General features: G+C 52.4%; 11 protein-coding genes across 28 annotated transcripts; 6 read left to right on the plus strand and 5 right to left on the minus strand.

The window, feature by feature from the left end:
• The first annotated feature begins 1,617 nt into the window (after nucleotides 1-1,617).
• Nucleotides 1,618-14,230, plus strand: F9 (coagulation factor IX). The gene is made up of 8 exons (XM_066338697.1): nucleotides 1,618-1,734; nucleotides 4,142-4,305; nucleotides 4,639-4,663; nucleotides 6,501-6,614; nucleotides 8,242-8,370; nucleotides 10,414-10,652; nucleotides 11,190-11,313; nucleotides 13,484-14,230. Exons 1-8 carry the CDS (start codon nucleotides 1,668-1,670, stop codon nucleotides 14,029-14,031), a joined length of 1,410 nt encoding a protein of 469 aa, XP_066194794.1. The 5' UTR covers nucleotides 1,618-1,667; the 3' UTR covers nucleotides 14,032-14,230.
• A 2,349-nt stretch (nucleotides 14,231-16,579) lies between these two features.
• Nucleotides 16,580-69,922, minus strand: MCF2 (MCF.2 cell line derived transforming sequence). Of its 2 annotated transcripts, none has more exons than XM_066339440.1 (30): nucleotides 69,857-69,922; nucleotides 60,306-60,374; nucleotides 59,633-59,747; nucleotides 54,033-54,123; nucleotides 46,963-47,082; nucleotides 44,640-44,756; nucleotides 43,835-43,984; nucleotides 40,918-41,042; nucleotides 40,335-40,449; nucleotides 39,847-39,966; nucleotides 38,535-38,726; nucleotides 37,068-37,259; nucleotides 36,759-36,930; nucleotides 33,743-33,831; nucleotides 33,086-33,174; nucleotides 32,793-32,859; nucleotides 30,939-31,054; nucleotides 30,757-30,826; nucleotides 30,335-30,427; nucleotides 29,926-30,018; nucleotides 28,853-28,978; nucleotides 27,878-28,099; nucleotides 24,423-24,515; nucleotides 24,054-24,132; nucleotides 23,464-23,527; nucleotides 23,005-23,111; nucleotides 22,814-22,926; nucleotides 22,423-22,535; nucleotides 20,888-20,988; nucleotides 16,580-17,059 (listed from the first exon to the last, which is right to left on the minus strand). In XM_066339440.1, exons 1-30 carry the CDS (start codon nucleotides 69,912-69,914, stop codon nucleotides 17,019-17,021), a joined length of 3,312 nt encoding a protein of 1,103 aa, XP_066195537.1. In that variant the 5' UTR covers nucleotides 69,915-69,922; the 3' UTR covers nucleotides 16,580-17,018. The 2 variants fall into 2 exon arrangements, with proteins under 2 accessions (XP_066195537.1, XP_066195538.1); XM_066339441.1 differs by lacking the exon at nucleotides 16,580-17,059 and adding an exon at nucleotides 19,790-20,638 and having other exon boundaries at nucleotides 23,464-23,530; nucleotides 69,857-69,914.
• A 4,564-nt stretch (nucleotides 69,923-74,486) lies between these two features.
• ATP11C (ATPase phospholipid transporting 11C) lies at nucleotides 74,487-131,605 on the minus strand. 5 transcript variants are annotated; one of them, XM_066339158.1, is made up of 30 exons: nucleotides 131,509-131,605; nucleotides 114,532-114,651; nucleotides 110,704-110,793; nucleotides 107,113-107,193; nucleotides 106,015-106,122; nucleotides 105,284-105,412; nucleotides 102,811-102,914; nucleotides 102,123-102,173; nucleotides 101,222-101,286; nucleotides 100,581-100,662; nucleotides 100,052-100,202; nucleotides 99,058-99,255; nucleotides 98,015-98,176; nucleotides 97,755-97,912; nucleotides 96,791-96,862; nucleotides 95,860-95,933; nucleotides 95,108-95,211; nucleotides 94,375-94,556; nucleotides 93,546-93,809; nucleotides 92,713-92,887; nucleotides 91,972-92,074; nucleotides 90,588-90,733; nucleotides 90,156-90,215; nucleotides 89,000-89,127; nucleotides 86,456-86,591; nucleotides 84,555-84,620; nucleotides 83,673-83,776; nucleotides 82,050-82,203; nucleotides 80,009-80,099; nucleotides 77,820-77,908 (listed from the first exon to the last, which is right to left on the minus strand). In XM_066339158.1, exons 1-29 carry the CDS (start codon nucleotides 131,533-131,535, stop codon nucleotides 80,010-80,012), a joined length of 3,384 nt encoding a protein of 1,127 aa, XP_066195255.1. In that variant the 5' UTR covers nucleotides 131,536-131,605; the 3' UTR covers nucleotides 77,820-77,908; nucleotide 80,009. The 5 variants fall into 5 exon arrangements, with proteins under 5 accessions (XP_066195253.1, XP_066195257.1, XP_066195255.1 ...); XM_066339157.1 differs by lacking the exon at nucleotides 80,009-80,099 and adding an exon at nucleotides 79,075-79,170 and having other exon boundaries at nucleotides 77,834-77,908; XM_066339159.1 differs by lacking the exon at nucleotides 77,820-77,908 and adding an exon at nucleotides 79,090-79,170.
• A 22,913-nt stretch (nucleotides 131,606-154,518) lies between these two features.
• XKRX (XK related X-linked) lies at nucleotides 154,519-159,358 on the plus strand. The gene is made up of 3 exons (XM_066338475.1): nucleotides 154,519-154,902; nucleotides 156,884-157,143; nucleotides 158,577-159,358. Exons 1-3 carry the CDS (start codon nucleotides 154,610-154,612, stop codon nucleotides 159,320-159,322), a joined length of 1,299 nt encoding a protein of 432 aa, XP_066194572.1. The 5' UTR covers nucleotides 154,519-154,609; the 3' UTR covers nucleotides 159,323-159,358.
• Nucleotides 159,359-160,741: 1,383 nt separating this feature from the next.
• NOX1 (NADPH oxidase 1) lies at nucleotides 160,742-166,097 on the plus strand. Its single transcript, XM_066338567.1, has 13 exons — nucleotides 160,742-160,986; nucleotides 162,013-162,108; nucleotides 162,508-162,618; nucleotides 162,699-162,783; nucleotides 162,860-163,002; nucleotides 163,080-163,261; nucleotides 163,873-164,011; nucleotides 164,115-164,207; nucleotides 164,360-164,586; nucleotides 164,665-164,827; nucleotides 164,913-165,059; nucleotides 165,247-165,371; nucleotides 165,552-166,097. The coding sequence occupies exons 1-13, from the start codon at nucleotides 160,762-160,764 to the stop codon at nucleotides 165,676-165,678; spliced, it is 1,863 nt and encodes a 620-aa protein (XP_066194664.1). The 5' UTR covers nucleotides 160,742-160,761; the 3' UTR covers nucleotides 165,679-166,097.
• A 508-nt stretch (nucleotides 166,098-166,605) lies between these two features.
• Nucleotides 166,606-174,185, minus strand: CSTF2 (cleavage stimulation factor subunit 2). Of its 7 annotated transcripts, none has more exons than XM_066339516.1 (15): nucleotides 174,056-174,185; nucleotides 173,844-173,922; nucleotides 172,765-172,934; nucleotides 171,801-171,937; nucleotides 171,565-171,684; nucleotides 171,411-171,464; nucleotides 171,068-171,089; nucleotides 170,696-170,758; nucleotides 169,531-169,590; nucleotides 168,777-168,918; nucleotides 168,264-168,415; nucleotides 167,703-167,965; nucleotides 167,197-167,322; nucleotides 166,929-167,054; nucleotides 166,606-166,811 (listed from the first exon to the last, which is right to left on the minus strand). In XM_066339516.1, the coding sequence occupies exons 1-14, from the start codon at nucleotides 174,183-174,185 to the stop codon at nucleotides 166,932-166,934; spliced, it is 1,641 nt and encodes a 546-aa protein (XP_066195613.1). In that variant the 3' UTR covers nucleotides 166,606-166,811; nucleotides 166,929-166,931. The 7 variants fall into 7 exon arrangements, with proteins under 7 accessions (XP_066195613.1, XP_066195618.1, XP_066195614.1 ...); XM_066339521.1 differs by having other exon boundaries at nucleotides 171,068-171,191; nucleotides 171,309-171,464; nucleotides 174,056-174,151; XM_066339517.1 differs by lacking the exon at nucleotides 169,531-169,590 and having other exon boundaries at nucleotides 174,056-174,173.
• A 166-nt stretch (nucleotides 174,186-174,351) lies between these two features.
• LOC136374231 (tRNA wybutosine-synthesizing protein 2 homolog) lies at nucleotides 174,352-177,652 on the plus strand. Of its 7 annotated transcripts, XM_066339527.1 has the most exons (7): nucleotides 174,352-174,488; nucleotides 174,616-174,763; nucleotides 174,840-175,029; nucleotides 175,129-175,279; nucleotides 175,352-175,461; nucleotides 176,075-176,232; nucleotides 176,300-177,652. In XM_066339527.1, exons 1-7 carry the CDS (start codon nucleotides 174,406-174,408, stop codon nucleotides 176,744-176,746), a joined length of 1,287 nt encoding a protein of 428 aa, XP_066195624.1. In that variant the 5' UTR covers nucleotides 174,352-174,405; the 3' UTR covers nucleotides 176,747-177,652. The 7 variants fall into 7 exon arrangements, with proteins under 7 accessions (XP_066195624.1, XP_066195621.1, XP_066195622.1 ...); XM_066339524.1 differs by having other exon boundaries at nucleotides 174,352-174,763; XM_066339525.1 differs by having other exon boundaries at nucleotides 175,129-175,461.
• A 770-nt stretch (nucleotides 177,653-178,422) lies between these two features.
• Nucleotides 178,423-185,600, plus strand: SYTL4 (synaptotagmin like 4). Its single transcript, XM_066338400.1, has 17 exons — nucleotides 178,423-178,567; nucleotides 179,263-179,410; nucleotides 179,543-179,758; nucleotides 180,281-180,390; nucleotides 180,536-180,650; nucleotides 180,805-180,912; nucleotides 181,168-181,282; nucleotides 181,390-181,480; nucleotides 181,655-181,758; nucleotides 181,868-181,954; nucleotides 182,277-182,455; nucleotides 182,645-182,747; nucleotides 183,565-183,726; nucleotides 184,175-184,280; nucleotides 184,679-184,778; nucleotides 185,015-185,223; nucleotides 185,335-185,600. Exons 2-17 carry the CDS (start codon nucleotides 179,301-179,303, stop codon nucleotides 185,475-185,477), a joined length of 2,058 nt encoding a protein of 685 aa, XP_066194497.1. The 5' UTR covers nucleotides 178,423-178,567; nucleotides 179,263-179,300; the 3' UTR covers nucleotides 185,478-185,600.
• A 376-nt stretch (nucleotides 185,601-185,976) lies between these two features.
• On the minus strand, nucleotides 185,977-191,251 carry SRPX2 (sushi repeat containing protein X-linked 2). The gene is made up of 10 exons (XM_066339802.1): nucleotides 190,758-191,251; nucleotides 188,982-189,065; nucleotides 188,704-188,895; nucleotides 188,418-188,594; nucleotides 187,972-188,098; nucleotides 187,765-187,886; nucleotides 187,480-187,659; nucleotides 187,218-187,351; nucleotides 187,022-187,143; nucleotides 185,977-186,726 (listed from the first exon to the last, which is right to left on the minus strand). The coding sequence occupies exons 1-10, from the start codon at nucleotides 190,825-190,827 to the stop codon at nucleotides 186,546-186,548; spliced, it is 1,389 nt and encodes a 462-aa protein (XP_066195899.1). The 5' UTR covers nucleotides 190,828-191,251; the 3' UTR covers nucleotides 185,977-186,545.
• A 1,559-nt stretch (nucleotides 191,252-192,810) lies between these two features.
• Nucleotides 192,811-197,910, plus strand: TSPAN6 (tetraspanin 6). The gene is made up of 8 exons (XM_066338638.1): nucleotides 192,811-192,929; nucleotides 193,027-193,215; nucleotides 193,417-193,491; nucleotides 194,054-194,152; nucleotides 194,346-194,501; nucleotides 195,188-195,271; nucleotides 196,915-197,014; nucleotides 197,215-197,910. The coding sequence occupies exons 1-7, from the start codon at nucleotides 192,843-192,845 to the stop codon at nucleotides 196,981-196,983; spliced, it is 759 nt and encodes a 252-aa protein (XP_066194735.1). The 5' UTR covers nucleotides 192,811-192,842; the 3' UTR covers nucleotides 196,984-197,014; nucleotides 197,215-197,910.
• A 2,538-nt stretch (nucleotides 197,911-200,448) lies between these two features.
• TNMD (tenomodulin) lies at nucleotides 200,449-216,128 on the minus strand. Its single transcript, XM_066338878.1, has 8 exons — nucleotides 216,013-216,128; nucleotides 208,625-208,892; nucleotides 208,364-208,498; nucleotides 205,086-205,226; nucleotides 204,204-204,305; nucleotides 202,249-202,402; nucleotides 200,882-201,054; nucleotides 200,449-200,658 (listed from the first exon to the last, which is right to left on the minus strand). The coding sequence occupies exons 1-8, from the start codon at nucleotides 216,126-216,128 to the stop codon at nucleotides 200,449-200,451; spliced, it is 1,299 nt and encodes a 432-aa protein (XP_066194975.1).
• Between the last annotated feature and the right edge of the window lie 18,212 nt (nucleotides 216,129-234,340).

A 234,340-nucleotide genomic window follows, 5' to 3' on the forward strand; every position in this document is an offset into this window, starting at 1 on the left:
AAGGGGGATTATGAACAATCCTGTAACAAGATCCTCAAGCCATCAGGCTGTTTAACATTATTGATCAGTGCAGCCAGAGCACATTTTAAACAAATATCTATCAGATTAAAATGGAGATAGATTTCTGGTCCTGACTTCTCAGAAGCTTCAGTTCACTTGTCAGCAGAGAGCTCCTCTGAAGGAGAGGCAGCCCCCAGGTCAGAGGAGTGACCCTGCCAGGAAAAAGCTGCCCTGCAGCCCTGCCAGCTCCCTCTGCCCTGGGCACAGGCACAGCAATCATGTGTGGGATGCCTCCATTCCAACAAAAAAGGGGGTATTTCAATAAAAAAGCCCAAACCACATCAAACCAGAAGGGACATCTCCTCACAGCTCAATGCTACTGCAAGCCTATTTAATAGGAAGGAACATCACTTGAGTGTTATTTTAAACACTCTTCTTTTGAGAACATTGAACACTAAGTCAAAATACATCCAGATCTGATCGATGTCACCCACCTAAACAACAAAGCTTTCATCTCCAAAGGGCCCATGCTGGGGATCACAATTCTGAGGATTTGTTTGCAAAATAAATGAAAAGAAGCACTTTGCTTTCAAATTAGTACCCCAGAAGTTGACAGGAATAGTAAACAATTGAAACTCTTTGTATTAATAGCCATGTTTATTCTAATGATGTTGGCATTCTCTGTGAAGATTAATTGGCAATAATGTTGCAAAAACTATTACACGTGAAATATGCATCATAAACCTAAAATAATTTGACTGACCTATGTTCTAAACTAAAATATTTACAGTAATGAGATTCTAATTATCCTTTGTTATGGCAGGCCATTCTCTGCACTCCTCTTTATTGATAGGAGATGTATTGTTTCAGCATTTTAGCTCAATTTATTTTCTCACATTTGCATTTCCTTATGCACAGAAAATGAGAGGCGATCATTACCTTCTTCACTTTGCATTCAATTTACATCAACAGTGCATTACCTCATCCTAACTCATTTATCAACCACAGAAATTTGATAACAAAAGCTACTGTCAGTGATGAATAAAGATCATTTTAAACGGAGCAAGAAGAAACAAGATGAATTATAGGTTTCAGGACCTTTTGTTTGCTCAAGAAAGGGAAGATAGAGGATTTTTTCCACCTAGACAAGACAGACCTCACGAGGCTGCAACTCATATTCAGCCTGTCCTCTTCACCAGCAGCTGCTGGGTCTGTGTTGCACGCAGAAGTAACTCCAAACACCATGAACCAGAAATGTCTTCACCCCTTGCCTCACAAAGGAATACTCCTAATTTTCTGGGCTGGGTGCACAGAATTTATAGTTCATGAGCTCGAGCGAAAGCTTTAACACCCACCCAGGGGCCATTGTAGCCTCAGAGAAATTAATGGAGCTGCAGCCTGGGAGACAGCAGCACATGCAGCAGGGCACATCCCCATCCCTGTGGATGGCGTTTGCCAGCTGGTGAGCACCCCCAGTGCCACGGAACACACCATGGGATTCCCATGGTAGAACATCCAGCTGGCTTTGCTGGGCACTGGAACATCTGGGGACCTTAAATTCAAGGGTTACCCAGAGTCAGTAAACAAGCACTTGCACTTTGGAACTATTGACTGAGCTCCGCCGCCCGAACCAGCTGTCAGCAAGAGGTGTGGGCACTGGGGAGAAGATGGCAAATATCCCCCTCATACTCTCCATATGTCTGCTGGGAACTTGTCTGGGTGGTGAAAATACAGGTGAGTTCATTTAAAACTGAGCAAACCCTTCACTTTTGGGTACAGGGTGTTACAGACACTGGCAAAGGGACAGTTTGTCACTTGGTAGCGCGACAGCTTGTGTAGTCTTGTGGGAGACAACAGCTCCGAGGCATTGCTGCATTTTATAGCTCCTCTTTAAAGCTCTGGCTCTTTTCTGGGGGAAGGAAATAATAGCTTTTATGCTGATTTTATACAGCATGTGTCACAGGATTAATTTTAAGAATGGAATTTTTCTTATGTTTTTTGCATCTTTAAGCTTTCAGAGCTCGATTCAGCCATTTTAGAAGGCACACACAGAAGGGGGAAAGGGCAGAGCGCTGCTGGTGGAGTGACAGTCACACCTCCTTGTGTGCCATCACTTTGTCCTGGAGAACAAACAAGTGCTCATCTCCATAAAACACTCATTGGACTTGCCACTGTGAGGATTGTTTAAAGCCAAACCCAGTGTGATTTTAACAAAGACTGTAGGATGCAGCCAAAGCTGGAGACAAGATAGAGCAGTTGATGGATGTGGGCAATCACACACAGTAATGCAGGCTGTTGCTTGATTTATCTGTAGCAGCAACAGTTCCAGCAGAGGCTGGTTCACATCCAGTGTGAGCTCCTGTTTGCTGCAAGGCTGCCCTCTCTTCTTTCATTCAAACATTGCTGGAAACAGGTTAAAAAAAAAAAAAAAAAAAAGTTCTTTCCAAAATGTTTGCTCAGCAATGAAAAGAGAGTGGAACCTTGTATTTTTTCCACCACCCACCAAGGTGTACCCCCTATAAAATAGAGTGGACAGGACAGGTGTGCCCTGCCAGCACCGATTCCAGGGACTGTGTCACTCCCTCAGATTCTGGTTCAGATGTTGAATAAATGTTGTGTGAGTGTATTCTCTGTGTGAGAATGGTTTCCAGCCCGGTGAGTGCCATTCCTGTCACCCCACAGGGCCTGCATCTTTCAGTCCAAATCAAGTTTTGCTTGTAAAAGCAGCATGTGGGATCTGTAAACAAGGGAGAAAGCCTAGAGGGATCTGAAGGGAGGTAAAGCTGCATTCATTAAAATGAGTTCTCTCCATTAAACGGGTTAATTGTGGCAGGTGCCTGGCACATGCCACCTGAGGGAGGAGCTGAAGGAGCATTTTCAGTCTCTTGCAGAGACACCTGTCAGTGAAGGGGCTCCTTCCACAGAGGGTGGTGGCCTGGTGTGAACCAACTAACTTGCCTGGGGCTTATGAGAGCTTCACTAACCCTTCTTCTGCAGGCTCAGCAAGGCTGGGCTCTGCTCTGGGTCTGGCTGTGAGAAGGGATGAGTGGCTGGTGCTTGATCCTCGGTGTCCCCTCTCCCTGCCTGGCCAAGCTCACGCTGTCCCTAACTCTCAGTGGGGACAGTCCAACACTGCCCTGAGCCCTTCCCCAGAGGAGGGTCTGTGTCCCGGGTGGCCACCACGGCTCTGAGAGCTGCTCTACCTTGCCATCTGGTGACAAAAAGGGACCTGCTGGGCATGCTGCGGGATGATGGAGAGAGAGGAGAGGCTGGGCAAGTGAAGCAGGGACATTCCCTGGGTGAATTATGTATTTTAGTGAGGTGAAGAAGAACCCTCAGCAGAGCTGGGTCAGGAGCAAACCCTGCCAGGGCTGCCACAGGACAGCCACTGCTGCTGGGACAATGGCCCTGCCGAGACAACACCCATGGTAGCACCATGACTGCCCCTCACCAGGCAGCCTCCACGGCAGGGCTGGTGGCCACTGTGGCCATCCCACCCACACTGGGGTCCCTGCAGTGCCAGCAGCTCTTGCTGGCAGAGTGAGTAAGGCCCAGGAGTGGCTCAGGGGTGAGTAAGGCTCATGTCACTCCTCCTGCCTGCAGGAGATGCTAGGACCCAGGGCCATGGGTGAGCATGAGGAGCAGGGAGAGGAGGAAATGCCCCTTGCTTCCAAGGGCCACAGCTGCTTGCAGAGGCTTTCACAGCCCACACGGGCAGACGAAGCAGGACAATTTCTGTGTCCAAAGAAGACCTCACCAAGCAGCAGCACGAAAAAGCCTATTATTTTCCCCTTTCAAACAGCTTATTCCAGTCTGTGCATCTGTGATGGGAGATTCTCACACCATCTGCTTTAGGGTATTTTAAGCATCAAACTTCAGCACTCCCAATCTCCCTCTTGCCATCAGTCATTTCTGCTTATTGACTATTTTGACATTTGGCTCTGCAGATTTGATCCTTCGGATTGTGCTTAAGTTGGGCAATAAAGAGAGCTCAGGTCCACAATAACAGTCCTGAAATGTCTCTGGCCACGGGGCAGTGGGGGGTGCCCACCTGGAAAGGGCTTGTTTTTTTTGGAGAACAGAGCCCTGACAGCCCATCCCAGCTGCTCCAGCCCAGCCCCTGTTCCTGTCCCAATTTCAGTGTTCATTGAGAACAAAGAGGCAAGCTCCGTTCTGCAGAGGCAAAAGCGAGCCAACTCCAACAGGCTGGAAGAGGTTATTCCTGGGAACCTCGAGAGGGAATGCATAGAAGAAAAATGCAGCTATGAAGAAGCCCGAGAAGTGTTTGAAAATGAAGAGAAAACGGTGAGTATTTATGCTGCTGTGAAATGGCAGCACCTTGTTCCCTCCAGCCCACAGCTCTCCACCCTTCAGGTGGGGCACAGAGGAGCAAGAGGAGCAAGGAGAAAGCCTACAGGGCCAAGGGCAGCATCTAGCATGGTTAATTCTCATTTGTGCTCCATCGCTTGGGCTGGGGAACTGCTTTAGAGGCCTTATCCGTCACCACTGGGATGACAGCGGTGGTGGTTTCCCTGCAAGTCTTTTCCTTCAGCTTTGGAGCCACCCAGGTACTACTTCAGTCAGACAACACCCAGAAATTAGAAAACAAAGGAAACTTTTTCTTTTTTCCCTTTGCAGATGCAGTTTTGGCAAACATACGTTGGTAAGAGCTGCTTTCTTCATGTTCTAATGCTTAATATTCCCCTCTCAATGCACAAAGACCTGATGTTACTGTAATAGATGTATTTCAGCAGAAAATACAGAAACTGTACTGACAGAGCCAGTCTGAGCCTTGCACTCCAAATTCTGCAGTGCCCAGCCTGGGTCTGTCCCGTTGGTATAGAAATGGCAATCCAAAAACCAACCAACCAACCAACCAAACAAACATCTTACCATTTTATTTGTTCAAGCAGGGTTTTTCTGAACAAATTTCAAAAACCTCACAGAACAAAACAAGTCCAGGCAGACTGCTGGATCTCACTGAGCCCAGGGCACCCTCTGGGCTTCAGTTTCAGCTGTGTCACAGAGTAAAATACCACAGCAGTAATTAACACCCCTTCAGCAAACAGCGAATGCTCTGTTCTCAAGCAGAGATCTCCAGATAAGGCACAGCCTTGTGAAGGCACAGCACGAATCCCTAGAAATGCCATATTAAAGTGGAGACTCAACATGATCATTGCAAACAGCTGTTTGCAATTCACACCCTTACTTCACTGTTTTCTTTCCACATCTACTTCTTCCTTTTCAGCCTCCATCCCCAATGACTCCTTGGTCCCTTAACAAAAAGATTTCAATGCCCACTACACCATCTGAAACTAATTTTAAGGACATTTTAATAAATGAACTGTTTTGTAGATTGGCAAAGTGCCCAGAACATCTCACTAAAAAGCCTTAAATAATTCAGATTACTCAGTTCAGACTTTAAAATAAAAACATTACATTTGCATTGTAGGGCTGTGTTCTGAAAAAAACAACTGATGAAACTCAACACTGCATTTGATTCCCTGCCACTGTAACAAATTAGCTTATCAAAAATAAGGAATGCCATCTATTCCTCTGTCATCTGAGGTGCCTGGTTTGCTGTTCAGGGTGCAAGCTGCTATTCCCAGCGTGCAGCCCACGGGAGCTCACCCTTGCACAGCACCTGAGCCCCAGCTGCCCTCACCAGGCAGCAACAACAGCTGCAATCCTCACCCTACCTGCAAACCTCCACACCAGGACTCAGACAAGCCCAAACCATTCTGTTCCTGTTTGCATTTTGCGTTCCAGCCCATTCCTGAAAACCCCATTGACTGCCACACTGTGCTGCCACTTTGCAGGACACAAACAGAGCAAGGCCTTGCCCTTTCTCCATGCCTTGACACAAACATTTCAAAGGGCATCCCCTGTCACTTAACATCACTGATTACTTTTCCAGAATATTTGATCACAAATTTCACAATGGTGAATATTTTCATTAAAGCCTCAGGTCCTCAGCTGGAGGCAGCTGTGAAAATAAAAGCCCTGGCACATAAGCAAAAATCTAGACCAGGAAATAGTAGTACAGGACTGAGAAAGAAAGAGCAGCATGAAGGTTCTCAATCGTAACACACAGACGTGGACAGACCCAAACTTTCACAGAACAGTGTTAGTGTTAAAACAACCCAGGATACTTAAAGCACTCTTGAGGTGGCAAACCTAAACTTGTCTAATTTGGCCAAGACATGAGGTGCTGCTGAGGTGTTCCATGAAGGTGACTGAGGAGGGGTTCTGCTGAAAGGAGTAGAATTCACCCACGGGGGCAGGGATTGCAGTGGGACTCCAGTAAAGCTCTGCTGCTGCTTTGCCCCCGTGCTGACATGGTCTGTTGCACACCTGGCTGCCAGGATCTGGCTTCTCTCCATGACAAAGAAAGAGGCTGTGCTGCCTCGTTTGGTTTTGCACAGTGGGGCTGCAGTGCGTGGGTGGGCACCAGGCGTGGAGGAGCCTCGTGTTTTTAACTGCCCTGTCTTCTCTCCAAGATGGGGACCAATGCAACCCAAACCCGTGCAAAAATGGAGCCGTTTGCAAGGATGAAATCAATTCCTACGTGTGCTGGTGCCCAGCTGGGTACGAAGGCAAGAACTGTGAGATAGGTACGTACAGGGCTCCTCCAGGGCCATGCTGCTCTGCTGGAAACCCCATGACAAACGTGGGGTCAGAGCCCCTCTTGAGGGCTGTTGGAGACACGTGGTGCTTTGTTGTGGGGCACTGCAGGCAGGTGTAAATTCAGCCTGTTGGCACTGGGGATGGCAGGGGGACGTGCCTGGGGATACAGTAGTGGATATTCCCGGCCCCAGTGCAGCCCCAGCTCCCTCTCTGCTGAGCACCTGCTCTAAGGGAGGGCTCAGTGGAGACTCAGGCTCAAGGTCTTGTGTTCAGCTGTGGCTGCCAGGGCAAATGTTGACACAGAGCCCTTCCTTTATGTCCCAGCACAAGCCTTTCCGGACTGCTCAATCAGGGACGCCCTGCTCACCTGCTGAAAGGAGAATTTCCCACTGATTCCCCATGGAACCACCATTCTCCCATTCCCCTTTCCCTTTCTCATGCCAGGCTGAGCAGCAGGTGCTGGGCAGGGCAGGATTATCCTGACTTTCTCTCAATGACACTCTGCTTAATTCATAATTATAATTATCAGCAGCAACCTTGATTCTGGAGGCAAATAAAAGGCAAATATTTTCCTGATGGGTTGAGGAGTTTATGAAAACCAAACAGCTGATAATTTAAGCAAGAGGGATATTCAGCTCTTATAATATAATCAGGGGCTGTGCAACTCGCATAATGTGCTAGACTCACTGCACTAATAAAAGATTCTCTTTCTAGTTGTATTTCTGCTCTGGCAAGAGAGGAGTGTACGTTAAAAAGAGCATTTCAAAGTTGCATCAAATTTAAATAGTCTCATTGCAGATTTCTTGGGGAAGTGAGGAGCAAAAATAGAGCTGGAAGTGAGGCGTGAAGAAGAGCTCTGCAAAAATAGTAAATGATGGCATTAAAATGGCTACAGGAAGGGAGGTGTCCTTGAGGAAGTAGGAGTGGAGTTAATCTGCTGTGAAGTTATTTGAAAACTCACTGAGAATTGCAAAGGCCTCTGCAGATTTGTAGTTTCCCACCTCCAAGGTGTTCCCACCACAGAGGAGTGAGGGTGGGGTGGGAAAAGACAGGTGCAAGTCAGGGAAATCTCTCTCTGCCTCAGACTGGGACTTGTTTCATCACACATCCTGCTGAAATGGGTCTTCAAGCCAGGCTGTGCCGACTGGTTGGTACATCAGGGAGAACATAAGGCTTGTCTTGAAGTTTAGAGCCCAGCAATAATCCCAGTACAAAGCCCTGCTTGGGTGCAGGGTTTGCTCCAATCTGACACAGGGTGTTCTCCCCCACTGCCAAAAGCACGAAAGTGGGGAAATCACGTGTCTTGTTACCAAATATTTGCAGGAGCCTTTTAGGGTCAGGCTGCCATATTTCAGCCAGCACGCAGCTGCTGGAGGCAGGAGGCTGTGCCAGGGCTCTGTGGGGCTCTATATGCTCCTCAACCTGCCTGCTCACTTCATTATAAACAGGGATGGGATTGTTCTTCTTCCCCATCTCCTTGCAAATAATCATCTGTTTTCCATAGTCTGGATCAACCACAGGGAGGTCACTGAGCCCAAACCCCCAAGTCTCAACAAATCTCTGACCAGTTCTGTTTCCAAAGAACTCTCACAGTTTCATTTTAATTTCTTTCAGACTTCACTTGTGCTATTAAAAATGGAGGCTGCAAGCACTTTTGCAGTCATCAGCCCCCACAGAAGGTTGTCTGTTCCTGTGCTGCTGGCTATAAACTGCATAAAGATGGGAAGTCCTGCGAGCCTACAGGTTAACTTTTAAACTGTTTTTAAGAGATTTGGGTTAAAGTTTTCAAGGCTTTGTCCTGGATTTAGTTATGTGAATTTCATACATGCAATATCCTGATGGAAACCTTGTTGCTTGCTTTCCTGCTTAGCAAAGGTAGAGCCCGACCCTAGTTTCCCAAGGGCGAATGTGGGGTATGGCTGGAAGGGTTCAGTGTAAACATCCCTTTTTTAGTCCAGGTGGGTGAGTGGAGAGAGAGGACAGTTGTCCAGGGATTTGTTCAAAGGCAAATGCTCGTTTCAGATGGCTGCTCAGACAGGCTCCAGCCATCTTACAGTTCTAAATATACATCACAAATTTTCTGAAGGCAGAAAGGTGATGTTCAGCTACACCAGCACCCAGCCAGGGCTCACTCCCGTGTTCTTCCAGGAGGAGTTAATAATTAATTACTGATTCTGCACTGAGGATGCTCTGAGCTTTTCACAACCAAAGAAGATTTTACTCACTGTAAATCCTCCTGGTGGTCTATTTCATGGCTGGTCATGACCCAGTGCCTTATAATTACCTGAGTTTGGCGGGTACAAATGAAGCTTTGTGCTGGCGCTGTCCTTCCAGCAATGTGTATCTGCAGAGTCCCTCAATGAGAACTGCCTCTGGCTTAGCTATTGTATTGGGTGGGGTGGAGGGAACATGCAGTGCTTGAGGCTGCAGCTTCACAAAGGGCTAAGGAATAGCTGGTTCTTGTTGTGTTCCCCAGCTTTACTCTGCTCCTAGACCATCATAATACCTATAACTGCACTGACACATGCAGACCCAACCCACCATAGCACTGCCCAAATTAATTGGGCATGAACATCTCAGAAACACACCTGGCAGAGAAGAGATTGAGCAGATATATATTCTGTCATCTAAAGTCAGGTTAACATTTGATGCTCTCATATTTCTAACACCTGACTGCAGCGGGTTTGCACACCCAAGCTTGCATGCAGGTACCTGCACAGGGGAGCTCTGTCAGCTGCAGCAAGGAGCACTGACCTCCTGAAAGTGCTGGCTGTCAACAATCAGTTTAGGAAGAAGTATCTTAGGTTGGGAATGCTGTTAACAAAGGATCTCACCAAGGGCTCAGGCCTGTGTTGCCCAACACGCTGTATCACTTTCATTGGACCAAAAAGGTTTACAGCTAGCAAGAAATCCATCTTTCAGGTTGGGTGATTGCCCTTCCTGCAAAAGCTTAGCTTTTGTTGTCTCTGAAACCTTAATTTCACGGGCTAGGCTTTCAGGTACCACTTTCCATCACTCAGCACTCAACTGAGTCCTGTTCTTAAAGTGAACTGTTTAAAAATAAAGGACGAAGTCTCAGTAGGCCACACACACATCTGATTTTACATTAATGTTTGTTTGCTCAGTGCTTCTGAAAGCTTTTCAGATGAAAGACAATGCCTGGTGCTATTTACTATTTTGACTGGCACTACCAGCAGGAATTCGGCACACACTGCGTGGGAGAGAAATGGGAAGAGCTTGTCTGAAACGAGCCTACAGATGAGATCTTCATTAACAAAGAAAATATACAACTCTAGGAAGAGTTTATTAATGTTTTCCTCACCTTGGTGCCAAGCAGGATTATCTGTACAATTGGCAGAGGTTATTTCCTGCCCTCTCCCAGCTGGCTGTTGATTGTTCTGGAGTCACTGCTGTAGGAATGCCGGCCAAGCGCCCGGCTGCCCAGCATGGGATTCCCAGGTATGCAGCACACATCCTGGCAAGAGCAGGCACAGCTGCCCCGGCCCCTCAGGCATGCTCAACACAAACTTTTTTCACTTTTAAAGCTGTTCAGATGTCATTTCCAAAGCCCAGAAACAATCTATGCTTTTGTTACTTTTATGTATCACTCTCACTGTGGCTCCAGGCACAGGAATGTGGGCACAGGGTACACGTGGTCAGCCCACAGACCTGTGCTGGCCTCAAACCGTGCTGAAGTGAGGCAGCATTTCCCTCCTCGCCTGCCCCTTTGGTCACCAAAACTCGGTGTGACACAGCCAGTGACAGCTGTGACTGTTCCTCTCCCAGTGCCATATCCCTGCGGGAGGATCACGGCTCCTGAAGCCAAGAGGAAGCTCACCCGATCCATGAACACCTTTGAGCACTGGAACATCACCGCTGACGACCCTGACGATGGCCCTGACGAGGTGCTGGACAACACCACGGAAACCAGCACTGCTGCCACCACCAGGATCACACCTGTGCTCAGGACGGGCACCCGCGTCGTCGGCGGGTCAGACAGCATGAAAGGAGAGGTGCCCTGGCAGGTACAGCTCTTTCTGCAAACCTTCTCTAACCCCAGCAGTCACTCACTCTGTGAATACAGGATCATCTTACTTTTAAATACCCAAAGCCTGTCTCTGAGGTTAGACTGGAAATAGTCTCGAGCCTAACAGGAACACAGCTTATTTCCATACACAGTTTTCTGCCTGCTTCACTGTTGTGAAACATCAACAAAAGCTGCCTGCATGAGGCTCTCCTCTGGTAAAGAAAGCCAGAAGTCAGAGCCACAGCAGCTTTACCTGTGGTACAAAGCGTTGAGCTTCAGCAACAGATTGCCCAGTATCCATGAATGTACCAAAAGTAAGCTGAAGGCTAAGGGGAGTTTTTTCAAGGAGCAATGCAACTCATTTTATAGCTCCATCGGTTTCAGCAGATCATAGAATCATCCAGCAGTTTGGGCTGGAAGGGAAGGATCAGCTACTTAAAGATCAGCTACTTCCAACCTCCTGCTGTGACCAGGGCCACCTTCCACTGGTCCAGGCTTACACAAACCTGAGTGTGATTTCCCCCTGCTCCCACAGGTTCTGCTGGTGAACAGCGATGGCTTGGGCTTCTGCGGCGCATCCATCATCAACGAGAAGTGGGTGGTGACAGCAGCACACTGCCTGAAGCCAGAATACATCCACAACCTCACGGCTGTGGCAGGTGGGCACCTGGGCAGCAGGGGAGGGACACAGGGCTGAGCAAGGCTCAGGACAGGGCACTGTGACCACGGTGAAGGGCAGCAGCGGGACAGGAGCTGCTCTGGGGCCTGACACGAGCCCTGAGGGGTCTGACACGAGGTTCTGTGGGGTCTGACATGAGTTTCTGTGGGGTCTGACACGAGGTTCTGTGGGGTTTGACACGAGCTCTGTGGGGTCTGACACGAGGTTCTTTGGGGTCTGACACGAGCTCTGTGGGGTCTCACACAGGTTCTGTGGGGTCTGACACAAGTTCTGTGGGGCCTGACATGAGTTTCTCTGGGGTCTCACACGAGCCCTGTGGGGTTTGACACGAGTTTTGTGGGGTCTGACACGAGCTGCTGTGGAGCCTGACACGAAGTTCTGTGGGGTCTCACACAAGCCCTGTGGGGTCTGACCAGAGCTGCTGTGGGTCTGACACGACGTTTTGTGGGGTTTGACATGAGTTTCTGTGGGGTCTGACACGAGTTTTGTGGGGTCTGACACGAGTTTTGTGGGGTCTGACACGAGTTTCTGTGGGGTCTGACATGAGTTTCTGTGGGGCCTGACATGAGTTTTGTGGGGTCTGACACGAGTTTTGTGGGGTCTGACACGAGTTTCTGTGGGGTCTGACATGAGTTTCTGTGGGGCCTGACACGAGTTTTGTGGGGTCTGACACGAGTTTTGTGGGGTCTGACACGAGTTTCTGTGGGGTCTGACATGAGTTTCTGTGGGGCCTGACACGAGGTTCTGTGGGGTCTGAGAAGAGTTTCTGTGGGGTCTCACATGAGCCCTGTGGGGCCTGACACGAGGTTCTGTGAGGTCCCACACGAGTTTCTGTGGGGCCTGACACGAGTTCTGTGGGGTCTGACATGAGTTTCTGTGGGGTCTGACACGAGCCCTGTAGGGTCTGACATGAGTTTCTGTGGGGTCTGACACGAGCCCTGAGGGGTCTGACACAAGCCCTGTGGGACACGGAGGCCCCAGCCGAAGTCGCAGCAGTCCATCAGCCCGTCCTCTGCCAGGAGCAGCGAGCTGTGTCTGCCTTGGTCCCAAAGCCGCAGATCAACCTGGCCGTGGGCGAGCTCACCTCCGCCACAGGCTCACCCAGGCAGCTTTAAAGCGCGGTGGAAGAGGCATTCCCCTCCCCTATGCTTCTTTGCTTCTCCACTCCCTCCCCTGAACCACATTTTCAGGTCCTCAGCAATAGCAACCATCTCTGACGTTAGAAAACCCCCCTGAACGGCTCCCCCGCGTTTGTCTTGCGTGTGCGCTGCAGAAAGGCGCTGGGAGGGGGCCGGCATTCCCGCTCCGCCCGGAAGAAGCCGTGCCCGAGCCCGCCGGCCCCGCTCCCCTCAGGCACGGCCGGGCCCCGCCGCTGCTCTGAGGCGGTGCTGCGCTCCGGAGAGCCCGGCACAGCCGGCACCAGCCCCGCAGCTGCGGCCAGACGCCGCCCTCGCCCTGGGGCTGCGGGATTGAGGCCGCCAAAAGGCGTCCTGCTCTCCCAGCCTCCAGCGCCGGCGGGCGGCCCCGGCTGCGGCCCCTTCGCCGGGCTGCCAGCACGGAGCACTCGCCCTTCCCTCTCCCTACCTGTTACACAAGGCGGGGAAGGTGACAGGCTGCCGGCACCTCGGCCACAGCGGCTGTGGGCAGCCGAGCCTCGGGCGCCACAGGGGCTCGGGGGATCTGTGGGCATCGGGCACGGCATTGTGCCCCACTGCGCCCCATCCCGCCCCGTGGCTCTGGGGGTTCCGAAAGGGAAGTTTCGCTAATACGTTATTGATTTTAAACCAAGATTTTTTCTCATCAGTGAGTTCTGCCCCCTTTGCTGCCGGGGCGACATGCCCTTACATCTCTCTGGGAGTGCTAAATCCCCCAGACAGCCACACTGCTGCTGACTCTGGCAAAAACATCTGCATCTTCGTTGCCTGAGTGGGCGATGTGTGCCCGGTGTCACGCCTGGGTTGTGCCGGGGTGTGAGGTGTGGGGCAGCCTGCAGCTGCCCTTGACACGGAGGCCTCAGCCTGGGCAGGAGCAGCCTGAGGGCTCAGCCCTTGGCGCCATCCCACTGGAATCACAGCGGGATGGCACCACCAGGGCACAGCCCCCGGCCCTGCCATCGAGGGGTGCAGCCCCGGTCACGTTTGTCCCTGCAGGTGAACACGATGTCAGGACCGACGACCACACGGAGCAGAGGCGTAAGGTGGTGAGGGTGCTCCCGCACCCCATGTACAACGCCTCCGTCAACGAGTACCACAACGACATCGCCCTGCTGGAGCTGGACCAGCCGCTCACCTTCAACAGCTACGTCACCCCCATCTGCCTGGGCAGCCAAGAGTTCACCAACACTCTGCTGAAGCAAGGCGTGGGCACGGTCAGCGGCTGGGGCAAGACGCTTTTCCGCGGCCGCAAGGCCACCACCCTCCAGGTGCTCAAGGTGCCCTTTGTTGACCGGCCCACCTGCCTCAAGAGCACCTCCACCACCATCCTGAAGAACATGTTCTGTGCAGGCTTCCCGTCTGGGGGCAGGGACACCTGCGAGGGGGACAGCGGGGGGCCCTACACCACGGAGATTGAGGGCACCTGGTTTCTCACAGGCATCACCAGCTGGGGAGAGGAATGTGCCCTGCCTGGAAAATACGGCATCTACACCAGGGTCTCCAAGTATGTGAAGTGGATAAAGCACACCACGAGGCTCCCCTGAACCCGGGGAGTGCTGTGCACCATGCTGGGAGGATGGAACCGGGGAGCTGGAGAGGGACCACAGCAATCTCCGTGGTCTTGAGATGGCATTGCGTTTCAATAAACATTTCCAAATTAAATAACTTGTACTCTTGAAAGGCAAAAGTTGAGAGAATGAAATGAAAACTCAGTAATAAGGCAATAAAAAGCTCTTTTAAAGACCCATGTCTGCATTTCTGAATGCACTGGTGCTGCTGTGGTGATGTCAGTCCCCAAATCTCAAATGCAGAGGTTGGTGGATCAGCGGGGGAATGGCTCACACATGTCCCAGGCCAGTGTGCCACAGCATTGCCCACAGCAGTGTGGGCAAAGGAAGCCCAAGAGGCACTGGTGCCACAGCAGCATCCCAGGAGCAGGAGCCCATGAGGGAGGTGAACACACACAGCAGTGCACCCACAGTGCTCCCAAACAGATGTTTTTACATCAGTCAGGCTGAGGAACATCAGGGGCAGCAGCCATGGTCATCAGCACAGAGCTGGCTCCAGCAGTGCTGCCCAGTGCTGGAAGAAAGGGCAGGCTGGGGACACCCTGATCCTGCTGGGATGGGTGCAGGAGAGGCTGGGGACACCCTGATCCTGCTGGGATGGGGGCAGGGGAGCTTGGGGACATCCTGACCCTGCTGGGATGGGTGCAGGGGAGCTTGGGGACACCCTGATCCTGCTGGGATGGGTGCAGGAGAGGCTGGGGACACCCTGATCCTGCTGGGATGGGTGCAGGGGAGCTTGGGGACATCCTGACCCTGCTGGGATGGGGGCAGGGGAGCTTGGGGACACCCTGATCCTGCTGGGATGGGTGCAGGAGAGGCTGGGGACACCCTGAGCCAGGGCAGGGTGTCAGCAGCTCCTTGTTCAGCCTTCAGGTGCCTCTCCCACTTTCACTGCCACTGCATCCAGCAGGAAGGTAATTGGGTCATCTGCCACTGCTTACCTTAAAATCAAAATGCATGTAAGGAGGTTCTAAGTTGTTCCATGGAAATGAAATAAAACAAACACTGTGAGCAAATTTTTTTCTCTAGAATTATAACAGATGCATCTTTGAAGAGAATTGCATATTCTCAGATGGATTTATTTAACAAGTTTTTAATCTTTAAATATAGATTTAACACATTTTTACAGGTACATATACAATATAGTTCATTTAAACTTGCAGTCAGAGAAAATTCTCTACTGTAATTTATACATATACATGAAGAGCCTAGTTCAACAGCATACTCAGGGGAACATACCATGTCGTGTGCAAAGTTTCAAATGTTAAAAACCTCAGACTGTACATTCAGATCTGCGGAACTTATCAACCTCATAAATTAATAAAAGCTTAGATTTAAAACTATGGAAGACAAAGAAGATTAAAATCATTTAATATGCAATGTGTGCTATGTTTCAGACAAATATTTACAGTTGTACCTCAAAATGTGTATTGTTACCACAAGAATCGTTACCACTATAAACAGCCCCAACAGTAACTTAAGACACTCCTACTTTCCCACTTAATTAGTGCATTGTGATTGATTTGGAAGTAGATAAGAAGAATCCCCAATGGCTTAAAGCCTGTGCACTGTGATTGCCAGCGGCTGAAGGACAGCAGGATCCTGCTGGGTCTGTGGTGTCGCTCAGTCCAGACTCAGCTGGTCCCAGCTTTGAGGGTGCCCAAGGGTCACCCCCAGTCCTGGAGACCCAGAGTGGAGAAACCCACCACGGGGTGGGGAACCCCAGGCAACCACGGCCAGAGAGCAGCTCAACAACTCCTCCACACAGAAATGGTCACGAAACAAACCCACTGTGTTTAAACTTAACTCAGGACTGTGCCTAAGGACCAGTTCACAAGTATAAGTCAGATCATAAAGGTCCCCATGGTTTAGCCCATGGTATAAACATTTCATTTGGCTGAGACAGAGTAAATTCACTACTGCATGCACACTATTAACCCTGCTCTCCACACACTCAGGTGCTCTTTGCACACATCTGCTTAAAAGTTCAAATCACCTGTACCTACCTATGTTCTACAAAAGCAAAACTAGACAAAGAAACACAAAATTAAATTATGAGTCTTCAACATTCTTTTTCCTTTCTCAAAAATTCAATAGATTCATTATTGTTAAAGATGCTGGAAAAGTCTTATCACAAGAACATCCTTAGTGCAAACATGGACATTTAGCTTGGATTTATGGCACGTGTTCCAAAAGTACATACATTAATGTAAACTTCAACACTTGCTAGATACAGGCTTCAGCCCTGGGACGCTTTGGGACCCTAAGAGATTGGTGACAACCCTGAGTTGTCAGTTTGACCTGATCCAGACCTCACTGAAATCAAGGAGGCTGACTGAAATGGGCTGGAGTCAGACCCTAAGTGCAAAAAGAGGATCTTTAGTTTTATTGCATCCTCACACGTGAGTCAGCCAGATGATGCTCTTACAGAACATTACATTCACGTAGCTGAAGCAGATATTTAAGAAAAATCCACCCATAAAATCAATTAAGCAGGACATACAGCTTCTTTGTTTGGGTTTGGTGGTTTGGTTTTTTTTTTCTTTTTTAGTTTACCAAAACTCAACTCTTGTTTGCAACTTCAACAGTTGTCAGCTAATAAGTAGGCAAAACCTACTTCAACCTGTAGAGGAAATTTCAAGCATCTAAACAAAGTGTCAGGAAACTGTAGTGTACTTCTCTGATGAAACATGATGTATGTCATGGAAAAACCGCAGGAAAAATTAATAAAATACCATAATTTCCACAGGCGAAAAAAAACAAAGAGCAGAGAATGGCTTCCTTTATGAGCATGAGAAGCTGCTTAGGACCCCAGTCCCACTCAGTGCAGATGGAGCTGTGGAGGTCTGTGAATGTGATGAATAGTACAGGACAACTCCAACTACTGTGCTATTTCTCTGTAACACTTAGTTGAAAGCTTCCAAAGAGCATCGAAAATAGGATGCTGCTAGTTCACCCTTAATTCAAGGGGAACTAAACTTTCTCGTGTTACACAGGGCAGCATCTATAAAGTAATGGAGAATGATGTTAATATTAAAGCATCTTATTCCAAGAAATACATTGTTCCCTGTAATCATGTAACATTTGTATAACAGAAAAAAAAAATGCACTCCTGCATTTCTCCCTAAAAGCTGAACTCCCACTGGCTTCAGTGAGAGCCTTGACTAAGGCAGGACCACAGGGTTTGACTCATTTCAATCATCTATCACTTCATTATCACAGCAAGGCCAGCTGATATCTTCTCTAGGCTCCTTATTTTGTCAGGCTGGAAATGGTTTTCTGGCGTTACTAAATAGCTGTTCTGTGAAGCTGGCTGGCACCGCAGGTCGTAGGAGGAGACCCTGCTTTATGTTTCAAAGGCCAAAAAGAAATCAGCATTGCCTCTAAGGGACCCTGTACGGACACAAAAGCCTGTGGCTGCAATCATTAAAGTGCGTGAGGGACAGTGCAAACAGCTGTGCTGCAGCTGCAAACTGCGAGTGTGAGCCACAACGTGGACAAAGCTTGCACATTTCAGCCAACATGCTTACAGCAGCCTGCAAAAGCTCAAGCCACAGATAATAAATACCCTGATCAGGCAGATGGAAGCCACAAAAGGGGATGATCCCCAGCGTCCTGTCCAGAGGGGCACAGAACAATCCCCAGTGCCCTGTCCAGAGGGGCATAGAACATGCAAGCTGGGTCCTTCAGGCACTGCCAGTGGGGGGAAACCTTTGCTCAGCTTTATGGCATGGAGAGCAGGCACAGGGAATCCCCCTAAGGCTTAGAAGAGTGAATTTAGCAAGCGGGATGTGTTAAATAAACTAGGAGAGGGTCTGGCATGTAGAACAGGAGCCTGTGCCCACCTTAAATCACCAGAATGGCTTGGGTAAGAAGAGACTTCAACAATAATCTGGTTCCAACCCCTGCCGTGGGTGCTGCAGTGCAGCTGAGGGGTAAGATGCCCTTCACTTCACTGACAGACCTGCCAGTGCTGCAAAGTGTCAACTCTGGCACACTGGCCACCAAGGGACATGTTTTGTCTCCTGCTCCAGTGCAGAAGAGGAGTTGGGATTGTAATGCTGGAGCCCCAACCTTCCCTGAAGTGAAGAGATAATATTGCATCTCTGTTAATTAACGGAAAAGCCAAGTCAGTTAACCAGGCAATGCCTGAGCACTTGCAAGGCAGCTCAAACTACCAACACATGGGTGAGCCTCAGCAGTAGTTACATTCTGAGTACTGCTCTTTCTGAGCACAGGTCTCTCAAGGTATTTTCTGGTTTGAGCTCTGCATGTTACCAGCTGCAACACAAAACTGTTCCTTTGTCATGCACATTAAAAAAATCCACCACGGGTTTGCACAGCAGAGAGAAAATATCTGTTTGGAGTAAGGCAGCAAGGACTCCTCTCAGACCTTACAGCTCTCTGGCTGAAGGACACCAGAAGAAAAACTCATTTTCAAGATGATCTCCAAGTCAGCCACCTTCCTCCCAGAGAACCTCACGGCTTATATCCAGACCAAGATTTACAAGAGGACCATGGATTTGTAAAGCTGGAGTGGGTGGGGAGTGAAGCATTCACCCAATACCCGCCCTGCTAACTTGAAACGGACAGCAAAAAGTTCCCTGTAACTTCATTATGATCTGTATTGACTCAACACTGGAATAATTAGCAGGAGGGGAGAGGAACAGCTTGTAGTCACGCAGGTATCAGCTATCCTTTGGTGGGCCACAGTATAAATCAAAGAATGTGAAGGTAAGGGAATAATTTATTCCATTCAGTTAAAGGCTTTGCTCTGAAAGAAATTGCAAGCCCCAGACTTGTATGAATTCTGCTATGAAATTCTGTGACTGGACATGGAGTTTTAATTAGGAGAACCTGGAGCTGAGCAATAAGACAGGCACTGCCCCCACAAAATGCCAGAACTGCCTCTCCTCCAGCACTGAAGTGACTCCAACACTCTCTAAGCTCTTGGGGACCCCACAACATGTTAGTCATGTTTACACAGCTGACATGCAAACCAGCATTTCAGCACAAACAATTCATAATCCGTGAGGGTTCTGATGCTCCCTCCTGCCCCTGCTTCACTCCACGAGCCTGGCTGCCTAATTCTGCTCTGCTATACTGGAGCAAGAGCTCCATCTTCTGAAAAAGCAGGAAAGAGCCCAGTCCAGACCATTCCCAAGGAGTCAGTGGTACAGTGTCATCTGCAGGGTGAAGTGACCAGGCCCCCAGAGTAAAAGGGAACTGCTGAAAGCAGAAGTACTGTATGAAAATCAATTTTCAGAATGCAAGTTGCTTATGGCTGGAAGGACACATTGCTGAAGAGTTCTAGGAATAGGTCTAGGAAATAGCAAGAGAACATCCTACATCATCCCCCAATATCTCCTGGAGTGTGTGTAAGATTAGAATAATGCCTCAGGACTGCAGGCATGATCAGAAACAGCAAAAGAGAACAGTCACAGGGGAAACAGAGCCTCAGTGTTCTCAGACCCTGGGACACAGCTCTGGAGAACCTGGGCAGTGATGTGGGACTCACAGGAGGCATTTTATGTGGTTCCACCCATGCAATTCCCCTTAGTTTGTATTCAGCAACTTTATAAACCAGTGTAGAGCTGACAGGCTCTAGGTTTTTGGGGGATATTATCACTGACAATGCAAACCATGGTGCATGGTTCCCAGCATCCTTTTTTTGAGAAGCATTCACAGCCCTTTTGCATAGGACCTGGTGAGAGGGGATGGCTATATGTGGAGAGAAGACCAAGGGAGCCATGACTGCATCTTGAAAACAGGGTGCCAGTAAACTCTGATCATTGGTTAGCAAACTACCCCCTACAGAAAATCAGCAAATCTTCAACCTGTGAGATTTGACTGCCCTGCAACAAAGGGGATAAAAAATACCTTCCTATCTAGGAAGGATTCACTGAAATATACCAGAAAACCATCAAGAACTAACTGGAATTTTAAGCTTGTCAGATGGCTTTCTTCATGTTCATCAAAATAACAGATTCTGACAGAAAAAAGTATTTAAAGAGAAATCTCCTTGCAAGAAATTGCATCATACAGTCATAACTAGTATTTTTTTTTTTTTTTTAATGGACTATGTGGGCTTCCTGAGCTCTTCCATCTCCAACCCTGGTCTCCCATTGCAGAGGACAGCATGATGATGAGGCAACACACAGAGCAGTCACGCTGTGGACATGGCAAGGGCAACAGGCTGCTCTTAAGGCATTTTCTTGTGTCATCTCTTATGCTTCCCTATCTATTTCTATGTACAGTTACAGCTAGAAAATGAGAAATACGGGTTTGGAGACTCTAAGCCTTTGGCTGAAACCTGGTAACCTGTTTATTATAAACTTTATCTAAGGATGGATTAACCAGCAGGCAGCAGTGAGGGCAGGAGTGAGGCAGCAGGGAGGAAGTATTGCCTTTAGAGTGCTGGGGTCAGGCCACGATGTCTTTTGCAGCAGGAGGAGATTTGGCTTAGGTACCTCCTGTTCACACGGGGTTTGAGCTACAGCAGGAGGCAAAACAGTCACGGGAATCCCTGGTCAGACTCCGTCTCTTCTCCCCGGTCTTCTACCCAGTGCTCTTGCAATGAAATCTATGTTTTTAAATGCTTGGTTTTAATTTACTAGTACCTAAAGTCTCAGAAACGTCTTAACATGTTAAACAAACAGAAAGAAAAAGCTTAGTTTACTACTTTTGCAGGCTTTCTGGAATAGCTGCTTGCTTTTCTATTTTTCCAGCAGAGGCATATGCAGCCAGATTTAGTACATCAAGTGTAATGCAAATGGCTTTAAAGACCTGATTTGAGATATGAAATATTTCTGCTAGGCGTGCTATCAAATACCTGCAACTTTGGCATTCCGAAACCTGCAGTCACCGACTACTATCTGCAGACTGTGGACAGGAATCCAGCCTTCTTTTCTTCTGTTTAGGTTTTTCACCAACCTTTGAATGACAACAGCATTAGGAACAGAACCCAACCAACCCAGAAGCAGTTTGGTGAGGGCACACTCTACACAGCTGGGAGTGCAAGCAACAATTTGTTCACACCAGGGAAGCATTTCAACAGGACCTGGCCGTGCATTTAAAGTATTCTTCCCACCTAAATTCAAGAACCTAATTAAAAAGCCTATACCTCTCTCTAGACAATGGAGAACAGGACTCTGTCTCAAGTCTGCCTGAAACTTCCAGAGATGCCAAGTGAGAGAAACTGGCTACTGAAAGAGCCAAGGGTGATTATTCTTCTTACTCCTCTGCTATTTACACTGGTAGGATGATTTTAGGTACTATAAATAAATTTAAGCCCAGGTTTAGGCAGCTGGAATTACTCATGCTCGTAAGTGACCACCCTCTGTTACAGTCAGGCAGTGAAATTTGTGCTAACAAAAAAGCCTGGTGTGAGAAATCTTTGACTGGCTCTGGCTGAAGCCCCCAGGAGTGGTGAACTTCCAGCAAACCTGAGATGCTTTGCATCTGCTTTTGCTAACAACAAACTGAATTTTTCAAAATGCCGTGGGACTAGATGATCCTTGTAGATCCCTTGCAATTGAAACATTCTATTTTATCCTATTCTGATTCCTCTTGAAGTGCAAGGGCTGTAGCTGTCAGCCAGGAATTCTGCATGGGGCATTGACATCTGTGTATTTACAGGCTGGTGCCTGCACAAATCTCACCCAGGTTCCTGCTAAAATCACCCTTCCCACACCCCAAACAAGCATTAATACACTGGGCTCCCTCCAACTGAGCCCCTGGGCTGGCTGATGAGAGCTGCTCAGAATCACCCCGGAAAGGAAAGGGCCAGAAACTTCAGCCAAATGGCTGTAGATCTCAGCCCTTCCAAACAAGGACACAATGGCCAACAGGCAGCAGGCCCAGGGCTGTTCCCAGGGGATGCTCCCAGCCAAGGAGAGAAGCAGCTGTGGGGTGTTCTCTTGTGAGCCACAGCTTTACAGACAACAGAAACAGACACTGCAGCCACCCCCAGGTGACACTCCTACAGCTGTCTGAGGGAGGAAAACGCCTGCAATTGCTCTCTGTGGCTGGTAATAAGCCCAGAGGAACAAAGCCTGGAGCTGAGCTGGTATGGGCAAAGGGAAGCACCATCTGCAGTGGGAAGCGCATGGCAAGAGGGGCTGTGAAGGTGTTGGTAAAACCCAGCTCACGCAGAGACCCATGGCAAGTGAAGTCCTGACTTGTTTCCCCAGGCCAAGCCAGTGCAGATGGCATCCAGGATTGGCAATAGGACGAATTCTCCAACTTTCTGGAGTGGTCTAGAGCCCAGTCAGGAGCTGCAAGGAGTGTATCACCAGGCTACCGACATTTCAAGGGACTGCCCTGCAGGCTCTTACAGATAAGGCAAAATAATCCTAAAATACCTACCACTGTCCCTCACCATCTTCATGCAAGAGCTGAATTTCATCCCCATTTTTCACCAGCAGGTCCTCTGATCCTCTCCTCTTGCAGTCTGCAATGGCTTTGTATTTTCCTGGAGACTGTGGTAGAGAGAAAAAATTATCTTATTTAGCTGCATTTCATATCATGCAGCTGTGATTTCTGACTGCTGCAGGGAATGTGACAGAGCCCTATCAGCTACCTTGATTAAAATTATTTCAAGAAACTGCGGCTGAGGAATCTTCTCATTCCCCAAACTGAGATATGGAAATTCTGAGAGACATGGACAAGATACATCCATTATCCAGTAAGGAAAGCAAGGGAGGATGGCTGGCTGTGGCAGCCCCCCAGGCTCTGAGGCTATCACACCTCCACCTACCAGCTGGTTCCCGTCCTCCTCCTCGGTGTCCGAGCAGTTGGAGAGGTACTGGTGACCCGACCACTCCTCCAGCCCCTCGCAGATCTCCAGGGACTGGGACATTCCTGGCCAGCCTGCAAGACAGCACGGGGCTCAGGCTGGGGACCCCAGCAGCCACAGGAACACCCCAGAGGGAGGGGAAGGGACCATACTTCTGTGGGGCTTGTTCTGGGGGGACACGAGCCCGCTGTCCAGCATCACGGGGCTGGTGCGCTCCGAGTCGTTCTCTTCGGAGCTGATGGAGGCTCTCTGCTGCTTCCTGAATGGTTCAAACAACAACAACAACAACAATCTTAGCTTTACTTCATCAATGAACGCAAACTTCACGAGGTTTTGCCAAACAGGGTGAGAAATAATACTGGTACCTCCCATTGTATGTTCCTGTAAAGATTAAGGGCTTAGTGGCTGGTTCTTGATCTTTTTGGGAGGGGAAAGGAAGTTGCTGCAGTGTCTCTGCCCTGAGTTAGAGTCCTGTCTTGGCTGTGTCCCCATCTGCAGAGGAGCTGCAGCTCAGGCTGAGCTGCCAGGCTCAAGGGTGGCCCTGGCAGACCCTGTCCCCAAGAGGTGAGCAGCAGCACAGCCCTCCCCAGAGAGCCCCACCTGGCACTCACCTGTCACCCAGCTGGGAGGAGAGAGGGAGCTGCTCCGAGCACGAGCCAGGCTGCTGCTTCTCCACTGCTGGGAGGGCAAACACAGCTTAAAATCCAAGCTTTTATTAGCAACTGTCACACTTGGAGCATTACTTTAAAAATTAGACCTTTTGTACAACCCTATTGATTTCTGTTCAGAGAAAAACAGACCTATGGACTCTTGCAAAGCACAGACTTAATTATGATTAAGGTGGCATGTTAGCACAAATCCAACACTAAGCATGCTACTGAGGACCATGATATAGTTAAAATTAGGCATCTTTTATGTATCTTCTTGAATTAAACCTATGACAACAAATTTGAAATAGTCCCCAAGGTAATGACAACCAAAACAATGTACTTCTGTGATTCATTTTCACATGAGCACCTAGTTTTTACCGTTCCAAGTTATGTTATTTCCCTGCAATGTAAGGCCTCACTCCATTATTTTGCTACCAGGCTTCTAAAAATCAATTCTCCAGTGAGAATTAGTGGAATTGAAGATCAGCAATGTGACAATAGGAAAGTTTCTGCTGCAGAGTGAAAGCTACAGAAAAATTGTTTAAATGTACCTTTTATAAGCTCTTGCTGCTTGAACAAAATTTTTCTTATTTCATTCAACCATGCCATCTTCAAATCTACTGTTTGGGCCTGGAAGAAGAGAAAATTGTCTGAATTTTGAATTAAGAGCCATCCATTATAATGTAGGAATAAAATCTTACTTTTCTATGCTGTAATTATCTGAAATCCCCTTTCTCCCCCAAAGCTACTACTAAATTTTAAACAGTCTTGATCTTTTGAAATTGATGATTCCCATTATGTTCAGGCAAGGCACAGTGGAAATTGTAGAGCTATCACTACAACCATGAAGATCAACGAGACACATTTTCTTCTCATTGCTCTGAGGATGTGCAAATACCCAGATTTCTGAAGCCACAAACCTGCACCACATACACCTCTTCTCGCCCACTGTACCAGATCTCAAATTTCCGATGATCTCCTTTCACATTCTCAGTTATTCCAACTGCATTCATCTGCAAACCCAAAACAACAAAAAATTAAACTTCATACAACCTCCCTCTTCCCTATGAATCCAGACTTTTGACTGCAAGTTAAACCTGTTTTCACTGAATTGAACATGTTTCATCAATTTTAATTTAAGTAGCAACTGGAAGTCATTATCTGTCTCATCCCTCCTGACTTTATATCAGCTGCATTTTGGATAAGCTTTCCAAAATGAATCAATGGACCTTCGGGAACATTTCATTTGGGAATCAGGGGAACTAACTGAAGCATCATCTCAGCTGCTTCTTAGCATAGAATTTCTCAGATTTGGCATATGAAGATTTATAAATACACATTATTTATCTACATACATTATTTATGCCGTATTATTCTTTATTCACTCACTAAATTCTTTGTCTTCCCTCTGTCAGTGATCTTTAAAACCTATTTGTGAAGCCCTTTAGGAGTTTGAGTTCAATGCCTTTTGGCCCCTGACCATCCCTGAAGTGGTGACAGCACTCCAAGAAGAATTAACCTTTCTTGCCAAAAGAAGGGTTAATTTTTGGGATACAGCCTGAGCTGCCCCACGCCTGGCTTCCAGGACACATGCAGGCTTGAAGCTGAATGCTGCTTTACTCACCCACCCCTTTTGATGGTCTGGATGAAAACACCAAAGGCCCAAAATCCTGCAGGATTTGCACAGTATGACCCACCTGAACCAAGCTTAAACCGTGATTAGAGACAAGAAACTCTTCAGCAACAGGAGACCTCTGACCTCCCTCCTGAACAGGCCATGAAGCTGGAAACTGCCCTAATACCTGACACTACATGAACCAGCCTCTGCCTTAAAGCAGGGTTTGCTGGTAATTGCTCGCTGATTAAAGGGCGGTCAAAAATAGCTCAAGTATCCCCCCTGCGTGTTTTGGAACAGATGTAATAATAAAGGTATCACCTATCATAAATTATTCACGCAGACTGGATTAGACAAATCCACTATAAACACAAGCAAAACCTTAGAAATAACATCTGTTCAACACTGCTGCTCCTTCTTGAAAATAGGTGCGTGCCCAGAGCTTTTGGTCTGAAAGACTTTGATGTTCTACAGACTAGGTCCCATGGACAAATGCTCTGTTCCAACTGTTTCACATGTTGGTGCCCCTTTTCAGTGACATGAACAGCCTCAGGGAGCAGGAACCAAGTTGCTCTTGACACCACAGAAACATTTAGGCTGGAAAAGACCCCTGAGACTGTCAAGCCCAGCATTCCCTGAGCACTGCCAAGGCCACCACAAACCCCTGTCCCCAGTGACACAACCACATGGCTTTAAATCCCTCGAGAGATGGGGCCCCCTCTCCCCACTGCCCTGGGCAGCTGTGCCAGTGACTGACCACTCCTCATATCCAAGCTGAACCCCCCTGGCACAATTCAAGGCCATTTTCCCTTTAGAAAGCTGGTGAGGCTCTGTTTTGATTTCATAAACACTTAAAATTTATGAAAGCTGTTGGAAGGGCAGTCTAGAGAACACCTTATCCAGTCACTGCATTTCCCAGCTCTGTGCATCTTGTTTACCTTGGCAATTTATAGAGGCCCCTACAAAACTGCCCAGGCATCAGGATATTAGAAATTTTAGATGATCTACTACAATGATGCAAAGAACAAGTGCCAGGAAGAGACAGATTTAAGGTCTGTTCATTCAGGTTAGTGGATTTCAAAATTCCATTTCCTCCCCTTGCCCAGGATTTACTGTCAGCTGTTGGATCACTGCAGTGCAGACCAAGCTGGGTTAGTGCAAAGCTCTGGGATGGTGTTCATCTGCATCAGTCTCCACGTGGCACCAGGCAGATTTACCTGGCACTGCAGTCACCTGCATGCTCTAGGTTACTGAATCTCAGCTGAAGAGGTATTTACCACTGCTCATTTCACAGAGGATGCAGAATATTATCCTGAGGGTTTCTTTGGTTTGTTTCATGGATGAGCTGTTACACAGCATCTACCCAACAGCTCATTTCAATCCTGAATCCCCAAAAAACAGTGCTGCAAAGAAAAATAATTTCCTGATGCTTTGGAACATGGTTTGGTGGTGGATTTGGCAATGATGGTTTGACAGTTGGACTCCAGGATCTTAGAGGTCTTTTCCAATATCAATGCCTGTGATTACAAAGCAAATAAATGTCGAGGCCAAGGATTTTACCCTCAGTACAGCAATTCTCAAAACATATGTGTGCAGATGTAACCCTGTCACATCCATGGATTCTCTAACTCCAACCTCTGTGTGTGAACACAAACAGCTGGAAAATGAGTCCTCTCGAGGCAAAGGAAAACTGTGGACACATTGCCTGGACTCCTGAGTGCAGGATTTTCTCCTCTGAGCTGCATTTCCCCCTGGCCACCTCTTCAGTCCTTTCAAGAGCACGTATGGTAAAACCAGAACTGCGGGGGAAACAAGCTCTCCTGAAAGAGAATTCTGCTGTTTGGGGAAAACATTGGGTACCGAAACATATGGCCTGAGACTTGTTTTTATTACGTAATTTGTAATGTGCACCAGAGCTGAACAGACTTCTCTGCTGTCTGACTTGTTTTCTGACTACTTATAGCAAATCTCTCCCCAGACCCCACTGAGACCAGAGATCTGCTCTGTCTCCAAATTCTCAGTTTTCCCTAATGTAGCATATATATCCCCATAGTTTTAATTTTTCAAGAAAAACAAGGCAGAGCACTGGGAAAAAAAAATGCTGATATTAAAACTGCTCATCACACGCAGTATGCCAGAAGGTCTCTTTTAGAGCAGCACTTTGGGAATTTTATTATTGATAATAGTCACCATTTATAGGGTTGGGACAGTTGTTTACATCCCTCATATTTTGCCATAGGCTACCCTTGTCATCTGATAATTGTCCTTTCAGCTGCAGTTGGAGCCTGCCAAAGGAGAAAGGAACGGGGAGGAAGGAGAGTTAACCCTGCATTTTCCCCTGGGGTGGAAAATAGGGGTCAGGAGCAGCCAGGCAGAGCCATGGGGGCTCTCTCTCCTCTCCCAGGTGGGCTGGGGAAAACAAAATGCCCTTCCATAGCCTCACCCACTCCTGGGACACGGGCTGGAGCAGGGGGCCAGCACATCTGTACCCCTGGCACTGCACAGCTCCATTTCCTTGGCAGAGTCACAGCTGTGACCCCGAGTCTGGGGCGCTCCCAGCTGCTGCCTCAGCTCGAGTTCGCTCAACCAACAGCCTGCCGTGGACATGGCACACCCCTGTGAGGCATCCCAGCCCTCACAGCAGAAAACAAGCCACCATGTCAGAGTAAAAATCCCCTCTGGCTCTGCAGAACTACTGGTCTGCAACATACACGGCTGTGTAAAACACCCTCACTTCCATAAACAAAAATGAAACCTTACTTTCAGAAAGTGCTTAAAGCTGTAAGATGAGGTTTTGTCATATCCATCCCCGTGCTCCTCTCGCTTCTTGCAGAAGACCAAGGCTTTCTCATACAGGAAGAGGTGCCTCTGCATGGGCTTGAACCTGGCCAGATCCTTCATTTTTGTTGGCCCTTTTCGGTGTCCTGTCCAAACACTGAAAGATCCCTGCATCAATACTTTCCCCAGTTCGCTCAGGTCACCCTGGGGAGAGCATGACAAATAAAAAAAAGAAAAGAAAAGACGTCAATGAAAATGTGAGAGGGCTCTCCAAACAATGATGGGACACAGGGCCAGCTCTGTTCCAAGGCACGTCCCTCTAAGAATAGTCTTCCTGGAATGATCAGAGGATCTTTTGGGACTGATGACCTGGTGCCAGGGGGGAAGCACAGCTCTCAGGCAGGGCTGCAGCTAGTCCAGAAACTCAGAAACTGGAAGAACTAAAAAGAATGGAAACCATCCAGCTCCTATGGAAGAGCATGTCAAAGGCTCTGGCTACTTTAGTGGGACAGGGAAGTGAGATTTGAGCCTGAACTGAGGTATCAGAAGATGGAATTCTCCAGGAGGCCTGGCCTGTGATCAGCAGCTTCCCTGAAACCCTAGGAAAGACAACCACTCACATGGGAAAGGTTCAAAATCAGCCTCAGAGCGTCGTTTGTTAAATGCTGAATGGGAAATGCTACAAAAACGCCCCGGGTGAGTTATTGGGTCAGCCGTGAGAACACAAAGGGGCACACTGGAAAAATACTCCAGAAAACCACAAGGTGGCAACTGTGGGCACTGTGCAGCTCTGGATATTCCCAAACCCCTGAAATCAGGTGGAAGATTGTCACCTTTGAGGGCTCCCTGATCCCATTCCCTCTGTAGCTGTTCTCAGCTCACACATTCTGGACCCCATCCACTCCCAGGGCATCACCTGGCCTTGTGCAAGGGCTCTTATTGCTCAGATCTACTCACATCATATCCTGTGATTGAAATCTGATGCATGGAGTCATTGACTGACTTCAGCAAATCCAACATTGCAACCAGAGCTTCTTGAAGTTCCTGAACTCCATCACAGCTCGTGCTGTACTTTAGCAGCTCCTGAAAATAGAAATAGGAGAGCACGTGTTTGCACTTGAACAAAGCAGATTTTTCCACCTTGCCCAAAGTTTCCAATGCCCAGAAGTGACCTACACTGAGTTTCTTTTTTCATGTCACTGGAAAAAAGGCTCCCCCTGAAGCACAGTCAGTATGAGGCGTGGAACAGGTCAATGAGGCCTGTTTTCAGTCTGTTTCCTTAAGGATGGTATCAGCATAGAGCAGCACCAGATTCTTCTGATGCCTTTGTGTTGTGTCTTGGTAAGATATGGGAAATAAGGCTCAGGTTTTTCATTAGCTACCAATATGCCCTCAAATGAGCTTGCAGCAGGTGACTGTCTTCAGACTGGCAGACACAAGGAACAGAATTTATAAAATCCAGAGCCTTCAAGTCAGTAAACGGAAGACAGAATTTTACCACTGAGATAAAATTAGTTTAATTTCAAATCTTCTATGCCCACCTAGAGCTGTGTGTATACTCATTCCAGAGGCTAGAAGGTGATTCAGAAACTACTGCCCAAGTGTTACTCCTGCCTTACAAAGTGAGAATAACAGCACTGCCCTGCCTCAGATGGGGGACACAAGAATAAATGCATTGAAGATTACAGGTGCTATCAACACCTGAGGAGAAGGAGAGATACAACAATATATTTCATTCATCAGATTCTCATTATCATCTCTGGCTCGGTTTTCTTACAAGCGCTTCTGTAATTTTGCATCTCTGAACAGATTCAAACGTCTTTCTCTCCCTAAAAAATGGCTTGTAAAAAGCACTTGTTCCTTTTTCAGGTATGTGAACATTCATCTTCTCTGGAAGTCACTTCAGGAGAGGCCAAGATAAGCAATATGTCATCCAAAGGTCGGTGCTGATTTACAGGTAACCTTTAACTGAAAAATAAAACAAATCTAATCTATCTGCTGATGCCCTTTGAAAGCAGAACATGAAATACCTTCAGAAGTAACTGGTATTTTGTCAGGCGCTGCACTGGTTTGAGCAGATAGGAATCCAGCCCGAGTTTGTGCTCTAATTTTCTTTGGCATTCCTGGAACAGAGAATTCAGACTACGTAAGTTTTGCACCATCTGAAAATACTTATTCCATTAGCACGACCATGGGGTTTGATGGCTTCAGAGATTTCATGTCAAAGTGTTGGATGGTACCCACAACTAAAGAAATAGTATAAGAATAACAGCGGATCTGCCTGGTGCTCCTGGGGTACAAGGAACTCCAACATCTCTTTGTGTGCATTTTTCACACAACACTAAACACAGCGCAGGATAACTGTGGGCTGTTGAGGAGGGTGCTCAGGACAAGGGAGGGTCCAGGGTGGTGCCTGCCTGGGCAGGAGAGGCAGCTCACCTGGAAGAAGGAGCTTTCAGAGCACTGCCTCCACAGGGACTCGGAGCGGGGCTTGTTCTGGCAGTACTTCTCATACATCTGGAAATCCTCCCGCTGCAAGGCAAGCCAAGAGGCAAGTCACCCTCAGGGACCCAGCCCTGCTGGGCACCAGAGGAGGCCAACACCCAGACTGTGTGTGCTTTCACCTCTGCTGCCAACCTCAATGTCCAAAAGTGACAGAGTTTGGGTGAAAAAGGCACAGCTGGGGATCACAAGCTGTGGTCACGATGGCTGCTCTGCCCCATCTCTGCTGGCCTGGCTGCTGGTCCTAAGGGTCAGGAGCCTCCCACTCAACCAACATAACTGAGGTGTTGCAGAGTGCAACAAGCCAGGGGAAACACTGGCCTTCGAGTCTGCTTTAATCGTGAAAATGATTCACCCACCCTGTCTAGGAAACAACATCCCACTCTCTCGGGTGCTCCCAGGCAGTTTTCCAAACTGTGCAGGAAAATTCTGCAAGAGATGGGAGAAGGGACAAAAACGCAGCAGTGAGCAAGGTGAGGTTTGGGTATTCCAGCATTGCGAGGGATCAATCTGGTGAAAAGAGAAGAGAGCAACACCATACTTGTTGTGGAAGTCATAGATCTCAGGCATGTTTCCAAAGAGAACGTCCTTCCTGTTCCTCAGCACGGGGGGCAGGAGGATGAGCATGGCAGGATTATCCATCTCAGCTCTGTAGCCCTGCCAGATGAAAAAGGGCTCATCACTCAGCTGCCATCTCCTCAAAGGCAGATGAAAAGGGGACAGGAGCACACTTTCAATATGATCTCTCAGTTTCTAAGTGCAACATCCCTTTTATTCCCTGTTTTTTGGTCTCTAAATCCCTGTCTTTCAGCACACGGTGTTGTGGTCCAGAAGGGAATAGCATGGGACAGTTCCCGTGGGGCTGGCAGCACTGCAGAGATGCTCCCAGCTCTCCAAAGGCAAATCAGCCTGGCTGCAGGAGAGGACCCACAGGAATAATTGTGTGGGGAGAACACACCTTGCCCGTGACCATGGGACACAGGAGGGGCAGTGCGTGTGTGCAGAGTGCAGTTCCACTCAGCCTCACCAGAACCAGGGCAGGAGGTGACCCACAGGCAGAGACAGCCTCAGATAAAATCAGAAATCCATGGGCTTTTTGTCCCTGTACAAGACGTGCTGAGCACCTGGGTCTTGCTCTTCTCAGTGCTTCAGGAATTCTGGGCTTGTGGCTCCACTTGCCCCTTGAAATCTCCCAAACTGGGGAGGAGCTGGAAGGGACAACACTGAAGTACAAACTCTTGGGTGGAACTAGGCAATAATGTAAAGCTCCACGAAGTAACAGCTCATCACTGCACCAGCTATGGCAGATTTCCTACCTGCAGTGCAGGGAGAAGGCAGGGCCAGACTCAGCACCACCAGGGCAAAGAGGCCCCCAAGAATGCCACTAGCCACAGCTCAGGCTGGCCCTGCTGGTCACCAAGGACTGCACAGAGCTGAGGCCCTTTTGACATGAGCAGCAAAAATGTGTTCAATATGTACAGCACATCTCCTTCGGCTTTGCAAACTAATCTCTCACATTCACTGTGGCTGGAATCAATATTCCTCATACTAAGCAGGCATTTTGTAGTTGATTAAGGATGCAATAGATGATAAGTATCTGGAAAATTAGTCATTTTTATTTAAGGCCAGCAAGCAGGCTTGCCTCTTTAAAGGAAATACTATTTTCAGAAAACTGAAGTCTATATGTCCATTTTTCTCTACCTAGACTCAATGTGCACAGCAATAAATTTGTGTACCTGCCAACAGCTTCATCACAGAGAGTGTGGTTTAACAAAAACCCCAATCAGCCCAGGGAAATTATGTGTAACTACCTGCAGTCCAACAGATTTATATCCTGATTGCTCCTGGGTGAGAGAAATGTGAGGGGGGGAGCTATTTAACAGCCAACTTGTTTTGGCCATCAGCAAGAGTTATTTTGGAATAAAGTAGTAATGTCTAAAATGACAGTATGAGAAATCATTATCTGCTTTCTAAAGTAATATGCATCATACAGTCATGAACTTCACAGTACTGAGACAGAATTCTCCCAAGGATAAAACACAAGCTGCTTCCTTTTGTCTCCTAAAGGTAAAGGAAATTAGGGAACAGTAAAAAAACCCAGATTTTTGTATATTTTGCAGGCAGTGCTAAGGCTAATTACCAGTGCTTTTGTGTACAAACAGAAGGATTCTCCTTCACTGTAGATGAAAAGCTCATCCTGACACCAACTGTTCCTGCAGATGCCTCCAACAAAGAAAACCTAAGGAGCACACTTGAGTATTTATGACTAGATGGGGATCTGACAGTGTGGTGGAAACCTGCCCTGTCACATCTCAGCTCAGTTGACAGAGTGGCAGGTGCCCTTTTGTGCAAGTCACCAGGGAACAGTAATGAGCAACCTGGAGAAGTCACTCACCGTCAAAACAGTGAAGAGCTCCTCCACATACACTCTCTCTGTCTCTATAAGCTCATTTATGACATGGCTAAAATGAGAAAAAAAACCAGAAGTGCATTATTTTCATGTCTATAAAAAGCCCCACAGGTGATCAGTGCAGTTCAAGAGCAAAACATTGTGTGATCTCTTTAATAACCAAGAGGTAAAAGCACAAGGGATGACACCTGGGTCAGGCTGGAGGAGCACAGGGATGGGGCAAGGATTGGTCAGAAATAAACATCACCTCAGGTGATGTAAATGGGGTGAGTGCTTACCCTTTCAGTATATCTAAGCTGTCGTCACTGTCTGAAATAAAATACTGCAAGGAATTTCGCTTCTCCTGATAGTCGTGCATGACTTCGATCTGCAAGAGAAATGGGATGCCCTGGGAGGAGCTGCAGGAAGAGCCCTGCAGGGGCAGGAGCAGCCCAGCCCCTGGTGCCAGCCAGGAAACACTTTGGGGGAGGATAAAATGTCCCTCCTTACAAGAACCCTCGGGCAGTAAACCTTAAAATGGAATAATATGTAATGTTATTCCCAGAAATTACTCTCCTACATAAAATCTGGAAATACTGGTAACATAATTTATTAGTGAAGAGGCCAGAGAACAGTTTCCACAGGGGAAATATCTGCGAATGGGAATATTTCCTAATACACACCTCTGTTATGTAAGAAATAAGCTCAGGGAATAACACACAGGAAACAGTTTTATGGATACTGGAAAATCAATCTAAGATAGAGCTCAGGTGTTGGACTAATCCAACTAAACCACATGGATATAAAAGGGTTTGGGTTTGCTTGATTTTTTTGTAAAGGAAAAAGGAAAAAGAAAATAAAGAAAGCATCTCCAAATCCAAAGTACACTCAATCTTTCAAGCAGTTTCAGGTCTTCGGTGTATAAAACTAACTCAGATTTCTTGAATAATTTTTACCTTGCGAGAACTTGGAGTTTTTCTTGAAGTTTTCTTCCCAGGGAGAGAGAGATCAAATGAAAATTTCAAACTGGAATTAAAGTCCACACCTTGGGTAGAAAAAAGCAGAATTACATAATGTACATCTATAGCGTAGGAGATTCTTCAGACAGAAACTGAAGAAAAATTGAATACACTTTAGAAATAAATAATTAGTTAGCTAGTCCTAATAGCAAACTGACAAAATAAAGGGTATTTATCCCAAACAATACTGATTCCACATAGCACGTCACACGGTCATAAAGGCCACAAAGTACAAATATTTAGAAAAAACAAGATTTCCACTAAGGAAACACAGTAATCAAAACCTAACAAAGTCTCTGAGGCCTGAGCATATGACAACAGCAAAAACAACAAAAGCAAATAAACTACAAAAAAGAACATCCCCTTCTAGGACACTGTTTTAAAGTCCTTTTATGAAAATAGGGCAAGATGCTCGGCTGTAATAAACTGTTTCTCCATCTAGCACAAATTTATTGGTATTGTCAGTAATTACAAGTTGTAATTCAGCTACAGGGGTAAACTAGAAGCTTCAAAATAAAGGCTCTATGTCTCCAATGAGTTGTATGACACCATTCCAATATTTTATAAGAAGAAGGTGGATGTGCTGGAGAGAGCCCAGAGGAGGCCATGGAGATGCTCTGAGGGTGTGGAGAGCCCATCCACAGCTGGGGCAGCTGTGGGATCCAGCTGTTGCAGGTTATCACAGCCAGGCCTTGCACCTCCTGGTGCAACCAGAGAGCTCTGGAGGCTGCAGACAGCAGAGGTGTGCCTGGGCTGGGGCCCATCACACAGGGCAAGACCCAAAAGAGGTGAGGAGCTGCCAGAGGTCCTGCTCAGGGGCTGCCCCAGGAGGAGGGGAACACAGATGTGGAGCTGGGTGGGAGATGGGCACCAGCTCCTCTTGCAAGAGTGACTCTGATGCCTTAAGTTTTATCCTTCCTGTATCCCAGGTTCTGTGGTGCCCAGGGGCAGCTCTGAGCTCACAGTCAGTGTCACTCAGCTCTGCACACAGCAGGGACACAAAACAAATCCTTCTCCTGCTGCACACCAAGGACAACTTTCAGCCCCAAAGCACAAACAAGGGTGGGCTGGAGGAGGGACAAGAAGGATGGGACCTCACAGCCTGGAGCTGGAATGGGACAATTCAACCCCAGAATGGACCAAAACTATAAAAGTGTGAGAGAGACCTTGTGACTGTTTGTCCATTTTGTGACCATTTTGGGAGCATTTTGGGAGCATTTTAGGTCCATGTTGGGTGTGGCCCTGGCCAGGCTCTTGTCCTGCCCAAGGTGTATCCTAAAGGCCTAAAGGTTTAAAAATTAGAACCACATTTCTCAGACAGGCTTCAAATCCAGGGCAAAGATAAAAGAGGAAGCATCTATCCTCAGACAGAGACAGAAGGGGGGGAAAGGGGCGTAGAAACATAAGAAAGAAAGGAATAGAGGACAAAAGTGATGTGTTCAGAGTTGGTCTGGTTTCAATCCACACCATAAAACCCATCCATCTCAAAGCACTCCCAGCAGAGCTCAGCATGTGCCTTTGACACTGCCCCTCACGCCAGCAGGCCTGCTGCAGTTTGATGTTTGGTATCAAACAGACTTTATTAAAAAGCTCTCTTGTCATGATCTATCCAAAGAGGAGCCTTTTGTCTTTCCCACACTTGATCATTGCTTTCAGGCAGAGGATTAATGGAGGATACCTGTGCTTTGCAGGTGACTGAGTGCCTCTGCTGGAAAAACTTGCATCCCACAAAGGCATATGAAGTAAGTCCAGCTGACTGATGATGATCTCACAACATCCCACAAAGGTGGCCACCACTTTACCCTACTCTTTAGGTCAATAATTTGTCTTCAACCCTCTCCTCTTCCAAGAAAACTGGAAAAGCTGTGTTAGGTAAAATGGGCAATGCTCTAGTTTAAACACACAGAGATCTTGTACTGATTGGGGAAATGGCTTCAGAAGGTAATGTGCTTTAGAGAGGGTGGCATCAGCCTGGGAAGAGGAAATCTGGGATTTATTTGCTGCACTGGCCTGCATCTTGAGTAGTTTAATTTCCCTCAATGCATCCAGCTTCATTCCCACTGCTCCATTTGGCTATTTACATTTCTCATTCCCTGAACTGCTTTGGCTACAACTCACCATAACCAATATTTGTTAATTCTTCATAAAAAACTTGTGTTAAAACACAAATGTTTAATTGCTTTTATGCTGTCAGATCACTGAATTTAATATTCTGACATAATTTAGCAAGTCCCTGGTTGAAAATACATGGATGCTACTTTGGAATCTCATTTAATTCTGCCTGATACACTCAGGGCTGCCAAGGATGAAAGTTCTAATGTTATCATTTAAAGCTAACATGGTGCCACATCCCATTACCAAAACTAAGGCAGAACATTCAGTGACCTCAGTTCAGTAAGAATTTGTACCTTTACGGGCATTAATTATTCCACAGCTGGGATTTAGGAAAGACACCCTGAAGGAATCCAAAGGAGTTGAGCATCCAGCTCATTTTTGTTGAAGAGATTTGAGCTCCTCATTTCTCCAAGCTCCTTTGCAAACATCAGTCTAACTTTATGTCAGTTCCAGCTCAATACTGCGACAGAAAATAGGCAAGCTAATAAATTTATGAACCTTGCCCTTTTTCCCTTGTGGTATTAATTCACCAGTTTCCAGCCCAGCAAGGATGCCAATAAAACAGAACTGGAGGTGTGCACTATTTACAGATCTTTTTTACTGACCCAGAAGTGGAAACAAATAACAAGCAACCAGCTTCATCCTTCACACAGGTATAGGGACATTGACACAAACATTGGAAAGTTAATAAATCACCTGCTATATATTTAACACTATCCAATAACTCTGCATCTGCCAGCAAGGTTTAGTTAGCTTCTCAAAACCATCCTCAGCCTTACTCTTCCTGCCGCAAAGCAAAATGACCAGCTGAAAACACCAGGATTCCACACCACCTTACCATGTTTAGGGGAGAACAAGGGTGACTTTGAGCGGGGTGGGTTTTCTGGCCGGGGAGCCACCAGCTGGACGGGCCGCACGTGTTTGTCCAGCAGCTTCCTGAAGCAGGACTGCCTGTTCCCAAACATGCTGCGGACGTTCTCCAGCTTCACCTGCACGGCCTGGATCTGGCACTGCAGCAGGGGGTGGACACAGACACACAGGGTCACCATCCACTGCACCTGACCCAAGGCACAGCGCTGCAAAGGTGGCAGCACTGCCACAACCCTGCTCCTCGCTCGTGGCACGAGGAACTGGAGGCATTGCTTACCTTCAGCTCAGGTGTTAACACCGACTCAAAATCGTAGTGTAGGGCTTGGGGATCATAGTTTAAGTAGGCCGAGGAGTTTTCCAGAAATCTTTCTATGTCCTGGAGTGCTTTCTGAGCGCCTTCCTTAGACTGGCACTTATCCATCTGCTGGTTGGCGAGCAGGTAGGCACCTTCATCACAGCACTGCAGAGCCTGGGGACAGCACAGGCAGGGAGGCCTCAGTGGTGCTCCACTGCAGCCAGGTTCTCATGAGGAATATCCCTGACTGGATCTGGATGCAGCTAAACAGCACCCCCAGAGACCTCAGCACTCACTGCGGTTTGAATAGAAAGCAGAAAGTCCACATTTTTTCTGTAAGGTAACTGCAGTCCTCCACAGACCCAGCCAAGCTGTTCCTACGTGTGCCTGGCTAAAATCAGTGCTGTGCCTGACATGGAAATACCAGTGCACAGCTGACCCCAGTGATGAGTCTCAAGCTGGGAAAGCTGAGCTGGGCACTTTGGAGCTCACAGGGAGACTCAGGTGTCTTGAGGCTCAGTGCAGACCTGAGCTGGGGCTCACTGGCACTCACACACTGTGGTGTGCACAGTGAAAACATGATGGGATGGGGATGAGAAGATGCTCCAGCCAAGAGCAGCAGAGAATCTTCAGTGCTGTGAATGGGAAAGGAGACACAGAGAGCAGGACCATGCTGTGCTCCAAGCTAGACCCTGGGCACCAACCAGGCTTGCAAGGAGCCCAGGAGAGGCCCCTGTCCTGCAGCTGAGAGGCATCCAAGGACCTGTCTGTCCCCACAGATCAGCACAGTGCTGAAGTGGAGCACACAGAGAGGAAAAATGAGCTCCCCAGTTCCCCGAAACAGGGAAATGGAACAGGGTCAAAAATCACTGTTTCTCTTAATTGGCCTCAAGCACATTACAGCCGTGTGCCTTCTGGCCTAATTAGCGTGAATTTTGCCTAAATGAATATTTGATGCTGATTAAGATATCAAAGAGCATTGGAGCCACATGATTCCACTTCCATGCTAGAACACAGCAGCTGTGCCTATCTACCAATCTGTCACCTTATTTTACATTCAGCTATGTTCATTCTTAATAAATTGCTCAGAAAAAAGGGCTGGAGTTTATGTGAAGGTGTTACCTCTGTTGCACTGGACATGAAAAACTCCAAAGTCAATCAATACATGGATGCAGCATGAAAGCATGACCAAGAGCAGCAGCTGAACTCGGTGTTCTGTGGAGATGCCCACCTCTTTCTGCTGCCCTCACAGCACCAGCAGAATACCTGGTGTCAGCAGTTTGCTGACTTCCCAGCTACAGGAGGGGTGTGGCACTCCTCCAGCCTCTGGGGAACACCTCCCTGCCATTAACTGCTGAAGAAAAGCTGCAAATTTCAGATGCTTCCAGCTAAGAGTTGAGGCTCACTCCACGGAGAGTCTCCTCAGAGCACTGTGCCTCTGAACTGTACCTGCTGAAGGCGGGTGTGAAGCTCCAGGGTCTTCTGCAGGTGCATCTGCTTCCTCTTGATCTCCTCGGACAGCAGGTCGGAGTGGTGCCGCAGCTCGTTGCACTGCTGGCAGATCAGGTTCAGGGCATAGTGGTGGTTGGCTGCCAGCTGGTGCCCGTGCAGGATCACCACCTGAGCCTTCCCAATCAGATCCTGCAGGGGAAGGCAGAGCAGGCATTGCACACTCACAGAAACAATGCCAAAGTGTCCACACGTACCAGCGTGCAGCATCGCCTTACCACATTTCAGGCACTCGAGGAGATCACTGCCATTAGGAGTGGCCAGCACGGGTGGCTGATGCAGGATAAAATGGTACCCACCAGCTGGAGAGAAAAACCTTTGCTATCCATGAAGAGGATGAAGAAGAAAACAGTATTTCACCAGACTGGCAATGCCCCGAGTGCCTGCTGGCAATGCATCACTGCCCCCTCAGTTCAGGGAACTGCACCCTGAATAAACCACAGCTGAAACCCAGTTTAGGCCCACTGTGCTCACAAGCATCAAAGGGAATTGGAGAAGTTTAGGTTTATCCTGATGCCAAGAACACACCATCTCCTCTGCACACCTTAGTGTAATGGTCATGGTTTCTCCAGGGCTGGCTTTCCACTGGGATTTGCTGCTGCACCTTGCCTGCCTGGTGTTTTGATCCTCCTCCCTCTCCCCATAAACACTTCTTCCAAATGGCCAGCAAGCCTCAGACCCTACTCTACAACTCTTCTCTGTCCAGATCCCTCTGTATTTCTCTGCTGACCCTGCCCCACTTGCCCAGCACTTCCCTTTGCAAAGGTCATATCCTTAGCTGGGCTCCTGTGAATCATTCCTCTTCCCTCTTCTTTCCCCTACATCTCTTAGTCTTCACCCATATGTTATGTTCAAGTCACAGACATGTCAGGATGCAACTTTTTTTGCAACGCCATGTGTCTGGTAACAAGTTTCTGCCTATTAGCACAGCCAAAGCACTTAAAATATAAATAATTCTCCTTCCAGCTCATTAAATCCCACGCCTCCCCCACGTTCAGACATTTATCTGTTCCGGATTTTCACGGTGGCTCAGCAATTTATTTTCACTGTGATAATTAAATACCCTGTTTCTGGCTTTCAGAGTGATCACACCATTGCTGCTCAGAGCAGAGACATGAAATCGATCCTCTCGTGCAGCACTTACCAACAAATTACACCAGGACCAGGTAATGTCAGCAAACACCTCCCACCACAAACACTGAATGTGGCTCCCGTGTTTCATGAGCGCTTCCTCTGGGCAAGGTTATCTCACCTGAGCCATGCCATCGAAATGATCCAGGTCCTTGAGCCTCTGCTTCACTTGGGGGATGCTGTCGCCAGTGTCAGGCAGCTCTGCCTGCTGACCCATTAAAAATTCAATGGCATTCTTGACCTAGACACAAAGAGAAGAAGAACTGCTGCGAAAGGATACAAAGCACAGGCAGGAAATCATTCTGAGCACAAAATTAATCACACTCTAAGAGCTAAGATTGCTAAATCCAATAATGCAACTAGTGCCCAAGAACTAATTTCTAAATTCTAAGATGCTTTCATCAGCAATATTCACGTGGCTGCAGGGCAGTGATACCTAAATTAGCTCTCAATGAGGAAGCACAGCCATCTCCCTAAGCTACCCAGCCCTGCCACAGTCAAGGAACAGCAGCATAAATTAAACACTCTCAAAATAAAAAGCAAAAACAACCTTCTCTCCATCAGATCTCCAACTCTCCCTTCTGCCAGTGGAAGCACATCTGATCCTACCTCTTGAAAACTTTGCTCAAACTTCCAGAGTTGTAAATATTGTTCCATTTTTAACTGGTGTTTTTCCCAGAAGCCATCAAATGCAGTCTCCATCTCACGCAGCTGACCAAGCAACCTTGGGCACAGGAGAGGGACAGGATTGGAACAATTTGCAAACAGAGGACAAGCAGAGGTGAACAAGACCTAGAGATCACTTACACAGGTCTTCTGGACCCAAGGTCTAAGAAGAAGCCAACAGACATGTACATATGACTTGAGATGATCTCAGAGAGAGATTTAGTGAAATCATCCCTGCAGAGGACAGCATCTGTGTGAAGCAGCTGTTGCTATCTCCATTTATCTGGGTAAAACCTGGGAGCCTGGCATGGGAGAACCCTGCATCTGCTCCACAGCCTCATCAAAACAGGGGGGATAAAGATCAGAGCAAGTCAAAATCATTAGAGAAGTCACCCAGCAATTTGATGGGCTGGAGCAAAATTCTGGTATCTTTGTCTTTGATAGGTGACCTAAACAACACATCCACACCTAAACAATTTGAGTGTTCCCACTGAAAAATCAGGGAAATTACTCCAATTACACTCACCGATTCACAGTCTCCCAGTCCCCAGGCCTCTCTTGCTGCTGGTCCTCACTGCATTCCCCAGAGTCAGGCTCTTCAAAACTGCTCAAAAGCAAGTTTCCCTCTTTTGTGACTGCTGTAATCTCTTCCTGCATAACACAAAACATTTCTCATTCAGGCTACTCATTGGGAGGTAAGGATAAGCCATTCTGTGTTTCTCCTGCCTTGGTTTCCCTGTGTGAAACAAACCAATTCCCAGCAGACCTAAGGGCTCCCAGCAGATGTTTTAGTCCTCTTAACACAGAATTAGCCCCTGGAGCTGCACCAGGCTGAGCCATGGACACCAGCTCAGCTGGAAACTGGCACACATTAATGCATCAGGCCACAGAATTATGCAGGAGCAGGCGGCCAGCACTGCTCCAGCTCCCTCTTGATGAGCAGGTGGTGGTGCTGTGAGACATCTGTCCACAAGTTCGTGTCCTCAAGCAAGGTTTTCCACAGCTTGAAGGCTGTGCTTCTCCATCCAGGTCAGGAGAGGAGATTGAGATTGTAAGAGGAGCATTCCATGGGGGAAGAGAGCCAGGACTGAGCTCACATAGCACCACTCACTGCAACCTCTACACATAAAACCAACTCTGCCAACACAACCTCTGCCCAGGGGAAATTTAAACCCTTGGTGTCATCACTGGCATCAGCTGAGGTGCTTCGTGCTGGGTGGGGTCAGCCCCAAAGCAAACGTGTGCATTGAGTCTATTTTCTGTATAACTGTTTTCAGGAAGAAAGAGGCCAAACACAGAAATGAGGAGGGAGGAAACACGTGGAGCAGATTAACTGAGCTGCCCTGAAGGAGTGACCTGTGTAAGGTTCCATTGGAGAGCCAAGTACTGGAGGAGTAAGAACCCATTCTAGATGGCCACGTTTCTACTGCAAGAGAAACAATGGCAAAATCTCCTCAGGGAGAAGCTTCAGAAAGCCCAGACTTGCTTAAATGCCTGCCTGCCCCAGACAGCTCACAGCAACCTAAACACAACATCATCCCCAGGGCAGCAGCCCAGGAACAGGGCACAGCTCAGGAGCTTCCCCCCTCCCACAGTGTCCCTCCAGTCTGCATCCTGTCACTAACACACCCTGGAGGGTGACCACAAGGCAAAGACCCTGTCTCCTTTTGACACTGCCACAGGCAGGAGACTCAGAAGAGAAGAGGAATGATGCAGTGTGTTTTAGACTGCAGGGGGCTGTTATTTCATCCTCTGACACCTCTCCGGACACCCATGCTCCTCTTTTAATTCAAAGCCATTCGTTATCCATAAAGAAAAGTGGCCTGACTGTCAAACAGGTGGTATCTTGACTTTTTCTGTTCAGAATATCAATGGGGTTAATTTCTCAGTATCTCTGTTTAATTAATTTCTGTCATTTTTTTCATTGTGCTTGCTGCCAGTTTCTGTTCAGCATCACAGCTACATAAAGCATTCTGATTGACTAATTATTTGAATTCAGGAATCAACTGTACCAGTCTTGGGGTTGTCATGAGAGAGCTTGCTGTTACCACAATCTGTGCACCGTTTCTCATCTGCTTTTGTGCTTCATGGTCTTAGAAGGAACAAAAGAAAAAAGCCAACAGGCCTCATTTCAGACAAAAGCCAACGAGTGGTTTTGATATTTGAAATTAATAGATGAGGAATTAAAAGCAACAGATGGCTTGTGCTGAGCGCTGCTGTCCTTTCTACGCAAATGGAAACACGTGATGTGCTTTATTTCTCCACAGAGAAAAGTGGGCACTGCTGACTGGTTTATCCACAGACCTACACTGTGGAGCTGATATTTGCCCCCTGCACTGTGGCCACAATCCTCAGCACGAAGCTGAAGTCCCTCAGTCATGTTGCAGCAGATGTAACTGCTATTTTACATTACTCTCTTCATTTTCAAAGAAGAGATGAAGGCCCATTGACAGTGTCTATAATGATACTGTCTAAACATGCACACATGTATTTATGCCTACACACAGCACAACTTGGATGACATTTTCAGTATTTCTTAGGGGCAGCTTTCTGGGAACTCGCTGCCACACATGAATGACAAATGATTATAAGTTAAAATAGATACAATTCTTTGACTTGGGTAAATGAAACCTGTCACAAGGCAAAGGAGCTCATTCTTCAGCCACACAGAACAACTATTAACACAGTGATTGCTTCTCTGAAGGAAGGGTTTGGGGCCAGGCCTGTGCTGCTTCCTGAAAGATGCAGGAGCACCAAAGACAACGAGCTGATAAAGCAGCAGCTGGCTGCACTAAACCTTCCATTGACTCTTATAATTATATTAATCACAATCACAAAGAGTTGAAAAAAAATTAAGATACTCCAGAAACAAATATTGTTTCAGATAAAACCCGAAGGCTCCCATGAAGACAGGGATCACATCGTGGATGCTCTGCAGGGTGTGCTCAGACAGAAATCTTCACCTTGGATGCTCTCCAGCACAGCTCCCTTAAGCCCCCCCAAGGAAGAGCCACCAGGCAGAGGGACCTGGGGACAATCCACCCCTCCAGACCTGCAGAGGAGCTCTGTGTGCAGCTTTCTGCAGCCACGGGGGCGAGGCAGGGGGATCCCAGCTGGGGATGTGACCACACAGCTGACAGAGCCTCCCAGGGCCCTCCTGGCAGCCAGATGTGCAAAGCCCAGGGGAGGAGCAGTCCAGACAGGAATGCAGGCAGGAGGGAGCTGGCAGCTGGGGCAGTTTTCTGGCTGCTGGCAGGGTGATCTGCTCCAGGCACGGCAAAGGTACGGCGAGCACACCAACAGCCACCTGCAGCTGAGCTCCACCTGGAGCTGAGCCCCACGGCACACACACACACGGCAGGGAGCAGTCAGGAGGGCTGAGGGCAGCAGCCGGGGGAGCAGCAGAGGGGCCAGGTGGGCGTGCAGAGCTCCGAGGGCCATACCTTGAGCTGGCAGTACCTCTCGGTGCGCAGCGCCAGGATGCGCTCGATGGAGAACATGTCCTCGGGCAGCTCCGTCTCCGCCAGCTCCGTGCCAAAGCACTGCAGCATCTGGGCAATCTCCTTCACTGTCAGGGCAAAGCTCTCTATGGCCTGCTGGGACACAGGGGATGCAATCAGAGTGGCGTTCAGCACAGCCCTGCAGCTCCTGGGGTGTGCCAGGGGAGCCCCAGAGCTCAGTGGGATGTCCACGGCAGACAGAGAGAATTCCCCCTGGGAATCCAACCTGGCACTCATCTGGGAGACAACATCCCAGCGAAAACTGACAGTGCACAGGAGGCATAAAAACATACAGCAAGGCACAGCTCCTGATTCCTGGCAATATGAAAGGGAAGTTCTTGCCAAGGAGAAGAAACGAACCTGAAAGGAAATTTTCTGAATTCTCTGTATTTGGTCAGTATGCAGCAGGCAGCCTCATCATCCTGCTTCCCAAACACAGTTCTGATATTAATCACATTAAGTGACCATGATTAACAAGAAAGCCTATTTGGTATCTCCCATTAAGGGAATTTTAATAAAGATTTACAAAGACACTTCTTCTGGGAGCAGTTTCAAAAGGAGCCTGAGGGAGTCAATCATCCAGCTCCCCTACAAACCCATCAAAGCCTAACACCCCTTGGCTCCTTTGCAGGTCCCATCTAGGAGGTGCAGAGGCTTTGGGGATTACTTTGAGCCCCCCAGAGCTCACTGCCTGACTGGAAACCTTCCCCAAAGGGTGTTTGAGAGCCCCTGGGCAGCCTGCACTCACCGTCCTGAAGATGACCCACTCGCTGTGGCAGTACTCCAGGGTGCCCCCAAGCTCAGGGGTCAGCTGCTGCTCATCGATGTAGGTCAGCAGGTCACTCACCGAGCTCAGCATCACCACCTGCACACACACGGGGTGACACAGCTCAGCACCTGGGCAGTGCAATGGACCAGGTGTAAATGTGTCCATCTCTGAGGGTCCAGCCCTTGCACAGAAGGGGCTGAGTTAATTACCCAGACTGCTCTTCAGAGGTGTTTTGTGAAGCAAAAGGTTCAATGAATAAAAATAACAAATGACAAACATTACAGAACACAAAAATGAGCCGTGCACAGGTGTCTGAGAAACCTCTGACACCCGCTGAAACACTCCAAAAAGGCCTTCCTTTGTGTTCCTTCCTGAATACTGAATGGTTCAGGGGTGACAATCTGGTCTGATGCCAATAGGATCACCAAAGGCTTTGAGTTACACTCTCAGAGCCCAATCCATGCTCCTGTGCTGGCTCCGAGCCAATTACTGCCAGAACTGAAGTTTCTGGGTTCTTTACCTTCTAAAAACTGCAAGGGGTGAGTCCTAAACTTTTCTCTATATGGAGAACACTTGCTGGGTGTGGGAAATGCTTTTCCTACAACAGGGCACTGCTGTCACCTGGGGACCACACACATCTTTTACAAGATGTAAAAGATCCTCGGACTGGAGCTTGCTCTGCATCTTGTCCTGGAGCAGAGCTCCCTTCTTTCACTGATGGCTTAGCACAGCTTTTATTTGGTGAACCTGACCACTGCTGTAAGCCACCCTGTTGAGTTCTATTTCTACACCCAAGAAAATGTCTCCAAATAAGGAAAAGGGTTTCACTTCAAGACTTTTAAGGAAGAAATACTAGAATCCTCCTTACTGTGGTTGGCTGAGTGAGGCACCTGTTGGTTCTGTAGCTGCTCCTCAGAAATGTAACTAGTTTCTATTGTGAGTTTTGCCAAAAGCCCTCCTAAAACGTGAAGTATTTAAGAAGGAGTACAAAGCCCCTCAGTGGTTTTTGGGGTACCTTAACCAGGTGTGAGGGCTTCCCTGCACCTGCACACAGCTTCTGTTTCTGTATCATTTGTTATCTACTCATTTATTAAAACCTTTTGATTTTCAAAGCACACCTGATCAGCCATCTCACAAATTATTTTAGGGCATTTTGAGAAGTGCTGGACACCCCCAAAACTTGATACACCTTCGTGGGGCTCATTACTTGCTGGCCTCATGTAAGGCTGTTTCTTTCCTAAATGCAAAGCAGAGGGAGATGCTCAGAACAGGGCTGAAAACAAAGTGATGCAGGTTTAAGCAAGGCATGACCAGTAAACTGGAAAGAACGCATATATTTTAATAAGTTATGAGGCACAGAACAATCTCATATATATACGTACTCATGATTTTTTTGTGTGTCTTGATCTGCCAATTGGCTATGTCAGGGATGTTCAAAATTGTGCAAAGAACAGCTATTTTAGAGTGAAGGATGTAAATTTTATGAAAACCATGCTATTTCCTAAAGGAAAATATTAATTTATTTGATGTTTACAATAGTACCAACCTTGTATTCTATAAATGTACTTTTCTTCTCTTAATTATTCTCAATATGCCCTATAATCAAGGTGATTTAAAAGTCTGGAAATTTTGAGCTGAGAATATAAACTCATTTCAGTTGCTATTTCAGGAACAAATACCAACATGATGTCGGTATGGAGTCTACACTTAGGTGAGTATGGATAAATTCCATGGCAAAAGCTGCAGTACACATGTCTTTTGACTTTTCAGACATTAAACAAATTCCTGGCTACGCTTCACATAGAATGGGTTGGGCTGGGAGGGACCTTAAGGATCATGAAGTTTCCAGCCCTGCTCCTATGGGCAGGGACACCTTCCACTGTCCCAGGAGCTCCAAACCCATCCAACCTGGCCTTGGACAGTTACAGGAGCAGCCACAGCTTCTCTGGGCACCCTGTGCCAGGGCCTGCCCACACTCACAGGGAAGAATTTCTTCCTAATATCTAACCATTATCTTCCCTTTTTCAGTGGGAAGCCATTCCCCCTTGTGCTGTCCCTCCAGGGCTTGTCCCAGGTCCCTCTCCTGGAGCCCCTATGGACCCTGGAGAGGCTCTGAGCTCTCCCTGGAGCTTCCCCTCTCCAGGTGAACATTCCCAGCCCTCCCAGCAGAGGAGCTGAGCCCTCCCAGCCCATCCACGCCCTGCCCCTGGGGACAGCAGCAGAGGGGGACAGTGTCACCCCGACGTGAGGCGCAGGGACAGCCCCTGGGCGCAGCAGCAGCCCTGCAGAGCCAGCCCAGTACCGGGAGCTTGAGCAGGAAATCCTCCTGGCTGAAGCGGAATCCGATGTCGGTGAAGGTGCGCTGGAAAAACCCCGTGGGGCGCAGGACCATCACCAGGTGCAGGTTCCCTGGGAAGGAGCCCTGCAAGGAAACACACGTCACACTCACCCTGGGCACCTGGCAGCTCCAGAAACAGCGTTCAGTGCACGGAAAAGACAGGAAGTCATTCAATTTTAGGTTTACTCTTTTTTTCTCATTGCTCCTGATAGACTTTTCTTAGTTTTGAAACAGAAGGGAAGTTGGTTAGTATTTGGAAAGTCCTGCAATAACATGATGTCTAACGAGGTGCATAAACCCAATTCTAGAAGGGAGATGCTGAGAGTGGTTTAGAGATTTGAGAGTGGTTTATAAGAGTTGTGCAGCCCCACTTCCCTTTGGAGCAGGCAGGAGTTCAGCCATGCCCCTTGGAGGCACACTAATTATAAACTTCAATAATATAGATACTGTTCATCATTGTAACTCGGGGAGTGAAATTACGACTTAGCAGGGAACAGAGGGGTGGAACACTGAGAGGAATGACAGATTGAGGAAGCAAAATTTATTGCCAAACTTGCTAATCATCCCATAACTGCATCAAGCACACTCTTCTTGTCCTTGGTAATTACCAGGCAACATTTAATTTGTGGCAAGAATTTGGAATTTCCTGTCTACACTGCTGGAGCCCTTTTTCAAACATATGGTTGGCAGGTGCATTTTTAAATATATCTGTGAAAAGGGTTCTTGAGAATGAAAAAGAATTTTTAAGAAAGTAGGAGTTGCATCATTAAATTACGGATAAGCACATGGTGCAAAGACTTGAGTTAATTAAGACATGATTTACTCTGAGATCCTGCAAGGCCAGGTTACATTTCTCTCCTCCTTGCATTTTCCTCCTCCATGAAACACGATACAACAACCTCTACACCAAGGGTGAGGATAATGAACACGTTTAGGTACTTTGCACTGCAGGGCACTTCACGTGTGCCTTCAGAACAAAGATCACTCCCACAAACACGCATTAGTGTTGTTTAAAACAGGCTGATTTACTCTTGAGATGTGCCATCCATAAACTGCACTGCCACCCATTTGCTCTGTTTTCTTGCCTGGGAAGGGGCAGGTTGTGGCTCCCACTGCCCACGGCTTCCCTTAGAAATGGACACTGACTTGTAGGATCATACAAGCCACATAAATCCAATATATTGATCTGCTGTTATTTTAAGTACGAGCAGGAAAAAAATAAGATTGTGAATGAAATGACAAACTCATTCCCTTTGGAAGCCAACAAGAGTGGTGTCAGGGACAAAGACTTGGCATTGGGAACAACAGGAAACCATTAAATAACAGAGATATTGGTGCTGGCTCCAGGCCCTGGGCAGCACAAAATGCCTCCTTTAGGCTCCAACCTTGACCCTCCCCTGAAAAATGCACCAGGAATATCCTTGAGACCAACCAGACAGAAATTCACCCTCCCTTGGTCTGACATGACTATTCCCTGTTTGGCACTTGGAGCTTTGGCCTCTCTTCCTCCTTCAAGTCCTTTTTAACAGAGTTTGGGCACAGAGCCCACTCCCTGGGTCTCCAAACCCTGTTCCTCCATGGGAAAACCAGCAGGTTTTGAATGCCTGCTGCTCCTGGGAGCCCCCGGGCAGGAAAACCTCCAGGAAGAGGGAGCAGCAGGCAGGAGACAAGCACAGCTGCCTGCCCAAACTGCACAGGGATGAGGTGTGGGATGCCTGTCTGAGAGCAGGGGTGCCCCTGAACATCTCTGGGTGCCCCAGGACCCTTCTGGGGGCCCCGGGCACCTCTGGGTGCCCCTGGACACCACTAGGTGCCCCTAGACACTTCTGGGTGCCCCTAGAGATCTCTGGATGCCCCTGGACACCTCTGGGTGCCCCTGGACCCTTCTGGGGGCCCCGGGCACCTCTGGGCACCTCTGGGCACCTCTGGACACCCCTGGGTACCCCTGGACACCTCTGGGTGTCCCTAGAGATTTCTGGATGCCCCTGGACACCTCTGGACACCTCTGGGCGCCCCTGGACACCCCTGGGTGACACTGGACACCTCTGGGGGCAGGATGCCAACAAGTTCCACTCAACACAAACAAAGAGACCACAGCACTCACACCCTTCCACCACAGGGACAACCTCATGGCCATGCACACACAGTCCCTTTTGATCCCTGCTATTTCACCTCAAAACAGCTCCGTTTCCAGGGCAGATGATTTGATTTCCATTCAGCTTAGAAAGCATTTGGGGATTTTTTTTTTTTTCAGCTGATCTTATACATATAGGATCAAGGTCAGCACTTATGGGTAGCTACAAAACAAGAAACACAGCTTTGCAAATGATACCTAACGCATTCCAAACGGGAAAAAAATGAGCAAGACAAGAAATAAGCTTGTAGAAAGACAGACACCAACAAGCCATGTCCTGTGCCCTCTTAGAGACTTAAGGGAAAAGATGAAATGTTAGAAAAAAACCTACATGGACCAGTGATTCCTCTACGTAACATTCCTGTAGGGACTGTCTCTTTTTTTAATCATTTTAACAATTTTAGCTTTTCTCAGGGCTGAAGTGTAGAAAAGTTTCCTGAAAACTGAACCCTAATGATACTGAAGATACTGCTGCAAAAACCCCTTTCCCACAATACATTAAAGAAAGCAAAGACAAAAGGATCCTTAATCTCGCCTTATGCTTTATCTTATCATTTTTAAGACTAAAAAGAACCCTGTGCACTTGATAAACCCGGGGTTATGTAACAAAGCACCTAAAGAACCCTCTAAAGCCTTTGTGCTCTGCAGCACACCAGGAAAGGCAGAAAACTACCCAAAGACAGAAACTACAGCAGCACAATTCCACTAAATCGGGCAGTTGGCAACATTTCCCTACTGTCACCTGTCTCAGTGACCACAGCCCATGCTCACAACCTCCCTCCCTCCCGAGGACACAGGCATGGATACCTTAAGGCCACTTCAGCAACTTTTTAAACGCACATTTAACTACAACCACGAAGAGAGTGGTTTAATCTGATTTAATCAATGCAGACGAACTGGGCTAACAAAGCACAAGAAAGGACAGGCACTGAAAGCGTCACAGTCACTGCCTCATTACCGAGTATCTCATTTTGACTCCTTTAGTGTTATTGTAACATTTTCCCCCCCACTCCCGATTTTAGGAACTCAGTTTTCCGAGACCCTTCTTCTCTGGGGCATCCATGAGGTTGATAATCAATAAACATAAAAAAAAAAAAAAAAAAAAAAAAAAAAAAAAAAAAAGTAGTATCTGCCAGTAAGTTTCTTTCTGAGCACTGCAGACTGAGGCCAGGAGTCCTGATTTAACGACTTTATGACTTTCTGCTGGCCCTTTAAGGAAAAGTCATGCAACAAAATGCCAGGAGCTGCTAATTCGAGCCTTTAACTTCCCCCAGAGCCAGAATGAGACTCCCAAGCGCTCTGCTACCTTCATTTCAGCCGGCTGCATGATCAACCCCCCAAAAAGATGCTGCCAGCATCACTGGGGCACAGATCCGTGCAGGTCCCCTCTCCTCCAGGAGGTTTTCCTCCCTGGAGGAGCAATGACAGAGCTGCTCCTGCGGGCGGAGGGAGCAGCACTGCGGGTACCTGGAGGCACCCAGGGACACCCCGGGAATGGGAAAGGATTCTTACGAAAGTAGGAGCCGCGCCATTCAATTACGGATAAGCACGTGACGCGAAGACTTGAGTTAATTAAGGCACGATTTACTCCGCCAGGCCGGGTTACATTTCTCTCCTCCTTACATTACCCTCCGCCGCGAAACGTGATATAGCCACCTCTGCACCAAGGGCGACACAAACCAACACCTTTCGGTGCCCTGCGCTGCAGGGTGGGCGCTCGGTGTGTGCCCCCAGAGCAGAGATCGCTGCCACAGAGCCGGCGGGACCCGGGGGGACAGGGGGGACCTGCAGGTACCCAGGGATGTCCAGTGATACCTGCAGGTACCCGGGGACACCAGCGATGCCCAGCGGTGCTCAGCAGTGCCCAGGGATACCAGCGGTACCCAGGGATGTCCAGTGATGCCCAGTGATGCCCAGGGATACCTGCAGGTACCCAGCGGTACCCAGGGATACCAGCGGTACCCAGGGATGCCAGCGGTTCCCAGGGATGCCCAGCAGTACCCAGGGACACCAGCGATGCCCAGCGGTGCCCAGGGATACCTGCAGGTACCCAGCAGTACCCAGGGATACCAGCGGTACCCAGCGGTGCCCAGCGGTGCCCAGGGATACCTGCAGGTATCCAGGGATGCCAGCAGTACCCAACGATGCCCATCAGTACCCAGCGGTGCCCAGCAGTACCCAGGGATACCAGTGATGCCCAGCGATGCCCAGAGGTACCCTGCAATACCCAGCGGTACCCAGCGGTACCCGGCGGTACCCGGCGGTGCCCAGGGATACCTGCAGGTACCCAGGGATGCCAGCAGTACCCAACCATGCCCATCAGTACCCAGCGGTGCCCGGCAGTGCCCAGCGATACCCAGCGGTGCCCGGCAGTGCCCAGCGGTGCCCAGCAGTACCCAGGGATACCAGTGATGCCCAGCGGTACCCTGCAATACCCAGCGGTACCCAGCGGTACCCGGCGGTGCCCAGGGATACCTGCAGGTACCCAGGGATGCCCAGCGGTACCCAGCAATACCCAGCGGTGCCCCGCCGCTCCCGCACGGAGGACACCGACACTAGTCCCCCCAGCTCCGCCCGGCCCCGAGCGCTGCGGCTCGGCTCCCGCTGCCCCCGCCCGCCCTCCCCCGGCCCGGAGCGCTGCCGCCGGCCCCGGCCCCGTGTGCGCCGCGGCACGGCGGGCCCGGAGCCCTTACCGCATCCCGGGAGGGCCGCCCGCCCCGCCGCGGGCCCGCCTCCGCCATGGCCGGGATGGATGGATGGATGGATGGGATGGGAGGGATGCGCCGGGATGCGGCGGCTGGGGATGCGGCGATGCTGCGGATGGCAGCCCCGGCTGTCCCCGCTGCCAGGGGCCCGGCAGGCAGGCAGCCCTGCCGGCACCCGGCTTCCCCGGCTGGCAGCCCCGCTCTCCTCCCCAGCGCCGGCTCCGCTTTTAAGGTGGAATGCCAAAAATCATCCTGCAGACGCTCTTCCCCGCGAGGACTGGGCTCTCGGCTCAGAGGTTTCACCCTTCCCTTTCCCCCCTGCCGTTGTCTCCAAGGTGCCTTTTCCAGGTGTTCAGTGCTCCGGGGGCAGAGTAAGGAAAGATGCTCCGGCCAAAACCCGAGGCTGGCCCCGGAATCGCTTCCCAGCGGGAGCCTGGTTTGCCCAGGCAATTAGAGACACACATAAAGAGTTAAAACAAAAATCTGTACAGTGTGATAGAAGAATTTTCAGGATCAGATGCACAACCGCAGAGCTGCAATTGCATATACATATGCTGGGAAAAAATAGGACACGCTCTGTATTTCAAATTCAGCTCCATGGCACTCCTTTACTCCAAAACTGTACAAAGATCAGAAAAAGATTTTCTTTTTTTTTAAATTGCACCAGGGTTTATGATGTGTGACTGGAAAAAAAATCACGATTTAAATTTTTGTCCTTACACCTCCTGGACACAGAGACAGCCATTTAGGACCAGACTCTGTTTTTAAGGCAATAAGGTTTAGTGGACATGGGTTTCCTGCTTCTCATCCCTCTTTTGCACAGAGCACCTCCCATTCTTTGCATGGACAGCACTGATACTGCAGGCAAAGTCACCTCTCCACATGGACACACGGCTCACAAATAGGGTGTATGCTCCAATGATTAAATCTTCTTATTAAACACAAAATTAATGACACTTTTGTAGAAGCTACAAATTAGGACAGGATTTTTTTCCCATTTGCAACTTCCAGACTATGCAAAGCAAGTACATCACCCTTAAAGGATGCTCTTGGTATTAGCACCTGTTCAAACACAGGCAGCAGAACTGAATTTTGATGACCACTTTAAAGAACTGCTTTCTAAACGGGCTTCTTCTCTGCTGGTATGGTAACCACACCCGCAAGTTCAGTCTCTAACATTCAGAAAAATCAGAACCAAATATACTTTTAGTGGTATCTCATTCACACTGCAGAAAGGGAACCCTCCCTGCCTCCTACAGGATGCTGACCAGAAAAATTCCAGCAAGCCCAGGTATTTTTAACACCAACTTAAAGTGTACCAGTACAAGTTCAGTACGGCACCAGTGTACAAGTTCAGCTGTACCAGTATTAACAATTTAAAATACCATAAGATCTAACTTTATCAGAACCAGGTAAGCATTTTCTGCCTCAGTACATACCCTTTTACTCCTCCATTCTCAGATGGACTGGTGTCTTTAACCATTCAGTGACTATGAGCAGAAACAAACACAATAATAGCATACACAGAGTATTTCCACTGACCTACCCACATGGCAGGGTGTGTTTGGGAAAGGATCTGTCTGTTAGATCCTTTCCTCCCAAAAACATGACTTTTCTACAGCTGCATGCTCTAAATCCTGTAATCCTAAATGCTGTAAATCCCAGCTCTGGCTCCAGGACCATGCAATGCAGAACTGCAAAACTTGTGAGCCATGTTCACACCAGAAATCTGCTAATGCTGTGTAACACATGAACGTGTGCACCACATCATCTAAAACGCATGAATGCATCCATGCACTTTTAAAATGGATTTTTTTTTCCCACATACAAATGCTTGGGAAGCCTGTTTAAAGAACCTAAAACTTTCAGTCACCAACAATTAGGAAAAATAAACTAATAGCCAGTGTCAAGAAAGAACATGTAGGAAGCCAAATTTTCCACCCATCAAAAGCACAGGACGTGGCACAAAAGACATCTGAACCACTGCAAAAGAGCATATATAAACCCCAGCAAATGGATCAAACAAGCAAATTAATACACAAACAGCTCATTTACACACTCTAATTAATTACAGGGCCATAAAGCAAAATATTGCCTAGAGAGAAAGCAGGAGCATCATTGCTCCTGGCTCCTGAGATGCATAAAGGCATGGTGACTTAGAACCCTAAAAGCAATTAACATTAAAGAGGACTTACTGCTATTTTTTGGAGAGTTGTTTTGACTGATGTCCATGTGTCCAGTCTTCTATCCAGGATTAGGATAAATTTAGTGTCAGACTCATGTTGACTGCAAGATAAGGAAATACCAATAACTAGATAATGTTCCAAGAAAAGTGACCCTGTTTCCAAAAAAAATCCCACATCCAAGAACTTGGAATGCAAACCACATTTTAGTATTTCTACAGTTCCTGAAATTCTCTTTGAAAAAAATTTCTCGAACACCCAAACTCTTTCCAATGGTGCTTAGCAACAGGACAAGGGGCAACAGGCACAAACTGAAACACAGGGGATTCCATCTGGATATGAGGAAAAAATGTCTTTCTCCTGAGTGTGACAGCACACTGGGAACAGGCTGCGAAGAGAGATTGTGAAATCTCCTTCCCTGGATATTTTACAAATCCACTCGGGGCTTTTACTATCTCCAGATATTCCAGCACAACCTGCTCCAGGTGCAGCTGCTCTGGCTGGTGGGGCTGGCCCAGATGATCTTTAAGATCCCTTCCAACCCAAGCCCTTCCCTGTGATCCCCACAGCTCCTTCCCAGCCTGATCCTTCTGTGATTCTGTGACTGCGGCAGCCCAGGGTGAATTCACACCTGTGAACTGTGAGCCAGGTGGTGACAGCAGATTGCTCTTGAAACCCAAAGCGGCTTGAGAAGGAGGCAGCAGAGGCAGAGGAGCTGTGCCCCTGGCCAGCAGCCTCCCCCTGCCCTCACTGCCCAGCTGGGCTCACCTTACAGCAGCCAAGCCATGGCCTGTCCTGGCAGGAGACAGGTGACACCAAGGCAGGGCAGGGGACGCCAGGTGACACCAGCCTGGCACAGGGGACAGGAGCTGGTGCTCCAACAGGCTGTGGTGGCTCCCCCAGCACGTCCTGCTGGGGAGGCAGCACTTGCTCCGAGGCGTTTTCCACCTCACCTTGGCAAGCACAGGCTCCTGACATCCCTTTTTACACCCAAATCCTTTGAGTTGCTTTGAAATGCCCAGTCTGAGCGAGCCAGCCAGCTGCACCCTGGGTGCCTGGTCTGGCAGGGGCCCCAACACCCAACTGCCCTGTCTGTAATTCAAATATTGCTCCCCAGGCTGGAGGGAACAGCCCAGCCAGGCTCCAGCTGTGACACTCCAGGCAGCTGAGGGACAAACTGCACTCCTGTTTGCTACCAGCTGGTAACCAAGCCCCACCACCTGAGCGTATTTACAGCACACTGAGGTGATGATATGTGATAAATATCTGCAGTATTTACTCCGTGGATGCTGGAGGAGGACAGCCATGCCCACACCGGGTGCCTCAGGGCTGGGGAGAGGCTCCCAGGACATGTGCTGCCTCCCCAGAGAGGGCTCAGGTGTCTGCACTGGGCACAGCCCCGTGCAACCAGCTTCTTGTCGGCATCACTGCCACTAATTCCTGTGTTTGGCAAGGCAAACACACGGTGGATTACTCGGAAGTATCACACAGCAGACAATACTTGGCAGCTCACTACAGAAAAAAAACCCAAAACCCAAGACACGTGAAGCCAGTGCAGGAGCTTCCACTCAGTGCACATCTTGCTGCTCTGGTCTGTGGCAGCTACAGCTCTGACAAATACATTTAGGAGGAATTAGCAGCTGTGCTCAGAGGGATAAAATATAAAATTTCCTTTAACTCGTAACAATAACTGACTGAAGATATGTAGAGGCACCCAACTCCCAAGCTATCCCATGACAGATCTTATGGATCTGTAATATCACACCCAAAGTGCAAACGTTTCATTTGAATTTACTCAAGGGCTTTTAGTGCAGAAGAAAAGAGCAGAGAAAAGGAATATCAAATTTTACTTGGGGCACACACAGAACTTCCAGATGTAATGAAGTCTGAGGTTGTGAGCATGGTGAGTGTGACTTTTCAGCCAAAACCTTTATTTGCTTGGAATAATTTGGGCAACATGGGACAGTTCTGCAGGTTTCTGTTAGCTCTCTTCACCCCCACCATGAGCTAAGTGACCAAGTGGGTGGGGAGCAGGCCAAAGGATCCTTTGGTTTAAGGCAAAAATAAAACCCTTTAGCTTTTCAGCACACTCTACAATTTCAAGAGGTACGTCTCTCTGAACTATAAGAAACATTTCCCAACTGCCCATGGTATTTCCCAAGAGTCTGCAATTGGGAAAAAAAAAAAAAAACCAAACCACCAATCTGTTTAGACTGAACTGGTGTAATTATAACAAAACATTGAAGAAAACCCACAGAATCCAGGTAATTTAAACAAGGCAGCCAGGCTGTAGTGCAGTGCCAGTTAAGAAAAGCTGAAGTACACCATTAACTCAGGACAAGGTTATGCTCAGACAGCAGCCTCCAAGCATGCTAATTCACTTTTATCAGCTCCCTTACAGAAACAAAGAGGAAAGTTCCAGCAGTCTGACAGCCTTGACACCTTCTGTGGGAAATTTGTCGTTTTATTGTAGGCCAGTGGAGAAAGTCTGTGACTATTTGCAACCCAGGCCTTGCAGGTTTATCAGATTTCCAGGCTCGTGATGTACCTTTTAGACTGACAATAAAAATAAATCAGTGCTTTCTACCAAGGCTCTGAGGGCTGTTTGTTTGCATCCAGCAGCAGAAAGATGGAGACAGATAACCAGGGCAAGGATTATTTCTCTCTGGGTGTTTCACGTCACTTCTTTTTTTTCCTCATCCTTAACTTCGTGCGTGTTGCAGGATGCACCAGACTAAAAATAAAGACCTGGGGTGTTTTGCAGGACTTGAAACTGGATCCTGGAGTCTGCAGCTGTGAGATTTAGCACAGGACTGAGAGACTGCTGGTGGGATCAGAGTCACGACCTGCCCAGCACTGAAACCCAGAGGTATTTATAGCCACCAGCACCCTCCACTCTGCCACTGCCCTGTGCTATCAGCCACGGCTCTAAACCACTGCTCCTCACCTCCCAGCCCAGTGAAACAGGCAATCCTTGTCTAAATACAAGCAAAGAACAGAGCAGAACAGACTAGGATGTGGTATTTCAGCAGGAAGGGACCCACGGTGATAATCTGCCCAAATGTCTGACCAAAAGTTGGAAGATGTGGTTCTGGGCGCTGTCCAAATGCCCCCTGAACACTTGGGGAATCAATGACATCTCTAGGGACACGGTTCCAGTGTTTGACACCCCCTCAGCAAATAAATGCTTCCTAAAAGTCTGTGTTAAACCTGCCCTGGGACAGCTTTGAACCATTCCCACACCTCCTACCCCTGGATCCCAGGGAGAAGAGCTCAGCGCCTTGCTCTGCACATGCCACCCTCAGGAAGGTGCAGAAAACAATGGGATCCCCCCTCAGCCTCCTCCTCTCCACTCCAGACGAGCCCAGAGTCCTCAGCTGCCCCTCACAGCCACATTCCCTTTTCCCAGACCTCCTCCCTCTGGACACACTCCAGGACCTCCACATCCATTTTAAATCTGGTGCCCAGAACGGCACACAGTATTGGAGGCAGCACCACACCAATGGAATACACACAGAGGGATTTTTTTTTTAGTTTTCAAATTTTACTTTTATAGTGATTAAGTCTGTTTTTTTGTAAAAACAATCTTCGAGATACCATAACTGACTTCAACTGATTTTTATTTTTTTTTTCTTTAAGCTTCTGCTGGAATTCTGGCTTACCTTGGAAGAGATGAATTCTTTCAGCCTAGAGGAAAGACCTGCATTTGCTGTCAAGGCCACAGTGTCACAGTCCTCAACCCAAACCAGGACAAAGTGCTGCTCTATCACTCCTCAGGTCTCTTTTCTGGAAACACCAGGATCTGCCACACTGCCCTGTGCCCCTGCCTCAGGCACAGCCCTGGTGGTGCTGCTCAGCACAGCCTGAAGGCAGCCAGAGCAACATTTTGAGCTGGATGTGCACGGAATAGAAAGTGGGCACCTATTACTGATTTTCCCTTACAGCTCAGGCACACAAGGACTTTCTGCAGCTGCCTCCAGCCCTGCAGCACAGCTCCCAGGAATACCAGAAACTGACTTGCCTACAGGACTGGCCTGGCTCTGCTATTAATGACACTGCCTTGAGGAGTCAGGAGTAGCTTCCAGCATCCGTCTCCTTCATCTAACAATTATTTCCAGGAGAAAAAAAAAATGCCTGATGAAATTCAGCTTCCCCCAAATACCACAGACCTGTCACCCGTGATGTTTTCTCAGACTGGCAGAGGTAGCACACTGCAGTTCCTTTGCACAGGAAAGGCACCTGCCCCTGCACACCCACAGGTAAGGAAGTGTTGGTGCCCCCACTCTGAACACTGACATGTCAGGAAATTAAATAACTCTGGCAGGTAAATATTGACCTCTTGTAGGGACTTTCTGGGCCCAAGTCTGAGCTCTAACCCCATGATGTGATGCTGCTGAGGGGCACCAGAGCTGACACAGACCTGCCACCCCCACCTTGGTGATGCTTTGCCTGGAGCCTTCCAGCTCCAAAGTGTTGGGGAGCACATGTTTTTGAGGTGATCAGACACTGGGGCAGGCTGTTGTGGTGGCAGGAGGAGCAGAGCAGGATGATTAAAGTGGTTTTACTAAAAACATGCTGGACGTGTTTGAATCAGCACCAAGCTTTTGCAGCTCTCATTAGTTTCCTGATTGAGTTGTCCCTATTACAGGGACAGCAAGGCTGCTCATCATGCTAATTCCAGGGTGTTTACAGATGGAATAAGAAGCCTTGGAGGAACCAGACAGAGCTGGGAAGTGCAGAGGCACAGGATGAAGGAGAAATCACTCTGGCCAACACTTGGCAGGGTCCTGATCCTGCTGGGCCAGTGCTCTGTGGGCCAGGAGCTCCTGAAACCTCAGAGTCCATCAAAAAGAGGACAGAAGAACTAGAGGCCCCTTTATCTATTTATTTATTTTTTTTTTTAAACAGAGACACCTAAACACTCCACAGTTCTTCCAAGGCAGCTGTTAATGGAAAGCTCCCATCTAGCTGCTGTCAGCCTGCTCTCCCTGCAGGAAGAAATTTGCCAAAAAACAGGCATCATTCAGGAAAATTAAGCATTCCAGGTAACTGAGTCACCAGGCTCAGCAGCAAGAGCTAGGATGGCCATTAATCTAAATATTCAGCCCTGTATGAGGCACAGGCAGACTGTCAGCAGCTTTGCCCTGACACACAGGCAGGTAATGGGAGCTGCTGCTCTCTGCTGAGCCATCACCTGTCACAGGGACCCCAAACGCTTTGTTCCTCTAATTAGTCTCTTCCTCTGGTTTCATTTCTCCTTTTCCACAGTAATGACTCTCTATTTGCACATGCCAAAATATTATTTTGCAGCGGCGTGGCGCATTTAAGGGGTGACACATGCCAAAGCTTGGGGGAAGCTTTTGCTGTTAATTAGAAACGTAATCAACTAAATGTGTGACACATTCCAGGTCACGGGGGTGATGTCCACTTCTCACCCTGCATTTCCTGGCACACAAAACACCTCACCCGGACACTGTGAGGGCTTTTGCATCCCTGTGCTGTGCTCTGGGAGCTGAAGAAGCCCCTCATGGTGGCTGTACCCTGAAGGTCCCTGCCCAGCCCAGGCAGGTCCCACACCTCTGCCCACCACAGAGCCGACAGGGAGCTCATACCTGGGGACTGAGGTCAGGTATGTCAGCACTTTGGACACATTCTCCTCAGGCACCTGGTTGAAGCCAGCGTTGTCGGGGAGGGTGATAATCCAGGCCTTGTCCTTTCCTCTTCCACCTGCAGAAAAGACAAGGGTGGCCCTGAGCAGGGCCAGCAGCAGAGCCCAGACAGCTCACAACACACACTGCTGGTGGCAGAGGGGCTCCTCACATCACCAGAAGAGCAAAACAAAGCCAAATCTGCCTCTCAGCCCAAGCACACCACACAGGTGCAGGTGCTAGGCACCAATGTAGTAAGTACTAGTTACTTCCTTTATTTTCTGAGTGTACTTTACACAGGACAGCGAAAGGAATCAGAAATACACGGGCAAATAAACACACTGGTCTGGAACCCACAGAAACACATTTCGCAGCAAAGTGCTCGTTAATGCACTGAGTGCTGGGAGGTAAGAATATTTTACAGTGTGGCACGAGACAGAAACCTAATCTGCTCTTTCAAACTGCCTCCATGTTTTATTAACAACATTCCTAGTGGCACTGGATACTACCTGATGGGCAATAGCCCGTGGGGAGTATCACTCTGACAAACAGCAAAGGAGTTTGTCTGGAGTGTTTAATTACCACAGGGGAGAGGGGGAGAGAGAGAGAAAGACCCTGAAGATGTTCTGGTACTCACCAGACAGGAAAGCAAACTCTTTCATCAGATCATCACTGATGTCCTTTGCACAGATGGGTACTGCAGTTTCTGGAGAAAGGGAAAAGCAGCAATCAAAATAAAGCACAAATCCAAAGGAAACACATTTATCAACGCGTTGATCCAAAGGCGGAACTTGAACCAAGGGCAGCTTCCTTAAACTACAGGTGAAATTATGTAATAAAGGATATGAGGATCTTAGGGATGTCATTTCTAATGTTTGTAATGACTCCAAGAGGGTGAAAGCCACAAGGCAGCAACAACAGTATTCCACTAAATGTACCAACTGCCCCTTAGTGTGAGTGCCCTCCCCTCAACGGGACATTTCCAGTGTACATTTTTATATTTTGGAGCTAGTAATTCCACTGCCTGTTTTACAGAGTCTCTCAGTGCTCCCCAGCCCTGGCAATGCAATGGGCTGAGGTTTCTGCTGGGAACTGCACTTTCCCTTGCACTGGGAGCAAGGTTGGGCTTTCAGACTGTTACAGTCTTTAACTTTGAACAAATAAGCTTCTGAAATCATGTTTTCACCTGGCAAGGGGCCACAGACATTGGAGAGGCTGTTGTTCTTATGTTCAGTTGTTAGATTTCTTCCTAATTCAATAATGGGAGAGGCTGTTTCAGCACCATATTTAGCACCACGATCATTTCAGTGGCAATGAAGCGCATCAGAACAACACACACAACTTCACCTCTCCCTGGGAGAAGGAAACAAAGACCAGACTGACTAAACACAAGAGGAGCTTAAAGCTGGTAGGCATTTTTCTGGATTATCTACAAACGGAACGACAGCTAAAAATTAAACATCCTTGTTCCTGCAAATAAATGTTTTGAAGCACATCTATACAGATTAAAGTCCTTGGGCTTTCTGATAATCAAATTTTAAACACTGATTATTTCACAGAGTTGGTCCTAGGGAATAATCTTCTGGCTGTTTTAAATCACACAGGCTGCATACTTCAGCACACTCCAGCATAATCAATATTTATTCTATTTCCCGTTTTTTTTTTTCAGAAGCTTTGTGGTCACCTCTGCTTTATCCAAAGATTGTTCACTGAAAGCACAGCAGCCCAGATGTGTGTGGGGCACTCTGCCTCCCACAGCCCCACCAGCCATGGGCTGCTCTCTGGTTTTCCCTCTTGTAGATAAAAATGTGATTTTTGTTTGTCGAGGATCGAGCCTCAGTCCCACTGGCATCTACAGAAACATTCTTGATTTTAACAGGCCCTAGAACTGGCCTTGGTGAGAAAGAAGTTTGTCTTGCAAAGATATTTCAAATATTTGTCTCTCATTCAACTGCTTCACCCAACTTGAGGACAAGCAGCAGCAAGAGATTTCTTCTCTATTTGTTGGTTGTTTTTTTTTTTTACCAGGTCACTGGTTTCGCACTGATGAAAATCACATTTAATAACTTAATGAGCTCCAACACATGAACTAGATGCTATCACACAAGCGTGTCACTGAAATGACAAGACAAAAGCCCATGATATGCACACGTGTTTGTCACAAATGAGTGTGGGGCTGCTCTGTGTCCCCAGGCAGGGTGAAGCCTGTCCCCAGAGCTCACCCTGCCTGGCCCTGGCTTTCCCCAAAATGCAGCAGCAGCCAGGCCAGGCACAGCCTTGCCACGTGCTGTAACTCTCCCGTGACTCGAGTGCTCAACAGCAAACACAGCTGACAGTAAATGTGGTTTTTCTCGGGTTCTGCACTGACACCAGAGGGACGTGCCAGTAAATTGAGGCTGATCAGGAAACAGGCTGGAGAAAGGAAGCTAACCTTTCCATGGGGGGAAAAAAAATCACTTAATTTAAAAGTTTCACAAGACATTTTCTCAGTGAGAACCACCCAAACACGTGCAGGGAGTAGGGGGAGTTTGTACCCATCCCCTGGGGAGCAGGATGATCCAGCAGAGGGGCAGGATGCTGCCCTTTGGCAAGGTCAGGGCACACAACAAGAGCCTGATTGTGGTGTGATTAGAGCTGCTCCTTGGCCAGCTCATCCCTGGCACTCCCTCTGTGCTGCTCACTGAACTCAGCCTCCTGGGCAAATATTAGGGAAAAAAATCAACTCTGGCATCAAACCCACAAGTGTGTTGCTGTGCCTGAGGCACATCAGCTGCGTGCTGCAATAAATCCTGAACAGGAGCGTGACCTTTGTCCTCAAATATTAATCTCTGTGGAAAGAGCAGGGAAAGGCAGCGAGGCAGCAAAGACATCAGCCCCTCAAACAAGGCTTCAGCTGATGTTCTGCAGCAAACTGGGGATTTTCTATCTTGGGACAGCACAGAAAAGACCCCAGGGCAGTGCCCAGTGCTGGCTGTGAGCAGCCCATTTCACTTGGCACAGGGGGTAGGGAGCCAAGGTTTCAGGGAAGTCCACTCATTTCCTTCAGAGCCAAAAAGGGGGCTTTGTGATCACCAGCTGTTAGAAAACCAAGCCTGAATTCCCGTGCTCCAGCATCTCAGGGCACTTTACAAACTGCTGTCTCCACACAGCTGGCACAACCTCACCTTTTAGGGCCTTACTAAAAACCTGCAGCATCTGGATGGTACATTGCCATAACAGCACAGTGTCGTTTTTATATAGGTTCTAAAACGGGCATTCATAAAGTGCTGCTGCAGTTATTACACCCAGAGACTCCTCTGCAGAGGAGGGGGACTGTTGCCATGGTACAGAGGTCTGCAGGCTGCCTGAAGCCAGGCAGGGGAAAGACAAAGGGGGAATGCAGAGCTCTCTCTGCCCCTCTGAGGAAAGCCAGCGTGGGTCAGCAAGGAGCTGAACCTGCAATCCCATCTCCTGGTTTGCCCAGGACAGCTCACAGCCCCTCCAGAGGGATCATGCACAGGCTGGGGCTGTGAGAAGGATGCTCAGTGCCCTCCTGAGGAGATGCAGGCACAGAGGGACCCCCAGGCATGGTGCAGGTCCGCAGTGACACCCAGAGAGGGGACAGCTCCTGCCCCCGTCCAAACCCCTCCTGTAACACTGCAATAAACTCTGAAGTGCTTTGCTCTTGTTTTCTCTCCTTCCCCAACCCTCACAGGCCTGCAGCGTGTGCAGGCAGCAGCTGTGTAACACATCTGCCAGGCTGCCTCAGCCCACCACACTGACCAAACACTGCTGTGAAATCCATTTGGAGACAGCTCTGTGGTGAATGAAAACACCAGCTTTTCGTCTGGGGGCTGCTGCTGTAGTCTGGGAAACAAAACTGAAGTAAACCAAACGAAAATGTAAAGGATCACATTGAGCCTCTCCGTGGTCTGCCTGTTCTCAGCTGCTTGTCCCTTTGGACACCCAGCAAAGCAGCATTTCTTTGGCACTGAGGAACCTTCAAATCAGCACAGCTGTGCCCTAATTCCATGTCTCCTGGTGCCCTGCTGGGCTAACTGGGGTAACCAGCCAGGGGCTGTCCCAGCACTGGAAGGCTCAGCAGCCCCTTGGGGCTGACCCCAGCTGCACCACAGCCCCACAAACACACCAGCAGTGTCTGCAGGGAGCTCTGCTGCCCGGGAGCTTCCCATGAGCTGCATCCTTTCCTGGGCCAGGGTCAGTGCAGCCTCCCCAAACAGCCCATGGAGCACAAACTGGGAGCAAGGGTCAAGTCATCCCCCTCTTTGCTTTGTGCAGGAATGGACACTGACCTCCCTTAGAGTGCCCCAACCATGGATCCAGCACGGTGGGGAGAGTGGCCCTTCCAGCTTCTCCTGCTGAAGCTGCTTCACTCTGCAAAATTAAACTTTGATTGGGGCAGAGGACAGAAATACAGCCCTGTGTCTGAGGAGAATGACCAGTGCAGCACCTGCAGCCTGCCCCCAGCCCAGCCTGGAGGGCCAAACCCACCCCAAAGGAGTGACCCTGCAGCCCATCACTCCCTCTGCACACACCACGGCCAGAAGGAAGGACAGAGGGGGTTAACAGGGAGAAAAAAATACTAATGTACACTGTCTGCAAACTGCCCTGGCACACAGGCTGTGCCAAGTGACACAGTGCCTGCTCCTGGCTGCAGAGAGCAGGGCAGCAGGATGGAGGAACTCAGGCAGCTGCCCTTTCACCACCCACACACTGCAGCCAGGGATCTGACTGCTTTCAGGGATTCAGGGATCCACTCCTTTTGGGGGATTTGTCCCAGCTGTGTGCTCCCCCAACACACTTACACCTGGGGCAGGGTCCTGACATCCAGGTGAGCAGACACACCTGCTGTGTGTCTGTCCTGCCCAGGAACAGGACAGCTGTGGGCACAGGCAGAGCATCAGTGGGATCTCAGCAGGGAGGGGCTGGCAGCTGGGGACAGGTGGCACCAGGCTGGCAGAGATGGCACGTGCCCTGCAGAACGTGTGGCACAGAGCACCACACTCTGCTCCTCGACAAGCAGCTCTGCTCACCCAAAGAGGATTTACAGGACCTGGTCTGGGCACAGAACAGCCAGCCAAGGTCCTGGGGCTGCTTCCTGGATGTCAGAGCAAACCCTTTGGTAGCCAAGAGCAAATCGTGAGTCCAGTGGCTTCAGGTCCTCGTGTGGGAACAGAGGCAGCAGGATTTGGTGTCAGCCAAGGGCCATGAGCACATCTGATGCCAAGAGCAGCAGACCCCTGCAGCCCCCAGCCATCAGGTGTCAAGTCTGCACAGTTGTGTGAGAGCTGGGACCAAAGGCTGAGTGCCAAAATCCCTGCTGAGCCAGCTGCTGGACTGACCCGGACAGCTGGGTAAACCATGGAATTCCTTGTGATTCCAGGTGGTGCAGCCATTCCCCAGGCCAAGGGAGTGACACAACACACATTAAAATATTTATGGCAGAAAGCTTCAATACCTGTGACTGCTGCAAGTCCCTCTGTCCCCACAGCCCACGGGGACAGCTCACACCTCTCTGTGGCCAGGGCAGCCCTGGCTCAGCCTGCAGGCACCTGCTGCCTGCCTACAGCCAAAACCAGGCTTTCATCTTGAGGGAAAGCTCAGCAGTTAGGTTTATAAATGCCATTTTTTCTGGAAGATCTGATGTACTGATGCTGAGGAAGATGGCCCCTGCAAGGCTTGGATGTCCTGCACATGGCATGGAAGTCCCACCAGGATTAATCCATGGCTAGGAGTGATGTCTTGGTCACCTCACCCGCTCCAATTACCCCTTAAATTATCTTTCCTCAGACTGGGGAGGACTTTTAAGGAAAGGCTCACTCTATTTTCAAGCTCCTTCTTGTACTTCTCCCCCAGCACCTGCTCCAACACAGTGTAGGAAGCAGCACCATCTGTCCCTGACCCAGGGGCTGAGCTTCTCCTCCACGGCCTTCTTACGTGCAGTCAGTGCTTCAGAGCAGGCACACATCCCCATCCCCAAACCCGGGGGTGTGCTCAGCTAAGAAGCCATACAGCAAAAAAGGGAAAGCTTCTGAAAAACCAGAATGACCTTTCCGAAAGGCTTAGATTTAGACACACTGAGGATGAGGGGGAAAAGGAGGGGGAAAAAAAAGAGTGCTGTGAAAGGAAAAGAAGACAAGAAACAGAAAACTTTTAACTGGGTGCAGTTCAGGTTTGAGGATTTCATCCAGACAGCACGGCTGACCCGTGGAGGGATGGAACCAGCTGAATCCCCTCCTTCCAGCAGGAGCTGGTCCTGTGCTCAGAGGGATGGGACCACCACACCTGGGTGTGCACAGAGCCACCTGGGGCTGGCTCCACAGCCAAGCTGCAAGCCCTGGGGCAGGGGCATCCCACTGCCAGGCATCCCTGCAGCAGGGGAACAGCAGCTGTGACAGAGCAGGAGCACCCAGGACACCGGAGTGTCACAGCTGCAGCCACCCACTGACACACAAAACCAGCACAGCCTCACCCTGCTGACCACTGCTGCCGGCAGGACAGGGATCCCAGACAAGGTGCAGCCAGACAGAGATCCCACAGTCATGGAAATGTCATCCTTCAGCACAATTCTGGGAGATGGAGTGGGCAGGAGGGTCTGCAGGAGCTGTAGCTGAGCCACACTGACAGCGAGGAGGAGGAGGAGGAGGAAGACCAGAAGGAGGATGTTGTTCAGGGGAGGTTGAAAGATCCCATTTGCTGGAGACCATGCAGTTTTGTGGCTGGGGTTGGGGAGGAATCTCTTCCAATTTATATTTAGCAGCTGAGAAACTGTGGAAGCTTTGCTAAGAAAAGGTGAAGCAAAAGCAAATTAAGCAGCAACAAGGCTCACTGGTTACCTCCTGTTATGCTGTGATGTTTTCACGTCCAATCAGAGAAATCCTGCTCTCATATCACACCAAACTAAGCAAAAATTGGGGAAGATAAAAGCCAGCTCCACCATACGTGAATTCACGTCTCTTGCAAGAGATGTAATAAAAGATTCTCAACACCCACTCTTTTGGATTCAGCGACAATGTGGGAGTTGAGAAAATCAAGTTTCTTACATTTCTAACATTTAGGAGCTCCAACGTACTTCTAGTTCTCTCCTTTTTCCAGTTTCAGTCACTCTCCCCTTATCAAAGAGAGCAGAACAGGTGTTTGCACGTCAGCACCAGGGCACATTTGTCAGCTGTGCATGAGAAGGCACATTCAGCATCTGCCACTGGGACACACCTTCCCAGCCCAACCCATCAGCCCCATCGGAGCCCATTCAGCACAAAAGGCTTCCCGAACCAAATAAAAATATACAGGCTTCAGTAACTTTCCCATTGTCATTCAGAACCATGCAAACACTGATCTTTCCAAGAGAAATTCCAGCACAAAGTAAATTCTGGGAGATACTTCAGCAGTAAATCCTGGGGCCTCACGACCTGCCCGGGGAACCTGGAATGAAGGTCACTGAGGACACTGGAAGAATTTCTTTCACAGCTGATACAGCCAGGAAACTAAACCATGCAGCCAGGTTCCCCCCAAGGCATCACCTGGAAACTGTACTGTGAGGCAAGGGAAAATAAACACAATTTTTCCCCGACTGAAAGTGGAAATGCTCTGCTCTGAGCAAAAGCACATTTCCAAATCCAGCTAGCCGTGTTCCTGCAGCAGGAGCAGGCCTGTGCAATGCAAAGTGAGATGGGGAGGATGCTGCTGGTGCTTGCTGGCTCTGTCACCACCCAGCCCCTGGACAAACATCCCTGCAGCAGCAGGATAACTGTGCTGTGTGCCAGGGAACAGCTCTGCCCCGGGACATCCTGACTCACCTCCGCTCCAAAACCACGTCCAGCGCAGCCCGGGAGGAAAAAGGGATTCAGAAAACAGGGCAGCCCCACCCAGGCACTTCCACCAGCACTGCTCACACTCCAGCTCCTCTGCCCACTGATTTTCCAATGATTTTCCATCTCCCACGTTAGGGAAGGTGGCAGATGAGCCGGGCCAGGCTGTGGCAGCAGAGCAGGCTGAGGAGGGACCCGCACATATCCCCAAACCACCAGTGCCACAGCGACACGTGGCTGTCCACAGAGGGCACCCACTGCTTTGTGGCTCCAGGATTTCCCTGCAAGCCCTACCAACAAATGGCTCCCACGGCAGCACGACCAGGGGAATGTCCCAGCTCCAAACACCCATCCCCAGGCACATGGGGGAAGCTCTGTGTCTCCAAGCATCCTCTAGTGAAGGGAGAGCTTCGGAAAACTCTTTCTTTCTCTCACCATGTTTTACACCTCAGTTGTTCCCTCCCACACAGCCCTGCTGTCACTTCACTTTTTGTCCTGGTACATGAATGATAAGCCATTAAACTGGTTGTAGCAAATGTGATGTAGGGAGAGGAAGCACATCCCACATACTACTGACTGCTCCCAGACTACTACTGCTCTGTGGCCCACCCAGAGGGCCTGGGCTGATGCAAGCACGGAGCTTTTGGAGGCTGCTGTGGCTCTGCCACGCTCTGAGGGAGCCCAAGCCATTTTAGGGATGAGAATGGCCATAAAAGGCTTGGGATTTCTACAGCTTTTATCTCATCTAAGGCACCTTCTAGGAGAAACAACCAGCAAGTTTCCAGCACTGCTGCGTGCAGTGAAATGGTTAAAACATGGTCCCAGATCAGGCTGAACACTCAGAAATCAGCAATAAGGGAAAAAAAACCCCTTCTGATTTATTTTTAATCTCATGATTTGGAGAACCTTACTCCACTTTGTCTCTTTCTCAATATTTTATTTTAAGAACCCGTGTAGATGCCAAATCATGGGTCCGGATCCTGCAGCAATAACCACACAAATGTCCCTTTGTGGGGATATTTTGGCTCTGTTTGACCATCACACAAAGGTCATCTGCCAAAAGCTGGTTAGGAGAGAGGGCTCATGCTCAGAAGAAACCCACTGCCTGCTTTCACCTGGCTCCCATTACACGGCTCACAGCACACCATCTGTGTCCCCGTGTCACCAGCTCCTGCCCCAGCAGCGTGGGTGTTCCATGCCCACAGCAGCACCCGGAGCAGCTAATCACATCCACTCCAGCAGCACCCTTTGCTAATTGACACGACCACCCCTGCCCACGTTTATCTACTCCATTTTAGTGCAGGGAAACGAGCAGGTCAGGCGGGCAGGACAGCCAGAGCAGAAGGGCATGGACACAAGCAGCTCCTGGGCAGCAGGTGACATGCTGGTAGAGTCCTCACCTGTGACCTAAACCCTGACAAATTCTTCCCCCCAAATTGTGCCTTTCAAAGATGTCCAGAAAGCTGGCATTAGACAGGAAGCATTTTTTGGGTCCGTGTGTCTTTTCTGCACGGCTCCAGGCACTCCACCAGCTGCAAACAGGTGAGGAGTGATGTCTCTGCCTGCTGTAGACTCCTGACAAGGTGTGCATCCTCCAGCCAGGCTGGAGTCACCAAGGGGCCACTTCCCTGCCTGGTTTAGTAAAGACCTCACTGCAAAAATACCTGTAACTCCCCACAGCAAAACAGCAGAATAATGAAAAGCTGAGGGCTCCACACAACTTCTGAGCAGATCACTGTCCATCAAAGGCAGTGAGGCAGCGACGGCCTGAGATCAGGGATCAGATTGCATCTGCTTCTCACGTTCGGGGTGTGCGGCCACAGAAGCACAGCCAGCTCAGCTCAGTGCCCCGCTCCCGGCCCGGGACACCGAGGCGTTTGGGGACCGGGGACACGGCAGGGACGCCGGGGTGTCTGACAGAGATGCACAGCTCGCTCACAGCTCCTGCCTCCCCGCCGCGGGGACGGCCAGCAGCAGGCGGTGACACAACTCGCCAGGGGACAGCTCCGGCCGCGGCAATCCGCGCAGGGTCTCGGCTGGAGCCGCGCTCCGCACCGCGCACCGCGGGGAACGGCGGCGGCTTCTCCCGATCCGCACCCATCCGTGCGATAAATAACCGAGCAGCAGCTGGGATCCCCAGCCCCGCCGGCCCCCCGAGGCTCCGCGGGCGGCGGGACACGCCGGGCACCGGGCAGCGGGCACCGAGCACCGGGCAGCGGGCAGCGGGCAGCGGGCACCGGGCAGGGATGGGGGCCCGCGGGCACGGCAGCGGGCACGGCAGCCGGGCCGCCGTCCCCACGGGTGTGCGGGGAAAGCCGCCGTCCCCCCGCCCGCCGCCCGGACACCTGCGAGCCCCGCCGGCCCGGCCGCCCGCACTCACCGGCGGCGGCCTCCAGCAGCGCGGCGGCGGCGCGGAGCAGGCGGTAGTAGCGCTCCATCTCCCCCGCCGACGTGCCGCCCGGCGGGGGCCCGGCCGGGGCCGGGGCCGGGGCCGGGGCCAGGGCCATGCCGCGGGCAGCGCTCCCCGCCGGCAGCGCCCGCTCCGCGCCCCGGGCCCGCCGGGCGGGGCCGCTCCTCCGCCCGCCCCGGCCCCGCCCTGCCCCGCCCTGCCCCGCCCCGCCACCGGCACCGGCACCGGCACCGGCACCGGTATCAACACCGGTACCGGCATCACCATCAACACCGGTACCGGCATCAACACCGGCACCGCCACTGGGTCTGTCACAGACCCCGGCCCCCGGCGCCCCCGGCCCCCGGCATCTCTTCCCCCACCTCCCATTTATTTATTTATTTATTTATTTATTTATTTATTAGCCCCTTCGTGTATTTATTTATTTATTTATTTATCTATCTATCTATCTATCTGTAGTTCCCATTTATTTATTTATTTATTTATTTCTTCATCTATAGCCCCGTTTATTTATTTATTTATTTATAGCCTATTTATTTATTTATTTATAGCCCATTTATTTATTTGTTTGTTTGTTTATTTATTAGCCCCTTCCCCTCCGCTTTTTCCTTCCTGGTTTGTTTGCTGGCTTCCTTGTTTGTGTTTGTTTGTTTCCTTTTCCCCGCCTTTGCCCCTCCCCCCCTCCTCTTTCCTTCCCTTGTGATTCTTCCCCCTCCCCTTTTCCTCTTTCCCCCTTCTTTGCTTTTTTTATTTTCACCCTTTTTTATTTCTGTAGTTTGTTCCCTCTCTCCCTTTTCTCCTCCCTTTCCCCCTCTTTATTCCCTTTTCCTTTCCCCCTTCTTTTCTCCCTTCCCCCTTCTCCCTATTTTCCCTCTTTTTAGTCCTTTTTCCATTATTTCCTTCTATTCTCTCTTTTGCTTTTCTCCTCCTCCCCCTCTCCCCAGCCCCCCCCCCCCCCCCCCGCCCCGGTTTTTCTTCCTCCCCCCTTTCCCCTTTTCTTTCATTTCCCTCCCCTTTTGTTCTTTTTTTTATCTTTAATTTACCCCTATACCCAGTGCCCCCCAGCAAACGACCCTGCAGCTGGATTTACTCCCTGCCTTAGTGCCAATAGCACTTCTTTAGAGAGGAAAAAAAAAAAAAAAAAAGCATTTCCATCCTCTGCAAGCAGCATTCTAGCAAATTCCTTGAACGATTTATGAGAACTACATTAAACTGTACTACAGCCAGTGCTGGCCAGAGCTCAGCACCAGGCTGACCCATCATTCTCAGTTTTCCTGATGCTGAAGTTCAAACGATGCCAGCTCATTCTCAACAGGAGCCTGAGCTGCCCAGGAAGGCAGCATGGAGGAGTAGATGTTCCTGTTTTTCCAAAACAACCTTTTAATTATGCTCTTCACTATAATAGCAGCCTTTTCCCAACACTTCAGTAGTCAAGGCTATTAATTAAAGAGCCATGGTCCAACAGTGGTAAAAGAAACCCCAGCATCTTTTGGTAGGCCCTTCTTACACTGATACAGAATTTTTCAAGGAAAAACAACCCGTTCAGTCAGTGTTCCTTGCTCATGACACAGCAGGTTCTCACCACCAAACAGTTTGGATAGATGATTTTCTGTCTGGTCATAAAGCACTTCTTGTGTGACAGGGAGAATTCATGTGTAGTTACGAAAAAATCATCCTGATGTGCAAGGCTGTAAGTCAAGGAAGAGCCTTGCCACACTCCTGCAGTATTCTTATCACAGAAATGCTGTTTGTCCCAAATTGCCACAGCTCATGGAGAAATGAGACCCATCCAAGTGCTGAAAGTCTCTGTTTTGCTCTGCCACTGTGCAGGGGATGCTCTGCTGTAATTGGGACTCATTCCCCAGGGAGTGTCACACACCCACTTCTGACAAAGGAATTTGGGAAAACGAAGCTACCCACTAGAAGATACAGCCGTCACCCCCAAGGTTTCGCAATCAATCCACTTCTTGCTCTCTGAACAGAAGGCAAAGTCATCAGGACAGGATCTGGATCAGGTCCCTGCAGCCAACACACCCTACTGAAGCCCCAGGTGGATGCTGGCAGGAGTCTGCTGGCAGAACCCTGCACATCCCAAGGCTGCAGCTCCTGCAGACAGTCCAGCTGACAGCAGCCAGCCTCAGTCAGCTCACAGCGTGGAAAAGCTCTGTTCACCCAGACTGCAGGGTAACTGCTCGTGGCTGCTCCTTATGGCCACCAGGATTCAGCCTGGAACCCTGGCTGCTCCAGACCCTCCTGTGGGACACTTCACTTCACTGCCCAGCTATCCCAGCAGGGCATTCTGCATCCTCCAGCTTCCCACATTTTACACTGCCAGCAGCTCCTTAGCATGTCTGGCTCCCCCAGAGCTGAGTGCTCCTCTCTGCCTGCCCAGGAGATGATAAACTCTCCCCAGAGAGAAGGAGCAAGGAGACATTAAAAAGGGAACAAGCACAGCCAGAGACATAGCTGTTTCTTTCTCAGGCCATTTCCAGCCCAGGTCCCATGGCAGTTCAGCACTCTGAAGGTGGCACACACAAACTTGTGTGTAAGGGGCAAGAGCCCTTTAAAGCTGTGAAAAACCTTGACAGCACCTGCAGCACCTGCTTGCAGAGATTTATTTCATGTGGGTGCAATGCCTCATCCTTAAATCTAATCTTAGGGAGAAGGTGTAGGAAGAATTCCAACTAATTTCATTAATTCCAGATCAGAGGCTGAAAAACCCACTCAACAAAATTCAAAACTGCTTGTATTTGAAAAAATAAAAAAACCCACAACTTTTTTTCCTTTTCCCAGATTAAGGCAGGAGGGTTGGGTTGAGACTGGAGCCATTATTTGGATTTGAGAAATCACCCTTCAAAAACACTTGGTCAGGTGCTGAGAACTGGAAAAACAGCTGGCTAAACACAGGTTAGAGTCAAAGTGATGTCCAAGGGAATTGCTCACTCTGGAGTAAGCACAGTGACAGCAAACTACGTGTGCAGAAGAGTAATTAACCTCGGGTTGGTTTTCATGAACAGAGATTTTAGGATTTCTTGTGCAGACAGCAGCACTGCCTTCATTCCAGGGGTACTGACCACTGAGGGCCCTTCCAAGCTGGTCCAGGAGGAGCAGACTCTCCACAGCCCAGCAGAAATCCTGGCCAGCCACATCTGCACAGATTTAATCAGGAGGATTTCATGTCTCCTACTTGAATGTGGGGAGGAAAAAAAAAAGAAAAAGGGCTCTGCTCTGTCCTCCCACTCTCCCTCTCCCCCTGCCTTATTTGTTGTTACAGCTCCTGGTTTTGGACAGGAACTCTCACAGGTGCACACACACACACCCTTTCTCCAGGCCAACTGTGTATTTTCCAGCTTAGCAGGTTACCCCAGACGTGTGGAAATTCAAGAAGCAAAGCCCAATCCCAGCAGCAAGAACGCTGTGGATGCGTGTCCTGCAACAACTGCAGGGGGACAGCGAGGGACAGGGACACCATGACCCCTCCACGTGCCAAGAGTCCTCACACGCCAACAGCCTGACCTCAAAAAAATTGCTGTCCTTGTTAAAAGTCACCTTACAACATGACATTGCTTCTCCTTTCTAACAGGAAGTGCTACACGGGTGTTTTAAATGCTAATTTTGGCGCTTTCTGAAATACTCGGTGACCTGCGGTCATCTCCCATCGCTGGCATTTACAGCTTTTGTCCTGTCAGCCTGGGTAGCCAGCTCAGAGTAAAACCCTCTCCAGCCCTGCAGAGCGTTTTCACTATCACTCACTGGCTCTATTAAGATTCTCAATGCGTGTATCTGGTTTCCAATAGTACGAGCTGCTTCGGAAAGGTTAGAGTTTGTTTTAAATAGCTCAGCCATCTGTCCTGCGGTGCCTGATGGGAGCTGCAGGGATCAAAGCAGCCAAAACAGAATTTTTTCAAACTCTCAGTTTCTCATTACAAACACTGCAGTTAGAAACAGACCCGTGTCCTTAAAAAGAAAGTTAAGTCTATATATTTTTCTCGTGCATTATACAAACACTGCGAGTCGTGCTGCAGCATTTGTGCTGTTGGAATTTCATCAATGCAAATATTGGGCCTGAACCTCACCAGCACCAGGCACTTTGCAAACCTCATTTGTATGCATCGAGGCTTTGAACCAAAAAATACTTATTACAGCCACGACACAGAACCAAGAACCAAAATACAGCAGTAAGGAAAACACCTGGCAAATGGAAATCAGGCACATGGACCTACATTTCTCTCAGCCAGTTCCTAAATGTCAGCTGAAGCCCTGGGTTCACCTGTTCTAGAACATTAAATCAATTTGTTCATTTAATTCACAGCATTCACTTTCTTATTTAAATATTCGTTTTGAGAGAAAAGAGTTGAGAGCACAGTGGCCAGCTATGTGCAGCAGTTGATACCAGCAATTGCTAAGACACTGCTGGAAAAATAACGTATGAGAAGCAAGCAGTATGTCCTTAGGCAAAAGCTGCTCCACATCAGAAAACCAAGCTGGCACCTACTAACCAGTGAAAATACTGATTTTTCCCCCTAATACTGTCCTAGAAGAGCCCACACGATCAACTACCCCCCAGAAGTATCCAAGGAGATGAGACAGACAACAAATATATATTAATCAGAACAACATACCAAAGTTTATTGATTACTTCAAACAAAAGTTTCTGTAATGAAAAAAGAGCAAGTTGCATTCATAAAAGGTAACATTCACATTCAATTTCCTTGATATAAAGCAACATAAATGTATAAAATTGCATTTAAGTGAAAAAAATGTAAGGTTGCAGTCCTTTTTCTTTGCAAGAAGCTGAAAATGTATCTGCTCATTGCCTGTATATAATTTACATTTTCTATACACTACATGTTTTAAAAAAAAAATCATAGCTGGGAAATTGGATAAATGGTGCAGTATTAGGAAAAGTTTTTCAACTGTGTGTATACAAATTCAATTTGAAGCTTTTATGCAATTCCAAGTCATTTATAATATTCTCGTAACCATTAGGATTAGTTTTTGAAAACTCGCTATGACTACATCAAGCTCCACTGTTATCACATAAGAGTTTTAGAGGGAAGAGTTTTTAATTACTTTCCTTATCTTTCAGTGTCACTAGTGAGTGATAAAACTTACACAAATTAATGTGAGAAATCCCCAGTCTTTTTTCCTTCAAGTTTCTCCACCGAAAAGCCTGTACTGACCTTTTACTGTACCTGAGCACCCTGAGTGTGGTGGCATCAGGGAACAGAGCACCCACCACAGCATTGCTGTCCCACTGCTGCCACTCCAACCCTGCTGCCTTACACCTTACAGCCCCTACCACCACCACTTCTCCCCATCTCTAACCTCAAAAAGGGTCTCCTGCTTCCCCTGATTTCACAAGTCACCCACAGCAACAGGAATTTCATTTCTGCCATTGCTGAGTGACAAGGCTCAGCTCTTCTGCAGGACCAGGGCAGCCTGGCTGTCCTGACACCCAGACTACACCAGAGCACTACCTGAAGATCCAAGCCCAAGAAAAACTGCATTTTCCCAAAAGAGCTGCTATTTAAGACATTCCACGTGAGTTCCACCCCACCCGTCAGCACGCACACCTTGGATTAGAACACACAGCTATTGCAGTGGCTTGTTCCAGCTGGAGCCAGGACACTTGGAAACGCCAAGAGAAAGATTTGGTTCTCAGAAGGCTCTGTCTTGAGACAGGCAGCAGAAATTATCCTGTGTAACGTGACTATTGAACAGTTCACACACACGTCAGGTTTCACTGTTCCCACTCATATCACCAATGGAATTCCAGCAGAACAGACTTCGACCCTTGGAGTAGAGCATGACACAAAACAAACTGAGAAGCAAGGTGTCAGGCTTGGGACCATTCGGGCTTGGAATGGTTTTGAATCACAGGAATTAGGCATTTTAGCGCCCGTTTTTTAAAGGTTATGTAAACACAACTCAGCAACCGTATATTTAAGGAGAATGGTTAGATTTGGCATATAGAGCATAGCTTCACTGTATTTGTCGTATACTTGATCTGTAGGCACCACATTTCAGCAAGAAAAGTTGAGAACGGGACAAGGTCTGCAAGTCGAATTCTACGTCTGTGAAATGAGCTAGGAAAACTGGAAACAAAAAACGACGACAAAAAAAAAAAAAAAAAAAAAAAAAAGAAAGGAAATGAAAGCTTTGGCCATGGGACACATGCTGGCAGTGCAGCTCCTGACTTGCATGCAGCAAGGAGCTGAGCCGCGCTCGCTGACACGGCGCAGACATCACTTGTGTGGAGGCCAGTGCAGAGTGTATAATACAGTGGTCCTGTCCATCCATCCCCTCTCCTGCTGGGTGATGGCAGAGCAGCCACAGCGACTGTGCACTCCCCTCTCCCACTCCGGTAAGGCCCATCCACAGTCCTCATGATGCTCCAGAGAATTTGCCAGCAGCCGGGCCACATCAGTTGAAGACAAACTGCAGGGATGGCAGCCGGAGAACAAGGCTTGATTATTCCAAAAATTAACAGTCTGCTGTTCAACAAAATTTGGTGAGGGGAATGCTCTGTCTAGTCCCAAACTGTTTTGTTGTGTATGTACACGGCACAAAGCCTGAGTGAGGGGGAGCCAAAGCCAGTGGCAGTGCAGCTTGCTGCTTCTGAAATGAGCCTCGAAGCCTCTCACAGGAGTTCCTCTGGGGACATCAGCATGAGGGAGGGACTGTCACACCAACTGGCGGCACACAGGCTGCTCTGTCACTGCTTATGACTTCCCACAACGAAAAAAAAGCTGCTCTTTCCACATAGGAAGTATCAGAGAAAAAAAAAATACATTGAGAGTCAGGCATATCACCTTTGCTGTGCAGAACCTAAAGAGGAAATTTTCTATGACCTTAGTACAGGTAGGTTTAAAAAGAACATGCCAATTCAAAAAACAAGTAAAATGTAAAATGAAATTAGGTTCACGTATTCAACTTTAAACTGTCTTTTTTTTCTTAGTGCAAATAACTCAAGATGCAGTTTTATACACCTGTAGGTTCACAGGCACAGCCCATGTCCCTGGGATCAGCCAAGGACTACACTTTATCCTCAGGCCTTTAAAGTGTAGAAGCAACTGCACAGTGCAGTAATGTAAGCACAGCCACAGGATCCTGGGCACCGGGGCTGAGAGTCTGCCACAGCCCAACTTTTGGGATTCCTTTTTCCCCCATGAAAGCTTCCTTCCATCACAAACAGCCACAACAGCCTTTTCTTCACCCTCCAGCAGGAATAAACCCATCAGCAAAGCGGTTGTGGCAGGATGCTCTGGCACTTCCCAGCACTGCAGGTCTTCACATGGACACCACTGCTGTGGGAAGACCACAGGCTCCAGCTACACCTGGAGGAGGGGCAGCCAAGATTTCTCCTGAATTTTCAGCTGATCCTGCCGTGTGCATCTGGGACACCATGGCTGGGAGGGGGCAGCTGCCAGCCAAGAGGGCCCCCAGCCCTACATCCACCTTCTGTGTGAGGGGAGCAGCCTCTTCCCAGTGCCTTCAGGGGGCCGGAGGGGAATGTTACTGGGTTGAAGTCTGTGCTACTTCTTTGGTCAGGCAGAGCAGGAGCTTTGAGCAGCTCTGCTGCTCTCAGACAGATCTGCAGCGGGCAGAGGAAGCCTCCATGTGAAATGGGGCTGGCACTGCACTCTTGCACTTCCATCCATGCTGTTCTGGGTGATTTCCTAAAGATGCTTTCTCAGCCGCCAATGATGTAGGGTTTGGCAGAATTGGTTTTTCTGGGAGGGCAGGGAAGACCAAAGACTAACGGGTACCAGTTAGTGGGGCCAGTGCCCTGGCTGCTCTATCAGCGTGGCTGCTTACAGTCCTTGGTACTATCAAAGGTCACTGCCAGGTCAAAACCATGGGTTTCCTACAGCATGACAATCAGTGTTTGTGTGGAACACTTTAAGGTATCCTGAGAGGATATCTTTCTGCCAAATTAGTAACAGCATCTTCAGCCTTCACATAACCATTCTCTATACGTTTGTATGACACTAACACAGGCAGATCAAAGGGGCCAGCCTGCAAAAATCAGAAGAGAAAAAAAACATGTATTGCAACTGTTACATTCCCAAACACATCAATCGTTTCCTGGGTTAAAAAAAATTACAGGAGAAGAAGAATGATTAGCCCATGATAAAAGTGCCAAATATCATTCACAACCAAGTAATCAGATGATAAATCCATTTTCACAACTTGCAAACTGCTGCATGAAGGCTGAAAGTGGCCATCTGCCCCACTGTCCCCTGTGGCTGCTGCTCTGTGCTGGTCCAGCCACCTCCCACGCCAGTCTGCACCAGTATGTGGTGGTGGAGAGCACCACCTAATGTCAGTGGGGAAGGACTGGCTGCACAGGCCAGGTGCCAGCTGCACTGGGGGCCTGGCAAGCCTGGCTGCTGGCTCTGCCATGCCCATAAACCTCGTTTCTTTAGCAGACAGGTGTGGACACAAAGCTGCGAGGGGTTAACAGATTATCTACAGGTCTATGTTTGCAGCAGACACCACAGGTATCTCCCTTAAAAGCAGAATTGTGAATTCAATTAGGCACTTTTATTATTTTCACTCTGCTATTGGCTTATAATGAAGTTTAAAATCAAGTCAACTCATACGAGGATGCTCTGGGTGTGTGTACAGACACACGGACACTGAGACATGCCTCTGTCCCATGTGCTGACACACACAGGTAAGTACATGTGTTTAGTTTCCATCTATGCAGATGAATTAAACATACTTTCTATCTGACAGAACAGCATGCACCCTAGAGAAAGGAATTTTGGTACAATTCAGATGCAATACTGGGATCATTTTAACAACTGAGATTTCCATCCTTCACTTTAAATGTATCAGTGTTAGCTTTTATTACCAGCATTAGCACAATTCAGACTGAACTCTCAAATTAAATTTTCTGCTAATATTAGACTGAAACAACTGCTAAATTGAAAGATTTGTTTACATATTGCCAAATACTTGAAAGGCTCGATACAGGTACGGGATTCTGAAAAAGTTGGATAGTACAACATCTCCAAATTAAAATGCATCCCAAGCATTGCATCTCCATTCCACAAGGACAGGTGCCCCACACCGATAGTCAAGAGGATTACGAGAACCATGATTTAATTGATCTGGAGGGGGTTACATTTGGTTAATCAATGCCTTTAAAACCATCCCAACTCCTCCAGACAGGGTACCTGTTACAACACATTAGACTCATCTGAGAATGTTCTTAAAAGAAGAGGTCTGACAGAAGGTCTGGCCGACATTGAATCAGGTGCCTTCCTGCTGCTCTGCAACAGCGAGGCAAAGAGACTTATAGCACACGTGACCCTCAGCCTGCCTGGGTCAAACAATGCAAGACACAGAACCCCTTCCACAGCTCTAGTCATTTCATAAAGGATGGAGCAACACACGGTGACTGACACTGGCTGCGTTTTGCAGTGCGAGGGGCATGGGAGGTATTCATGCTTCTCAAAATGTTTGGAGATTTATGCAGCAGGAAGACATCCCTGCTCTCCACACAACTGGAATTTGTAGAACGGCAGGCAGTGGTGGAGATCTGCAGTGAATCCAAACACCAGGGACATGTACTCGAGGTGCTCTGCTGTGGGTGACTCCACCAGCCCTGTGGTCAGCAAGTCCAAGACCATCCACAGATGTGAGGGTTGTGGCTTAATCACTCACACAGAGAACAAGGGCAGCACTGACAAGTGGGATGGGCAGGGCAGGGTGGGCACTGGGGAAGCTCCTCCTAGGTCAGACAAACCTGAGCCGTTTGACAAGTCATCCAGAGGACAATCAACATCAATCCCACCATGTCCCACTCCTATCTGGTCCACTAACACAAAACTACAGCAAGGAAGGAGAGTGTAACCAGCTTTGTCCGTGTCCACCTCACTTGGACATCCTGATCGTGACCACCTCACCCACCTCAGGTGCAGCAAGAGACCCAAGGGGAAGAGACAGACTGAATACTTCAGCAAAAGATTTAAATTAAGGCAAAAGGTGGGGAAAAGCATGGTTCTGCTGTGTGAGCAAATCTAAATGTGGGTTTTCAGCAGTTAGGCATTAGAAGGAAGAAAAAAGCAGTTGAGCAAGCAACACATTGCGACTCAGAAAGGAAATCACCTTATTCACTCCAAGAAAAGCTGTGATTGCTGGAAGTTTGAGAAAGCATGAAGATAGTGGATGTTCCTGAGGAAGGAAGGCGCTTCGTTACCTAGTTCACAACAGCACAAAAGACAGAAAATTGCAGTACAAGAAAGAGAAAGGCAGAAACCAAGGAAAACACAAATGCGCCTTGCAGTTAAAAAAACCAAACAGAACCAAAACAAAACAAAAACAACCACATTTCCACACAGAAAATTTAATAAAGGCTGAGCAGAGCTGATGCGCTGTGTTATAGGAAACTGGGGGTGAAACCATGTCCCACTGGGATCAAGGGCAAATGCCCAACAACCTGGCCTCAAGTCCATCCTCCCCTTCCAGAAAGCACCCTTGGACACCAAGCTGTGGTGCAGGCCCTCACAAAATGTCCCTAGTTTTGTTTTTCACTTAATGTTTCCTTGGGACACTGAGCTTTATTTTACTTCAATACTAAGGTCAGGATTCTCAATAAGAGGTTTGATTTGAAATCATCTACCTGGTCTTAGATGCCTTTACAAATCAGGCAGCTGACTTTGGTGTCTGATGGCTGACACAGATATCCAGACCTGGCATCTCCTTCAGGCACTTACAATACAGCTCTTACTCAAAATGTACATTTAAATACAGCTCAGCCTGTGTTTAGTTTGGGATGCATATCTCAAGAGACTTTTCTAGTTGACACTCACTTTGCTTTGCTAAGTGATTTCACAAGAGCCTTTGTTACATGAATATAAAGCACTCTTGAAAGTAAGTATTGCAAGAGGAGATGGATCTTTGGTCAGCAGCTGAAGGCAAAAATGGATCACCTCCCAGGTGAGTTGAGCTGGGCCTCAGAAATCCCCAGGTCACCCTTCCAGGGCAGTGTCCCCAAACTGTCCTATGTCTGCAGGTGAGAGCAGACCTATTCTCGCTCACTCAACAGGGGAGTCCAGCTAGAAACTATTAAATCACACTCACGTGGAAGCAGTTACATGGATCCTCACAAAATACAACCACAGCTCTCTTACTGTTTCTGTGGTTTTCAACTTTAACGATGCCCCATCCCTGGAAGTGTTCAAGGCCAGGCAGGATGGGGCCCTGACCAACCTGACCTAGGGCATGGCATCCCTGCCCACGGCAGGGGGCTGGAACTGGATGATCTCTGAGGAGCCTTCACAGAAACCATTCTGTGATTCTATCCATGACCAGGGGGTGGGGGTTATCTTATCCCACGCCACGTCCCTCCAGCTGTGCCCTGCTGCAGCCCAGGGACATGCAAACCCCAGGGCAGGCTGGCAATTCCCACGTGCTGGCCCAGGACAGGACCTGCTGATGCTGCAGGGGAGGAGAGTGGCTGCAGGAGGGGAGCATGGCTGGGGGCAGCAGGGGCTGCCCCTCTGGGATGGTCAAGCCCCTCTGTTCAAGCAGAGACAAGGGGCAGGGGGTTCAGCACAGTGAGTCATGAGCCTGGCAGTGCTGGCCTTCACCACTTGCCGGAGCAACAGAGAAAACTTTAAGAGGTTTCCACTTCTAAAGGGAGCCCTCTTTCTAAAGGAAAGCTGTTAAGAAACCAGATAGCTTCCAGGGAAAGTAAAGATCACAGTCTGAGCCTTTGGTTATTTATGAAGGATAGGCAAATGTGGCCCTGACCTCCCATCCACCAGCACCTGAGGACACACCCAGGGGGAGCATCCTGCTTGTGTTTCTGACATTAAAAAAAGCAGTTTTTCTCAGGACAAGATAAGGTGTGTTTGGTGATCAGCTCAGGCTGGACAAGGCTGATGCACTTCTCCAGGAGACACCACATTCTCACCCAGGGAAAGCAACTAAGGAAAAGCACAGGTTGACTAGCTCCCTGCTACAGAGCTAGGCAGTATTTTTAGAACAACTTGTCATTTTTGGCATGTGAAAGAGCAAGACAAGACTCTAGAAAGCCTTCCTTGAGATGTGAGTGGTACGTGGTATTGTTAGAGATTCATCTGGTGCCTAAGGGTAAAAAAGGTCTCCCTAAAAATACAGGGTGACACATCATCTTATTCCTTACCTGATGATTCTTCTCCTTTATATTTTTTAAAACTATTAGAAGAATTTCTGGGAAAAGGCTGATAAATATCAGGAGAATTATTGCCAACCATGTGGAAACAGAAGTCAGCATATGAGCAAATACAAAATACATTCTTTGCTGCTTCAAGAAAGGCCTGAAAAAGAAAGAATATGAACAGATTCCGGTTAGCACGGGTTTTCTAAGAAGATCAGAATCAAAGGAGATTTCAGGGAAAGCTATTAGCAGTTATGCCTCCCTTTCAGACAGAGATAGATACAGCACAAAAACACACTGTCCATCCTTCTCCTGCCTCCAGCTGCGCTATTTCTGGAAGATTGTCATGATCCATTTTATATCTTCCACGTCTGTTTCTTTTCAGAGTGGGAAGGGGTTTGAATTTAGCCATCATCACTGAAAGATAAATTTTTCACCCCATCAAAAACCAGGTCATTTTATTCCAATTTCAGGCTTTGCTATAGCTTCTGGTTTGGTTTTGACAGTGGAAATCCAGAGTCTCTCAATCACAGCAAGTTATTTGCCCCTTACTCCATTCCTTGATGAGGGAGAACAACCATCAGCTGCTTGTGAAAAACACCTCATCAATAACTGACAACAAGGATCCCAAAGCAGTTTTTGCTTACTGTTTAGATCAAAAATATTGAGCTATGCAAGTTAAACAGTAGAAAGAGTTTCCAGTAGAAAAGTCATGCATTTAGCATAGAGATGTGGCTACACTGCAGATCTGGATCTGTTGGTCAGCAAAAGTTAACTGAAGAACTAAAGCCTGTGACTCCCATACAAGATATTTAAATCTGTTCCACATCCTTATTAGCAGGTTGCTGGATCAGGGATGCAGCCAATAGCTCAGGGCACCAGCCCATGGAAAAGCAAAGGTGTAAAACAGATGCTGTCTACTGTGAATGTCAGCTGGGCATTTACTGCAGCACAGGAAATACAGAACTGGCAATGTTTGCAATGTACTAATGTTCACCTGCTTTGGCAACGCACTAAACCTAAAGTCCTGGGTGCACTCAAATCAGTGAGAATTTCTTCTACTCAGATCCACGATTTCAATACCAGGACCTGGCCTTCTCCTGTTTATTTCTCCCTCTGTCCCAGAGGGCCAGATCCTCTTGCTCTGCATCTGCCTCATCTCTTCTTTCCTTCTGTTTCACTAGGGTTCCTTCCATCACAAATTCTTTCAGTCTCTCTCATCCACATGCACAAACAGACCCTAAAAGGCTTACTCTAGAACCTCCCAATAAAGACAAGAGCCTCAGCACCAGAAATGACCCCGTGGGCAGAAAAGCAAACACCCCCTGCCAAAGCTGAGCACCTGGATGATGCCCAGGGTGTTCTGTCTTTCAGGATCTTCCCTCCGGTGGGCTGAGACCTCCTCAAACACATCTCACCATGCACTAGCCCTCTTCCAGCACTGGCTTTTGGTGGCTGTTGGATGGAGCCATCCCCTCCTCCCTCAGCAGAGAAGGAGCAGGGCTGCACACACCTTGCCACCTGCCAGTCTCAGGATACCCCTGAGTACACCCCTGAATGCTGCACTGCCAAAGCCAGCACTGGGCACTCCCCTAAGGAAGCACAGTGGGAAGAAGAAAAGATACTTGCCAAATGACTCCTCCCCAAAAGAATGAGAAAAACACATAGAAAGCAAGGGATCCCCAAATCACAAAGTGGTTCATCCACGTCCAGAATCGTGTATCTAATGCTAGCTGTGGGAATAAAAAGAGAGACAAAACAGGCTTTAGATGCAGAGTGTATTGGATTGTATTTATATGAAATTTCAGACATTTCACATTAAGGTTGAAGGTTCTCCAAACAGCTACCTCTGTGCATATGGGCACCAGGAAAAACATTTTCCATGTCCACAGTCTGGCACAATGTTAGCAGGGAAACAGTGACATCCTAATTGTAACTGACACTTTTAAATGGAATAAATTTGATGCAACCCCTGATGCTACAGGAAAGAAACATCTAAAGGTTACAGGGACTGTAATTGCATCTTGTCACCACCTGCTGTCCTGAACCAAACACAAAAGACCTTTTGTAAGGTCTTACACAAACAGTTTGTTCTGGAAAGCTCCATGAAACAAAATAGATTTGCTATTGTTATTTGCCACACATGCTTTTGCGATCACTCTGGCACTCAGCCTTGTCTGAAACAAGGTGGACAAACCCAAATTCTCTATTGCTCCTCTCCTCTTGCTAGAGCTGAATGTCAAGAGGTGAAAGAGTAGGGAAAACTCAACCATAACCCACTGGAGTCTTCAGAATGGGAAAGAAATAGAAAAATAATTTCAACAAAACAAACACGTAGAGAGCACAGACTACACAAAGGGGGAAGTGAGCAGGTTCTGCCTCTATGGAAGAAGAAAAGATTTAAGTGTGACACTTCATCCTCAGCACACTGACTACAGGATTTTACAGTGCCTACAGGAGCCTTGCAAAAGGCCTGCAGTGAGGGACTGAGAGAGGAGGGGAGATGCTAACCTTGAGTGTGACGGTGAACACCAGCACGGTGAAAACAATCGTCCCAAAGGTCCAGTTCCCAAACACCTGCAAAACACACAGCACTGCTACAGGTGTCCCGAACCTCCTCTGGAGAGGCACAGAAACGCTGACAGGGATAGGGAGCAAGCAGGGAGCAGAGGGAGGGTGGGAGGGAGCCGCTGCTAGGGGACATGGGCACTGGGACAGGCTCCAGGCACACACACGACTCGCCGCCCGCTACGCCACCCTGAGCCATGCAGTGCCACACAGACAGGTGACCAGAGCTGGGACAGTGACAGGGACAACCTCCTACTAACAGCAATGTCGACTGAGGACACAAGTCATTGCACCACCTGCATTTCAGGGTTTCTTGGTAATTTACTCAGTTTCTGCTTTCTGCGCCACACTCATCATCATGATGATGTCTTTGCAGTCCCCTCTGCAGAGTGCACCAGTGGGTACTGTTCCATCTGGTTTGGTTTGTGGGTACTAGTGACTAGGCACACAAAGAAAAGCAGATACTGTATATAAATCCAAATGATGGCAATGAATGGGAGAGATGCTTACCAAAGGCTGTCAAGATCTGAATGCATACATCAAAACAGAAAGTGAAATGTAAAAGTTCTCAAAAAACGCAAAAAAATTAAAGTCAATAGGAGTGAAAAACGAGTCAATCAAACATACATGGGTATTATGAACAATTGCTGGTAGCAGTTCTTACAGGCATAAGTGTTTACAGAACAGGACATAACCACAGATTTTTTTGTAGTGCCACACAGACTTGACCTCTGAAGGCATTAGCAGAACATATCAGTGCTTTGTGTTTCATTCAAATACAATCAGAATGGCTATAGATACAGAAGAGCACTGATTCGACAATACGGGGGCTTGACTACATCTAGCTGGGGCCATAAATGCTGACATTGATGCAATGTATGACTATACAAACATAAATTTCATTAGCTTTTCTCCAAGTATCAACCGCTAAAAAAATTGCTTAGGTATTTTCAAGGGTCACAAGGGATGGTGTAAAGAAGTTCCATCAGCCAAAATCTAAAACAAGCTGCATGTTCCCTTGGGGAAAGGGTCCTGTAACAGCTCGGGCCACCACGCATGGCAGCCACCCTGCAGTAGTGCTTTGCTCTGTACTCAGTTAACCAGCAAAAATAAGAAAAAAATAAGAAAAAAGAAACAATAAAAAACCCTTCCATATTTTTTCCTCCTCTTTCTGTGCCCCAGTTAACCCCAGCAGCTCACACACCTCGCTCACACAGCAGTGCAAGTGCTCATCCCCACAGCAGAGGCATGAGCAAGCAGGCAGCAGGGACAACATCCTGCTGCCTCCAGCAGCTGGGGACTTCTGCTGGCTCCAAAACAGGAGCAAAAGGCCAGCACCAGCCTTCAGAGGGAGGGAGGAGGCTGAAATCGCACCCCCAAGCAGGCACAGCACCCAAGCAGCCCTGCACCACGCCTGCACTAACGAGCACCATCTCATCAAGGTGGGCTAATTCGGCGGCTCACAACCAGCCAAGCACATGCCGAATTTCAGGCTGTCACTGGTGGGAAGGACAGACACTGCTCCTGCCCTGGGCCAGTGCCTGGGATCACACAGAAGAGGGGATGAGCACTGTGCAAAGCTCACTGGGTTGGAACAGAGCCATGTGTGAGACTAGTCATGTTACCTAGTGAGTGTAACCAGCTCTGCCCTGTTTCCATGGCGATCTGGAAAATGTTTTATTTCAAGCATTTGCTGCAGAATCAATCACACCATCAGCGAGGCTACACTGTTGGACAGGACTGGAGACACACTGCACAGATTAAGCACGCAGATATTCCCTGCCAGGCATGTCAGAGGCAGCACACAGAACAAACCCCATCCTCCTTCCTTTCGGTGCCGTTACCTTTCCGTTATCTTCCAGCGATGAGCTTTGGAAAAGAAAATAAACCCCAAAGAAAAACACAAGTCCTTCAAAGGCGCCCAGAAAGGTCCAGTACAGGAACGGCCTCCACTGCAGCATGGCATTATCTGACACCCTCCTGCCAAGAGATGGAGTAACAAGACAATCACCACCACGTTTAGGACTCACTGCAAAGCTCCCTGCAGGCAGAGGGCTGGGGGGCTTTGGAGCAAGCCCTTGCAGGAGGAGGCAAGGGGGGAAACCACAAAAATACCTGCCAGGACATAAAGAACACTTCTCATATGCACCTGCTGATCATGAGAAATCACAAGAGGTTCAGCATATGAGTTGTTTTGTCCTTCTGCTCTAGGTAACTTGGATGAAAAAAAGCACAAAGTGAACGGAGGAAATGCTGTCCTGAGTCTCTCCTGCAGCCCCTGTGCTGCCTATGCTATCTGACATTATCTGCAGAATTTTAAAAGCAGGTAAGGCTAAAGAGCAGCTGTATGGGATGCATGAAATCCATGGTGTGCTTCTCCCTTTTTGTTGAATGCACCAAGTCCTTTTTTGAGAAAAGCTCTGCAAGTCCTGTTCCCTGAAGTGGTGTTTTTCTGCACAGGCTGAAAATAACCTCCTGAATTGTATGGTGGGTGTTTCTATCACAGGGGGTGTAGCAGGAGGCTCTTGGCTGAATACAGGATGAGCTCTGGCATGGAGGCAGCAGCAGCAAATGGATGGGCTATGAGTGAAGCTCTGCAGGGGCCACACTCAGGGCATGGGGAGTGGAGGGTGGCTATCAGGGCAGGAGGGAGTTAAAGACAGCTCCCTGCATTATTATCTTTTCAGATTACTTCCTTTGAAGCCCTCATCTTTTTTGCATTATTCTCCTTAACTCCTAAAGCAACAATACATTCATTTTCAGCAAGCTGCACTTTACAAACCTGTGTGGTGCTGGGCTCCTATAACTGTAATTTCTGAAACAAGACCCTATTGAAACCTACACACGACGACACCGTGACCACATTCTAACGTATCCCAATTTGGGTCTGAGAAAAGAGCAGGGATAAACCAGACTGGAAGCGTGGGGTATTGCAAGGAGAGAAAATACAAGCAGGTTCCTCCCTGCGAGCTCTGTTTTGCATTCCCATTTCTGTCCTGCAGTGCTCGTGGTAAACAGGCTTTCTCCAGCCTCAGGATCTGCACTGCAGCAGCTCAGCAATTCCTCCAGCAGCAGCGCAGCGGGCGCTCTCCATCCAGCAGCACATGCAGTCATGAATATTCAAATATAAGGCTGTTTCCCCTCAACAGACAGAGCCCAGAGATCACAGAGCCCACCAGGGAAAGGCACAGGGGCCTGCTGTCACTGCACTCTGTCACACAATATTCAATTACCAAGCTATTTAAAAATACAGATGGTGGCATTTTGCCAGAGTGAAGGAATATAGAGCTCTAATCAATCATGGCTCTGAGTGTTTACTTCAAAATCACCCAAGCCCCTTCCCAGTCTTACAGCTCTGGTTGCATTCACTGCTTTTTCTACACCTAAGGCAACTTTCACACAGTATTTTAGGCATCTGATAATTCCCTTTTGCTGTTGCTCCATAGAGATCACTCTTTAATCAAGCACAGCTGTGCCACATGTGATGACTCCACTGCTCAGGAGCATCACACCACAGCAACGTGGCTGGCACAGGCCACTGCCCACAGCAGCCTGACCTGCCTTTTTCCACAGGGCTCAGCTGACTGCCAGGCTGGGGAATTAGCAACAGGCATGCACAGAGAGGGGTTTCCTCCAAAAAACATTTTCCTTGGTCCTTGCTGAAAGGTTGCCCCAACAAGCATGTGTGTGGGCAGGGCTGGGAGGAAGATAGAAAGCATCTCTGTTCTTTTCAAGACCGGAGCCTCTCCCTGCTGCAACCAAGGAGAGAAAACAACAAGCAAAGCAGAGAGAGTCACTCTCTCTATCCTTTCCCTAGGCAATGTGGCAGAAAACTGAGTGTGTGAATCAATGAGCAGAGCTCCCTGGGTTCTGGTAAGGGGATCTGGCCTGTGGAGGGGAAGCCTGGGGGACAATATCCATTTAGAAAAGCTGAGAAACCACCTGCCTGAGCTGGGCTTCAGAAACATTCATCTTTCCGAAAATGAATGGATCTTTTCTCCTCCTGAAAGCTGCATCTCCCTGCATTACATGCTCCATTCACACGCCTGGCTCCCACTGCCTGGCTCAAAGGTAACGTGAATGAATGGTCTGGCCACACTCACAGCTCCAGTTTTCTTATGGATGAATTCCACCTACAGTTTTCTCTTTCACAGAGACACAGCACTGCTGTTTGCTAGACCAGATACTGTCAGAGAGCATAAACAAGTAGCAACAGGCAGTGAACACAAGGCTGCTCAGCTTGAATGCAGGAACAGCTGAGCCAGGAGGGACAGAAACGGCTCTTTCTGACACAGGACAGGGACACCTGCTTATGCTCCTGCACCAAGAAAACTCAAACCATGGCTAACAGAGCTGTGCAGAGGTTTACCCAGGCCAGGACTACTCACATGTAGAGCTGAGGGTCCGAGGTCAGTGTGTCAATGCTGATGTGCTGCTCCAGGAGGCTGTAAGCCAGGATAGGCAGCGATGTGAAGCAGATGTTGTACATGGTCAGGTAAGCAGCATCATACAGTGGCTTAGAAGAGGAACAAAGGGTTAAATGAGACAGATAGAAAAAGGCCTCTCCACAAAGAAATTAAACCATAAATTTCCAGCCCCTATCTCCTACGTACCCTACAGATCATAAACCACAGCTTCACTGGAAGGGAGCTGTGCTCTGTGCAATGCAAGGGGAACAAGGCACCCACAGGCTGCATGCCCATGAACCTGCTCCCACTGACAGAAGTTTTATAACTGGCTGGTCTCATCTCCAGCTTATCCTCCAGAACATGACTTAACAGCCCTTATCACAGCTTTCCTCTCGCTGCTCTTGTGCTGCCGTTTCTATTAATACATTTGATGTCTCCTGTGGCTCTCTAAAGACTAGACTGTTTTAGAGAAACTATAGCTTCTTTTTTTAAAAAAAAACCAGAAAGGCAAGTGTTTCTGCCAAAACAAGCAGAGAATTAATTCTCACCATTTACTCTTCCTGTTACTTTTGAGCCCAAATAGACACAAAAGCCCCTGAAGTTGACTCAAAAGCCAAAGCTCTTGTCTCCAATCACATGAACCCACTCACCACATGGATCTGCCTCTCTGATGCTCATCTGGACTAAGCAAAACTCCAATAACACTCATTGTGTGTCTTTTTTTAAAGATGCCATAAAAGAATGAACTGTTCTTCCGAGTGACATTTTTAATGCAGTGAAATGCAGCAGAGGAGACAAGATCAGGAAACCTTTCAAAACTTGTTCTCATAAGAGTAGCAGAAGTAGCAAAATCAGGTGCTGACAGACCAGCTAAATCCTTCTACCATTACTTCAGGAAGAACTTGTGTTTATGGCTGGTGGATGGAAATGGAAAGAAAGCAGATTGTTTTCTTTTCAGTTATGGTCTCTAAATATTATGTTCCAGATTTGGTGCTGAGCAACACGGTCAGCTCCTACTGTCCTCTAGAGCAAGGTGGTGAAGGGACAGGATGCCAAAAGCCAAGTCTCTGCTAGGAAGCCTCATTATGCCACTTGCTTTTTATCTTGCCTTTATAGACAGATTACTGGAAGTTACCTGCTGTGAGAATCCACAAAAGAACTGGTATAAAAACTGTGGTAAAATGAAGCAAAGATTCTAGGAAAAAGAAAGACAAATGGTCAGCAGTGAAGCACTTGACTTCTCAGTCTAAATACCAGTAGTTTTTCCTCTTATCAGACATTACTGTCTGACATTACACCATCAGACAAGGTAGGGCACTTGTTCAATCAAGCACAAAACCAATCCAGTGAGCAGTTAGTATCCGCAGGAGACACAAGAAGAATGCTCACATTCCCCTGGAAGCACTGTTTTCAATGGACACAGGGCACATGGCAGACACAGCCTGTCCCAGGGAAGGAAAACAGAACTGCAGAATATCCCACACATTTTTTCCTCTTTATTATTTACTTCTATTACCAAAGAAACACATAGGATAAACAAAGAAATCAGCTGCACACTGCCCCTTACCTTATAGAAGAAATACTGTACAAGGTGTGCTATTCTCACATAATATAAATGCCCATGTGCTAGTAGCAGTTTTCTCAAATGTTTAAACTTTGGCACAGCATAGTCGCTGTTTCTGGAGGCCTGGCGTCCTTCTTTGCCCTTTATCCCTGGAGACAGAAGCATGGCAAGGGGTTAATCCCAAAGGGGCCGGAATCTGGATGCTGCCCACTGGGTTTGCTCACATCACTCAGTGTCTCAAGGCATGACAAAGGCCGAGATTCCCTCCTGAGTGCCCCAGGAGACCCAACATGAATACTTTCTGTGTGGTTTTGGCTCCACAACACTCAGACCTGCCTCTGGAGTTTTTAAGCTATATTTAGGCTGCTCTGTGATTTCCTGTCTAAGAGTGTGGTGAAGGGTGTCCAGACAAACCTGATGAGAGATAAGGAATTGGTTCCCTGTGGGCTGGCCTGCAGCTCACGCAGCTCAGTTACTGCCCTGCAGCTGCTCAGCCTCCTGAGATATCCCCACAGAGCTGTTTGGTTCACAAAAGCCACGTCCAAATGAACTGCACTGGATTCCCTTCATTAGAGGGCACCACAGCATTTCCAAAATGAAGGAGTCCCAAATGAAGAAGATGCCCCTTCTCTTCCACTGACCCTCCTTATGGGTTTTACAGGAGTCTCCCATATTTCAGACACTGAACTGCAGGCAGGAGGAATTCCCAGCCTGCTTTCAGTCATATGGACAGTGCAGACACAGCACACCTGGGCCTCAGCCCCAGCAAGCACGTGTGGGTCCCTGTGCTGAGCTGTCACCACCAGTTAGCACTGAAGGCTGACACTTTGACTGCACTGCCACTAATCACCCATCTCTTTTCAGCTTGTGCCCCTTTTCTTCCTGAGCCCCCAGCAATCCTTACCACCACAACTTTGGTTACGGAGGTTTTGAACATGATCTGCAGCGTATCACTGACAGAGAGAATGGTCCGAGCACAGGTGAACAGTGTACCATGACATTTCTCTCACTCTTTTACATTGGGGATGGCAAAACACTGGCACAGGTTGCCCAGAGAGGCTGTGGGTGCCCCATTCCTGGGAACATTCAAGGTCAGGTTGTACAGGGCTCTGAGGAGCTTGACGGAGCTGAGGCTCTCCCTGCTTATTACGGGAGTTGGACACTTTAAAGACCCCTTCCAACCCAAACTACTGTAAGATTCTATGATCTCAGGCATTAATCTGGAGTTAAACTCTTCCTCCAAAGAAAGCAAGAGCAGACTTCCCACATTTTCCAGTGGGATTGGTTTAGCCATGTGCAATCAGGAACACCAACTGCACCTCAGTAGTGAGCCCCAGCCAGAGCACAGAGATCTGGGCTGTGAGATGGATGTTTCAGGGAGTCTTACCTATTCCAACGTGTGCCTCCAAAATCATGCTGACATCATTTGCACCATCCCCTATGGACAAAGTTATTGGGCTTCCTTTTGTGTTCTTCACCATTCGCACAATCTAGAAGGTTTAAAAGAGGACAGCAGCAGAACCCAAGATTCAGTTAAAAAGCCTCCAGAGACCTTCCCACTGCTCCCCCCAGGACAAGCAATCAGCCTTTTACAGCAGCAATATAACATCTGGAGAGCCCAGGCTAATAAAAGCCCTTGTTACTTGCTCTGCAGTCACAACCAGAACAAAAGCCCAATCCAGTTGTGCATGGCTGAAGGACAGTATTTCAAAACAAACCCCAGCAGCAACATCCTGCTCTTCCCCTTCTGCCAGACCCTGTTTTCCCAAAGGTGGGTTCTCTCATGCATCTCAGGGTGCAGAAACACATCACTTATCAGGCTGGAACATCATCTGCTGGAGTGAGGAAGTCATGGACTTGACAAATTTGGAAAGGGGAAATAAAAAAAAGCAAACTGGAAGGTTTTGCTTATTTCTAAACGGCCTGGGTTTACAGGCTCCTGCCAGCACATTAAACAAAGGGTTTGCATTCAGATTTGAAGGAATGGTGTGCTTTCATCATGCTCTGAAGCTCAGATGAGGCTTACACACAGCCTGGAGAAGTCCTGCTTGATTAGGGGATCAGGTCAAGTCCCGGCTGATGAATTCAGTGTGTGTCACACCAGCCTCAGGCAGGGAGAGGTAAGTACCTGTGCCTTCTGCAGAGGAGCCATCCGGCAGCAGAGGACTGCAGTGCACTTCAGGCAGATCTGTAGGAATATGCTTTTGTAATTGCTAGAGCCAGAGTCCTGAGAGGGGTTGAGTATCAGCGACAGCGTCGAGCCATCGATGATCAGTCCGTACTCTTGACTCAGCGTCCAGCTTCTGGGGCACAACAAGGAACACGTTTGGAGCTTAATCAGACTGAGAAGTCAACCTAGCTGCTTGTATCATCTTAGCTTAGTGAAAAAAACCCTGGGTTTGGGTTAATCTGTCTTCACGTCTGAAAAACTTCTCTCAAAAACTGAATAAATGACTATTTTTTAAGTAGCACTGACCTAAAGTTCTAAATTTTACCTCTTTACAGTGTTCATACAAAGTAAACAGTTCGTAGTGAAAAAAAAAGTTTAAAATTTTTTTCTTTTATTTTCTTCTCTTAGCATATGTTAATAAAATTTATTTTACTTTTAAGTTAAGCCTATTTTGCCTTTTTCTCCCAAAATCCTATCTCCCAGCTAGCAAACAAAATTCAGCAAACGTAAAACCACCACATAAACAGTGCCAGACCCAAAAAACCAAACCAAAACCACTACACCGTCCATTTTTTGGGGCTTAGCAATTTTATAAAGCTTAGACTTAACACATGCCCTTCACTAAAGGAACAGTGCAATTAAGTTCAAAGCCAACTAATACCAGAGATGATGAGCAAAGCAAAGGAACCAGTCAGCAGTGTCTGCAAGTAACCAGCCCCCAGGGCCACAGCGTGGCTCAACTTCAGTACCAAATCTGCATCTGAAATGCGCACAGCTGGCTCCTCCCTCACCTCTTCAGGCCTCCCCGGTGCTTGGGAACATCCTGAATCAGCTTTTTGTGGTACTCCAGCAGCAGCTCATGGAGCCGATCCTCCTTCCTCTCGCTCTCGCCCACCGTCCTGGCCGTCAGCTCCAGCAGCTCGGTGCTGGTCTGGAAGAGCCTGCAGGCGTAGCAGGTGGATTTGGCAGTTTCCATCTTGTCTCCTGTCAGCACCCAGACCTTCATGCCCGCAGCGTGCAGGGCCTCGATGGTCTCTGCCAGCTGCTCCTGCAGCCTGCAAGCAGAAGCAAAGCATCACTGCAGGCTGGCAAAGCATCACTGCATCACACCTCATCCACATCACCCTGGTTCTGATTCTGCAGGCAGAAAACACCAGCCCAAGAGAAGTTAATTGACTCTTCCCATGCTGGGGAGACCACTGCCACAGGAATAAGGATTGCAAGTCAGTAATACCAAATTTTTATTTGCAGGCAAAAAGAGAAATCACTGCTTTATACTCTTGACTCTTAGGCCTCATAGTAAGAGTTTAATTTACACTTCCAGTTACTATAACTGAATGTGGAATTGAATTTGTTTTGATGTGCTAATTAATGCTATGTGCTTAGTTCACTCTCTAGAAGTGCAAGTATTTTTGTAGTTTCATTAATAAATCCCAATTCCTACTACACCAGCCAATTTAAGCAACTAGAGCACTGTGAAATGGGTTGTGCCATGGTGTAATTAATTGCCCTGGACACTGCCAGCATCTGCCTGGCTGTTCAGTTCCACCACAGTGAGTCTGGGCCACAAGGTCAACCTGCAGAGAACCCACAGACATCACAAGGGAGTCACCTCTTTACCTGTCTTCTACAGCAGTAGCCCCAATCAGGTGCATGTCTGCTTCTGTGTCGTCAAAAACCTTGGCCATCTTCTCCTCCCTGTCCTGCAGAGCCATCTTGGCTTCATTGAGCTGTCTGTCAATTTTGTCATACTCCTTTTCAGTTAGCTCTTTGAAGGCCACACACAGCGTTCGGTAGCCATCCTAGCAGCAGGAAGGAAAGAAAATAAAGTGGAAAAATGCCCTAAATCCAGATTTTTTACAGCTCCTCACTTAAGGGTTGGTGGTTTTGTCTATCATCAGTGCTTCTGGCAGCAGTGACTCTGAGGGCAAGGGATAATTTGTTGGCTTGTGTCAAAAGAGCAATTTTCTGCGTTTATACGGTAACTTCTTCCCACCAGAGTAATCATGATTCTGCTTATTATGTGCAGAAAGAAACTGAGAGAAGGACCAGGGTTGAGAGCATGCAGCCAGCAGGGAGAGGACAGACTGGGTGCCACCACGACTGGGACCAGGCTGCTGATGTTATTTTTAACTTGGGAGATGCTTGGACACAACTGTGATGGAGACCATATAAGTATATCAAATAAAGGTGGAAGCCAACCAAACAGAGAAGGAAAGAAGCCTGACATCAAAACAATGTGAAGTGACACTCACATTTTCAACACTTCCCTCCAAAGCAAGGTCACATCCCTATCTTTGGAATAAGGCTTTCCTGACCCCAAGAGCCAGCCAAATTCCATCCGTGTGCTCACCATAGCATTGCGGTCCACATGGACTTTTGTTTGTTGGATTTCTTCTTGCTGTACCCTTGGAAAAATAGAGGAGTCTGCTCCTTTACAGAAGAGAAGCAACTTTCCTAAAAGCAAATTATAAATAGTTTATAGCACTCACAAGCTGTGGAAAGACTTCACTACATCAACAGCAAACAAGAGGGAAGAAATCTGGGAGGACTGAAGAGGGAACTGCTAGAAACCCGACTGCATACCAAAAATGGCCTTTGACCAGCCCGGGAAAAACCTATAGCTGACCTGGCTGAGACTCTGGATGTCCCTACCTGCCTCTGAGCAGGTTTCCTGCAACAGGCTGGACAGTGTATCTGTAAGCCTTGGCAACCTTTCCAGGGAGGGCAAAACCAGCATCCCAAACCTTACAGGACTGACACTTGAGAAGGACGGTGACCTCTGAATTTTTGTCTGTTATTCCCATGAAACCCCATCCTGCCCAGGGGACATTCTCACATGTCTTCCCTGTACTTGTTCCAGCCCGGAACAAGGCAGGCAGGGAGCTCTCACGGGTCACTGTTCTCATCCCCTGATCTGCTGCTGCTCCCAAACAGCTGCTATGAAGGAAAACTAACTCTATGGCAACCAGACTCAATACAGAATTTAGTGAGACCAGCCTAGAGAACCTAACACTCAGCTTCTCTGAGTGACAGGAGTGAGGAGGATGTGTTTTATATCTGTGCACACAGGTATGAGAGGCCACAAAAGCACTTAGGCTGTACCTGTGGTGGTTCTCACAATGACACTCATACGGCGCCGGACAGGGTCAAAGTTCAACACATGGAGAAGTTGGTACCTTTAGAAAAAAGGAAAAAAAGCTTTGACTCAGTAAAGGAAAAATAGAAAAATAACTATTTGAGACAGAAAATCACTAACAATGAGCTGCAGAAATCAATACACCCTACAAGTGGCATCAGCCACCTGGGAATGAATTTTACAGCGATTGCCCAAGAAAATGCAGGAAAAAAAACACCCACATTCCAGTAGTCCTTAGTGCTCTGAGCATGGGACTGAAGGGATGGGTACCCAGCAGTGCACCAAGGCCCCAGGCTGGGCAGGGGCTCAGCAGGGAATGGGGCACCACGTGCCACAAGCAGGAACACTGAGTATCCCATTTAAATAAGGAGTTTCTTCATGAAGGAAGTAAGAAGTGAAACTTGCTTGTGAAGGCAAGTTTTCAGGGAGTGCTGGGATTAGGTCAGCAACTCACAGATGTCCACCAAGCTGTGAGCACAGGGTAAAAACCTAACTATTTTCAGCCTGGGAGGGGAAGAAAGGTTACAGGGAACGGAGCTGTATCACGAGTTTAGGCTCACAGTGTCCTGCTGTGGCCCATAAAGTCAGCAGCCACCTCGTGAATCCCAGGAGCCACCTGCACAACCTGGTACAGATGAAGGATACATACAAAGGACTGCAGGCTCTTGAAGGACTTGAATTTAGACGTCAGTAAACCACCCGTGGATTTTTGCAAGTGAGCCTTTTTGCCTACACCTTGATGTGCTGTGCTTTCTAAATGGGACAGGAGTTTTGGGGCAGGTCAGCACGGTCTGACAGCCCTCAAGGAACAGCTTTGACCTTGCCAGGCTGACCAAACTCAATGAAGCTGGGTGGGAGTGGTGCAGAAGAGCAGCCCTGTTCCCCAGCAGCACTTACATCTCAGTCTCATTCTTTTGGTTTCGAATTTTCATGAAATTGTTTTCAAGTCCTAGAAAAGTGAAACCATACCTGTCAATAAACAAAAGGACAGAACAACATTGAAAACACCCATTGGCACATATTATATATAACAATGTTCTCATTTCACCTTCTGCACTGCAGAGCAGAGCTCAGTGAGCCTGAGCTAAAGAGCGTGGCTGGATGTTTGTTTGCTCCATGCAGAGCCTGCTATGATGTGCTGGCACTGCTCCCATCCCCTGGAGAGCCTGGGCACTGGAGCACAGAGACACAGAGAGCTCTGGACATGGTCCACTGGGTCTCTGGCAGCTTTACAAGCCATGAGCAAGTATACAGAGCTGTATCAGCCTCCATCTAAAACCCAGGGGCTGGCAAGAGCATAGAATCACTGAATGGTGTGGGCTGGAAAGACCACCAGGTCCCAAATCCCTGCCACAGGAAGGGACACCTTTCACTAGGCCAGGTTGGTCAAGGCTCCACCCAGCCTGCCCTCGAGCATCTCTGGCAGGATTCAAATGTGGGCTTGACAAAAGGAACCATCCTATTATTTTGCTACTGCATGACAAGGAAAGAATTTCACTGCCATGTGCACATGGCAACTGGTCTCTGTTTCTAGGGGATTAAAGCATAAGGCCAAGTGGGCTCCTGCAAAGCAGCCTCTGCCACACCTGGGCATGGCAGCACCTTGGGGCTGCTCTCAGGGAATGCAAACCATGGCCTCCCAGGGATCTGCTCAGGGAAGATCCTTCAGAGAGCATCCCTTTAACAGAGAGCTCATTTAAACCCACAGGCTCACAGGAGTGCAGGTCAGGTTCAGCAATGGTATCACAACATGCTGCCCAGAGAGACTGTGAAAAGGGATCCACCACCTTCAGATTACCCCCACCTCCCTCCTTCCCACCAGAGGGAGGGAATTAAAAAGCCAGCATCTTCATATTCTTACTTTTCTGCGCCTTTCACCAAAGCGATTTCATCTGGAGAAGAGGAGATGTAGGTGTATTTACGTTCTGGGTGTGCCATCAGCCCATCCACCTGGTCTGCCTCCTTGATCTGAACGGTGTGGCACAGGCAGAGGGCTCTCAGGAACAGCTCCTCACGGCTCTGGGCAGGAGAGAGGGAGGGAGGATGTCACCAGCTGAATGCCACACCCGGCCAGGAGCTGGCCACAAACCCCCCACAGCCATCAGCACCCACATTTCTTACCTTTTCAGCTTTGCCACAGTACTTGAGGGGACCATCAGTGTGGGAGAAGCCATCCACCTCTGAAATGCAGTCCTTGTACTTGTGCCCGTCTATGCAGCACTCGATGAACTCCATGCTGTTCTCCGTCAGCGTCCCGGTTTTGTCTGTGAACACGTACTCCACCTGCAAGCACCAGCCAGCTGCCACAAGGGCTGGGGAAGGAGCCCCCAAAAACAGAGCCTGGGGCATTTTAGTGCACCTGTGCCACTGCTGGAGGGTACTTGGCTATTAACCTGACTCTGCTAAACAGACGCTGGTGCCCCACCACATCACTGTGTAGTTCTGCTATTTTGCTCCTTTGTTTTACAGCCTGTGGCAAAGGTGGCAGGAGGCAGCATCTCAAGACTTAAAATCGGTCTCCAGGCTCTTCATTTCCCCCTCATTCACTTTCTTGGGCCCTTTGCTACAGCCCTAGTGCTTACAGAACTGCTCCTGCAGGTCTGCTGTCTCCTTTGGGGGATTTCCATCTCGGATCTGTATGTCAATCAGCTAATTGCTGTATTTTTATTATTGTTTTTAAAGCAAAATCAAAAGCAGGAGGCACTACACATGCCCTGCACTCATCTCTCAAGGTGCAGATCAGAAAGGGAAGCCTGAGCTGCCTGGGTACCCCAGCAAGGCAGCAGCAGCACAGTTGCACGTGCTCTGCACGCCCAGGGAGATGACTGGGCAGACATTTCCATTAATCCTCAAAGAGACAGAGGATTTTTAATTTTTAATTGAAGCAGTGAAAGCAAAGCACCCTGACAAGCAGAGCGCTGCGCCTGATATTCCCCAATATGGAAACAATTGGCGTGACCCAATTCCTGCTCTTTCATGCACTATTTATAACCTTATCTGCTTCCCAGAGCGAGCGGAATCACTTTCAATGGAAAGTACCACCAAAGTGGGTGAAGCCTGGCCCGAGGGGACCGTGAGGGATTGCCACAACAAGGGCTCCTTGCAGGGAGGGCACTTTCATCCACATCTCCATCCAGACAGATGCAAACACAGCCCATTCTGACCTGCCCGAGCTCTTCGTTCAGGTCCGAGGTGTTCACCAATGCCCCCTCCTGTATCTCTTCATCATACATCTCCTTGTCCCAGGAGATGAAGAAGGAGCCCAAGAACTTCTGCATCTCTACTGTAACGTACATGGAGACAGGGATAATGAAGTTGAAGAGGACCATAAAGGACAGAAAGTCTGTGAACATCCGCAAGACCTGCAAAGGAGAGAGGAGAAGATGCAGCCTGTGGCTGTCAGAGCACAGGGGCAGTTTACAGCAACACCTCAGGCATTCCAGACAGCTTCTCAGAAAAGGTTAAACAGAAAAAAACAACATGAAAACAAATACAGTTAAGATACAGGGCTAAATCCCATTTTCCTTTGGCACAGAAAATCCCACTCTCTTCTGCAGATCTGCCAGGTACATGAGTATATCTCACTGCTTCACAGGGACCAAAACAATGTTTCATAAGCATATTCCTCAAGAATATACTGCTACAGGCTCATCCTGACCCCGAGTAACCAGAAAAAAAGGAGCAGGTGGCTTGAGACCAGTCAGGCTGTGGCAAGGGCACAAGTGGTGCAGTGACATCCCTCTAAGTCCTCCTCAATAACCCATCAAATGGAGATCTCTACACACTTACACTCAACTCTCTCAGGCTTGACTGCTCATGTCTTGGCAAGTTTAACAGACCGGTTGACATGGCCTCAATTTAAGTTTACCTATTCAAAGTTGCAAGATAGCTCCAGTTCAGATAAGGACCCAGGTTAAATCAGCTGCATTTCTGTATTATGTAGTATTTACTTATGCTTTGCCCTGCTCTGCACAAATATCACTGTGCACAAGCATGAGAGCACAAAAGAAACACAAACAGCAGGAGAGACTGAAGAAAACAACAGCACTTTCTGTAAGCAAACAGGACTCCCAGGGCTGGCAGCAGGCACTATCAGATTAAACAAAACAGCCAGAATAAGTAAAGCTGGAGGAGGTGCTGAAATACAAATCCACTTACCTTGAACGTCTCTCTCTCTTTTTTTGTCTTTTCATTGTACCAAGGCTCATCATTAAATGGATTACTCTGCCAGACATATTTCAGAGTTGTGCATACAGTGGCCTTGCCCAGTAAGATGCACAAATAAACTATCAAGAAAGCGTTGATAGATCTGAAAAACAGGTTTCTCTTTTAAATTCTTTCAGCTATTTTTATAGAGAAAAACATATAAACAGGCAGGAACAAAACTTCCTCACTTTTAAGAAGGGAAATACAGAACAAGTGCTTTTGGCACTGCTGATATTCAGGGTCAGGTTCATATATTTTAACATTTCTGAATTTTGTTTTTAAATTAAAAAGAGCTACTAAAGCATGTTGCTTCTTGCAAGATATGCTTTATCAAACACCTAGATTTTTCTATGCAATCAGAGAACATCTGAAACAAAAGGCAGCAGATTAGGGGATTATTTCTGTACAAGTCATCCATTAAAAACAAACCCAAACCAAACAGGTTGTACCGATTTTTTTTTTTCTGAACATAAATACTCACTTTTCTACTGCAGACCGTTTCTGAGATTTCCCTTGGTAGTTGAGAGCCATTTTTGTTTCCATTCCAGTGTAGACTGCAACTCCTGCAAGGTATGAAAGCAGGGCTCATAAGGGACAGCAGCCCCAGAGGCACCCAGCTGGCATTTGGCCATCAGGGACATCGGTGTTTACATCTAACTCCAATCCCAGCTGAAGGAGGAGGCATTACCCAAGGACTGTTCACCTACAGAAACCTCTGAGGCTGCTCAGCAGTGTCACTGCTGTATCCCAGAGCGTGAGCAGGAGCCCACGGATCACATACAGTCAGGAAAAGCATCACTCTCCCATCACAGCCATCACCCTCCACCACCAGGGTCTGAGACTGGGCTTCCAGCAAAGGCTCTGGGGAAAACTCCTTGCTCATCGTGTCTCAGGCAAAGAGAAAAGCTTTCTCTGGTGTATTAACACAAGTGGGCAGCCCTGCAGACAGAACCAGTGGCTTACTTCACCCTGGCCACTCAGCAACCAACTCTGCATGAAAACTGCAGTGTACAGCCCAGGTAGACAGGCTGTAGAGAAGTGTGTTCCCTTTCCAGATTTGGCAGTGAACATTTGTCAATACTTATCAGAACTATTTAAATAAACAAACAAAAATAACCTCACCATAAATCTTCTTGGTATTTTTGAGGGTAGCACCTTTCAACAAGAGGTTTTCAGGACCCAAAGACCTAAACATAAAAGAAATTATAACATTACATTGACTCAAAGAACATTCAAACCACTTTATAAATTAGAATCAGAAATAGCATATAATGGTACCTTATGTCTGATTACATGATTTGTATGTCAAATTGGGGCCTTGTTGGAGTTTGTTCTTCTCTTTACAAAATTACATTTCCATTTCATCTTACAAATACTATCCCAAATGCACAAAGTTCCACTCTTATTGGGTAATTCTCAGTAAGGTTTTTTAGGAATAACTGTAAAACGTCCAGATCCAGTATGTTCCAGTACTTAGATAAAAATGCAGTGTTAAAATCATCAGAAGCCTGTCCATTCCAGCCCAGTCAATCAATGGCACCATCAAAGCTGACAGTCCCATTTGTCCTTTTATTTCTCTTTGAAACCCCCGGTGACCCTCTGTTGCTTCCAGGGTATGAACAGACCCAGCAGAGCACAAAACTCATCCAACAAGCTTAGTGAGAGCCAACTGTTTAGGATGGCTTATGAACATTATTTGCTCATTCTTTTTCCATTAAACACTCTGACTGATGTTTGAGTTTTTGCTTACTTTCGAATGACAATATTTTGTCATTCCCTGGTAAATTTGTGCCTCATCAGCAGGGCAGGACATTACCAGGTGGTCCTGCACTGCTTCCCCAAAGGGGGTTCAAACAAGTCACAGGATGGCACAAGGGAGGCCTCCTTTTAGAATGAAATTTTTGGAATGGTTAAAGAAAAAAATAATATTCCCAAACGATGCCAGGACAAGATCAGATCCTTGAAATTCTCTGTAGATGCCCAACCTCTCTGAGGAAGGCCAAGAGACAGCTGCAAGACCAACCTGGCTACGGGCTCTTGGTTACTTCTGTAGATGATAATTCTGCCAACAAATCTGTGATAAAAATATGAAACTTGTATTACAAACACATTAGATACCACAAACATATAAAAGTCAAGTCATTGATAGGAAATGGAAGCAAATACAGAAACAAGTGAATTGGAGAGTTGAGTGTTTCAGAGGGGTGGCTGTGCTCAGGACAGGGAGAAGCCACACACTCCTCATGCTCAGGGGTGCCCATGTGCTTAAACATCCCATTACAGACTGCAACACACCCCAGAAAACCTCCCTCAAGGGGTTTAACCACACAGACCACTTACTCCTGGAAGTCAATCAGCCCAATGCAGTTTACTGGGAAGGTAGAGTGGCCTAAGAATAGGTGCATGGACCATAACTCCTGCTGAGCTCACAAAAACCAGCTCATCACACCACGAAAAATGTTGCACAAGTGAGGCCCTTCGGCAAAAACACTGAGCTTTGAACACTTTGCCATCCCCATACAGAGGAAGCCCAGTAGCTTACCACTGCCTTGAGACACCTTTTGGTTTGTGATGGCCTTTTGGAAAGATGGCCTTTGCTTTTCTGAACTGCAGATCCGCCAAGTGATGGTGCCAAGGTGTCTGCAGGGGGATGACACCAGGCAGCTGCAGGGCAGGACAGGCAGGGGAGGGTGCAGGAGGGACAGACTCACTTGTAGAGGTCAGGCTGTGGCTGTTCACACTCAATTGTGGCCGTGAGGGTGTCGATGGCTTCATCAGTGCAGAGCACGGTGGTGTCCCGCACCGCGTAGTGAGTCTGGGCACAGGAAACAGGCAGCATCACCACGAGCCCCATCCCCAATTTACACCCCATCACTTAAAATGCCACCCTGCACAAGCCTGCCAGCACCAGCAGCTCTCCCAAGCCCTCACCACGCTCCCACAAAGCAGCTGAAGCATCCCTCAGTAAAGAATTAAGTCACTGACGTTTAAGAGAATCCACAGTAGCAACCAGCTGCTGGGTGTCTCTCAGTGAGCCTTCCAGCAAAAGCACAGCATCCTTGGTTTTTCCCTGGGGACCTGCCCTAGCTGGGGTGGAGGGGAGGCTGCAGGTGGTGCTGTGAAGAAGTGGCTCTTGGGGACCACCTGTCCTGGCTCCTGATGGTAACTAGACACCAGCTCCAGGGATCAGGCGGAGCACTGGCAGACTCCGAGCTATTTTTAGCAGCTGCTGCTGCAAAGGTTCATCTCTCATAATTAACTGAAAAGCCCACAAAGGATCTGCTCGCTGCCTTTCAGGCTCTATTTATAGGAGCTACTCAGAGCTCCGAGTCACGGCGGGCTGCACGGCAGGCTGCCTCAATCCATCCTCACAAACAAATTCATTAAAGCGCTTCCTCCGCTCCTGACGTGCGCGTCCCCTTCCCCGCGCATCCAGGGAGGTACACACCCCGTCATCATGGCATTAGAAATCCCCACCTTCCTGCTGCTCTGCTAACCTGCCTGGCTTTTCCAAACGCTCGTGCACACGTGGATCTCTGGTACAGATCGCAGGTTTTGCAAAGCACAAATCAAAACTGCTCCTGCAGTGCCCAGAACCAAACCCCGTCCTGCCATGGGGTTTTGCAGTGCTCTAATCAGCAGAGACACTGTGCAATTACTGAGTGGTACTTCAAAGCTGCCTCCCAATCAATTCCATGATCTTTACATCCTTCTGTGCATTTAGAAAACACACGTTCTTTTAGTTAATGTATGGCCAAAGATCTGTGCTTCAAAGACAGAGCCCTGACAAAATCTTTTTTTACAGTTCTATTCCAGTTTCACTTAATCAGGCACCTCTCCCACACCTCAACCTGACATGCCCCAATTACCAGAAAGAGCCCCACCAGGAAGGCAGCAGATACCCCTGCAGATGAGGTTTGGTGACTACTCAAGCATGCTTCCCTCACCCCTTTTGCAGCAAACACTGGTTCCTAATGTTAGAAATAGATCTGTTTCCCCAAACAGAGCTGGCTTTTCTATTCCCTCTTCCCCTTCAAACTCATCTTCGCCTCCTGTCAAAACAGGAGACAGCTCCCAGTCACCTACGGGAATCCACAAAAGAAGAAAAAAACACCACAGGGCTTGATATAGAAACTCAGCATCGCATCTCCAGACTCACAAGTTAGTAAGAGCCAAGAGTCTGCAAAAGCAATGTGAGCTGATGCATATAATGCACCTGACACAAATAAGCAATAGCCTTTTAACATGGTTAGCTATTTTTAGACACAAGTCCTTCAAGGCTCCAACTCCTCCTCACTAGTGGAACCAGCACTGTGCCACCAGCTCCCACACAGGTTATCCAGCACCAATTAACAGCCACCCACAGAGAAGAGCCACAAATCCCAGATAAACATATCAGATCCACAGTGGTATTCCCACTGACTTCAGAGTATGCTGGAATGAATCATGTCATTTTAAACTATCTTCCAGTCCTACTACTGCAGCTGCTAGTATCTGTATAAATATTTATCAAACTCAAGTGCAACCAAATGTTCATGTCTCCTGACGTATATAAGTTCTTTGTTGTTGCTTCTTTCCCTAGTTCAGAGAAGGGGAGATAGAGACAGAAAGAAAGAAAATAAACTGAAGATATTAATCCTGAGCAAGACCAGTATTAAGTTTCACTGCTTGCTTCAGGGAAAGGCAGAAAAAATCCCAGAAGCAATGCTCTTCTTATGCTCATGAAAAATTCCCCAAATGAATCTAGACACGCTGCCTCAAAGAAGTCCCTAATCTCACTAGAAATGCTTGGTTGAGTAAACAGGAGTGTTGGCAGGTCTGGAAAGGAGCTAGAGAGTTGCAGGCACTGCTCCCCTGACACACCAGAGCTCACAGTGTGGCTGGGGCAGAGAAGCACTAACAGGCTGCCTGGGATGGGCAGTGGAGCTGTATCGATAAATGGCGATCCAATTTGGGGCACAGCCAGCAGAAATGGCCCTTGGAGACTAAACAGAGCACAAACAATCCCCCAGGGCTTCACTGCTGACGCACTGGAAGCAGACGAGAGGCAGGAGCTGTTCAAGAGCCATGCAGCCACAGGGGTGGGCTCCACGGCAGCAGCCCCAGCTGAGCACAGCCTGCAAGCAGTGCCACCTCAGGTCCCCAAGCACCAGCTCCCACACGCTGCCCCACCCAGCCCCTCACCTTGAAATTGGACTCGCCGTCAAGGCTCGCTGTAGTGACATAACAGGTCCCATCAGTGCTGCTGGAGGCCAAAAATATCAGGTCACAGGGGAAGGTCTCATCTGCTTTCACTTCTACTATGTCTCCAACCTAGGAGAAAGGAAACATTCGCATAGAGAAGTCCTTTCAAGTTGTAATTAGATGACTAGGATTTAGCTTCTCTCAACGTCTAAAGACATCACCTTGGCTAAAAGATAAACTGGGGTCCAAGAGATGCACAGATCCCTCAGCATCACTCTACAGTCTGATGGGGCAATCCAGCCCCACACTGACTCACAGCACCCACGTGGCACTGTTAGTATTCATTTCTCTGCTAAATCTTGATGGAGCAAGAGACTGTACTTGCCTGAAGTGCAGTGGGATAAATTAACGTCAAAGCTAAGTGTACTTTCCTGGTGTCCTTGGGACAGGTGGAAATAAAAGAGGACTGCCTGTCCTGGAGAAGTGCAAAATGCTGACAGATCTGTCACTTGTCAGGCCCGGTACAGCTTTTGTGAGACAGCTTTTCAAAAGCAATCAAAGGCAGCTTCACTCCTTAAGTGGGAACAGCTCTGGGAGCATCTCATCTCAAAGTCTGGGGCAGCTCTAATCCAGTACAGCCCCCCTGCCCTACCTCTGTCCCCTCAGCACACAGCTCTGTGTTCCCATCAGCCTCGGTGAGAACCACATGCAAGTTCTCAGTTAACAGTTACCTTGATTTTTTCACTCTCTTTCCGCACTTGCTTTGCATTTTCGACAACGAAGACGTTGCTTTTGTTCACTTCGTTGTCAGCTCTGTGCCTCAACCAGTCCTCGTACCCCTAAGGCACAGACACAGGCAACACAAACTTGTAACAGAGTGAGTAAACCAATGAAAAAGGAGGAGTGAGAATGATAGGGACACATTAGAACAATGAACAAGGCAACCGTCCTCAGACCTCCTCCATGCCTGACAAAACATCAACCAGAGTGGCTCAATTTGTTTGAGACTGAATCAATTTATTTTAAAAACTTCATATGCATGTTTGACAGATTCAGAACAGATTAAAATAACACAAAAATAATCTATATGTGGGGCATGCAACAAGCAGCTGAACTACAGTAACACATTTCTATTATTCTCAGCTTCAGTAAGAACAGACTGATAATATGAATAATACACTCAGCAGCCTGCAACTCTTTCCTATGGTAACGCAGAATGAAACTCTTCCTCTTCAGTCTTGACTGGAAGAATAAAACATTAGGATTTGAAGCAGATAGATTTTATTCTAAATCTCCCTTTCCAGCCCCTGTAGAGGAAACGTCTTTTTTTTTTTTTTAATTCAATCAGGAAATTTTAAATGGCATGTGTGCCTGTGATGGGAGGCAAAAGGTGTTTCAACACTTCAAGAGGATGAGGACTGCATGTTTTCAGGACTAGCTGAGTGGCTGAACAGAACCTGTCCTTTCCACCTACCAACACAGGAGCAGAGCGTGGGCTGTGTTTGGAGCACGTCTCTGCCAAGCACTCAGAGTGTGTTTCTAAGAGGAACAACATTCAGGTAACACCAGACCGACAGCAGAAAGCTTTACTGACCCTCACGGCCTGCTTTCAACAGCACAGGGCTGCTTTACACTTTACATTGCCAGAACAGCAGACACCAACTCCCACACTCAAAATGCAGCCTCGTTAAAAGCTCCAGTGCCTGCCTCACCCTCTAAGAAGGGTGCATCCAACCTACCAGCACATGCTGGTGGCTTCTGAGTACATTTAAATACACGTTTCTCTGACTGTCTCAAAGAGCATCTCCTCCCCACACTGACACCTGTACCTGTTTGATGGCTGTGACAGTGATGACAAAGAAGAGCGGGAGGCCGCTGGTCACTGGGCTGGTTGGGGTGTCCACTATCACCTGCAGAGAGAAAAATGTATTGCTGAGCCCTGGGGTTTGGGCAGCAGAAGAACCCAAAACTTTGGTTAATGGTGAGTAAAAGGGTGTCTATCCCACTGAGGGCAGGTCAGAGCCCAGCAGAGGAAAAAAGGGAAGGAAGGGCTGGTTATGAAAGGGAGGGCAGTACCGATCATCTTGAACCACTGACACCGAGAGGCTAAAAATAACACCCATCAGCCCAAATTACCTACGAAATACACTGCAGAACAGAACATGAATATTTAAGTAAAACAGAAACCAGGCTTTGTCATTAAGCTCTCAGATTTGGAGTTCAGAGCATGATGTAGGCACCGTGGCTGCCCAGGGGCCCTGGGGCAGAGAGCTGGATCCTTCCTGAGCTCACTCCAGTGCTCGAGCCAGCACCAGGGTAAAAACCAAGCCCCTTGATCACTAATTAAACCTTCAGGCTGTGGGAAACCACTGTTCCTTCTGACAGTACCAGGGCTTGTCCCAAAGGTAAGAATGGCAGCACAGGTTCATAAGTGGGAGGGAGCACTTTCCACCTTCGAAACCAATACAGCACAAACTGCTCATTTTTCCTGCTGCTCCTGGAGAGAATGGGAACAGGGCTCTGATGAAAGGGATGGGGAAACTCAGCAGAAAGGCTTTGTGTCCCCACAAAGGGACTTTGTCTCTTGTTTGTGCTTCCCCAGCACGAACAGCAGCATTTGGATATTTATTGTTTCAGGCTGCCTGTAAAAAGCTGTGTTAAGGACAGGACTACCCTTATCAGCTACGTGGACGTTTTTGACTACGAAATGCTGTACACTGCAGTATTACCCCACACTACTAAAGCCAGAGAGAAAAGCCAGAAGATTCTGAAGTGAAAGAGGTACACCACAAGAAGCAGCCAGACAAACGGGAGATAAGTTAAGTATTAGGGACTAAACCAAGCCAAATACCAAAAATATTTCCAGGTACATGAAGAACTGGCTCACTCATGGGTGTAAAATGTTTCCAAGCAGAAAGTCTGGTAGAAACCACACTCTGGAGGAACAGCCTCAAGTGAGGATAGTGCCAAGTGTCACACAGACACTGCACACAGCACATGTGATGGCCACTCACCAGGGCAGCATCATGAAGCTTAGGGCAGTAACCCAAAAGCAATCTTGCAAAAATCGGACAGGTCTCGGGAATCCAAGAACAACTTCGGCATTCTGCTGAGAAAGGCAAGGTAGAGGACCTCCTGCTGCCCAGCAGGAGAGTTTCCTGCACTGGATGAGATGTAGTTGTATGTATTTATGTAAAAAAACAATACTACTTCTATCCACACAGACACAGGATTACAGATATAGGAACACAGTATCAGATGAAGTGCCTGGAATAATTCGTGTATCTATTTGGAGTTTGAACTCCCTGCAAAAATCCCATGGCTGGACACTACTTTACCCCTTTGTGACTGGTGAAAAGCTGAGGGACACACAAGTAACAAGCCAGGACAAAGGCAGACTCCTCTGAAACTATTTTTGGACTGGTTTAAGACTTCAACAGCTTAATCTGAATCCACTTAAAAGTGACAAAGTACTCCTGTTACTTAATACTTTCTCCTCACGAGATTCCTTAGGACACTAAGTACCCTACTCCAAAAGTTATCTCCACTCTCCTCCTCAAAGAGACTCTTTTCATTCCTGCTATCTCCTGAAATAGCTTATTGCCACCAGCTTGGTCTGCCTACAAACACACTGGGACTGTGCTCACTCCAGGACAGCCCCTTCCACCAGGAGATTCCCTGCAGATTCCTGTGAGAGCTGCAACAGATGAACCAAAGGAACAGCCATATATATATATTTTCATATATTTTATATATATATATATATATATCTTTTTTATATATATCTATATCTATCTTTGTATTCCTGCTTGTGTGCAGCACGTTTTATATTTAATGCAAATACTGTGTCTTAGGAAGAGCTGGATCTGGAGTCACAGAGAAATAGATGTATCACTGTGACCCTTCACTCAGCAATCAGGTAGGACAACCCCATTAATTTACAGAAATTTATAAATAAGCATGAACATTTAAGCTATAGGTGGCATTTTTCAAGGTATAAGCCTTGGTACTTAAAATGAATGGAGTGGCCCTGAGTGCCTTTTTAAGGCAAGTGACATCTCCAGAATGACAAGCACCTGGGGCCAGGTGGCTGCTCTATACAGCAGCCAGTGGATCAGTGCTGTCAGGCTGGGTTTTGCTCAGTTGGGTTTATTTGTTCTCTAAATGGACCATGAGGGCTGCTTCCTGGTTTTAGAGGTGCTCATAGAATAAAGAGAAGGAGGAACAGCCAGGCTCTTCTCTCACCCACACAGACCTGTGGCTAAAATGGGCAGGCAGCTGGGCTGAAACCCGGTTTGTAACTACAATCAGGAATATTCCACGTTCCCCACGGCCAGAGGGTCAATAGATAAAATGTAATAGCACATCACTAAGTGGCCAGCTACACAAAAAGGACATCCTGACTCCAGGGTATCGCTTCAGTTCAAGGCAAATTACAAATTGGGTCTGACAAAATGGAGCAACGCCAGCGAAATGAAGAGATGGAGGCAAGCCAGCTGACGGCAGAGTAAATTGGCCTTTCATGTCACACTGCCAGGAGGAGCCACACACGGCCCTGCCTCAGGATCCCTGCTCAGTGACTGCAAACCAGAACCCTGCACGGCACGGACTAAACATTTCAGACACTCAGCCTTCAAACAGCAGCCCAGGAGGGACTGACACCCAGCCCTGAACCACCAAACCCTGCAGCAGCCACACAATGCCTTTTCATTTGCTGGGGTGGGGCTCTGGTGCCTGTTTCCAGTCCTAGAGCTGCTTGTGTGCCCCAGGCCCAAGGATTTAAAAGGTGAGCAAAGGCACTGCAGGGACTCTCCCAAACTCCCTGTGCCCCAGCACATTTTGACAGCTTGCTTTTCTTGGATCACAGAACAGGAAATGAGTATTCCTCAGGATCTGCCCCTTCACTCAAGCCACAAAGCACTGCAGGAAAGGTTTGTGTAATAAATTTGGTGTTTTGCCCATACAGAACAACATCCTGAAGCTGCAGGTTTCCAAATCTCATTCTATGCATTCTCTGAATATCTCTCCTGCTTGCCGTGAAACGCATGATATCTGAGACATAAAAATGTCATATCACTTGAGGAAATACAGTTATGAAACAGAAGCAGTAATAGTGACAAAAAAATAGATCTAAATTGTGTAGCATCAAGTGTATTTTCAGTGGCTGAAAACACTTTTAACAGCTAGAATTAAGACAGTTTTTCAGTGTTTCAGCAGTCACTCAAACCCCATCTCAGATAGGCCTTGATACTGTAATTATTTTCATGCCTTGGATGATGTGGCAGAATCATAACACAGCTTCCAACTCAAAAATTTCCGAAATTCTTATAAGCACAAACAGTTTTAAAGCTCAGTTCTTTTAAAGCTATGTTTAACATCAGTGCCCAAATAAAACTTGCTCTTAGCGTCAAAGCTCTTACCTGCACGAGGAAGATGATGAGGAAGTAGAAGTTGGCAATCCTTCTAAACTGCTCAAAAAGGTTCTTCGGGAGGAAATTCCAGAGGGTGTACTGTGGGGAGAGAGAGGGGGACTCACAAACAGACCAAGGCAGGTGGCTGATGGGGACTAGAGCTACAGAATGGGAATGATCTGCACCCAAGAGGGAAGGAGATCTTCTCCAGCATGGCAGTGGAAGCACAGAGAGGTGCCAGAGCAGCCTGCAGGGCCCCAGGATTGCTGGATGCTGAGATGCCACCAAATCCCTGCTTCTGCTTTCAGCTCCAGCTCTCTCTGATGGAACACTGAGCAGCTGGAAGTGTCCCACAGTGAGACAACTTTAACAAGTTGTAGACACATGATTTCATAGAACATAACCCACCCATTAAAACATAATTTTTTCCCAAATTGCCAAAACCATCTTAGAGCTGCTTCTATTAAAACAAACAAACAAGGGAAAAAAAAAAAAACAAAAACAAAAACAAAAAAAAAAAAAACCTATGCTGCCCATACAAATTATTAGGTTGTGCCTCATTATACTTTTAAAAAGGCTGCTGAATCAATTACTCTGGAAAACACGTGGAATTTAAGGACAATGTGGTAAGTAATGGCTCTAATACCTATCTTTCAGTCTGTCCAGAATAAAAAAAAAATTAACAGTCAAGTCTCAAGACCAATGTCCATTTAATTATAAAAAAGACTAGTTAGGTCCCAGCCCTACCAAATATAAAAGGAAAAAAGAGCAAGGACATAACATTCAAAAATAAATCATGGAAGAATCTAAAATTAGTGCTAAAGCAAACCTTTTTTCAGGGAGGGAACTTAGACAGGGGAAGATGTCCCCACTGAAGACCCCTTCTGTGAGCCATGAAAACGTCAATGGGAATGCTACACAAGTTAAACACATACAGACTGAAAACTCTTCCCAAAACTGGGTTCCCAGACATACAAAACCAGGTAAGATCCAAGATGTATAAAGAATGAAAAGAGAGGGAAAAACCCCCTTGCAGCTCAAGCACAGCAAAACTAAGCCTAAGTGTATGCTGACTATCACAAATCCAAAGCACTGGGATACATATCCAGCTGTGTTGACAATATGGAATGCCACTTGTTTGATATTTTACTCAAATTGGCTTCAAATCTTTTGAAATAGCTTCATGAATGCCATGGAAAAAAGCTAAGCAGAAGGCAGATGGATGTCATCACAGTTTTCCACCATAAACAAAAGCTGCATTAATACCATATGAATGTTTCCCCCCCTTTCATCCAAAGGGATAAACAGAGCACAGTTATTTTTGTCCTATCTCAAGAAAGAAAAATCCCACAGAACAAAAAGGGAATCCTATTTTTATGTCCCTTTATAAAATAATGCCAGTCCCTTTTGCAAATTTGAGTTGCTGCTATCTCATGCTGTATTATACATCTCATCTGTCTTTTTTTCCCCAAAGAGGATGCCAGAAGACTTCATAAAACAAACCAAAAAAACCACCCAACCCCGCAAAACCAATGTGTCCAAGTGCTTTGCTCTCATCCAGTCTACATGAAAGGAACTTGCCCACACTCCCACTGGCATTGATAAGATAAAAAAAAAACACTAAGAGAGAGATGGAGCTGTGTGTAAGGGCTGTACAGCCTGTTCCACTTGCAGAGGCACCTATGCACTCATCCTTCACAGAATCATTAGGCTGGAGGAGACCTCTAAGATCATCAAGTCCAACCCAACCCTAACCTCAACTAAACCATGGCATCAAGTGCCACACACAGTCTTTTCTTAAACACATCCAGAGACAGTGAATCCACCACCTCCCCAGGCAGACCATTCCAATACTTTATTACCCTTTCTGTAAAAGCTTTTTCCTGACATCCAGCCTGTATTTCCCTTGGCGTGGCTTAAGACCTTGAGGAATTCTGCATCTCTCAGTTCCCAAATCCACCACCAATTAGAAGCAGGGTGAGTACATGAGCAAAAATGTCCTAGGCTATAATGAAAGATGTGCCCAAAGTAATATTCTATCACCATCTTCATGAGCTGTTGAAACCAGGTGGGACAGTGTTTTTTCCCAGGCCCCTTTGCTCTGGACTATCTCTGGTTAATGGGCCATCCACACCTTGTCCATCACTCACAGGTAACTCCATTGGGGAGCTATCTCCTGTTAATGGGCCATCCACACCTTGTCCATCACTCACAGGTAACTCCATTGGGGAGCTATCTCCTGTTAATGGGCCATCCACACCTTGTCCATCACTCACAGGTAACTCCATTGGGGAGCTATCTCCTGTTAATGGGCCATCCACACCTTGTCCATCACTCACAGGTAACTCCTCTGGGCTGTCTCCTGTTAATGGGCCATCCACACCTTGTCCATCACTCACAGGTAACTCCTCTGGGCTATCTCTGGTTAATGGGCCATCCACACCTTGTCCATCACTCACAGGTAACTCCATTGGGGAGCTGTCTCCTGTTAATGGGCCATCCACACCTTGTCCATCACTCACAGGTAACTCCATTGGGGAGCTGTCTCCTGTTAATGGGCCATCCACACCTTGTCCATCACTCACAGGTAACTCCATTGGGGAGCTATTTCCTGTTAATGGGCCATCCACACCTTGTCCATCACTCACAGGTAACTCCATTGGGCAGCTATCTCCTGTTAATGGGCCATCCACACCTTGTCCATCACTCACAGGTAACCCCTCTGGGGAGCTGTCTCCTGTTAATGGGCCATCCACACCTTGTCCATCACTCACAGGTAACTCCATTGGGCAGCTATCTCCTGTTAATGGGCCATCCACACCTTGTCCATCACTCACAAGTAACTCCATTGGGGAGCTGTCTCCTGTTAATGGGCCATCCACACCTTGTCCATCACTCACAAGTAACTCCATTGGGGAGCTGTCTCCTGTTAATGGGCCATCCACACCTTGTCCATCACTCACAGGTAACTCCATTGGGGAGCTGTCTCCTGTTAATGGGCCATCCACACCTTGTCCATCACTCACAAGTAACTCCATTGGGGAGCTGTCTCCTGTTAATGGGCCATCCACACCTTGTCCATCACTCACAGGTAACTCCATTGGGGAGCTGTCTCCTGTTAATGGGCCATCCACACCTTGTCCATCACTCACAGGTAACTCCATTGGGGAGCTGTCTCCTGTTAATGGGCCATCCACACCTTGTCCATCACTCACAGGTAACTCCACTGGGGAGCTATCTCCTGTTAATGGGCCATCCACACCTTGTCCATCACTCACAGGTAACTCCATTGGGGAGCTGTCTCTGGTTAATGGGCCATCCACACCTTGTCCATCACTCACAGGTAACTCCTCTGGGCTGTCTCCTGTTAATGGGCCATCAACACCTTGTCCATCACTCACAGGTAACTCCTCTGGGCTGTCTCCTGTTAATGGGCCATCAACACCTTGTCCATGACTCATAGAACGGTATCAGCCCATTGTGAGATGCTCCGCCCAGGGGGAGGAGCCAAGCATTCCCACCTGGATATGATCTAGGATTTGGGACAGCACAGGGGGCCTTACACATGGGATTCCCAGAGGACAAGAACTACCAGACCTTTCTACGGGATCACTGCTCCAGGAAGACCACTTCATCCGGACTGCTACCACCATCCTGACTAACAGAGTGTCAGACTGTTCTGACTCCGGCAGGGGTCTTCTGTACTATTGCTTTTATGTTCTTTTACCTTTTTTGTCCCCCGCCCTTACACTAAATTGTGTTTCTGACTAGGAGTCTCTCGTGGGTTTTGCCTTCCAGCCCTGCAGAGGATGCCCCTGGAGGAGCAGGGGAGCTCACCTTGGAGGAGACGATCCTGTTGTCACAGAACTTCTGTGCCACGTAGGCCTCGGTGTCCGACACGGGGCGGTGCCCCACCACCACGGTGCGTGTCCCCACACGCTTCTCCTCCCCAGCACACTGCAGGCCAGACAGGAAAAGGGAAAAAAAAAAGCAGCTTTTAGCTCAAAATAACTCAAATGTTTGTATTAATAGCTCCCGGCTTCTCAGTGCACCGTGCTGTTCGTTGGAAGTAAGGCAGCCGGAACTCAAAATTTCACCTCTCTGCCCCAGCCAAAAAACAGGGAATGAAGAAGAAGACATAAGGTCATTTAGCAAAACCAAGGACGTGCTGAGCCTGAAACACACCTCTGCTCAGCCATCAGCTCCCAGGATCACAGCCTGCCCTACATCCCACCAGGACAGGTCACTGTGCAGGACAGCTACTGCCTGTGTCTGCAGCCTATGCCAGGTTATTTTTCCTTCTTGAAGGACAGTATGTCTCTATCAAGCACTTCGAGTCATTAGGAATATAATTTAACACCTATACATCTCCTCCTAGTCATTACCTGGAGAATCTTTCAGCTCTGGGTTTATTCATTGCATGGAGGACTGTGGCAACTGCACCCTCCCTTTACAGTCACTCTTCTGTCCCTCGAGCCCAGGAGAAATATCTCACCACCACTGGTACACACAGATTTAGTACATAGCTCAAAAAACCAAGAGGGTCTGCTTCTGCTATTTAAAAATCTCAGCGAGAATCACGAATGATGAAGCAGAGTGTTTCACATCACAAACTCCTCAAGATGACACACAGGGTGCTGGGAAGCCAGCTGGGCTTGCTTGGGGGGTTTAAATTAAAGCAGAATGAGACGTCACAAAGTGAATGTCAGACTCATGTCATGGGGGCTGGATGACAGCCCCACTGATGGCAGCAGGATGAGGGGAATTGCAGCAGAATAACCTCAGCAGGGAAGCAGGGCTGCACTGCAGGAGGACAGCAGCCTTTTTGCACAAAGCCCTGAAACACCCGTGATCAGCAACATGGGGCTCTAGCAGAGACCCAGCCTCCCCACAGCCTTTCCAGGACACCCACAGGAGCTGACAGCACCCTGCAAACCACAGACAGACCCTCCCAATCCAAAGGAGAGGATTTTAACACACAGTAAACAAAGTATCCGAATGCACCAAAAGCAGCAGAACTCTTCAACTTCTTGTGACGTCTTTTAAAACCTTTCCCAGCTTGTGACAAAGCTGAGGCCAGGCAGGTCCCGGCAGCCCACTGGAAGCTCTCAGTGGCTGAGGCAGCACTACCACTGGAGTGAACTCCATCTCCATCAGCCTCCAGCTCTGGCCAGCCCAGTACACTCAAGTTTCTCATTGGACCAGAAAACTTTATTTTTCAAAAACAACAGAACTGTGCAATAGTTTAAAAAAATCAGCTTTGCATTCCGTCCAGGTCCCCCTTTTCATATAACAAAGTGTCCTTGCCATGGATGCTCACAGCCAATGGAGGAGATCTGGCTGGCACCAGGAAGCATTTTGTGATTCTGAACTTAAAATTACACAGCGAACTTAAAACCTCTGCTAAGAACAAATGGGGGAAGGTGGGTGAGGACAAAAGAGCGGTGTTAGACCAGGGTAAGATTTCCTTAGAGTTCAGGTTCTGAATCTTAAAACATGAAGGGGGAAGACATTTGTCACACGGTTCTATGTTCTATGGTTCTAGTCTATGGTCTGAGAACATTAGAAAGCAGTAGGGCTGCTAAAACACCAGCAGATACTCTTCATACACCACTTAGTCATGCTAATCCTCAACCCTACAACTTGCTTGCTCTGAAACTCCACCAGAGCAGGTGTCAAAAATGCCAAACCCCTGTCCCATGTCAGCTGCCCAGCACAGGCTCAGCCTGCTGCAGAGGGATGCTCCTGGAGAGCCCTGGATCCAGCTCAGCACCCCTTTGTCCAAAGAGCTCATCACAGGCAGCTTGTCAAGCTGCAAACTAAACCCAGCTAGAAAAAAGGTGCTCTGAAGAAAAACATGCTAAGGCAGAATGTCTGGGACTACCTGCTGCTTGGGGAAAGTGTCAAAACCAAAAAATTAAGCAGTTAAAACCGGTGGACCTGGAGCAGCAACAACTGAATGGATCCTGTTACACCAGGAGCAAGATCTGCCCAAAGGAAGCGGCAGCTCTTCCTTTCCTCTGTTTCCCACCCATGCCTGCAGCAGCTTTAATTAAAGAAGTGTTTTTACACCATGCTTATGGTGTAAAATATGTCACCACGCCTGGGGAGGTGTGCTGACCGCTCTCACTGCAGCCATCCTCACACCTCCAGCGGCTGATGCTCAGAGCAGGAGGATCCTCATGCCCTCCACGACGTCCCTGCACCTCCTAACAGAGCCAGCAGCGGCCACCAGCACCTCCAGCTGCGACCAGCTCCCAAACATGGGCAAGGCTGGCACAAATCCCAGCTGGGGAACATCACCACCCTCCCAGCCACACCACCACCACGGCAGCAGCAAACAGCACTTCCTCCAAACTAGACACAAAAAAGGTTCCCTGATGTAACTGCTGCATCATGGAAGTGCCAGCCATAATATTTCTCAAATAATAATCATAATAATGCTCCTGTCACCAACCTGTGCCCCAGGAGCAAGAGGCAGAGCCATGCATCCACGCCACAGCGGTACCAGGCAGCTGAGACAGATGTCCCCACGTCTGGTCCCTGTTGTGCCCCTGTCCAGGCTCTGGAGCCAGGCGTGTCTGGAGAGCATCCCTCCAGCACAGGGAGGAAGTGACAGCTTCCCCTGCCTGTGCCACTGGAAGAAGCAGGCTGAGGGTTTGCCAGTCACAGGGCATTGGCATGGAAACCACAAAGTTCTGTTTAAAGCGCTTCGGGGAAAGTATACACAAGGATTTCCTGACTATCCACGGAAAGCACGGTGTCTATGAAGCCTCAGAGCAGAGGAGAACCCAAAACCAGGTGCGGTGTGTTGGCTGACCAAGCCACACTGAGCTATCAGCACCAGCTCCTAGGAGGGCTTTCATTCCCCCAATCCCTTTGGTTATTTATCTGCAGCATCGCCTACCCAGATGAGTATAACGCCACGGTAACAGTGACACTAACTCCAGGGTGCATCCCAGCCCTCCCTCCACGGTCTAACAGGCTCCCACCACTCACGGCATTTCATTTCCCATTCCCCCACGGCGTCACACCTTCCCACAGCCACATCACAGGCTGGAAGGCTTCACACCACATCTCTCTCTTCTGCACCCCAGACGCCTGCAGCAGGAGGCGCTGGCTGAGCTCAGCAATTAAAACCTCTCACTCTGATGAGCCCAGCCCGGGCCCTCGCCGGGTCGTTAATAGATTGCTACATCTTAATAACGGCTCTCAACGGAGACTTAGAGGCAGATTTAGGGAATAACTGCCAGGCTTTTGGGAAAATTATAAAATATGCAGATTAGCAGGGAGAGGATTTAGACGTCTTTTTTCCGACTGCCTTTCATGAAAAATTTTAATTCTGATGGGGGAAAAAAAAAAAGAGAAAAAAGAATATTACTCGGATGCAATTCCAGCAGCTGCCTCATTGCCTGGTGGGGTTCTACACAGTCCACAGTTCTGGAGACAGCTGGTGTAGCCAAAAGCCAGTTTCTCCTGTTTAGAGCCAAGCCTGCTAAAAGGATCACTCAAGAAAATAAACAAGTGCATTCCCCTCATAGGCACTTTCTCACCTCCCTTGGGCCAGAGGCGTGGTGTTTGTGTGAGCACTGGGAGAAGCAGAGCTCTGCTGGGATTAGCAGTGTCAGACTGGCCATACTGCGGGGACAGTGCCAGGGAAGCCACACGGCATTCTCCCACCCACCCTGGAGGATGTGGGGATGGCAGCAGGTGACCACAGACCCATCTGCTGTACCCTGTCCCTGCAGCCCAGAAGAGCTGCCAGCAGCTGGCACACATATAGCAGCAGCAGGGGGACACAGCAGACACCAGGAACTGAGAGGAAGGAGGCATTTTTGAGCAGAGCCACTATCCTGTCTGCAAAAGACCAGCCCCAAAGACATAGGTCTCTCCTGCAACATTTCAATCACCAGTTCAGAGCTCCTGTTCCACTCTCCCAGTGCCTAACCAAGCCCATCAGTGAGTCAATCTTTCAGCAGGGCACCCAAACCAGATTTCTCCTCAAGGAGCTCAGCTGGAAGACAACAGCCAGAGTCAGACACGAATCACAGCAGATAAAGATGAGGCAAGTGAGGCTGTTCTGCCAGGAGCATCCCTCAAGCTGGCAGCTGGCTGCCCATCCCAGCTTTGCCCACGCTTGGCAGGGAAAAGGGCTGCTGCAGCACCACCACCCTTCTCGTGCCAGGGAGAAGCTCACACATTAATGTGTTCTGTCAAATGCTTTGATGTAACCCAACCGTCCCATACTTGCACCTTTTATAAAGCCCATGGACTGCCAGAAGCAGCAGTTCCGAAATCAAGGCATTAGAGGGGATAATGGCTATTTACTTGCATTGCCCAAACTTTAAAAGCCCACCAGTGTGCCCATGGAAGGTCACCTGAGGCTTGGCATTTCACTATAAATTTTGATTTGAGGAGATAAGAACGGGTAAAATTTGTAGGCATCAGGCCGGGAACAGAAATGCCCAGGGATGCAATTAATAATCCAACATATTGATGACTTGAAGCTGTTGGAACATTACACTGCGATGGCAGAATTACATTTGCAGCCCACAGCAGTCCCAGATTCTCTGCCTGAGTTTGGGCAAGTGTCCCTTTGTGCCTCTCTCCTCTTCTCCATCTGTGCCCTTCTCTCATAGAAATGTCCCTCCCCAGCACAACTGCTCCTGCCTGCCGTGGGGAGAGGCTTCTCCTCAGCATCCCTCCCCACTTTCTGGGAATCCATCACACCACCACGAACAGCACACAGATAAAACTGGATAAAAGTTGCAAACCTGGGTAAAAATTAGCAAGCCTGGGTAAAAATTAATAGAGTTAGACTGAGTCCAACAGGAGAGGTGAACCTGTGCTCTGCAGGCACTGCTGACAAGGAGCCACTTCAAGAGGACTATTTCTAGGGCAGCTGCAAACAGAGTGTTTAATTATATCCCCCATATGGAAAGCAAGTGTCTGTGCTACCTTCTGGCCCTGTTTCAATAAAAAAAAAAAAAAAAAAAAAAAAAAGCAGCAGAAGAAAAACTAAAAAACCACCACCATTTGATTTACTACAGTTCCAGAAAGCACCAAAACCAGAACTAACTAGTAAAAAAAAGTCTCCTTTCATGTTTGCGGAAGATAACTTTAGGCCACAAAGTAAACACAAATAACTCATAGAAAACGGATCTAATAAAAACCACAGGCATTTAAAAAAAAAAAAAAAAAAAAAAAAGTCATCTGCTAAACCCAGAGATTATACAGCACAAGTAGAAAGCTCAAACATTTGAATGAAATCACAGCTTATATTAAATATATGCGAAAGAAAGATTATATCACATTACTTGGCTTCAATCTCATGAATAGTTTAAAGTCTAATTGCTCCTGTATTGTTCCATTTATCATAAAAGCAGTAGAGAAGGCGGCCTGATTTACAAAAAAAGCTTGCAAAAATAACAGCACCTCCCAAAACAGCCTGTTCTAGCTCCTGCTTCATTTAGCCTCAGAAGAACAAAGGAAAACATATCCACAATTTAAAAAGCCTCCATAAATTTACTGTAACCTCCCCAAAACATCCATCAGCCTGGGGAAGTTGCTCAGCACATCAAGCTCATTGCCCAACTGATACATTTTTAATTGAGATTTCCTCTTGCCAATTTTCCTATGACTCCTTGTCCTCAGTTACTTCTATGAGGGTACAAGCTATGCCTTGAGAATACCCTTAATAAATCAGCAGCCTGGGCTGTGCTTACCCACAACGAGCACATATTCAGGCAGATCTCCTGATTTAGACAGAGAACTCCATCGATCAGGATCAACCCCACCACTCTCCCTGTGCCTGCAGGACAGGGTCAATAACATGCACAGACTTTGGCAAAAACAACCAACCAACATTGTGTTTGCAGCGCTGAGAGCTCATAGGTCCGAGAGGGAGGGCTGAAGGCACACACTGCCCGATCTCATTTCCCACTGGATGGGACTTTGCTGCTCATTCCTAAGCAGGCTGGCACCTTGGGAAAAGAGAAGGTTGAAATTTAAACCAGTATCCCTTCCCCTGCACCGAGGCTGAAGCTCCCACTGGTATTCCAGCCAGGAACAAAGCATGACCACCAAGCAGTGACCGCTGGGTCAAGGTGGCTCCAGCCAAGGCAGGGGCAGAGGGGGCAACCCCCCAGACCTAAAGGGAAGGCAAGAGCAAAAGAGGAGTCGTGGGGAAAAGGCAGTACCTGGGGGATTGTACACCACTGCCAGCACGTGCCGGGGCTCAACACCCAGACTTCATCCGTGAGGATGATAAAGCAGCACATGGTGAGCTCTAGCACGGCATCACTGCGCCACATCACACCATCCTTCATGCAAGTGAAGTGCAGCCGAGCAAAGGGTACCAGCCAGAGCCCATCCCCACGTCCCCTCTGTCCCCAGGACCTGCTGCCTCACCATATGGTCTTACAGGAGATCACCTTCACCAAGGACAGCGGGCTGGGGAACAGCAGGGCCCAGCCAGGCTGCACTTCCTGGAAAAGCTGACCAGCCAACAAAGCCACTGATAAAAGCAGACAGACATGGCTGGGTGGAGAGAACAGGGGAAAAGGCTACTTGAAAGATTTCGTAAGGGTGGAGAGCGGAAATACAAGAGTATTTTTCCCCTAGGTAATAAATTTAAAGGAGGGCCCAACCCTATCCTGAACTTGAAGAGTGCCATGGTCAGGGGTGACAGCTGAAAAGACCTTTTTTGGCAAGGATTTTGTTTTTCCTTTTGGAGGCAGTCTACCCTCAAACCAGGCAGTAGTGCACCTTCCCAGCAAACATGCCACAATGGCTGCAATCACAGCTTCTGTTCAGCAGCACTTTGTACAAAGCCAGGCTCAGAAAGCCAAACCCAGGCGGGATCAATTGGGGCAGCATTACTTCAGTGCTGCTGCTTTGTGCAAAGTCTGTTGCTCCTGCTCAAATACAACCACCGACCTTCGGAAGTTTTCAGCATCTCAATTATTTTTCTCCCTGCCCTGTTGGCAGCCAGGGTTATGAAACCATTGCTCATCCTGAAACACAGGCAGCAGATCTTTATTTTTGGCAGTCCAAAAGAAAAGTTCGACCAGCATGCCACCAGCATATAAAATTCAGCTCATAGGAACACTTCAGGCTGGAGAACAGAAAAGGGACTTTGAGTAAGAGCCAAATGTTTTGCAGAGGTCACAAAGCAAATACAACGAGGTCTTCCTGTCTTCAAAACTCTTCCTCCCTCCTCTCCCCAGCTCAAGCTGTGCACGTCTGTTCATCGGCAGCTATTTTAGCAGGGCAGCAAGCTCTCCAGAGCACTGATTTGGCCTGGCAAAAATTAAAATAAGAGCAAAACAGAAAAAACCTCTCAGTTCGCAATTGTCACTGCTTGCATCACACAGCAGAGCTATAATTTTGTTGGTTTTCCCGTTGTTTTCTGGTCCTCTGAAAGCCTGAGCTCCTCAGTTATGGAAACAAAAAACCCCTAAATGCTATGTTATGCATCCCAGCTCAGCCAGACGTTACTCTGACCTCTGCCACCTACAAACATTTTGCCCCTTTTTAAGTTTTTCCAGCATTTCAGAGCCAGGCTGCCAGCTGACTGGAGAAAAGCCCATTTCCCAGAGCAGCTTTTCCTTTCCCCTGGGAAGCAAGCCTGCCTGGCTGTCCACACTCCAGGGCAGAGTCTGCAGACTGCCCTGCCAGGGCATTCCACAGCACAGCACCCCAAAAGCCATGGCTGGCCCCCAGGGCTGCCCAGACCCATCCTGCAGACGAAGCTTGACCCCAGGGAAGCCATCGTATCTCCCAAACAACAGCCACCAGGAGGGAGAGAAGGCAGGTCCAACCTGCAGGACACCCCAGGGTGCCCTCAATCCCCACGATGTCCTCCCCACACTCCTCACACATGGGTTCAGATCAATGTTTTCAACCCCAAAACCATGAAAGCTGTGGTTTTCTAGCTCTGCCCCTCGCTGTACTACAAAAATCTCCACAAAAGTAACAGGAGATAAAAGAGAAAAGAGGTAGAAACCACCTATTTCACCCCTTGCTCCACAGCCCAAACCAGCTCCCCTTGACCCAGACCACACTGGGAATGTTTTCACCTCTGGGTACTACAATGACCAACAGATTCATCCTTGGGGCAGGCAAGCACAGCCATACCAGGATGCTGGATCAGTGAAATCCACCCACTCGGGAGAGAAATCCTCACACCATGTGGCCTGGAACTATTTATCTTCAGGAAATCCTTTGGCTCCTGTTCCGGCCAGGCTGGGGAAGGCAGCAGAGCAAAGCCTGAGCGAGCACTGCCCAGCACAGCAGCCAGGAAACCCACAAAGACACAGGGACAGGCAGCTTCACTGGCCATGGCACCTCAGGCTCGGAGCTCGGGGGTTCCACTGTGGTGTACCCCAACACCATCAGCTGCAGAGCAAGCCCAACCTGTGCTGGAGAGCGGGCCAGCATCCCTGGAGATGACTCAGCCATCTCCACCCCATCGGCCTCTTTCCCTAGCCAGGCACCAAGACAAGAGCATTCCTGCTCCCACAGTTACCAGCACAAGCTCCTTCACCCAAGGTTTCCTCTCTCTGACTGCATCCCAGCCTGCACTTACTGCAGTGGTACTTCTCAGGTGGGAAGTCCCACCTCCATCCATTCAACTGTCCTGGGAGAAACCATCCCACGGAAATTATGTGCTCCACAACATTAATTTGGCTGGTATGGGGACAACAGCCCTCTGGGCACCACAGCTAATTTTACTGCACTCCCTCCCTGAGCAAACAATGTAAGAAAATGTGAGCTGTAAGGAAGGAGGAAAAAAAACAAGAAGAAAAAAAAGCCTTCCACAACTGAGACTGAACAAAAGTGGCATGCAAAGCACCACCCAAAGCAAACAGAAAAAAACCGTATTAATACTGCATTTCAAGGCTGGCTTTGCAGCCTCCCTGAGTGCAGTCTGAGTCCCTACAGACAGCAGCTGCTTGGCTTTGTATGAATGCTGGGGAGGAATTACACAGAAATCACAATAAAAGATGGAAGGGCTGCTCACGAAAGTGGATGATTTTTTTTTTTTTACCCTGCATTTAATTTCCCGGCAGTGAGACTTTTTTTTTTTCTTATTTTTTTTCCCTCTTAAGCCAATTGAGTCTCCAGCAACAGAGCACAGCGTCGCTGCAGTCAAGCAGTATTTAATTTGTATTACTGCTGAAGAGATCTTGGATGGCAGTACCAAAGAAGCGCTTCAAATCGTCTGGTCTTGCCTGTTGCACATCTTACTCAGCTTTTCTAGGCCCTTTACAGCACAAAAAAACAGAGGAGCCCTCTGGTATGCAAATCAGTGCATTTGCCACAATACTGCAAACAAATTACATCGACCAAGTGAGCGAAGTCTCTGTTTCCCACTTCAGTCGTCTCACAGAACCTTGTTAAGGCATACAGCACACTTTAAAGGTGAAAACATTCCTTGAAAACACACAGCAAGAAATCACCAAGCCCTCCATAAGCAAGGCTGGAGCCCTTTCACCTATAGATCCTGAAAATTCGGCTGATAACAGGTGCAAAAAGCCTGCAGCAAAGCATTACTCAGCAAAGGCCACAACTGAGTTTAACAGGAATCTTCTTCAAGATGGGGGGAAAAAAGAAAAGCCTGATTTGTGAGCAAAACACCCAGCTAGAACAGCCTCACAGGGGCTTACCCCTCCTTCTGTTGCAGGAGGAAAACAAAAAGCTCTTTACAAACAACTGGATCATGCACTAAGCTTTCATTAAGGAGGGCAGGACAAATGTCTCTGAAGCGCTATCAATTAGGCTGGATAGCCAGAGGAGATATGCTTTTAGACTAAATGGGCTTCAGCTGAATTCCACCCTGAACAACACAGACTGAGGTTTGGGGGAAAAAAAAACAAAACACTGGAGTCAGCAGGATGCAACAGGTGCCCACAGGAGTGGACAAACTGCAAATCATGTGCAGAAGGGGGTGCATAAGGAGCTTAACATTTTAGAGAGTATTGGTTCTGATCAGCATCTGTGGCAGTGAGCATCTCTGTGAAGAGCATGAAAAGTGACAGAGGGGAAGAGAAGCAAAACCTAGGACAGCTTCTCTCCCACCAGGGAGCTTCAGCTCCTCTCCCCACCCCATAGTCCCACCCGCAGCTCACTATCCAAAAGCACTTTGCAAGAGTGGTGCCTGTGCCAATCACTGCCCAGCAGATCCCTGCGTTTTGGCCAAACCTGAGAAAGAGCCCATAAGCAAAAATAAATATATATACTTAATGCATCTCTATATATTACTTCTATGCATATTTAATGTGCATATATCGCATGCATGTATATTTAATGCATATATATATATATATACACACACAGAAGTCACTGCAGCCTCTGGGCAAAACAGCTTTTCCTGACCCAGCAGCCGTGCTGCTGCCAAGCAGGAGCCAGGTGAGGGCAGGAGACCTTTTAAAACACAAGTTTCACTGTGTCCCCAGGCTACAAGTTAGTAAATGAAGCTTTAAGCCAGTTTGCCACTCTCTGCCATCCCCTGCAGCACACAGGCAGCAGCATCACTCTCCTTCCACAGGAGGGTCGAGGCGCTCCATGCTCAAGTCTAGGAGTGAAGTTTATTGCACTTCAAAAAGACAAAATACTGAGAGCCCAAATCAAATGTTGGCCAGTCCAGGCAAACCTAGTGAACGAGTCACTGGCGGTGTGCTGGATAACTGAAGGCAGTGCAGCAAACTGCAGCGTGATGGTTACACCCAGAGCAGTGGGGGCTGCAGGATGCTTGTGGAGCCAGCCTACGGAAAGGGTGCAGGGAGCCTCGGGGGAGCAAAACCACACAGGATTACCGTAAAATTATTTCCACAGCAATAACAGAAACGGCTTACAACCATCACCAACGTGAGCAGCAGTGTCTTTGTTACCTATCCAATACGGCAGGATGCCCCTCTGACTGGCTAAGGACACACCAGGCTCTGGGCAGAGCCCATTTCAGTGTCCTTCATGCTGTGCCCACTGCTAACAGCAGCCCAGCAGTGAGAGGCTCCTGAGTGACAGCAGGTGACCACCAAACACAGCCACAGCCCAGAACCCCCAGCTGCTGGGGACCAGCCCTGCCTGCATGGCCCCCACAAGTGAGAGAAAGCTGCAAATCCCCAGGCAAACAAGGCAAAACATTAAAAAACCCACCACTGAACCTCAATACTACTTGGTAACCCAAGCAGGAAAAATAATCTTGTCTACTTGCAGGAGGTGAGGGAGCTGGCAGGGGCAGAGCCGCTGCCACAGCGTCACCTGTGGGGCCCCAAGGCAGGCCTGGACACAGGTGTGCTGGCTGGGGAGAGCACAGGCAGGTGAAGTCCACAACACCCTGCGTACAGCACTAACAAAACCTGCTCGGGAAAAACCAGCCCGTCCTTCTCAGACCTCAGAAAGCACAGAAATATTTGCAATATGAGCGGCGAGAAGCAGATTTCAGTCTAGATGCAGAGGTAAGGCATTTTCCAAGATGACCTCGCGATAGCCTGTCCTGGCTCAGGGCACGAGCAGGGGACACATCTGGGCAGAAAGCCACCAGAGTGACCACCCCAGCCGTGCAGGGAAATCTCCCCCTGCTGCCCTCCAGCCTCAGCACCTGCCTCCCACACACAGTAAATGCAGGAAACTCCCCCGAAAAATCCCCTGAGCAAACATTTTCCAGGAAAGGCAAACGGGTTAACAGTACACTCGCTCACCCCATGTCCAAGCTGCTTGGAAAATTCCCCCTTCCCAGGCACCCTGCTCAGTGACTCCCTGCAATGCCAGCTCCTCTGGCAGGCACATCTTGGCCACAGAGATGTTCCCCCGCTTGGCCAGTCAAGCATTTTCTCGACAGAAACAGTAGGTTTACATCTCCCAAGGGAACACAGTCCCACAATGCAAGGAATTATACACATCTGGGTCAAGAGAAGCAAGCATGGTGCCATGGGAGGAAGATGCTCACAGGGACCAAACCTGCATTGCTAAAAAACATGACCACTGATAGGCAACAACTAATTTGGGTGTGAAGGTTTCGTCTGACTTACAGACACCGTGAAGGCTCTCCCCTCAGCTTTGCTTTTAACTAACCCTTAAAAACATAAATCTCTCCACTAGAGACAGCTACAGCCAGAAAACAGCAGTTTTAATCAAAAAGGAAATGCATAAACCAAAGGCAACAGGATGAAATTAAAGGCAAGGCTGAAAGGCTTGTTATTAATAGATGTCCTGTGTGCTTTTACAAATTTTATTATTAAAAGCAAATTGCCATATCTTCAGCTGCAGCTCCAGTCAGCTCAGCTCCAAACCCTTCCTGCACAGCCCAGACTATCATCATTACTCTTAGCAAAATACCAACTGGGCAGAATAGTGGTCCGGAGGGAAGAAGAAAATACAGCCAGGACTGGTTATTCTCCACAGAAAAGTTTCAGCATGCCACAGGTTTAATTAGAAGCATCACTTGCCATTAATATTTGACCGGTGCTTTCCAGCCCTCCCTACAGTGATTTATAACTTCCCCAAACTTTAACTGCCACATGAACGCTTCCAAACAGCTGTTTATCCCAGGCCAAGTTTTTTGTTTGATTTTTATTTATTTTTAGCCAAATGGTTGAGCTATTTGTGGGAATAAAGCTACAGTTAGGAGACACTGAAGAGGAAATGGTTACAGGAATCTGAGATACCCTTAGGTCCCACATAACTTGAGAAACTCCTGTGTCCCCATTTTCCAGGGAAGAAGCACCAACAAGGGATTGCAACCGCGAGCTTTTTGCAGTTGCAGCTTCTCTATTTCAGCCTCCCCTGACTTCTCTGTGGTCAAGCATGGGCTGTCCTGTGGCTGCCACAGGGGAACTGGCCTGAGCACATGGAATGCTGCTATCACGCTCAACACGTCTTGCAAAACAAAATTCCAGCAATTTTCGCGAAAAATTCAAGCGGCTTCATTAAAATCCACGCTCTTTGGAAGTGTAGGATTTCTCCAAGCAGAACTGCTACCAGGTGTCAGAGACATCCCAGCCCAAATCTCTGCTGCTTGCAGGTTTTTGTCACATCAATGAAAGCAAAACACTTCCTGCAGAAGCTGGCAGTCAGGTACAAGGTATCTGACAAGGAGCCTCACTCTCCAGGTGTTAACACGGCTGGACTGAGGGGGGAAAGACAACTCTTACAGCTTCCAACTCCTACTTGTAATCATCTTTATTATTAGAATAGGAACTGCAATCACACACTAATGTTTGGTTCACACTCCATTAAAAAAAAAACCAAGTGTGAAAGAAAATCACAGATATGCTGTGTCCAAAAATAGATTTTATTACACACTTGCTGCATATCCTAAAGATGGGAGCGTAAACCAGCATCCTCCACCGCAGCCTTGGACACCTTCCACAGGCATTCCCCCTTGAGCTGGGCAGGGAATAGCCCCAAAGTGCACCCCAGGGGCTCTCCCCATCCACCCCTGCCCCTTCTCACCTGTTTCCCAGTGCCAGCTGGTAACTGAAGCAGGAAAGTAAGCCTTGGGAATTCACTTCCCACCTAAAAAGCGACTTTGGGCCATTTCTCATTTTCTGTTCAATCCGAACAGTCTCAGTGGGGTACCTTCCTGCAGAGCTCCAGGCAGGACCTGCCCCACGGGGCCCCATAACCAAGCTGGGGGTACCCCCACTGCTGGCAGCACAGGACAGAGGGATGCAGACCCCAGGAGAGGAGCAGAGAGGGAACACCACTGCAGCCTAGGACAAGACACAGGCACCGAGCCACACGCGTGGCTCAGGGACAACCACTGCACAGCCATTTCAGAGCCACCTTTTTCCCCCCACACCAAGCAGTGTTGAGAACCAGCAGCACACAACAAAGCCCAGCACACACCAAACACCAGGGATTTACCAGGGCACGGGCTGCAAAGAGGATCAGGCCCCAAGGTATTTAATTAAAAATTGGAAAACGCAACTATTGTTACACACTGCACAAACACTCAGAGGAATTTTGCTCCCGATTACAGAATGTTTGTTGTGTTCTTACTTATCCTAGGTTCTGAACACAAACAGGAGAGCACTAGAGCAAAGAACTGGGCTGACTGCAGAGGCAGGAGACCCAGGACAGAGCACCACGACAGGCCAGCACCACCCCAGGGGCTCAGACAGCACCCAGGAGGCACCCAGGCATCCCAAGAGGAGGGAGAGCACCCTGGGGTGCTTCACCCACCATCCCAGCCTTCCTGCACCGTGAGCAGGATCACAGCTCCCCGGGCTCACTTCCAGACCAGCCTTAAATAAAAGCAAAAGGGGAGAAAAACTGAGAACAATGAGGGCATCAGTAACTTCTCTTCCTGCATTTCTCACTTATTTCTTACACCAGTCCGAGTGGGCACTGGCAGAGCTGTGGTGCAGAGCTGTGGCCCCCGGGTACAGCTGTCTGCACGCACCCAAAGAATACAGGGAGAGTAATATACGACAAAAAGCACACTGTGATGCCCTTTTCTTTGATGCACAGCAGTTCCCAGCACATCAGGAACCGGACAGTGCTCACTCCAGCCTTGTGAGGAGCCCAGCACAGCAGAGTGACCCCAACCCTCTCCTGGACACACACACACTTCCCCACTCCACTCCCACATCCTCCCTACAACAGCCGTACAAGCAGCAGGAGACTAAAAATAAGACTCCAGTGCTAGAATCTGTTTCCAAAAAAGAATTAAAGTTTTATTTCAAGTCGACAGTATCTCCTAAAAGTGGATTAACCGTGGCAATTCAATCCCACCTCCCCGCAGTGATCCCAGCCCCACTCTTCCTTTGACAGGGATTATTTCAGTGGTGCAAATCAAAGTTCAGAATCCAATTTGTTTCTGTAGGGCATCAGTCTGTACCCCCAGTTAGCTACGCAGACCCACATGCACCACTCTAACCCTTCTTTGCTCTTTTTACCACCCCGTTTCACACTCTATCCAGGATTAGAGTTTACAGGAGGGAAAAACAGAGGCACAGTCATGTTGATAGGGCAAGTCACATTCACTGTGCCTAAGCTGTGAGTTACAACTGAAAACAGGATTCCTAATATCTGTTGGTATTTATGAGCCTCAGGCAGAGACCACAAAGTGGAGAGGTTAAAATGTTTGTCTGAGAAGCCCTATGGGACCTTAAGTGTCAGAAAATCTGCAGCCTTTAACATCTGCAGTGAATTTCTGCAATGCCACTGCCACGAGCACCCCTCGAAGCCCAGCACTACCCATCCATGACTGAGGGCAAGACAGCACCTCGGGGACAGTGCCACAGGGACTGGCACAGTCCCACAGAGCAGGAGGGACAGGACTGAGCCCATTGTGGCACCCTGCAGGGCTGGGGACAGGGCAGAGCTGCAGCAGCACGGCAGGAGCTGCTCTATCAGCCCAAGGCTGATATGGGGAGACCCGTACCACTTGCACCAGCTTGATAACAAACAGCTCGTTGCTGCTGAAACGCTGCTTGCAAAGCCAGGAGGTGGAAGCAGTGCCTAAATCCCCACACCAACACTGCAGATGACCTGGCACTCCGTCCTGGTTCCTGAACCGAGCTGTTCCTCCAGCCAGAAAAGCACCTCTACCCTCCCAAAAAGATGCTGCAACACCTCGGTCCTGCACAGAGCGTTTAAAAATACCCGGGTGGTGCTCGGGATGTTTTCTCCCCACCCCAGCAGCCCTGAACGCCCCCTCCCCATGCCCAGGGACTCAGAGAGGTGACACAGACTGTGTGGGACCCCCGGGCAGGGCAGGGACTGCTCCCCACGAGTGCGGAGGGTCCGGACCCAGAGCCCAGCCAAGGCAGCTCCAGTCACACTCACAGGAGGCGGCCACCCAAAGACGCTTTTAACTGAATTCAAACCACAAACGCCTCTCGACATGACTGGGACACAAACTCCCGCCGAGGGTGGGTGGGGTAGGAAGCACCCAGGGCAGAGCTAGGCTCGAAAGGCATCAAAGCCAGCAATTCAGGGCACTGAGTTTCCACCGATCTATCTCGTCCCCGAGGCTGCAAAACAATGGTTGTTGCGGTAGGTGTGATCTCCACAGGTCTAACCCAGCGCCTGCAACAGAAACACAGCCTACCGACGGGAAAATCATCCCCAAAATCAAACCGCTCCCCGCCAAGCCCCGCAGGATTACCCATCTCCAGACTTAAAACGGAGAATTGGAGTCCCTCGTTCTGCCTACAAGCCTGTAAAATCTGGCGGAAATATCTCGCTGGAAAGCAGACGAACACCATGAGAGCACGTCCCCGGCGGGCAGAGCCCATTATCCCGGCGGGTCCCGGCTGGTTTCCCGGGAAGCGGCTCCGGAGCCTCCCGGGGCTGCGCTGGCACCGCACACCCACCGCCCCAAGTCCCGCAACTTTCCTAACTACGCACTGCGCAATCAGCGACGCTGCTGAATAGACGGCAGCGCCCGAAACGATGTTACACCGCTGGGCTTCCCCTCACATCTGCTGTGGGGAAAAAATAAATAAAAAAAATGAGTAACTGCGGAGCCCAGGCCAAGCAATGAGGTCACGGCGAAATCTCCAGGCGGCTTATGTGGCGGCGGGAAGGGCCGGGATGGGCTCGGCGGGCAGGCACGGCCACGCCGTGCGGGCAGCGGGGCCGGGGAAATCCCCTCCGAGCTCCGCGGGGGAAAAACAACGAGGCTCCGGCGGCGAAGGCAGCTCCCGAGGGCCGGCAGGGTCGGACGGGCCGCCGCTGAGGGGCCGGGGCCGCGGGAGCCCCGCGGGGAGCGGGATTTCCCCGGGAGAACAACCGCAGGACAAGGCAAAGAGACGGTCGCAGCCAACTTTTCCCCGCCCGCCGCCCCGGCCCCGCACTCACCAGCCGGCTGAGGCGGCGCCGGAGCATCGCGGCGGCGCCCGGCCCCGCCGCGCTCACCGCCGCATGGCCCGGCCCGGCTCCTACTCGGGCTGCGGGCCCCGCCGCCGGCCCCGCGCCGCTGGCCGCTCCATGCCGCCGCCGCCGCCGCCCGGCCCGGCACGGCCCCGCTTTGTCCCGCCGCGCTGGGGGCGGCGCCGCCCCGGAGCAGCCTGGGACGGCGTGCTGCGCCGCGCCGCCGCCGGGGGGAGCCACTGAGCACGGCGGGACAGGGACAGCGGGGTGGGGACAGGGACAGCGGGGTGGGGACAGCGGGGTGGGGACAGCGGGGTGGGGACAGGGACAGCGGGGATAGGGGATGGGGACAGCGGGGATAGGGGATGGGGACAGGGGGACCGGGACAGCGGGGTGGGGACAGCGGGGTGGGGACAGGAACAGGGGACAGGGACAGGGGACAGGGACAGCGGGGATAGGGGACGGGGACAGCGGGGTGGGGACAGCGGGGTGGGGACAGGGACAGCGGGGATAGGGGATGGGGACAGCGGGGATAGGGGACGGGGACAGGGACAGCGGGTGGGGACAGGGACAGCGGGGTGGGGACAGAGAGATGGGGACAGGGACAGCGGGGTGGGGACAGCGGGGATAGGGGATGGGGACAGGGGACAGGGACAGCGGGGATAGGGGATGGGGACAGCGGGGTGGGGACAGCGGGGTGGGGACAGGGACAGCGGGACAGGGGACAGCGGGGATAGGGGATGGGGACAGGGGGACCGGGACAGCGGGGTGGGGACAGGGACAGGGGACAGGGACAGCGGGGATAGGGGATGGGGACAGGGGACAGGGACAGCGGGATGGGGACAGGGACAGCGGGGTGGGGACAGGGACAGCGGGACAGGGGACAGCGGGACAGGGGACAGGGACAGCGGGGATAGGGGATGGGGACAGGGACAGGGGGTGGGGACAGGTACAGGGGACAGGGACAGCGGGGTGGGGACAGGGACAGCGGGGTGGGGACACGGGGACAGCGGGGTGGGGACAGAGAGATGGGGACAGGGACAGGGGGACAGGGACAGCGGGGTGGGGACAGGGACAGAGAGATGGGGACAGGGACAGCGGGGTGGGGACAGGGGACGGGGACAGAGGGATGGGGACAGGGGACGGGGACAGCCTGGCCCCTAGCCATCAGACACGCGGGGACAGAGGACGGGGACAGCGGGACGGGGACCGGGACACGGGGACAGGGACAGCGGGGTGGGGACAGGGGACAGAGGGATGGGGACAGGGGACGGGGACAGCGGGGTGGGGACCGGGACACGGGGACAGGGGACGGGGACAGAGGGGTGGGGACAGCGGGACGGGGACAGCCTGGCCCCGAGCCGTCGGACCCACGGGGACAGGGGAAGGCCAGGGGACAGCCTGGCCCCGAGCTCTTAGACCCACACGCGGGGACAGGGACAGGGACAGGGACAGCCTCACCCCGCGGCCCTTGGAGCCCTGCCCTCCCCACGGCTCCGTGTGCGGGTCTGTCCCGGCTGCTGTCCCTGTGCTGTGTCCCTGGCACAGGACTGTGCCCCCTGAGGGACCCTAAGGACCATCGCCTGCCACCCCCCAGAAGGCTCTCAGGAATTTCTTCCTAATATTTTATCCAAAACTGCCTTCTTTCAGTTTAAACAGGGCCACCCCTTCTGTGAGCTGCCCAAAGCACCGTTTCTCCTTGTCCTGTGGCTACCTGCCCTGTTAAAAGTCCCCGTCCAGCACTCCTGCATCCACCTTAGGCAGTAAAAGGGACTCTAAAGTCTCCTCAGAGCCTTCTCTTCCGCAATCTGCACACCCCCAGCTCTCTCTGGCACAGCAGAGATGCTCCAGCCCTTAGAGCATCTCTGTGCCCTGCTCTGACCTTGCTCCAGCAGGCCCAGGTGGCACTGCAGGTGAGGGTCCAAGGGTGGGACAAGGGGCAGAGCCCCCTCCCTCACTGCTGGCCGTGCAGCCCAGGGCAGGGTTGGCTTTCTGGACACATCCCTGATCCCTCTGCTGCAGAGCCCAGCCACGGTCACCAGGCTCAAACAGCCAACATAAACACACCTCCGAGCATTTTTCCCGAGTCATGACTGACCACAGAAGCTGTTTAGAGTCTCTGGGTACTTTTCCCTAATAGAAACTCCTGTGGCTCAGCCAGCTGCCAGCCTATTCCCAGGGCAGCTTTGCAGCCCCTTATCCCAGAGCTGCCCAGCACTCCCCAGTGCCTCCAGCCTTCCCTCAGGCTGAACACACAGCCCCTTCCCAGACTGAGACAGCACAAGAGGGGAAGCAAAACTCCCATGAAATGCCTCCTCCAGGGAGCTTCTCCCTAGTCAAGCAGGCACAGAGCATGAGAATATTAATGTAAACCACCAAAAATGAAAAAAAAAAAAAAAAAAAAGAGAGAGATGTAACCTTACGAAATCTACATGGTTTTTGTTATGTTTTCGACACCGAGTTGAAAAAGACAACATGGAACCTGACAGTATCTACATGTGGTTGTTATGTTTTCAACATCATTATTGCCTAGCAATAAACCAGCCTTTTCTGGAGCAATATCCTCTGCAGCAGGGCAGGGAGTTTTCCTGGTGCTGTTCCTTGCTGACAGCTCCAAGCACCTCCAGGAGTGGGGCAGGCTCCCGGATCCTGGTGCCACTGCCATTTCAGCAGCTTGCATTGTCCCCTTTTTATAGTCACCTTCTTCCTCGGAAACTGAGCAAAACTCACCTTGTGGCACCACAGCTGGGCCTAGGGAGCAACTGGCAGCTTCCAGAGACCTGGAAAACACACAGAGATGTTTCGCTTTGCATTTTAAAAGTGAAAATAGCACTATATTGATTTTACTAAGGCTAAACCCAGTCAGATTTGCTCCACATAAGCACCCACTGTCTGGCAGCTTTACACAGCGTGATGCATCTGAGCCTGCCCCAGCACCGAAATAGAAGTCAGGTGTTGGACAGGCAGGGGGTGTTTTAGCCCCACTTCTCCCGAGGCAGATGGATCAGTGAAGGCTCCCACATCCCTGCAGAGCAAGGCAGCATTCCTGAGGGCACAGCCAACACTCATCTGCATCCCAAGAGCAACCTTCTCCCTATTCCCTGTGCAGCTGTGCTGTTACTCACCTTTCCACACAAAGGCCTAACCACAACAGAGGAAACCAGAAAACAATGCCAGGCATTTTAAAATAATGAATGGCAATTGTTAAACCTCTTAATATAATGCCTAACCAGTCTGGCTGTACAGTTCCCTCCCCCACAAAACAACAGAGAACTAAAGTTACACCAACACTACCCTGCAGCTTTTGCCTTGCCTTTTGGGTTCTTGCATGAGGTTTTCCAGGCTGTTTGTGCTGGCTAGAAGAGGGAGCTGTTGTTCTCAGCTATTTTCCTGTTGGAGGGCTCTGTGGTCGGTGCTGAACAGACCTACCCTATGAACCACAAGCCTTTGGGGTTAGGAACCTGCATGTTTCCAAAGGCCAAGGCAATCTGGCTTACCTGGCCCACGGAAAAACACCTCTATTCTCCTCCTCAATATATTGCTACAGATACAGTTTGTCCTCACCTTTCACCCGAATTAATTGATGGGGAGAATTGGTCTCACCAGCAGAAGAGAGAACCCGTGCAGCTGCACTTGTCCTTACAAATTCCTGTGCCATACACATTGCAGCCCCTACCCAGTTTAGTTTGAAATGCTGGCGTCTTAATTCTTTTAAAATTTGCTGGGATTAGAAGCAAAACTCGAGACTTGGACTACGATACAAAATTAAGCATTAAATAATTAGCTTTAACGCACTGCCCACAGGGACAGAGACCCTTTTCCAGGGAGCTCCTGGATGAAGTGAGTCGGAGCACAGCTGGGAAGAGCTACAGGTGAGTGTCTGGTGTCCCAAACTCAGCCAGAGCAGAGCCATAGCGTCCTGCTGTGAACCAGATTATTTAAATCTGTCCATCTCCTTACTTAACCCGGCAGAGCCAGAGGCAGGGTTTCACTGGAGAAACCAAGGCAGCTGTCATCCTCATCCCCCCGTTGTTGCTGACACGGTGGCCCTGGGGCAGCAAAACCCCCTTCTCAGCAGAAACCAGCGCTGCAGAGAGGAAGCAAACAACCCTGACTGGGCTTTTTCACAGCCCGGGTGTGACTCCACTGCTGATTTGGTAGCAATTATATCATCAGCTCACGGGTCTTTACGAGGGAAATCTGTTTTTAATGTGCCTTTTAATGCCACCAACAGCGTGCGGAGGCTCAGGCTGTACACAAAGGGCTGCGGGGACTCTGTCCCACACCCAGGCATGCCCTGCCGCAAGGGGCAGGTCCCTTCTCCCTTCCGAGGGGGAAATTTGCACCATACAGCTGGGTTGGAGTCCACTGACACTCCAATTAGCACAGAAAATGAGCTATCCAGTGCATCAGCCCAGCGCTCAGACTGCAACCGCAGCGACCCGAGGGATTGCCCTGAACACATCACTGCCTGAGCAAACCCATTAAAACCTCTCACCAAGCAGTTTTCCCGCCCTTGTTTTGGCCGATGGAGGTTTTCCAGGTTCAGGTACCGCAGCAGGAGGCGGGAGCCGGGTTCCCTCTGGCCTTGGGACACACACCGGCTTGTGGGTGGTTGATAAAAAACATCGATTTCTGCAGTGTTCTTTGCTTCTTCTGCCATCGTGTGGCCAGCTGGAGGATGAGGAGCTGCCTGTAAAACAAGCAATCGGCTTTCCCATGCCTTCCAAATATTGTATGGATTTTTTATAATACCCGACGTGGTGTGAGGTCAATGGAGATGTATTACTCTCACCAAGGTCCTTCCCACCGCCTGACGGGTACTACAGGTTTGAATTTAGAGTTGCTACAACTCCAAGTAGGTCTCGTTAATCCAAGCGTGTAGGCTGACAGCTAATTTATGGCGAGGGCATCACCTGCCCATCGGCTTGCTGCTCCTCACACGGGCCAGCAGGATCCCGGGAAAAGGCACTGGCTGCCGAGTGCCACCCAATCCGGGGTGTAATAAACGATTAGCCAATTTTAGCAGTAAAGAAATTTATTGAAAAATCGAAATATGGAAGTCCGAGAAAGCCACAAGCAAAGATCAGCACCGAGCCCGGGGTTGGCACTTGGGTGAACCTCAGATCCAGCTTCTATCGCACCGAACCCTCCTCTGTCCATGATTTCTGTCTCTGCAGGGTCCTTTTATACAGTTTTTCGGCTGGACAGGGGTTCCCTCATTCTTTTTGTTCCTCTTGTTCCTCTTGCATTTTCAATGTAGCCTCTTTTCCTCTCTGCCGCTCTGCTGAAGGATTTTCCGGGAAGGGATGAGAGCTTGATCCATTTACGAGAACCTGGTATTGGGATGCACGCCCTTGACCATGTAGATTAGATAGATATCAGGTGCTGATCACCAGGTCGTTGCCGGGCTTATCTCGGGGAAGTCTCATCTCGTCTCTGTGCCATCCTTCTTTCTTCTGCAAATAGAAATTTCCCTGGTACTGGCAGAGGTGGCACAATTCCTGGAAATTTTTAATTCTTAAGCGTGAATGACTTTTTACCATATACTTATACCATTTGTACCATATATACCACATTAGGCACTAATTATTTCATACCGTGTATCACATGGGGCAATCCTGTCCCCCTGACAGCCATTCCAGGGCCACCTCCATCTGGGAAAGGGAGTTCATCCTCGGGGCTGCTGCAGTCACAGCACTCTGGAGAGACAGGCAGGGCTCTCTCGTGATCCACAGGGACATCTCGGTGTGCCAGGATCACTGGGGAATGCCGAGGAGAAGCTGACACCGTTTTTTCCCTTCTGAATGGGACAAATCCTTCGCTGATTTGGCAAAACGGATTTTATGAGAAAATTTTTGCCAGCAGACTCCAACAGAATTTTTTTTTTTCTTTTTGTCTGTGCACGCCTAAGACTCTCAAATCTACCCTGGCAGCACAGGGTGACCAGCAGGCACAGGACCAGGAGCTCCCTTCCTGAAAGCAGCCAAAGCCACCCATATTCTGTATCTGCTGCAGTCATACCTATGGCCTTTAGCTCTCAGCACGGCAGGGTGCAGATCTCATCCTCCCCTCATGCCCATCTGCCTGGAGAAAACAGGATTCCCCTGGGAATGGCCAGCGAGTGCTCTGTGTGCGTGGGTGTTGCGGAGAGGGATTGCATCACTCTTGCAAAACGCCCGTAGGGAGGGAAGCCAGTAACTGTGTGCAGAGGGGTGTGCACGGATTCCGTGCCTCCAGACATCCCCTGGAGCCTGTGCATCCCACCCCATTCCCCCGGGATCAGCAGGGCCTGGCCACATCACCCAGCACCACTTCCCCAAGCCCTGCCTCACACCTGTGCCCAAAACATCGCCTTCAGGTTTAGGACTTCCTCTGCCAGGCCACAACCTGCAGCAGAGACTTCCCAGGGAGTTCTTCTGTGCCTTCCCGGGAAAAGGAAGGAAGAGGCAATTTCTGAGCCAGCACTGTGGAGTTGGCTCAGCAGTGACATCCACGCTGCAGTGTCCGTGACACTAGGGGACGTGCCCATGCTTTTCTCCAGCCCTCAATGCGTTCTCAACCAGTTTATCACTCCACCAGCAGCTTTTCTTCCTGGAGCAGGGCACAGAGCTCAGATGCTGGTTGCTGAATTGCTGCTTGCTGCTCTGCAGCAATTGTACCTGCAATCTCTGAATACAAGCCCAGCCAAAATCATAAACACAGGAAAACCCTACCAAATCACCCCCAAACCTCTCCTACAGCTGCACTGTGCACGGAAGGGGCGTGTAAAGTCTAATCAGATGAGAGCTTGGGTAGCAAGCAAGATTTATGCCACCAGATAAGGTATTTGGCCTACAGCCTTGCTAAACTCAGCTGCCCTGAAACGAATGTGCAGTTTAAGAAAATTCTCTCACAGACAAGGTCTGAGCTCTGCTGCAGCTGACTTTCAAATGAAGAACTTGGGTTAATAAATTGGCTCTTGATCTCACGTCCAGAGATATCCTGTAGCAAAAGCCCTTCTAATTAAAACACTGATAGTCTTTCTCAAGAGGCACTTTCTCCTTATATTGTGAAATAACCTCTCCAAATATGCAGCAGCTTACAGAGTGATAACTTATGAAAGAGAATCCCTTTTGAAAAAGAAGGGTTTTTCTCTCTCAAAGGAGGAAAACCCAGCAAATATATTTGATACATGCTGTGACAAATCTATATACCTCAGACTCTAGCATATTTCCTGGTGCCCCAAGACAAACATATGTAAATAAATTTTATTATATCCTTCTTCCTTCTGCCAGCAACAACGTCTCCAACAAGGCTCATTTAACCTAGAACGAGAAAGTTTTAATAGTTTCTCATTTTCCAGTCCTTTGTCTTCTCCTTTCTAGCAAAGTCTTAATAGCCTCTTCCATAACAATCAAAAGAAGCTTAGGGAGTTACTCTCAATGAATTGAGCCTTGTTTTTTTCTAACATTTTTTCGGCACAAATGACAGCAAACGCTCCAGATCTCATTTTCAGTGTAACACAACAGAGGGTCTACAACAGATAACAGAACCTCCGAAAGAAACTCTGTGCATGGTAACTCATTACTCAACATGGTGAGAGCCGCCTGTTATCACATATATTGCAATATTTGGAACGATCTCTTAAAAATCACCTGGACCATGGTGTTCTCATCTAAAAAACGTTGAGCCACTTCCCAACACTCACTTTTTCAACTGGGAAACTTCCACAAGAGCATGCTGGCACCCAGCCCACCCCAGTTAGTCAGAGGGTAGAACCTGCGAGAGGGAGAAAGTGTACATAGCAACCAGCTTCTGAAGTTCAAAAAACCACCCACCCCAGGCTTTTATCACCCCTAACACCCATTCCAAGGTTTAAAATCCACTTATCTTTTTTAAACATGTTTATTTAAGCCTGTACATACTATAAGCAGCTTTCAGACAACAGTGTTACACAGAAAAGAGCCCCACGCCTTAGCAGTGCCTCCCAAGGCACAGCAAAGCCAAGGGGCTGCTCACCTTTCTCCCACAGCCACTGCTGTGGTGGGGTAAGAGGTTTATTTTAATTAGTTTTTGTACCTTTGTCACAAAGCAGGGAGGCAAGAGCTAAGTGTGAAAGCCCCTCAGCAGCCCAGCCTCTGTACCCCAGGAAACCCCTGCCCTTTCTCTGGCTCTTTATATCCCCCAGGACAGGTGATGGGATTTACAGATGAGGTACTGGGGAATGAGAGTCACCTGCAGACACCCCACAGCATATGATCCATTCCATTTGCCTTGTGAAACACCCATTAACTTGGATCACTTGCCATTAATTCCCTTTACTGCCCCAAGTCAGTGTTCAAAATCCAACATCTGAGATGTTCTCAAAAGCCACTTGCTGGCTCCTTCTATAAATTTGGGCTAGTGGAGAACAGAGAGCTGCCGTGTTTTTCACACATCACAAATCTCTGTCCCTTGTTGAAGTTATTTTCCTTTGTCAGGCCTGGCTGCTGCTGGGTTTTGCCACCCCACAGCTCCCTGATGTACAGATTACCCCAGGCTCACCTTCTCTGTGCCCTCAGAGCATGGGCCATCCTCACTGCAGGTGCCAGCAAGGCTGATTCCCAAAGGGTGTCTCGATCAGAATCCTGGGAATGGTTGTGAAATCCACAATGGTTACCACTCCCCTGGAAACAGTAATGTATGTGGGAAGAGCACACAGTTTAGTTTTTATTCATAGAACACAACACTGGATGTGCAGCAGCAGAGATGCCTCTACATCTCAACAACAGCTTGGTGTGGTGGAAAACCTCCTGTCCTGCCCATGAGCGTGGGGCAAATCAAGGGCTCTCAGAGGAGATTTCAGAGCCAACATCACCCTCCCCATCCTCTTCTGGGAGTAGAGTGGAGCCAGGAGGGGCTGTAACATGAAGTGTAGTTGCTGGCTAAGCGCAGTGTGCAGAAAGTGAAATTTAATGACGTTGGAGGAAGCACAGCAGGGCCATGGATGGAACTAGAGGGGCTGGCAGCCTCAGCACGTGGACCCATCTTACAGGCTCTGCTCCAGGTCTTCCTGCTGCCTGGATAGACTGACGGTGTCCTGTACACAGGGGGACTCAGCAGTGTTTTTAACACTGACCTAGCAGTGCTCTTCACAAAAGAGCAGTGGGCTCACTCTTCAACTTCCAGCCCACATATAAAAATTTTGGTAATGATAACGCATCAGGAAACCAATTGTGCAAAGCAACATGGATGTGAGGAGGTGGGAGGTGTATTCCCACAGGCACTTCTTGCAGAAACACCTCTTCATCTCCTGCTGGCAGCACAGAGTTATCAGCTTTGGCAAAGCTCAGCCACGTGCAGACTCCCTCCCTCCATCTCCCTCTCTCCATCCTTCAGGCTCAGAAGGACCCAGGCTGTGGAGAGAGCTGCTGGTGGCAGACGTGGGTCTCCGAATGAGCAACATCAAGAGCTGCAGAAATGCAGAACTCACTTGCCACTTTACAGCAATGCAGCCAAAGCCCAGGCTGAGGCACACCACAGTGCTGGTGGGACCAGGCACAACATTTTACCTACCCTGATGCTCCTGAGTGAACTCCTCTGGAAACTGGAAACAAGGACATGCTAGATGATATCCAAATGCTGAAATTCAAAGCTGGGTTGTGTCACCCAGCTGGCTTCCTGCAGAAAATGCTGTGGATACTATGCACAGGAGATAGAAAATGTGTCTCTGCAGAGCAGCTGCTGAGGCACTGCTTCCTGCTTCTCAGCACATTTGGGGCTCCAGCACTTTCCACCAAACCCGAAATTCAGGGGAGGGTACCACTCACCACCATCTCAGCTTTGGTCCCCACTCTACCCCACAGCACCCACATCACAGGGAACTCCACCAGACTGAGACAAGGGGTTACTGGAAGTGCTGTATTTACAGGGCAGTATTAACTTCTGCTGTTGTTATTTACAATTTATTTACAAGTAATCCTTGTAGTCACCAACAGTTGAATTCAGCAGAGTCAGACAGAACTTTATGGCAGGCTGGCAAAGGCAGAGCAGCCAGTTTGTCTTCTTATCCCCTTTCAGCTCTGCCAATGGAAGGGTTTTTGTGATTTGCCTTCCCCTGGACCACAAAGGCAGTGCCTGTTAATCAGTAATCACGGGAACAGAGGTGACTAGCTCACAGTCCAAGTTCTAATACAGTTTGTTGCAGGTGTCAGGAGAAAACCACCCAGCTCTTGACTTCAGGTGAAGTGTCTCCAGGGCTCAGGGCTGCTTTCCCTGCCGTGCATCCCGCAGAGCTGGGAGCAGGACCCCGCTGGCACACGGGAGACTGTCCCGGGACAGCTCTGACACACCCGCCGTGTCACACGGGCTGTGCTGGGACACGGATGTGCTGCTCCTGTGTCTCAGAGCTGAGCTCAGCGCACCTGAGAGCCCACCTGAGGCAGCAGAGTGCCAGGCTGCCAGCGACAGTGTCCCTCCTGGAAGGATGGCAGGATCAGGAGGAACGATCCTGGGGAAGGAGCCTCCAGCAGCCTCCACCAGCAGCTGACACTGAACTGAAATTTTCACTGGCAGGGTGCACAAACACAGACATCACCTTCCTCCAGTGTGTGAAGAGGGTCTTGACAGCCCTGCCAGATGTGGCTGAGGGCTGGGCAGAGCTCCTCTGCAGACCACCTGGGACTGCCCTCCCTTCACCAGCAGGGAACGAGAGTGTCCCAGGCAGTCGGCAGGGAGTGACTGACGGGCCAGGTCAGCCCCTGACCTGCAAAGACAGCTTTCCCAGGGCACAGGTCAGTTCAAGAGACAAGCTTTCCCCCTGGGATGTCTGCTGGGATCTTGCTCTCCTCCGCAGCTGATCCGGGTTTAGACGGAGGTTCCCGCAGAATGCTAACAGGGGGCGGGAAGGGGCCGGCTGTTCCCTTTTCAGACGGATTTGCCAGACAGGCATCTTACAAAGGGACTTTTGGCTCGCCCCTGTGGATCCCTGGTTTTCAAGCCATGCAGGGAACAATGATGCTGTTTGGACCCATTTCCCAGCTCTGCCAACCCTTCCCCAGCAGCTCTGCAGCACCGTGGGTCCCACTGCCACTGCAGTCTGGGTCTTCCAGGGGCACACAGGCCGTGCTCTGTGCCTCCCCTGCTCAGGGAGCGATGGCCGACGGCTGCTTCCTCTGCTCCTGCCTCATCCTCAGAGCCAGCATCGCCCGCCGGTACAAATCTGGGAACAAGGGAGCAGTCAGGCACAGCCCTGGGGCCAGCCCCATGCCCCACCTGGCAACCTGTGCTGAGTGAGGGCTGCAAGGACGCCCCAGGCTCCAGCACAGCGCACTGATATGGCCACCCTGCATCCCACCTCACAGCATCTGCCTCACAGCAGCCCCCACCTTGCCCTGCAGCAGCCCTTGCCTGTGCCCGTGTCCCCACACAAAGTACCCCACGGCCAGGTGTCCCTGCACAGCTCACAGCCTGCTGCCAGCAGGCCAGACCCCCGATGCTCTCAGCAAAATCTGTCCTGAGAAATACCAACCAAAGGTGCTTGAGACCTCCTCACGCTGCTGCTCCAGAGAAGGTTCCCGTGACTTGATCTTATTCTTGATTTTCTTCTTTTTTTTCTTTTTTATACCCTGTGCTGAATGGAGAAATACAAAATTTCAGGCACCACACACCTGAGCAAGGTTGCCTGTGCCACCAAACCAGCTGAGAGGACTGCTGGTGGCAGGTTTGCAGTCCTCCATTGCTTCTGTGCATCATCCCCTGTGGAGACGCTCAGATATCGCTCCTCTTCCCCTGTGGATTCCTGCTCTGCATCAGCTGATCTGCAAGCAAAGCTGATGGAGGTGATGGGCACCAGGGGTCCAACATTTTGTCACGTTGCCAGGCCTGGGGACCTCCCTGCAAACTCTGGGGGTCCTGACGTGCCGGTGGCACAGAGCTGGCAGCCCCCCACAGTCCCCTCTCACCTGGGTGGGGGGTGGCCATCCCGATGGGTATGGGCTCCTGCTGCCCGACCCTGTTGGGGAGCAGCAGCCCCCCGGCAGCCCCTGCACGGCTGTCACCCCCTAGTCCCGGTCCCGCCGGCTCTTCGCCTGGGCTTGGCTGCCCCAAGCCCTTCTTCTTCACCTTCACCTTCCTCTTCCTCCTCCTGGGGCCCGTAGTGCTCTCCTCCTGGGCAGGGAAAGGGGGGTGAGGAGAGGGCGGCGGAGCCCTTCTTCCACCCCGTCCCATCCCGGGCTCTCACGCACTCACCAGGGGCAGGAGGCGGCAGACGGGGCGCACCGCCGGGGGCTCCCCGTTCTTCCCGGCGCCCTCTCGAGCATCTTCCCCGGGGGGCGGCCGGTCCCTGCGGGGGAGAGCACAGCGGGGATGAGGACCAGCGCTGCGGGGGCAGGACGGGGACGGGGACACGCACGCACCTGCGGGGCGGCTGCCGGGCACGGGGGGCTCTGGGGGCCCTCGGGGCCGGGGCGGTGTCCGGCGGGGCCGGAGCGGCGGCGGCGCGGAGGAGCCAGCGCAGCCCCTGCAGGGTGGCGCGGGCCGGGCCGGCGGGGGGGACACGCTTGGCGACACAGGGCTCCTGCGGGCGGGCGGGCGGGGGGTCAGCGCGACAGCCCCGCGGCGATGGGGAGCGGGGAGCGGGGAGCGGGGAGCGGAGCCAGCCCCGCACTCACGATGCGACAGGGAGAGCGGTTCTCGTTGACCAGCCGCTCCAGGCACAGCCGCTCGATCAGCTCGCAGGGCAGCAGCGCGGCCGCCGCGTCTTGCTTGTTGGCCAGCCTGGGGCACGGGGAGAGCGGCCGTCACCGTCACCTCGGCCCCTGGCGCCTCGTTGTGCGACGGCGGCGGAGGCTGTGCGCTTCCTCCCGCTTCGGCCGCGGGCAGGTGAAGCGTCTCCTCAGCCCTCACCCTCCGCTGGAGCCCCCTCCTCTCCACGGATGCTCCGATCTCCCGAGCGCTGCTGGTGTCCTCATGTCCCCGCGCCCCCCGACAGCTCCCGGGGCTCCGCATCCCCCCAGCAGCCCCAAACCCCAGCAACAGGTTCCCACCCCTCGCCCCCAGCCTGACAGGCTGCATCCCAGCCTTACAGCAAGAGCGGCTTCCCGGAGACATCCGGGTGGCTCAGGACGCGGCTCAGGACCTTGCGGGCCTCCTCCACCCGTGCCAGGTCAGCGGAGTCCAGGACGAAGAGGAGCCCATGTGCCTCGCCGTAGTGGCTGCGCCAGGCGCTGCGGGAGCGCTGGCCCCCGGGCAGCTCCACCAGCGTCACCTCGAACCGATCCACCCGCAGGCGGCTCTGCCCGGGCTGCGCGTCGGGCAGCGCCTCGCCGGCCAGCGCTGCGGGCGTGGAGAGGGCAGAGAGCTGGCACAGGAGCCCGGGAGCATCCCCGCGCCCCTCCTGCCCCAGGAACATCCCCACTCCAGGGCTGCCTGGGATGCGGCCGGTGCCCTGCACACTTCCCCAGAACAGTGGCCGTGCTTCAGAAGCCCCCGTCCTTTGGTTTGAACATAAAAATAGCCGCCTCCGTCTGAGGCTGGCTCTGGGTTGTGCTGCTCCTCACCTCTCTCTATGTCCACGATGACGGAGGTTTTCCCTGCATTGTCCAGCCCCATGACAAGGAGGGTCACCTTCCTGGGGAGCAACAACAGCAGGTGAACACTCCCTGGGGAGCAGTGGCCACTGCTGGCCCCCGGGCAAAGGACCCTGCCCATGGCAGCTACATTTCAGCCAGGAGAGAGGCAGGATGGTGACACAGGTACTGTCTGAGCTGGGGGCAAGTGCAGGGACAATCCTTGGGGCATGGGGAGGACAGGCACAAGTGCCTGGAGCCACCTCAACACCGTGGGACAGCCACAGGTGCTTCCTATGGCAAGGATTTAATATCAGATCATATAGGATTAAGCAGTTATATGCACAGGCCAGCATGATTCTTCCTTATATGCAGTCAATGATTACTCCTTCCTTGCAGTCAATTTTGAGCATACACGGATAGGGAAAGGTAGCAAGGATGATTTTGTGAGCTTCTGCCTGGACTCAGGTGTTTCTCCTGGTGCTATATAGTCCTGTGCACTCTCCAGCCATGATCCACCAGAGCCACACAGACATTTTCTCTGCCACTGACAAGCCACTACAGTCACAATATCATTTTCTCCCTTAAATATATAGACCAGGCTGCATGGCAGTGGAGGTGGCACAGCTCCACCTCCAGCATTACAGCAGGTAAGGAGTCCTCTCTGGAGGGAGAGGACTATCAATCAGCCTCCTTGCAGTGCTGTCCCAGGGAATTAACCTGGATGTTCTGACACAAGCAAACAAGGCAGGTGCTTCAGTACATCCTCCCCAGCTTCCTTGGGGAGCTGCTGAGCTGGAATCCCAGTGGAACCATTTCCTTCATTGCACCCCTGCCCAGCCTGCTTCCCTGCCTGCCAGCTCCTGCCTGCTGCAGGGGCAGTGAGGACACACATGTGCCTTGCTCAGCAGTTTGGGGACAGTTCCTGCAAGGGGCACCTGTCCCTGTCACCACTCTGGTGCCCTCACCACTCGTAAACACATGGGTAAATATTGCCATCCCTGGGAGCTGTGGGAGGGGGCACGGGGACCTACCTGATGGGCTCCTGTATGGCCTGCAGCCACGACCAGCAGTGGGAGAAGAGGTGGAACATGGTCTGCAGCCCTGCACAGAGGGGCGGCCTCTCTCCAGAGCCTACAAAGTGAGCAGCCCAGCGTGTCCCTGTGCTTCATCCTCCTGCCTGGTCACTCTCTTCACAGCAGGAAGCATCTCATCCTGGGGTGTCCTGTCCCACGGCACAGCACTGCTGCCTCTGCTCTGGTGCATACAAGCCAAGCCTGGAGAAAAAATCCGTCCTTCTGGGCAGTACCCCATGGGCACAGACCTGCCAGCCAGCCCTGCTCTCACAGCCCCTCACATCAGGGGTGCCAGCCAGTCTCTCACCTGCTCATCCCCACTGCACAGCCTCTGCTCACATGCCCTTTGCGTAGCAGCTGCTTAAATCTAATCTGGATTTAAATTACTTACTCCTGCAGGCTCCTTAATCCTGGTGGGTCGGCCCAGGCCAGCGGCTGCTGGGACATGGCTGTCATGGGACAGCCTGCCACGCTGGGTGACAGGGCACTGACTCGTCCACCCCACTGCAGCCTCGTGTCTCCACCACCGGTGTGAGGGGCTCGTGGTGGGGACACTGCCTGACAGCCATGGCCTGAATTAGGGGCCCCTGTAAGCATGGCATCTCTGGCTTCTCCCTGCCTGACCCCTGAGGGGATGTTTCCCTGCAGCCCCCGCAAGGAGCATCCCCTTCACGGTGTGCACAGCTCTGCTGCTCACCCAGGGTCCCCTCTGAGCCTGCCCGGGGGATATCACTGCTCAGTATTTGTATTTTGTGCCCTAGCAAGGCACTGCCTGAGTGGCAGCAGGTCCTGTGCTCCCTGGGCTAGAAACAGCGGGAGCCTGGCTGGGAGCAGGGAAGTGGTTCAGACCCTCAGACCACAGGGCAGAGAGTGGAGGGAAAAAAGCCCCAGCTCCTTGATCTTCAGCTCTGAAGCTCTTATCTTGCTTCTCAGGTTTCCTGCTTCTTTTCCCAGCCAGAGCTGCTCTCCCTGGCTGGCTGCCACTGGTGTGTGTGGAGAAGTCACACAGGGATGTCTGAGCTGCGGGAGTCCTGGGTGGGGGACGTGGAGCCAAAAGGGACAAAGACATGAGATCCTTCAAGAGCCATACCCAGGAGCAGACAGGGAGCCTCCATCAGTCCGTGCTAAACCACCCAGCGCCACCAGCACTGCCTCGACCAGCTGAGCCCAGACACGAGCCAAAGATGCTGAGATGCTGCCCTGAGTCCAGGGGTGCAAGCCCAGGATGGGCATGGCCCCATGTCCTCCTCCCCAGCCCCACACACTGTTGGGGAGCTCGGCACCTGTCCTGGGCAAGGGAGGTGCCCCAGTGCCATGCCATGGGCAAGCAGCCATGCGTGGTTAATGGTTGATGAAGCTTCTGGTCTGATACCACAGCCAGATGCCATATTTGGGTGACTGGTCACCCCTGTGCTGCTGATGGCAGGGCAGTGGCAGCACCTCCCTGTCCCCATCCTGATGGCCTTTCCTGGTTTGTCCCGTGCCTGTGCCAGCAGCAGTGGCAGGTTCACACACAGCATGGGCTGGGATGCTTTTTGCACAACAAGCTGTATTAGGGCTGAAATGATTTGCTCCAAGTGTCAGCCCTTCTCTCTGTGTTTAGGGGTAGCACTGTCAGGGGACAGCCCAGCAGGGATAGGAATGTGCTGTAACATGATCACAGGTGCTATAAATAGGGAAGTGCCATGGATCAGGCAGCCCTGGAGGCAGCGGCTCAGCTTCCTGAGGGGCGGCAGGATCTGATCTCCCTCTGGCACCAATGGACTTCCAAAGATCTCTGAACACTTGGGGTGCCACCGCTTTCAAAATAAGTGTCCAAAATTCCTGGTCAGATCGGAGCTGGGGCAGGGAAACCCCTCAGGAACCTGAGGCAGCTCCAGGTCACACCTCCCAGTGCACTCACCCCGGGATCAACAGCCAGGAAAACCTCAAAATCCACCCCAGTCTGGTGAAACCCACACTCTGCTCCAGAGGGGTGGCACGAGGGGCAAGCCCACAGGGATGTGTGTTGTGCCGGGGCTGTGCTCAGGTTACGAGTGGGCAGCTGGCCCCCTGCCCGCACGGCCGGAGCGCAGCCGGACACCTCTGCCGGGGCCACCGGGCCGCCCCAGGCGCTGCCAGCGGGGACCCGCAGCAGCCATTCTCGTCTCCTTGGTGACTGTTGCCAGGTGAGAAACTCCGAGGCAGAATTTATTATCTCGGCAGATAAATGAAGATGTTCCTCACCAGAGCTATAACCAGAGTGTGCCCCGGCACGGCGCCGGGCTAGACCCTCTAGGGCTGCCAGTGCCGGCAGGAGCCCCGGGGAGAGCAGTGCCCCGGGACAGGGCAGTGCCCCGGGCCGCCTGGCCCCTGGCATCGCTCCTCGGAAAGGCAGCACGTGTTTGGGGGCTATTTCTGCCCGCTGGATGCCGCAGGAGAGGGATGAGGCGGAACCAGGGGGACCACGGAGAAGCGCAGATGGCGGCGGGCTGGCGGGCTGCCCTGCCTTGGCTCCTCTAGACCCCGTGAGTACGTGCCCCAGCCGGCATCGGGCACACTGGGAACCCCACCTGACACCCCCGGGGCAGCAGCAGAGGTGGGGGGACGGCTGGGGAGCTTGGATGTGGGCAGTGATGGTTTGCAAGGGAACACAGTGGGCAGAGCAATAGGGGCTGCCTGCAGCCTTGAGCTCAGGGTCGTGGCAAAGACCAAAAAGTCCTGGCAGAAATATTAGCAAGCTGTTCTGCTTTGCTTGGAACGGCATCGACTCTGGCTGAAAAGGAGCCTGTGGTGTGCAAGGACACGCACAGGCTTTGAGGAGAGACTCATCTCTCTGTTTAACGTGTCATATGACAGCACACTGAGGCGGTAGGTATGCAGACAGCTGCGTTGTCCCTTTAAATCCCAGCACAGCGCTGGTGGCTGACGATAACCCCGGATCACACCGGCTCCCAAATCCCAAGAGCTAATTGCAGGCAAACGCCCTGCAGCAGGCTGGGAACACAGGATATTTACGGCCTGTGACACCGAGACCTGTGGGTGAGGAAGTGGGGCACCACTGAGGAGGTTAGCTGGCAGGGCACTGGGGAGAGCGGATGGTTGGCACCCCATTGCCATCCAGCCATTGTGGGCAACCACTCCCCGGGCTCCTTTGGGTAAGGGAGGTGGTTTTTCCAGAGTGTTCTCTGCTCCCCTACACCGGCACCATCACCCTGTGTCGGATGCAGAAGCAGGCAGGGAGCAAGCAGGGAGCTGTTTGCTTTTCACCCAGTTCCTGGCAGGGTGCTTTCCAGCCAAAGCATACACCGATTTCTAGGAGAGGCTTGGATCTGAGTGCTCTGTTTGCTCTGCTCCCTGCTGCAGGGACAAGCTGCCTCCTTGCTCCTTGCACCATGCACACAGCTCTGGGAAGCCCCTGGGATGGCTACAAGCCCTGCCCGGGCTCCCACAGTGCTTTTTTTGAGAGCACTGTGGTGCTCCTGCTGCTTTCCTGCGTGGGGGAGAGGAGAGTATAAACTATTCCTCCAGGATGCCCCGGGCACACGCGGGCACAGCCCGGCTGGGTTAGCGCTCTGCCAGGGCTGTGTGCTCTTACTGCAGGTGGGACCGGGGAAAAGAGATAAGTTAAGGTGATTTTAACCCTTCCTGCCTCGTTTAGTGTTACAGCATCACCCACTGCCTGTGCTGGGACTGTAGCCAAAAAGGCAAAATGTGTAATTATCCCAAAGACCTATCAATGCACTCAATGGTGACTCTGCTTTCTGGTTAAAGAATTGAAGTGTGAGGCAGCACTGGCATGGCCTGTGCTTTGCCTGTGAGTATCCTGGCTCTGGCAGCACTGAGCCCTGTGCCCAGATCCCAGCGGGCTCAGCACAGCCTCCAGTGAGATTCAGAGGGATGAGATCCTCAGCACAGATACCAGATTCTCTCCCAGCAGGGTCAGAGTGAAACTGGATGAGGAACTGGAATGGTAAAAGCAGTCGCATGATGAAGCAAATGGAATAAATATTTCCCCAACCAGAAACTATTCCACAGACTGCTGGGGCAGGAAAAATTACAGCTGAGTTACTGTGAAAGCAATGCAAAATACAAACAGTTTAGGCCATGGAAACCAGTCATTTGCAAAGCTATTTCCAAACTAAGTAAAAAATTCCCGGCTCACAGATTCCTGGGAAGGTCCCAGCCCTGCCGGTAGGGCAGCACTGAGGGGACAAAACTGTGTCCCCTTCTCACACGCCCATCAAGCTGGGGGACACTGTGATTCCCCCTTCATCCAGCACATGGGGCATTTTGCTGGTGGACACGTCCCCACCGCCACTCCCTGCGGCACCGGCTGAATGTTTAATCCTCAGCACAGACCGTGTTCCTGAGGAGCTTTCAGGTCTGAAGTCAGGGAGCCTGGCCATCCCCACACCCCGAGCAGCTGCCTCCACCTCTGTGTGCAGGGCTATATTTGGGAAGGCAGCAGAGTGCTTTTGGCATGTTCCAACGAGCACCCTGGGAGTGGTGTCTGCTCTGGGTCCTAGAGAGGAGAGCTGGGGGAGCGTGCTGGCAGCTCTCCCCACCTGGGCTCTTTAAGAGCTCCCTGTCTTTCCCAAACAATTTTCTCTTCTCCTTTTACAGCAGCTGAGACGCCAGGCAGGCATGTGTAAAGCAGACAGGGTTATTTTGAGACTGGGAGCCGGTGAGGAAGCTTGCTCCTACCCCACATACAGCCCAGGCTGCCACACAAATGCCCAGGCACATCCAAGGGGCTGGAAAAGCTGCACAGCAAACCTTGTGGTTTCACACAGTGGGAGGCCACCACTGCCACTGCCCTTTGTGCGAAGTGTGTTTTGTGAACACTGGGATTTAAAAAAAAAAAAAGGATGGAGGCTGAGATTAAGAAATTAATGAAGCTGGGATGCTGTCCAGGAAAGGGCAGGCACTTGTGGAGACAGGAAAACTGACATCCACAGGTGGCTGTGAGACTCAAGTTGGTGCCATTGGGCATTCCCAGTGATCCTTGTGGGAACCTTCCAGCTCAGGAGATTCTGTGATTATGTGATTCTCTGTCACTTCACATCCACCACCCAGGGGCTGTTTGGCTTCTGGGAGGTTCCAGGGAGGGCCAGCCACCATTCTGCTGGTCCAGAAGGCAGCCACTGTAGAGTGGGGACACCGGGGCATGATGTCCCTGGCGCCTGGCATGTCCCTGCTGGCCTGTGACAGCTCTGGTTCGGGCAGTTTCTCTGTGGCAGTGGCGTCCCAGGGTGTCTGTGTGTCCCCGGCTGTGCTGGGCTGGCAGCACAGGTGTGGGCGTGGAGTTAGCAGGGACAGGGAGTGGCAAGGAAGTGGGACAGGAGCTCTGGCTGATGCTATCTGTGACCCACTTTTATGATGTGATCACTTTTATGGTCTGTCTTCTGTTTACAGCGCTGAGCTGAGGACAGGTGGGGTCAGGCTGGTGAGGTGACTCACAGCATGAACAGCTCGCTGCCTCTCCGTGCTTGGGACAGAAAATGGGATAATAACTGGTGTGGAAAATGCTGTGAGGCTTTGTCTCTCCATTCCTCTTGACGGCTGCCAGGCCTTATGGATACAGGACTGGAATTCTTGCCTGCTTAAACAATTGCTCTTCAGTATTTCATCATGGAGCAGGGGAAGCTGAAATTAAAAATACGATGAGTCGAAGCCCCGGCATTGCTCAGCTGAGGGTTTGGTGACCTGCCAGGCTCCTGGGGAATGCTTTTAATTGGGATAAGTGGAAGTTGCATAAATGGCACAAACGGCACGCTGCTGTTGCTGCTCACAGAGAGCCGTGGGTGCAGTTGGCAGTGCCAGAGGATGTGTTGTCGCTGGCTGAGCACCCAGCCAGGCACAGCTGCTCCCGTGCACAGCTCCCACCCTGGCTGGCTTCCGTCACCAATCGGCCTGGACACTGCTGCCTTCACCCTCTGCCCTGACAGAGCTTTTTTTGGAGAGGCTGTTTTCCAAAAACAGCTTGAAAATATGTAACTATCATACCAGAGCCGAGTGGTGACACAGAGATCTCCCATCCCTGCCAGTCAGGCCAGTCCCCATGAGCTTGTGGGGTTTGTGGTTTCCCAAAGCAGCTGTTCAGCTTGGAAGTTAAAGCTCTGAGCAGCTGCAGGGTCAGGGATTGCTTCTGTGTGGGAGCTGTTGCTGGGGGAGATACGGCCTCCAAATTCTCAGGGAGTTTTATTTTCAGCTCTCCTGCTGATAAGCCTGATAGCCCTGGTAATGCTTCCAGCCTGGTGAAATGGGGAACACTTGTGTGTGTAGTTTGGGAGGTTTTGTGCTTTTGGCTGGTGTGGGGCAGGTGAGTGGGCAGTGTCTCTGTTGCTAGCGTGGGCACCTCCTTGTGAGCTGGCCTAGCTGCTGAGGGTTGAGCACTGAGAGCCTTTTAAAAGTGACCTAAAAACTCCTGGTCTGCCTAAACTGGGAAAAAACTGACCAATGTCAAACACTTTTTGCCTTGTCCCATCTGTCCCAGCCAGGCAGCGAGTGCCCCGGCTGGACCGAGTGATCCGGCAGGCAGTGGATGCTCAGGCAGGACAGGGTGTGTTCATCCCACTGCTGGGGAAAGGTGTGCAGGGCTGGTGCTGGAGGCAGCTGTTCTGGGCAGAGCAGGGACCCCCGTGGCCAGGGAGAGGGGAACAGCCCGGACAGCCTTGTGCTCCCACCGCTGGAGGGGGGATCAAGGTGGGACAGACAGGAGGGAGGTGGGGCTGAGTGCTGGGACGTTTGGCTCCGTCAGCGACTCCACATATCCCATTACCTTGAGGGTGTGTTCTTGAAGGTGATGGGAAAAGCCCTCTTGCTCAGCTGTAGCACTGGGTCCTAAATGGAAGCAGGAATATCCAAGATACAGGAAACACATCTCCCGTGTAACATAACTCCAAAATCTTGCTGCACACACTCACAAGACCCGAAGGGCTTTCCCTGACACAGCTTATCTCGCAAGATACCTAAATGCTCCCTGACTTGACAACACCCTTCCTCCCTCCCACGTGCTGCCCCATCCAGCTCAGGGCCATGTGGTGCCATTTCTGGGTCTGGAGCTGGGGTGAGGCCCCAGATCTGAGGTGCTGGTGGGTGCAGGCAGCTCTCTGGCAGCTGTCTGATTCAGGCAAGGCTGGCACCCACACTGGCATCCTTCCTGCCCCACGCTGGGACCCAGTGTCCCTGAGGCTGCTGAACAGCTCTCCCCTGGAGGGACCCTGTAGGCAAATCCATGGACGGCTGGGACAAGGAATTCTGCCAACCTGGATATTCTAGAACACGTGGGTTTATTGCAAGGGCCGTGGGTAAAAGGGCCTTGCCTCCAGCCACCAGCCTGGGCTGGAGGGGAGTCCCAAAGAGAGAGGGAGAGAGAACAGCCGGGTGAGAGCTGAGAGAGAGCAAAGGGCAGGGGAGAGAGCAGGAGAGAGCAAGAGCAGGGGGAAGAGGAAGGGTTAGAGCGAGCTAAGAGCAGCGGGGAGGAGAGGAGGAAGAGGTAAGAGAGCATGAGGTTCTTGTTACAATACATTATATCTCCTATTGTGATGAATATTCTAATTTACAGTGACCAACCAACACAAGACACAAAATCCTATAGAATCTACACACAGCCTATAAGAACTACTATATCACCATACTGCGTTATATTTTAAACTCTAAAAACTACTCTTTAGACTTCTGTTTTGCTGCATTGACCTTTGGATCCCTCAGCCCGCAGAAAGGGTTCTGCTCCATCAAAAGGGATTCTCCTTCAGCTAGCTAGGCTATTGTTTTCAGGTTATATAGTAACTAAGACTTAGTATCCTACAACTCAAAGTCAGCTTTCATTTCTATCCCCATTATAGGTTTCATATTTTCAGAATCTTATATTTATAAGGTTTCCCTGATTCATCTTCCCCAGCAGGACCCTCCATGTGTTGCTGCACCTTGGGGTGTTGATAACTGCCGGGAATTTATTTGGCCTGGACTTGACAGGGGGTGCTGGGGAGGGCTCCAGGGTCTCAAGGGCACACACAAGGGGTTGTCAGCACTGTGTCTGGGGGGTCCCAGGGTGGGTCTGGGGGGGGCTGTGGGTCCTGGCCGTGCTGGGGCTGCCCTGGGGAGGCTGTTCCCTGCAGAGATGGGGAGCCCTGGGTGGAAGATCGTGCTCCAGGACGGGGATGTCGGGGCAGAGGCGCAGGTAGGGCTGTGCTGGGGCAGGGACCAGGGCACAGCGGCGCGGGGGATCCCGGAGGAGGAGGGCGGTGGCCAGGGCAGGGCGGGGGTACCGGCATCCCGGAACGGAGCCGGCGGGGTCCACAAGCTGAGTTCGGGGCGGTGCCGCCGCGGGGCCGGTGCGGGGCGGCCCGTCGGGGCTCGGGGCGGCCCGTCGGGGCTCGGTGCGGCGGGACAGCCCCGCCCCGCCCCGGCCCGCCCCGCAGCCGGCTCCTCTCTCCGCTGCAGCCCGGGATGGCGCCGCGGCGGGGCTGAGCGCCCGGGCCGGGCCGGGCCGGGGCCGCCATGCACGGTCCGAGCGGGGGCAGCCCGCCCGCCGCCGCCCCGTCGCGGGCGAAGCTGCCGCTCGGCATCGTCTTCTCGACGGCGCTGTTCTGCGGGGAGGGGGCGGCGGCCGCCGTGCTCTGCCTCTCCTACGGACACTCCGACGATCGCTTCTGGCTGGCGCTCACCATCTTCTTCGTGCTCTGCCCCTCCGTCCTGGTGCAGCTCACGCTCATCTTCGTGCACCGCGACCTCAGCCGCGACCGCCCGCTCGTCCTGCTGATGCACCTGCTGCAGCTGGGGCCCATCATCAGGTGAGCGCGCCGGGACCCCGGAGCGATGCCCCGGGGGAGGGCAGGGGGCGATGGTCAGCTCCTGTCAGCGTCCGTCCTCCCCGGCCCCGCGGGCCCTCTGCTCGCCGGTGCAGCCACGGATGCTGCTGCTGCTGGAGCCCGCTCCGGGCAGGACACGGCTCTGCCAGCCTGTTGTGTGCCAGCTGCTGGGAAAGCTCTGCCCGAGGTCCGTGAGGCAGGCAGCCGTCCACTCAGCCTCGTGTTTTTGCCATCACCGTGCTCGTGCTGAGAGCGCAGGTGGGAATCCCCGGTGGGTGCCCCGAGGATGAGTACCGACATGGGATGGAACTGAGTCAGGGGAGATTTAGGTTAGATATCAGGAAAAGGTTTTACACCCAGAGAGAGGGTGGTGGAACTCTGGAACGGGCTCCCCAGGGGAGTGGTCACAGCACCTGGCCTGAGTTCAGCAAACCTTTGGACAATCCTCTCAGGCACACAGTGGGATTCTTGGAGTGTCCTGCATAGTGCCAGGAGTGGGAGTCAGTGAGAGTTTTGTGGGACATAGAGGAGAGGAGGAGGTGCAGGAGTGGGGCTGGCATGGAAACTGTGGGGCTACCAGACTGTGCTGCTAAGAGGACAGTGAGGGGGTGGATGGATGTTGCACAAGCTGATCCCTCATTTCTTGGGAATGCTGTGGTGCCTCCCGGGCTGTCATCACTCTGGGCAGCCTGCTCCGTGAGAACACACTGCAGGAGGCATGGCAAAGCCACCATCTCCACGGGGCTCCTTCCCCAGGGGCAGCCCAGCAGCCAAGCTTTGGGGCTCGCTGTACCCACAGGGCTCCAGAACCACTGGTGGCTGCTGTGCATTTTCTCTGTCACCAAAAACAAGCAGTGTGACAGACGTGTCCCCATGTCTTACCTTCAGAGCCCTGGCCCACAGGAGGGTCGTGATTCTCACCACATCAGCTGAGGCTGTCTGACTTGGGTACAGTGCTGCCCAGCTGCTTGTAGAAGCCAGTCAGGGCTGCCTGGGGAAGGCTGCTTCAGTCTGCTGCCCAGGCTGGAGATGGATCCCAGCCTGCTGAGAAGGTCTGGCAGGGCACTGAGAGCCAGCTGGGTCTACCCTTCAAGCTGGGCCTTTGGGATGAAACTATTTTCCCAGCAGAGTTTGCAACGAGCCATGGGTGCTGGCCTGATCTGTCAAGAGAATTTATCCTGAACCCTCACTCCTTTTGGGTTTGACACGCAGCAGTTTGTGCTGTCCTGATAAGCACTCATAAATAATGATGTCCTGTTGGTCCCAAAGCCGGCTGCTCCCCAGGCGGGAGCCAAGCTGATCCCCTGTGGCCACACACCCCACCCCATGGCCGTGTGGAGGGGCTGGGGGTGCCCCTGTCCTGGCAGACGAGGCAGAAAATCACACCCCTGCCCACAGTGAGGGCCGCAGAGAAGGGGCTGCGGAAACGCTGCCTTACCTGCCCCTGCCACACGCTGCTTCACCCTGTGCTCTCCTTCCTGCTGTCCCCACCAGGGAGGAAGTGTGGAAGCCTTCTTCTGCTCGAGATGAGAGATCAAAGAAAACTCTGATATTCAGTTCTGATATTTCAGAGTTTCGTTTGCCTCTGCTTAGAGGAAGAGGTTTCTGCCAGTTGGGAAAACAGAACCCAAGGGTGATTAACACCTTCCTGTAGCTGTGGCACCCAGCAGAGTCACTGCTTTGTAGCCTGGATGCTGCAACTCTTCCAGCAGCCGCTTCACCCCTTGCTGGAGCAGTTGTTGGCTTCTCATGGTGCACATGGCTCACCCTGAACGCTGGAGCGGAGGAGCAGCCCCCGGGCATCCCCATGGTCCTGGTGTGTCCAGCTTCCCTGGGCCTGTGGGATGCCCACAGCACTGCTGGACAGCCGGGCTGCACTCATCATCAGCGGGGTCTGGCCAGCACCGCGCCAGGTGTGGCTGGAGGTGCCGGCAGCGGGGTGACAGCTGCTGTGTCCCCACAGGTGCGTGGAAGCCCTGCTGGTGTACTGCTGGTCGGGGAGGGAGGAGGAGCCCTACGTGACCATCACCCGCAAGCGGCGGCTGCGGAAAGGCTACGAGGTGGAGATGGAGCAGGAGGTGGGGCACTCGGAGCGGCGCCTGGCCACCCACCGCAACGCCTTCAAGCGCATGGCCGTCATCCAGGCCTTCCTGGGCTCCACCCCGCAGCTCACCCTGCAGCTCTACATCAGCGTCCTGGAGAAGTACGTCCCTGTGGCCCGAGGTAAGGGCGCCCGGCGGGCACCTAGGCTCCGCAGGGACCCACCAGGGCGCACTCCCCAGCTGCTTGTGCTGGTGTCACATCCAGGCGCTCTGAAAAGTCATTCCCGGGGACGCCGCTTCCGCTGGACTCCCCTGAATGTGGAGCACAACCCACAGGAGCTGGGCAGCCATCAGCTCTCTGCTTTCCTGCTTGCAGTGACGCAAAGTGAGGAAGGGTGGGCATGACCGAGGTGCCAGGCTCCGCTCCCTGGACCCTGCTTGTGAGCATCTGCCCCCAAGAAGCAAGCCATCCACCCGTTGCCATGTCTCATAAGAGGGTCAGGTCCCTGCCATAGCCTGCTCCAGTCTCCATTCATTTTTTTCCACCTAGATACAGGCTCTGGCTTCCCTCAAGTCCCTCCACTGTATCTATTTCTGCACATTTTCCAGCAGCCAGAGCTCCCAGCCCAGCACTCCCACTTGGAGGCTCCCTTGCCTGCTCCCTGGATGTTTATGTGCTTGGGGGTGGATATGCCAGAGCAAACTTTTAACTCCCATTTTGGCATGGCACCAAGCTGGGCATGCAGGCATGCTCTTGCACCATTCCAATTACAGTGCTGGGTGAAGGAGCTGCCCTCAGCAGTGCTGGGAGCCCAGGCCTTGTCATCTGTGCCCACAGCAGGTGCATGAAAAGGGAAGCACAGGAAATGTCCCGCAGAAACCCCCTAATTTGCCACAGCCCTCTGCAAAGGCGTTCTGGGGAGTTGCAGATGCACAGGAAGAATGAGTGCCAGTGCTCCTCTAGCAGTAGGTGCAGGAAGTAAATACCAAATGGTGTGTTTTGGGTGATTCCGCTGCAGCTGGAGTGTCAGCTCAGCCCTGCAGCCACCATGGATAGGACCAGCTGCACTCTTCTGTTTTTCTTTGTGGTATTCCTGGCTGTGCTGACTGTGAGCAGCTGCCAGAATTCCCTACAAATGACCTTGGCTTTGCAGCCCTCAGGTGGGGCTGGATCTTGGGATGTTTTTGGGACTACAGTGATGCTTGGCTGAGATGAAGGCAGAGGGGTCCTCACAGCACAGACTGTGCCTCACTTACCCTTGAGCAGCATTTCCTGCACAGGGCAGGGGCACTGGAGCATGGCACAGAAATGGCTCCAGTTTGGCCAAGGCTTGTGTTTTGTTAGCGTAGGGAGAACCTTTGGGTTCTGAGCCTGCTGCTGCCAGCCACCTCATCGTGGGGACTGTCACCACCACCCGTGAGCTGTTCTAGCAGTGCTCACACTGACCCTGCTGCCGTGAGCCCAGGCACTTGGCACCCTGTTCTCACCCAGGATTGGCACCCCGTGTTTCCCACCTGGGGCTGTCACCCCACACTTTGCGCCCCAGTCAGTGGAGAGGCTGGGCACAGCCTGGTCTCCAGCACTGCCTGACTCCCTGCTCTGTCCCTCCGCAGCCGTCCTCATGGCCATCTGCCTGGTGTCAGTCACCTACGGGGCACTGGTCTGCAACATCCTGGCCATCCAGGTCAAGTACGACGACTACAAGGTGCAGCTGCGGCCGCTGGCCTTCCTCTGCATCGTGCTGTGGCGCAGCCTGGAGATCTCCACCCGCATCGCCGTCCTCGTGCTCTTCAGCACCGTCTTCAAGCACTGGGTCATCCCCATCGCCCTGGCCAACCTCCTGGTGGTCTTCTTCTTGCCCTGGGTGCAGTTCTGGCGCAGCGGCAGCCGCCTGCCCGACAACATCGAGAAGAACTTCAGCCGCCTGGGCACGGTGGTGGTGCTCTGTGCCTTCACCCTGCTCTACTCCAGCATCAACATGTTCTGCTGGTCGGCCGTGCAGCTCAAGCTGGCTGACCGGGACCTCATCGACAAGTCTCAGAACTGGGGCCGCCTGGCCGTGTACTACGTGGCGCGGCTAGTGGAGAACACTGCCCTCGTCATCCTCTGGTACTTCTTCAAGACCGACGTCTACGAGAACGTCTGCACCGCGCTGCTGGTGCTGCAGCTGCTCCTGGGCTACTGCCTGGGCATCTACTTCATGCTCCTCTTCTTCCAGTACCTGCACCCCTGCCGCCAGCTCTTCCGGCACAACGTGGCTGATTTCCTGCACTGCGTGTGCTGCCGCCGGCAGCCGGCAGGGACCCCTCTGTGCCTCGAGGTGCCCTGCGAGCCCGGCGTGAGGCACAGCATTGTCTGACTGGGCTCCTCCAGACAGCTACGGGCATGGGCTGTGCCAGCAGCCAGAGGATGCTTGTCGCCTGGTCCTGCAATGGCACAGCATCCCTGTGGTGTCAGGGGGACAGGAGTGTGCTTGCCTGCTCAGGACCACTCATATGAACACGGAGGAAGGGTTGATTTGGATTGGACATGAGGAAGTTTTTTACAATGAAATGGTGAGGGACTGGCACGTGAGAGAGATGGTGGATGTCCCGTCCCTGAAAACATTCAAGACCAGGCTGGATGGGCTCTGAGCAACCTGGCCTGGTTGAAGATGTCTCTGCCCATCTCTGAAGTTGAACTAGGTGGCCTTTAGAGGTCCCTTCCAACCCAAACTATTCTACAATTCTATGACTTAAGGGGGTGCCCAAAGCGGTTGCCCTTGTGAGCTGGCTGCCACGTGGTGCACAGCCCCCGGGGTGTCCCGACACCCCTCACCTGCTGCTATGGTGCATACGGCGACCTTGGAACACGGGTGCCACTGGGGATGTTTTTAGCAGTAAAGAAACTTTGCTGTGGCTGCATGTCTGGGTGCTGGCAGTGACTCATGCGGAGGGTGGGGACAGTCCCACCGGGGCTGGCACGGGTGCACACACCTGCTGTCCTCGTTTGCAGGCGCCGAAATGGGGCTGTGCCAGCGGGAAGTGGGGATGGGGGGAGCCCCTCCATGGAGCCCATAAGATCCAGGAGCATGGCGGGATGGGGGCTGGCCTCACCCTGTGCTTCCGTCAGCGAGGCCGTGGCTGCAGGCCAGCAGAGAGCAGCATGCCAGCAAGGAGCAAGCCTGTCTGACCTGTTCCTCCAGGCTCAGGGGCCCAGAACAGGCTGCTGTTCCCAGCTGGAGCACTGCACACCCTAGAGCAGTGGAGGGCAGGCAGGAGGGAAAAGGTGGCTGGCACAGCAGTGGCAGTGGGTGCTGATGGGACCCGGGCATCCTGGCCCCCAAACCAGGAGTGTGACACGCCCCACCTCAGCACCCATATTTGGGATCAGCTCTGTTTGGGTGCTGGACTGAGGTTGTTCATCAGCCCTGGGGTGCCCATGGAGGTACAGCACAAGTGGTGCTTGGTCTTAAGTCACTCACGCTATAATGGATGCTCGGGCTGGATCCTGGCATTGATGCCAGCACCATGACCCCAGCATGATTCTCTTCCTTTGATCGTTTCCCTGCAAAATAGGCAGTGGAGGCTGGTGAGGGAGGCCAGGGAAAACAGAGCTGTTGAGCCAGGCACAGGACAGATCCTCCCCAACTTCTTCCCAGGAAATTCCTGCCTTACAAAACCCGTTTTTGCCCTCGGAGGTTGCAAAACCCCAGGAGAGCAGCCAAGCCACGCCGTGTCACCCAGCCGTGGGGACACGGCGGGTCTCAGCGGGGGCCCATTCCTGGCCAGCACAAGGGGCTGGTTTCGGCGTTGGCCGATGGGGACAGCCCTACCTTCCTGGAAGGTGGCCTTTGATACCACCAGCATTTCCTTAAAGCGCTCTCGGGGGAAATTCCCCGTGCGCCGCTCCCGCGGCCGGGACTGCCGCTCCGCCTGCTGCCTCCATAAAACGCCGGGCAGGCACGGGCGGGCGGGACAGCGGCGGGGACACCGCACCATGGGCAGCTGGCTGGTCAACCACTGGTTCTCGGCCGCCGTCCTGGTGAGTCTCTGCGGCTGGCGTGGCGCCGTGCGGGGGCACTTCGGGGTCTCCGGGCCCTGGGGGGGCTCCTGGGGGAGATGGGGAGTGATGAGCTGTCCCCCGGGCTGGGCTGTGCGGAGAGATGAGCATCCCCTCTGCTCCGCCAGCACCTCTACCCCGGCGGACAGGGGAGGGATGGGCTCTGGAAAACTGAAGTCTTGGGGAAAACACAGCTCGTGGGAAAAGGAGGTCTTGGGAAACTTAAGAATGCTGCTGCTTTGCCCAGTAATTTTGGCTGGGAGCCTCCCACGTGCCTCTTCTCCCCTTGTGAGAGAGGAGGAGGATTCTGTGAGAACTCGTGGCAGGGTGAGGAGCTGGCACCGAAGGGACCATCTGCCACTGCCGTGCTGCAGCATCTCTGGTGTGACAGAGCTCGCCTGGCCAGCACCCATCAGCTGCTCAGCACTGTGTGTGAGGAGCTGTGAATGCATGGGAACATGGGGGTTTATAGACAGTTGGGCTATTTTAATTTTTTAAATCACTTAAAAAAGAAAGAGAAAACATCCAAAATCCAAATACACGTCAGGGTGGGTTTTTTTTGGGACCCCTGCAAAAAGTCAGTGGCGGTGAGAGGCGGCAGTGTGGGATGCCGTGGGGTGAGACAGGGGACAGCAGCACAGTGGGGCGCAGTAGGCCAGCTCCCATGTGAAACTTCCTTCTCCCAGAATCTTTCCCACACAGTCCTGACCACCCTCCAGATCTACTTTCCCTCCCGTTACACGGGCGTTTCCTGCTCCTGCCTTTCCTCCTTCCTCATGCATGGGTGATGCACAGGGCAGTAGGTGACAAGATAGCAGTTCTGCAAGACGTCCACACCTCTCCCCACCTCTGGCCGTGTTCCAGCCCTGTGCGTGACAGGGCAGCTCATAAGGAAACAGGACAGGATACACTGTCCTGACACCCTCTGGCTTCACCCGGCCCTGAGTGCTGCGGAGTGAGAGGCTCCTGGGACAGGGTCCCTCATGAGGCTGTGACTTTCCCCTGCAGGCAGCCTGGCTGGGCATCAACATCTTCCTCTTCACCTACTACTTTCTGTTCTTTGACCGGGACGAGCGGTATTTCTACACCAGGGCCATCCTTGGGGTAAGGTGCTCCCCCAGGGCACCCTGCCTGCCCAGGCAGGCGAGCCCCTCGGGGAAGTGGGGTGGGGGCTGCAACATCCCACGCCCTTTCAATGTTCTGTCCTCTTCCAGTCCACCGTCATTCCATCCCACTCCACAGCGTGGCATTGCACCATGCCACCCTCTGCCTTGATCCGTGTCTGGTCTCAGCCCAGCAGCATCCCAGCCCAGCCTAGCATCTCCCCCTCCCAGTCCTCTCCTGGCATCACCCCTCCCAGTCCCCATGCCAGCCCAGTATCTCTCCATCCCAGTTCCCAGCCTAGCATCACCCAGTCCCAGCTCAGCACTGGGTGGCCCCATCCTGACCCAGTTCTGGCACAGCACAACAGGACAGTGGTGCTCACCCCTCTCTTCTCCCCAGTCCGCCTTGGCGTGGGCTCGAGCATCAGCCAAGTGCCTCAACTTCAACAGCATGCTGATCCTGCTGCCTGTCTGCCGCAACCTGCTCTCCTTCCTCCGTGGGACCTGCTCGGTGAGTGTCCCGTGGTGGCACAGCCAGTGTGGCCGTCTCCATCCCTGTCCCCCTCCTGAAACTGCTGCCTCTCCCTGCAGTGCTGCAGGAGGACGTTGCGGAAGCAGCTGGACCACAACCTCACCTTCCACAAGCTGGTGGCCTATGCACTGGCCCTGCTCACAGGTATCCCCTGGACTGGGATGGGGCAACAGTGGGGACTGGGAGCTGCCCGGTGGGTGACTGTCTGTCCCCTGTCCAGCTGTGCACACCATCGCCCACCTCTTCAACCTGGAGCGCTACAACCACAGCCAACAGGCCACCGACGGCAGCCTCCCTGGTGTCCTCTCCAAGATGCACCTGCAGGGCAGCCAGTGGCTGAACCCCATCCACTCCAACCAGACTGTGAGTGTGGCCCTGGCATCCAGGGACCCACCGCCACCTGTTCCCTGCTCCCCTAACCCACCCTGCTGCCCCTGCAGACCGTTGAGTACGTGGCTTTCACGACCATCCCGGGGCTGACGGGGGTGATCATCACGCTGGCACTCATCCTCATGGTCACGTCCTCCACCGAGTTCATCCGCAGGAACTACTTTGAGCTCTTCTGGTACACACACCACCTCTTCCTTGTCTACTTCGCTGGCCTCGTCATCCACGGCATTGCGTAAGGCTCCTCACCACTCCCTGGGGCAGCACAGCGAGGGGCAGAGGACACAGACTCTGGTGGGGCAGTGGACACAGACCTCTGGTGGGGCAGAGGACACAGACTCTAGTGTGGCAGTGGACACAGATCTCTGGTGGCAGTGGACACGGACTCTGGTGGGGCAGAGGACACAGACTCTGGTGGGGCAGAGGACACAGACCCCTGGTGGGGCAGAGGACACAGACCCCTGGTGGGGCAGTGGACACAGATTCTGGTGGCAGTGGACACAGACCTCTGGTGGCAGTGGACACAGACTCTGGTGGGGCAGTGGACACAGATCTCTGGTGGAGCAGTGGACACAGACTCTGGTGGGGCAGAGGACACAGACCTCTGGTGGGGCAGTGGACACAGACCTCTGGTGGCAGTGGACACAGACTCTGGTGGGGCAGAGGACACAGACTCTGGTGGGGCAGAGGACACAGACCCCTGGTGGGGAAGCCATGGGCAGAGCCCAGTGGGGCTGTGAATTGCCATTCCCAGGGCAGGCAAGCCCAGCTGGCCTCACGCAGCATGGCTCAGCCCCAGCTGGGGGCAGAAGCTGGGCCCTGGGCTTATCCCTCTCCTCCCTGCAGTGGGCTGGTGCGTGGGCAGACGGAGCAGAGCATGGCAGAGGTGCACCCCTATCAGTGTGCCGAGTACCTCACACAGCGGGACCAGAACTGCACCCACAACTGCTGCAAAGATCCTGAGTTTGGGAGCATCCCTGCCGAGGTAGGGAATGGTGGGATGGCTGTGGAAGAGAAGCTCTTCCGTTGCCCTTGGGATGCTCCGGCCCTGGCCCTTCCCAAACCTTTGCTCTCCTCCATCTTCACAGTCCTGGAAGTGGGTTCTTGCCCCCATCATCCTCTATGTCTTTGAGCGGATCCTGCGGGTCTGGCGTGCACAGCAGAAGGTGGTTGTCAAGAAGGTGGGTGCTGCAGGAGCCTGTTCCTCTGCCAGCTCCTACCCTTGGAGCACCAGTGCCACAGTTCCTCGCTGTGGTGGGCATGGGGAGGCTGGCAGGGGCCACAGCCCTTTCCGAGGGACAGAGGCCAGGCTGAGCCCTGCCCGTGCCCCCAGGTGGTCATGCACCCTGCCCGCGTGCTGGAGCTGCAGATGCAGAAGAAGGGCTTCTGCATGGAGGTGGGGCAGTACATCTTTGTCAACTGCCCCGCCATCTCCCCGCTGGAGTGGCACCCCTTCACCCTCACCTCTGCACCCGAGGAGGACTTCTTCTCCATCCACATCCGGGCGGCTGGCGACTGGACAGAGCGCCTCATTGACACCTTCCAACTGGAAACACCCAGGTAGGCTGGGGAAGGCCCAACAGGTCATGTCAGGATTTGGGGAGGCTGTACCTCTCACCCAGGCCCTGCTTTGGCCAGGGTTGAGGTGGATGGTCCCTTTGGCACGGCCAGCGAAGACGTGTTCCAGTACGAGGTGGCCATGCTGGTTGGAGCGGGCATCGGTGTCACCCCCTTCGCCTCCATCCTCAAGTCCATCTGGTACAAGTTCCAGCACGGTGACCAGACCCTCAAGACCAAGAAGGTATGGAGCATCCCATGGGACCAGCTGTGGGTTTCTTCCTGTGGCTCTGCTCCACCTTGAGCAATCCCCCTCCCCTGCATCCCAGATCTACTTCTACTGGCTCTGCCGGGACACAGGAGCCTTTGCCTGGTTCAACGACCTGCTTGCCTCACTGGAGCAGAAGATGGCTGAGTCAGGCAAGGCAGACTTCCTCACCTACCGCCTCTTCCTCACTGGCTGGAACAACAGCATTGTGAGTCAACCACAGGCTGGCCTGGCTGCAAGAGGGGGACACGGGGTGGCCAAGCTGGGCAGGGCAAGCACGACTCTTAGGTACAAAGTCCAGGCACAGTGTTTAGGGGGATCAACTTTTAGTGGTAAGGGACTGGAGGGGGGCTCAGGGCTGGTGCCTGGGGTTCTCACCATCCCTGCTTGCCCAGGCCAACAACGTGGCACTCCACTTTGACACTGCTACGGACACAGTGACGGGCCTCAGGCACAAAACCATCTTTGGGCGGCCCATGTGGAACATGGAGTTTGCAGCGGTGGCTGCAGCCCACCCCAGGTGAGAGCTGAGCAGGGAATTCAGGGTGTTGGAGTTGGAGGCACCCCCTCTACCCTGGCACTCAGCACTGGGCTGGCCTTTGGGGGAGGTGTGCTACCCTCTGCAGGGAGCCCAAAAAGCTTTTTAATCACTTTTCCTTGAGCTGCCCACCTGGCACTGACCTCCCTGTGCTGTCTGCAGGTCAGTGGTGGGTGTGTTCCTCTGTGGGCCGGAGGCCCTGGCAAAGAGCCTGCAGAAGTCTTGTCACCAGCACTCCAGCCTGGACCCCAGGAAGGTCAAATTCTACTTCAACAAGGAAAACTTTTAAGTGGCAGCAAGGCTGACACCGCAGCGGGCAGGGACCCTGACTGTATTGCCTCAAGCCTTTTCCAAGCAAGGCCGGGGATACGTATCTGTGCATGCACTGAAGCCAGGCAAGGCACTCTGTCTCCATGATAAATTCCAGGTTCAAAGACTGCTGCCTGCCTGTCCTGGTGTACAACAGGTCCTCATGGAGCGAGTGGGCCTTGTAGCTCCACCCAGTCCCCTCCCTGGGGAACCAGAGGCTCGTTCTGTGATGCTCCTGGAGCAATGGGAAGCAGTAGGAGCACAGCAGGTTGGGCAGAACTACGGGATGGGGATTTGACATGGGGATACACTTAGGTGTCAGGGGCCAAACGTGCCCCTCAGGGTCTGAACAGTCTTTTGTATAAGAATAAATTAAACTTCCTTTTCTTTGTAATGAAAGCTTCTGTGGTGACTCAGCTGAGTGGGTAGAGGAGCCCATGCTCTGTTCCCTGACAGAGCTGCAATAGAAGAGCTGGCTGCTAGCAAACCCTCTGGGGTGCAGGATCAGACACCCCTCTGCAGGGGGCTGCTGGCACCCCCAGAGCCAGCCTGCACCCAGCACACAGCTCAGCTCCCACAGCAGCTCACACCAGGTTCTGCTCCAGCGTATGCAAAGAGGGAAACCCTGAGCAGGCTGGCGCGGTAAGTGATACTGCAATAGGATCCAGAGCCCTTCCTGCCCCTCCAGCAGGGATAGAAAGCCAAGCTCTCTGTCCTGCCCTTTCCCTACACCCCTGTAAACAGCACGGCACAAAAAATTCCATTACTAGTTCTTACCCTGGTGTGGGGAGGAGGGAGGATGGCAAGTGGTTTGGACAAGACTGGAGCCAGGCTGCACTGCTCCCAGAACCCAACACTCCCATCCTGGCCTCCACGAGAGACCAAACAAGGCAGCCAGGGACATGGATTTACTCAAACCTTCCTCCCACTTTATTTCAAACACCATCAAACACATTTCAAACATTTCAAACACAGAAAAACACACAAAAAAGGACAAACTTCTTGAGGGTGACACAACTTCTCCCAAAATGCACAACTGGTTCAGGCAGCAATGTGAAGCAGCTGCCAGGGAGCATCACCTCTATCCAGGAACATGGCATCTGCATCTTGTGCCTGCCAGAAAGAAGGGGAGGAGGGTGAGCCCGGCACAGAGAGAAGCAGGGCAGAGTTCCATCCTAGGCAGCCGTTTTACAGGAGGGGAACACTGTGAAATGAGGTTAAGGACATCACCTGTCAGGGTGCCCCTGTGGACTTCTGGATTTGCTCCTTCAGAATGAGGATGCTCTGCCGCTGTTCCGGGGGCAGCATGGCGATCTGGTCTGCTGTCAGCTGCAGGACCTGCATGATCAGTGCTGCCTGTGGGGAAAGAGGGGTCAGAGACCAGGCTGCTCGCCCTGCCACAGCATACCGGAGTCAGGGAGGGGCTGACTCCCACCACAGAAAGGCACACAGGAAGTGCTGCTCCTACTGTCCCACCCTTTCCCTTTTGTTCTCTCACCTTCTCGTGATCCTGGGGGGTGACCTGGCTCTGTCCAGGGCTAAAGCCTCCAGGCTGACCAGCTCCTTGGACTCCTGCTCCAGGAATGCCTCCTCCCTGCATGCCTGCCCCAGCCATGTTAGGAACCTAGTGGAGTAAAAAAGTTAAGGACTGAGCGGTCTCTGGACTCAGCCATATAAATCCAGAAAAGCAAAACAGATGACCAGATGGATGCCCTCACGGACTGTTGGAAGATGCCCGAGCATGAAGAGAGCGTATTTTATGTGCTCTCCTCTCCCAACTCCTGTGCTCCTTCCTCTCAGGAAGAGGTGGAGAGAGGCCTGAACCTTGTCCTGTCCCCAGCAGATGGGCAGCGCCTGGGGAAATGGGACAGATGCCCTGACCCCTCAGAGCCAGTGACAAAGCCTGGTGCTTCCCAGAGCTCCTGCTCTGTGGGACTGCCCCCACCCAGCCCCAGCCTACACGATGCTGTCGGTGCCCGACCAGCTGAGCAGAGACGTGTGTACCTGGCGGGGCCCCTGCGGGCCACTGGCTCCCATGTTAAGTGGCCCAGGACCCTGTATCCCACCAGGCATTGGGCCACGCGGGTTGGGACCAGGCCCTCGAGGCTCCAGGCCCCGGGGCTCCAGGACCCTGGCCTCCATGGCCCTGGCTTCCAGCACTCGTGGCTCCAGGACGCGCGGCTCCAGGCCTCGTGCTTCCAGGGCTCGCGCCTCCATCACCCGGGGCTCCAGCCCACGCGGCTCCAGCCCTCGGGGATCTCTTCCGACTGTGGAGGAAACACAAGGTAAGCTCCTGAAGGAAACGGCGCTGCAGGGAGTGTGAGAGTGAGTCTGCCGCCTCCTTTGTCTGGGGGCCAGCAAGCACCTAGGAGGTGTAGGGCTGGGGGCAGAGAGGACATGCCTGGAGAAAGTCCCTTGCACCCTAGGACTGTCCCTCCTCGCCTGGAGTCAGTCACGTTGCTGCCCAAACCCCCTTCCTATGCCGTGGGTCGGGGCAGCCAGCTCCGCTCTGACTTCTTGCCTGCACAATCCAAGCCACCCAGTATTTCATGCCCCCTCTCTCACCTCGAGCATCCATCAAGGGCCCCCGCGGCTCTCCCATCAGTGGTCGGGGTTCTCCCATGGGTCCCCCCCTCATCTCATGGGGGGGGCCACGGCTGTCATGACCAGGCATATGGTGCATAGGGGCTCCCTGGTGGGGCGGCCCAAGGTAACCTCTGACGCAGAGAGACGAGGAGAGCAAAGCAGGAGGAGGAGAAAAAGCGAGAGAGTGTGAATCAGACACTGGCTTGGCACGGTCTGGGCAGAGCGCTGGGATTGCCCCCGAAGCCACAGGGGAGGAGGGCGAGGCTGGCACAGGGATGGGTGCTGGTGGCCCCATGCCACAGGGCAGCTGCCATCACCCCGGGGATATCCCTTCCCCGGGGAAACGGGGCGGCCCCCATGGTTGGCAGCACACAGGCCTCCGACCAGGCAGCAGTGACTCCCGGAAGGCTGGTGCCATCCCTGTCCTCAGCCAGAGGCTACCCTTGGGCAGGGGACAGTGCCAAGGGCTCCTCTCCTTCCCTCTCCCCTCACCTGGGCTCCACTTCTCCAGTGACTGAGAGCAGGGTCCCTCCGCGAGGGTCATTCGGGGCATCTCCCAAAAGGCCTCGGGGCGGCGGGCCACTAGCAGGTAGAGGTCCACGCTGCATAGGGGCCCTCGGGTCTGGCATGGGCACTGCCAGGGAGACACACAAGAGCTCGTGAGGATCTGCATGACCAGTGCCGTGCCAAGACTGTGCCCGGCGCTCTCAGGCCGGGTGTGGGGCAGCCATGCTGCTCCCCTGAGCTGTGCTGTCTGCTGGGGACACAGCCCCACACACGAGGCTGGAGCACACCAAAGCCCCTTCCCTGGCTGCCCATTTTATTTCTCTCTTTCTCTTTTCTGGTTTTATCTCAGCTTGCCTATGGCACCAGGGCCCAAATCAAGCATGGTGCCCCCATGGCAATCCCTAAAAGCTTGGGCATCAACACCCTGCTGATGTGGGGCCAGGAGCAAAGCAAGACCTGGAAGGCTCCTGGAAGCTTGGTGTCAAAGGGGGCTGGATCTTAGGCAAAAGCCCTTTCCAAACAGGCTCTCCTTTTCCACTGGAGGCTCTGTGCACAGTTCTAGCCTGTTCTCTCCTGTAGCCCTAGAGGAAATCCTGCCTCCTTCATCTCCTCTTACTGCTGCTAGGCTACAAGGAGTGACATGGCAGTCCCTGGCCCTGAGAACAGCGGGGTGAGAGCTGCTCTCTGCACACTCCACAACGAGCTCCATGGGAAGAGGGAGCTGGCAGTGCCGGGATACCTTGGACGCGTTCGATAGACGCAGGCCTGGCAGGTCCCACGGGCGAGAGCTGCAGGTTCCCTGGGCAAGCAGCAGGAAAAGAGGGAAAGAGCAGACACATAAAATAGTGTATGCACACATGCACCGACCAGCTTGGGGGACAGTGCTGCCTGCAGGATCACACTCCCTCAAGTCCCCAGGAAAACCTACAGTGAAAATGCTGCGAGTCTGGATTTATCAACCTCTTCCGTTAACACCACCTTTTGTCACCACAGGCAGGACAGCCAGCGTGGCACAGTCCTTCCCTCACTCAGGCAGAGAGGCAGGGAGAGAAGACGTCCTGCCGAGAGATGCAGCATTCTGTGGGGCCACGCTGGACCCATAATGCACACCCAGCTTCTGCTCTCCAAAACCTTTTGGGTGCCAAGATCTATCAGGTAGCTTTCAGGAAGACAGCGCCCACCCCAAAGAAAATGAGAGTCAGCTGTCCCTAACGCCAAAGGATCTCAGACTAGGTTCGCCATGCTGTTGAAACAATGCCTAGGATAGAAGTCAAGGCAACAGAGGTGACAGGTGTCCGTGTGTGTTGCTCCCGGGAGAAAAGGAACACCTGGGTCGTACTAACCTACGTATGGCAACATGTGAACCGTAAGGAATCGGGCCCCGGGGCCGGGCCGCACAGACCGTGCCTGCGGAGGGAAAGCCCAGCCGTCACTCTCCGGAAAGTCCCTGCCAAGCCTCAAGCCAAAACGGAGACCCAGCTCCCTCTGCTGGGCGCGGAGCGGGAGGACGTGGTGGCCGCACCAGCTGCTTCCTAGCACCCAGGCAGCAAAGGAGCAGCACAAGGACCAGAGAAGAGTAAGCTCTGCCTGCCCGCACAAGCACAGGGACAGACACGGACTCGCAGAGGTGGAAAACACAAGCACATCCCGCTCGGTGGGGCAGGCAGCTCTCCCGGCTTCCAGGGCACGACTGCACAACACGGTGCAGAACGAGCTGGGAGCCAACTGGGGCATGGGCTGAGCCCTGGGAGCCAGGGAGCTGCTACCACAGCCTTGTGCCTCAGAGAACAAACCCAGGCACAGCCCCGGGGCTGGGCACAGCGAGGCTGCAGACAGCTGGGGCACAGCACTGCTCACTGGAGCGAGGCTCACACCACACACAACACTACACACATCTGCGTTACCTTGTCCACGCTCCAAGGGGACAGGCCCTGCACCCGGCATCCCAACCTGTGGCTGCATCCCACCTGAGAGGGGACAGGCAGAGATCAGACCCCTCCTCAGCCATTCCTATTGACTAACCTGTTCCTTTGGCCCCAAATACCTTCTCGTTCCCAGCTCCTCGGGGAGCATCTGGAGGTTTATTCCCTTGGTGCTGGTTCCCCCCAGAGATAATCCAACTTTGCAGCCCACCTCTGGCAGCAGCACAACCACAATGTACAGTACAGGATTATGTGTGCTCCCACAGGGCCGAGCCCTCTGCTTAGGGGGAAGGCAGAGGGGGGCATCTGCAGGACCCGTGCGCTCACGGGTGGGGCAGCTCGGCCCAAACTCACCTCCTGGAGTCATGGGGCCAGGGCCTGGGCCCTGCACAGGGGCTGCCATCTGTCCTGGGGCCGGCACTCCTCCCTGCATGGGTGGCTGCATCAGAGGAGGGGCGCCGTTGACGTGCATCCCGCCCTGCCCAGGAGAGACACTGCATTCAGGGACACCCCGACACCCGGGCACCTGCCCAGCTGGGACAGCTGGAGCTGGCACTGCCCATTTCTCCTGCACATGTGTCGTGCAGGCTCTTACTATGGGCTGTGGCTGGGACGACGGGGTGCTCTGCGGGTTCAGCTGCGCGTTGGGCCCTGGCCCAGGCCCCGGTCCTGGCCCAGGCCCTGGCCCTGGCACTGCCTGCTGGTTGCCTGGGATCAGAGGAGGAACGCTGGTCTGGCGATGCAGGATTTTCTAGGGGAGGAAGGAGGAAAAAGGAGCTCTTTTCCACTGCCACTCCACAAAGGCTACCACCAATATCCTCCCAACCCCGGATGAGCAGCAAGGGACAAACCAGTGCGATCTCTGGGTCGACGATCCTCATCACCACCTGGGCCTGCAGCAGTGCATAAGCCAGCTGTGGGTTCTGGAGCAGCATGTTCCTGGCTTCCTGGGGGCTGTTCTGGACACACAGCTGAGGAGACAGGCACTGATCAGAGCTCTGACAAGGCGTGACAGGGGCTGGGAGGGGGTGGGCAGTGGCAGGAGGAGCTGTGCTCACACAGGGAGCATTGGCCCTCCTGCACTCACCTTCATCTGCTTCATCAGCTCAAACATCTGCTCGGGGGGCAGGCTGGCCACTGCCCGGCTGATGGACTCGGGGGCATCCTCTGGGTTGACAGGGTCCCCATAGGGTGACTCTATGATGGGTGCACCTGTGCCCAAGCCTGCAATACAATTGGTGACTTCATACTACAACACAAACAGTGCATGTAAAGGGCTCATCAGGAGGGGAACACCAACCCTTCGGGAGGAAAAGGAGTCAGCAAAAACAGGGAGATGTTAGGAGGAATTTCTTCACAGAAGGGGTGGTTAGGCATTGGAACAGGCTGCTCAGGGAGGTTGTGGAGTCACTGTTCCTGGCAGGGTTTACGTAAAGACCTTAAATGTGGCATTTAAGGCTCCAGTCCAGTTGTTGCAGTAGTGTGGGCCTGATATTTCTGGGTCTGAGAGATTTTAGCCTGCTAGCAGCTGCTAACTGTTTCCCAAGGAAAAATTTCTCAAGAAAACTCCTTCCCAAAACAATCTTGGCCAAAAACTCTCCTTTCCCAAAACAATCTTTCTGCAGGTGGCGTTTTGCTGTTTCTCTGGTTTAACCAGTGGGATTAGAGAGGTGTCGTTCCTATTCACCCAAATCACGTTAAGTCTGTATCTGAACACCTTATAAAAGGTAGCAAGAATTAGACAATAAAGCCTTTTTCCTATGCTCTTTGCCTTCTGAAATATTTAGAGCCTCTCATCTTTCTTTCATGCCCTACAACAAGACAGTGGTGTTTAATGAAAGGCTGGACCACGATCTTTAGAAACCTTTTCCAACCTAAATAATTTGCGATTCTGTGACCACCCGGGAGCGAAAACACACAGAGCCCAGCCCATCCATCCCTCTGGGGATCTACTCCCAACGCTCCTCAGAGCAGGTCAGCTCTGCCAGCCCGGCAGGAGAGACACGCCCTGCAGTGCTGCCAAGACACGAGACCCCAGAATCCCGACTCACTCTTGAGCTCCTCCTTGTTCTTCTCGCTGGCGGCGTTGTCGACGCGCAGGGCGCGGCCGCTGAACTCGCGCCCGTTGAGGTTGCGCATGGCGCTGAGCGCCGTCTCCTGGTCCTGGTACTCGCAGAACCCATAGCCCTTCGGTTTCCCGGTCTCTCTGTCATACACCAGCCTGCGTGGGGAGCAGAGCAGTGCTGCTGAGGGCAGTGTGGGCATCCCACTGTACCCACGGCGCCAGAGGGGATACGGGGCTGCAGTGCTGGGAGCAGAGGGAAGGCTCCCGAGCCAGCCCAAGGCATGCAGCAGTCGGGCCTATGCCAAAGCCAGAGGGGCTGCTGGCTCCTGGCATGGGTGTTCCCAAAGCTGTGGTGTGCAGGAAGCCCACCAGTGCCAGCTCTGTGCCTGCCATGATCCCACGAGGCACAGGATGAGACTGGCTGCTCCCCAGCTCCCAAAACCTTATCTGAGAGTTCTCCAGGGCCTGGTGCCAAGCATGGAAAACACCTCTGAGAGGCACAGTGATGGGAGTGAGGAGCACAGAGCCTGACCAGGAGCTGAGCACTTATCAGCCACAGCAGGATGGCCTCTCCAGCCCAGAACTGCGTGCCCACGTCCATCTGCTGTGCTCGGGACATTGTGCTCAATCTCCAGGTGACCCTGCACAGCCACTCAATCCCTCTGCCCTGGGCACAACTGCCCCAGCCTCACAGCTCCACAGATGGCGGGGCTGGGTTTCCTCGTGCTCTGCAGGAGGAAATAGCCTCGAGGGGCGCTCGGGGAAGTTTAGACAGGATATTAAGCAAAGTTTCTTCGCCAAAGCGGTTGCCAAACATCAGAACAGGCAACCCAAGCCAGTGGTGGAGTCACCATCCCTGGAAGTGGTCAAAAGGTGTGTGTATGTGGCACTTAAGAGACAGGGTGGGCTTGGCAGTGCTGAGGGAACTGGGCAGAATAGTTTTAGGGGCTTTTCTTAACGTTAACGATTTACGATCCCACGGTTCCAAGGCCGGCTCCGCGGAGCCCGCGGGACTCGGTCTGCGCGGAGCAGGGATACCCGGCGAAGGCCTGCAGCCGCTCTTACCTAAAACTGACCACGGGCCCAACCTCCGAGAAAATGTCCTTCAGCTGCTCCTCCGTGGCCTCATACGGGATGTTCCCCACTGCGGAGACAGACGATGCACGGTCAGCACGGCGGGTACCGGCCCCGACGGCGAGGGGGGAGAAACCCGCCTTCCCCCGCCCGTCCCTGCCCCCTTCCCTTTGCAGGTCGCGCTCCCGCCCCCGCGGCCTCACCGAACACGGAGCGCAGGGACCGATCCACGGCGGGGTCCCGCACCGACAGCCCCGCCATTTCGCCACCTCGTGGCTTCCGGTCCGCGCGCCAACCGTCCCCCCGGCTTCCGCTTCCGCCCGCACAAAGCATGGCAGCGGCGCACCGAGAAAGCGCTCCGGCGGGAAACGCGGCACCGGTGGGAGCGGGGTGGGGGTGCCGGGACTCCCCGACGGGGGTGCTGCGGCCTCGGGGCTCCCCCGGCACCGACAGCTGGCCTCCGGGCAGCCCCGCCGCCTCAGGGATGCCCTTTCGGCCACCGGCCCCGAGGCACAGCCTCTAGCGAGCCTGACACCGCCTGGGATTTAGCAGGATGGAAGCCACGGATGTCCCCATCCCTATCCCCATCCGTGTCCCCGCGCTGGCCACAGAGCGGAGGTTCGCCCAGCGCCTCAGGTGAGGGGCAGTGGGAACGAGCGGAATGGGAGCCCTGTGCTGCTCCGGCAGGACGGACGGTCAGCGGGCCAGGCCTGCGGCAGCAGAGTGCGCGGGGCTGTGAGGGGCCTGTTCCCTTGCCTTGCAGGGAACACCTGGAAGAGGAGCGGCTCTCGGACGGGCGGTACCAGCTGCAGCGGCTGCCCGGCGGCCGCGTGGCCCTGCCCGTGCTGGAGGAGAAGCTCTCCCAGCTCTGCCTGCCCCCGGAGATGCCCTGTGAGCTGGTGCGGATCCAGGTAGGCCGAGCCGCCTTGCCCTGAGCCCTGCGTGGGGCGGTGGGCGCCGAGCCGCACTGCCACGTCCCTGCTGCAGGGCCCTGTCCCCTCCAGGGCCGCCCGCCGCCGGACGCCGGCCCAGAGGCTGCGGGACGAGCTGCGGCGGCTGCTGGGTGCCAGCTGGTCGGAGGAGCTGGAGCGGGATGTGCCGCACGCCTGGCAGAGGCACGGCGACCTGGTGCTGCTGAGCGAGGACAGCTTCAAGGCTGCGCCCTGGGAGAGGCCGGGTAAGGGCGAGCAGCGCCTGGTGTCCCGGTCCTGCCCGTCCTGGTCCTGCCCGCCGGGCTGCCCGCATTGCCCCAATCTCCCGGGATGGCGTGTTGCAGGCTCGGCGCTCTGGGAGACGGTCGCCGCGGCTTTGGGGGCCAGGCGAGTGGCCAGGCGAGGACGGGTGATGCCGGATGGGATGCGGACCCCCAGTGTCACCCTGCTGCTGGGACAGCATGGCTGGGTGGAGCACGTGGACAACGGGATCAGGTGGGCAGGAGCTGCAGGGTGCCGCTGGTGTGGGGAAGGGACTGCCCTCACCACCTGGGCGGTGTTTTCCAGGTACACCTTCGATGTGACCAAGTGCATGTTCTCCCCGGGCAACATCACGGAGAAGCTGCGTGTGGCCTCACTGCCCTGCTCCGGGGAGGTCGTGGTGGATCTCTATGCAGGTAACAGGGATGGAGGAGGTGGGGGAGCAGGTGCTGATGACATCCGGATAGACATGAAATGTCATTTCCAGCTTAGAATGAAGAATACTCAGGCTTAGAGCCCCTGTCTTGTCTGAGAGCCCTTCAGCTATCCTGGCACTGCTGTCCTGCCTGTGTCCCTGCAGCCTTTGGACGCTTAGGATGTCCTGTACTCAGGCTCTGTACCTAGTACTGGTTTCGGGAATCACTTGGACCCATGGGAAAGATTTGCCACTGTTTGTGCTTAAGGAAGTTAGTGCTTCCAGTTTGTTCCACACTGAAAGAACATGGCACCCACAAAACTGCTCTGGATTAATCAAACTAAATGGTAGTCTGGACAGTTCTGCTGAGCTGGGCAGGTCTCAACCTGATGGCCAAAGACTGAAGGTAAAATAAGCCCCTCTAAACATTTTTTGAGGCAGATTTTGCTTTTGCTGAAGAGGAAGGGATAAATTTCCATTTTCCCAGTGTTTGGGCTTTTTCCAGCCCAGAGCAAAGCAGCCTGGGAGAGCCAGGGCAGCAGTGTGCACCCCCAGGGAGGAGTGTGAGTCTCTGCAGGTCCCTGCCCTCAGCCACCGCCACCTCCTGCCCGCAGGCATCGGCTATTTCACACTGCCATTCCTGGTGCACGCGGGAGCTGCCTTTGTCCACGCCTGTGAGTGGAACAGCCACGCCGTGGAGGCCCTGCACAGGACCCTGGTGCTGAACGGGGTGCGGGATCGCTGCCACATCCACGCTGGGGACAGCCGGCAGGTGAGCGCTGCACCTGGCCCGGACACCCCTCCCTGCTGGCCTCCCCTCACCTCCTCTCTCCTCCCAGCTGCAGCTGCGGGATGTGGCCGACAGGGTGAACCTGGGGCTGATTCCCAGCTCGGAGGAAGGCTGGCCGGTGGCCTGCCGCGTGCTGAAGAAGGACAGGGGCGGAGTTCTCCACATCCACCACAACGTGGAGACTCCTCCGGCGCTGCGGGCTGAGCGGGGCTCTCCAGAGCCACAGCACCCAACAGAGGACGGTGGGGAGGAGACGCTGGGGGCCAGGCTCAGGCCCGAGTGGCAGAGGTGGGCTGAAGCCACGGCCACGAGGATCCAGGGGCTGCTGGCAGAGCTGCACGGGCGGCCGTGGAGCACCAGGGTCCTGCACGTCGAGGCAGTGAAGTCCTACGCGCCACACGTGCATCACCTCGTGCTGGACCTCAAGTGCCGGCCAGTGCTGCCCCTTCAGCAGGCCGTGGGCACCGCTGGGGCTCCAGCTCCCCTGGAAGGGTGAGATACAGCTTAGCATGTGGTCAGAGTCCTGTAAACCACATGTAAATGTGTGCATCTCTGAGGGTCCTGCCTTTGCACAGAAGGGGCTAAAATTCATTGGCCAGACTGCTCTTCAGAGGTGTTTTGTAAAGCAGAAGGTTTAATAAGGAAAAATAACAAAATAACAGATGTTACAGAAAACAAAAGATAAGCCATGCCCAGGTGTCTGAGAAACCTCTGACACCCTTCTGAAACACTCCAAAAAGCCCTTTACTTTCCTTGGGCCCCTTCCTAACTACTGAATGTTTTAGGAGGGACAGTGTGGCTTGCATCCAATAGAGAGAGATAAAGAGTTTGAAGAATGGTGACAAGATCCAATAGATGCTTCTCTCTTGGCCCTGAGCCAATCACTGCCAGCAGGGTATGGAAGAATCTAGGTAAACTTCCTAAAATGTCTAAAGGTAAACTGAAGCTCTCCCTATTTGGAAGCACCTGCTGGGTGTGTGGAAAATGCATTCCTACAAGGGCAGTATCAAGCACCAGGGGCAGGGAGATGCTACCTGCAGTGTCCTGCTGCCAGCCTGGATGTGCCTTATGTCCCCCAGTTCCCCAGGTGGCAGCACTGCCCAGCAATGCCTCCCGTGCCCAGGGCACTCAGGGCTGTGCTCCCATGGCAGATCCCTTCAGGATCCAGACAAGGATGGAGCAAGCTGGGGCTCAGAGTGCCAGTGTTCTGCCCTGGCTCTGCCAGTCGCTGCCCATCTCTTGGACACGTGGTAGCACCTTGAGGCCCATTTTCGCAGAGCAGAGAGCCACAGTGCTGAAAAGCCTTGGGTTCCTGCTGGCTTCATTTCAGCAGGTCAGGGACAAGCTTTGTGCTTGTATTTAACAGCATGCATTTTTAATGTACTGGAAACAAATCTGTTCATCTCTTTTTTTTTTTTTTTTTTTTTTTTTTTTTTTTTTTTTTTTTAAGTAAAGATGTTTTTCACCACCTCCTGTTGGTGTCTAGTTAAAACATGAACACTGGTGCAAGTGTGTGGGTTTGGCCTGGGGACTTTGGGTCCTAGGGTGGTGTGTGGAGGGGCTCAGAGAGAACAGCCTCTGTGGCATTGTCTGCCTGCAAGCACAAAGCCTTCTACATATATATTGTGTACTCCCGACGGAGCGGACCCCGCGCCCATGAGGAAGCTGCCGGTGGCTCTTTGATGTCTCCGTGTTTTTTTCCACTGTGTCAGTGTCCCATCGCTTCCCACAGGGCTGGGAGCCTCTAGCTCTCCCGTCCCTGGGGTGCGGCCGAAAGTGTGGGCAGAGCCCCGCGTCCTCTCGTTTGCCTTGGGGCTGCAGCCAGGTGGCTTCCCCCGGTGTCCTGCCTGGCGAGAAACCACCTCCCCACGGGTGGAGCCGCACGCCCCGTCCGCCCGCGTGTGCTCAGGGTTCTTCCCCCGGTGCCTGTGCTGCGGGGCCAGGGACGAGGCGCCCTGCGGGGACCGTATCTCTGCTACGAAGGACAAGGGCAGCGGCGGGAGAACACCGCGCCCCCGGGGCTCATCCTTGGCGATCCCGGGGGGTCCCCCGGAGTCGGGGTGTGGGTGCGCTCTGTGCTCCTCGGGAGAAGCCGCCCGCCCAGCCAGGGCCGCGGGGCTGGACCGCAGCTCCCCCGGGGCTGACCGGGCGGGGAAAGGGGCTGGAGGGGGCGGGCACCGCCTCCCGCACGGGCCGCCCCGTCGGTGCCGCAGGTGCCGCAGGTGCGGCCGGCGCGGCCCCTTTAAGGCCCCGGCGCCGCCCTCCCCTCCCGTTCCCCCCGCCCGCTGCCGGGAGGCGCCGGCCGGAGCCGCTGCAGGTACCGGGAGCACCGTGGGACCAGGCGGCGCTCCGCCGGCGGGGGTTCCCAAGGGGGTACCCAAGGTCCCTCCGCGGGCGGGGGAGGACGGGGATCCCTCGGCTGGCGGGGAGCCGGGGGAGCCAGGGGTCCCTCTGTGGGCCGGGGGTCGAGCCGCGGTGTCCCGGGGCGGGGGCAGTTCCCAGCCCCGGTGGCCGCGCTGAGAGCGCGGTGCCATCGGCTCCGGGCCGCCCTTTCCCCGACAGAGAGGAGCCTGGGCTCCGTCCCGCCGCCTCCTCCTCCCCGCGGGACGCCGGAGCGCGGCTGCGGGGACGGGAAGGTCCCTCCCGCCGACCCCGAGCAAGCGCTCCGGCTCCGTCGAGGCTGCAGCGGCCGGATCCTGTCCCTGGTGCGCGTCCGCTCCCGCCGGCTCCTCGGGGTCGGGCAGCTCCGAGCTCCGGGGCGTTCGTGGGAGGGGCGGCCCGGGGCGGCTCCTTCCTGCCGGGGCTGCCCGCGGGTGCTGGGCGTCAGCCCGGTCCCACGGAGCCGGCTGAGGTCACCGGGGCGGCGGGGCTGGCAGGCGGCCCGAGCGCAGCCCGGGGCAGGGCGGTGCAGACGGCGGGCGGGCCGCTGTCCTGGGTGCCGCCATCCCGTCCAGCTCCGGGCACGGGGCGCCTCGGGAGCGGGACCCGGGATCACAGCTGGCATGTCCCTAGCTGGCATCCGGTGAGAGCCAGCCGTCCCGGGTGGAGCGATGTCGGAGGCTGTGGATTTGTCCTTCCTGTCGGACGTGGAGAGAGATTTGATCCTGCAGGTCCTACAGCGCGACGAGGAGCTCCGAAAGGCAGAGGAGAGGCGGATCAGGTGCGAACGCGGCTGGAGCTGGGCAGGAGCTGGTGCCCGGCTCTGCTTTGGAAGCGGGTGGATGAGCGAGAGTGTGGATGTACCCCGGGGTCCCGGGGCGCCTCTGACAGCTCCGGTGTCGGGTCTGAGCAGGCGCCTGAAGAATGAGCTGCTGGAGATCCGGCGCAAGGGAGCCAAGCGGGGCAGCCAGCGCTACAGCGAGCGGACCTGCGCCCGCTGCCAGCAGAGCCTGGGCCGCGTCAGCCCCAAGGCCAACACTTGCCGGGGCTGCAACCACTTGGTGTGTCGGGACTGCCGTTCCTACAGCCCCAGCGGCTCCTGGCGCTGCAAAGTCTGCACCAAGGAGGCGTGAGTAGCCAGGACAAGCGGCAGGCACATTCTCTACGTGCCTCCTGTCGTCTTCCTCTTTTCAGTTGCCTCAGTTTGATGTGTGCCCCATGGCCAGCCTTTCCTAGCCTGGCTGGTCATCTCCAGAGCAGGGCAGCTTGCTCTGCTGTCGCTCCTGGGGAGGGTTCCCACGTTTGGGTGATGCAGAAATGGTCATACCGCACTCTTTGTGTCCTTCATCTTCCCTCTGCTCCTTCACCCCTTGACTGCCTCCCCCTGTGCTTCTAGCACAGCCTGTGTTTCAGGCATCCCAGGTTTCCTCCCTTCTGGCCTCTCCTGTCCTACAAAACTTGGCTTGCTCCCGTGTTTGCTGAGGATGTAGCTGAGCCTGTCAACTGCCCAGTGAATTGTCTCTGCCCAGTCACCTTCTGATTTTGCCCATTGTGCCTGTGTTCCTGGGCTGTGGCAGCACTGAGGGTGGGTTGGGGCACAGTGGACAGCCCCTGCTGCCCCTGACTGCCGCCACCACCCCCTGCCCTGCAGTGAGCTGAAGAAGACCACGGGAGACTGGTTCTATGACCAGAGGGTGAACCGCTTTGCCAACCACCTGGGCAGCGACATGGTGCGGCTGTCCCTGCGGCACAGGCCCACAGGTAGGGGTGCCACAGCAATGACTTCTCCCACAGCCCAGCCATCTGGGGTGCTCCAGCTTTCCCCTGTGCACCTCTGCCCAGTGTGGAGCTGGATGGGAGCACTGAGCTTGGAGCAGTGTTCCTGCTGATGCCTCTCTCCTTCCAGCCAACAAAAGAGAGACTGTGGGACAAACCCTCCTCCAGAAAGCCCAGCTCAGCGAGCCTAAAAGCTCCTCTCCGGTCCGCCAGCCGAGCCCCCCTGCACCCCGGGAGGGATCCAGGTAAGAATCCCTGCTGTCCCCCCTGCTCCAGCTCTCATCTGCTGCGGGTTTGAGAGGAATCTGCTGTCCCACGTGGATCACTGGTGGCGCAGAAGCTCTCTCAGACCAACCTCCTCGCCAAACAGGACATACCTGTGGTTTTGCTTGTCTGCAGTTTGTTCCCAGATGCCTTAGACCCTCGGGATGGCAAAAGCGACACAGAGTCCATGGAAAACATGAGCCTGGACAGCTACAGACCTAGTCCTGCTGATGTGGGGGGCAGGTGAGAGGATCCCGGGATGGGTTGTCCTTGGCAAGGCTTGCTGGTAGAGGATGGGACCTTCATCTGTGAAGTGTGTTTTTCTCAGTCTAGTGAGGGAAAGCTGACTTTCCTCTGGCTGGACTGAAGCCTGTCCCTGGGCAGGAAGGTCCTTGGCTCCCAGGCTGCTACAGGCAGCTCAAGTGGCGCTTCCTGGCCAGCACTTGTTCTGCCAGCTGTGCTTGTGGCCTGGGACAGACCTTTCTGTGTCCGCCACAGGAGGAACTCCCTGGAGAGAGCCATCCCTGGAAAACAGGTTGTAGTGCCAGCAAGACCTGCTTCCTCCAGCCTGACCCTCCCTCTCCGCTCCAAAAACGCGTTCTCTGACGGACGGGTGCGTGACGCTGCTCCAGCAGGCTCAGCCCTGTCCTGGGGCGTGGGGCTGGGCACCCCACAGGCCTCCTAGCCCTGCCCTGCTCTGAAGGGACTCCTCCTCCCCAGGATGCCACCGTGGGGACCCGCAGCAGCACCTTGGTGGACGAGCACGAAACGATTTTCAAGAAGAATCCCCGGCGGGTGGTGAGGCCTGCAGGTGAGAGATGCATGGATGCTAACATGGTCTGGGCTGGGCAGTTCCTCCTCCCTGGGCTGTGAAAGGCTTTCAGTGCCCTTGGGAGAGGCTGGAGGAGCCTCTTGGTGAGGGAGCAGCAGGGCTCTGCTTATCCTGCTCCATGCCACTGCCTCCTGCTCACCACCTCTTGTGCAGACTACACCAAGTCCGTGATTGACCTGCGCCCCGGGGACCTTGTGGGGGAAGGTGGCTCTTTGGGGGACAGGAGCAAGTCAGTCCCTGGCCTCAACACAGAGCTGGTGAGACCCTCAGAGTGCCCCAGAGATGGCTGCCAGCTGGAGGAGTCGGGTGTCTGGCTGGCTGTGCCTGACTGCTCCCCACACAGGCAGCTTGTGTGTCTCCTTGCAGGAGGAGGAGGAGGAGGACATCGATAACCTGGTGGAGATCCACCGGCAGCGGGTGGCCCGGGGCAGCATGCGCAGCGGCACCTCCTCGGTGAGCCCGTGGCGTGGCTGTGCTCTGCTCCACTGCAGGGAGAAGGGATGGAGAAGGGCACTGCCGACGGGTTGGGAGGCAAGGCAGGCAGCTCCTGGAGGGGAGGGATAAGAGCCTTGTGTGTGGCAGCTTCTACCCCTAAAAGGGAAGCAAAATGCAGACTCAGGTCTCTTACAGGGAGCTGGGAGGCAATTGTGGCCATCCCCAGCCACAGAGATGGTGAGTTGGGTTGTGCAGAAGAGGCACAAGGGAATAACTTTGCTGAGGATGAAGAGGGACTGTCAGGTGATCTTGTGCCAGCTCAGCCCTTCGTGTCTTCCAGAGCACACTGGGGAGCATGGTCAGCATTTACAGTGAGGCCGGCGACTTTGGCAGCGTGGCTGTCACCGGGGGCATCTCCTTCTCGCTGAGCTACGAGCAGCAGACACAGACTCTGTTCATCCACGTGAAGGAGTGTCGCCAGCTGGCCTACGGGGACGAGGGCAGGAAGCGCTCCAACCCGTGAGAGCCAGGGGGGCGATGGCTGCTGGCACCACTGGTGGTGCCCAGCTGGGTTGTGGGGTGCCCACCAGAGATGGGAGCTGTAAGTGGGAGGGTCCTGGTGAACCACAAGGTCTGGGGTTGCCTTGGGGAGCTCGGAGGATTGATTGTGGGGGGACCTTGTTGAAGTGCTGCCTGTTCTCCCTTCAGGTATGTGAAGACCTACCTCCTGCCAGACAAATCCCGGCAAGGGAAACGCAAGACAACCATCAAACGCAACACCATCAATCCCCTGTACAACGAGCTGCTGAAGGTGAGTGGGGATGGGCTGGGCTGCAGGTACTCAGGGAACTGCTGGAACAAGCAAGGGGAGGGGTGAGCTCCTAACCCTGCAGCAGGATGTCTGCAGAGATGTCCAGAGACTGCACCCTGAAAGCTGGAAAAATCCCTGCACTCCCAGCTCTGCTCTGCCTGACCACCCAAATCCCAGTGCCATGGTGGGGTGGAGGCACAGCTGCAGATGTGACTGTGTCACAGAACATGTCACTGCTTTCTGTGACATTCCCCCAAGCAAGGCATCCTGCTTGCTCTGGATATTTCCTTCTAAGGTGAAGGCTTCCTGGCCCCTGGAGGCAGGTTACAGTGGCAGGAGGGAGGGCAGCACAGGGGTAGAGATAAGGCAGTTCTGGGCCTCAGGGAAGAGCAGCTTGGCACTGCCTTTCAGCATCCCTGCTGACTGACTGTCCCTGTGTCTGGCAGTGCACCTCTGAGGCCAGGAACTCTTGCACAGGAGGAAGTGAGAGCTGTGGTTTGGTTTTTAGGCTCCCACAGACAGGTTTGCTGAGGTCTGGTGCTCTGACCACCTGAGGCTCAGTGGGCTGGCAGAGCTCTGCTTGTGGTGGGATGGCCAGATGCCATGACTCCTGCTCCGAGGACCATCTGCAGGGAGAGCACAGGCTCCTGCACCCCTGCCCTGGGACTCTGAGGTTCCAGTAGGAAAGAAAAGAACTGGTTCCTGTGCGCATCTGTCCTGTCTCCTCTGCTGCTCATGGGCTGTAGCCGATGGAATTTGCCAAGCCTGCCCTGTCCCCTGCTGCCTGCTCACCAGTGGTTTTTCTCTCTGTCCCCAGTATGAGATTAACAAGTCCCTGCTGCTGGCGAGGACGCTGCAGTTCTCGGTGTGGCACCACGACCGCTTCGGCCGCAACACGTTCCTGGGGGAGGTGGAGGTCCCACTGGATGCCTGGAACTTCGAGAGCCACCTGGAGGAGTTCCTACCCCTGCATGGCAAGGTGTGCCCCTGCCACCACAGCCCAGCTGCCCACAGCCTCCCTCGCCTGGTCCTCTTGAGGGTATAGCCCTCAGTAGGCAGAGGGGTGTGGAGAGCTCAGCTGAGCATTGCCAAAAGGCTTGTGATAAATGTTTGGAGATATGGAAACCCCAGATGCAGACAGCAGTGCTGTGGTAGTAAAAAAGGGCAGGTCTTCTGCCTTGAGCCTAGCTTCCCTCCTCCTTGTCAGGTGATTGGGCCAAAATAAGATCCCAAAGGATCTTATACACTGGTATGCAGTGGGGTACACTGGTCATGCTGGGGAGAGTTTGCAGGCACTTGTGCCAGCTCAGCCACATCTAGGAGAAGCCAAGTCTTTTGTCCCAGCCTGGGGAGGGGCTGCACACCAGGCTGTCACTGTGTGTGCCATGGCTTCTCTGCAGTGGTTGGTAATTCTCATTTCTTTGCAGATCGGTGCAGATGCTGCTGGTCTCCACCAGTACAAGGGGGAGCTGGTTGTCTCCATGAAGTACATCCCATCTGCCAAGCCTCCTGGGGCTGGGAACAGCAGGAAAGGTGAGTGCTGAAGCTCCAGGATCAGTGTGTAGCCCTGCAGGTCCTGCTCATGGCCATGCAAGCTGGCTCTGGATGGGGTTCTTGGGTGGTGTGACTGCAGCTTTCTCCTCTGCAAAGCTGCTCTGGGTCAGGGCACACCTGGCTGTCCTCTGGCTGCTTGAACCATCTCAGTACTTCCCTGGGGCTGGGTCAAGGCTTCACCACTGGGCCCTGCATGAAGCAATTTTGTCTGCCTTTGCCTCAGGAGGCAGGGCCAATACAGGAGAAGGCAAGAGGAGATGCCAGTCTGGGCTCTGTGTCTACCTCTGGGAAAAAGGGTGTTCAGCAGGAACTGTCCAGAAGTCTGCAGTGGCAGAAATTAAATTCAATTAATTTCTACTGTGTTGGGTTTTTCCTAGGCAAAGCAGGGGAAGGTGGTGAGCTCCAGGTCTGGATCAAAGAAGCCAAGAACCTCACAGCAGCCAAGTCGGGGGGGACCTCAGACAGCTTTGTTAAGGGGTGAGTGAGGGTCCTGGGATGATGAAGGCACTGTCCTCCCTAGCTGTGCTCCTAAAGCTGCTGGGGGACCTGGAGGATGGCCCCTTGCAGGGTGTCATGGTCCTTCCTCCTGAGCCGTGCCAGGGAAGGCAGGAAGGGGGCCTCCAGGCCAGGTGATGGGGTGCTGAGGTGCCCCAGCCCCCAGGGCAGGAGGTGGTTGCCCATGTGCTGCTGACTCAAGGAGCTCCTTCCCCCAGCTACCTCCTGCCACACAAAAACAAGGCCTCCAAGAGGAAGACGCCTGTGGTGAAGAAGACCCTGAACCCTCATTACAACCACACCTTTGTCTACAACGGGATCAACCCCGAGGACCTGCAGCACATCTGCCTGGAGCTGACGGTCTGGGACCGGGAGCCGCTGTCCAGCAACGACTTCCTCGGGGGTGTCCGTCTGGGGGTGGGCAATGGTGAGGAGCCCGTGGGCCTGTCAGGTTCTGGGCAACAGCAGCCTCGCTGGAGCTGCTGTGCTGCAGGCGGGAGGCTGCTCCAGCAGTGACTTTTTCCATGATTTTTCACAGGTGTGAGCAACGGGCAGGCTGTGGACTGGATGGACTCCACGGGTGAGGAGCTGAACCTGTGGCAGAAGATGTGCCAGTACCCGGGCTCCTGGGCAGAGGGGACACTGCAGCTCCGTCCCACCATGGCCAGGCTGAGGCCATAGGCTGTGGCACCAGGACTGGCACTGCTGTCAGGAGCCACACTTGCTGCACAGCCTGGAAAAGCTGCCAAATATGCATTGTTTTTTCTTTTTTCCTATACTTTAATAAACATGACCTTCTCCTAACAGGCTTGGGCAGAAAGTCTTCTTGGCTAGCTTCATTTAAAGGTTTTTTTTTTTTTTTTTTTTTTTTTTTTTTTTCTCTTGTTGTAAGCCTTGTACCAGATTTCAGGCTGAACTGGAGTCCTTGTGGACCCTCCCTTCTCCTTCCCCAGGCAAAATTCTTTCAAATGTCATTGTGTCTTTATTTCTTCCCATTCTTCATTCCGTGGTCTGCTCTCTCCTTGTCCTCTCCACCCTCTTCCTCATACACAGTTGCAGCACTGGATGGATGGATGGAACTGTGTGGGGTCAGCCTGGGGGGGTTGGGGATTGTGGTCTCCAGGAAACATTTGTTTCCCAGGCTTCTCAGTGACAGATGTGCTAGCACTTTTTTATACAAATTTATTTATTTCAAGTTAATATTCTACTGCCAAAGCAGTTCCCAGAAAGGAATCCCTGTGGGTGGTGGGAGAGGGAGTGGCAGGGGAGATGGCAAGCCCTTTAGGGTGGATTGCACGCTGGCTGGCTGCTATGGGCTCTGCTGAGCATGGGGCCATTTGCTTTTAATAAGGGCTTTCGGAGTGGGAGGCACTGGGTCCAGGTTGTGCACGGGGTGAGCCGTGGGGAGGCTGAAGCTGCTGTGTTAGAGGCTGTGGCACTGCTGGCCAGCCTGCCCTCCCTGCCCTGCCCCTCTCCTCTGTCTCCCCGTCTCCCCCTGCCCTGGGATTTGAGCAGGGGCACTCCAGGGTCTCCTGCCAGGGTCCTGGTTGGGCTGAACCTTCCCCCAGCTGGAAACAGCTCCTGGCTGCTGGGCAGTGGGACTCTGCTGGCACACAGTCCTTGCTCACCTCTGTGCGCCAGAGCAGCCAGAGAGGATCCCCTTCCCGGGAGCTCCCTGCTCCTCCTCTACAGTGGGCGACTAGAAAAGCAGAAAGGAAGGTGTCCGTGCCCTGGGGGCGGCGGCGGGGGTCACTCGCAGGGGTCCCCGCCCTGTGCCCGCCTCGCCGCCTCTCGCTCGCTCAGCAGGTAGGTGTCGATGAAGACAAAGAGCTCGTCGGGGCTGACCGGGGAGATGTAGCGCTCGCGGTCCGCGCCCGCCTTGTCCAGCAGCACCGCGTTGAAGTGGGAGCGCGTCAGGTGCAGGAAGCGCCTGGAGGAGCGAGAGGGGCCGATGCTCGGGGCTTGCACTGAGGGCTGAGCCTGCCCACCTCTTACAACCATGCTCAGGTCCTCCTGGAGCGGGGCCTCCCACCTTTTCCCTGGGTCTGTGAGCTCTGGGAAGCTCTGGTGACACTGCTTTCAGACTTGCAGGGCGTCCCCCCCATTGCTGCTCTGGTGCAGCAGAAAGGGGCTCTTCATGAACCCCATGCTTTGCGGTTCCTAGAGGCATTCCCATTCCCTGTCCCCTTGAATAGCCATCTGGAGGACAGCCCCAGCTCCCCTACCTGAGCTCCTCGATGATGCCAAGGGACAGCCGGTGCTCCCGGATGCGTCCCACCTCGTGTGGGGGCTGCCCCACCAGCTCCACCGTGGTGACGTGGCGCAGGTCCAGCCCGCAGGCAGCTTGCTGTGCAGGAGGGGAACAGTGAGGGGGTGCTGGATATGGAGGTGGGCACGGGGCCAGCAGGAAGGTCTCCTCACCTGCAGCATGGAGATCTGCATCTTGTAGTAGCGGTTAGAGGGGTCGGGGGCCGAGATGACAAGGAGACGGCGTTTCTCATGGAACTGATCCAGCAGGCTGGCGGCCGAGTTCACGTCTGTGTTGATCTGCATGGCTGGGGCAAGACACAAGTGTGAGGAGGTGCCATCGTGCCCTCATCACCCCTTGGACCCATCAGGCAGTGTTTTTAAAGCCCTGGGTATCAGCACGGGCTCCCAGCCCTGCCCTGCCCACAGCACTTACGTGCACACAGCGGCTGGGAGCCCGTCCACTGCTGGGTGGACTGGCAGACCCGCAGGGAGGTGCCCTGGCGCTCGTAGCCGCCGTCGCACAGGTACTCGCAGGTGGCACCGTAGTTGTTGCCGTCGGAGGTGCAGGAGATGTACCCGTTCTGAGGAGGCTTCAGGACAGGGCAGCGCCTCACTGCAGAGAGGGAAGCTGGGTGAGGGCTGGGCGGGAGGCAGCACAGCCCCAGCAGTGTGTGCGGAGGCTGGAGCTGGGGGGGCAGCCCCAGGCGAGCCCTCTCACCTTGGACGCGGATGCTGAACTTGCAGCTGGCTCGGTTGTAAGCCTGGTCGTGGGCGGTGTAGCGGATCACATGCTCTCCTTCAGGGAATTCCGAGCCGGGCTCCGGGCCCCGCAGCGTCACCCTGACCCAACAGACGGGTTTTTCCATCAGCACCCCGGGCAGGCCTCCAGCCTCGCTGGCAGCGCCTGCAGCACCTCTGCCCTCACCTCTTGATGACTCCGTCAGCAGAGTCCCTCACGCGGGGAGGGTCCCAGTAGACGGTGGCAGTCAGCTTGCCTGGCTCTGCCAGGCGCTCCCGGGACTCTGGACAGCGGATCTTGGGAGGCTCCAGATCTGCCCGGAGGGAGGAGAGGGATCTATGGAACCTCTGGATGCCTTGACCGAGCCACGAGAGCGAGGCACCAGCCCCGGTGTTGAACCACCCCAAGGACCTCAGAGCCACCCAGACCTGCTGTAAAGCACTAAGTCTCCCCGTCCTGGGCCGGTGCCTGTGCTTCAGGGCTGATGGCACTGCGAGGAGCAGCAGCCACAGGGATCCCAAGGGAAGGAGGTGCAGTAATGGCCCGGGTTGGATGTGGGTGACACCGGCAGACACCCCCAGGCATGGGTGACGAGCCCCTGCGTGCCCCAGCGGCGTGGGCTGAGAATTTACCTACACAGATTGGCTCGCTCCCGCTCCAGCGCCCATCCTCCATGCAGATGCGGCTGCGGTCGCCCTCCAGCTGGTAGCCGGGCAGGCAGGTGTAGTCACAGCGGGAATCCATCTGCACGCCCGCCGAGCACACGTAGGAGCCCCGCAGCACCGCCGGCAGCACGTGGCACCGGATTTCTGCAACGGGGAGAGCCGAGAGCGGAGGGAAGCGGCTGCCAGCCGTGTGAGCGGGCAGAGCACCCGCGGCTGGCGGGGATGCTGGCGGGGCAGGGGCAGGGACACTCACGCCGGCAGTAGGCCATCCCGGACCAGTGGCGATTGGGCAGGCACTGCACAGCGCTGGGACCCACCAGGCGGTAGCCGCGGGTGCAGCTCAGCTCGCAGCGTGTCCCCAGGCTGCTGCGGTACGAGCTGCCCCGGGGGGAATAGCAAGTGGCGTCTCCGCGGTGGATGTTGAGCGTGGCGCACCACTGGGGCACTGCGGGAGAGCAGGGAGGTGACGGAGCGATCTGCCACGCCTCGGTTCCACCGCCAGAACCCAAAGGGTGGGTTGGGCGCTGTTACCTCGACGGTAATCCAGGGCAGGCTCGGGGGGAGGTTCTTCTGCGTACACCTCGTTGGTGTGACTCTCCAGGTAGTAGCCAGAGCCTGGGGACGAACAAAGAGACGAGCAGGCTGCAGGGTCGCTCACGGCTGCAAAATGTCCCACAGCTGCCACCAGGCAATCGCAGCCCTGGGCAGCCCCTGTGCTTGGGGCTGCTGTCAGGGGTTAAACGGGGCAGACCGCGATCCCAGTCCCCAGTGGCACGGTGTGGGCTGGCACCGGCCGCAGACTAAACAGCGGCGGCAGCAGCCGGGGCTGTGGCAGGAAACGGGCGCCGGCACAGAGCGGGCTGGCACCGACCCCCAGCTCCGTGCTGCCGGGAAGTCCTTCCACCCGCTCCCAGGGCAGCGCCACTGCCACGGGGCATCCCAAGGGAAGGAAGAAAGCTGCCTTTCCTGCCCGTTCTGCGCTTTCCTGCCCATCCCCTCGCCAAGGCAAGGGATGACGAGCACGCTGTCCGGCCGGGGGCTGGGGGGAGTGCAGCCCGTGCTCCAGAGAAGGGTGAAGCTGCTGAAGGGGGGCTTGGCCGAGGTGCTGGCCCCTCGCCACCCGTGCTGCGCAGCGGGGCCCCGCGGGTGCGGTGAGCACAGCCCGCCATCCCTGCGGGCCGCGCCGCGCCTTCGCGGGCAAGGTACTCGCCGGTGGGGAGGGAGCCGTGCCGGGGGAGAGGGCTGACGTCCTTCCCCGTGGCCCCTCGGCGCCTCGGCCGGCCGCGGCATTCCCCAGCACTGAGCTCACGTTTCCGCCGCGTTTCCGCTGGCCCCCGCCGGCGCTGCCCCCTCCTCTCGGCCAGCCCACCCCACCGCGCTCCCCTCGGCCGTGGCGGGGATGCTCGGCCTGGGGAGAACCCCGGGAAGGGCCGCAGCCCCGCCGCGGCTGCCCCCCATCTCCCCTTGCCTCTGCTCTGCGTTTTGGGAAGGGGATATCCGCCGGGGCCAATCCCAGCAGAAGCCCCGCCGTCACGGGGAGGAAACTCCATTACGAATCTTTCCAAAAGGAACTTTACTATGGAGAGGCTCCCCGTCGCTTCCCGCAAGTCGCCCGCTCGTTTTCACAAATGTGTTTGTCCTGCTGCCCTTTTCACGCTGCCAGGGATCCTCGGGGAGCAGAGGGGCAGGGACGGTACCCACGGGGGCGGCAGTGGGGATGTCTCCGTGACCTGGTGAACAAAGCTGGGTCCCGGGGGGGTCTGCCAAGGCTCCCGCCGGGGCCCTGGGGACAGAGTGCACCGTGTCCCCGCAGCCAGATGTGTCATTCACTGCTAATGTTTCCTTCTACTGCACGTGCTGCCTTTTTCCTTGTCACCTGGGGTCAGCTCAGCCCCGGCCGCACCGGGCAGGAGCATCCCCAGGCGTGCTGGCAGCATGGCCAGGGGAGAGGGAGAAGCAGGGCAGGGGAAACCACCCCAAACAAGGCCTGTGACAGCATGGGGCGGTTGGGACTGTGTGCTCCGTCCAGCAAACATCTGCGGGCCGATGGCCCCGTGGGAGCAGGGAGCCAGCGGGAAACACGAACAGGCGGGGGTGTGAGGAGGAGAGGCTGGTTTTCTGCTCCTTCCTGGACGCCTGCCAGCATCCCCTCCATTCCCCCCTGTACCCACGGCTCACCCCACACCTCAGGCGCTGATGCTCTCACGGCATCGCTGTACCCAGGCATCCTCCATCCCTTCCCACCACGAGCCCTCAACGGGAGCAGAGCTGCTCGGGCTGCCATCTCCAGGCTGTGCCCGCACTCACCTTCGTGCCACGTGGATGACACCAGCCTGGCGAGGACAACCAGCAGGACGGGGGCTGCCTCCTGCGCCATCCTGGGGAGCCGGGGGGCTGCGGTGGGCAGCCCACCTGCCGTGCTGGGTCCGGGAGCAGCCGTGAGCTCTGGCGAGGATGGATGGAGAGGAGCTGGAGGCGGGGTGACGGCCCCCTCTGTCGCCTTGTCGTCGCACAGATGTCTCTGTCCCTCCTGCCTGGCCGCTCTGCTTCTGCTGAGCAAACTTACTTTCCCCCTTGGCTGCCCATCCCAAACATTCAAAAGCCGTGAGTCAGGCCCAAAATGATGAGATTGTAAAAAATAATAAATCCCAGGATAGTCCGTTTTCCAACGCGCCTCCTGCTTCTCCGGGGCTTTAAAAGGTTGTAAGAGGTTTTCTTCTGCAAGCAGAAGAGCCAGGAGCCTGTTTAGACACAGGAGAGAGCCAAACCGAGCCTGTGCCAGCCCTGATGGGCTGCGGGAACGAGGGGCCTGCAGGGACGAGCACCAAACCGCAGGAGCCGGGTCCCTTTTCCCACCTCTTTCCAGGAGGGAGGGAGAGACCCCGCTGCAGACGGAAGGCTCCGGAGCCGCTCCCGAGGCAAGCGCTTCCAGCTGGGGTCTGTTCCCGGCTGCAGTTCGGCCCCCGCCAGGCAGAGGTACCGCAGCGCCTTTGTCACAGCCCGCGGTGCCGGGACGGGGGCTGGAGCCTCCGGGGATTTGTGTCTGGAGCACGGGGCCGCTGGGCAAGGAGAGGCCAGGGGTGAGCCCGGCACGGACAGGTAGGAGCCCTCGGCGGGGTGCGTGGAGGAGAGGACGTGCTGCTGTCTCAATGGGCTAATTATGCGGCCGGTGAGTGCGCTAATTAATAACACGCTGTCCCGGGCAGGAGCGGGCAGCCGGGAGGCCCCGTGCGGGGCCGGTGCTGCCGATTGCGGGGAGCCCACGGCCCCCAGCAGCCCCCCACAGCCCGGGGCAGCCCCCCACAGCCCGGGGACACCTCCGGGAGGGCTCACCCCGCCGAGGGCAAGAGGCCCGGCGCTGCTCGGCGTGGTGCGGGTGGTCTCATGTGCCCAGCGCGGAGTGGCTGTCCCGCTGGACACCTGGACAGGGAGTGGGGCTGGCTGGCACCGCGCAGGAGGTGGCATGGGACAGGCAGGGGTGGCACCGGGGAGGCAGCGAATGATGGCATGGGACGGGCAAGCGGTGGCACGGGTCGGGTGGGTGGTGGCAGTGGGTGGCACCATGCAGGTAGGAGTTGGCATGGGGCTAGGAGGGAGTGACACTGGCAACGAGGGTGACACTGACTAGGAGGGGGAAGCAGTGGGTGGCATTGGAGAGAGGGTTACAGGAGCTACGCAGGGGGTGACACAGGACAGGGGCTGTCACAGAACAGGCGGTGGCCCCGGACAGGGGGTGTCACAGGACGGGGTGACAGTGGACAGGGGGTGTCACAGGAGGGGGTGACAGTGGACAGGGGGTGTCACAGGACGGGGTGACAGTGGACAGGGGGTGTCACAGGACAGGCGGTGGCCCCGGACAGGGGGTGACAGTGCACAGGGGGTGTCACAGGACGGGGTGACAGTGGACAGGGGATGTCAGTGGACAGGGGGTGTCACAGGACAGGGGGTCGCCCCGGACAGGGGGTGTCGCGGGACAGGGGGTGTCAGTGGACAGGGGGTGTCACAGGACAGGGGGTCGCCCCGGACAGGGGGTGTCGCAGGACAGGGGGTGACAGTGGACAGGGGTGTCACAGGACAGGTGGTGGCCCCGGACAGGGGGTGTCACAGGACGGGGTGACAGTGGACAGGGGGTGTCACAGGACAGGGGGTGTCACAGGACAGGGGGTCGCCCCGGACAGGGGGTGTCGCAGGACGGGGGTGTCCCCGGCGCCCCCTGCGGGAGGAGAGGGGAAGAGCACCGTGCCTTCCGGCGCGCTCGGCCATTTCCGTGAGCGCTCGGGGCTCTCCGGCGGGGGGCGGGCCCGGCCCGGCTGGGGGCGTGTCGGGGGCGTGTCCCCGAGGCCCCGCCCCGCCCCGGTCCCGTCGCGGCCCCACAGACGCCCCGTGTCGGCCATGGCGTCCCCTTCGCGGCGGCTGCAGACGAAGCCGGTGATCACCTGCCTCAAGAGCGTCCTGCTCACCTACACCTTCGTCTTCTGGGTGAGCGCCTCTCTCCCTTTCCCCCCGGACAAGTCGCGGCTGCGCCGCCCTGTCGCGATAGTCGCGAGCCGCCGCGGCTTTCCCCTCTCCCCACCAGGTGTCGGGCATTGTGCTGCTGGCCGTGGGCATCTGGGGTCGGGTGAGCCTGGCCGTCTACTTCTCCCTGTTGGACGAGAAAGCCACCAATGTCCCGTTCGTCCTGGTGGGCGCGGGCACCGTCGTTGTCCTCCTGGGCACCTTCGGCTGCTTCGCCACCTGCCGCGGCAGCACCTGGATGCTCAAGCTGGTGGGTGGCCTGGGACGGGGCAGGATGGAGCCCCATCCTCTCCTGACCCATCCCGAAACATCCCATCCTGCTCCTGATCCCATCCCTGCCCCATCCCATCCCGTCGTGCCCCATCCCGTCCTGCCCCATCCTCTCCTCCTGCACTATCCCCTCCTGCCCCATCCCATCTACTCCCTCCCACCCCATCCTTTCTGCCCGCAGTATGCCATGCTCCTGTCCCTCATCTTCCTCATCGTGCTGGTGGCTGCCATCGTGGGGTTCGTCTTCAGGCACGAGGTGAGTCTGGGTGGCCACTGCCACCTCCCAGTGCTGCAGAGTGAGTTTGGTGCTGCTTTTACCCCAGTGAGTGGCAGGTGTCACTGAAGGGACAGAGTTGTTGCTCTGGAGCAGTGCTTAGTTTAGCAAAAATGGGGTTAAACCAGCACAAAGAGCAGCTGGGTCCTTGTAAGGACCCAGAAGGACGGGTCTGGGTGCAGGGTCAGTCCAGCACGGCATGTTGTCCTCCCATCAGAACAGACAGAGTAGCCTTGGACTGTAATTTCTGGCTTTGGTCTATCTTCTGCAATAATTTCAGTAATTAAAGCTCCTCGGAGGGTTCCTGTGCCTGCTTGGGAGGGAGCTGGCGGGGCGCACATCCTTGTTATTACAGGCAGCATCCCTGCTGCCACAGTGCATCCAGCCTGCCCTTTAATACAGCCTCTAATTGCCTGGTGGCTGGGAAATGTCTGCTGGCCACGGCCGGAGTCATTCCTGCCATCACTGAGCGGTGACTAACGCGGGGATGGGGTCCTGCAGGGCAGGAGGGGACGGCGCTGCCGCTGACACCTCTGTCTTGCAGATCAAGACAAACTTTGAGAGCAACCTGGAGCTGGCCTTGAAGGACTACAACGTGACCGCGGATCGGCACAGCGAGGCCGTCGACACCATCCAGAGAACGGTGAGAGCCCCGGGCTGCCACAGCAGGTGGGAATGCTCCCCTGGGCCCAGGGTGTCCCCTGGAGCTCCTGCGGCATCGTCACCCCTGTCACAGGCTTTGGAATTTGGCAGGTGCTGGGTGAGATGGGCGAGGGTGGGACTAGGGGTCAGTTCCCTGGCGTGACCAGGCTCCCCAAATGTGCTTCCCACTCCAGCTGCACTGCTGTGGGGTGCAGAACTATTCTGACTGGGAGAGGACTGAATACTTCAGCCAGAGGGGCATCCCCCGCAGCTGCTGCAAGAACCAGAACGACTGCTCCGAGGCTGATCTGAAAGACCCAAACAAGGCCAAGCTGAAAGTGTTTGTGGACGTAAGTCGAGCTCAGAAAAATCTGCCTGGATTTTGGGAAGTCCTGGGGGTGGGAAGGGCAGGGATGGGTGTGTGGAGGAGGGCTGATCTGTCCCTGTAGGCCTGAAAGGAGAACTGCCCTATCGATGCAGATGTTCAGTGGCCCAGGAAATCCCCTGGAGTGGAGGTAGGGCAAGGGTAGGGGATCCTGCCTTCTGTCTGAGGTTCCCCCACAACTTCCCTTGAGATCAGGGACCAGCCCGACCCAAGCACTGGCTTTTGGGGATGTGTGTTTTGAAGAGCAGGTGAGTAAGGAAGTAGTTTCCCAGTAAAGTTTGTTTCAGCGGTGCTGACATCTCCCTTCAGTGCAAAGTCCTGACCCGGTGGTGAGGGCGTGTGACTTCATCCACAGGGATGGTGGAGTGATGCAAGGAACGTTCCTCTGATGAGTCACCTCGCTCAGGTTGGGAGCAGCCCGAGGGCAGTGCTCCCCTTGATAAGGCATCTGGGCTGGGAGACTGGCTGGGGCAGCCCTGAGAGGGAAATGGCTTTGCTGGGGCCTGGCAGGAGAGGGGCAGCCAGGACCCCCCTGCTGCCAGCACAGGAGCATCTTCCCCTGGAGCTGCCGCTGCTTTGGGCAGGAGCTGGGCTGTGCTCCTGGGAGTGGAAAGCACTGGATCCACCTGCTTAACTTTGCCTCCTCTGCAGGGTTGTTTTTTCCTGGTAACGTCAACAATGGAGTCCAAAATGAGTGTCGTGGCTGGAATCTCCTTTGGCATTGCTTGTTTCCAGGTAAATCTCCCTTGTCTGACTCAGGAGGAGTGCAGAGTGAAGCTAGCACGTCTCCAGAGGTGTTTAATTTCAGTGCAAAGTCTGGTGTGTACAAAAGGCACAGTTGGTTTCAGTCAGGGAGGAGCAGCTACTCCGTGGATTCCCCTTGGATTTAATCTGACTGCTGTGCTTACACCCAGGGCTGAAGCCCCAGCTCTATATCCTTGAGCCAAGGTTTATTTGGAAAGAGCTCCTCTCCAAAACAACAGGCTTCAAAACAAAACAAACGGAGGTGTACAAACTCGGTGCCAGCCGTTGGCAGGGATCAAATTCGCTCCCTTCCTTTCCCCACCCGCCCGCCGCCGTTCGCAGGAAGGTGTTTGGCACCGCTGCTGCGGGGTGCCTGTGTGGCACCACTTGTGCTGGTGGCTGAGCACCCACCCCACGGGCCGCCCTACCCTGCCCTGGTGTCCTCTCGCTCCCTCTCCTTCTGTTTATTGCGCAGGGCACTTCCTGCAGGAGCTGCAGCAGCGTGCTGGCCAGCCCCGGCTCCGGCGGCTTTATCCCGGCAGGAAACGGGAGGCCCCTGCCCCCGGCTGACGCCACGCTGGGGTTTCCCGAGGTGCCGAGGGCTTTCCGACGCTCTGCAGGATGTGCAGCTGCCCCTCCTTCAGCGGGGCTCTGGCAGCTGGCTGGGCTCTTGGTGCTGAGCAGCCAGGCTGGCTTTGGAGGGGCTCAAATCCTGCCTGCCCTTGATGCAGCAGCCCTTGGCGGCCGTGGGGCGAGGTCAAGGCTGGGGCTGCCAAGGGCTGGGGGGCAGCAACCTGCCAGGATACTCAGCTGTGATGAGCTTGTGCCCCTGCTTTCTGTAATGGATGGACTGCACTGGGGCAGAGGTGGGAGCTGGCAGCCCCTGGCTGCAGCTCGTGGTGCTGAGTGCTTTGGGTGAGCCAGAGAGCCAGAGCTGCCCTGCTGTGCCTGCTGCTCACCCCACTCCTCCCCAGCGGGGAGGTGAGCTGCGCACACACTCCCAGATGCAGCGTTATCTCAGCTGATGGCAGGCTTGGGAATTGTTGCCGGTTCCTAGTTTTCATTGCCTCTTCAGCAAGCTTGGTTGGGTCATGCACCGGTCAGGGACCCGTGCCAGTGTGCCTCTAACTTTGGAGGTCATGTGGACCTTGTGGAGGTCATGTGTGATCTGACCCTGAAGTCTGCACATCTGCTGGGAGCCTGTGTTGTGATAACAGCATGTTCCTGATGTGAGAACAGCAGCCTTGCTTCCCTACTGTCCATGAAGCAGGGAGAGGTGCTGCCATTCTCTGGTGTCTGTGTAATTGGCTGTGACACTCCTGATACCTGTGTAATCTCTGCAATTACCATAAAACAGTAGCTGCTTTGTGAAGCAATGTGTAATGGGATGGCACCTGGAGCATCTCTTGTGAGGAGCTTGTTTAGTCTGTGCCTGCCAGGATCCTGTGCTTCAGCCACTTTCAGTGATTCTGAAGCAGGGTGCAGCAGCCCTTGTTGTGGTTTTTAAACCCCGCTGTCCATCCTTGGATTTCATAAAACCTTGTGCCAGTCAGGTTTTCTCCTGAAAACACCTCTTCCCTGGTTTTGGCTACCTCTGAGGTGTGGTGTTTGTTTTTTCTCTTTTTTTTTTTCAGTTGATTGGGATCATTCTCTCCTGCTGCCTGTCCCGGTACATCACAAACAACCAGTATGAGATGGTGTAGCTGGCCCCCAGCACTCTGTGCCTGTGGCTGGGTATGTCTGTAAGCTTGGTGGGCTGCCTCTGCCCCCCTGGCTGCTGTGGTCACCCATGGGGTGGGGGTACCCTGTGTGTGGGGGTTTTAGGATTAGAGGGCACCTGCAAGACCGTGTCAGCTGTGTCATTTTACCCTGTGTGATTTTACCCTGTGTATAAATCCATCCTGTCCTCTCACACTCTGCTGTGTGCATTGCAGGGAATGGCTGGGGAGGATGCCTCCACCTCCAGTTTTCCTCTGGATGCTGCCTTGTGAAATCTTGCTTTCAACTGACTGATCTTCTTCTCAACTAGCTCATAGAAAAGAGTGCAGCAGCTGTCCTGGTGCACTCAGGGGATTGTCCTGACCCTACTCTGCTGTGCCAACCACCTGGGATAATTGGTGTGGCTGTGGTGGCTGCAGCCCCCAGCTCTTGTCCTGAGTGCCACACTGTGCTGGTGGCCTCCCGGGTGTCCCAGTGCTCATCTTCAGTGCCTCCACTGGGAAAGAGATGCTTCCCCTTCCCTCTGGCTGCCCTTTTACGTCCTAACTTCTCCACTTCTCACTTCTCTACACCCAGGTTTTCTCGAAGCAGGGCTCTTAAAGCACAGTCCTGCCTGCCTGAAGCCTTGGCTCAGCAAGGTTGTTGCCAAACTGTTTCATCTCTCCCCTGGGTTTTATATACGTTTTTATAGCTGTACTTCTTTGAGTACAGGTTGTAGTGGTTCTCTGTATGCTGTAGTGAGGTTTTGGTGATATAGCTCTTGGTGCCTTTACCTTGGTAGGTGTCCTTGCACCGATTCAGCTGTGACTTGATTGTCAGTATTATATGCTGCTTCAATTCATTTTATGTATTGAGTAGAATTCTTTTTGTCCTGAGAGACAATAAATATTAAGATATTTCAGTCTATGAAACCTCCTTGGCTTTTCTTTTCATGTCCTGGAAATTCCTCTGCTTGAAGAGCAGCAAGTTCCCCCCGGGGCTGATCTGCTCACTCTGGGCCAGCCAGGAACCTCTGGTCATTGCAGTTTGCATTCCTCCAACGTGCACTGGTGCACTTCTGCTTGCAAATAACCTCTGTAATTGAATTTTCTTCATAACAGCGGTTGTGTAACAGTGCTGGAGCAGAGGGCCTGGAGCACCCCAGCCCAGCAGCTGGGTGGGTAAATTCAGCCCAGCGTGAACATGTGCATCTTTGGCCTGCTGGCCACTGGCTTGGAGCAAAGGGCAGGGCAGTGCCAGGCCCCAGCTGCTCCTCAGGGCGAGAAATGTAAGCTTTTGAGTTTGTTTGTTACTGCTCATTTTTGGGCTTTTTTTGTCCGCCCTCACAAAAGCCTGGTGCTGCAGTGAAGCAGTGAAGCACCCCTCTGCCAAGCTTGGGGGATCTTTGGGTCTCAGGCACCAAATTCAAAATGAGCTGTGTCTGGCTGGATGCCTGTACTGTTCCTAGGAAGCAGGCAGGTGTAAACAGACCAGAGAGGCAGTGGTGGCCCTTTGTCATTGTCACCCCTCTGGCAAAAGCTGCCTGGGTGCTGTGTGAGCTGCCCCAGCCCAGCAATGACCTGGTGTGAGCCAGCCTTGCTGCTGACGGAGGAACCTGGAGGGAAACGCCCCAAATCCTGCTGTTGCATTGAACCCAGGTGAGTAAATCAGAGTGTTGTCAGCTGCTGGCTGGCTGAAAGCCTCCTGGCTTGGGATGGCAAGGCAGAATGCGTCAGAGCACGGAAGCCAGGCTGGAGATTGGCTAAAGGCAGTGGACGGATGGATGGAGACAGGGCAGGGACACGTGAGAACCAGGAATGGATTTGGATAAACCCATCGTCATCTTAAAGCCTGCACAGAGGGAAAGACCCTGCCCTTGTCTGTGCCCCTGCCTCTGCAGGCAGATTCCTTCCTGGGGCATCTGGTGGAGGTGATGCTGGGTGGATGGGGATGGTTCTGGCAGAGGGTGGCACAGGGAACCTGGAGGTTTCCAAGCAGCTGCAGGAAAACCAGCAGGGGTTGTGCCAACCTGGGGAATGTGGAGGCTTGTGCAGCCTGCTCATGCCCACAGGCAGCAAAAGCACCGCAGCCATCAGAAGGTGTGGATCTTACCTGTTTGAATAGCACTTATGCAGGCAACTCACTTTAATTTGGAGAGATGTTATGGAAGTACAGGCATGTGCTGGGGGAAATGCCAGGCAGACTTGGGACACCAATGTCCTGGCAAAGGCATTAGGTGTACCTTGGTCATCTGTCTGGACACTCTGAGCAGGGACAGAAGCATTGCTGGTTGGCCCCAGCTCTGGTTTCTTGCAGAGCTGTGGCTGGGTGGGTTTCAAGCATCCCCACGCTGTGTTTGCATGCCCCTCTCAGTGGGATAAATGTCTCAAGGGATTTGCCAGAAATACTTGGTGTCCCCAAGGCTGGTTGGTGTCCCTTGGGATGCCGTGTGGGGAGCTCTGCTGCACTGTGTTCCCAGTGTTGTAACCACTTTGTCCGTACAGCCATGAACAGGGAGGAGGGGAACTGCCCTTTAAACATGCTCACATCCCCGTGGGAGCTGCGGGGATGTGGAAGGGGTCTGGCAGCCCTGGGAATGCCATACCTGGCACCTGTCTCTGTTCCCGGCCATGGCAGTGTGCTCTCTTGGTGACATTTAGAGGGTTTGCCTGGTGACACCTGCAGGATGCCACAGCTCCTCGGCAGCAGCTGTCTCCCTGGGATGAAATCTGGGACCTGGCTTTGGCATGAGCCCCAAGCTCACGGGCAGAAAAAAATCTTCCCTGGGGTGCACAGGGATTTTGGTGTAAGCCTTCAGCCCTGCGGCAGGCAGTGTCCTCTCAGGGCAGCTGCAGTGTGGAGGACATACTTCTTCCCTCCTGCAGCTCAGGTTTCGCCCATTTGTTGGTGGCAGGGCTGGGGACAGCTGGTGGCACTCGGGGTCCTCCACAGGAGTGGACTCCCTCTGACTTTGTGGTTCCTCAGGGAGCTCCCTGTGCCACTTGTCCCTGTGCCTGTGCTGCACACAACTCCAGAGGGGACTGGTGGCACCCCTGAGCTGTCACTAACAGCTACTGAGCACGTCAGGGCTGGGGGAGAGGCTCAGGACGTGCTGAACAGCCACCAGCACCATCAGGGAGCAAATTAGGGACCTCTGCACGTTCCCAGCGAGGCGAGCTCTGGCAGTGCCCGCACCTGAGTTATGGATGCTCCTGACGAGGCAGCCACGCAATTAGATCACTTCGCAGACCCATTAAGCATCAGGCTGGGACTAAACGACTTTCCATTCTCATTGCAATCGCTCATACAAGACGTTTATTGCTCGCCTCTCGCTGCTCGGCTCTCTGGGGCGCGGGGGCGGGGGTGGCACCCCGGGAGGAGCCGCGGCCGGCAGCTACCTGTGCGGGCTGCCCGCACACCTGGCCCCGCTGCCGGCCGCGCCAAAGCGCACCTGGAGGGTGGCAGGGCAGCTACACCCTGCCCAGCATCCGCGCGATCCACCAGTTGCAGGGCATGATGATGCGGCAGATGACCCTCCCGCCCTGGTAGCAGTAGGGGTAGGGGTAGTAGCCCAGCAGCGGCTCGCAGACGCGCCGGCAGTAGCGGTTGGCACGGCGGCACTGGGCGCAGCAGTAGCCTCGCTCATCCCACAGAGGGTGGAACTCCAGCCCGTTCTCCGACTGCCGGGAAGAGAGGGAGTCAGCGCAGCGAGGCGCTCCTGCGGCTGAGGCACCCCAGGAGCACGGACAGGACAGCCTGGGAGGGCAGTCTGGGCACCCCAGAAGGGGAGCGGAGTTCCCTGGGAACATGGAGACACCCCAAGGGCGTGCACAGGGCATCTCAGTGCACGGGACACCCTGGGACCATGGCCAGGGCACCCCAGGGTGTGATTGCCTCACTCACGTAGTCATTGACGGGCAGGTCCTCCTCGGTGAGCTGCCGTGCCCGACGCTTGGACCCCGCCTGCCTGTCCTTCCCCAGCTCGTGGTCACTCCCTCCATCCAACCAGCTCTGGTTGTCCATCAGCAGCTCAGGGTCTTCTTCTTCTGCCCCCTCAAGGCTGGCCAGCTCAGGAGCTACAGCAAGAGTCCAAATGTTGCTGTCAATAAGCACGGAACAGGAGGACAAATGCAGCAGCAAGAATTAAATTCTACCAGAATTTGGTGCCAAGGTACACGGAAAGCCCACTGGCAAAGCAGTGCTCCATTGCCTCCTGCTCTCACCCAGTCTAGGGGATAAGGGACAGTGTAAGAGATACTGGGCCACTCTATCCCCATGCCCATGGCAGGGTGTGCTTGGTATCTCCTGCATGGGGCCGTGGGTGTGCAGAAGCACATCCTCATGGTGTGCTCGGCTGCTGGGGGCTGGATTTGTAGAGCCCCATCAAAGCAACAGGATTTGGGGCAGATCACAGCTCTCAGCTGAGGAAAGAACCGCTGCAGCAATAATTTCCTTTGTGAGGGAAGGTGCCAGACTGCCTTGGGACACTGCTGTTCTGGCAAAGGCTTTGGATGCACCTTGGTGACCCAGCTGGACTCACCGGCCCAGGACACTGCTGCAGATGGGGTCTGACAGCAGGGACAGGGAAGCACGAAGGGGACAGCAGTCAAGGACACCTGCTTCCCTCTGCATCAGGGAGCTCTGGTGCCCACCTGCCCCCTGGCCCACGGGTGAGCTGCCCAGTACCTGTGAGTGATGCCATGTGCCTCTGTGGCTGCAGAGCACAGGGAGTTTTCTCAGCAGGGATTTTTGAACTGGCTCATTCGGCTGGAAGTGGGTTAGAGAGAGCAGGTAATTACACCAGCAGATCTCAGAGGCCACAACCTCTGCGAGGGCTGTGTAGTGAGCAGCTGGAGGTGGCAACCCCGCCGTGTGATTTAGATGCAGATGTCTGCTCACACTCTGATGTTCATGTGGCGACGAGAATTTAGGCGTCCCAGTTTCCAGCAGCGCTGCTTTCTTTGCAGGTACAAGGGATTATACTTTCTTTTCCCCCTTGTTATGAGGAGGGTGGCCACTCTGCAAAGTGCAGGGCGGCGGGGAGCCAGCAGAAACAAGTGCTTTGAAGAGAGAAACTTCAGCCCCTGCTATTACATTGGCCCTGATCTCCTGTGGTCATGGGCAACACTGTGTTCATGTCTGAGATGTATAACGAGGCTGTGAAAGTGGGTTCCCACCATGTCACAGAGGGGGACGTGGCAGGGGGGCCACAGGGCTGTTCCCAGTGAGAGGGCTGATGAGCCCCCTGGGGAGGAGGTGGCTCCTGGTACCTGCTATTGGCCTGGGGTGGATCCAGAAGATGGTCACATTTTTGCAGATGTCAAAAATCTTGGAGCTCTTCAGGAATTCCTTGTTCTGAATGGGCTTTTCCCCGGGCACCCAAACCACAGACTGCTCAAAGTAGGTGGTGGTGATTTCTTGTCCCTGGGAGAAGAGCAAGATGTTACCCTGGCCTGGTGAGACACCCTGTTCCCACCACTGGCTGCTTCTCCTCCCTTTAGCTTAGAGGCACCTCTCCCCTCCCAGAGAGCAGCTGGAATTCACCTGCTTTGGCTCATGGTGCTCAGGGGATGCACATGCAATGTCCTGACAGCCCTCACCACCCTGCTTTCCTCTCTTAGCTCATCATCCAAGACCCTTTCCCTGCACAGTCCCCACTATCTGGAAGAGCCTTCTGGAGCCCCCCTAGTCGTTTAAAACACAAGATTAAAACACCTCTTCTCTACTTTGTTCCAAAGACTTAATTCCTCTCTCCTTCTGCTACTGATTTTTTGATCGAACACTTTAATTTACTCCTCACAGAAATTCCTTGCACGGCTGTATCCTGTAATTTATGCCACATGTCTCTGCCGTTGCATTAGTCCATGGTGTGTTTTGGCAGGCACTTAGGGAGGGAGATATATAAAGATTATTGGATGGGTCTGCGCTGAGCTCTCTGCCAAGGCAACGTTGTCTGTGCTGGTGGTGGTAGCCCATAGAGCAAGCTGGCAAAAAGCATTTTTTTGTCTCCAGAAGGCATCTAGAGCCGTATATCTCTTTTATAGAGCTTTTCCTTACTGCTCTGGGAAGTCGTAGGAAGGAGCCAACACAACCTGACCCAGTCTGGGTGATTTTTGGAGTCTCCGGTGGAAGCCGTGGGGTCGGGGAGGTGCTGCCTGCAGGACCTGGCAGCGTGCAGGCTCCGAGAAGACATGACTAGAGCTTAAATCTACATTTATCTCACTGGGTTTTACATTTCAGCTCTCTACCCGGGGCAATGTTCTGCTAAAGCCTGGGAAGTTATATCCCTTTTACGACGGTAGCTGAAAAGATCTATTAGCTTCTTAGGGCATAATCAAAGAATCGGTGTCTGGGAATTTGGGTCATGATTCAGGGAAATGTTTCTGCCCACGCTTCATTTCAAACACGTGTCCTGCTGGCGTTTTATCTGCAGCAGCTTCCCCAGGGGGGATTCAATCTGCTAACACCCGTCCTCGTCTTGCAAATGGGGGGGGCACGAAGGCTGTGCCACCACCAGGGCCCCGGGGACGGGGACAGGGACAAAGGACAACTGCTGCCAAGGGACTGAGCTGTCACTCCAGGTCACAGCGTCAGAGAGGGGTTAAATTATGGAGCTCACACTTTTTTTTTCCACGCGGCACGCAAGGCGTGAGGCTCCTTGCAGCGGGAGGCAGTGGGCAGTGAAATGGGTGCAGGAAGCAATCAGGCACATCAGTGGGACCAAGGTCCTTATGGACAAGGAAGTGACCCCAGATCGGTCCTTCCCACCTCTCAGGTCTGCACGTCAAGAGTTTTCTCAATTTGCATTTCTCAAATGTGGCTGCTCTTTTAAATCCCTCATTTCTGCCTCATTCTGTTTGAAAACATGAGGCTCAAATCTTGGAGAAACCAATTTGATTGACTTTTTGGTGCCTGCTAATCCTGAGCTGCCTTACGACCTTTTGACTACAACAGGATTATTGTTCTTGATCTCTGGTATTGTGCTGAGAGGCTTTTGTCTGTCGCTGTCTAATCCCGTCTCTTTTCACTTGTTTTTATAAGCAATCCTCTGAAATAAGATCATTTTATGAAGTGATCACAACTCATTATTTCTTTATTGCAGCATCTCTGGGAAGGCTGGAGCAGATGGGAGGGTGGCAGGAATGGCAGTCCCTGTGCCAGGGGGAGGAGTGGATTTCACAGGGCAGAGGGCAGAACAGAACTGCTCCCTGTTTCATTCACCTACCTCAAGCTCAGGGATCTTGTCCTCTGTTGTCTCAGGTAGAACTTTAGTCTGAGTTTTGATGAAACATTTTTGAAGTCCCACAAAGAAGATGCCGGTTATTCCCTACAGGATCAAGGCAAGCACCCAAAAAGCAGTCAGGGCAAAGAGTAGGATGAATAACCCACTAGAGGCAGGGTACAGCTGGAGGAGGAGGGTTTAGTCATAATTTTCCTGTTGCTATTTTTGTGCCAGTTCTGTTCAGCAGTGGTGCTAAGATGTACTAACAGGTTCTCATAAGGGATATTGCATTTTATGGTTCGGGAGAACTGGGCTTTTTACAAATATTTTAAGGCAGGTAGTCATAAAATTTTACTCTGCTCCTCTTCTCCTTATAACTATCATGAGCTCTCATCTCTCATTATCATAAATAAAAATATGCAGAAGAGCATCTGACCGTTATGGTTATATGAACATTCAGCCTCCAGTTCCTGCTAGGCTATTAGCTCAAAATTTTGCCATATGTCACTGTACAGGGTATTTCCCTACAAATTTTAATTAGGTTTCATAGAGAGCCTTCTACGGTGTCATGAGGTTTTAATGCTCTCCAGACAGACAAATGTGCTGGGCTCAGGTAGAGTGATGATCATTGCCTTCCTTTGCAAGGGTAAATCCAATAACTAGGTCTCTCTTCTAAGATGCATTTCACTGGAACTGAATCACACCACTATTAAATACAGGTGGAAACTTACGTAGATAACAGATCTCCTTTCCTTTGAGAGCATCCCCAGCGTGCCTGGGTCTTGCTCTCCCTGATGCAGGAATAAATAGTCCTGGGATTTGCTCCAGTGAGTGCCCAGTGTCCTACAGAATCCCATCAGCTCAGGGACAAGCTGCCACACTCACGTTTTTGAAGTCATGGATCTCCAGGATCTCCTCAGTGCCATTCCCGCTGCTGAAGGTCTCTGTCCTGGCCAGTGGGTCAATCTCCATCACAATCTTCTTCTTCTCGCCGCTGCTGAGGAACGTGTGTTCCATGTCATAGACCTGGGAGGCCAAAGCCACACGGGGGTCAGCTCAGCACCCCTCTGGATTCACAGGCTGTCCAGTGGGAGGACAGGAAGGTGCCGGGGACCCTGCCCTGGGACTGCCTGCTTCCTGACAGCCCAGCCCTGAGCCAGAGCAGCCACCAGGACAGCACCAGGAGAGGCAGCTCCCAGGAAGGAGCCTGGGCTGGGGGAAAGGGCAGGACGAGGGGTAGCGTGTGTCAGGCCTGGGAGAAGATCCTCCTCCCACACCTGCACCGGGAGCTTTGCCACAGCTCGGCCTTTGCTGGTGCTTTCTGTGGCATGGGTCTGGTTACATCCCGGGCCGGGCTGAATTCCCGAATCCACAGGTACTTCCTTCTCCCTTCTCCCTAGCTCCTTTGTTCCACGCTGCATCCCTGGCTTGCTTGCTCCCTCGCTGTGTCCCCGGCTCACCTGCTCCACCGTGTCCTCCCCGGCTTCCTCCCTCCATCCCTGCGCCTTCTGTTCCCCCTGAAAGGCAGAGGTAAGAGCCTCTCTCTGCCTGGAGGAGATCAAGGATTGCCTGCGCATCAAAGACCTCCTCGAGGGCTGCAGCAGAGCTCCGGGGCGCAGCAGCTGGCTCCCCAGGCTGGAGATCCTGGCGATCCATCCCCGCGGGGAGCATCCCGCTGCCGCTCCAGGTGCTCTCCGCGCCCCGCCAGCCCCCTGCGCATCCTGACCCTTACGGGATGAGTTGTGCCAGATGCTGTCTGAAGCACAGAAACGATCCTGCCGGCGCGGCGATGCCCCGGGAGCCCTCGCTTCCCAAATCAAAGGGCGCTGCGTGGAAGGAAAGGGTTTGTGCAGATCCCGCGGGGCAGAGGTGGAGGCACGGGGATGGGAGAGCCCCGCTCACCCCACGGCATGGCCATGCAGCCGGGTTCCAAGCAGGTTCCACACTGGTGTGGGGCTGGAGCTCTGCCTTTAGTGCCAGCCCAAACCCCCTTTCACGCCCCTGGTTCCTGCACATCCTCCCCTTGGGTGGTTCAAAGCCTCTCAGCAGTGTTCCCAGCAGTGGTATCCCCTCTTTGGCGTCAGCTGGGTGCAGAACTGGCCGTGCAGATGGGAACTGATGGGTACGTTCACCCCTGCTCAAAGGTTAGAGGAGTGATGTGTGCCTTGGCAGCCGTGGACATCTCCTGTTGGTCTGCAGGAAGACTTTGTAAAGATATATAGCTCTCAATGGATTTTATGATATGGTAAAACAGTCTGAAGCCTGAAGTGAGTGGAAGGCCATTGGGTTTGACTGACAAAACGCACACAGTGCCATAAATCATTTCAAGGAGGGCAGGATCCCGGGTGGCACCTTACCTTCAAGTGCCTCTCCATTTACAAAGAATTACTTTGGCCAGCACTGCAGCCAGCTAACCCACTTGGGCTTTGCCAGCTCTGTGCTGCTCAGAGAGCTATGAGATGTTTTATAGGGCTAAAAATGACACTTGCTGGTGAATGGTTGAAATATGTCCCTCTGCAAGGCTGTGATGAACCCCTCGTTAGCTGAATCATCAGCTGTGCTGGCCAGAGTGGAGGCTGCTGTGCAGAGGGCAGAGCCGTGTCCAAGGCCACCCCTCAGAGGAACAACTCTTCTTTCAAGCTTTTTTTTTTTTTTTTTCCCACTCTCCAGTTACATGAAGGAAGCTTGAAGGGCTTTGTTTTCTTCAAAGAGTTTAATTCCCTTTGGCTGATATTTTTGAGCATTACAGACTTCCAGCCCCCACAACCTGCTTTGTCCTGAGGATTCTGGACCAGCTGGAGAAGCCCCACAGGCACAGGGGCAGGGCTGTGCTGGGCTCTGGGGGTGTCTGTGTGCAGCTCCACTGCAGGAACAGCTCTCCTTTCTCGTGACCTCACACCCTACCTGCCTGCCCATCAGGTGTTGGGGAGTGCTGGATGGACTCCATCCTCCTCCACCAGTGCCACCAGTGAGCACACACAGACCTCCAGTTGTGGATCTCCTTTCTGAGGCTGTGGCTTAGTCTCTGCGCTGCCTGCTTGGAGAAAACCTCCCCTCCAGGGGTTAACAGCCTCTTCTCCTCATGGCTGGCACGACCCCTGTTTTTCTAGGAACAGTAGAGACTTTATAATCGTCTTGGCAGGATTCTGGAGGAACATATGGCTTTTATTGTTTTTTCTTTTATTTCGGGGGGTATTTATTTCTATTCGCTGATAAGAAGATAAAGTTTCCAGCGAGCAGGGTGCTTCCTCTGCCTGGCAGGAGGGCAGCCTGGCCAGGCTGGAGCAGCTCCAGGATGGGGCAGGGAGGAGACTGGAGATGCCAGCGTGGGAAAGAGGCTGCCTTGGCTGTGCACAGGAATTTTGGAGATGTTCTTAAGAGCCAGCAAAACCCACTGGTGATGGGGTGCAAAGCAGGGCCTCTGGGATGAGCATGGAAATGCAAAGGAAAGGAGCATGAGGGGGGGGCTCCGGGCAGGCTGCTGGTTTCAAGGTTAAAGGATTTAGTTGGGGTTTGGGAAAGGGCTTTGGCAGCAGGATGCTGGGTGGCAGCGGGCAGGGATGCAGAGTGCTGCTGCCACCCCGACACGCCTGGCACTTACAGCAGTGTCCCTCTGCAGCTGGGAACAAACGAGCCCAATCCAGTTAGCAGGAGCTCCTCCAGAAGCTAATCCGTCTCACCGTCCCTCACATTGCAGACACATTAAAGTAAGAAATATAATCCATGACAATCAATCACCACTGCGTCCTGGCTTTCTCTCCTCTTTATGCGGTGGCATAATGACTTTTCCACCGGTTTCTGGCAAGATAATTGAAATGAAATGGAAAATATTTTCTTACTTGTCATAAAATTTGCTGCCGGTGAAATAAGAGTAATTTTAACTCTTCATGGCGGAGCTCCCATCCCCTGTAATTGTCAACTGGGGAAAGAATGTGGTGACAGGGAAAGAAACCCAGCCTGTATAAAGTAAAAGCTAGTTATGAATAATACAAAGATTTTTAAAAAGTCCTTTGAATACCTGTGGTCTGAGAAGACGCATTTTGTGAAGCTGCCTGGTTTTTGGAGAGTTGTTGAAAGTTTCAGTGAGTCAGGGGGAGGGGGGACAGGTCTGTGCGGGGAAGCAACGCTCCGAAAAGCTTGCATCAAAAAGTTTTTTTACTTACTTTTCTGGGCGCTGGGTTCCAGAGGTATTTGACACCAAAAAATATCAGAATGAGGGAAAGGAGCAGCACGCTGAAGAGCAGTCCACAGAGCTGATAGCCGGGGCAGCTCCTCTTCCTCGCCTTGGCTGCCTCTGCCTGTTGAAGGACAGAGCAGTGACAGCCAGGACGCGCTGGGGGCCCCGGGGGGGAGGAGGACACGCGGGTATCAGACATCCCTGGCCCTGCAGGGACGCGGGGTGGCCGGGCAAGCCGTGCACTTACGTCCAGACAGCGGCAGTCCTCCGCGCTGCGCCGAGCCGTGCCGCCCATGGTCTCCTCGGTGTGCGCGGAGCCAGCGCGCTCCGAGGTGGAGTTACAGAGGCTCCGGCTGCACACGCGGTGGGAAGGCTGGGACACGGCCACCCCCACGGAGGGGCAGCCAGCTCTCCTGCAGTGCCGCAGCGCCGTCCCCACGCCGCCGGACACGCCGAGCCCCGCGGCGAGGCTGTCGCACTCGTCCGGGGACACGCTGCTGGCCTGAGCTCTGCCCCTTGTGCCAGCGCATGGGGGTGCCCAGACTGCCTGTCCCCCGTGAGCCTGGGGACAGGGACATGGCTGCAGTGCTCATGAGGGTGTGGGAACAGCCCAGGAGCTGCCAGCGGGGTCCCTGCATGGCGTGGGGACATGGCCATGGCAGGGGGACATGGCCATGGCAAAGGGACATGGCCATGGCAAAGGGACACAGGCATGGCAAGGGGACATGGCCATGGCAAAGGGACATGGGCATAGCAAACGGACACAAGCATGGCAAGGGGACACAGAAATGGCATGGGGACATGGGAATAGCAAAGGGACACAGGCATGGCAAGGGGACGTGGTCATGGCAAGGAGAGATGGGCATGGCATGGGGACACAGGAATGGCATGGGGACACAGAAATGGCACGGGGACATGGGAATGGCAAGGGGACACACACGTGCACACAGGTGTGTGTGTAACCGTGCAGACAGGTGAGCAGGGTGTGCATGGCTGTGCACGGCCATGCAGGGTGCACACCTGTGCAGCGTGTGTGTGGGGTGAGGCCCGAGCTCTCCACATTGTGCACAGCCTTACCCCAAGTTTGGCCTAGCCAGGAATTTCCTGACTGACTTCTTTTTTCTTTTTTTCTGTGTTCAAAAATTTCCATTTGTTGAAATCGTAGCATTTCTTCATGGAAATGAACCCATCCTAAGAAAGGCTTTCAGAAATCCAGCATGAGGTTTCTGGTCTGAACAGGATGAGGCTCCCTGGTGTAGGAGAGCTGGCATGGACTTTTTTTCCAAGCTGCTTACTCTAATAAAAACCCAAAGTGCATCATGCACTAATTAAAATTGCACTGAAAAAAGAAAATCCACATCGAGTTCTGCTCAGGATGAGAAATGGAGAAAGAAATTGCTTTTAGCAGGTCTGGCACTGGCTTTGTGAGCATTGGGATGTTGCTGCCTGCAACCTGGGGCAAATCCCAGAGGGACAGAAGTGGAGATGCTGAATGGCCTGGGGAGAGCACTGTGCACATGTGTGGGCTGGGAGGGTGCCCTGGTGTGGATCTGCTCCCTGCAAAGGGGTTTGGGCTCCCTGGCCCCAGAGCAGCAGGAGCTCCTCACCCCACAGCCCCTCAGCAGTGCCAGGGGTGTAAAACCCACTGGAGGGGTTTAATATTTGAGATGTACATAACAGAAGGGATACATACTGACGAGGTTATTTGGAGGAGAAAAAAAACCAAACCCTTTTTAATGGAAAGCAATCACAGGCAGCCTTTGAAAACATCTGAGAGGTTTTGGAAATCTAAATGCAGCAAATCTGTGCAGGCACCAGGCTTGTCTGTCTCCACTTCCAACCAGAAAGTTCCATCTCGGAAGCTTTTGTTATTCACTGGAAACTCAAGTATTTGAAAACATTTTCTTTTCTTGTCAAAATTAGAGTTTCAGAGGAAAACTTTGGAGCAGCTCTGCTGAAAGATGGTTCTGATTACAGGAAAGAATTACAGCAGTGCTGCTAAGCAGACATAATTGATCAGCAGATCTTCACCATATCCCCCACTCAAGGCACAGGAAACACTGCAAATACCACTCATAGACCAAATTAGGCATTATTATTTTATTACTGTTGTAAGGTAAATGTCAAGCTTTTTAATGGCAATCACTGTAACTCCATCAGGAGTCGGGTGTCTGAATTAGCTGCAAGAGGTGAGAACCTCCCAGGGCTGGGAGTTAATAAAATTCAATAAATATCACAGGTCCCTTCCAGCACTTGGAGAGGCCAGGGTGGGGGTGTGGGGGATCCTGTGGCTGGGCTGCAGCCCTTGGCATGCTGATCCTGCAGAACTGGGCACAGGAGGGCTGGGGGCAGTGGGCTGAGCACAGGCACTGCACTCACACCCGTGGGCACAGCAGCCCCAGGGCCAGCTCAGCCCAGGGACTCCTGGCCACACAGAGGGCAGGGAGCAGGATGAGAGCCCTGCTCACTGCTGCTCTCCCCAAAAAGAGTCATGAATAGCCAGCCTTGGATTGGGGGTTTGCACATCAAGCCCCTGTGCAGCCCCAGGTGCCCCACTCAGCACCTGTGGCTGTGTCACAGCCAAGGAGACAGATCGTTGGGATGCAGAGAGGGACAGAAACTGCAGAATGACACTCATGAAAAATGTTGGGTTTTTTCCCCACCGCCTCGCCATTCCCCAATGCTCTGGCTCAGGCTTCAGCATTTTAGAGGGAAAAATAAAACTATTTTATAAGAAAAGACAACAATTTTTGGGGAAAACCCCTTAGTGTCTTTAAGATGACAACGAGGTTCTCTGTATAAAAGGCAGTTCTGATTAAAATCTCCCATCAATGCCAATGGAGAGGGAACAATTACTAATTTTCCATGAAGCTAATGAGACTGAGTATATATGACAGGGGAGAATTTAATCTGATGTGAACTGAGGAAGAGAAGCAATACTGATATTAATGTGTGACTAATTGATACCCAGAAGAACATTTGAAATGATTAAAAGGCATTTGATTTTTATACAGGACAATAGGAGGCTCATTGGCTATGACTGGTGCATCCTTTCAGTTTTTTACTCCTTGTTCCAATTTGCCCAGAAAAATCTATCATTTCTGCAGCGTAGCTTGACTGCTGCATAAAAATCTCTGTGCCTGGAAATGTTATACCAAGAAATTCCTCCTGGACAGCACAAAGTATTGTACACGGTGTGAGCGGGAGTGAGCAGCCTGGCAGAAATAAAACTGGTCCCCAAACCACCAAAAAGCAGCCCCTCAAAGCAGTGGGGTTTGGGCAGCAGCCTCCAGCTGAAAGCCCCTCGTGATTAATATCATGCTCTTTGTTATAATGAAAAACCCATTAAGGTCAGTGGCAGCATCTCTGAGCAGCACTAAATTGGAACGATGGAGACAGTAAAGTTAAAAATGAGCCATAATATTAATGTGGATAGTGAATTAATTGGGCAATTCCATAGGTAGTAAGTAAATCATATCATTTACTGTGGCACGTGGTGCCACGCAGCTCTCACTGCTGGCAGTGGTGACACCTGTTCCTGGATGGAGCCAGAGGAGCAGCACAGAGCCACAGGGCCCTAGGGACCTCACTGTGTCCACCTCCATGGTGGCCCTTATCTGCCACTGGGAGAACTCGCAGTAGGGAAAACGCCTCTTGTTTTCCTCTTTTTGGTGCTGCAGCCCCAAGCATGTCCAGAATGCTGACTGACAGCGTGGCTGAAGTGCTGCATCCCTGTCCCGAGGTGCTTTTCCCTCCACCCTCAGTGTGCTGTCAGGATCCCTTTGCGGCTGCACCCACAAAGTTTTACCAGTCTGCTGGTAGACGTGGAGTGGCTGTTCCTCTCGTTTGGGTGTGTCTCTCAGGAAAGGCTTCCTTACCCCAGAGGATTTGCAGGGCCACCAGACTGTCACCTGCTGCTTTTGTGCCTTGTGCTGGGATGCCCCGTGGGGGCTGAGGGCAGGGATTTGTACCGTGGTGAAGGATTTGCAGCATGTGGCTCGGGCTGATGGCTCCCTCTCCGCTTCCAGCAAACACAGAAAGGGAAAAACCACATATAAAAGAAAGGTGCTCATTAGCCAGTGCCTGATTACCCAGAACTGTCTTTGCTTCAAACCATCCAATTTTGGGTAACATTTGCCAGATGAGAGGACGTGTGCCTCCTCTTATCAAGCAGCCACACACGGCCTCAGCCGAAGGTTTCAGTGAGGGAGATTTCAGTAATTGGCCTATTCATCATTCATTGTTTATCTTAAGTTCACATAGTCGTGGGGAACTCCAGAGACATCCTTGATTCAACTTAAGAAACTTAATCATTATGATAAAACTGCTCGGGGAGCTGGAGTTCATGTCGGGGAGGCGCGTGGCCATGTGGCACTCCAGCAGCTGCTACTTGCAGCAAATTACTCAAAGCTGACAAAGCTTTGGGAGAGAACAGAACAAGATAAATTCGTGGTGGCCGTTCTGACGGAGGCTCCCAGAAAGTTATTACGGCAGGCACGCGCTTCCCCTGCTCACAGCCCATGAAAAATCCCACTCCTCTGAGCTCCGGGGACAGCTGCCTCAGCGCTGCTCCCTCAACTCCCTCGTCAACAGAAGTTATTAACAGAGCTGGAGAGTTTTATCCAAATGCCAGTTTCATCTTGATAAATAACAATTTCACGTCTCTGTTCTACCAGATGACTACACAGTTTTGCTTCAAACACTTAACTTCTCCCGAAATGCTTTTCCCCCCGTGCACGAGGCTCAGCTCGGCTATGGGATGTGTGCTGAGCGGTTTTTATTTTCACAGGGGCTTTGAATACCTGTAATGCAAAACCCAAACCCATAACGCTGCACTATCCTAAGTCACTTTTCCCAATAAAGAGCTGCTTCCTACTGGGACAGCTAAAAATGTAATTGAAAGCTCCGTGTGTGTTGGTGCCACACCAAGAAGCCTTTCATTAGGAATAGTTTGAGGAACAGTCAGCAGCTCCTCTGGGACGTGCAGGAAAGGAGAGCAAGAAGAGGATAACCTGGGGTTGGTGTCACCCCCTGCCCTGCAGTGATGTCCCCCTGTCCCCCATCACCCAAAAGCACCTCAGGGTGTTACTGAGTTCCCTGCTCACAGCAGGGATGCTCGGAGTGATGCCAAGGCTCTGCTGGCAGCAGTTAATTGCCAGCCTGCTTCATTAGCAGCAGGCAGTTTTGTGATGACTGTGTCTGAGGGGAGGGAGGGGGATGAGGCTGGCCTGGCTGCTGGGAGAGGTGCAGGTGTGGTGCTGCAGGTGTGGGGGTGCAGTGTAGGGTGCAGGGATGCTCTGGGTACCTGCAATAAACCCATCAGCACGGGGAGGAACTGCCCATCTGCATGTGGAACACCCATCTGAGGAGCTGCCAGGTCAGTGTCTTACCTCACCTGAGAACCTGGCAGGGGGAAACCTACAGGGAGCAGAAAAATTTTGGTTAAAGGGACTTCATTGCTTTGGGATTGTGTGAAGAGAATAACCAGCACTCTCTCACTGCTCAGCAAAACTGAAGTGTTTAATGTTAGCATATTGAACATTTCCTACCTAATCAGTGCAGTACCACCATGCCTCCTGCCTTATTTTACTGTCACCTGATACATGCATTAATGTTGTTTACTCTAAAGCAAATGAAGAAAGAGTTGAGGTTACTCCCACATGCTACTAATCAAGAAAGGATCCATTAAACTGAAGAATTTCAACAGAGTTAGTTTTTCTTTGATCGTCATTAAATCTCCCATTGATGGCTTTTACCATTAATTGCCCCGTGATGATGCAAACAACATTTTCCCTCGTCCTTTGAGACCACAGGCAGCTGCAGCCCAGTGATGGGAGGATGAATTCCCCGGGTCCCCTGGGCGCACTGAGGTTCCTGGGGAGATTCTGAGGCTCAGGAGATGGGGATTTACCTGTTTTTTTTCCAGTGAAACCTCCATGCAGCCTCACCTGTTTCCCTGCACCTCCAGCTCTGCTGCTGCCTCTTTCCCAGCTCTCACATGTACAGTCAAGCTGTTCACAGCCCCAGGGCCCTTTTGGAAAAAAAAAACCCAGCTATTTTAAAAATCAATAAAATAAATAAAACGAACCAAAGTCAGCATGATTGCCCACGTCTGCCTCAAATAGAACTAAGTGATGAAAGGCTCTGTAACCCCAGGAGTTTTGGGGATCATCAGCTGCTGCTGGCCTCCCTCTGGATGTTTCCTGGCAGCTGGGGGGGCCTGGGGGTGCCCAGATGGGGGGGACATGCTTCTTCCTGGGGCATCAGGAGCTCCTTGTGCACAGAGGTGGTTGGAACCAAGGCTGCTGAGCTGCCTGGGAGGGTTTGTAGGGGATGGGGTGTCTATAGGGGGATTTGGGGCATGCCCTTTGTGGCAGAATGGGGCTGCAAGGGCTCCCAGCAGCAGCGTGTGCTGAGAGCAGAGGATCAGCAAGAGGAAACAGAGGAAAGAGGCAGGAAAGAGAGGTGGGAGGAGGTGCACACAGGTGAGGTGGGAGCTGTGGGTCAGCGTTGGAATGCTAGGAATTCCGATTTAGGATTTTAATATATAGTAGTAATATGTGTGAGTCAAGATGAAGGATTTTGGGAGTTGTCTGAGTCCTTCTTCTTTACCTTCTTCCTCCTTTTCTTCATGGGTTTGGGTGGGTTTCTGTAACTGAGTGAAAAGGTCTGCATTGCAGGCCTTGGGGGGTCACCAGTGGGTCAAAAACATAAATAATACAGGTGTCACCTCGTTATTGGGGGATTATCATTTAAATAGCCTTGGAAAGAGTTAGAAGCTCTCTGTCGGGGGGGTTTCCTCACCCGAGATTTAGATTGTTTAAAGTCCTTGGCCCTCTAAAAAGCCCTGAGTCGCGTCCGTGTAAAAAAGCAGAGTCCTCAAGGTCTGTTTTCAGATTTCTCGTGTTGTTTATTATTTGATATCTCAGAATTTTCTCTGCTCCCAGCCGAGGTCTGGACAGCAGCTGGGACACGAGGCGACTGCCCCACAGATGGGATGTCCCCTAACATTTATACAGATAACTACGTACTGGTTATTTACTATTTTGTGCCAATGCCCAGTGCCCACACCAGAAGTGACATTCCACTTTGGTCCAATCCACTCTGACTACTTTGTGCCATCACCGCCCCAAAAAATGGAAGAAGGAGAAGTACATAAGGTACCACCCAAATTCCATCTTGTCCCCATTTACTTCTATTCTAAAAATTCTAAATCTATTAAATTCTATATCATCTACTGCACTAAACTACTGTTTTCACATCCTGGAGGTTTGTAATTCCTTTTGCGGTGTTGGAAGCTTTTCCCATGGATCAAAATCAAACCCGGTGTCTCCCTGGGCTCTGTGCCAAGGTCTCTGAGCCCCTGGACCGTCTCCACACCCCCTGTGCAGGGCTCAAACTCCTTTCCTCAGGTCCCAGGCCATCCAAGGGGATGTCCTGGACTCCAACACTCTCCATTTCACCTCATTTTCCTGGCACTCTAGCTGGAGCTCACTGTAGGTGAATCCGTATACAGATAAAATACAATAAACAACCAAGTCGAAACTCAATCCTGCTTTTCCCTGTCTCTCATCCTGACCTTGGCAGAGATAAACCAAAACCACCACAGGTGAGGGCTGTGAGGTGGGCACTGACCAGCCCTGCTGCTGTGCCAGTGGCAGCTGTGCCAGGCTGGGCTGTGTGCCCACGGGGCAGCGATGGTAGGGGACGGTCTCCTCCTCCTCCTGCCCTGCTCTCTCCTCCTCAGCCATGTGTGGAGGCAGATGGGCTGCCAAGGGCTGCAGAGGGGACACGGGGAGCACACTGGTGCTGTGGTGCCGTGGCACACACTGCCAGGGTGGGCTGGTAGCTGGTCTGGGCACAGAGCAGCTGCTGGGCTGTCCCTGCTCAGCTCTGGGGGCACCCACCTCCAGAGGCTGCTGCAGGGGTCAGTCCAGAGAGGACTGTGGGACAGAGACATGCTGGGGGTTGTTCCAGGAGCTGGTGTCCCACTGGAGTCCCCCTGTTGGAACCTGGGGGACTCAGCTATTGCCCTCTGGGGAGGTGCCACATCCCAGGGCACTGGTCCTTGGGGAGGGTCCCCCAGCAGCTGTGCTGGGGTCTGTAGGAGGGCTGGCCTGCCCCCGAAGGTGCTGGGCCCCATTCTGTGCCCCATAAGCTCCTTCCCTCACAGCCAGGCTGGCTGCAGCTCTGTCCTTTCCTTGACTCAGTGAGGCTTTGCCTTTGGGCTCACTCACCCACTTGTGCTGTGTGGGGTGCATCTGCCCTCACCTTCCACCCCACAGACCCCCGAGGGTCAGCTGGCTGTCCCAGCCTGGCTGTGCCCCACAGAGCCCACTGAGACAGCCCCTGTGCCTTTGGAGCAGCCTGGGAATGCAGAGAGCATCTGCAGTGCCCTCTCTCAGGTAACACCTCCCTCTCTCCTCTCTCATTTTTCCCTTGACATTAAGGCTTGAAGCTCCATCTCACACTCCTTCTCTTCTACTGCTCTGCTCTTCCCTTGCTATACCTGGCAGGTTCTCTTTTTTTCCTTTCCTCCCTGCCAAGGTTCTTCCCTTCTGTTGCATTTTTCTCTCTGCTGTTCCTTTGTTCCCACTCTCCCTCTTGGTTCCTGCTGCCTCCTCCTTGCTGTTTCCCTCTCTGTGACACCTGCTGGGATCTTCTCTTCCTGTTGCACCTCCAGCATCTCCCCTGGTCCTCCAGCCCTTGGGAAGGGACCCTGGCACTGGGGCTGCACTCTGGCTCTGTCCCTGCTGATGTCCCAGCTGGGATGTGGAAATTCCCAGGAGAATCTGCTTTACTTTGCCACAGTGATTGGTTTCTACCTTTGCACAATTCTTTCATCCTGTGAGAAACTGCTCGCTGAAGAAAGCACATTTTTCTTGCTTACTGGGAGTTCCTGTTTGTCATTTTTATAAATCAGTGTTTATTGGCCTAATTATTGTAAATGCAGAGCCCAATAAAGGTGACTGTGATTGCAATATCTGATAATGAATTTTATAACGAACCTGCTGAGCCTGAAAGCTGCCAGCAGGAAAGACATTATGTCAGGTTAATGACAGAGAGGAGAAATCCTCCTCGCTAAGCTTTTTTTTTCCAAAGGATGAAGGATCTCTGCTGGAGGGTGCTCAGGGTCCTGCTGGGCTGGAGCACCTCAGGCTGGTGGGGTCTGACCCTGCAGTGCTGTATCCTAAAGGTTTTGGGGCTCCTCTGCTGCTCCCCTGATGGGGGGATGCTTTAGGAATGCAGGATGGAGGGCTCTGAGGAGGTTCAGACCCTGCTCTGGCTGTGCAGGTTTCAGGCACCCAGAGATGCTTGTGCCTCTTGCCCCTGCTCCCCCATCTGAATTAATCCCACCACGCAAATGCTGAACGTGAGGTACAGGGAAAGCTGCTTAAATAGCACCTAAAGCTAGCTCAACTCCAACTCTGTAAATAGCTTAATTAAAAAAAAAAAAAAATCAATTTTGCCCTGCAGAGATGGGTTATCCAGAGATGCTGGTGCCTGCTCTAACCTCATGCCCTCATGGGTGCCCCCAGGGGTCAGAATCCCCTCCCTGCCCAGCAGGGGAAGCAGCTCCTGCCTTTCCTGGGCTGTGCAGTGGCTGTCCCTCTGTCACCCAGCCTCTTCTTGCTCACGGTGGCTGGGGAGGGTGTGCAGGTGAAAATTCTGGGAAATGTGCAGCTGCTCCTGCAGAGCCCTGGGTGGTGAAGGATTTGGGATTTGGGGGATTTGGGATGCCCCGTGGGGTGTCTGCAGAGCCTGGTGTGGTGTCACTGCTCCAGTGAGGAGCTGGGGCTGTGCTGGTGTGTGCAGCCCGCCCTGGCCCCCAACACCCCCTGCCATGGGGACCCCAGGCTCGTGCTTTGTCCTCTGAGGGTCCCAGGCAGTCAGTGACAGCTGCCCATGTGTCTGCTCCCAGGGCTTGGCTCTTTCCCAGGCTCTGCACCTGGATCTGCAGGTCAAAGCCACAGGTGCTGGGCTCTGGGCTTTCAGTCCATCAGGGCAGCTGCTGGCTCTGCTGAACCCAGGTCTGCTCAGCCCAGGTCTGTCTGGTCCCAGAGCTGCCTCTGGCCTGCTGCAGGAGCAGGGATGGCTTTCTAGACCTACATTAGACCCAGAGTGTGATCAGAGAGGCTTTATGAAACCTGGCCTTGGAGCACTTGATTTAATTCACTCACCCACAGCAGGAATTGAGTGCAAAACGGAATGAATACAGACTAGAAGAGAACATGTTTTTTTTTTTTCTTAAATAAAGCAGAGAAACATGGTGGAGGAGGGTGTACAAATGTGGTTTAGTCCTTTGCCCGTGTGTTATTTGCTGCTGGTCACTGCTGCACCCCAGCTGTGTCTCAGAGGCCAAGGGAATTTTTTTTCCCTCTCAGTGGGTGATGCCCACAAGGAGCCTCATCTCCCAAACCATGAGCAAGGGCTGGAGCTGCTTTTTTGCATCTTGAATATTTGTTTGGCAGCCACTGTGTTCAATGCGACTCAATGCAAGAGCAAATTGGATTAACTGAAACATATTTACTGGGATAAGCAGGGAAAAAAGACCTGCACAGGGGCGGGTTTAAAAAAACCCCTGGTGTCTGCAGATGTGGCTGAACCCTCCAGGGACTCCCAGCACATGACCCTGGTGTGGAAAAGGAAAATGGGGGCAGAGGAGGGTTGAGAGGGCCACAAACTAGGTGGTGGCAGCAGTGTGACCCAGTGATTTACTGGTGTCACCTGCCACACTTAAAAAAATGCTTGTCTTTAGCAGGTAACACTTTCAATGGCACAGTCATTAAGAGGACAGGGACACCTGAGGAGGTGTTTGCTTGGGTAGAGAGAAACCAAGCACTGGACTCATTACTCTGAACAAATCAGGCTGGGTTCAGTGCTCCTGATAAAAGTAACTTGTCTCTGCACCTGGAAATGACCCTCCCTCGCACAAGAAGGCACAAGGCAGAGGAAAGGTGCAGACAGAAGTTTTTGCTGGTGGAGACAAAAGCTTGGGGCAGAAGGTTTGTGCCTGTAGCTTCCCTGCCTGGTGCTCAGTTTGCTGCCAGGAGCACTGCCAGGGCAATATCCTGCCCTGCTCCCTGCTCAGCCCACAGAGCACGATTATTTCATTAATCTCGTGTCATCTCCTCCTCGGCTGATCCAGCTGCAATATTGCAGAAATAACTTCCCACTGCTCCCTGAGGAGAAGCAGACTTCAGAGGCCAGGAGAGCTCTTCCCTCTCCTCCCTGCTTGCTGTGGGCCCCAGAGCTGCCAGAAGGTTTGAAAGTCTTTGATTCCTTCTAGCTCCTGCAGTCAGGGACGCATAAAAAGCAGCTAACAAAAAACCAACCAACCAACCAAACAAACAAAAAAACCCAACCAACCAACCAACCAAAAAAACAAAAAACCCAACCAACCAACCAACCAAAAAACAAAAACAAAAACAAAAACAAAAACAAAAAAAACCCCAAAAAAACCCAACTAAAACAAACAAAACAAACCAAAAAAAACCAAACCCAAAAAACCCCCAACCCCCAAAACCAACCAGTTACTATAATCATCACACCCTTCAAAATCCCAGGGAACTTAGCAAGGTCTAGACGGAGTCACATCCCTTTCCCAGGCACCAAAACATCACCTGGCATTGGCTGGTGCCAGCAGATGCTGTCAAGCAGTGGTGCTGTGGATCATTCCCCATTCTCTTTGTGCTCCTGGCTGCCTTCTCCCCAGGCTGCTCTGCCTGTGCCATCCTGCTGGAGTGGTTCCCCAGGCTCTGGCCCAGGTGGGAGCACTCCTGGGATGCAGGGTGGTGGAGACTCGTTAGCTGCAGGTAAATGAGTAGCCAGGTGAATCCTTACTCCAACTCCTAAAATACCGTTTTAATGCAAAATTGTGTCCCGGAGTAGATCTCTGTTTCTGTGTAAATGTGGGGATGAGTGCGCTGCTGGATTTTAAGTATGTTACCATAGGACAGAGTGGCAGTGCTGAGTGAGTGACACAGAGCTGGCATTGCCACCCACTCGTGCCAGGGCAGCCTCTGCCATCTGCACGGGGGAATGTTTGTCCCAAGCACAGCAGTGACAAATTATCTGATCAATACGTAGGCTGATTGTGGTCTAATCTTGCTTAGCCCCAGTAAGCCTGGGATTGATCCAGATCTAATCTTGCTTATCCTGGACAAACCCAGGAGCAGATCCAGATCCTAAGGAAATGCATCCTATGCAAATCCAGAACGGCTCTATCGATTTGCTGGCAGTGGTCGCCCTGTTTTGGCCTCTCTGCAGAGGGGTTTATCAGCATTATCTGCCCCTTGATGTGTAATGCAATCAGAGCACTTGATGAGTCTTGATGAATCTTGATTAACTGTTGGCAGAGAGTGTCAGCAGCTCTGGCTGCAGGACTGTGGTGCCTGCTCCAGCTGTGACTTCCTACGTAACTGCAGCACAATAGAGGGAGGAGGTGAAGCGCTGGCTGGGGACCAGGGCACTCCCTGTTCCCTTTCACCTGAGCTCAGACGGATTTTCTCTGCTGTGAGAGGTGGCCATGGAGCCATGGATGCCTGCAAAAGGTGCAGCCTGTGTCACTGAGCCTCCTGCTCCAACCCAGAGTGCTCCTTGGCCTCCTCTTTGGCCCTGGAGGTCTCCACCTGCAAATTTAGAGGTTAAGGGTTGTGACATCTGATGGTCCCCTCGCTTTGCTGCACTGCCCTGCAAAGGCTGGTACCTGCAGCCATGCAGTGAGCTCCAGCACACATGGGGCTGCTGCTCCTGTGATCACTTGCAAGCCCTTCCTGCAAATCTAATAACTTCAGGAAGGAAAAAAAAAAAGTAAAAAGAAAAAGAAAAAAAGGAAAAAAAAAAAAAAAGGAAAGTAATTACCTTCTGGGGTGGAATTTCTCCAGCCTTTACTCAGCCCACTGGGGAATTTGTCAGGAACATGGACTGCAGTTTTGTTCAGCGATTCTTGAGTTATACCAGCACAGGGAAAATGGCATGTCTTGCAGCTTGATGTTTTTGTGATGTCTTTCTTTGCTCTCAGGTTTGAAAGAAAAATACCAGACCCAAAAAAAAAAACTCTCTTCAAAACGTAAAACTTGCCCTTAGCTTAATTCAGTGGAGACTTGAGCAGCTGCTCCTGCATCTCAGAGAAAAAAGGCCTCGTGCTATTAACATGTCTAAAGAAATTGGATGTAGAAATATGAAGGTCCCTCATCTTTTAAGAGCTGCACTCCCTGCCTCGGGCTCCTGGCTTCTGCCTGAGCAGAGCAGCGCTGTGGGATGCAAATGGGCTTCAGGAGATGACCCTGCTGGGCTGAAAGGGGGAATGTTGAACCCCAGCCCTTTGAGGAGAGGTTCCAGGAGGTGATGAGGGTCTCTCTTCCACCCTACAGCTTTTGAACCCTCCTGCCAGGTGTATTGTCAGAGGCTGTGAGACTGAATCCTGGGGGCTTGGTGCCAGAGCTGAGCTACAGCTGTGTCTGCAGCCTGGACCCGTATTTTTCAGAGTGCTTTGATCTGAAAAGTGCTTTAGCAGTGTAAATACAACCTAGAAGGTTCTCAAACGCCCCAGAAATGTTCTCCAAGAAAATATGTTGCCTTTCCCCTTCCTTTCCCTCGAACGGGAAATAATTCCAGATTCATCCAAATGTGCTTTTCTAATCAAAGGGGCCACTTTGTACTTCTGAATCCAAGGGGAGGGGATCGGAACAGGAAGAAAACAAAACTCCTTCTCAGCGCTGCGTTTGTGAGATTGATCTCCCGTGGCTAAACCCATCTGTGTTTCTCCTTTGCAGGGGGGATCTTCCCCCTGCAGCTGGGCACTTCACTTCAGAGGCCGAGCTGGTGCCCGGGGAGGAGGAAGAAGTGCTGGAGCAGCCCAGGTTTCTATGGCACTGCGTGCAGCAGCCGCTCTCCTTATCTTTCTAACTTGATCGGGAGAAATTGCTTTTGTCAATTTTAATTTCGGCTGAGCTGAGCAGGATAAACAAAGGGAGGTGCAGGAGAAGCAGATGGTTTGTCACAGAGCACAGAGCAGTCAGGAAGACTGTGCAGCTTTTTATAGCGTATAATGGCCTTTCCTTACATCTAGCTATCCATCACCACATAATTCCCAAAATAAACCGGGATTGTGCAATATACGTGAAGTAACCCGAGTGTCACAGCAGGTCTGGAATATTCAGACTGCAGGAGTTTTGGCAGTGGTTGGGAGCATTCACACAAAAACCCCTTTTGCTGGTCGGTGTCGGCTCCTTGTTTGGAGAATCCCTGTGGCGGCTGCTCGTCCCACAGCTGGGGCAGGACAGCTCTGCTAGGTCTGGTGAGCCTTTCTGCAGCTTTGGAGATGCGGCCGTGGCACCAACACTGCTTGGTGTGATGGGATAAACGAGGGGTTTGTGTCCTACCCCACAGTTCTCTCTTCAGATTACACCAGCCAGGGTCACCCCAGACCTCGTGGCCCAGGTAAGACATAGCTGCTGACCCAGGTAAGACATGGCTGAAGCAGCAGGAGAAGGAGGTATCTCTGCCCTTCCTTTCCTGCATGGGAGCCTGGCACTCATGGAGCTTTGTTACCCATGCAGGAGTTGCTGTGGGGCTGGAGAATGTGTGCTCGACCTTCCACCTGGCGCTGGGTGCTCCCACCACAGGGGACACTTTGGTCGCGGGGTGTCCCCTCTTGCCCTGTGGCGTGGGCAGGGGTGGCAGGGGGCTGCCTGTGGCCAAGATGCTCCAAGGCCCGTGCCCCGACGCCGTGTCCACGCCAGCTGGGGAGACGTGATCTCTCCCAGAGCTGGTGCTCTGGGATCGTGACTCAGCCTGGTGGGTATTTGTTTCAATAAGAGCCGTGCTGCTGTTTGCAAACCTTTTTAAATTGCTCTCAGCGAGCGCTGTGCGTCTGGAGCAAAGTCTGCCTGCAGAAAAGCCTGCGGAAGGGGAGGTCTGGGGGGTGGTGGTAGGAGCCTGAATCCCTGCCAGGTTTCCATCCCGCAGAGCGTGTCGGGGCTGGAGCAGGGACGTGCTGTGGCTGCTGCCTGCCTTGGAACAACGGGCAGGCTGTCCCCGCTCCCGAGCATCCCCGCTAGAGCATCCCTCTGCAATTTCAAATAATGAGCAAATATGAAGAAAATCAAAGTGTGTTTGAACTCCGTTAATGAACAGAAAGAGGGCTAAATATTTCCAATAAGCTGTTTGCTGCGAATTTGCTGAATACCTAAACCAGCTCTATCCGCTCCAGCTCGGGTTCCGCAGAGCCCAAAGGCAAGAAAATCTCAGCGCTGGAATGACGGGAGCGGCCAGAACCTGCTGGGCAGAGCTGCTGGGGGTGGCTGTGATTTCTGGAGATAGGGGTCTTATTCCAAATCCCAGTTCGGCTCCCAGGTGCGGGCAGGAACATCCCCTCGGGGTGACAGCAGGGGACAGCCGCCTGCGCTGCTGGCCTCGGCAGCAGGCGGAAAAGGGAAGATGCAGTCCTGGCCTTGGCAGAAAACAGACCTTCAAGGAGGCTCCCTGAGGGGTGGGCAACCAGCTCGCATTAAAGAGGATGGTCCCCGTGGCGTTTGTGCGCGCTGCGAAAGACCTAATTAGTATTTATCGGCCGTAATTTGTTGTTTACAGGAGGCTGAGCAGCGGTGTCGCTGGCTGTGTGCGGTCCATCCCGGGCGGGCAGAGCTGGGACACCCAGCTTTGTTTGCAGAATCTCGGGCTGTGCTTTCATTCTTCAGGGCTGGAAATCCGATCCCGGCAGCGGGCTGGCTGCCCAGCCTTCCCCGACGGAGAGGTGGATGGGGAAGGACGGCTGAGCCCCGCACCTGCACCCTCCTGGCTGAACACGGCTCAGGGGCGCCCTGCGAGGGGCTGCCTGGGTCTGCAGATGGATGGTGGCTGTCCCCCCGGGGACCCTCAGCTGTCCCCCAGTGCCACCCCCGGCTGCACAGCGCCCACAGCCCATTAGACCGCTAATTAAAGTAAATACTGATGGCAGGTAGGGGTACGCATTAGCCCTGCCACCGAGGGAGTGTTCTCACCTAGTGTGTCACTAACTCTGACGCGGGGCCTCGGCTGTAATTGCTGCTTTTCCCTTTGAAGGTGGTGCCTGCCTTAACTTTCCGTGGTTATTTGTTCCCTGGCTGCAGGAGAGCTCGGTGCCCTGGGTAACAGTCATGGTCCTCAATTCCCTGGGAAACCAGGGAATCACAGAAAGGTCTGCGTTGGAAAGGACCTTAAAGCCAGTGTCATTCCAAGCCCCTGCCATGGGCAGGGACACCTTCCAGTGGACAATGCTGCCCACAGCCATCCAGGTCTTGGATACTTCCAGGGATGCTTCTCTGAGCAGCCTCCCCACCCTCTGAGTCAAGAAATTCTTCCCTACCTCTAATCTAAATCTTTTCTCTCCGTTTAAAACCCTTTAATTCCCCCTTGTCTCATCCCTATCTGCCCGGGGAAGGGAAGTGTCAGGAGGATGTAGAGGGAGAGCTACGGGCAATGGCTTTCTCGGGGATCCTGCAGTGGCCTGGCACTCTGCTCCCAGCTCTGCCCAGTGCCTGGGTGTCTGTCCCCGGCGCTCCCTGACCAGAGCTGGGGCGATGGCAGTGATGTGTCCTGGCTCCACGTGACACTCCTGAGTGTGTCACACATTGGCGCAGGTCTTGCTTTGAAGGCAGCTCCTCTGTCAGGTGGGGTGCTGTCCCTCCCCACGTGCCGCCCTTGCTTTCAGGGATGACTCATGTCTGCAGACATACAAAATCTCCCTCCAACAGCAGACCAGTCTCTTGGTCTTGTTTACATCACCTGTAAACAAGATGAACCCAGGGAAGAGAGGCACCTTTTACTGTTAATAGATCAAAATTATAGATGATCACAAAATAACAGTGTACAGAATGCTTAGCTGATGTAAATTACTTTTTCTTCTATTTCCTTCCATTAGCCACCAAACATTTACCCCAGGCAGAGCTCTGTCTCAGGAAAAAACCCAAGCTGGATGTGGAGCAGCAGGCTGGGTAAGTGCTGGGTAAGATAGCACTGCTGATAGACTGAGATGAGATGAAGTGTGAAAATCAGAGGGACTGGGAAATGGAAGATGCTACCTGTCATATTATCTCTATTTCTCATGAAAAAAAAAAAAGGCAGAAAGCTGTTTCTGTCTGATTTGTGGTCTTATACTCAGGGTATTGCTTGCTCCAGGACAGAATTTGGCCTGCAGAGCAGTGAGGAAAGTTTGCAGCATTGGCAACAACACAGTGTGATTCAGGAGCGAGCCCTTAAACAAGATTATTACTCATTTTACCAGGCACAGCTATCCATTATGGTTAATAAAACACTGCATAAGTGATTCTCAGCCTGATCCAAACAATATATCTCGTGGCCCAGCTGGGCTCACTTTTATCCTGAGCCTCACAAGCGGGATATGTTGGCATCAGCAGACACTGAGAGATTGGTACCTGATGGCATGGACAGCCAAGATCTGCCTCTTCCTTTCCAAAGGGATGAGTGATGTGAGATGCTGCATGGGTTCTGCTGCCACCTCCCTAGCACGTCCTTCTCTGAAGGACAGGATCCATGCTGGCTGTGGTGGCATGTTGTCCCAGGGTTCTGGAGAGAAGGCAGATCCTCCCCAGGCTGTACCCCTGCTCCAGGGCAGGTGGGTGGCCTTTTGATGGAAAATCCTTTGTGATTTTGCCCTGCTGGAGGAGCAGCTGCGGTTTTGGGTGCCCGCATGGGGATCTCTCATCATCCCAGAGCAAATGAGTGCTGCCTGCTGGGGAAGGGGAGGAAAACCAGCCTGGGATGCAGAAGAAAGGCTTGGTCATGACGTTCCTGTTGGAAACGAGGCCCAGGAACTCGTTGTGGAGGTGCACCTGGTGCAGGGGTGGTGACAAGGCTGCTTCCACACGCCTGTGCTGCAGGAGGATAGAGCCAGCAGCCCTTTGCATCCAGCATTCCACCTGTTCTGCCAGGCACTGGGAACAGCTCGAGGAGTGCTGGGACAGCAGTAGGAGCTGGTCCCTGCCAGGATGCTGTTATCCCACAAATAAGGAGCAAGCCCTTGCTCTGCAGCATGCTGGTGGCTGGCTGGGGGGCTCTGCTCCAGGCCATCCATCTGGCATCTTTTTGAGACACTGTACTCATTTTTTCCACCATGCCAAAACAAATCCTTGCAGACTATTAATCACTGGCTTGGAACAGCATCCACCCAGGTTCAGTTGTGATAAGATATGCCAGCCCTTGTCTGACATCGTGTAGCCATTTCAAGAGGACATAATTACAGCAATTGTTAGGCGTTTTTCTACCTTTCCCTGCCTTCTCTCACAGGTAACGTTATGTGACGAATCACTTTCCCTGACATCCTCAGCCCAGCTCAAACACCACCGCTCCCCTGGCTGTGCTGCCGTGCAGGAATGTCAGCTGGCTGCAGACAGTGCAGCTGGGGAGCCATAACGTGTGAATCTCAGTTTGATGGGTGAAAATGACCCACGGGGTGATGCTGGGGGAGAGCTGGGGCTTTGGTGGGTGAATTCTGCAGTTTCCCCGTGTCTGCAGTTGCAGAAGTGGCAGGGGAAGCTGGGGAGGAGGGAAGTGCGCTGGTGCTGGTGTCTGGGCTGCCAATGGCTGGGTGTGGGAGGCGGGCAGGCAGCGTTGGAATGCCAGAGTCAAAAGCAGCGAGGAACCAGGGCCAGATCCCCTGATGTGGGCACCTTGGTGGGACGGAGCTGGAGCCTGGTCTCAGCCCCGTGGCTGCTTCTCAGCTGGTGCTGGATCTCCATCAGCAGTTCTGGAGCCAGGACAAATTGCACCAGCTGAGGAATGCTGCCGAAATCCCCCAGCTGACAGTCAGCGCTGCAGCAGGAGGCTGTACATCCCAGAAATGTCTCCTGCCTGTTGGCATGCTGGGAAGGAGGCTTGTGGCTCAGGGGTAAAGGCAGATGAATGTTTGGGAGCTGTCAACATTCTGCCAGTGCCAGGTATCTAGTTCGTGCTGGAAGATGGAAGAATTGCAGCGTCCCTGGCCCCTTTGCATGGAGTCAGCAGCAGACTAAGCAGCACGCAGGAATAAAGGGAGAGAAAAGCGGAAAAAAAGAAATGCAGAACAAGTGATTTAGCTCTGTTCATGAGCGTTCTGAAAGATGGGATGGGTGTTGCTGGAGCGGCTGTGTGGAGTTGGCTGAGCTCTACGTGTGATCTGTGGAGCCGCTCAGACTCCAGACACTGCACTGCTCTCCTTCACTAAATCACTGTCTTTCCCCAGGTGTCTTTATTCCCCGACCTTCACAATCTGTTTGTCCACGCGGGGAACTGGAGACTGAATTAAGATGTGCTGCTCGTAAGCAGGGTAGAAAGAGCGGAGATTGTCCCATCACCTGGGATAACCTTCCCCAGCAGGCGGATCTCCCGCGGAGAGAGAGGTTTGGCTGCCTCTTAATTCGATCCGTGCCATCGCTGCCTCGTAAAGCCCGGGGCCGTCTGTTCCTCCCGTGAGCGGGGACAGCGGGGACAGCGGGGACAGCGGGGACAGCGGGCAGGGTCCGTACCTCGGGCAGGGTCCGTACCTCGGGCAGGTGGCCAAACCCGTGAGCAGGGCACCGTGAGCTGCTCCCTGCCTCGCCTCCTGCGCACATCCCAGTCTCCTTGTGCTTCTTTTTCTACCCTCCCTCCTCTCCCCTCCTCGCTTTTAATCTTTGCTTAACTTGTTGTGCAGGCAATTGCAGGGCATTTAGCGCACGGTGATGTGTGTTTGGGGCCTGAGCTGGAAATACGGCTCATTACCTGGAGTGGGGAATATTAAGCACTTTTCTCTGTTGGCCATTTGATCACAAGGTTATCCTGTTTGATGGTTTTATACCCTGGAATTGATTGCATGGGAAATATTTAGCCAGCATGGCTGGAATGTGTGTCTCCCCACAGGCTGCCAGGTGCAGGTGAGCTACTGCACTGTGGGGAGCCACTCGGGGGGTGATCAGCAGCCCTCTTCAGACCTCCAGGTCATCTTTTCTTGCAAGATATGAGATTAAATCAAGCAAGCTGCTCAGGTTTTTGGTGTGATCCTGTGTCCCGTGAGACACAGCCCAGCGAGAGGAGGAAAAAGGCTGCATCACTTATTGCAGCCCCCCTGAATCAGGCAGCATTTTTTGCTTCATGTCTCAGGTCTAGGGAGACCTTAGAGCCTCTTGCAGTACCTAAAGGGGCTACAGGAGAGCTGGAGAGGGATTTGAACAAGGGCATGGAATGACAGAGCGAGGGGAAATGGCTTCACAGCGGCAGAGGATAGATTTAGGTTAGATATTAGAAAGAAATTCCTCCCTATGAGAGTCGTGAGGCCCTGGCACAGGTTGCCCAGAGAAGCCACGGATATACCCTGTCTCTGTGAGTGTTCAAGGACAGCTTGGAACAACCTGGGATGGTGGAAGGAGTCCCTGGCTGTGGGGAGGTTTGGAACTCGATGATCCTTCAGGTCCCACACCATTCTGTGGGGCTGGCTGCCCTTGCCTTGCTCTTGCCCCGTGCAGGCTGGTGAGAGGCAGCTCCCTCCCAGCTCCTTGCTGTGCCCTCTGCTGCTTCTGTTCACGCAGGATGTGCCTGCCTGCCTCCTCAGGTACCTTCAGAAAGCACCACCTGATTGTTTCTCCCCTTTCTCCAGGTTTTGCTGCCAGGCAGGCTGTGTAAATTGGGAGCGGGTCCAGCGGGCTTCCTCTGGACCGACACCAGTGTTGGAGCAGAGAATCAGCCCTGCACCTGTCACTCCTTTAATACAGGCTTTAAATCTGATTATGACTGCCTGTCTGGCTCTGCATTATGTGCTTCATGATTATTCAGCATTATGTAATCTTTGATAAAAGATGCTGCCTCAGTAAAAGTGATTTAAACTATTGAGTGATAGGAGTTTATCGAATTCCTCGGAGTGATGTTGTCCTCTCTTTGGCACTTTAACCTCTTCAGTGGAAGGAGTGTGCCAGACGCTGCCCTTGCTAACAGCCAGGAAACCCTGCTGACTTGGGTGGAATTGCAGGAGTACAAATAAAGTTAGATTTCAGCTTAGAAAGACAGTTTTGTACAGTCTAAAGGCTCAATATTTTACAGCAGCGGTCTCTTATCTGCATTATGTGCTAACTGCTAACAGAGTTACACAGACAGATGTCTGCAGGTCCTGCAGATGCTCAATAAAGTTTGGCTCTCAGAGAGCTGATGGGCAGAGCTGGCCAGGATCTCCTCACTCCAAACCCTTTGAGAATGGGCACTGAATTCCTGTGAGCTGAAAGGAGAAAAAAAAAAAGTTTAAATCTAAGCTGAATACTTTGTCCTTTTTTCCCAAGCACCCCCCTAAAATATAAAAACTTGTATTTTTCTCCATTTAAGGCTTCTCTTTCTCATCACACACTAGATGTTTCATGGCTGAATGGTCTAGGGAGTCTGCTCTGAGTTTTCCTATTTCTTCATTTCCTTTTTCTATGCCACAGGTTTTTTCTTTTTCTGCTTCACTGTGATATTGGAAACATTTCTAGGGGAAGAAAAAACACAAACCTAAACTGTAACTCCTGACACCAGATACTTTGAAAAGCTTTCAAGTTGTGCAGAACTGGATAAGGAAAGAAAGGAAAAAATAAACCTACATCATTTATTTTACTTCACCTAGTAGCTAAAAGAAAAAGGTGCTGGAAAGGGGAAAAACAACACTTCAGAACTGAGGAACTAGAAGAAAGGTCCTGAAAAATTAAAAAGATAAAGTTCCTCTTTGATGTTTAAAGCAAATTTCAAAATTTCAAACTATTTTGTGCGTGTTCTCCCCAGTTCTGCAGAGTACAGAGGGGGTGTGGTTTTGCTCCCCTCTGGCTCCAGCAGAGGATGAGTGAGGGGCTTGGGTCCCACCAGCTGGTGCAGGGACCTGAGGGAGCCTTGGCTAGGGAGGGATGCAGAGCAGGCACTGAACCCCACAGCCCACCCTCCTCTGCAGTCCCACAGCCCAGGAGAGGAAGGGATGTGAGCAGGAGCTGCTCAGGCAGCAGGTATCTGTGAGCAAGGGCCAATCTCCTGCTTGTCCTTTTCCCTCGTCCCTGCACGAGGAATGTTTAATAAAACCCCTGGGCTTGCCAGCCCGCTGATACCATAGTTTTAAATATACATGTTTCAGATGCTGAGATTTACTTTTTGACAGGGATGAGAGATAGCTATAAATGCTGGGCTGAAGAGGAGTCATCACATTAGTGCTCAAAGTGGTGCAAGCTGCACGACTTGCTTGTAACTCAAAGCTTTCCTTATTCTACAGCGTGGGCAGATCAGGATCTCTGTTCCGTGCTGCCCAGGCCCAGCAATGAGCTGGGTGAGTGGCAGGTCGTGGTGCCATGCTGCTCCTCCTCCTCCCCCTGTGGCCCCTAGCCTGATGTTCCAAGGAGGATGATGTAGCTCCCCAGCAGCAGCGTGATGTGCTGCTAGAAAATGGGCCTGGAGGGATGGCTCCTGCAGGAGGTTTGGCCAAAGAGAACATGGGGACCACCATGTCACCAGCTCCCTCCCTCCCAGCCAGGCAGTGAAGCTAAGGGCATCACCAGGTGCATGGCAACAGGAGTGCTGGGCTTTGGATAAGCTAATTGTGTTGCAAGGAGTGGAGCGAAGCTTTTAGATTTCACAGCCAACGTGTGGCATCTTTATTAATGTGCCTACTTGAGTTCCCTGGGACGCGATGTTTTCTCCTTACCCTGACCATCCATCTGAACTGATAATAGGACTATTAATCCATTTTGTTGACAGCACGCACAGACCTCCAGTGAGGCAGGAGATGGGGAAGAGGTGGGGCTGCAATCGATGCTTGTTTTGTTCCAAAGGGATCCCGTCACAGGCTCTGACAAACTGAGCAGTGGCTGGAGGTGAACAGATGGAGTGCTATCCAAGGTTACAGGTGATGTGCAGCTGGCCAGCTGTGGCCTGGCTTCTCCTTGGGCAGCTGGAGAGCGTCCTGCAGAAAAGCACTGAGAGATGAGATGTTCTGCAGAAGCCAAACCTGGAGTGCTCCAGGGCGTGTCACACTGTTCAGGGTCTACACTCACCAACCTCCTATCAGTTACTGACCCACTCCTAATCCCAATTCATACCCACACAGAGGTGAAGGTTCTCTGGTTTCAGGGTCCTGTCAGCTGGCTACGAGGTGACTGGCACAGCATCCATTGTGTCAGTGATTTCCTTCGTAGCAATAGAAATACATGTATGCCATACATTTAAAAATGCAGGTCTGTTATAGGTGTGATCCATAAAGAAATATTTCAGTTGAAAAGGAGCTGGGAAATGAGGCGCACCTCTTCCCAGCTCTTGCTCCTCTGCACAGCCGCTGCCAGTAGCTGATCCCAGGTGCCTTTATATTCAGACTGATCCTGTCTGGTTTTAAATATCTCAAGCCACAGACCTTTTTCCCTCCAGGGAACCACGTCGCAGCCTCATAATTTTTGCTGTCAGCAGAGGGGATTTTTTCCCCTGTGACATTCAACCTAAATGCTCCATTTCTTCATTTCCTGTCATCCCTTCTGGTGATGCCCCTTGTACTCTATTAAATAATTCCTTCCCTCCCTCTCTATTTACTCCAACCAGATCTGTAAGGCTCTTAGTTTGTCTCCCCACGGACAGCTCTTAACCAAGCAATATATATATTTAAGCCTTTTAATCTTCTTTCAGAAATCAGTCTCTCCGTGCCTTTGATCATTTGTGCGGCTTCCCTCTGAACCGCCGCCAACACGGCTGTGCCGCGGGAGCGCGGTGCTCGGGCTCCAGCCACACCTGAGCCCCGCAGCGCGTCCCCGCCGCCCGGGATGTGCGGGACCCGAACGCCGGGGGCCGCCGCGTCCCCGCTGCCCTCATGCACAGCAGCGTCCCCCTCGCTGACCCCTGGCCCCAGGGCGTTCTCTGAGGCGTTGCTTTGGATCTTGGCTTGGCTTGGCTCGGCTCAGCCATCGCTGCCTGTCCTGCTGTCGTCGCTCCTTCGCGTCCCAGCCGCGCTCGCTCACATCTGTCCAAGGCACGGCTCCTTTCGCCGCTTCCTGCCCATATTTCTAATCTCACTAGGCCCTTTTTGTGTTAATTTTCTATGCTTGCTGGAGCTCACAGCACCTCCCAGTATAGCATCATCTGCCAAATTCATTAATGTGTAGTTTACTCCTCTTTCCAGGTCATTAATGAGGGTATTAAATGAGAGCAGCCCTAACCTAGATCCCTGCAGTACCCCATAAACACCTCCCCCTGCTTCTAATTACCCTTTGTTTATGATCCCTCAGCCAGGTTTTCAATCCACATGGCACAGTTCAAGTCATCAGAATTAATTTTTCCATGGAAGGCTTCGACAGGGCTTTGCCCCCTCGTGCCATCCCCACCTGCCACCCCTCCATGTCCCACTGCCACTCCCCCGTGGGTCACAGTGACCTGCGCTGCTGCTTTCCGGAGAGGAGAAGGAACACCTGGCAAAGGCTTTTTCCTCTGCCGGCTTTTGTCCCGCTGCTCCAGGACACGGCAGCGGATATGGAGGGGCCCTGCGTCCCTCCGGGGTCCTGCGGGAAGGAGGAGGGTCCCCTCGGCTGTCCCCGGGTATTGTGTCCCTCCCTGGCATCTCACGGGGTGGTGTCCGTGGAGGGATGCTGTGCTGGGGGCTGGAGTCAATGGAGGGATGCTGTCCGCGACAGGTGCCGCTGGAGGGGTGGTGTCCCCGGACAGATGCTGTCGCGCGGGATGGGATCACGGGGACAGTATCTCTGAAAGGACGCTGTCCCCGGGAAGGTGGCCGCGGATGGATGCTGTCCCTGGCGGCCGGCGGTATCCCGGTCCCCCTCTACCGGCCCTCCTGGCTGTGTGAGGGCCGTGGCCGGGCAGTCGAGGTGCTCCGCCGGGGCCGGGTGTCCCGGGGTCCTGGTGTTCTTGTGTCCCGGTGTCTCCGTGTCCCGGTGTCTCCATGTCCCGGTGTCCCCGTGTCCCGGTGTATCCATATCCCGGTGTCCCCGTGTCCCCATGTCCCGGTGTCCCCGTGTCCCGGTGTATCCATGTCTCAGTGTCTCCGTGTCCCTGTGTCCCGGTGTCCCCGTGCCTCCGTGTCTCCGTGTACCGGCGGGTGCCGCGCCCCGAGCGGCCGCGAGATGGCGCCGTTGTGCCTGGGAAGGCGCGGCGGGGCCCGACGGCGCGGCCGGGCCGGGCGGGGCAGGATCGGGCCGGGCCGGGAACAGCCGGGCCGGGCCGGGCCGGGAACAGCCGGGCCGGGTCATGCCGGGGGTGGGGCAGGATCGGGCCGGGCCGGGAACAGCCGGGCCGGGCCGGGCCGTGGTCCCTGGGCTCGGCCGACGCTTCGGTTCCCGATGCGAACCCCCCAAAGGGAGCGGTGCCGCGGCAGATGCTCCGGACCTCCGCCCCGCTGCCTCCATCCCGCCGCCTGATCGCTACCCACCGGCAGGCTGCGGGGCGGTTTGCCGACGGCCGCGCCGGCACCGGCCCTTTTTTAACCCCGGGGAGGGGGACGGTGTGTTGGGAGGTTTCCGAGCCGCGACCCGCCGGGGCCGCTCCGCCTCCCCCTCCCGGTGACGCCTCCCCGGGCCCCTGTACAGAGCCCCCGGGACCTTGTCTGCGGTGGAGACAGGAGGTAAGGGACAGGCACACGCACTCGGGAACGCTTTATTTCATTGTTAGGAGGACACGCTGCCGCGGTCGGCTCTCCAGGGATCATCAGCACGGTGCAGCCAGCGCCGCGGGGCTGGAGCCTCCCGGGGGCGTTGGGCGGTCCCGGGAACACTGCCCGGCGGGGCGGGGTCCTCCTGCCCCGCAGCGTTCACTCTCTACTGAACGGATTTGGGGCGCTCGGCGGGACGCGGCGGTCCCCGCGCTGCCTGCGGGCATCCGCCACCGCCCTGTGCGCACCTGCTAAAGAAGCAACCGCCAGTGACCGCGGACGCGGAGCCAAAACACCGCTGCGAACGCAGCTCCAGGGCAGCGGGACGGGCTCACGGGGCAGCAGGGGGAGCAGGGACAG

This window comes from Sylvia atricapilla, chromosome Z, assembly GCF_009819655.1.
Source record: "Sylvia atricapilla isolate bSylAtr1 chromosome Z, bSylAtr1.pri, whole genome shotgun sequence".
NCBI lineage: Eukaryota > Metazoa > Chordata > Aves > Passeriformes > Sylviidae > Sylvia > Sylvia atricapilla.

Excerpts from the sequence above, each read along its gene's own strand:
- LOC136374231 (XM_066339522.1), top strand. The coding sequence starts at position 174,419 with ATGTCCCCATCCCTATCCCCATCCGTGTCCCCGCGCTGGCCACAGAGC. Across the intron at positions 175,030-175,128 it reads TGCGCCCTGGGAGAGGCCGG|GCTCGGCGCTCTGGGAGACG; the intron begins GTAAGGGCGAGC and ends GGCGTGTTGCAG. Across the intron at positions 176,233-176,299 it reads ACGCTGGGGACAGCCGGCAG|CTGCAGCTGCGGGATGTGGC; the intron begins GTGAGCGCTGCA and ends CTCTCCTCCCAG.
- TSPAN6 (XM_066338638.1), top strand. The coding sequence starts at position 192,843 with ATGGCGTCCCCTTCGCGGCGGCTGCAGACGAAGCCGGTGATCACCTGC. Across the intron at positions 193,492-194,053 it reads GGTTCGTCTTCAGGCACGAG|ATCAAGACAAACTTTGAGAG; the intron begins GTGAGTCTGGGT and ends TCTGTCTTGCAG. Across the intron at positions 195,272-196,914 it reads TTGGCATTGCTTGTTTCCAG|TTGATTGGGATCATTCTCTC; the intron begins GTAAATCTCCCT and ends TTTTTTTTTCAG.
- CSTF2 (XM_066339521.1), bottom strand. The coding sequence starts at position 174,113 with ATGGCGGGGCTGTCGGTGCGGGACCCCGCCGTGGATCGGTCCCTGCGC. Across the intron at positions 171,192-171,308 it reads CGTCCCAGCCACAGCCCATA|GGCGGGATGCACGTCAACGG; the intron begins GTAAGAGCCTGC and ends TCTCCTGGGCAG. Across the intron at positions 169,591-170,695 it reads CCCCTTGGAGCGTGGACAAG|GGAACCTGCAGCTCTCGCCC; the intron begins GTAACGCAGATG and ends CTGCTTGCCCAG.
- ATP11C (XM_066339156.1), bottom strand. The coding sequence starts at position 131,535 with ATGCTCCGGCGCCGCCTCAGCCGGCTG. Across the intron at positions 110,794-114,531 it reads ACAGGATCGTCTCCTCCAAG|TACACCCTCTGGAATTTCCT; the intron begins GTGAGCTCCCCT and ends CTCTCCCCACAG. Across the intron at positions 77,909-82,049 it reads TAAAGGAGAAGAATCATCAG|GCTGGCCCCTTTGATCTGCC; the intron begins GTAAGGAATAAG and ends TGATTTTTGCAG.
- TNMD (XM_066338878.1), bottom strand. The coding sequence starts at position 216,128 with ATGGCTGAGGAGGAGAGAGCAGGGCAGGAGGAGGAGGAGACCGTCCCC. Across the intron at positions 208,893-216,012 it reads CTGGCACAGCAGCAGGGCTG|GGGCAGAGCTCAGGCCAGCA; the intron begins GTCAGTGCCCAC and ends CGCTGGCACAAG. Across the intron at positions 201,055-202,248 it reads CCACCCCAGGCCAATAGCAG|CTCCTGAGCTGGCCAGCCTT; the intron begins GTACCAGGAGCC and ends CTCTTGCTGTAG.
- NOX1 (XM_066338567.1), top strand. The coding sequence starts at position 160,762 with ATGGGGACAGCCCTACCTTCCTGGAAGGTGGCCTTTGATACCACCAGC. Across the intron at positions 162,109-162,507 it reads ACACCAGGGCCATCCTTGGG|TCCGCCTTGGCGTGGGCTCG; the intron begins GTAAGGTGCTCC and ends TCTTCTCCCCAG. Across the intron at positions 165,372-165,551 it reads GTGGCTGCAGCCCACCCCAG|GTCAGTGGTGGGTGTGTTCC; the intron begins GTGAGAGCTGAG and ends TGCTGTCTGCAG.
- F9 (XM_066338697.1), top strand. The coding sequence starts at position 1,668 with ATGGCAAATATCCCCCTCATACTCTCCATATGTCTGCTGGGAACTTGT. Across the intron at positions 4,664-6,500 it reads GTTTTGGCAAACATACGTTG|ATGGGGACCAATGCAACCCA; the intron begins GTAAGAGCTGCT and ends CTTCTCTCCAAG. Across the intron at positions 11,314-13,483 it reads CAACCTCACGGCTGTGGCAG|GTGAACACGATGTCAGGACC; the intron begins GTGGGCACCTGG and ends TTGTCCCTGCAG.
- XKRX (XM_066338475.1), top strand. The coding sequence starts at position 154,610 with ATGCACGGTCCGAGCGGGGGCAGCCCGCCCGCCGCCGCCCCGTCGCGG. Across the intron at positions 154,903-156,883 it reads CAGCTGGGGCCCATCATCAG|GTGCGTGGAAGCCCTGCTGG; the intron begins GTGAGCGCGCCG and ends GTGTCCCCACAG. Across the intron at positions 157,144-158,576 it reads GTACGTCCCTGTGGCCCGAG|CCGTCCTCATGGCCATCTGC; the intron begins GTAAGGGCGCCC and ends GTCCCTCCGCAG.
- SRPX2 (XM_066339802.1), bottom strand. The coding sequence starts at position 190,827 with ATGGCGCAGGAGGCAGCCCCCGTCCTGCTGGTTGTCCTCGCCAGGCTG. Across the intron at positions 188,896-188,981 it reads TGCCCTGGATTACCGTCGAG|TGCCCCAGTGGTGCGCCACG; the intron begins GTAACAGCGCCC and ends GCTCTCCCGCAG. Across the intron at positions 187,660-187,764 it reads GTTCAGCATCCGCGTCCAAG|TGAGGCGCTGCCCTGTCCTG; the intron begins GTGAGAGGGCTC and ends CCCTCTCTGCAG.
- SYTL4 (XM_066338400.1), top strand. The coding sequence starts at position 179,301 with ATGTCGGAGGCTGTGGATTTGTCCTTCCTGTCGGACGTGGAGAGAGAT. Across the intron at positions 180,651-180,804 it reads GCACCCCGGGAGGGATCCAG|TTTGTTCCCAGATGCCTTAG; the intron begins GTAAGAATCCCT and ends GCTTGTCTGCAG. Across the intron at positions 182,748-183,564 it reads TGTACAACGAGCTGCTGAAG|TATGAGATTAACAAGTCCCT; the intron begins GTGAGTGGGGAT and ends CTCTGTCCCCAG.
- MCF2 (XM_066339441.1), bottom strand. The coding sequence starts at position 69,914 with ATGGAGCGCTACTACCGCCTGCTCCGCGCCGCCGCCGCGCTGCTGGAG. Across the intron at positions 41,043-43,834 it reads AGAGGTACTGCCAGCTCAAG|GAAGAGATTACAGCAGTCAC; the intron begins GTATGGCCCTCG and ends TGTGTTATGCAG. Across the intron at positions 23,531-24,053 it reads GCAGCAAGAGCTTATAAAAG|CAGTGGAGAAGCAGCAGCCT; the intron begins GTACATTTAAAC and ends TTGCCCTCCCAG.